General features: G+C 40.5%; 1 protein-coding gene across 3 annotated transcripts; it reads left to right on the forward strand.

Annotated features, from left to right (window-relative positions):
• PLCH1 (phospholipase C eta 1) lies at positions 100,332-209,645 on the forward strand. Of its 3 annotated transcripts, XM_018048620.1 has the most exons (22): positions 100,332-100,484; positions 102,396-102,639; positions 115,752-115,881; positions 119,908-120,078; positions 131,428-131,521; positions 133,761-133,964; positions 139,897-140,017; positions 144,233-144,404; positions 151,138-151,245; positions 168,222-168,383; positions 173,218-173,289; positions 176,326-176,417; positions 182,695-182,792; positions 187,390-187,569; positions 187,660-187,767; positions 189,192-189,316; positions 199,292-199,376; positions 201,316-201,462; positions 201,684-201,763; positions 203,231-203,290; positions 203,731-204,085; positions 206,508-209,645. In XM_018048620.1, exons 1-22 carry the CDS (start codon positions 100,349-100,351, stop codon positions 208,577-208,579), a joined length of 5,016 nt encoding a protein of 1,671 aa, XP_017904109.1. In that variant the 5' UTR covers positions 100,332-100,348; the 3' UTR covers positions 208,580-209,645. The 3 variants fall into 3 exon arrangements, with proteins under 3 accessions (XP_017904109.1, XP_017904098.1, XP_017904103.1); XM_018048609.1 differs by lacking the exon at positions 203,231-203,290; XM_018048614.1 differs by lacking the exon at positions 203,231-203,290 and having other exon boundaries at positions 206,511-209,645.

A 288,358-nucleotide genomic window follows, 5' to 3' on the forward strand; every position in this document is an offset into this window, starting at 1 on the left:
GGAGGAGAAGGGGACAACTGAGGATGAGATGGCTGGATGGCACCACTGTCTTGATGGACATGAGTCTGAGTGAACTCTGGGAGTTGGTGATGGACAGGGAAGCCTGGTGTGCTGCATTCATGGGATCGCAAAGAGTCAGACATGACTGAGCGACTGAACTGAACACCGGTACCTGACTGCCTTGCCAGTCTTCTCTTGCTTCCCCTGCTTCTTTGTACCACAGCTATGCTGACTTTTGCATTCCTTGCCTACAAAATTAACTCCTGCTTTCCTTGGCTGGCTGCCACCCACCCTTCAGAGCCCGGATTAAGGGTCCTCTCCAGAGATGTTTATACTGACTTCCCAGACCAGATCACTTCCCCTTTTATGTTACCCTATCATCCCGTATTGCTGCCTCATAAGTAAAACAGTGTTGTGATAACCAGTTTAATTTCTGTCCTCCTTGTATTCTAACTCCCAGGTAACAGAGACTCTTGTGACTTGTATCTCCAGTGCACATAGAGTGGCATTGGATGTGCATGTGTGTGTGCTAAGTCACTTCAGTCATGTCTGACTCTTTGTGACCCTATGGACTGTAGCCTGCTAGGCTCCTCTGTCCATGGGATTCTCCAGGCAAGAATACTGGGCTGGGTTGCCGTGCCTTCCTCCAGGGGATCTTCCCAACCTGGAATTGAATCCTCATCTCCTGCATTGTAGGATTCTTTACTGCTAAAGTGTTTAATAAAATGTTGCTGAATGAATTTACTCATTTTAATAGGGGAGATAAGAACCACCTGTTTCATTATTTTTTGCACTCTTAAGTTTGGCCTATAATCTTTGTTCCGTGGAATGCATCCGTTCTGCCGCCACACGCTCTCTTCTCCTCTTCAGCCATGCTTTTGGCTTGGAGAACAAAAGAATACACCTAATACACCTAAATCATTCCCTCCTGGGACTGAGAAGGAAAAGGCCAGTCTGCTGAGAATCCTAGTATGCTCTAGAAAAGATGATTGCAAATATGTAATGCCTCAAAGTGGAAAAGGATGAATCCATTTCTTCAAAAGAATTTCTTAGATGTTTTGAATTCATTTAATAATACCCTCCAGAATTTCCCTGTTGGTTATATATACTGTGACAGAAGTTGGTGGACAGCCAAGTGGACAGCGATTTAATCTTTCCTTGGCTTCCCAGTTGGCACAGTGGTAAAGAATCTGCCTGCAATACAGGAGACTAGGGTTCAATTCCTGTGTCAGGAAGATCTTACAACCCACCAGAATCTAATTGGTTGTCCCCACTGGAATTATGTGCAGAGTTCTGAAAATTCCCCCAGGCCCACTCCTGTGGGAAGGAAATGGCAACCCACTCCAGTATTCTTGCCTGGAAAATTCCATGGACAGAGGAATCTGGTGGGCTACAGTCCATGGGGTCACAAAGAGTTGGCCACGACTGAGCACATCAGCACAGTACAACTATGAAAATAGAGATTTTGTTCGTGTAAAAATAACAGTTAAAAGCTGTTTAATTGCAATGTTTTGCATACTATTAAAATTCTCTGCTGCTTGGATCTGGAAAGTCTTCAGACACAGAGGTGAGTGTTATCTGTGGGTTAAGTCTTACCCCAGAGAGCAGAGAATAGATCTGCACCAAAACCAAAGCACCAGTTTCCTCAGTAAGGGAGGAGGAAAGGAGGCCTGGGGGTGCATGGTGAGAATAATCAAGCACAACAGAGCTTCTTTAAAAGTTAAAGAGATGCACTTTTATTTCAGATTTACAAATAAGAAAATGATGAGCATCTAGGCCTTTCATCTGAGAATCTCAGGCAACATGAGAGTACGATTCTGACTTCTAGGTAGCAAAGTTATCCCAAGAATAATACCTACTTGGGTAGAATAAATGTAGAATCTGTGAAAACATTTTTTTTTTGTCAAATTTTGTCTTGTCCATATTCCTTTCTTGGTCAGAATGTGTGACTGACATATAACAGTGATTTCAGAACGTCTTGTATTTAAATGTAGAAGATAGTGACTTATTCCCAATTAAAAAGGAGAACAGTGAACGCATTTATTATTTAGCGTGCTGTTTTATTCCTTGGCAACTTGAAATTGAATATCAGTGCATATCCACACTGACCATTTTTTGAAATTATACCAGTGTCAGAATTTCAAAGTATTGTGCTTTCAAGCCAGTAGAAGCTTATCTCTAGAGACTTATATTAATTAATTCTTTAAGTCAATGGTTCCCAGCCTTGGTTGCATGTTGGAATCACCTGGGGATATGAAAAAAAAAACAAAAAACAAAAAAACTATGGGTCCCAGCCCAGAGGTTCTGATTAATTGCTCCGGGTTATGGCCTGGGCCTGGGGGAATTTTCAGAACTCTGCATGTAATTCCAGTGGGGGCAACCAATTAGATTCTGGTGGGTTGTAAAGCTCAGACTAAAGGTGGCAAATACATATTCTCTCACAGGAACTATAGAATTCATGAAATTGATCATGATACTTTTCTGTGATGATAGCCTGTTTTATACTGACTCTTGAAGGTATGGAAAGAGGGGACGTCTCATAAGATTATGGATTCAAGTGTGTGTTTGAATATAGAAGCAGAAAATATAAAAGTCATGTATGCTTGGCATTTTGTGGTTTTCTATTAATTTTTATTCACAATTTTTTTTTTGGATAGCAATACAGGTTCACTGTTGAAAAGCTGGAGAGTACAGGAGAGACTAAAGAAACAGGAAGAAGTAGTCTATAATCTCAGTGTGTGTTTTAAGTCTGTACTTTCTTAAAGTGATTTAAAAATCAAAGACTAAGTGGTGATTCTCCTCTCTAGTTACACATTAGAATCTGCTGAGGTGCTTAAAAGATACTGGTGGTTGGGTTCTACCCAATCCTAGTGAAATCATCTCTGGGAATGGGATGAATCCTCCATCTTTCATCCTTTCATTCCTTCTATCTGCATCTTTCTGTCTGTTTAACTTTGGGTGATTTTGATGCATTGTGAGGGGTGATACTCACTGGGCTAAAATTGTATGTTTTTTTCCTAAAAAAAAAAAAAATTTTTGTTTATTTTTGGCTGTGCTGTGTCTTTGTTCCTGGGAGGGCTTTTCTCTTCATTGCAGTGGTGGGGCTTACTCTCCAGCTGCGGTGCCTGGGCTCCCCATTGTGGTGACCTCTGTTGTTGCAGTGCATGGGGTCTAGGCACACTAGCTTCAGTACTTGTGGCTCCCAGTCTCTAGCATAGGCACGATAGTTGTGGTGCGTGGGCTTAGCTGCTTCGAGGCATGTGGGATCTTCCCAGACCAGAGATAGAACCTGTGTCTCCTGCATTAGCTGGCAGCTTACCACTGAGCGACCAAGGAAGCCTGAAGATTGTTGATTTACTAAAATATTGATCTAATCAGTAAACTAAATTAATTTACTGATTGAGAACAGTATGCAATTATTTGCTAGTCTGAGCAAAAGTGATGCACGAAACTTTTATGCAGAGGAGTGGGAGGGGCAAGTGATATGCTCGCCTTCATATGGTCGTTTTTTCCTAACAAATTTATTTCATATTTCTTCTAATATTGTGCTTTCTTAGTGCCCTTTTAGTGTGACTTGTCTTAACTTTATAGCTGAGATATTTGTTGCATGATACACATATATTCCCTTTAGTGTTAGTTGACCTCACAAGGTTATCCATAGCCTCTTGATGGTGAACAGAAATACTTAGGGAAGATTCTTAACAACAGGAAGCAGAATGTATAAATGTTTTGCTTTGATTAATTTATAACGAGGACTGCACAGTTCACAACCAGTTAAAGGATGGATGCAGAAATAAATGTGACGCACAGGAGCTGGGAGAACAGTACCGTCGTTTGGAGTACAGCAGATTAATCTTGAGTATTATTAGAATTGTGTTTATCTACTCTGGAAAACTAAGGGGTACTTAGAGATTGAGAGAGGCGCACACATTTTGCTGTGGAAGGCAAACTTTTTAGCCCCTGTAGACATTTGTTCTGCCTAACTTCACACATGAGAAAGCTAATTCTCCAGGTCCCTGTGTTGTTGCTAGAAGTTCAGAGTTGTGGAGGAGAATAAATCTTGTCTTCTCAGATCATTCTTTGCACACTGGAGTCATATGGGGGGACACAAAGAGGATGTTAAGATATTTAAGTTTAGATCTTGTCAGGAGGAATTGGTGGATGCTATATTCCACTATTCTTGGGGTATTTCTATATCAAGAAAGGTTAGGGCTGATGCTGAATCAAGGTTGTCATTAGGACTGGCAATGCTGGTTGCTTTACTAACATTGTCTTTTTAAAAAAAACTTTATTGAAGTATAGTTGATTTATAATATTGTATTAATTTCTGCAATACAGCAGAATGGCTCCAGTTACACATATATATTCTTTTTCATACTCTTTTCCATTATGGTTATCACAGGATATTGAATAGAGTTCCCTGTACTATACAGTAGGATTTTGTTGTTTATCCATCCTATATATAATAATTTCCATCCAGCATTATCTCTCTTAAGTTTTTCAACAGGACAGTTTTAGAGATGAAATTAAGAGAGGTGAACATTGTGCCAAAAACCACGTTGTTAGATTATGGTGTTCAAACCCAGGTTTGTCAGCCTAAAATCCAGTTTTTCTACTATTGCGATGCAAGGACGTATTCAGTTCAGTTCAGTTCAGCTCAGTCTCTGTCGTGTCCGACTCTTTGCCACCCCATGAATCGCAGCACACGAGGCCTCCCTGCCCATAGTGATGTACTACACATCGCTTTTTCTTCTAAAGCAGTTGCGGGTTGGGGACAGGTGGCATAGATTTGAATGTTTTAAAAGAACTCAGACCTTTTAGAAGTCACTTGAGGATTTCACAGAAACACCATGGTGAGCTGCCCTTGGGCTGAGAAGGGTCTTACGGAACCGGGGTGGGGGTTGAGAGGAGGCATCTACTAGAGTGGTCCCTCGGAGCTTGTCAGAAATGCTGACTCACAGCCCTGCCTGAACCTGCTGAATGGGAATCTGCGTTTCCCCCAGATCTACGAGTGGTTAGAGTGCACAGTGAAGAGGGGTGGCACTGCTCTGAGAGATGTCCTGGGCTTGTCCTCATGAGTGAGAGATTGGTCCTTATTCTTCTAGGAACAGGTTAGAAGAATGGGATTAGAGGAAGAGAATGACCTCCACCAACCAACACACTGAGAGGATGGAAACTTGTGTGTGTAGTTAAGGATATAAGCAACACCCCAGTCTACAGCATGCATGGCATAGCAGAGCTGGAAAGGATTTGAGAAGCCGTCTCATGGGGAATTCTAAGCAGAACCTGTAGCTGGTCTTCAGGATGCTGTAAAATCTCTGAAAACATTATTCCAGATGCTCTGTGTTTATATGCATATACATTTGTTCATCGCCCTCCTATGAACAAAGTCCTTAGCTTTCATCATATTTCAAAGTGATCTGTTACTCCTTGCCCCTTCTGAACACTATAAACCTTTGACTAAAACCACTCTCCTTCAGAGATGAGGAAGCATATTCATATTCAACCATCCAGTAGAAGGGTTAATTCTAAAAGCCAGCATTCTGCCAATCCAACTCAACTGGGCTTTACGATCCGAACTGAGCATTATGAAACTCTAAGTGGATTTTCTGTGAGATAAATCTTGCAAACCTCTGTATTTTCTGATTATTGGAAATGGTTAGATCTTTTTAATAGCGTTGGAATATTGTGACATGAAATTAGTTTTACCTGAAAGCATGTTTAAATCTCTGTGTGTTGGCCAGGTGAGTATGAAGTGTTCATTGCAGGGCTGCTGGAGGAGGGCTTGAGCATCATGCATTGCCCTGGTTCCTCCATCACTGAGGGCAGCTAGGCTCTGTGAGACAGGCCTCTCCTCATCTGGTGACGTCCAATTGACTTTTTTGTGTGTTCATGGCTAATAAATAGTTAGTAACTCTCTGTGGGGAGCCAGGTGCTAAACTTTACAAATAGTCATATAATCATGTAGCATTTAGATCAAGTCATGATTTCACTATCTGGTGATTTACTATGTGGTAAAGTGTTGACTCCATGAATCCAAAGGACATTTAGAACATTTTTCATTTCTAGGGATAAAAATTTTCAAACTACTATTTTGTAAAACCGCAGATGAATAGCCTCTAGTTGTGGAAGTTAAGTCTTTAAAGTGGCCCCTCTTTAGTACTTCCCTGGAGGCCCAGTGGTTAAGACTTCACCTTGCACTGCAGGGGGTGCTGGCGTGATTCCTGGTCGGGGGAGCAAAGATCCTACTTGCCTCAGGGTCAAAGAACCCAAACATAAAACAAGCAATATTGTAACAAATCGATAAAGACTTTAAAATAGTACACATCAAAAAATCTCAAAAAAAAAAAAGGGTCCCTCTTTGCATTTACCAAGAAATAATAAGAGTGTCCAGGTCTTTGTGAATTATGTTAGTGGATGGTTGTTTTTCAAGGACAAATACTCAGTCTCAGTATCTCAACTTGTAGCCTGTGAGTACAGCCATCTTTCATGGATGTATGTTCCTATGTTAGCTCCTGAGAACCCATCTGGGAAATAATATACTTATATGTCCCTTACTTTTAGCACTTTGAATCTCATAATTATATTTTTTGATCCCCTGTCCCTTCCCATTTCTCCTAAATTATGTAAATCAGTGTGGATGTTTAATATCTGGCAACTGTAGGTACCATGCTTCTGATACTAGTAATATACAAATTTTTCTTGGCTAGATAACACGTCTACATAAATCATGGTACTAAATTATTTCTAAATTAGATTAATTTATATAAAGTGATAACATGTTATTGGTTTCCTATTTTATCATCTTTAGTATTCATGAAGGAGCAGCTCTTTCCTCTTTTCTCCAAGGTCTTTAACAAAATTAGCCTTTGTAACCATTTTTGTGCTAGTTGACTGTGAATGAGGAGGACTGATGAAGCAGAAAATTAAAATACTTTTGATGTTGTAATTTTAATACTAATCATTAATCTACACTTCAAAGTTATTTTTCTCAATGATAAATTTATTGCTTTTAAAAATGTATTTTTATCTTTATAATGTTTTTTTCTAGCTACCTTGCCCAGTTAAATTTTTAAAATTCTTGCTATTTGTATAACTTGTCAAGGAATGAGAATTTTGGCAACTAAAATCACCTTGATCATTTGCAGAAGCCTTAATTATATATGCTCTCAGGCATTTTCCTGCCTGTGTGTATAGATTTTTGTTATGAAACATAGGATATCTTGGGTGTATTTTCACCTTTAAGAGAGCATGCATTTGTTATGAGTTCTTCTGAGAGCAGTTAAATTCCTTCCTATTTTTGAAGTAAAAAGCCCCAGAATTTTCATATAGAATTTTCAGGGTTGGAAAAGACCTCAAGAAATTATTTAGAGTAGTCAGTTGTGAGATTCTTTCCAGAATGAAAGCTCTAGAGAGCAGGGAACATGACTGGAAGGCCTGGCATATGGGAGACATCCAGTAATTACTTGGTGAAGGGGTTAGTAACCTCCCACATCTTATCAGTGAGGACCCTGAGGCCTGGGAAGGTTAAATGGTGGGCCCAAGGTGGGTCGGAGTGAATTCTTAGTAAGCCAGTAAGCAGTGAGAACCAAGGCCCTGGGCAGTGTAGTGCAGGCTGTGGTGTACACCATGTCACTCCTTGTGCGTGTGGTCTCACCCTAAATAGAGGCAGTTCGCTGATTCCTAAGCGCCACTGTAAACTGTCAGTCATTTGTCCTTGCTCCAAGCCCTCATTCCCCCCTGGGATATTGCCCCTTTCTCCTTCCTGCCTTAAATATTTATTGACCTGGGTTCTGTGCTAGAGATTCAGCAGTGAACAAAGAAGAAATGTGCTGCCATCTAAACAAAGCTTCACTCTCACCTCTCTTTGCTGTTACTCTCGCTCCCCCAGAGCTCACATGGGACCTTTACTTTTCCTTTGGAAATAATTTATTCTCATAGAAAAGTTGTGGAGAAGGCAATGGCACCCCACTCCAGTACTCTTGCCTGGGAAATCCCATGGACAGAGGAGCCTGGTAGGCTGCAGTCCATGGGGTCGCTAAGAGTCAGACACGACTGAGTGACTTCACTTTCACTTTTCACTTTCATGCATTGGAGAAGGAGATGGCAACCCACTCCAGTGTTCTTGCCTGGAGAATTCCAGGGACGGCGGAGCCTGGTGGGCTGCCGTCTATGGGGTTGCACAGAGTTGGACACAACTGAAGTGACTTAGCAGCAGCAGCATAAAACAGTTGCAAGAATAAAAGTGCAACAAAGAACTTCCATATATCCTTTATCCAGATTTATATAGTGTTAAATTTTACCCTGTTTGCTTCATCATTGTATGCTTCATATCCCCTCTCTCTCACCACACACACAACACACACACACACTCACACACACACACACACACACACACACACACACACAGAGTTATCTTTTCTGAATAACTGAGAATAAGTTGCATACTTAGTTCTTTGCCCCTAAATACCTCACTGTGAATTTCCTAAGAATAGGAATATTATTCTCTTATATAAGCAGGGTATAATTATCAACCTAAGTAAACTTAGCATCAAGGCCATTTAACTTCTTTCTAAGGTCTTTATTTTTGAAGAATTTTTTTTTCAACTGTTATCTACAGGGAAACATGTGGGAAACGGAGAATAACAAACATGTAGAAAATGTTATAGCATCATAAAATCTTCCAAGCTGTTAGGGTGAGGGCCAGCTTCACACGCATGTGATCTGTGACTTAGAAGGGCCCTGTGCTTAGTTTAAAGCTCTGCTATGGCTGTCTTGAAATCCTTTATTTTGGGGGAAAAGCCCCATATTTTCACTTCATACTGAACTTGTAGATTATGTAGCTGGTTGTGCCTGGAGTCCTTCTGTACTGGTCCAGGATCTTTTGCATTTGCTCTTGTAGGTCCTATTGGAGATGAGGGAACTGAGGCTTAGAGGGGCTCAGAACAACTTGGCTCAGATTGCTGAACCACCTGGTGGAACCCAGATTTGACCTCAGGTCTTTTTTTTAGTATTTAGGTTTATTTATTTGGCTGTGTCAGATCTTAGTTGTGGCCTGGAAACTCTGAGTTGTGGCACGTGGGATCTAGTTCCGGGATTGGGAGTGCAGTCTTTAGCCACTGGACCACTGGTTGGAACAGGGAAGTTCCAACCTCAGGTCTTTTTGATCCCATATCCAGTGGCTGTCACATCGCTTACAACTACTCCATGCCTGCAACTCTCCCTGTATGGTGATATTTCTAGATTTGGACTTGACCTGTCCTTTCTGTTTTTCTCCTTAGGTATTCTACTTTCTTTTTGGTACCACTGGCTCGCTCTTTCATGCTAAGTTCCTAGGGTAAAGTGTTAACTAGAAGGCCATTTGGGAAACTTAAATAAGTTGTTAATTTTTGTCTCAAAGGAACTGCCTATGAGTAGTTTCTATATTAATCTTCTACCATATTTGTATGAAAAAAGCTGCCTGTGGTCACTTCCTCATTCACCCTTACTGTGTATCACAATTCTGGCAACTGGTTTCCTTCAAGTTTCCAGCTTTTGGAGTCCCTCTTCGTGGCTCAGATGGTAAAGAATCTGCCTGCAGTACAGGAGACTGGGTTCTGTGTCTGGTTTGGGAAGATCCCCTGCAGAGGGGAATGGCAACCCAGTACAGTATTTCTGCCTGGAGAATTCCATGGACAGAGGAGCCTGGCAGGCTACAGTCCATGGGGTTGCAAAGAGTTGGACATGACTGAGCGACTAAGCACACACACTGTCATCCTTTGCGGGCCAGGTCCTGCTTTATTCCCAGTCTGTCTGGGAGTTGGAGAGCTGTTTGGAACCTGAGTTCCTATGTTCAGGTGGCTCTTCCTGCTCAGACCTTCTTGGTGTTATTAGGCCTGATCCATTCAGGCCCAGGGATATATCAGTGAATAATGCAGACACCATTCCTGCTCTCAAGGAGCCTACATTATGCTCCTATCCATGCTGTGTCCCATCTACCTGTCAGGATGGTTGTTAGCCAGAAAAATAACATTAGTATCATGGTGAGGAAAACAAGATAAGTAAAAAGGCTAAAGAAGTGAAGTGATATGACTTGGGGAAGGGAGATAGCAAAATATGTGTGAAAAATGCGCTGCTGGAGTGGAGACAACAGTCACTTTCTATCTCATCAAGAGGGAGACAAAGGAGTCGAGTTTTCATTTCTGTGGCGTCATCTAGGTTAGGGATTTAGACTGTTGAGATAGTACTGTGTGTTGTAACATGATAATTGTTACCAGAGGAGCCAGTGCCATCTCTTACTTTGGTTTTCTTCCAGAAAGAAGGGTGATGTCTCTCTGCTGATAGGTGATATCACATTATGCTATGAAAATGCCCTCCCCAGCCATTACAGGGTTAGATTTTCAGGGGAGTGCATCTCCTTTCTTGTCCTTCAAGGGGTTTAATGCCCATCTGGCTCTTCCAGAGATGCTTCCTGTTCTGTGGAGAGTCTGATCAGTTGCACAAAGGCTGATGGCCCTGAAGCCAGCATGCTGTGCTGAAGGAGCCTTGGCTCTGGCCCCTCCTGAGCCAGGCCTTGGCTTGGGTTGGCCTGTGAGAGACTTTCCAGACATGTGGCTGCTCTCTCTCATGCCTGAGCTTTTGTGGCTACTGACTCTGTATTCTGAGCACCTGAGTTGCTCTCAACTCTTTGTGCTGAGAAGAACTTTGTATAGAAGGAGGTGGTTTCTTTTCTTTTTTTGCTGATCACATTCTTCCTTGTGACAGTGGTCAGTATTTTTTTTTTAAGGGTTTGATCTTTTTTAAAAACATTTTTATTGGAGTATAATTGCTTTACAATATTGTGTTAGTGTCTGCTCTATAGCAAACTGTATCAGTTATACCTATACATATTTGTTGTTGTTGTTTAGTAGCTAAGTTGTCTCTGACTCTTTTTTTTAATCCCATGGACTATAGCCCACCAGGCTCCTCTGTCCATGGGATTCTCCAGGGAAGAATATTGGAGTGGGCTGCTGTTTTCTTCTCTAGGGGATCTTTCTGACCCAGGAATCGAACCCGCGTCTTCTGTATTGGCAGGTGGATTCTTTACCACTGAGCCACCAGGGAAGGCCACATATACACATATTCCCTCTTTTTTGGATTTTCTTCCCATCTGGGTCACCAGAGAGCATTGAGTACAGTTTCCCTATGGTGTATAGTAGGTTCTCATTAGTCGTCTATTCTGTACATGGTTGTGTATATATGTCAATCCCAATCTTTCAACTCATCCCACCTCCCCTTCCCCCCTGGGTAACTATAAGTTCTCTACACCTGTGATTCTATTTTTACTTTATAGATAAATTCATCTCTCCATTTTTCTAGATTCCACATATAAGTGATATTATACAGTATTTGTTTTCTCTTTCTGACTTACTTCACTCTGTATGACAGTCTCTAGGTCCATCCACATCTCTACAAATGACCCAGTTTTGTTGAAGGAGGTTGTTTCTTAACCTAAAATCTCCTTTCCCCCTTTCCATGATCCTCTCTCCTCAGAGTTGTCTTTATGTCTGCCTTCCTCATGGGACCAGTCTGTATATGTAGAGTTCAGAGGTTCAGGATCACCGTATAAGGCAGCTGCATGATGATGGCCACGCGTGCCTCCCATTTGAACACACACATTGTAATCCTTCTTAAACTGGCTGTAAGCCAAGCCAGGCCTGGAAGATAATATTACCTTTTATTAGACCCAAAGATGTCAGATTGAAGCATGGCAATATTTCCTTTTTTAAAATATCAGATATGTACGAGCATGGTCATCATACAAGAAAACAGTCCTGGGTTAGTTGGAGAGTATAAGCACCTAGCGTTTCTTCTTCTAGACTTTCATACTCCAGGTGTCCAGCTCTTCCCCACCAAGGGAGAAGGTAAAGGCACTTCTCTGTTCAAGGTACAAATTCTTTGTGAGTGCTATGGGGGAGGTTGAATATTTACTGTTTCAGTCTTGAGAATTTAATTAACGCGTCAGCCTGCAGGGTAGATATTTGTTTTAATATATGTCACTGTCAACAACCATTAGCGATTCCCATGTGCCTACCTATCTCTGGTTAATTCCCCTCTGTTAATGTTATAATTAGCACTGATCAGAACTGATGGTTGATATCTAAGCAGTTGATGCTGATTTATAAAGTCTGGGTACCTTTATTTATGTCTGGATATGAGTTCATGAAACCCAAATGTCAGTTGAATTTTCACACTTCCTGGGTCTCTACCCAAAGCAGTTCAAGTGCTGTGCACACAATCACCGGCTGCCTTCTTACAGGGCCTGGGAATAAATCCTGCCCATGAGGTCTCAGTTGTTTTCATGGATAGCTCAAGCTCAAATTGAGCTTTGAGCCTACCAGGGATTTTATCCTGAATCATATTGACACTGTCATCAAACTGACAGTGATGTACTTATAAATTTTTATACTAACCTATAAAATTTAAAGTGACATGACCCATAAAGAGTCAAGTCTCTCTCAAAGAAAAAAAAAAAAAAGAATTTTCTTTTAAAGCCGAGTCATTAAAAGGAGATCAATAAATCATCAAGGAAGCATCATTTCAAAGAACTGTTGGCTAAAGGGTGGCTTCTTTCTATCCTGTGAAACAAAGCAAAATTAAATATGGGTAATGCTCTGTTTGTTTTGGAATTCAGATGTTTAAAAACGTGTAACAATTGCTTCTGACTGAGGTATGTCAGGATTTTACTGTAGGGCAAGTCCAAATTGGTTTATCTGAAAAGCATGTGTGATCTATAGGACATGTTCTATATCATTCTCTCCAATGATGAATAAACAGCTATGTTAATTAAGCCTGGTGTCTAAAACCCTTGTTTCTGCCATTTTCAGTATTAGTTTAATAGGCACTGAATGGAAACCTCCAGGTCTTTCTCTACTCTTAGCTGAAATTTTTGTTGTATACTGTGTTTGCAATTTAAGTTTTTGGTTACACTGTGTGGTCTAGCAGCTAAGGATTGCTGGCAATCATCTGTTAAGCACATAACCATGGTGTGCAGGAAGAGCTACTGTGGTTGCTAAGTCGCTTCAGTCGTGTCCAACTCTGTGCGACCCCATAGATGGCAGCCCACAAGGGTCTGCCGTCCCTGGGATTCTCCAGGCAAGGACACTGGAGTGGGTTGCCATTTCCTTCTCCAATGCATGAAAGGGAAAAGTGAAAGTGAAGTCACTCAGTCGTGTCCGACTCTTAGCGAACCCATGGACTGCAGCCTACCAGGCTCCTCTGTCCATGGGATTTTCCAACCAGAGTACTGGAGTGGGGCGCCATTGCCTTTGTGCAGGAAGAGCACGATGTTATTATTGAGCCTATAGGTACTTTGTGTACACCTTCATCTCTGGAGTGCCTTAACTCCTCCCTTGAAAAATGAACTCATAGTAGCATTTCATTTTGTTTGGTGGGACTGGAGGCAAAAGTTCTAGCAATTTTTTCATCATAGTCCTGACAGCGTTTTCCAAGCCTTTACATAAAGGCGAGTCCCTAAAATGCATGGTGATAAATAGGCCATAGGCATGTACTGGGCTGGTTTGTTTGAATTGATGTATGATCTCTACTCTTTTAATCCATTTAACTCCAAATTTGCAGTGACTGCATAAGCTTTAATCTAGTGAGTTGAGTCCATTGTAAATATAAACTGAGAGCAGGTTTTCAGTGCCACCCCCTAGATTAATAGACACTCAGAGGCTAAAGTCTCACCCTTCAGTTGGCTAACTTTTTTTTTTTTTTTAAGTCTCTGTGATTCACGTAGGCCAAGTAATGGGATGGTACTGCTTCTACTTCAAAGCCAGACACTGCTCAGGACATCTAGTTGAGTACAGAAGGCCCTGAGTAGTCGGGATTTTGATGAAGTATTGGTACCCAGTGTCCCCAGGATGACTGGGAACAACAGTCTGGGGCCAAGCCAGGGGGCTCAGACAGGATAATGCTGGAGTGGGAGGTATCCTCTGGTTTGTGGAAGCAAATGTGTTTGTTCATCCTGGGAACACCTCCATAAGACATCTGCTTGGGAGTTTCCCCATGTCTAGCTCTTTTGGTTTGTATGTATGTGTAGAATTCATTTGAGGTTTCATGTCTTTGTGTGTTTACACATGTGACTTTGCCATATGACTTATATTGAGGATTTTAGGTTTCCTGGGTAGTTGAGTGCACAGTGAAATTTCCTTAAAGGAATTAGGCTCCAGTAGCTCTATTGCTGTTCCATGAGGGTTCCAGATGAAAAAACAGACAGCAGGATGTAAATGATATGCTCAAGATCTCCATGCTACCTTATCTGGAGAAGAATACTGGCTCTAGAGACAGACTGTGGGCATTCAAAGCCTGTGTCTATCACTCATCTGTGGAGCCAGCTCAGGAAATTTGCTTCTCTCTGCCTCTGTCTCCATGTCTGAAGCTAGAGAAAGGATAACACCAAATTCACTCCTAGGGACATTGTAAGGCTCAAATAAGACATGGCTAGGAGCAGTGTCTGAAAGGTAATAAGTGCTTCAGAAATGTTAGTAATCCTCAAAGTTCTCCGTTGTTTAACACACCAGTGGGAAAGGATTATCTCCCTCCAGTTGAGTGCTACTAAATTGACTGCACTTTAAAAAATGTTATTTTTTTTTCTGAATAAAAGAAAGAAATGCTAGCTCTAAAAAAATTATAGTTAAATTTTATTTATTTTTTTATAGTTAAATTTTAGAAGAAAATAACACCTAGAAATCTTTTTTCCAATTAATTAATTTATTTTAATTGGAGGCTAATTACTTTACGATATTGTAGTGGTTGTTGCCATACATTGACATGAATCAGCCATAGGTATACATATGTCCCTAATCCTGAACCCCGCCTCCCACCTCCCTTCCCATCTCATCCCTCAGGGTCATCCCCGTGCACTGGCCCTGAGCGCCCTGTCTCTTGCATTGAATAACACCTGGAAATCTTACTGTTAGTCTTTTCCACATATTTTTTCTAGTCTTTTATTCTGTATTTCTATACACAAAAAGCTTAATCTATAATTAAACTGAGATATCTGGGTCCTTTTACCACATAGATTGTCAAGCATTCTCTAGGTAATAGCAGTGTCTTAAAAGTATTGTTAATGGCTAGATAGTATTCCAAAGCATGAATATATATTTAATCATTCCCTTGTTGATAGGCGGAGCGTCCTTGGTGGCTCAGATGGTAAAGCGTCTGCCTGCAATGCAGGAGGCCTGGGTTTGATCTCTGGGTTAGGAAGATCCTCTGGAGAAGGCAATGGCAACCCACTCCAGTACTTCTTGCTTGGAAAATCCCATGGATGGAGGAGCCTGGTAGCTGCAGTCCATGGGGTCGTGAAGAGTCGAACACGACTGAGTGACTTCACTTTCACTTTTCCCTTTCATGCATAAGAGGAGGAAATGGCAACCCACTCCAGTGTTTTTGCCTGGAGAATCCCAGGGACGGCAGAGCCTGGTGGGCTGCCGTCTATGGGGTCACACAGAGTCGGACACGACTGAAGCGACTTAGCAGCAGTAGCAGCAGCAGTGATTGCTTTAAGATTGCTTTATAGCTGTAATGACTATTTATTGGCTGTGCTGGATCTTTGTTGCTGTGTGGGCTATCCTCCAGTTGTGGAGAGTAGGGGCTGTTCTCCAGCTGAGGTGTGTGGCCTTCTCATTGGGATGGCTTCTTTCATTGCGGAGCACGGGCTCTAGGGCGCTTGGGCTTCAGTAGTTGTGGTGCACGGGCCTAGTTGCTCCGTGGCTTGTGGGATCTTCCCAGACCAGGGATCGAACCTGTGTCTCCTGCATTGTTATTGTTCGGTCACTAAATCTTGTCTGACTCTTTACGACCCCATGAACTGCAGCATGCCAGGCCTCCCTGTCCGTCACCAGCTCCCGGAGTTCACTCAAACTCACTTCCATCTAGTCGGTGATGCCATCCAGCCATCTCATCCTCTGTCTGGCAGGTAGATTCTTTACCAGTGAGCCACCAGGGAAGCTCTATAATGAATACTGGCTAAATAAGTACAAACATTTTTAGGATTCTTGCCGCATCTTGCCTGGTGACTAACATCATCAGCAGTGTGTGACAGAAACCCCCTTTAACCAGGTTACCTAGGTGCTTTGAGGGAAGGGCTGGAGGATAGGGTCGGTGGAAGGTGCAGGCTGGTCACCACCTGGGGCTCTTACACTGTGAAGCCACTTCTGCTCTCCATTTACTCTAGTGCTACTTTGCATCTTGAAGAAAATTGAATAGGGTTTAAAAATTGAATGATAATTTGGGATTATTTTGGGCTTCTCTGGTGGCTCAGATAGGAAAGAATCTGCCTGCAATGCGGGAGACCCAAGTATGATCCCTGGGTTGGAAAGATCCCCTGGTGGAGGGCATGGCAACCCACTCGAGTATTCTTGCCTGGAGAATCCTATGGACAGGGGAGCCTAGCGGGCTCCAGTCCATGGGGTCGCAAAGAGTCAGACATGACCGAATGACTGACACTTTTCATTTTGGGTTTTATAGGCTATTTTTCTTTTTAAGGATCTCTGTGTTCTTATGCCAGAGGCCCATACAACTCTGGCATTGTGTGGGAATATTCTCTAGCTGGGAAAAGCAAGATATTCTGGTGGTAGGGCTGAAATCTTGCAGGTGGTTGCCATGATCTGAAGCATGGAGCTGGTGGGAAGGGCCTGGGTCTAGAGTTGGCTTGGGTTTGAATTTTTGTTCTAACACATCTTGTCCAACCTGTATATGTTTCTAGGGTCTTACTCTATCTCCCTGCAGAAGCTTCACAGAGATTTAGAGAAGGGCATGTTTGTGTCGTGGTCTTTGGTGAACAATAGTTTTTATAATCATTGACTCATGAAGTGACGTGGCTCCCATGTTTGTGTTGGAGCTTTTCTAGTTGGACTTGGGAGTCGCAGGGCAAATACTTGCCATGCTTTTGCCCGAAGTTGGTCTAGATTCAGAGTTATATGACCTTGTGAGACTGTGGTTTGGGGAGAGTATACGGTCTGCATGTGATTCGATTAAATGACATTAGACTAAACCAGTGACTGGAGTGGCCACTTAACTTGTAACTGTCAAATGTGTATTTGTTTAGGTGTGGGGACTCAGCCCTTGGCCTGCACTAGCTCATCTACTTCATAGAATTGCCCTGTGAGCTGGGTACTATAGTCATCAGAAGAGGATATTTAGGCTCCGAGGCTTAGAGAGGCCCTCTCAGTGGGATGATCAGACTCTAACAGATAAAACACAGGAAATATTTCATGGGACATACTTATACTAAAAAGTTATTTGTTGTTTATCTGAAATTCAGATTTAACTGGTCATGCCCATAACTTCCCCAGGGTCACACAGTGAGTAGAGGAGAAAGCTTGGACTTCCCTCCACCTGAATTTGAAGCCTGGGCATTAACCTGTTTCTCTGTGATGTTTCTTTAAGAAATCAAAACTCAGATGTGAAGGATGAGGAAAATGCCATCAGATGGGGCTTCAGATCTGTCACTCCTTGTAAATTCAGAAGCTGAACACAGAGACACTTTTCTTTTTGACCAGATCTGTTAGAGATAATTCTATATTTGGTTGAATGATTTTATACACTATTGATACTACATATAAAATAGAAAGCTAGTGAGAACCTGGCTTCGTAGGTGGCACAGTAGTAAAGAATCCATGTGCCATTGCAGGAGGTGCAAGAGACTTGGGTTTGATCCCTGGGTTGGGAAGATCTGGGATAGGAAATGGCAACTCTCTCCAGTATTCTTGTCTGAAAAATTCCACAGAAGAGCCTGATAGGCTGTAGTCCATGGGTTGCATAGAGTCAGGCGTGACTGAGTACAACACACACGAGGAGAACCTTCTGTAGCACAGGGAACGTTACTCAGTGCTCTGTGGTGGCCTAAATGGGAAGGAAATCCGAAAAAGAGCAAATATATGTATATGTGTAGCTGATTCACTTTGCTGTACAGCAGAAACTAATACAACTGTGTAAAGCAACTATAATAAAAATTAAATAAAAAGGAGAAAGCTAATGAGAATTTATAACATACTTACTATATGCCAAGTATTGTGCTAGAACTAATCTGAAATAACCCTGATCTTTTCAAATGAGGGTTTGAGTTGAGAAGTTAGAGATTCTAAATCTGTCTGATTGTTGAGGCTGTCCATCAGAGGAAGCACCACTTCCCACCCCCAAGGTGTGTTATCCTAGACTTGACATCATCTGTGACCTTCTGCTAGGAGAATACTGGGGGACTAATCAGGGGTGATGTATTATTCACCCTGCTGACCTTAGAACAGGTGTTTGTTTTATGATTTTTTGAATGGGCAAATAACAGAAGGTTATTTGCTGTTGCTGAAATATTTGATATTTTATAAGGAGTGGATATTTCTGGGCTCTCAGATCCATTAGTGTTCCTTGGTGATCAAATGTTTACTCATGCGCCATGACTGCTTTTTAAAAGTCCATCTACCGGCCTTGTAAAACCTCTGAGCACTCACATTGGTGTCTGTCTTGGCTCTTGAGGATGCCCCAGAGCCATTCAGGATAAACCCAGGGCCCTGCCCTTTGCTGTGGTGTTAGGCTCCATATTTAACATATACCCAAGCTTCTCTAGGGAAAAGCCTACAGAGCTCTGAGTGTGAGAGGGGCCGGGAACTTGTGGGGAGAAAAAGATTCCTTGTGGCTGAGGAGGGTGAGGAACAGTTGGCTCCCTCCCCTCTCCTAACCCACCCTTCTCTTGGCATTACAAGAATGCCGTGGGAGATTTTGTAAGGAAGAAAAGTAGAAAGGTTTTCCAAGCCTGCCTCGGGACCACCTTGGTATCCATTTCTTTCCTGGATTGAGTAGAAAATTGACCTGAAGATGCCTTTTGCTTTTCGGGTAGCTTTGGTTCTAGGGAGCGAAATGAATTAGAAATCCATCACATGGCGCCAATTTTGTGTTATGTGTGGAACCATCACTGTCTTTTTGTATAAGATTATCTAGGACTATTGCGCATGTGTGTGTTCTAAGTCGCTTTAGTCATGTACGACTCTTTAACAACCCTGCAGCCTGACTGTAGCCCGCCAGGCTCTCCTGCCCATGGGATTCTCCAGGCAAGAATGCTGGAGTGGGTTGCCATGCCCTTCTCCAGGGAGTCTTCCCGACCCTGGGATTGAACCCGGGTCTCCTGCACTGGCAGCTGGGTTCTTTACCACTGGCACCACCTGGGAAGCCCATCTAGGAGAATTAGTCATTTGAATTATTTGACAGAATTATTTCTGAGATATCTCAAATTTTGGCATGGCATTGTATGTTCAAAGTGCTGGTTAGTTAATATTAAACAATGAAATCCAGTGGTTTACTGGGTTAATGTGAAGGATTTCAAAGACTAATAGCAGTAGCATAACAATGATAATATAAAACAGTTGTGAGTCTAAGCATTTTTGTATATAAACATTTTGTAATTAATATTCTGGTAATATGCTTATTGAACAAATAAGGAAACCAAGGAGCAGAGAATTTAAGTAACTTGCCCAAGGTCACACAGCTAATTGGTGGCAGAGTCAGGATTTGAGAAGATCACAGCATCTGGTCCCATCCCTTCATGGGAAATAAATGGAGAAACAGTGGAAACAGTGTCAGACTTTATTTTCTTGGGCTCCAAAATCACTGCAGATGGTGACTGCAGCCATGAAATTAAAAGACGCTTACTCCTTGGAAGAAAAGTTATGACCAACCTAGATAGCATATTCAAAAGCAGAGACATTACCCTGCCGACTAAGGTCTGTCTAGTCAAGGCTATGGTTTTTCCTCTGGTCATGTATGGATGTGAGAGTTGGACTGTGAAGAAGGCTGAGTGCTGAAGAATTGATGCTTTTGAACTGTGGTGTTGGAGAAGACTCTTGAGAGTCCCTTGGACTGCAAGGAGATCCAACCAGTCCATTCTGAAGATCAGCCCTGGGATTTCTTTGGAAGGACTGATCTAAAGCTGAAGCTCCAGTACTTTGGCCACCTCATGTGAAGAGTTGACTCATTGGAAAAGACTCTGATGCAGGGAGGGATTGGGGGCAGGAGGATAAGGGGACAACAGAGGACGAGATGGCTGGATGGCATCACTGACTCGATGGATCGGAGTCTGAGTGAACTCCAGGAGATGGTGATGGACAGGGAGGCCTGGCGTGCTGCGATTCATGGCGTCGCAAAGAGTCGGACACGACTGAGCGACTGAGCTGAACTGAAACCTATATTCTTAGACTCTTAACTGCTGTTGTGTATAGTTGTGTATATATATGTGTCAGATAAAATCTTGCTGGAAGGATATTTGAATCCTGTGTACTCCCCCCCACACCTTTGAAATTCAAATTTCTCAAGAGTATCTAAGAGTAAATAGTGCGGGCTTCCCTGGTGGCTCAGATGTAAAGAATCTGGCTGCAATGTGAGGGACCTGGGTTTGATCCCTGGGTTGGGAAGATCCCCTGGAGTGGAGATCCTCTCACTCCAGTATTCTTGCCTGGAGAATTCCACAGACGGAGGAGCCTGGGGGGTCGCAAAGAGTCAGACATGAGTGACAGACACTTTCACTTTTAGTGGGGTTTGCAAATTGTCTGAAAGATATGCCAGCTGGGAAACAGGTGACCAGGTACTGGGGTAAAGAGTGGCATCTTAGAGGAGGGAGGTGACCAGGTCCTGGGGTAGAGAGTGGCATCTTAGAGGAGGGAGGGGTAGGTTAGCAATCTGGCTGGGTGGTCCTGATGGGAATGGAGTTAGGGACTGACACTGGCATGGGAGATGCTGGGAATCTCAGGGACCACATCTGAAGCTGGGGATAAGAAAATGGTAAGAGGGGTTATTATTCGATAGAGAATTCTGAAAGTAAGGTGGTTAATCCTCAGGATGGAGAGACCTAGTTGCAAGTTTAAACACAAGACTGCAGTAACCTGTTTTTGAAACATCTACCTGTCAGTCTGCCTATCTCTGTGAAGAAGTTGATTAAAACATGCAAATGATGCTTTTGTACACTTGAGGGAAAATTGTCCTCTGATAACATGCTGTTTCATTCACTAAAAACTGGCCTTTTCAGACCCATTCATGCTACTTACCTTACCCATCAGGATATGCTTTTTACCTGAGAAGTACCCTCATTGCCCCAGTATTTTGTAACTGTAGCCTCATTCAAAGTTGGAAGCATTCCAGTTTCTTCTGTGAAATCAGGACAAAAATCAAGGAAAAGCTTCAACACCGTCAGTGCATATGTGCTTAACCTGAGCGGCGCAAACACAGTGTGCGGTGTAGAGGACCATAAGTAGCTTATTGCCAGTGGATTGTTTTTTTTTTTTTTTGCCTCGAATGGAGTGGTGTTTGCTTCTGAGTGCGTGTCTGTGTGTGTGCTTCTGTGTGTCTCTGTGTGTTTGCATTCATTTTCTGCATTCAGCCTGCGTCACTACCATGGTAATCAGTGTTTCTCAATGGCCTCTGTAGGTGAGGAGGGTTTCTTTGATGCTTAAAGACCTACACTTCCCAGACATTCAATGTGCATAATGCCTTGAGGGCTTTAAGCGCTGCACTAAGCATGCATATCTCATACCCACAGCGCCTGCATTCCCACAATAGCAGCAGCCCTGAGCAGATGCTTGCAGTGTTCTTATCTGGCTGTGCTTTTCACTTTGGGACAAAGTTCTCTACTCACATCTCATGGATTTATTTTTCCACCTTGTAAAGCCTGAATTGTGAAGATCCCCTCATATTATTAAGGGCTGCATGAGTCAAGTTCTTGGGACTGCTAAGGATTTCTTTGCCTTTTTTTTTTTTTTTTTTTTGCCTCTTTCCTTTTTGGAGATGTATATCAGGAAAAGGCTTTGCCTTTAGAGAGAAATTCACTGCTCTTGCCAATAATGTGTAACAATATTAAATTTAATGGCAGACCTTGAAGTGTATAAAAACTTAAGTCCAGAAAAAGGTAAGTCATACATTTTAAGCATAATAGTCCTAGTAAAAGATGCTGTACATGTCTTATTTTATTTCATGTTTAAAGATTCATTTGAACTCTTGACAACATATTTGAGATATTATATTTCAATGTGGGATGGAAAGGTAGCAGTATTTTTGAGAAGTCTTTTCTTGACAGTGTGTACTTTTATAATGGTAGAATTTGCATGCTGACAAATTGGAAGTGTATCATTATAATAAAGTGGTCAGTGACAAAATTGTTTGTATTCTTTGGTTATAAGTCAAGGAAACAGACATACTTAAAAATCTCATCTGTCTGATACTTACAAACAATTGGTTTTAATTTAAACATTGTGTAGGCTTCTTCAGTTTGAATAATGATGTATAAAGCTCTATTTTAACTTCCTACAATAATCTGAACAGAATCATTCCCAATTTGTATCAGTTAAAGAAAGTAATGAATAGTAAAAATAATTAGCTTTCAGAATGAAATGGCATAAGTATTCAGCATGGATAAAATGGAGGCAGAATCCATGTATCATGTTTTCAGAGCCTATTTGTCAGCTCCCTGGCTGAAAGAAACATCTTAAAGTACGAGTTAGGAGATCAGAAATTTGAAATACATGGAGATTGTTTTTGAATTATAAGAAATGTCCCTGCCTGGACAGACAGAATAAATGACATGTCAGGAAATATCTTCTAAACTTATCTTGAAACTGAAATTTGTCTGTCATTTAAGATTATTCATGTGCGGCTACTCAAATGTAACTTTATTATGTGGATGCTCCATATGAGAGCCTGTCTCGAGGCTGTTGCTAGTTGATGGTATCAACTTCAGTGTGCCATGTTCCCAGGGATGCTTGCTTCTTATTCAGAATATGAATTAAACTGTGGCTGAGGTTTTTCTGAGTGGAACTGACTTTTCTAAGACTTAAGAAAGAGCTTTTACACAGAAATAGGGAATGATTTGGTTTACTCAGTATGCGGTTTATCAGAAGGGCTTTTCATCAAGAGTTTTATCTTTTAATATGTTTGGAAACTTTCATATGCAGATTGTGGGAGTCAGTTGAATGGCATGGCATACTATCAGAACTGTCTTACTTCATACATCATGAAAGTAAGGAGGAAAATGACTTCTATTACTTTTATCACATGAAGTAATCTTAAAGATGAAAGTTAAGCATTAATTCTTAAACATAATAGAAATGTGAATGAATTTTTCTAGTCAGATAAGCTTTTAAAATTGACACATGTAAGGTGTCTGTTTGAAGGTAGATGTAGTCACATATAGATGGTCTTACTAGACGTTTTTCTTAATGAGCATATACTTAATATTTTACTTGATAGATTTTCAATTATTCATTTTAATGATTTATTTTACTGAGTGAAAAATTTTCTTTATTGACTGTCCGTCTTGGTATTAAAATAATCTTAGTGGGTAGCAAGACTTTTTAAGAATAAATCTTTTGAATTTCATATCACTAATAAGTGGAACCTTTTAAATTATATAGATCAACTCCATTTCCAAGTGTGTGGAAATTAATAGACTCTGAATTCTCATGAAATCTGAGTTGCATTATTAAACAGTAATGTTAGTGGAAGTGATTTCAACTTATGGGAATACAAAATTGAAAAATATTCATTCAGAGCCAGGAAGACCAAAGAGCAGAAACCTGAGTTTTGATGGTATATCCTTAGTCTAAAAATGTCTATTAAGTGTAAAACTCACGTTTGTTCCTACATTGTGCATATCCTCAGGGAATTATTATTATTATTATCCTTTGCCTCATAATTTAATGCCAGGTTCTATAAACCTCCAAACTAGAAGGCATCTTATTGATTCTTGAAACAGTGCTGAATATGTAAGGGACTTGATTTGCTGCATAAAGACAGAAGTCAGAGCAAGCTTTGGGCATGTAAGGCAAGTGTTTTATAATATTATGTCTAGGAATTCCAATATCCTCTTTAGTAATAAGAGAGAATACTGCTTTCTTGCTTACTTCACAAAATTGTTATAAGAATTATGGGTATAATGTCTCTGAAAGCATTTGAAAGATGGAAAATGATCACAGGTATGGAAAATGAGATAGTCTTGGACATAAGGACAATGCGTATTTTGTCTACTTTAGTTGAAAAGCATTTGTATTTGTTCTGGAGTGCAAATCGAAAGCACTTTGACCTAGAACCTTGGTACCATCTGCTACTAATTTTCCCCTTGGCTTGGTGTAACCTACATGCCCGCAGTGTTCATGCATTGTATGAATGCCTTATGGAAGGGCTGATGTCAAAGTAGGAGTGAGTCCTAGATTCCTAGAGCAGGCAGAAATTATAGCAATCTTTCTCTTTTTTAAAGAGAAAAAAATAGATTGTGCAATTTTTTCTAAGACATGGAGCAGATCTGTGTCTAGAATTGGACCCTCCAATTCACAGACAATAATGGCTAGACCCATTCTTTTTGAATACACAAATTTTTGCTTTTAGCAAATGATAAACATTTAGATACTTATGATCTCTCTCATCTTGTGTCATTTGAATTCTTTGTGTAAGGCCATTTTTAAGGAGGGGAAATTGAGAGTTTCTTGGGTAATTTTTAACTACTAATAAAGAATAACCAAATATACCAAATATATACTTTATATACAAGGTGTCAATTGTGGATATGAAAGTGAATAAAAGTATTAATCTGTTTTCCAGTAACTCATGATCTAGTGCAAAGACACGCTCATATCACTACAACTAGCTACACAATAGAGGAGCATTCCAGTGGTATGAGCTTGGAGAATTCAGCAAAGTATTTCTGGAGGTGACATTTGAACTGAGCCTTGAAGGATAAGAAGGATTATATCAGGTGAATAGGCAAGGATTGAAGATGAAGTAGGCACGCCAATAAAGACCTCATAATCCAAGTTAAGAAATGTAGGCATTATCCAAGAAAAAAAAAAGCGATGATTATAAGCTAGGGAGAGATTAATGATTTGAATTTCAGATCTCTCTGACAACAGTTTAGAGAAAGCTGGGAGGGATGAGTCTAGAGCGAAAACCAGAAGGCTGTTGCAGTAAACAGGTGAGAATACGGTGGACCCTACTCAGGTTTCTTAGCTTAGCTTTCTTTTAAGAGAACTCTCTGGACTCTGATGTCCACACTGGTGCGTTTGCTCTGGTCGTAGGTGCCCTGGAACTCACACGGCTTCTCTCTCTGCGTATGCTGTGTATCTAGTCACAGTCTTGTAGTTGAGCTAAATTAGCTACAAGTAGGTACTTGCCTTATATGAAATCTAACATTTCTGCCGTTGCTGAGTTTACAATCTCTAGTCCATTAGACAGAATTGTGCCTAATGAAATCTCTGCTCTTCTTTTACAGAGAACAAAAACTGTTTCCCCAAGAATCTCAGAGAACCCCAGCTCCACATTTTTTAGGTTGCAAGATATTTGTTTCTGTGTTGCCATGTTGCTTGCATAATCAGTCCAGCTAAAATCAGAGTAGGGAGGTCTTTAGTCATTTCTTGGTACTTAATTTCATTTTTGGAGAAAAGGGCTATTTCCTTATTCGACGAAGAAGATGATGTTCATGATGATAAACTATATACTTTATTGTGATCCACAGATCTGTCAATGTTTCTTGAACTATCTGTTAGGGCAAGTTCTCCATCATTATTCTGATTCAAAAAATGTTGACTCTTAATGTATTTTTCTATTCCCGATAAAGATTAGATGTAGGCTGTCTAGTTCCAAGAGTAATTTTGTTGGGATTTTTGTTTTTTAAGTGGAACTGCATTGCGTTTGTAAATTAACTGAGCAGAACCATCACTATTAAGACATTGAGTCCCTCCCTTTCAGGAACACAGTAGAAGGCACCGTATTTAGGTCTTGTATGTCAATGAAGATTTAAGGTTTTCTTCATGCAGATTGTCCATGTTTCTTGTTAGGTTTATTCTTGTGGTTTTAGTTGGTATTGTGAATAGATCTTTTTCAGTTACATTATTTTGTTTTTGAAAACAGTTAAAATTTCAACAGAATAGTATAGAAGAATTAGTACAAAAAGTGCCGTTCCCTCTTCACCCTCTTTACCTCTTTTGTTTAACTCCCCTACTATTTTTTAGTAGAGTCTTAGTATTAGTTTCATATCTCTGAATGATGTACTGTATTACTGCTTACAGGCTTTCATTTTTTGATATTGTCTATTGATTTTATTCTATGGTAGATGAGGCGTTAACTCACTTTTACCACCCCCATCTCTGAGTTACTCCATTGCTTACCTTTGTGATGTTAGCAATTACGTAGACTTTTGGGTTTCCTGCTCTGCCAAATAGAAATACTCCATTCAGTGATCATAGCATTCCCTTTTACCAATCCTTTCTCTTGGTTATCCCTCCTAACTTAAAGTAATCACATAAAGTAATTTTTTCATTCTTTTTCTGTATTTATACTCAGTCCATGCTTTGATAATAAGTTGATTTAAAAAGTTTATTGGGGAAACAGTGGCAGACTTTATTTTGGGGGGCTCCAAAATCACTGCAGATAGTGACTGCAGCCATGAAATTAAAAGATGCTTGCTCCTTGGAAGAAAAGCGATCACCAATCTAGACAGTATATTAAAAAGCAGAGACATTACTTTGCTAACAAAGGTTCGTCTAGTCAAGGCTATGGTTTTTCCAGTAGTCATGTATGGATGTGAGAATTGGACTATAAAGAATGCTGAGTGCCGAAGAATTGATGCTTTTGAACTGTGGTGTTGGAGAAGACTCTTGAGAGTCCCTTGGACTGCAAGGAGATCCAACCAGTCCATTCTAAAGGAGATCAGTCCTGAATATTCACTGGAAGGACTGATGTTGAAGCTGAAACTCCAATACTTTGGCCACCTGATGCGAAGAGCTGACTCATTTGAAAAGACCCTGATGCTGGGAAAGATTGAGGGCAGGAGGAGAAGGGGACAACAGAGAATGAGATGGTTGGATGGTATTACCGACTCAATGGATATGAGTTTGGGTAAACTCCGGGAGTTGGTGACAGACAGGGAGGCCTGTCATGCTACAGTCCATGGGGTCGCAAAGAGTTGGACACAACTGAGTGACTGGACTTAACTGAAAAAAGGTTATTATCAGTAACAAAATTTATAAACTCTAGTTACATATATTTACATTATTTTGACTATATAAATGCTCACCACAGAGAGGTAATTGCTCAAGTTTAAGGGTACTAATTCAGAGGATGAGCTCCCCAGGTGGCAAAGAACTCGCCTGCCAGAGTAGGAGACAGAGGAGATGCAGGTGTGGGCCCTGAGTCAGGAAGATCCCCTGGGGGAGGGCATGACACCCCACTCCAGTATTCTTGCCTGGAAAAGTCCATGGACAGAGGGGTATGGTGGTCTACAGTCACAAAGAGTCAGTGATCTGGGGTCACAAAGAGTCAGACATGACTGAAGCAACTGAACATACACATCTCAGAGAATGGTACCTGAGGAAAAGGACAGATTCTGGAGATTGGCATCAAATTTATTAGAGAAAATTGAATGGCTGATAATTTGACAACTAGCCATCTTGATCATAACTCAGGTGAGTATAGGTATCTCCATTTTGGGGGTGAGGAATTTGAGGTTCAGAGAGAGGAACATAACTTGCCCTAGGTCACACTGTAATGAGTAGAGCTGATGTTTGAATCCTGTTGGCTGACTTCAGAGCCTGACTTGCAGTCACGTTCTGTCTTACTGATGATATTATTGTCCTGGAGGTGCTGAGATGCTGAGTAAAAGAGTCGATTTATATCTCTACAAACATCTCAGTTTAACTTGGCTTTCTTCAGATGTCTTCCCCCAGCCATCAGTTTGGCCAGACATTCCCTTGAGTAAATGGACCTACAAATGGGTACTTCCTGAGTAAGAGACAAGGAGAACAATGTGGGGTAGATTACATGGGGTTGGTATAGGGAAGCAGTGGGGTAAGAATGAGGGCTTCCCAGGGGGCTCAGTGGTAAAGAATCCGCCTGCCAAGCAGGAGATGCAGGAGATGGGCGTTTGATCCCTGGGTTGGGGAGATCCCCTGGAGAAGGGAATGGCTACCCCTCCACTATTCTTGCTTGGGAAATCCCATGGACAGAGGAGCCTGGTGGGCTACAGTCCATGGGGTCGCAAAGAGCTGGACATGAGTTAGTGACTAAGCAGCAGCAGGGGTAAGAATGGTTAGGGTGGGAGCAAATTACACAAGGTTTTTGATATCCCCATGAGGAATTTGGGTTGGATTTAATGAAGAAGGGGAGAGGGATGGTAAGATTTGGAGTGAGTGATTGATATAAAAACAGTATCTTAGGAAAAAGGAATGGTATTTTAGTTAAAAATAGGGTATCTAGAGAAAATAAGAAGTGCTGCAAAGGATGGATTCAACAGGCAAAGGTAAAGAGGCCTTCAAACTGCTTGAGAAATTGGTTCAGGCATATCAAGGCCATGAACCCTAGTCATTGAGGGTTTGACAAATGATCTGTTACTGTCTCTAATTACTTGTCAACAAAACAGAAGCTACCATAAGTGAGCTAGAGTTACTTCAGCAGTCTCTTTGAAGAAAGGTGAATGATTGTTCCTATTGATCTGTTTAAAGAATAAGTCATGGTGGTTGATGTGTGTAACATAAGGTTTTCGTCTAATCCAGTGACCTGTTGCTTCTCACTTTTCTTTAGAATCATTGTCAGTGTTGTCTGTCCATTTCCCCAAGGAGGGTATAAAAAGATAAAGTTTGAAAAAATATGCAAGCAGGAGTCTGAGGCAGTCCCCTTCAAATGTACAAATTCAGGAGAAGAGTTAAAAGGGATGATATAAAAGACAGCTCCAAAGGATAATTTTGTTACTTTCTCTTTTATAGTTTCTCATTGCATATTCTCCTCTCCTGTCTTACCTTTTCATCATTTGCGCTTTTCTTTATTCTTGGTTTTGAATGTCTGAAGTTATGCTCAATGACTTTAAAAAAACAAGCAATGCCGATTTACATTAAGTACCAAGTGAAACTGCGCCTTGCCTTTCTCTCTCCTCAGATGTAACTGTGCTTGGGAGTTTGGCATCTGGGTTGCAGGCTTGCATCCTTCCTGGAGTGTGTATGTGTGTGCACACATATACAGAAAAGGGTCACATCCGCAAGGAAGGTTTCCTAGGGAAATAAATGTTTATTTACTTTTAGTCAGCAAGGAGGATGAAAATATAAATTGTATGGACCATTCCAAAAATCACCTTCCCATCTCTGCTTGTTGTGTCCCAGTGTGAACATGAGATAGAGCCTCAGCTATTACTTATTCAGCTAGTATTACTTAGTTACTAAGCCAGTACTTAGTAACGAAATTACTCTCATACAGTGAGTATTCTCTCGATAAAGAGGTTTTATGGTCAATTTAGATGATTTCATCCTTATTCTCTCATTTTTATACTTTTTATTTACTCATTTCTTTTCTCAGGTTTGTATCAATTATTTGAAAAATGAAAAGTTCAGAAAATTAGGAAAATGAAAGAAGGCAGGCATAAGGAGAATAATAAATAGTAATATACAAATTTTGTTGGTGTGGGAGGAGGGGGAAAATGATGTTCCATATTTCTTATTTACCATTTAATTTTCACCTTATTTAAACATTTTGGTTGACAGGTCTTTTTATCTGATCATGGTGTGTAGTCATTCTGAACTTTAGTTCATTTTCTTTCACTCTTTACTTACGTTTTTTCTGTCTCAAATTTATGCCTATTTTCCCCTGAAGAAGTGGTAGATGGATACAAGACAGGCACAAAGGAACAAGGAAGGATACAATGAATGTAGAACAAAGCCACCCAGCCTTCTTAGGCTTGCATTTCTTTTTCTACTCCGGGCACTCACTCTTGATTGTGATCTCTCCTCCACAGCATCTTACTCTTGGTTTTAAACGTCCCTGCCCTAGTGTTCTCATTTTTTTTTTTCCATAGAAAAAAAAACTTAGAATGCATTTGATTTATAAAGTCACATGCAAGTCCGTGAAGATAAGAATCAATGGATCAATGGTCAGTATTACTCTGACGCAAACATGCATAGCTGGAATGTCTTGGAGCAGTAACCTACGCTGTGTGGGAGGCTAGGAGATCTTTCTAAGACACTTTCTGTGATTTCTCTCATTCTAAGCTCAGAAGTATTGTTAAGAATAGACAGAGCAGCACAAACATGGGCAGACTTGGCAGAAGCCATGAGGATCTTGGAGAGCAACAAACGGACGAAATTTCTAAAGTTATCAACTGTTAGGACAAACAGTGTCAACCAGCTGTGAGGAAGATTCTCCTGGAATTCGCTGGGCAGATGTGGCCCTTATTTGAAAAGAGAGCTCAGTTTTGGTCACTGCATTTAAAAAGGGTGAAAATTGGCATATCATAATGAATACTAACAATGGAAAATGGATTCCTTTAGGAACAGGTAAAGATTAAAAGGCTGAACATACTGTTTCTTGGTTGAAAAATTCAGTTTTGTAATTCTGTTGTTTCTAGCTGTTTATCATTTTATACCTTTAAATTTCTTCATTTGACTAATGTGTTTTCTCTTCTTTCTATAATCTTAAGTTTTTAAACTTAAATTATTTTATATTGCAGTATAGTTGATTTACAATGTTGTATTAATTTCAGGTGTAGAGCAAAGTGATTCAGTTATAAATGTACATGCATCCATTCTTTTTCAGATTCTTTTCTCATATAGATCATTGCAGAATGTTGAGTAGTTTCCTTTGCTATACAGAGTAGGTCCTTATTGAGTGTGTGTGTGTGTGTGTGTATGCTGAGTAGTGTATATATGTTAATGAGTGCTTTTTATGCCATTGTTTTGTGCTACTTCATTTATTCTTCTGGACACAATTCCAAGTTTGCACTTTCTTCAATGTCTCATTTATGCATTACATAATTTACTTTCTTTATTATTTTATTCATATTTCTGAGACCTTTCCACATTTTCACATATAGGCTGCTCTCTTTTTAGCTTTATCATGTCTTTGTTTCTTTGTACTCCTCAGTGAAACATGAGGGACACTGGTGGCAGGGAGAGCACTGCAAGTCCTAATCCAGGATTTTTCCAGTGCTGTCAAACACTGGGGGAGAACGTTGGATTAGAAACAAAATAGCAGCAAAAACCCAAAAGTTCTTTTTTTAAAAAAATTATTTATTTCTTTATATGTATTTTGCTGTTCTGGGTGTTAGTTGCAGCATGCAGGATTTAGTGTCCTGACCAGGGATTGAACCTCAGCCGCTCTCATTGGAAGCTTGGAGTCTTAGCCACTGGACTACCAGGGAAGTCCCCCAAATAACCAGAAGTTCTGGTAGAAGTTCACCTTTTTAGGTAATCACCTAGGTCAATTTCTCTGGCACCCTTTTTCTCATTTAACAAATATGAATTCCGTTCATTTCAAAGAGTTGTGAGGATTAAATGAGAAGATGCGTTTCACAAGTTTTGCCCAGTGGTTGGTACCTAGGCCTTCAGTGTAAGTTGCATCCCTCCCCCAGTATTAATAATTCGTGTGTGTTCATTGCAGTACCTGTGTTCAGCACACATCCCTCATCTATGTCCCTTCCTTCCTTTTTCTTAGTGTTAACAACGTATATCAGTTTCTTTTTTGAAATTAATTTTTATTGGAGTATAGTTGACTTACAATGTTGTGCTAATTTCTGCTGTACAGCAAAGTGACTCAGTTGCAAATATACATATATCCACTCTCTTTAAGATTGTTTTCCCATCTGGGTCAGAGTACTGAGTAGAGTTCCTTGTGCTATACAGTAAGTCCTTATTAGTCATTTATTTTATATATAGACTTGATGGACATGAATCTGAGTGAACTCCAGGAGTTGGTGATGGACAGGGAGGCCTGGCGTGCTGCGATTCATGGGGTTGCAAAGAGTCAGACACGACTGAGCGACTGAACTGAACTGAACTGAACAGTGTATATATGTCAATCCCAATCTCCCAATTTATCCCTCCTCTCCCCCTTTCTCCCTTGGTAACCGTGTTTGTTTTTTCTACATCTATGATCCTATTTCTGTTTCATAAATTATTTTATAAATCATTTGTACCATTTTTTAAAGATTCCACATATGTTGTTGTCCAGTTGCTAAGTTGTGTCTGACTCTTTGCGACCCCATGGACTGCAGCGTACCAGGCTCCTTTGTCCTCCATTATTTCCAGGAGGGTGCTCAAATTCATGTCCATTGAGTCAGTGATGTTCTCTAACCGTCTCATCCTTTGCTGCCCCCTTCTCCTTTTGACTTCAGTCTTTCCCAGCATCAGGGTCTTTTCCAGTGAGCTGGTTCTTTGCAGATCCCACATGTAAGCAATATCATAAATATTTGTTTTTCTCTGTCTGATTTACTTCACTCAGTATGACAATCTCTGGGTCCTTCCATGTCACTGCAAATGGCATTATTTTGTTCTTTTAAATGGCGGAGTAATATTTTATTGTGTGTAGGTACCGCATTTTTATCCATTCATCTGTTGATGGACATTTAGTTTGCTTTCATGTCCTGGCTGTCCCCAGTAGTGCTAAACGGAACATTGGGGTGCACGTATCTTTTGAAATTATGGTTTTCTTGAGATATATGCTAAGGAATAGAATTGCTGGATCATATGGTAACTCTATTTTTAATTTCTTAGGGAACTTCCATACTGTTCTCCATAGTGGCTGAACCAATTCAGATTTTCATCAACAATGTAGAAGGGTTCTCTTCTCTCCGCACCCTCTCCAGTATTTACCTCTTAGCACCTATCCAGTATTTAATATTTTAAATAACATATTTATTATTTTTTATGCTGGCCATTCTGACTGATGTGAGGTAACACCTTTTTGTAATTTTGATTTGTATTTCTCTAATAATTAGTGATGTTGAACATCTTTTCATGTGCTTTTTGGCCATCTGTATGTCTTCTTTGGAGAACTGTCTGTTTAGATCTTCCACCTATTTAGATTGGATTTTTTTTTTTTTTTTGGTAGTGAGCTGCATGAGATGTTTGTATATTTTGGAGATGAATCCCTTGTCAGTCAATTCATTTGCAAAGATTTTCTCCCATTCTGTGGGTTATCTTTTTTTTTTTTTTTAAAGATGGTTTCCTTTGCTATGCAAAAGCTTTGAAGTTCAGTTAGGTCCCATTTGTTTATTTTTGTTTATCAGTTTCTATTTGTATGTTCCCTCACGTTCATGGTATTTACCCTTTTTGTTTGTTTAGTCACTAAGTCATGTCTGACTGTTTTATGACCCCATGGACTGTAGCCCATCAGGTTCCTCTGTCCATGGGATTTCCCTGACAAGAAGACTGCAGGGGTTGCCATTTCCTTCTCCAGGGGAGTTTTCCTGACCCAGGGATCAAACCTGTAGCACTGCAAGTATATTCTTTACTGCTGAGCCACCAGGAAAGTTCACAAACTTACCTTTTTTACTGAACGACTATGTAACCAAACTCCCAAATAGGTCAAACATTGATAAAAGCGTAAAAGAAAAACCTAAGGAAACAATAAGTTAAACGCATTCTAGTTGCTTTATGTAGCAAAACAGCTTATTATTTAGAAGCATATTACCCATTCAGTTCTGATAGTCACGGCTCACCTACAGTATGCAGATTACTTGAGAGTATCCTCTAAAAACAATTAATATTTGATCATCTTTGCTGATTTTTTTCATGCTAAGTCTTTCAAATTCAAAATTTGCTCTGCTTCTAGTCACTTAGACCAATTGTATAAATTAAGCAGATTGTCAGCTTAAAGGTAGCTTCTCAACGTTATGTCCTTAGTATCTACTACAGATGAAACAGGATTTTTTTTTTTTTTAAATGCAAGGAAGAGGACTAAAAAAATTATTTAGCTGTGTTCTCAAAAAGTAAATGAGAGGGTTTTTTATTTTTCTAAGCTGATTGGCAAAGAATTTTAAGAAAAGATCCAGGTCAGCCCAGGTAAGAAACTGGTCACTTTTATACATGGCTAGTGGGAAACTGAGTTAGTATTTTGGGAGGGCATCTTGCCAGTGGACAAACCTTTTAGCTTATCAGCTTTACTTCCAGGAACTAGTCCTGAAAAAGAACTTGCACATCTGCATAAAGATGTATCTATCAATAGGAATGCTTGTTGCTGTAAATTTTTGTAACAGCAAGAAAAGGGGAACAACTTAAATGTACACTAGGGGATAACTAGTTTTCTTTTTTGAAAAATAACATCTATATCGTGGGGGCAATGCAGCTACTCACAACGATGTGAATATAGTTTGATATGAGAAGATCCCCATGGTTATATTCAATGGAAAATAGTATATTTTCGTTTTTCTTAAGGCCTAGTCAAGGCTATGGTTTTTCCAGTGGTCATGTGTGGATGTGAGAGTTGGACTGTGAAGAAAGCTGAGCGCCGAAGAGTTGGTGCTTTTGAACTGTGGTGTTCGAAAAGACTCTTGAGAGTCCCTTGGACTGCAAGGAGATCCAACCAGTCCATTCCAGAGGAGATCAGCCCTGGGATTTCTTTGGAGGGAATGATGGTGAAGCTGAAACTCCAGTACTTTGGCCGCCTCATGTGAAGAGTTGACTCGTTGGAGAAGACGCTGATGCTGGGAGGGATTGGGGGCAGGAGGAGAAGGGGACGACAGAGGATGAGATGGCTGGATGGCATCACTGACGGATGGACGGGAGTCTGAGTGAACTCCGGGAGTTGGTGATGGACAGGGAGGCCTGGCGTGCTGTGATTCATCGGGTCCCAAAGAGTCGGACACGACTGAGCGACTGAACTGAACTGAAATATATGTGCATAAAAAGGCAAAATAAGATCAGAAGTTTATGTGTCAGAACTATAATACTAGTTATTTTCAACTATAGGATTCAGTTCAGTTCAGTCGCTCAGTCATGTCTGGCTCTTTGTGACCCCATGGACTGCAGACTGCCAGGCTTCCCTGTCCATCACCAACTCCAGGAGCTTGCTCAAACTCATGTCCACTGAGTCAGTGATGCCATCCAACCATCTCATCCTCTGTCATCCCCTTCTCCTCCCACCTTCAATCTTTCCCAGCATCCGCGTCTTTTCCAGTGAGTCAGTTCTTTGCATCAGGTGGCCAAAGTACTGGAGCTTCAGCTTCAGCATCAGTCCTTCCAATGAATATTTAGGACTGATTTCCTTTAGGATGGACTGGTTTGATCTCCTTACAATCCAAGGGACTCTCAAGAGTCTTCTCCAACACCACAGTTCAAAAGCATCAATTCTTCGGCACTCAGCCTTTTTCACAGTCCAAATCTCACATCCATAAATGACTAATGGAAAAACCATAGCTCTGACTTGATGGGCCTTGGTCGGTAAAGTGATGTCTCTGCTTTTTAATATGCTGTCTAGGTTGGTCATAGCTTTTCTTCCAAGGAGCAAGCGTCTTTTAATTTCATGGCTTCTGTCACCATCTGCAGTGATTTTGGAGCCCAAGAAAATAGTCTCACTCTGTCTGTTGTTTCCCTATCTATTTGCCATGAAGTTATGGGACTGGATGCCATGATCTTTGTTTTTTGAATGTTGGATTTTAAGGCAGCTTTTCCATTCTCCTCTTTCACCTTCATTAGGATGCTCTTTAGTTCCTCTTCACTTTCTGCCATTAGGGTGGTGTTGTCTGCATATCTGAGATAATTGATATTTCTCCCAGCAACCTTGATTCCAACTTGAACTTCATCCAGCCTGGCATTTCGCATGATGTACTCTGCCTATAAGTTGAATAAGCAGGGTGGTGACAATATACAGATTTGACGTACTCCTTTCCCTATTGGGAACCAGTCTGTTGTTCCATGTCTGGTTCTAACCATTGCTCTTTGACCTGCATACAGGTTTCTCAGGACACAGGTAAGGTGGTCCGGTATTCCCATCTCTTTCAGAATTTTCCACAGTTTGTTGTGATCCACACAGTCAACGGCATTAGCGTAGTCAATGAAACAGAAGTAGATGTTTTTCTGGAATTCTCTTGCTTTTTTTATGACCCAACTGATGTTGGCAATTTGATCTCTTATGCCTCTGCCTTTAAAAAAAATTTTTTTTCTAAATCCAGCTTGACCATCCAGAAGTTCTTGGTTTACCTACTGTTGAAGCCTGGCTTGGAGCATTTTGAGCATTGCCTTGCTAGCATGTGAGATGAGTGCAGTTGTGCAGTAGTTTGAACATTCTTTGACATTGCCATTCTTGAATGTACCCCTTCCTTATTTTGATATATCTCTTGTCTGAAATCTAGCTGGTAAACACATCCTTTACATCTTTTCTATAGCTGAGTGCAAACAACACCAAATCTGGACACAGGCTGTGTTAGTTAAGGGAGTTGCTGTAACACATGAAGCTCTGCATCTCAGTGGCCTAATGCAAGTTTCTTGCAGTTTTCACAGTCTAATAATGCACATCTTTATGCTGGGTGACTTTCTTCCAGGTTGTGCTTCATGGACTCAGGCTCTTTCAATCTTGTGGCTCTGTTTTTGTCAACACATGACTTGCAAGGTTACCCTAGGGATTTTTCCTTTCCAGCCAGCTGAAAGGGGTGAAGAAAATAGAGAATCATGTTTAAGAGTTTTTTATGAGGAAATTTTAAGGGGCAAGGCCTAAAGTCTACTGACCAGAACCCAAGCACATGGCTATGCCCAAAGGCAGAGGAACCCGGGAAATATAGTCTGGTATACGCCCTGGAGGATGAGGAAACTTTGGTGAACATGTGGTAATTTCTGCCTATTACACAGAAGCTCATATCTTACCTCCACTCTTAGTTGTATAATGACTTAAAGTTCTTTAATTGAGCTTTAGTTTTCTCATTTATAAAATGAAGATACTAAAACCTATCCACTGTAAAGGGTTGGTATGAAGATTAAACTTTCAGTCATATATGAAATAGCTTCATTATTTATGAAATGTTTTATGGATACAAGGGGGAAGTTTTCATTAACACAGATATCCTTGTTTTGTATTTTGAAAAACAAATGTATCTGACGTGGGTTAGATTAGGAATAGCAAACTACATCTTGTAGGCTAAACCTAGTCAACTGCCTTTCTTGGTAAATAAGGTGGCTCAGACGGTAAAGCGTCTGTCTACAATGCGGGAGACCTGGGATCGATCCCTGGGTCGGGAAGATCCGCTGGAGAAGGAAATGGCAATCCACTCCAGTGCTATTGCCTGGAAAATCCCATGGACAGAGGAGCCTGGTAGGCTACAGTCCATGGGGTCGCAAAGAGTCGGACATGACTGAGCGACTTCACTTTCACTTTCAAAGCTTTATTGGAACATGACTATGTTCAATAGTGTATATAATTTTCTAAGGTTGCTTTTGCACTACATGCCAAGTTGAGTGATTGCCACACAGACTATATGGCCTGCAAAGCCTAAAACATTTACTATACGGCTGTTTATGAAAAACTTGGCTGACCTGTGGACTAGAGGGGAGTGTCTGAGTTCTTATTCATTTGCTATTCAGTGTAGTGTCTGAGAGGTAGCAGATGCTCAGGGAATCTTTACTGAAGGGCTGAAAATCCCTTTTTAGAGCCCTGTAGCTGAGAAATTATGCAGCTGGAAGGCAATTTCAGGAGGAAAGATGCCTCTCAGTCAGAGTGGATGAGTACCGTAGGCTCCTTTGCACTCTTTGAATAGCCAAATAGCCAAGATAATCAGGCACCCTGACTGCAGGCCCCGCTGAATACTCTCTCCTGTGCGGCCTCGGCTAGGTTCTTTTCTGAACAGGAGCAAATGCCCCCTCTAGTCATTATAATTGGTTCAATCATCAAACTGTTTATGGTGCATCACTATTAATCTCATAATCATTGGCAAATACTAAGTGAATGATTATCGCAGGGAGTAAAAGGGAGAGTAAGGGATAGATGACTGAGGAATGCTTTAATTTCACAAGTGCACAATCTTGTGAATGTTTGCTTCTTGTTATGCAGCCTGACTTTTGCAAGTTTGAAGGCATGACAGCCTGAATAGGAGTAGCGCAAGTCTGATTTAAACTCTTCTCATGATTGGCTCGGAGAAGGCAATGGCAACCCATTCCATTGTTCTTGCCTGGAGAATCCCAGGGACAGCAGAGCCTGGTGGGCTGCCGTCTATGGGGTCGCACAGAGTTGGGCACGACTGAAGTGACTTAGCAGCAGCATGATTGAGTAATTAAGAGTATATATCAGCCAATCAGTACACATTCAGCACATGGAAACATTAAGCTGGATATTAGAGGGGAAGTTCATTGAGCTAATATTTATTGACTGCCTAGTAGCTGTTATGCACACACATTGGACTAGGTGCCAAGAAATAGGATAAATAAGCCAGAGTCCCTGCTTGAGGCACACAGCTTAGTGGGAGAAGATATAGAAAGAATTGGCAGATCCCTCCTTACCTTTGAGAGATAAGGACGGTAAAGAATCTACCTGCAGTATGGGAGACACAGGTTTGATCCCTGGGTGGGAAAGATCCCTTGGAGAAGGGAATGGCTACCTACTCCAGTATTCTTGCCTGGAGAATTCCATGGACAGAGGAGCTTAACAGGCTACAGTCCAAGGGGTTACAAAGAGTTGTACATGACTGAGTGATTAACATTTTCACTTTTTTTCCCTGGGAGATAATATTTTTATAGACATGAATATCTGGAGCAGCAGTCTCTTCAACTAGAATAATCAGAAGGTTGAAATCTTTGCATTATGGAAAGTGAGGGAGAGGGGCAGAAAAGGAAACAGGAAAGTATAAGGTTTCATCTGTTGGTGTTAGAACTAGGTCAAGATTTACTTCTCTAGGCATGTTCTTAGTTACCCAAATCTAACCAAAGGCACTTGTCTAAATTAATTAAATCACACATGACAAAAGAGGTGTTTTTACAGCTATGTTTAGTACATACATTTTTGGAGCTTTCTCTCATTTTTGTTTTGCACAGTTGTATTTTAAAATATAATCTTTGTAGAACTTAACTGTTAAAATATACTAGGATTTGTTACTCCTAAGAAATTTGCAGAGAAAGGATAGAGTCTTATGTCGCTTGGAACCCTGGCATCTACAATAGTGTCCTACATGGTGTAGTGGGGTGTGCCTGTGCTCACTTGTGTCCGATTCTTTGTGACCCCATGGACTATAACCCTCCAGGGTCCTCTGTCCATGGAATTCTCCAGGCAAGAATACTGGAGTGGGTTGCCTACTCCAGGGGTTCTTCCCAACTTAGGGATCTAATCGATATCTCTTTTGTCTCCTGCATTGGCAGGCGGATTCTTTACCACTGTGCCCCCTAAGAAACCCTGATACATGTTGGGGCCTGATAATTGTTTACTGATAAAATATTAGGAAGTTTAATAATCCTTTTAAAAAGAAGTACATAATCACAGAGGCAAAGATCAACCAGTGAATAATTCAGAGTTCTCATTGGGACTGGGGATATTTGTTTGCAATGCATTTTGTGTTCTCTCTGATCTCTTACTTTCTAGTCTCAGTCTTTTGGTTGAAATATATACATGGTAGTTCCTCTAATTACAGTGGATGTCCCCATGATAAGCTTGTACAAAGCAGCAACTTCAAAACCTTTTGTCGAACTCTGTGGGTGATGGGCCCCCAGCCAGGATATGGAGATGATAGCTCCAATTTGGGTCAGTTATTGGGCTTTCCGTATTGATTCTGCTGACCTACCAAGGGGACAATACTCCCCTCTTCCTCAATATGCGTTTTCCACTTGGCATTATGTTTGAAAGCCTCAGGTGGGTAGGGATTTGGACTATATGGAATGTTCTGCAGAGCACAGCAGACCTTTGTTATTTGGTAAATTTCATATGAAGTTCAATTACCTGTGAAGTCACCCTAGGGGAGCCACCCATCCTAAGTTATATAGGAAAAGCAAAATTGTCAGTTCATTTTCCAACTAGGAATTTCTTTTCAAAAGGAGTGTGTTGATTTTCTTTTAATAATGTTAAATCAAAAAGCACAGGAGATGAAGCAAAACTCATGAGACTGATATGGGTAAATGAGTAGAAGAATTATTTGATGCCCTTCTACTCACCACCCCACCAATCCTGCAGTAGCTGAAGTAATTTATCTAAAGTTCAGGTGCAGCTGTAGTTAGATCACTTCTAATATTAAGATATTGAGGATGGAGTATGTTTCCAGGGGCAGAAACAGTGCTGTTTTCCTTTGTGAACCCCTATATTCTTTAGTATAGGGTTGTGCACATACTGGGTTTCCCAAGGTTACTAACTATTGAAATCTTATTCTGCAAGACCAACTGTAGCTGGCTGGAAATAGCCTTGGAGTTGCTCTGCTGCTGCAATCCCAGTTTCACCTGCCTTCAGCTTCTGCAGCATTCTTAAGAATTTCAGAGTTTGTTCTGAGAGCCAGCTTAGAAGAGGCTGGTAAAAGTGGCTGTTGATTTCTGCAAAGAATACAGTTCCTCTGAAGATGGTGTGCACAGGTGGCCAAGGGCTCTGCACTATTAGAAAGTCTTTAATTGTGTTCAACCTGTTAGACGCTGAAAACTGCCACACAGAGGTGACAGTGTCTTTATAGTCTAGGTGTGGATGACTTGACTAAAGACCCTTCCTTTCTAGAAGACATCTGGCTCCCCCATTCATGGGTATCGGTAATAAGTTTGGAGGTAGAAATGCTTTCCATGTGAAGAGAAATCACATAGTAGGCACTTGATATACTAGTGTGAGGTGAAGCGGAAAGCCTCATTCTCTGATGATTGACTAATGTTGGAAGAAGATGAAGGGTGAGTGAACATCTCATCTCTGTCGGGTGGTCAGGAGCAATAAAGTATTCTGCAGTTTTGAGTTAGGGAAGTCTCTTTGGTTGTTGAGACATACCCTTTATCCTGACGGACTAGGAACTTAACTGTCCCATGCCCAGTGTCCTTCAGCATCTTCAGCTCCATTGCTTCTTGATGCTTCAAAGAAGGTGGGGAGGCTTGGTTTCTAGTGACTGGTAGGTTGTAATGGACTCTTGTTATTGTTGTTGTTCAGTCACTAAGTTGTGTACAAGTCTTTGTGACCTCATGGACTACAGCACACCAGGATTCCCTGTTCTTCACCATCTCCCAGAGTTTGCTCAGACTCATATCCATTGAGTTGGTGATGCTTTCCAACCATCGCATCCTCTGTCACCCTCTTCTCCTGTTTTCAATCCTTCCCAGCATCAGGGTCTTTTCCAATGAGGTGGCTCTTTGCATCAAGGGGGCAAAGTACTGGAGCTTCAGCTTCAGCATCGGTCCTTCCAATGAATATTCAGGATTGATTTCCTTTAGGATTGAATGGTTTGATCTCCTTGCTGTCCAAGGGACTCTCAAGAGTAATGGGCTCTACCCATCTCCAGATGGTGGTGATAGGATAGTTAGAGAGTTTGGGTTCATCTTTGTGAGTGTGGTACTATTACTTTGACAAGTAGATAAGTTAGTTCTATGGTCTGCTGGGTAATTATATTTTTTGAGTAAGATTAACTTCTTAATTACTCCTGAAGGAGAAGCTGTAATAGCAAACTGTGATTGTTTTTGGCAGGCAGCCAGGGAAAAAGAACGTAATTAAATGTGTGACTACTTCTTTCCAAATATGAAAGGCATACTTCTCAGTAGGTTTATTTAACCATTAGATAAAAACAGACTTAAAAATGAATGGAGATTAACTATGGAAACAGACTTCTTTAAAAGCAAATTTTATTTTTTAAGCAATAGTCTACTAAATGAATTGTCTTATACTGTACTAATAAAACTTGAGTAAAAGTGAAAAATTATGTGAAATATCTTAGATTTTTCTCAAAAGTATAGTTTCAGAAGAATTGATGCTTTTGAACTGTGGTGTTGGAGAAGACTCTTGAGAGTATCTTGGACAGCAAGGAGTTCCAACCAGTCCATCCTAAAGGAAATCATTCCTAAATATTCATTGGAAGGACTGATGCAGAAGCTGAAGCTCCAATACTTTGGCCACCTGATGTGAAGAACTGAGTCTTTTGAAAAGACCCTGGTGCTGGGAAAGATTGAAGGTGGGAGGAGAAGGGGATGACAGAGGATAAGATGGTTGGATGGCATCACCAACTCGATGGACATGAGTTTGAGTAAGCTCTGGGAGTTGCTCATGGACAGGGAAGTCTGGTGTGTTGCAGTCCATGGGGTCACAAAGAGTCGGACACAACTGAGTGACTGAACTGAACTTGAACTGAGAGATTGAATTGAATCTGTAGACTTTTTTGGGTAATATAGCTATTTAATAATACAAATTATTCTAATCCATGAATATGGGATGTTTTTCCATTTGTTTGTATATTTTCAGTTTATTTCATCAAGATTTTATAGTATTCGATGTACAGATTTTTCACTTCCTTCGTTAAATTATTCCTTAATATTTTATTGTTTTTAATGATACTGTGAATGGAATTGTTATTAAAATTTCTTTCTCAAAATTTTTTTCCTGGTGTATAGAAGCACGACTAATTTCTATATGTTGATTTTGTATCCTGCAACTTTACTTAACTAATTGTTTAGTTCTAACAACTTTTTGGTAGTGTCTTTAGGACTTTTTTATGTGTGAGGTCATGTCCTCTGCAAACAGATGGTTTTAGTTCTTCCTTTCTGATTTGGATGTCTTTTATTTCTTGTATGATTGTGCTCACTAGGGTCTATAGAGCTTTTCTGAATAGGGGTAGTGAGAGTGTACATTCTTGTGTTTTTCATGGTCTTAGAATAAAAGCTTTCAATATTTCACCACTGAGTTATGATGTTGGCTGTAGTTTGTCATATATGGCTTCTATTGTGTTAAGATTCCTTGTATACCCAATTTGTTGAGCCTTTTTTTTTTAAATCATGAAAGGATCTTGTATTTTATTGATTGCTTTTTCTCCATCTATTGGAATGATCATATTATTTTTTTTATTATTCATTCTATTAAATGTGGTGTATCACATTTGTGTGTGTTAAATCATCCTTGCACCCCATGGATAAATCCCTCTTGATTGTGGTGTATGATCTTTATAATATGCTGTTGAATTTGGTTTCCTAATATTTTGTTGAGAGTTTTTGTGTTTATATTTATTAGGGATATTGGTCTATAGTTTTATTTTTTATAGTGTCTAGCTTTAATATCAGGGTAATGCTGGTCTTTTAAAATGAATTTGAAAGTGTTTCCTAAGAAGGACTTTCTGACCTTCCTCTGAAGCAGGTTAATAAAATTTTTATGTACGAGGCGCCCATATAACCAGAGGAAAAGAGTTGCTTTATTTCTAAAGACAAAGGGGCACAGAAGGATATTGGAACAAGCAGGCTTTGCTAGGTTTCTCCAGTTAAACGAATTTACCTCATACTTTGTCCTGTCTTCATATTGCTCCATGACTTTCCATTCTTCCTAAGACCTAGCATTAAAAACACTCGGTTTTAACCATTTATTTTTATTTTTATTTTTACTTCATTTTACTTTACAATACTGTATTGGTTTTGCCATACATTGACATGAATCCGCCACGGGTGTACCTGAGTTCCCAATCCTGAACCCCCCTCCTACCTCCCACTCCATATCATCTCTCTGGATCATCCCTGTTCACCAGCTGCAAGCATCCTGTATCCTGTATCTAACATAGACTGGCGATTCATTTCTTACATGATAGTATACATGTTTCAACGCCATTCTCCCAAATCACCCCACCCTCTCCGTCTCCCTCAGAGTCCAAAAGTCCATTCTATACATCTGTGTCTCTTTTGCTGTCTTGCATACAGGGTTACCGTTACCATCTTTCTAAATTCCATATATATGTGTTAGTATACTGTATTGGTATTTTTCTTTCTCACTTACTTCACTCTGTATAATCAGCTCCAGTTTCATCCATCTCATCAGAACTGATTCAAATGTATTCTTTTTAACGGCTGAGTAATACTCCATTGTGTATATGTACCACAGCTTTCTTATCCATTCATCTGCTGATGGACATCTAGGTTGTTTCCATGTCCTGGCTATTATAAACAGTGCTGTGATGAACACTGGGGTACATGTGTCTCTTTCAATTCTGGTTTCCTTGGTGTGTATGCCCAGCAGTGGGATTGCTGGGTCATAAGGCAATTCTATTTGCAATTTTTTAAGGAATCTCCACCCTGTTCTCCATAGTGGCTGTACTAGTTTGCATTCCCACCAACAGTGTAAGAGGGTTCCCTTTTCTCCACACCCTCTCCAGCATTTATTGCTTGTAGACTTTTGGATCGCAGCCATTCTGACTGGCATGAAATGGTACCTCATTGTGGTCTTGATTTGCATTTCTGGTTTTAACCATTTCTTTGCGTCTTCATTTGCTTATGAAGTCTCCTGTGTCATGTAAAATTTACATTAAATAAATGTATATGTTTTTGTCTTGCTAATCTGTCTTTTGACATTGAGTTCCAAGTTGAGAATTTACATGGGTAGAAGAAAAAGATAGTTTTCCTCTTTTATGCTAAAGTCTTGAAAACTATTGTTTCATATATTTTGTTCACTTTCTTTTTTAAGGTAGTTTACTCCATCTTGGTCAGAAGCAGAATTCCTTTTTTCTGAGCTTCAGCTTGTTTATTTTTTTTGCACTAAGAATCAATTTATTTATCTGCAGAAACACTGAAAAAAGGAGACTTTAAAAATTTTTGTTTATGTGTGAGATTTTCTTTCCCATTTTTATCTTCTAACTGATTACTATATGACTATATGCAGGTTATATGCTATTTTGTTTCTTAATCTAATAAGTTTCTGTTTTACTAAGTTATTTAAAATTTTCTCTTTGATTGCCTTGGTTTTATAGGTGTGTTGTTGTTTAGTTGCTAAGTCATGTCCAACTCTTTGCAATCCCATGGACTGTAGCATGCCAGGCTTCCCTGTCCTTCACTATCTCCCGGAGTTTGCTCAAATTCATGTCCAACTGCTGCATAATCTACAAATAGAAAGGAAATACAATTATATCTAATTTTCATGTTTTTAGTTGCTTTTCTCTTATCTGATTATGTTGGCTAATGCCTCTTATAATATAATAGTACATAAAGATAATGAACATCCTTGCCTCATTTCAGACATTAGTCAAATGATTCCAGTGTTTCCCTATTAAATAAGATGCTGACTTTAGGACTGAGGGACACACACACATATCCATAATTTCTGAGGGGTTTTTTTTTCCTTTTTTGAAATTGGGAATGGTATTGAGTTCTATTGGAGGGTCCTTTTAGTGTTTCTAGAGATAATCGTATGGTTTTTCTTCTTAAATCTGTGAAGACAGTGAATTACATTAATGAGTGTGTAATATCTAAAAGTGAACCATTTCATGAAGCTATCACAATATTGTTAATTGACTATACTCCAAAATAAATTAAAAAAAAAAAAGTGAACCAGTCTTGCGTTCCTAGGAAAGAATTCCACTTGTTAAAACAATTTATATTTTTTGTTATTCACTTTCTATATATGATTTTACATCCATATTCATAAGTGAGGTTTATTGGGTTTTTTTTTGCAGTTTTTTTTTAAAGTTAAATTTAGGTATCAGTATTATAACTTCTTCATAAAATGAAGTTGGCAATTTATTCTTCTTTTCATTTGCTCTTTTGATTAACATAGGAGCAATTTTATTAACATAGGAATTATCCATTCCTTGAAGGTTTGATAGAATTTCCCCCATAAAATCATGTTTCTGTGATGTTTTATTGGCAATAGTTTTTTGAATATTTATTTTTTAATTGAAGGATAATTGCTTTACAGAATTTTGTTGTTTTCTGTCAAACCTCAACATGAATCAGCCACAGGTATACATATATCCCCTCCCTTTTAAACCTCCCTACCTTCTCCCTCCGCATCCCACCCTTCTTGATTGATATAGAGCCCCTCTTTGAGTTTCCTGAGACATACAGCAAATCCCTGTTGGCTACCTATTTTACATATGGTGCTGTAAGTTTCCATGTTACTCTCTCCATACATTTCACCCTCAGCAATAGTTTATTTGGGGGAATAATTCTATTTCTTTTATGAAAATTAATGTATCTGTATCAGGGTCAATATGTAGAAGGTACATTTTTGAAGAAAATTATCCCTTTTATCCAGGTTTTCAGATTTATTTGCTTAGAGTTGGTAAAAGATTGTTTTTTGGCATTTTAAACATAACCTCTGTTTCAATATTCTTTTCCATTTATAGTTTTTTGTTCATTTATGGTTTCTCATTTTTCTTTCTGTTGAGTGGGTTTTGGTCTATTCTGTTGTCATTTTCTACCATGGCATCTGCGTTCTTAAATTTATTTAGTAATCTTACTGAGAATTTTTTCTTTCTTTTCTCTTCCCTTAGGGTTTGCTAGCCTCTCAGATGGTTCCTTTTCTTTCTGAGAGAGATTTTTGGCTGTTTCCCACCACCTCCAGGCCCCCACTGCTACCCTTTTCTTTTTTTCATGCAACTGACATCTGATTCTGGGACTGGCTGTGCTATGCTGTGCCATGTATTTGATCACTTACATGTAGATGGAAATTTCTACTATCTTCTCTGACTCCTATCTCTGCTCTGGGATTGGGTTATACATGGTATCATTTGCTCTTCTTTGGATGTGTGGATAGATTCCTTCATCTGCAGAGATTCTGAAAGTACAAGAATGATCCAAGTATCAGAGAGAAAAAGCTACTAAACAGGAATGTTTTAGATATAAGGCTCTAAGAAGGCCTTTATAGTGAGGTGACACTCCCCAAAAAAAGGAGTTGAATTCTATTGGTTGGTCCTTCTAGGGTTTTTTTTTTTTTTCCACACAAGAAGGTGACACTTTAGCAGAATCCTGAATAAGGTGAGAAAGTGACCGTAGAAAAGCCAAAGGAATATTAGGACTTGGAGTCAGAGAAGTAGCCATGGGTCAGACCATGGAGTTTCGAGTTTTCCCTGAGTAACTGGAAGCCATTGGAGGATGTTAAGGGAGAAGTAACAGAGTTCTCTTTAGAGGGGCCTTTTGGACTGTACCTCAGAAGATGGATTGAATGAGTTGAGAGAAACTGGGAGACTAATTACAATGTTATTGTATGAGATGATGGTGTCTAAACTGGAGTGATGACTGGACATGTTGTATAAGAAGTGATCAGACTCAGAATATGTTTTGAAGTTTTACTGGATGGGACCTCCTGATTGAGTGGGTATGGGATGTGCAAGAGAACTCTCCAGAATAAATAGGGTGAAGGTGATGCCATTTTCTGAGATGGAAAGTCTTGACTGAAGAGCAAATAATGGTGGTGGTGGTGGGTGTCAGTAACTCTTCTCTAGACATGTCAAGATTGAGATGTTTGTTAGACCTCTAGGTGGAGATGTTGATAGGTGAGAGGTTGTAGCTTTGTAGATAAATACATTTTTGAAATTGTCGGCAAACTTAAAACCACAGTCACTTTCTAAGCGCTGTCAGGAATGAGTGAAAGAAGAAGGGCACAGACTGAGCCCTGGGTTTCTCTAGATTTAGAGCTCAGGGAAAGGGGGAACCAAACAACAGACCCCAAGGAGGACTGGCCAGTGTGAGATGAAAGATGTTGGGGGAATATGGTGGTGCAGGAACCATGGTGGGGCAGCCTTTCAAGGGGGAGGTGTGGTCAGTGGGGTCAGATGCCACTGTGGAGGTGAGTACAATGAATAGTAAGAAACAGCCATAGGGTTTGGCAATATGGAGGTCATGAGCATGCTTGATTAGCATGATTTCCATGGAGAGGCAGAAAAGTCTGGTTGGAACAGATTGAGAAAGAAGTGGAGAGAGAGACAGATGACTCTTTTTTTGAGTTTTTTTTTTTTTTTTTTTTTTTTACTAAAAATATATAGAGGTATGGAGTGGTCACCAGAGAGGAGTGTGAGCTCAAGGGGTGGAATATTTAAGGGACACATAATGGTACATTTGTAAACTATTACACGTTACCTGGTACAGAGAAAACAAATTGATGCAGGAGCGAGAGGAAGCAGTGTGTGTGGACATTAGATAACGATGGTGGGTGAAATGGGTAATTCCTCTACCTGTTTCTTGCATTGGTGAAATTAGGAGCAAAGATACTAGCTGAGAGTGGGTAAGGAATGGGAGATTTCAAGAGAAGAGTTATATAGAAGTCATTTTGGAGCGTGATAGAGTGAACTGAGCAAGGAAGTGAGGGCCCATTTGAAAACTGAGTGTTACTTTAAAAATGGACCTTGTTCCTGTATTTCATTCTTGCCAGTCAAGTGCAAGCGCAGAAGTGGAGATAGGGGCTCACCAGGGCACGGGATAGCGGGGTGAAGGAATTCCGTGTGGAAGCAGGACTGTCTAACCGACGCTGGGTAAAGAGGGCCATGAGGAAGACTGTGGACACCTTACAGACAAAAGCTGAAAACTAACGATGGGGTCAAAGAATTGGGATGACAGAGGAAAGGAGGAAACAAAATGAAACAGGACTGTGATGATAGTCTAAGTGGGAATCTCGAAATGGAGGTTTTAGGAATGAAACAGTGGTAATTGTGTCATTAGAAGCCTAGGGTGGGACCACTGAAATGGGAGGCCGAGGTGGTCAAGGACAAGATTTTTGCAAGTGAGGAAGTCCAGGAACAAAAAATGCTAGTTTGGGGTGTGTCTTCCAATTTTAAGTCAGTGTCAGCAGGAATGATGTCAGAAGTAGAGGTGGAGCTGGATGCAGAAATTGTCAACAGGGGAGGTGCCCGAACAGGTGGTATACGTGGCTGCAGCCAGATGATGCGGCAGGTGCTGTAAGGGGAAGTATGTACTTCGGTTTTAAGTGTGAGAGGGGGCATGGTCTGAAAGCAGCAGTGAGAAGTAAACGGGATCAAGTACTTAAAGAGACCTTCCTGTGTATGATAAACAGTCTACAAATGGCTGATAGTGTCTAGTCCTAAATGTTTGGTGAATACGTGATCTTGAAAATGTAGTGCCGTGTACAGAGCGGGCTCAGAAAATGTGAATGTGTTCAACAGGGTCCCAAACCAAAAACAAAACAGAACTCTCCGTTTGCTAATCTGAAGGGAGATTTTGGCCTCCCAGAATTTTGAGTGTGGATTTGTCTTACTGACCGTGCAGAACTCTGGTGGCTAATAGTCTGTGTCTAGCCATCTAGGCCATGTTGGCTTCTTTGTGTACATTAGATAAATGATGCTGTGCAAATGTAGATTATTAGCAAGCTATAAAATGATGTCATGTAAGAAGTTTAATGTGGGGCCTTTTAAACATTCTAGCTGTTTGAAGGACGGAACAGCATGAGTGATTAAAGCTCACTGGCTCTTGTGGCCTCAACGCTCCTGGAATGCTTGGAAAAATGAGATCATAGGGTTTGATGTAAAGTCAAATAAATGTGAACATCCCACTTGGACTTTGCTCTGTCTTCCTGCTCGTTTAGAGTGATTCGATCATTATGTTTTCAAGAAAGTCAAATTAATAAGCTTGTTCTGCTTGGGTAACTGCATGGATCCATAGGCTCTGAGACATAACTCACATATTTTTAGAGATTCCTGAAGAGAGGAAAGCTTAGGAAGTTGAGCCTTGAAAAATGGAGGCCAACAGATACTCAGATTTCCTTTTAGTTTATCTTAACTAAGAATTGATCATTTCCGAGGACTGATTTAGAAATAGCAGCACTTCAGAGAAGATAATTGGAACAATTTAATCTGCCTATCTATAAAAGTGGAGGAAGAAAGCAGAGATTTCTTGTTAATGTCTCATGTGAGATCAACAGGTAAGTAATTTCACACTGAAACAGAAAGCGACCCAGCAGTAAAGAGAAATAAGAACAGAGTATATTTACTTGCTGAAGGACATTAAACTCCAGAGGTTCTTTTCATATTTATTCTTACTAGTTTAAAAACTTGATATATGCTCATCACTGGAAATTTTAGTGATACTGAAGTATATGAAATAAAAGTCATTTTTTGAGCTAGGCTACTTTGCTGCCCACTGGCTATTCCAGCCTCTGTAGGTTTTCACAGTTGATGGTTTTGTGTATACCTGTGCACATGAGAACATACTTTATCTTAACAGTAAGATGTATGATCTAATACATTGTTTCACTGGTTTTGTTTACTTCCTTCTCTCTCCCCCTCCTCCCACACTTACATATATGTTCATGTTGTTGAATACACACCTACCTCATTCTGTCTAACAACTGTGTTTTCAATAATGGTGGCTGTACCATACTTTAAGAAACTAGTTTCCTGTTGATGGATGTTTACCTTTTTTGTTCTTACAAATAGAGCTATGACAAACATGCATTTACACATGCATTTGTACCCTTGTGCAGTGTGTAAACTCTAAGCTTTGAAGTGTCAGGTTTAAAGAACAGGAAAATTTTTAGATGTGGCTAGATTTCCTCAGTTAGAGAGTGCCTGCTTACCCAATACTCTAGCCAACACTGGGTGATACCAGCCAGCAGTGGAATATCATTGTTTTAATGTACATTTCTGGAATTATTAGCATTGTTAGGCATCATTTCACATTTCTTTGTAATTTCCTCTTCTGTATATTGTCTGTCCTGTAACCATTTTTGTATTGATCTTTTTCTTTTTTAAAATATATTTTATTCAAAATTTATTTTTAATTGAAGGATAATTGCCTTACAATATTGTGTTGGTCTTTGCCACACATCAACATGAATCAGCCATGGTATACATATTTCCCCTCCCTCTTGAACCTCCCTTTCCACCCCTTAGGTTGTCACAGAGCTCCAATTTGAGTTCCCTGAATCTCATACAGCTAACTCCCACTGGCTATTTTACATATGGTAGTGTATATGTTTTTCTTATTGACTTTCTCATTGAATGAGGCAAATGCAATATCTGTCACATATGTTTAGAATATATTTACCATTTTCTTTAAAATTCTGATTTCAATGTGTTTTGCCATAGCTTCTGTAGTTTAAAAGAAACACTCTAGTTTGTTGACTTGGGATTCCCTGGTGGCTCAGATGGTAAAGAATCTGCCTGTAATATAGGAGACCTGGGTTTGATCCCTGGGTTGGGAAGATCCCCTGGAGAAGAAAATGACAATCCACTCCAGTGGTCTTGCCTGGGAAATCCCATGGATAGAAGAGTCTGGCAGGCTACAGTCTGTGGAGTTGCAAAGAATCAGACACGACTGAGTAACAAACACACACACATACACTTCAGAGACTTGAGGCTAATTCCAAGCTCCTTAAAGAAGCATTTGCTGTATGAGGGCCCTAGCCTCCTGGCCATAGCAGCCCCCGCTGCAGGCTTGCCAGCTTATCTCCTCTGGCAGCCTCTCCGAGATAACAGAAGCCCACCAAGTGCTTGTCTGGGGCACTATTAGATCATTGTATCACTTACAAGCAATGTGCTTTAGTGGCAAGAGGGTGGGTTTGGATTCAGACTCTTGGTTTGGGTTTTTTTTTTTCTTTAGCTATTGTACCTAATTATGTGATCTTTGAGCTTCACTTTTGAAACAAAGATTAAGCCTGTCATGTCTCACAAGACTGTTGTGAGAGTCACATGATATATCCAAAATAAACTGGTTTAAGTTAAAAAGGGCTCTGTGTAAATTTTTATTAGTCATGTGACAGGTTTTTTTTTTTTTTGGCTAGTAAACAACTGTTTGAGGGGACCCTAGGAAGCTGTAGAAGTGTGGCTCTTCCCTCTCCCATGCCTCCTTATCCCTGTGTCACCCAGTCTTTGAGTTTATTGATTTTGCTTCCTAATACACTTCAGAATTGTTCTCTTTGTCCCCATTCCCATACAGTCATCCTAGTCCAGATCAAATCTGGGTTAAAGGTGGGTCAGCAGGGTAGCCCTGTGATACGGGAGTGATATGACTAGAAACACAAGATGGAGAAAATGGGTTGGACGACATTATGGGGGTAAGAGGTGAGACTTCAGTCTCCACACCCGCCCTCTTCCCGTAGCAGGGCTGCCCTGTACTGTTGCACAGAGTGTGCACTGTGCTATACCCAGTCTGCATTGCCAGCGCACCACATGTGCCAGGGCTACCCAAGGGTATGTGCTCGTCAGATGGTCCCCATCCTCCCTGTAAGGAGGACAAGGCCTGCTCAGTGGCAGGTTTGTTCTGTTGATCAGGGTATTATTTGGGGGCTCTGGAAGACAGGCTTCTTTGCCTCGCTTTCCTCAAGCAGTTGCAGACATGTCTCTAAATCAGCTTTGGACAAATATGTGAAGACTGCCGGTTGAAGAAGACCCCAAATTATGAGCCCCCATAGCTCAGCTCTGCCCTTGTGTAAGTTACCCCTTGTGTAGCTCTGTTTGTCCTCTCAGCCTCACTCTTGTCCTCCCAAACTGTCCTGATCTTTAGAAAAGAGGAACCTCATCATGTCATCTCCCTACTTAAAAGCCTTTAGTGGATTTCTGTTGCTCTTATTATGAAAACCGAGATCCTTAGTATGACCTAAGAGACCCTATGAGGTCACCCCTGCTTCCCCTCCCACCATGGTGTCCGAGGGCTCTGCCCACGTCCCTACCTGCACGATTCCTGCCTGCCTGTTTCCTGCTGCTCTGTCTGAGCTCAGATGAAAAGCCATCTCCATAGAGAAGTCCAGGCTCCATCAGGTCCTCTGTTGTTGGCTTTCTGTTTATACCCTGCTCTTTTCATAGCACTTATGACAAATATTTGTTGTCTAATTTGCTGTGTATTGTCAGTCACTCTTGCTGAATTCTGTATGTCGTTTTCATTATTGTATTTTTAGTACCTCACAATACATCTTGTACACAGTGGACACTGTTTATTTGTTGGCAGATAGAATGGATGAATAACTGAGGCACTCTGGAGAACTGACATGTGACCAGGACTTTCTCCCTATTGGAAGCTGACATCCCCCAGGGAAGGGGGGCCTTTGCAAAGGACGAGTCTCCTTTTTCTGGGAAGGATAGCAAGACCAGAGACCTGTAAACTTACCTAGGCTATAAGTGGTCCCACCTGCTCTTAAGTTGCCTTTTAGTGACTTCTCTTCCTTTCAAGGTTACCAGCATCTTATAATGATGGTTCCTCTGCCTCTTCTTTGTTTTTAATCTGACTTGGTGAATGTAAGAAGGATGCAGTTAGATATCAGGAAATCTCCAAGAACACCACCCTTGCTCCTTAGAGTTAAATTCCTGAGCTGCGACCCTCTGTATAAGTCTCCTGAGCCAGTATAGTAGAGCTGTCCTCTACTCCTAAGGCTGGGGGACTTTTAGATGACTGTATCGCTGATTTGTTATGCCTCTTCTGTCATTTGACCCAAGAGTAAAATTTTCAAACTTTCTCTTTGAGAACATGTACAAATTCTTCTTTTACTGCCTTTGTGTAAACTTGGTAGATTGAATACACAAACTGCTCCTTCCAAGAACCTTACCAAAATTCCTCTACTACATTGAGTGAGGATGGTCAGTATTAAGGAACTGAAAGAGATCAGGTTAAGTGCCCAGGATTTAAGACTCTACCTCTGACTTAGGCTCAGAAATTCTTAGTACTTGACTAGCTATTCTGCTGCTACTGCTGCTAAACAGATATTTAAAACTACTTGCTTAGTGAATAAAAGAATTTTTATTCTTCAGACAATCATCTCTTATCTCAGGAGTTTAAATTTTTTTTCTTTTTTTTTTTAAAGGCATTCAAAGTTCTCATTAAATCTTAGAGTGCCGGCAAGGGATGAATTAAAGTGTCCACTGATCAGATGTTAAAACCTTTTCCATGTCAAAGATCACATAGGCATCGCTTTAACAGAAGCCTTTGGATTCAATATTTTTTCCCCTAAAACTCTGTGTACATCTTTTTTCTCTCTGATCTCCTAAATTGGCCACTTTGTTGATATGCAAAGAAAATGCAATTTTCTGTTAATTGTGTCCTTTGATCTGTCTAAAAGATTCTGCAAGTTTGGGAGAAAGCTGTTTAGGAAATGTGCCTTGGTTGATAGTGCTTTCCCCAGGAACATTCTCTTAAGAGTACTTTTGTATGAAGCCGTCAAGCATCTTTCATCCTGGGACTGTTGAAGTGCGAGCGGGGAGTTATTTAAATTGTTAGGAGCACAAATGCTTGTTGTTATGCTGGATGGAAGAGCACATTCATTTTCCTTATTGACTCTCAGGTTAAGAATACATGCATTTTATATTAGCTCAGCTTTTATATCTTCAGCCTGCTGAACAGGAAAAGCAAATGAGGTTGGCCGTGCATGATACTGCATTTGTATAAAATTGTTTCACTCTCTGGAAAGAGTTGTAAATCAAGAATGAGGATGATGATTAATTTTGCACAGCTGCAGGAGCGTCTTGGTTCCATATCGGTATTTGTTCTGGTGTTGCATTCTAATTGTCAGATATGAATCACTAAGGTGAGGCCATATCCAAGAGGTGGGGAGTTGGACTTGATTTCTCAGTGATAGGAGTGACAAAGAATTTATGGCTATGCCTTAAACCACCATAGATATGTATTGTAATGTCCCCTGTACACCATTGCTTCATTGACCTGTTTTATGAAAAGCCAGCCCAGCAAAATCGGGTCAAAGACTACTAGAGGCAAGATGTGTTCAGGGTTTACATTTTCAGAGTTAGTGGCATGTCAAAGGTGAACTTGGGGCAGGAGGCAGGCTGTGTGGGAAATGAGGCTGTCTGCTTAGGAGGCTGCTATAGGAAGGCCTTGATTTAGGGTCTCTGCTTTGGCCTGTGTTTCCTGAATTGTGGCCTTTACCCTCTGGGTAATGAGGTCATGGGGTCGCAAAGAGTTAGACATGACTAAGCAATGAACACTTTCACTCTCTGGGTCATTTGGGAGAGTGTCAGGGCAAAAGGGGGCTTTTCTGAGAAGGCTTGTTTTACTCAAGGATTCTGCGAAACTTTAATTAGGGAGCTGAGGATACAATTTCACATGCTTTTAATAAAGATAAAACAAAGGTCTTTGAAGGATTTGAGCATGGGAGTGAGGTGGTTAGAGCTGCACATAGAATTGGTCATTATTGTCAGGACTGAGGAAGGGGTCAGTGAAGGCAATGGCACCCCACTCCAGTACTCTTGCCTGGAAAATGCAATGGATAAAGGAGCCTGGTAGGCTGCAGTCCACGGGGTCGCTAAGAGTTGGACATGACTGAGCGACTTCACTTTCACTTTTTACTTTCGTGCATTGGAGAAGGAAATGGCAACCCACTCCAGTGTTCTTGCCTGGAGAATCCCAGGGATGGGGGAGCCTGGTGGGCTGCCGTCTATGGGGTCACACAGAGTAGGACATGACCAAAGCGACTTAGCAGCAGCAGCGGCAGAGGAAGGGGTGGGTGAGGTAGGACCAGGACACTGGCTAGCTTCCAGGATATCTTTCAGAAAGTATGGTGTGACAGCCAGGGTTAGAGATAAAGGACAGAGCAGTGACGGGACCAAGGAGGGAGAGAGGAGGAATGTGGTGTAGGAGAGTGGAGGAATCAGTAGTGACCAGGTGTCTGGCTTGGGCCAGTGGGTGGTTGGCCACCCACTCCTGAGACTGAAATCAGGAGGGGAAACAATGTGTAGGAAGGCGTGTTAACCATTTCCTTTTTGTTTTCTGTATTCTGATGCTTCACAGCTGGGACCTTACTGACGCTGGGGGGCCATCCCTCCCAGGGTTAGCTAATTCCTAGAGACAAAAACTCATGTGTGGGCAGTACAGACCAACCAATTGTCACCCCAACCACCTCCTTTATCAGTCTCTTCTATCCACTATTCACCTGCCTTAATCACTCAACACACAGACACCAGATAACTATGGATAGCCCCTAAGTCTCACAGTCTGCTAAATTACTTACATTCATCTACCGTGCCTGACCTGATCCTTCCTGTGAAACCACAGTAAAGGCTCTTGCCTTCATTTCACCATTACCCCACTCCCACCCCAACCCTCTGCTTCCTGACTGACCCTGCCTTATCCTTCCTCTGTGCCCCCTGCCCTACATGGCCTCCTGTTTCCAGGGAGCTGAATGTGTGCAAAACTTATTCCTGTATGACAATATTTCCATATCTATGTGTCTTACCATACATACTAAAATTTTAAAACAAATTCCAGGAACTCTTAAGACCACGGGACTGATGGGGAGTTTGGTGTTATACCCTGTTGAGTTTGAAGTGGTCTGGGGTATTAGAATACTTGGATATAGATATCTAGGAGCTGTTAGACATAGGGGTTTTGGGCTTTAGGAAAGAGGTCCCAATATTTCCTCTCCATTATATCTCCTAGGGTTGCTGTGGGATATAGGTGAGATTCATGTAGGAGGAGGCCTTTGAAAATTATGAAGTGCTATGTCAATAAAAAGTACTCTTATCACTTGCCTTTAGAGTTTGGGGCTATATACCTTGCTAAGAATAAATGGAATTTTGTCTTATCCCTTTGTTGGCCAATCTCTATTCAGACAGAAGCTTTCATAGGAGTTCCCTTGGCAGGATGTTGCTGCCACCATACTGGCTTGGGTTTGATTTTTTTTTTTTAAAGAGAAGTCTGACAGAAAGAGAAATATAGATCAATGGAATAAGATAGAAACCCCAAAATAAACCCATGCACCTATGGGCAATTAATCTATGACAAAGGAGACAAGACTCACAATGTCAGAAAGACAGTCTGTTCAACAAATGGTGCTGGGAAAACTGGAAAGCTACATGTAAAAAAAAAATGAAATTACCCGTGGTGAATTCATGTCAATGTATGGCAAAACCAATACAGTATTGTAAAGTAAAATAAAGTAAAAATAAAAATTAAAAAAAAAGAAATTAGATCATTCTTTAATACCATACACAAAAATAAGCCCAAAATGTGACACCAAACACTATAAAACTTCTTGGGGAAGACACAGGCAGGATACTCTCTGACATAAATCACAGCAGTATGTTTTTTGATCTGTATCTAAGAATAATGGAATAAAAACAAAAATAAACAAATGGGCCTACTAACTCAAAAGCTTTTGCACAGCAAAGAAACAATCAACAAAGTGAAAAGACAGCCCACAGATTGGGAGAATATATTTGCAAATGATGTGACCAATAAGGGATTAGTCTCCAAAATCTACAAACAGCTCATGACGCTAACAGCATCAAAACAAACAGCCCACTCGAAAAATGGGCAGAAGACCTGAATAGACATTTCTCCAAAGAAGACATACAGATGGCCAATAGACATGTGAAAAGGTGCTCAACACTGTTGCTTATTAGAGAAATGCAAATCAAAACTACCTTATACCAGCCAGAATGGATATCATCAAAAAATCCACAAACAATAAATGCTGGTGAGGGCGTGGAGAGAAAAGAACACTCTTAAACTGTTGGTGGGAATGTAAATTGGTACAGCCACTATGGAGAACAGTTTTTTTTTTTTTTCTTAAAAAACTGAAAATAGAGCTACCATATGACTCTGCAATCCAGAGAAAAACATAATCCGAAAGGATACATGGACCCCTATGTTCATTGCAACACTGTTTACAATAGCGGAGATGTGGAAGCAACCTGAATGTCCATCAACAGAGGAATGGGTAAAGAAGCTGTGGTACCTATATATGCTGGAATATTACCTAGCCATTGAAAAGAATGAAAGAACGCCATTTGCAGCAACATGGATGGACCTAGCGTTTGTCATACTGAGTGAAGGAAGTCAGACAGAAAAGGAGGAATATTGTATGACATCCCTCATAAGTAGAATCTAAAAAGAAATGATACAAATGAACTTACAAAACAGACTTACAGACTTAGAGAAGAAACATTGTTGGGGGAGAAGGATGGGGAGAAGGAATAGTTAGGGATGGACATACACACTCTTATATTAAAAATGTATAACCAACAAGGATCTACTGTATTGCACATGAACTCTGCTCAATATTGTGTGGCAGCCTGGATGGGAAGGGAGTTTGGGGGAGAATGGATACATGAATATCTCTGGCTGAATCCTTTCGCTGTTCACCTGGAATTATTACAACATTGTTAACTGGCTATACCCCAATACATACTAAAAAGTTTAAAAAAAGAGCAGCTGTCCTAGCAACAGAAGAGGGGAATATCTGAAAGTGAATGCAGTTGGTACTTGAACAATATGGGTTAAGACTATGTGAATCGATGTATACAAAGGTTTTTTTCAATAAACGCTACAAATGATCCTCAGTTACTTGATTCTGTGGTTGCAGAACCACAGATACAGAGGGTCAGCCAACTATGGTACTTGAGCATCTGCAGATTTTGGTGTCCACTGAGGGACAAATATATTTTCCTTTATTCTGATCTAGGGATAGTAATTGAAGGTATAAAATAAGAATAAAGTAAATATGATTTAGCATAAAGTCAAGATTTGAATTTCCTTTTTTGGAAATAGTTTTCCTTCTCCTTCAAAAAACTGTTTCTTTTATATCTACTTTTTGGAACTAGTACTTTTAGATTGATTTAATTCACCCCAAGGTTTTCTTAAACTGGGGATTAAATAGCTCTGGGCCCCAGAGATCACAGAGGGTGATTACAGAGGTCACAGAGACTCTGGGGAGTGGGGCCGTGTAACCCCCACTTCACATCCCGTCCTCTTTCCATAGCTTTGTGCTTGTTACCTTCTGTGCTACAGGGTGCTACCTCTGTGATTATACCTGTCTGTTTACATCACTGGCTCCATCCCAGGGACTCTGGTTTTTATTTGGAATTCAAAACAAAATGGAATGGAAACCAATTCAGGATGTGATCTCAAGTAAATTATCTTTTCTGAGCCTGATAACATTCAACGACTGAACAGGCTCCTTCTTGTACAACATGCCACTGGTCAGACAGGACTAGACAACAAAGAGAGAAGAGAATGAAAATCACTCAACCTTAGTAGCTGACCACACTGTTCCTCCCTTCTGTGGTCACACATTTAATTGTTCACGTATTCAGCAACCTCTTACTGAACATGCCAGGTTCTGCGGCATTGGTTGTTCAGTCGCTAAGTTGTGTCTGACTGTTTGTGACCCCATGCGAACCCCTGAAGCACACCAGGCTTCCCTGTCCTTCACTGCCTCCCAGTTTACTCAAACTCATGTCTGTGGCATATATTGGGGAAATTCAGTGATGAGCTATGTCAGACAGATCCCTAATCTCATAGAGCTTATGTTGGTAGGTCTAATAAAATGATAATGCAGAAATACAGTCAGCCCTCAGTACCAGTGGAGTTTGAGTTAGGATTGGTTGAGTCTGCAGATGTGGGACCCACAGATATGGAGGCCTGACTGCACTGCACTGTATAAGGGACTTGAGCATCCATGGATTTTGGTATCCATTGGGGGTCCTGAAACCAGCTCCCTGTGAATACTGAGTATAACTAGTGAAGTAATTTTGAGCAGTTCAAGGTTAATTTCATGGGCACTAGATTACAATACCAGGGCGTTCTGGAGGATTAATGTCAATACACAAACATTTTATTGTCCATTGCCAATAACAAATTACCCCAAAGTGAATGACCGCTTATTACCTTTCATGGTTTCTTTGAGTCTGGAATTTAGGAATACCTGGTTCTGGCTTGAGGTGTCTCATGAGAATACAGTCATCCGAAGGTTTGACTGAGATGGCATGATACACTTTCAGGGTGTTTTCCTTGTGTGATTCTCAACTTCTTACTGAGGGAGACCTCACTTTCTTTTCATGTGGGCATCTCCCCCGGGCTGCTTGAGTTGCTTTGTGATGTTGGTACTGGATAACCCCAGAGTGGAATAATCCATGAAACCAAGTTGGAAGCTGCCAGGCCTTTTATGACCTAGCTTTGGAAATCACAGGTCCCTTTTGCCATATAGACGCCTAGTTTAGTGTGGGAAGAGATCACACAACAATATCAGGAGTCATGGTTACTTTGACTGTCTGGCAGGGTAAGCTCCTGTAAGCTGACTCCCATTAAGGCCAGGTATATAACATGACACTTAAAAAACCAGCACCTTAAAAAAGAATTGATTTTTTTACATGTAAAAGTCTTGAGGGGAGGCAGTGTAGAGTTATGGCAACACTGTGCCCTTCCAGGTTTCAGGTTTTTTCTAAGCTTCCCTGCATTGTTAGGACTTTTGTAAGTATTCCACTGCATGATACAAGGGAGAAGAAGTGGGAGAGAGAAGGGAGAAGGGAAAGACCTAGGTTTCTTGTTCAAGAAAGTCTTCTAATTATGACTGCCATAGTTCAAGCCGTCATAATTTATATTCAGATAGCAGGAAGGATCAAGAACAAAAGGGTACCTGTTAACTGAATTAGTCCCCTGTTAGAATACTTTTCATGGAAATCCACTTATGAACTTGCACTTATATTACATTGGCCAGAAACTAGTAATATGACTGCACAACACTATTTTATATAAGATACTTTAGCATCCATGAATTTGGGTATCCTGTATGTGCAAAGGAGGCTGGGAAATGTTTTTAAGCTAGGCACATGGCTAAAGTGTGCCTGAATAAGCAATCGGCAGTATCTGCCTGAAGTTGAAAAGAAATCTCATGCTCTTTTGCTTCTTGTGTAGTTTGATTGTGGACTATCAAACCCACTTGTTTTCAGTAACAAACAATTTGCAAATGTGTTTCTGATCTCTTGGGCCATTATTTTTAGGAAAATACCTGACAAAATAAAGCCAAATGTATATTTTCATGAATGAGGTGATTTCTAGGGCCTCAATGTTTCTAGTACTCTCCATTTTACCAGGGGAGTTTGTTTTCCTAACATGCCTAGGGTGTGTTAGTCCCTCAGTCATGTCCAACTCTTTGCAACACCATGGACTATATAGCCCTCCAGGCTCCTCTGTCCATGGAGTTCTCCAGGCAAGATTACTGGAATGGGTTGCCATTTTCTTCTTCAGGAGATCTTCCTGACCCAGGGGTCGAACTTGAGTCTCGCTCATTACAGGCAGAGTCTTTACCATCTGAGACACCAGGGAGGCCCAAATACAAACTCCAGAGAGGAGAGATGTTTCTGCCCAGTTTCGAACTGGGGACCTTTCTTGTGTAAGGCGAGCATGATAACCTTGAATGTTGGTGGTGGTGGTGCTTGGTCATGCCCGACTCTTTGCAGCCTCATGGACAGCAGCATGCCAGGCATCACTGTCTTCACCATTTCTCAGAGTTTGCTCAAACTCATGTCCATTGAATCGGTGATGCCATCCAACCATCTCGCTTCTGTCATCCTGCATTCTTCTCCTGCCTTCAATCTTTCCCAGCGTCAGGGTCTTTTCTAATGGCTTGTCTCTACACATCAGGTGGTCAAAGTATTGGAGCTTCAGCATCAGTCCCGGCAATGAATTTTCAGAACTGATTTTCTTTAGGCTTGACTGGTTTGATCTCCTTGCATTCCAAGAGACTCTCAAGAGTCTTTTACTACAGTTCAAAAACATCAATTTTTGGTGCTCAGCTTTCTTTATGGTTCAGCTCTCGCATCCATACATGACTACTCGAAAAACCATTGTTGGGACTATATGGTACTTTGTTGGCAAAGTAATGTCTCTGCTTTTTAATATGCTGTTTAGGTTGGTCATAGCTTTTCTTCCAAGGAGGAAGTGTCTTTTAATTTCATGGCTGCAGTCACCATCTGCAGTGATTTTAGAGCCCAAGAAAATAGTCTGTCACTGTTTCCATTGTTTCCCCATCTATTTGCCATGAAGTGATGGGATTGGATGCCATGATCTTCATTTATTGAGTGTTAAATTTTAAGCCAGCTTTTAAAAAATATATATTTATTTTAATTGGAGGTTAATTGCTTCACAATATTGTATTGGTTTTGCCATACATCAACATGAATCTGCCACAGGTATACACGTGTTCCCCATCCTGAACCCCCCTCCCTCCCTCCCCGTACCATCCCTCTTGGTCATCGTAGTGCACCAGCCCCAAGCATCCAGCTTTTTCACTCTCCTCTTTCACCTTCATCAAGAGGCTCTTCAGTTCCTCTCTACTTTCTGCCGTAAGGGTGGTGTCATCTACATATCTGAGGTTATTGATATTTGTGCAAGCAGTCTTGATTCCAGTTTGTGCTTCATCCAGCCTGTCATTTCACCTGATATTCTCTGCATATAAGTCAAATAAGCAGGGTGACAATATACAGCCTTGACATACTCCTTTCCCAATTTTGAACCAGTCTGTTGTTCTATGTCTGGTTCCAACTGTTACTTCTTGATCTGCATATAGATTTCTCAGGAGGAGGGTATGGTGGTCTGGTATTCCCATCTTTTTCAGAATTTTCCATGGTTTTTTGTGCTCTACACGGTCAAAGGCACTAGTGTAGTAAATGAAGCAGAAGTAGATGTTTTTCTGGAATTTTCTTGCTTTTTCTATGATCCAGTGGATGTTGGCAATTTATCTCTGGTTCCTCTGCCTTTTCTAAATCTAGCTTGAACATCTAGAAGTTTTCAGTTCGCGTATAGTTGAATCCTAGCTTGGAGAATTTTGAGCATTGCTTTACTGCTGCTGCTGCTGCTAAGTCGCTTCAGTCGTGTCTGACTTGGTGCGACCCCATAGACGGCAGCCCACCAGGCTCCCCCATCCCTGGGATTCTCCAGGCAAGAACACTGGAGTGGGTTGCCATTTCCTTCTCCAATGCTTTGCTAGCATGTGCAATGAATGCAATTGTGTGGTAGTTTGAGCATTCTTTGGCATTGCCCTTCTTTGGGACTGGAATGAAAGCTGACCTTATCCAGTCCCGTGGCCACTGCTGAGTTTTCCAAATTTGCTGGCATATCGAGGGCAGCACTTTCACAGCATCATCTTTTAGGATTTGAAATAGCTCAGCTGGAATTCCCTCACTTCCACTAGCTTTGTTCATAGTGATGCTTCCTAAGGCCCACTTGACTTCACACTCCAAGATGTCTGGCTTTAGGTGAGTGATCACACCATTGTGGTTATCGGGGTCATTAAGATCTGTTTTGTATAGCTCTCCTGTGTATTCCTGTCACCTGTCCTTAATATCTTCTGCTCCTGTTAGGTCCATACTGTTTCTGTCCTTTATTGTCCATACTTTATTCTGCCCATCTTTGCATGAAATGTTCCCTTGGTGTCTCTAATTTTCTTGAAGAGATCTCTAGTCTTTCCCATTCTATTGTTTTCCTCTATTTCTTTGCCTTGTTCACTTAGGAAGGATTTCTTTTCTCTCCTTGATATCTTTGGAACGCTGCAGTCAGATAGGTATATCTTTCTTTTTCTCCTTTGCCTTTAGCTTCTCTTCTTTTCTCAGCTATTTGTAATGTTTCCTCAGACAACCATTTTGCCTTCTTGCATTTCTTTTTCTTGGGGATGGTTCTGATCACCACATCCTACACAATGTTATGAACCTCTATCCATAGTTCTTTAGGCACTCTGTCTATAACATCTAATCCCTTGAATCTATCTCTCACTTCTACTGTATAGTCGTGAGGGATTTGATTTAAGTCATAACTGAAAGGCCTAGTGGTTTTCCCTACTTTCTTCAATTTAAGTCTGAATTTGGCAATAAGGAGTTCATGATCTGAGCCACAGTCAGCTTCCAGTCTTGTTTTTGCTGACTGTATAGAATTTCTCCATCTTCAGCTGCAAAGAATATAATCAGTGTGATTTCAGTGTTGACCATCTGGTGATGTCCATGTGTATGTAGAGTTGTCTCTTGTGTTCTTGGAAGAGGGTGTTTGCTATCACTAGTGCCTGAATTCTCTTGGCAAAACTGTTAGCCTTTCCCCTGCTCATTTTGTACTCTGTGGCCAAGCTTGCCTGTTTATCCAGGTAACTCTTGACTCCCTACTTTTGCATTTTTGTCCCCTGTGATGAAAAGGACATCTTTTTTTTTTTTTGATGTTAGTTCTAGAAGGTCTTGTACTTCATAGAACTGTTCAACTTCAGCTTCTTTGGCATTAGTGGTTGGAACATAGACTTGGATTACTGTGATATTGAATGGTTTGCCTTGGAAATGAACAGACATCATTCTGTCGTTTTTGAGATTTCATCCAAGTACTGCACATTGGACTCTTTTGTTGACGATGAGGACTACTCCATTTCTTCCGAGGGATTCTTGCCCACAGTAGTAGATATAATGGTCATTTGAACTAAATTCACCCATTCCGGTCCATTTTAGTACATTGATTCCTAAAATGTCAATATTCACTCTTGCCATTTCCTGTTTTACCACTTCCAGAATACCTTGATTCATGGACCTAACATTCCAGGTTCCTATGCAATATTGTTCTTTACAGCATCAGACTTGTCTTCCATCATCAGACACATCCACAACTGGCTGTAGTTTCCACTTTGGTTCAGCCTCTTCATTCCTTCTAGAGCTATTTTTCCTACTGGAGCTCTTCCCCGGTAGCATTTTGGGCACCTACAGACCTGGTGAGTTCATCTTTCAGTGTCATACCTTTTTGCCTTTTTATACTGTTCATGAGGTTCTCAAGGCAAGAATACTGAAGTGGTTTGCCATTCCCTTCTCCAGTGGACCACGTTTTGTCAGGGCTCTCCAGCATGACCCGTTTATCTTGGGTGGCCCTACATGGCATGGCTCATAGTTTCATTGAGTTAGACAAGGCTGTGGTCCATGTGATCAGTTTGGTTAGTTTTCTGTGATTATAGTTTTCATTCTGTCTACCCTCTGATGGATGATGATAAGAGGTGTGGAAGCTTCCTGATGGGAGGCACTGGCTGTGGGGAATACTGGTTTTGCTCTGGTGGGCAAAACCTAGCCACTACACTGCAGAAACTTTGAAATGCTCATAGAAATTAAATGCTATAGATAAAGGCCCATATATGAATAGCTTTTCATGTGAGTTTTTTGCCATTGTTCATTCAAGTGCCTGACATCATCCAAAATGGGCATAAAATACTTGTGCATTCTGTCTGTATTTTGTAACTGGGTTAGCTAATTATCTTTTTTTTTTTTTTTTGCCTGTTTGCCTAAAGCCTTATCTCCCTAAACCAGAAAATAGGACTGTTTGGTCTTTTTTCTACATTTAGTTCTATTTCCCTGCTTATTTAAAAAGCTAAACATAAATTTAATGTCTACAAGAGATAAGGGAAAAGTCTAAATTTTCTACTAGATAGCATGGCAGGCAGTCATTTAGAATAAATAGGTTAATCACAAAGGATAAGAAGAGCTTTTTAGATTAGTGATGCTTAAACCACAGTCCCATAAAACAAAAATTTTGGTGAGCTAAATTCAAGTTAGTTAACATTTGGTTACTGGAGTTTTCCCCAGCCTCCACTACACAAACTAGATGAATCTTGTTAGTGGAAGGGTATTCTTGTGCATTAAAAAAAAAAATTGGGGGGATTTCATCTGTTTCCACATGAATACAGACCATTGATAAATAATGGTCTAACTTGTTATTTTGAAATGAACAGTAATACTAATGGGGACAATCCAAATAGTTGACCATACTTGATTGATTTCTTTGACATTTTGGCTGTTTGCTGTGTGATTGTCACTGGTATGTGTGATGGAGTTAAGTGTATGCTAAGTCACTTCAGTCATGTCTGACTCTGTGCAACCCCATAGACGGCAGCTCACCAGGCTCCCCCATCCCTGGGATTCTCCAGGCAAGAACACTGGAGTGGGTTGCCATTTCCTTCTCCAATGCATGAAAGTGAAAGTGAAGTCGCTCAGTTGTGTCTGACTCTTAGCGACCCCATGGACTGCAGCCTACCAGGGATTTTCTAGGCAAGAGTACTGGAGTGGGGTGCCATTGCCTTCTCCGGTTAAGTGTATGGGTATCCTTGAAAAGCCTGGGTCATGTCTTCGAAAGAACTCTGTGATCAGCTATTGACCTCCTGGCTTTGGGGGAGATCCTTACTTGGGAAATGCACTTCACCTCTGGGTGCCCTATGAGTGTTATGTTGAATGTAATTTTAATACATAAAGTCTTGAGATTGCCACTTGTTTATACATTTGTCTCTTTAAAATTGGCTATTTAAAACTGGCTATAGAAACTACTGCCAAGTGGAGTCCCTTAGGCTTTTTTCAGTGAAAGTGATGGTGGAGACGGTGTGGAAAAGTCTGCAGTTTATCCTGAATATTTTTTCTTTCTGCTGTCATACTAAAGAATTCAGTGCCTTTTTTTTTTTTTTAAACCCAAGGCAGTATGTGAGTCTTGGAAAGTAGCTCAGTGTGGATGCTATAATCCTACTGCACCACTTCTTGGCTGTGTGACCTCGGGGAAATTACTTGGTTTATTTATGCCTCAGTGTCCTCTGCTGTAATATAGGAATAATGATAGTACTACTCACAGGGTTATTTTGATTATTAAGTGACTGGAAGCCATGCCAAGCACTGTGAATAGTGCCCTGTGAGTACATGTTAACTGCTCAATAAAGTTTAGCTATTCTTTTTTATTATTGTATTAATATTTTCACTATTCTTAGAACTGGAAAGAACTATACTTGACCCATTTTTTTTTTAATATACCACCCTTGAGTAGCTGGCCTTGGAATTAGTGGTTTTATTAAATTTTTGGCTGATAGTGTTTAATAACTTTTCTGCCAGAATAAAACAGATTTTGAGGGAAGGTTTAGTATGAATTTTCTGTTAGCAGGATTTAGGTGCCCTAAACTTCAGATTTGACGAAGATCACCCCTGCCCCAAATTTTGACCTCAGAATGGATCAAGTATAGTTAGGGAGTGTTTGGACTTATTAAACAGGTAGAAATGTAAGTCAGTATAACATATCTGACCATTTAACTCTAAACAAAATTCTATAAGGACAAGTTATGGAAAACATTGAATTGAATCCTCAACATTTTTAATTAAAAAGGATAAATGTTAGTGGCAGTGAAAAAATCTTAAATATTTGTTTTTGTGATTTATTTTTTAGGATGAAAATCAGTTTTTAAAACATGTTCCATGAGCTGCACCTGCTGTAGGTCTTGAATTGTAGAAAAAGTGAAGTTCCTGTTTATTGCAGAGCCATGACGGTCCCCATTTCAGTATCCCCGCTGTGTTCTCCCTCTCTCTAAGCCATCTTAACAATCATTATATTTAGAAGTGTACAAAGCCCCCCAGTCTCAAGGGATTTAGGAACAACCTGTGAAATTAGTAAGAGTATCTGCCACCAAGTATTACTATATGAATATATGTGTTGAAATTACTTTGAGAGACTTAGGAAAGAGAAGAACAACATCATTCAGGAAGAAATAGCGACTGCTAAAAGCAGTAGAGTGGTATTCTTCCTGGGTGATTCCAAAGTACAGCGCAATTAAATAATGGAGACTCTGGTGACTTAATCTCTAATCCTAATGATTTAATTACACACTTATAAAGATTTAGACTAACATTCTAATAACTCATTGTACTGGGGTGACAAAGAACGAGTTTTGTGTTTAGAGAGAGCTTATATAAAACATGTTCCTTTGAAAAGAAGTAGCCTATCTGTTTAAATTATGCCAGCAGGCAGCATTGCACATTAGCAACAGATACTTCCTTGGTACCATGAACTGTTCAACTATCACAAAACCCTCTTCACTGCAGTCTTGCTCCACTGGAACCCATTCTCAGGGCGGTGTTTGTAAAGATGATCCCCAAATATGAGTCACTCTGCTTAAAGCCCTTAAGTGGCTCCCAGAGCCCTCAAAGGAAGTCCAGCCCATCACTGCATCCTTTTTCTTTTTTATTCTTATTCTACCTACCATTTTATTACATAGACATCTTGACTATTGGGGATTCCCTGGTGGCTCAGATGGTAAAGAGTTTGCCTGCAATGCAGGAGACCTGGGTTCGATCCCTGGGTCAGGAAGAGCCCCTGGAGAAGGGAATGGCAACCCACTCCAGGATTCTTGCCTGGAAAATCTCACGGATGAAGGAGCCTGGCAGGTCCATGGGGTCGTGAAAAGTCAGACACGACTGAGCAACTTCACTCACTTGACTACTGAGTCAGCTCAAGGAGCCTCACTGATGGCTAGGTGTCACAGGACACTGGAGCTAGGAGTACAGGCAGTCCTGGAGGTCCAGTTCTCATCTCCGCGGCTTTCCCTACTCCATTCTCATTCTCTTTTGCTGCAGACTGCCTTCCTCTGCTTTGATGCGGAGGAAATGGCCATCTCACAACTCCTAGTTTAGGTCTTCACTGCAAGTGTTCAGCAGAGATGGAAACTAGTTTCATGGGCCCTACAGCAAGTTCCTGGGAAAGTGAATCTAATGGACGAGAGGGAGATGGGCTCACCGGTGCACTGAGTCTGGGGGATGGTCCCAGGTGTAGTAGTGGCTGTGAAAACAGGCTGCCATTTTACAGGTTGGGAGTGTTCAAAGGGTTCCCAGATAAAAACACAGGGAGCTCTTTGAGATATCCCACCTTTGATTCCCTTCTCCAATTATCCTCAGATGTCTTCAAATAGACTTGGGCTTTGTCTTTGGTATCAAGGACTGTGATTGCCTTGTATGTAGTTTATTTATGGGAAGCTTAATGCCAACAAGAAGTTGCCTTTTCAATCAGGTGATATATCTTGTGTTTTTAAAAATGTATTCATTTTAATAAATATTTATTAGTTATCTAGATTATTTAAATTGCTATAATATAGAGTTGCATGGAGTATAATTGTGTCTAGTTTAAAGGCTATTTTTTGAGGAAGTTAACGGTATATATTTAAGCTGCATTTACTTGCATGTCCAGGGTTATAATCCTTTATTCATTAATGTTTTCTCCCAGATCTTGTTCCAGTGTTGTGGCAGGCAGGCAGACTCTTCAATCATTTGCCTGTACAGATGCCTCTGATATATGGGAAGTTTTTTTAAACTCATTCTGGTATGTGTAAGAGAAAAGACATGTTGGAAAAACAGAAAATTTCCAACAGCTTTATTGCAGGACATTATGAGTTTGAGCTTAACTCAATAACAAGAGACTTTGTATAATCTGAGAAGCTGGAGGATTTAAGATTATGAACATGGCAACTTGCCCAAATCATTTCTATAGCTGGAGGTAGTTCAGAGTTCAAGACTTCACAAATAAATACTTACACTCAAAGGGAAAAATCAGAAACATCATTGCCTAAGTCCAAGATGAAGTCACAGTCCTACTGGTGGGAGGACTTGTCCATGGTTAAAGACAAAAACTTGTATTTTTAAAGTTCAATATGGGAACTGTTGAGGGGTTATATCATGGGACTATTTCTTAGAATAACAGTGGATGAAAAGTAGGAAACCCTTACAAAGACACATGATGGTGAACTTACTTGTTAAATATTTGAAATTGCCTTCTCCTGCAGTGAGGGAGGGAGTGTCCTTACTCTTGTGTTCTTAAAATTGAATACCTAAAAAATTATTTGGAGAGCTGTGCCAGGATCACCAATGGGAAATAAATAGGGAGAAGAAAGTGTAACCCACTAACATGGCATCAGTAGATGTGCTAAAGCTGAGAATGATCCTTACTCTCAGGCTTCAGTCTGAGAATCAGCCTAGAATTCTTTTTTTTTATATTTTTCCTTCCTTTTTTTCCTTTTGGCTGCACTTTGTGGCATGCGAGGTTTTAAATTCCCCAACCAGGAATGGAACCTGTGGCCCCTGCAGCAGTAGGATGGAATCCCAGCCGCTGGACTGCCAGGGAAGTCCCAGATTAGAATTCTTAACTGCTGGGCACCTTATTTCCTTTGTGCCTTGGTTAGTGCTCTCAAAGATGTTGGGGAGCTTTTCCTATGAAGATGGTATGTTAATAATTTCATAAAGATACCATTCAGGAGTCCAATTTGAATACATTTTGAGGTGGAATGTTTTCTCAGCAGTTGGTGATTTTAAAGTTTACTTTAAATGTACTGTATAACCATATTCAAGTAGCTGGAAAGGAAAATGTACTATTGATATGTACTAATTATGGCAAAGGTAGTCTCCTAAACTTCAGCATTAACTATAGGTCTGTCCTCATGGAGTGGTGCAAGAATATCTTAATGTGACTTCTGTTTGAGAAAAATAAATATAAGATGATATATTTACAAAACATTTTCCATAGGAGAGGAGCTAAAGTGCTAATTGAATGTAGGTGATTTTCTCGTTTGAAGGAAGGAGTGATATGAACTTTGAAGCCAGTCCTTACCGACAGGGGCATTTTGCTTATCCTAAGGACTTTTTTTTCATCTTGTGTTAGGACGGGCCATAACAGGTTTTTCCAGTAATACTGACCTGCTCAAATTCATACACAGCTCTCTTCTGCTCCCTTTTTACTTGATGTATCCACGGGCTGGCCAAAGTTAAAGGTCTCATCTCTTCTAGAACTGACTAGCCAACAAAGTAATGGACCTCTGACCTAGAGCTCAACAGTCCTAGCCAGTTTTATTTTTTTAATTCAATTTTTACATTCAAGTATATTTTACAATGTTCAGGTCACAAATTTAGCTCTCAAAGTCTTAGACCTTAATCAGCTTTAGAGGAAAAAGCTGCTGAGACTTGCTATGGCAATTGAAGGTAAAATTTAACTTGTTCTAGGTGTAACACTTAAAGTAAAGTTAGACATGTTGCACAGGTCAGTCTCTGTCTTTTGAATGACTATTTTGGTTATTATTTTTTTCAGGCCATCATAGACTCAAAATTTCATAGAATACAATGAAAATCAGTTATTAAAAATAAAAACCAAGGCATAAACAAGACAAGTTCCAAATTTTCATTAGGCTTAACAGATATAAAATCTGCCAAATGTTATAAAAGTGCTAAATTCTTTCCGTTTCTGCACTTATCTCATTTTGGACCCATCACAACTAGTTTACAGACCAGTGTGGGTCCTGGGATCACTTTGAGACACTGAATCTAATTATTTAGTTGAAGTTGAAAAGGTTACATCATGGCTAGATGTCCCTGTTTAGGAAATCTCCCAGAATTGTATCCTGACTTAAATTTGTTATATCAATATTGTTGCCTAAAACAACTTCCTTTTTTCCGAGAGAGCCTCAATCAGATCAATCTATCCTGTTTAAGTGAAATCTGAGCATCTGCCCAGTCTGGGTGAATCTTGATCAGATTGGTTACTCCAGTTTCCTCTGAATAATTGGTTGTAGGCAGGGACATATGACACAATTCTGGCCAATTAGATGTGAAGAAAATCAGGGCACTTTGGAGAAATTTTTCTTTCCTATTCAAATGATAGGGTAAAATAATAGGAGGGCATGATGCCTGGAGCTGCTATTATACATTTGGTAACCTATGAGTTTAGGGAGAAACTTGGATTTTATAGTGAATTATTAAACTGCTAAATGAACTAAACATGTTAGTACCTTTCACAATTACTATGCAGGATTTAAAAAAAAATCCTCTTTATTATTTAAGCAATTTGTAGTTGGTCTTTCTCTAGTTTGCAGCCCAAAGCATCTACACAGAGTAATTTATTTTATTTATTTATTTTTTTAGCTTTTCCTTTCATTTTTTAAAAACTTTTTTATTTTTTTAATTTTAAAATCTTTAATTCTTACATGCGTTCCCAAACATGAACCCCCCCTCCCACCTCCCTTCCCATAACATCTCTCTGGGTCATTCCCATGCACCAGCCCCAAGCATGCTGTATCCTGCGTCAGACATAGACTAGCGATTCGATTCTTACATGATAGTATACATGTTAGAATGCCATTCTCCCAAATCATCCCACCCTCTCCCTCTCCCTCTGAGTCCAAAAGTCCATTATACACATCTTACACAGAGTAATTTAGGAGTAGTTCAATGCATAGATTTTAATAATGAGTTAATTTTTAACGAAAAACAAAAATTGATTAATATTTTAAAAATCAGTTTTCCAAGTAGTGCTCTGCCCCTGGGCCTGTTTTTCCATTAGGTGGAAACTCCTAGACTTGCAGGTAAAAAAGCCCCAGTGACTAAACAGACCTCTGTCAGATTTGCTCTGCAAGTCCGGCATTTCAGCATTGGCGCATGTTATAAAAACAAGAGGCACCACAGCTGATGTTTTTGTTTGGTGATATAGGGCATTTCTAATATTTGGGGTCGGATAGGTTAAAAATCAGGGAGAAGGCAATGGCACCCCACTCCAGGATTCTTGCCTGGAAAATCCCATGGATGGAGGAGCCTGGTGGGCTACAATCCATGGGATTGCTAAGAGTCGGACATGACTGAGCGACTTCACTTTGACTTTTCACTTTCATGCATTGGAGAAGAAAATGGCAACCCACTCCAGTGTTCTTGCCTGGAGAATCCCAGGAACGGAGGAGCCTGGTGGGCTGCCGTCTATGGGGTTGCACAGAGTTGGACACGACTGAAGCGACTTAGCAGCAGTAGCAGCAGGTTAAAAATCAAGTCTTCATCTTTTGTTTGGAGTGTGAGGGAAAGCACACAGTATAAGTGGTGCTCTCAGAGTAGGCTATAGTATTTGGATTATCAATAACTGCTGGAAGCTCTGACTGAAGGCTTGCACATTCCTTTCTCTCCCCCACCCCTGGCCCTGGGCACTCTGCTCTCAGCCTTTAAAGTTTACTGAAATGCCCAGATGGAGGAAGATAGAAGCTTTGCAGCTGGAGAAATACCTTGTGGTGCAAAAAGAACCATTACCAGGCATTTTGGGAGTTGGAGTGTTTGAGAAGTGGTAATAGAGCTGGGAAATTTTAATTTTTAAAATTATGAAATAAACAGCACTATAAAATCTGACATTATGTGGCAGGCATTAGTCCAAGCACATATTCATTTAATCCTTGCAAGAAGCCCACAAAACAGATACCATTATTTTTACTCTCTGTTACAACAAAGGAAGGGATTCCAGAGGTCAGGTCATTTAGAGACTTACAGCCTCTACCATCCATGCTGTTACTATTCAACCACACTCTCTCCATATGGAATATTTCAGCTAAAGATAAAGACAGAGAACTGTTTAAGACTCCCCCAGGTATCCAGTGCTCCGCTTTGTCCTTTAGAGAGATTTGACATTATGGATATGGTTGGTCCTTGAGCGTTTCTCCCTGCTTCTACCCCTCCCTCTCTTTCTGTGATCTTTCTTTCTCTGGCATGAAGTTTGGTTCAGTTTTTGGTTAGAGGGGCTGAGTCTACTTTCTCCTACCTCCTGGGTCCTGCTTACTTAATTAAGCAGCAGTTCTGAAGGCGACTGGAAGTCATTTTCTTGAGCCTTCTTTCTGTAGCCCAGAGCACCATCCTAGACAGTGAGCCCAGCTCTGGACCACAAAGGGTAATCTTTTAGCTTTCATTTAGTTCTCATTTCTCTGCCGGTGTTCAGTAACATCCCACTTCCTGCTGTTGGTCCTGATGACCTGCTGCCCCAACATTTCAGCCCCTCTCACCACTGTGAGCCTTATAGGAAAACAGGGAAGATATTAATACCTTTTTCAGTGCCATCCTGACGTGCCTATTGCTCATTTGCAAGTCATCAGTAGGTGGCGCAAACGAGCACCGTTTTCCCTCTACATACAGCGCAGGCGCACCATCCTCGCACTGCACACTGCATGTTTCTAGGTTAGAGGGGAGATTGGCCAGCCTCTTTGATTTACTATGCATCCTTTTTTTGGTCGAGAATGTCCCATTTTCTCTGAGCTGTTTTTATTCCAAGAAATTAGGTTGATCATTTCGGAAGGTTGGTGAGATTGGTTTAACAGCTAATTGGATATTGAAAGTTTTCCCGCAACCCTACGGTGATAAGCTGTAGTGCTGTCGGTCTGCTTAAGGCTTACTACTGATACCTTAGGCAATTCACAGGAATTTGGAGAAGTCATGGCTTTCAGCCTATAACCCCCTAAATTTACATTTCCCTTAAGTTAAAAAAATAAAGTCAGGAATGCACCAGCATGGAGACTTTGCTGTAATTTGTCTTTTGATTTATTATTTATAGGGTGTTTACTGGCAAGTATATGGGCTTCCCAAGTGGCTCAATGGTAAAGAATTCTCCTGCCAGTGCAGGAGATGCAGATTTGATCCCTGAGCTGGGAAGATCCCCTGGAGAAGGCAATGGCAACCCACTCAAGCATTCTTGCCTGGGAAATCCCATGGACAGAGGAGCTTGGTGGGCTGCAGTCCGTGGGGTCGCAGGAGTCGGACACTGAGTAGCAGCTAAACAACGACAAATGGGGAAAAACAGATAAAAATTCTTAACTTCATGGAACTTACATTCGAGTGGGAGAGACAGACAATAAGAAAACAGGAAGATTATGACGTTTAAAATATGTAGCCTCTTAGGTCATTTACGTTTTTGGACTCTGACACATTTGAGAAGGTTGGCATTGAGACAGAAGGAAACTCTTGGTATCACCACCAAAACCCTCTCAACCCTAAAGAGTTATGTTTTTCATGTTCTACCACCTCTTGCCCTTTCTTTCCTCTAGACCAGTCAGTAGAACTGACACTGTTTAAAAAAACAAACAAACAGGGAGATACTTATGAGCTCTTCACACTAAAGGGAGGGGAGACAAAGGGTCATAAAAAATATTTTATGGTAGCTTGTTGTGCTCACTGGCAGTGTTAACACTAGAAGTGAAAGTGACTTATCTTTTCCAGGAAAGAATTTTGATGTGTTGTCTTAGTGGCTTAAGGCAAAGAGGTCTGCCTAGAAAGGAGCTTTATATTAAGATCAAACTTTACATTAAAATTCAAATGGGGGCTGCTTCCATGAGGATTCTTAATATTACTATTATAGGTCATCTGCTGACTGTCCTTTTCCATTTACATAAGATTCCCATAAATCAGATAAGACTTTAAGAAAGTCTTCCTTTCCCTCCTTGCTTCCTCTCTTGATTCCTCCCTCCCTCCTTTCCTGTCTTTCTCACTTTAATTAAATTGCATCAGGGGAGTTTATTTTTCCTTTTGTAAGATCTTCCTTTAAGCAGAACCCTTAAAAATCTTTTGTGATCAAGCATTTTAAAGTGCCTACATGGGCATGGCTTTATAGAGACACAGTTAGATTGAATTCAGTCTGGTCATCTCAGAATACAGATGAAAAGCAGAAAATTGTATTATAAAATTGCAGCTTGGACTGGGAACCATCTAGTCACCAGTGATACACACTGCTTTATGGCTGGTTTGTTCATGGGTATGATGATGGCCTTAGAAGGTAATAGATACTTGATTTAGTTGCCCTGAATAATTCTGAATTCTGGACTAGACCATGGTAATTGATTTAAAGGAGATGTGACTTTTTTTGTTTGGCTAGAGATACAGGGAGTAGTGTGTGCTTCCAGTGGGTTTGAATATGATACTTTATGAATACAAATCAGCTGGTTTCATGGGGTTTCCACTTGTAGCTTTTTCATAACTGGTATGTTTATGCCACCAAAAATAGCTCTTTCAACAAAGAATTGTCATTTGCTAAGATGGCCCTTGGAAGTCACATCCACCATCTGATAGAGTTGATGATTGCTGTGAAACTACTGAAACCTGCTTTAGATGAGTAAACCTGGCTCGAGTGGACTTTAAACCTCACATCCTCAATTTCAAGAACAAAAGGAAGGGTGCACTGGTCGGAAATATGATTCCAGTTAAATGGACCTTGTTGACTATTTTTATGTGCCTGATTTGAATATTTAAAGAAGAGTCTTTCTGGTTATTTTATTTACCTGGAATGCACTTGTTCAGGTGGTCAGTAGTAGTGATGGTTCCTAAATACTGACAGATGCTTTTGCATTATTCATCAAAAGAGTTTTCTATCATTAGAATCACACTGCTTTCACAGTGCTGCAAATGTTTTCTGAGATTTAAAGAAGATGTGGGCCTAGTTGGTGCTTTTTTAGCTTTCAGATCTGGATTGTGGGGATAAACTGATGTTTGAATTGCCCTTGTTCTGCTAGAGGAAAAGGATTTCTGATTACAGCACTTATTAGCAGTGGGAGTGCTGAGTCAGTTGCAAAAATTTTAAATAGCATACAGACTGGGACGTGATTGTCCTGTGAAGAGATCTTTAGGGAAGCAGCCTTACAGGATGAGGGTCTACAGGCTGTTGGATTCCATACTGAATGTTGTTTCCTGGGGTAGGGTAAACAGGTGTCCTGGGGAGGCTTGTGTATCTCCTGGGTGTTGACTTACGCCGCTGCCTCAATGCTTTTTTGTGGACTGAATTCCTGTTGCTCTTGGTGCATGTGTTATGTTTAAACATAGCATACCTTGAATTTGGCAATGATCTTTTGACTGTACCATAATCTCAATGTGAGATGAATACAGTCATTTATGTGGAAGGGCACCATCCTATTTTTAAGGCTTGTGATTTGTTTGTTGAGCATCTACTCTGGGTCTACTACTATGCATTTCTGAATTTACCAAAATTACCAGAATTGTTTTCTGTCTTATGATTTGCTATGGCTCTAAGTCAGGCAAATAGGACTTAAATATGCCTCAGAAAGTTTTTAGTAATAAATTTTGGATCAAGTTTGAGGGTTGGGATAAATGACTTCTAGGAATAAGGCAGATATTTTTCTCTTCAAAATTAAAAATTAGAAGTATTTGTGGTAACTGAAAAGAATATTTTAAATTCTGAAAACTTTCTCCATTATATTAAGGCATTTTAGCATTTGTCTTTTAAGTTTTAAATCTTTTTTTCAGTTCTTATTCCATATGGGCAAATAGCATAATAGATATTAAAACAAAAAGTTATTTTTTAATTTGAAAAATACTGTTTAACTGAAAAAAAAAAAGGAAAATCCAGAAGAAAATGAAGACGATTATGAATCATCCATAATTCAGAAACAACTATAGTTGGCATTTTGGTAGTTTTCTAGTTTTTTCTTCTTTCCCTATGATGTACAGTTTACAAATGTAAGGTTGAAGCCTCACTTTCATGTGATTCACTGGAGTGCAGGAGTCAGAAAAAAGCAAGTAAAGATGGTAGATACCAAATGAGGGGATGAATCACAGAAGAACTGAAAGGGCTTCTAAGAATGCTGCCTCATCTATGATACAGTGAAACCTCACGGACAACTCATGAACAGCTTTAAGAAGCTTACTTATATGAACTTGGAGTCCTGAAAGAATAAAAACTTTGATTAGATGAGTTCTTTGGCCAGCTTGGTGACTCCACTATACTCTGAAAGCTCTAATAAAATCACTTTCAATCATACTGTTCATTATTAGCTTAAATGACAACATATTGATTGCCATTTAAGTTAACAGTTGTCATTTCTCACCATTCATATTGACTCTTACTCAAACCTTAGTTTTAAATGCTAAAAAAATCACTGTTCCTGAGATAAATATCAATACAGATCAATCCTCAGCTTTAATTCATAAAGTTTTCTTTTTAATGGCAACAGTTAAGAATTGGGTCTCTCTTTGATCTATTCATTGGGAACCACAAAAATCATTAATCCAAACAAAAACTTGTGGTGTCACCACTGTGTGCCAGGCACTGTTCTAGGCACAGGGAACCATGAGTGAATAAAACATTTCTATGTTCATGAAGAGAAACATTTCTATTTTCATTTAGAGGGAAATGACAGAAAATAAAATCAATGGTGGTTGGTGGCTCAGACGGTAAAGTGTCTGCCTACAATATGGGAGGTCTGGGTTCAGTTTTTGGGTTGGGAAGATCTCCCGGAGAAGGAAATGGCAACCCACTCCAGTATTCTTGCCTGGAAAGTCCCATGGACGGAGGAGCCTGGTAGGCTACAGTCCATGGTCCATGGGGTCCCAAAGAGTCAGACACGACTGAGCAACTTCACTTTCACTTTCAGGAGGCCTCTCCAGATTGGGTGATTAGTATCTGCTTTTCTGTATTGCTTAATCCCAGCCTGAATTGCAAGAATGAGTCAGTCTTGGAAAAATCTGAAGAGAAAGCATTTGAGACAGAAGGAACAATGAGTCAGAATGAACTGAGGAACTGTGTGGAGCCCATGATCATAGGAAGAGGAGTAGGAGAGGCAGGCTGTAGGGAGATCATGTAGGCTACAGTAAGGAGTTTGGGATTAATTATACTTATTGTGAGAGGTCATTGGATTGTTCTGAGAAGTCTACTTGACCTTAAAAAGTACCATGTTAATAACAAAAAGCAACCCAATCACAAAGTGAACAGAAGACCTAAATAGACATTTCTTTGAAGAAGATATACTGATGGCCAGTAGACATGTGAAAAAAAATGCTCAACGTTGCTGCTAAGTTACTTCAGTCATGTCTGACTCTGTGCGACCCTGTAGGCGGCAGCCCACCAGGCTTCACTGTCCCTGGGATTCTCCAGGCAAGAACACTGGAGTGGGTTGCCATTTCCTTCTCCAATGCATGAGAGTGAAAAGTGAAAATGAAGTCACTCAGTCATGCCTGACTCTTAGTGACCCCATGGACTGCAGCCTGGTTTCCTCCTTCCATGGGATTTTCCAGGCAAGAGTACTGGAGTGGGGTGCCATTGCCTTCTCCGTCAACATTGCTACCTATTAGAGAAATGCAAATCAAAACTACAATGAGTTGCCACCTCGTACTGGTCAGAATGGTTATCACTACAAATAGTAAATGCTGGAGAACGTGGAGGAAAGTGAACCCTTCTACACTATTCATGAGAATGCAAATTGCCACAGCTCCTATGGAGAACAGTATGAAAGTCCCTTAAAAAACTAAAAATAGAGCTGCCATATAATCTTGCAAGGGCTTCCCTGGTGGCTCGGTGGTAAAGAACTTGCCCGACAGTGCAGGAGATGTGAGTTCGATTCCTGGGTTGGGAAGATCCTCGGGAGAAGGAAATGGCAACCCACTCCAGTATTCTTGCCTGAGAAATTCCATGGACAGAGGAGCCTGGCAGGCTACAGTCCATAGGGTCACAAGTTGGGCATGATTTTAAACAATAATACCAACATGATATTGCAATCCTACTTCTGGGCAGGTATCTGGAGAAAACTCTAGTTCAAAAAGATACATCCACCTCAGTGTTCAAAGCAGCACAATTTACAATCACCAAGACATGGAGGCAACCTAAATGTCCATCAGGAGATGAATGGATAGAGAAGATGTGGTATGTATGTACAATGAAATACTGTTGTTGTTCAGTCGCTCAGTCATGTCTGACTCTTTGCAACCCATTAGATTGCAGCACGCTAGGCTTCCCTGTCCTTCACTATCCCAGAGTTTGGTCAAACTCATGTCCATTGAGTCAGTGATGCCATCCAACCATCTCATCCTTTGTCACCCCCTTCTCCTCCTGCCTTTAGTCTTTCCTAGCATCAGAGTCTTTCCCACTGAGTCTGTTCTTCACATCAGGTGGCCAAATATTGGAACTTCAACTTCAGCGTTAGTCATTCCAATGAATATTCAGGGTTGATTCCCTTTAGGATTGACTGGTTTGATCTCCTTGCAGTCCAAGGGACTCTCAAGAGTCTTCTCCAACATCACAATTCAAAAGCATCAGTTCTTTGGTGCTCAGACTTCTTTATGGTCCAGTTCTCACAGCCATACATGACTGCTGAAAAAACCATAGGTTTGACTATACAGACCTTTGTTGGCAAAGTGATGTCTTTGCTTTTTAATACACTGTCTAGTTTGTCATAGCTTTCCTTCCAAGGAGCAGGCGTCTTTTAATTTCATGGCTGCAGTGACCATCTGCAGAGATTTTGGAGCCCAAGAAAATAAAATAAGTCACGGTTTCTACTTTTTCCCTTTCTATTTTGCCATGAAGTGACGAGACTGGATGCCATAATCTTAGTTTTTTGAATGTTGAGTTTTAAGCCAGCTTTCACTCTCCGCTTTCACCCTCATCAAGAGGCTCTTTAGTTCCCTTCATTTTCTGCCATTAGAGTCGTATCATCTCAGTTCATGTGCTGCTGAAGCTGAGCTTAACATATTTTGAGCATTGCCTTACTAGCATGTGAATTGAGTGCAATTGTACAGTAGTTTGAACATTCTTTGGTATTATCCTTCTTTGGGATTAGAATGAAAACTGAGCTTTTCCAGTCCTATGGCCGTTGCTGAGTGAGTTCTCCAGATTTGTGGCATAATGAGTGCAGCACTTTTAACAGCTTCATCTTTTAGAATTTGAAATAGGTCATCTGGGATTCCATCACCTACACTGGCTTTGTTTTTAGTAATGCTTCCTAAGGCCCACTTGATTTCACACTTCAGGATATCTGGCTCTAGGTGAGTGGCCACATCATCATGGTTATCTGGGTCATTAAGACCTTTCTTATATAGTTCTTCTGTGTATTCTTGCCACTTGTTCTTAATCTCTTCTGCTTCTGTTATGTTTCAGTAATGAAATTGTACTGTCATAAAAAAAGAATAAAATAATGCCCCTCACAGCAACATGGATGGACCTAGAGATTATCCTACTAAGTGAAGTAAGTCAGGCCGACATAGACAAATACTGTAGGATATCACTTATATGTGCAATCTAAAATATGATGCAGGGGCTTCCCTAGTGGCTCAGTGCTAAAGAATCTGCCTGCCAATGCAGGAGGCATGGATTCGACCCCTGGCCTGGGATGCTCCCACATGCTGTGAAGCAGCTGAGCCCATGCACTGTAACTACTGAGCCTGTGCTCTAGAGCTGGGAGCGGCAGCTGCGGAAGCCTGTGTGCCCAGAGCCCGTGCTCTGCAACGAGAGAAGCCACAGCGAGAAGCCAGTGTACTGTTAACTGGAGAGTGGTCCCCACTCATCGCAACTAGAGAAGAAGTCTGTGCAGCAACGAAGATTTAGCATAGCCAAAAATAAATAATAAAATTATTTTAAAAGTATGATATAAGTAAATTTACATACAAAACAGAAACAGACGCATAGACATAGAAAACAATCTTATTACCCAAGAGGAAAAGGGGTAGGGGAGGGACAAATTAGGAGTTTGGGATTGGCAGATACAAACTACTATAATAAAATAACAACAAACCCCTATTAAAAAAGAAAAAATACCGCAGTGACTATGACGTGGAGAACTTTTATGAGGGGAAGCAGAGAAGTCAACTGGAATGCTTAGACATCCAGGAGAGATGATGGTTGGTTAGATCGCAAGGTTGCTATACTGATGGAGAGAAACAGTGGATTTGGGTTGTGCTTTGGATGAAGAGTCGAGGCTTCCTGAAGGATGGAGAAAGGAAACAGTGATGTTTCGGGTTTAAACATTTAGCGGGTGGGGGCCCATTTACTGAGATGGAGAGGCTAGAGCAGGTGTAAGATTCATGTGATGTTTAAGATTCTGAGACATCACAGTACTGTCGTCTGGCAGTTGTACATAAAACTGGGACTGAAGGTGGAGGATGATGCTGGAAATGTACATTTGGAGTCAGCTGTGTGTGGATGGGAATCAATTCCCTGAGATTAGGCCACATGACTTAGCGTGACATAGAAACTCAAGTCCCTTCACCATTTGGAAGCATCTGTATTTTCCTGTCAGAATTTTCAGCGATTGAGTCTGCTGACAGTCCCCTGAGCTGCTGCTTTTTCTGAGCTCTGATATCGTTTAGGAAGAAGGAAAGAAACTAATGTTTGTTCAAGGTGTGACATATGCTGAGAATTGAACATGACACCTTTACTTTATTTCATTGAATCTTTACCATGATTCTTGTCTTTAACATGTGAGGCGACTGGCTCAGTCAGCGAAGTTGGCCAGGAGACAGTGTGACTGAGAAATGAACCCAGGATTTCAGTGCAGGTCTTTGGGCTTGTTTTTTGTTTTTTTCTTCTTCATTTATGTTTGCAATTGGCAAAGTTGCAAAGGAGTGGCAATATTTGCTTTTGCAAATTGCATGTGATTTTAAAATAAATATAGCATGTCACATGTTAAAATTTGTTTCCAAAGCAGTGCTTGCTCATGCCAAAGACAATAAAATTCTTTAACAATACAGAAAACTCTAAGGTGGGAATTGAAGTACCCTTGTCTCTTCCTGTTTAAGTAACATTTCTTTTCCACAAATCAGAAAATTTCTAAGACTATATAACGTATGTTTCTTGCCATGCTACAAATATTGCTTTGTAACTTTTTATTCACTTAATAATATATCTTGGAAAGCTTTCTGTTTTGGCAGATCTATGATATTATTTTGAATGACATCATAATGTTTTATGGTTAGCTCATTTATTTAATCAGGCCTCATAGACATTTAGATGATTTCTGGTTTGTTTTTTAAACAATTGCAAACAAGGTGGTAGTGATCAACCATATAATTTCTATTTCTTGCTTTATTATGCTAGTGTTTATCAGGAATAAATCCCTGGTACTGTAATTGCAAGGTCAAAATGAATATTTATTTTAAATTTAGATGAATATTGGTAAGTTGATTCAAATAATATTACCTAATTTATAATCTTACTATTAGCCCCACAACTTCATCCTCAATATCTTTTTTTCACATTAAAATTTGTGCTTATCAGATGAAATACTATTTCACTTTTGACTTTAAGATTTTAGCCGTGGGTACTGTTGAGCATTTTTTCTATTTATTAATCATTTCTTCTGTTAATTGTCTATTCTTATCCCTTTGCTGGTTGATTTGCAGGGACCCTTTCAGATCATGGATATGAATCCTTTTTTCTGCATCTGTTTACAAAAGTTTTCTCCTAATTTTTTGCTTAATCTGAGTAATGTTTATGGTTTATATAGATATTTTACATGTGGTTACACTTATCATCCTTTTCCATAAGGACTTCTGTCTTTTGCCAACGTTAAAGAAAGTGTAGAATTCTTACTCTGGAAAAGCTTCCATAAGGACAGATTGTCATATGGCAAAGCTTATGTCTTAAAACTGTGTAGGCCACAGTGACTTCCCTAGTGGCTCAGATGGTAAAGAATCTGTCTGCAATGAAGGGGACCTGGGTCATTGTCTGGGTCGGGAAAATGCCATGGAGAAGGGAATGGCAACCCACTCCAGTATTCTTGCCAGGGAAATTCCCTTGAACAGAGGAACCTGGCGGACTACAGGCCATGGGATCCCAAAGAGTTGGGCACGACTGAGCAACTAACACACACACACACAGACACAGACACACAGACACAGACACACACACACACACAGACACACACACACACGCACACACACACAGACACAGACACAGACACACAGACACACAGACACACACACACACACACACACACATGCAGACGTAGGTCCTGCATCCCATTGACCTACCAATGCCATGCATGACTCTCCCAGGGTTCTGAGTTTCTGCATCAAGATGTCTGTCAGATGTTCAGCAGCTTTCCTGTCTACTTCCTATTTTTTCTTGGACCGCAGCTCTTTCTTACCCTTTGGTTATTTCTCACTGGCTCCCTTCTTCACCATCAAAGGTTTTGCTTCCATTTTCTCCTTCTTGTCCCTGCCACCATTGTGTTTAATATTTCCTACTCTCAATCCATCCTGACACTCTCCCTGCCCTCCCTGATGTCTTTTCTGTCCCTTGTCAATTTCTATGTGCTTCCCAGGATTTAGTCCAGCAGTCAGAGGGTAGTCATGGACACTTCTCAGCCCTGGTTGTTCTTGCTTGGTGGACACCCTTGTACTGCTGAAGAAGTGTGCAAATGTTTGTGTCTATATGAATGTGCCTGTGTGTTAGTGTGTGTAGTTATTTCTGAATGCAGAGGGACTCAAGGAATCTTGTAATCAGATAGTTTGGGTTTTAATGCTGGCCTTCCTTTTTTTTTTTTCCCTGGGATTGGCTATTTAGAAAACTTTGTAGCACATCTGCTCCAATTATATATGCAAATTTTGCTTAAAAGAAGTTTTTGGGTTTTTTCATTTTTATCCCAGTTTTAGATTTTTCTACTTAAAGAATGAGTTTAAGATCTATAGTGCAGTGATTTGAAATATGGACTAATCAAAATGCCACTTATTTGTGACAGTTACTCAACAATGTTTACATGGTATTTTTAAAAAAGGGAAGCTTGTGATAACCAGGAGCAGAATTTGAATGGGGACAGACAATTGTTGAAAAATCGACTTGCGTGGATACTCCTAGGCTTTTTCTTTACCACAGGGAGATCTATTTTTATGTTGTTGTTGGGTTTTTTTTAGCATGGATTCCCTCCCCAACAAAACCACCTGTCACAGAAATAAGGTGCCTGCTTTAAATGCTATACAACTCGATTTCCAACTGGCTGTGGCTGGAAGGTGCCAGGCCTGCTTCAGATCAGCAGGCAGTTTCTCTGAGCCCCTCACCCCTCTGGAGATGGAGACTTTGACCTGAAAGCAGCAAAAACTTGGGGGCGGGGAAGTGCTTTGTTTTCTAGAGAAAAATGTGATCTCTTCCTCTGTTGTCCTTTCTTTGACTTGTAGCCAGAAAGCCTTACAGGCTCACAGAAGTCGGACTTCTAGGGACAAAATTAGGACAGTTTGCATGAAATCAGTTGCTCTTTCTTGACTTTTTTTTTTCCTGTTTTTGGAAAAAAATAGTTGAGTCTGTAAACCAGTAGTTAGTGAGAGATACAGAGGCTTAAGTGTAAGAATTTGGAAACTGGTGTGGGTTTGTGAATTTGTTAGCATACAAAGCAGACTTTCCTTTAAAATGAAATTAAAACAAAACACAGGAGGTAGGTGGCAAGTGTGTATGGTGACTTTAAGAAATGAATGAGACCATTAACAACCTCTACAAATACTTCTTCTATGTTAGTGTGTGTAGCCCACTGTGTAAGTTTCCTGTCAAGGTATCTTTTTAAAGAGGTGACTCTGGATGGGATGTAGGTGAGATCAGATAAAATACAGATGGTCATAAGGCTCAAAATTTAAAAAGTACCTCTTCCCCACTTGGCAGCTAATTACAGGTTAGGGTAAGGGCTTCTCTGGTGGCTCAGAGGTGAAGAATCTGCATTCAGTGCAGAAGATATGGGAGATGTGGGTTCAGTTCCTGTGTCCGGAAGATCCCCTGGAAGAGGAAGTGGCAACTCACTCAAGTGTTCTTGCCTAGGAAATCCCATGGACAGAGGAGCCTGGTAGGCTATAGTCCATGGGGTCTCAAAAGAGTCAGACACAACCAAGCGACTAACTCACACACGAGTGGATCTGAAATTGTCCTGAGCAGCCCCCAAGGGGACAAATGTTATGGAGACATAGTCAGCAACGGTTAGTTGAAAGTCAGAATTTCATATCTTTTAACTCTTGCTTCAACTGGGATATTTCATATTTTATCAGTAGGGGATGAGACCTTGTGCTGATATCCTAATATACAACTAAGCTAGCAAGCCTTTGCGTCTTTCACTTACATGACTCTGAATTAAGTGCTGTGCCTGGGAAACAGATTGACTCCCACTGCCCACATGCTCAGCAGGTCTGGTGAGAGGTAATGCTGCCTGGAGCTGTGGTTTCCAAACTTAAATGGGACTCAGAATTACCTGGGAGAACTTTTAAAATAGAGATTCTCAAGCAACAAAGATTTCTGGAGATGAGTGTAGCAGTTTGTACAAAGAAAGCCAAATCTGGGGACCTGTTGCTGCCTTGAGAAGCTGGATATGTCTGAGGTCCACACTTGACTTCTGTCTCCTAACAGCTGTGTACATTTTGACCTATGCATGCATGCATGCTCAGTCGCTTCAGTCGTGTCTGACTCTTTGCAACCCCTGTAGCCCGCCAGGCTCCTCTGTCCATGGGGATTCTCCGGGCAAGAATACTGGAGTGGGTTGCCACGCTCTCCTCCAGGGGATCTTGCTGACCCAGGGATGGAATGCATGTCTCCTGCATCTCCTGTGCTGCAGAGGGTTCTTTACCGATGAGCCACTGGGGAAGCCCACATTTTAATCTAACCATCAGTCAAATATCAAGCTAGCATTTCAAAGTTAATGTGTAATATAGTCAACTTTTTATTTAACATGCCCAGTAGAGATGCTTTTGTGCTTTGACATGAGTGTTCTTATAGAACTAAGAGAAAATATTTTACTGTCTTTAGGGAAGGTTAAGCCTCACTTAAGTCCCCTTGTCCAGTGTCACCAAGGAAACAACCAAGGAGTAAGCAATAAATGAAACTGGCTTTCCAGTTACTAAGAACAGATGTGTGTGTGTTAGTCATTCAGTCTTGTCCAACTCTTTGCGACCCCACAAACTGTAGTCCACCAGTCTTCTCTGTCCGTGGAATTCTCCGGGCAAGACTACTGGAGTGGATTGCCATTCCCTTCTCTAGAGGATCTTCTTGACCCAGGGATCAAACCCTGGTCTCCTGCATCACAGGCAGATTCTTTGCTGATTGAGCTACAGGGAAGTCCTACTAAGAACAAATACCAAGGTCTAAATTTTTACTGTGGTAAACAGAGTATTTATAAAGTAATCACAGCTACTGTTTGCATACTCTAAGGAAAAAGAAAAAAAAGTACATGGCCTAGCACAAGAAAACTTTTAAAACTGTGTCAAGTGTTCTTACAAATAGCTGTGAAAAGAAGAGAAGCGAAAAGCAGAGGAGAAAAGGAAAGATATACCCATTTGAATGCAGAGTTCCAAAGAATAGCAAGGAGAGATAAGAAAGCCTTCCTCAGTGATCAATGCAAAGAAATAAAGGAAAACAATAGAAAGGGAAAGGCTAGAGATCTCTTCAAGAAAATTAGAGACACCAAGGGAACATTTCATGCAAAGATGGGCTCGATAAAGGACAGAAATCATATGGACCTAACAGAAGCAGAAGATATTAAGAAGAGTTGGCAAGAATACACAGAAGTGAAGTGAAGTCGAGTCCGACTCTTTGTGACCCCATGGATTGTAGCCTACCAGGCTCCTCCCTCCATGGGATTCTCCAGGAGAATGGAGTGGGTTGCCATTTCCTTCTCCAGGGGATCTTCCCAACCCGGGGATTGAACCCGAGTCTCCCGCATTCCAGGCAGATGCTTTAACCTCTGAGCCACCAGGGAACATGGAAGAACTGTACAAAAAAGATCTTCACCACCCAGATAATCATGATGGTGTGATCACTCACCTAGAGCCAGACATCCTGGAATGTGAAGTCAAATGAGCCTTAGGAAGCCTCACTATGAACAAAGCTAGTGGAGGTGATGGAATTCCAGTTGAGCTATTTCAAATCATAAAAGATGATGCTGTGAAAGTGTTATGGGGAGGGAGGTGGGAGGGGGGTTCAGTTTGGGAACGCATGTAAGAATTAAAGATTTTAAAATTAAAAAAAAAATAAATAAATAAATAAAATAAAAAAAAGAAAGTGCTGCACTCAATATGCCAGCAAATTTGGAAAACTCACCAGTGGCCACTGGATTGGAAAAGGTCAGTTTTCATTCCAATCCCAAAGAAAGGCAATGTCAAAGAATGCTCAAACTACTGCACAATTACACTCATCTCACACGCTAACAAAGTAATGCTCAAAATTCTCCAAGCCAGGCTTCAGCAATATGTGAACTGTGAAATTCCAGATGTTCAAGTTGGTTTTAGAAAAGACAGAGGAACCAGAGATCAAATTGCCAACATTCGCTGAATCATCGAAAAAGCAAGGGAGTTCCAGAAAAATATCTATTTGTGCTTTATTGACTATGCCAAAGCCTTTGACTGTGTGGATCACAATAAACTATGGAAAATTCTGAAACAGATGGGAATATCAGACCACCTGACTTGCCTCTTGAGAAACCTGTATGCAGGTCAGGAAGCAACAGTTAGAAATGGGCATGGAACAAAAGATAGAACTGGACATGGAACAACGGACTAATTCCAAATAGGAAAAGGAGTACATCAAGGCTGTATATTGTCACCCTGCTTATTCAACTTCTATGCAGAGTACATCATGAGAAACGCTAGGCTGAAGGAAGCACAAGCTGCAATCAAGATTGCCGGGAGAAATATCAATAACCTCAGATATGCAGATGACACCACCCTTATGGCAGAAAGTGAAGAAGAACTAAAGAACCTCTTGATGAAAGTGAAAGAGAAGAGTGAAAAAGTTGGCTTAAAGCTCAACATTCAGAAAGCTAAGATCACGGCATCTGGTCCCATCACTTCATGGCAAATAGATGGGGAAACAGTGGTTGACTTTATTTTTCTGGGCTCCAAAGTCAGGCAATGGCACCCCACTCCAGTACTCTTGCCTGGAAAATCCCATGGATGGAGGAGCCTGGTAGGCTGCAGTCTATGGGGTCGCGAAGAGTCAGACACGACTGAGTGACTTCACTTTCACCTTTCACTTTCATGCATTGGAGAAGGAAATGGCAACCCACTCCAGTGTTCTTGCCTGGAGAATCCCAGGGGTGGGGGAGCCTGGTGGGCTGACATCTATGGGGTCACACAGAGTCAGACATGATTGAAGTGACTTAGCAGTAGCAGCAGCAAAGTTACTGCAGATGGTGACTGCAGCCATGAAATCAAAGATGCTTACTCATTGGAAGGAAGGTTATGACCAACCTAGATAGCATATTGAAAAGCAGAGACATTACTTTGTCAGGAAATGTCCCATCTAGTCAAGGCTATGGTTTTTCCTGTGGTCATGTATGCGTGTGAGAATTGGACTATAAAGACAGCTGAACGCCGAAGAATTGATGCTTCTGAACTGTGGTGTTGAAGAAGACTCTTGAGAGTCCCTTGGACTGCAAAGAGATCCAACCAGTCCATTCTAAAGGAGATCAGTCTTTGGTATTCTTTGGAAGGACTGATGCTAAAGCTGAAACTCCAATACTTTGGCCACCTGATGTGAAGGGCTGACTAATTTGAAAAGACCCTGATGCTGGGAAAGATTGAGGGCGATAGGAGAAGGGGATGACCGAGGATGAGATGATTGGATGGCATCACTGACTCAGTGGACATGGGTTTGGATGAACTCCAGGAGTTGGTAATGGACAGGGAGGCCTGGCATGCTGTGGTTCATGGGGTTGCAAAAAGTCAGATGTGACTGAGCAACTGAACTGAACTGCTTAGGTTTTTCAGGGATCAGGCTTGAACTCTGTGTCCTCACCTGATCCATGCCACATCCTCTACCTTCATTCCTTATTGTCCTTATTTTACTGTTATTTTTATATACTACTGACTAGAGTTGTCATTCCTATGTGCTAGATCAAATTTCCAAAAGCTAGACAGTATTTATAGATTTCTAGTATTTGCTAGAAAGGGTCTATGGAACCAGGACATAGAGTCCTTGCTTTTATAGATCATAAAACTGGAGGCAAAGCTGTTGGAAAGACTTAGCAGTGATGAGCCAGTTTGTGGTCTAGGTGGGACTTGAAGGCAGACAGTCCATATAATGAAACAGAATGAGAGTTGCTCTAGGGCCCAAAGCATCTGATTTCAAGCCTCGCCCTGTCATATCCTAGCTTTACGACCTCAGACAGGGTCTTCATTTCTCTGACTCTATAATAAAAGGTAATGAATTATCTCTACCTACTTCACAGAAATAATAAGAGGAATAAGTCACATAATGTATGTCAGTACTCTTAACTCTGGATACACAGTAGAATCTTTGGGAAGTTTAAGGAAATCACCAAACAAAACAGATACTCAGTCCAGTCCCATCCTGAGAAATGCTGATTTAACTGATATGTGATGGGGCTTTGTGATCAGCACTTTTAAGAAGATCCCCAGGTGCTTTTAATGTGCTACCAGGGTGGAGAACCGTGAAAGAGCCTTGCTGGATGCCAGTGATCTTTATAAATTCAGGTCAGTATTTACTGTGGCTTGGGAATTTTGTTCCCAGATATTTAGTACAATGTCATATCACTAAATAAATGACAGAAGAGTATCCATAGTCTTTTATATATAAACGCATATGTGTTATGACAAGCCATATTGTTGAATAGTGACAACAATGTCATTTCTGATCTTATGTTGACATAGAAAACTGTTGACATAGTAGTTGGAACTAAATTTAGAATTTTAAAACTAATTCATATCCCTCTTCCCCATGGGATAACATTGAAACAAAATGAACAAAGCTATATTGTTGTGAATTCTTGTTTTTATTTCATTTGTTTCCCAGGGCTAACAATTATAGAATATAAAATAGGTCTTATTGAAAAGGAAAGTATCATGTGAAAGGCTTTAATAAAATAGAAACAAGGTTCTGACATTTGAAAAATTGCTGATTAATTCATTTCATCCTTTCTTTGACCTAAATCCTCCCATATGTATTTATCAGCTTTGCAAACAGATTGACTTTGTGCATTTAGAGTTTGCAAACAAGTCCCAGAATGTTACTGCTAACCAATTAGTTTCTAAAAGCCTTTCAAATAATCTTATCGCCTCTACAGGAGTGATTTAGGCAATGAAAAAAAAGTTTGTTCTTCACTGAGAAGAATCATGACTTAATAAGAGTGGAGCTCGCCACTGCTGTTCGTAAGCATACTTATTCATCAGATGATATTATTTGAGTTTAAGGCCTGATTACTGGAAAGGAAGAGCATTTCCAGTTGAAGCCATTCTTTGTGAGAGCAGTTACATTTTGTATAGAGATCATTTTTGAAAATTCATATCTGTAGTAGGAGATCCGGATGTTAATCAGCTTTTTATTCTTTCCTCTTTAAAGTTACTCTAATAGGCTTTTGGATTGAACGAGGCTTTCAGCTTATCGAAAGATAAAATAATATTTGTGAAAGCCAGATCAGCTGTTTGTAGACTCATGGAGCTTAGAGGAAAATGCATTTTGAGGGAAGCAGGATAATCAGTGATACTCAGTGACCCTCTGAAGTCCACACAGCTAGTTAGGGACAGAACCCAAACCAGAGCTCTTTTTGCCAGCCCTCCTTCTGCCCCTAAACCCAGACCAACTATGTCATCCAGCCAGCAGCAGGGTGTCTCAGGACTCACTGTGTACCAGGTCCCCAAATATGTCTTGGGTCTGTGCTGAGAACTAAGGATACCCTGTACTTCTGCTCTGATGATTTTAGGAAATCTCCCTTTTCCTTCCTTTGACAGAAGCATTACCTGCACCTTTTCCACGTAGAAATGAAATTGTTTTCAGAAACGAATCCCTTTCAGCCACACAGCTTTACTCTGATCTGTGGAAGCTGGCAAGAAATCAATTCACATTTTTTGTGTAGTTTTTGGCTGAAAAGATTCTATTGTAGAGGATCTGATACTTTTTTGTTGTTGTTGTCGGCCTGCTAATGCAGTTTGTTGATCAGTGTCCCAGAATAGATGTGTTTACAAAAGAGAGCAAGTGATATTTTTGTGTGTCCTCAACACAGACATGGCCATGAGACTGTGTGAGAGACTGTCTCAAGGTGACCTTTAGAGCAGAGAATGAGCAGGACTCCAGGTGTGCTCAGTACTGTTGGAGGGGATTTTGCTTCTTGGCCTTTCAGAGCACAGAGCTAGGAAATACATGCAGCTCCCCGCACACACAGACATACAAATACGTACACAAATACCTGTGTCTCTGTGTATATGCTTTTGTTTACATTTTGTGTTTGTTTTGTTTTGCACTCCTCGCATTCTTATGAAGTTTGAACATGTAGGATCCTACAAGAGGTGTCACACCTTTCTTTACCCTCACCACTCAATTCTGTTCCACCCTTATAGGTAACCAGCTTCCCTGTTTTCTGGGTTATCCTTCCTGTATTTCTTTTTGTGATGATGAACAATATTTATATATTTAAAAATTCATATACTTTTTTATTACACAAGAAGTAGCACACTATAAATTATTTATGCTTGTTTATACTTTGCCTTTTTCACTTATAATTTTAATGTATATAAATTATACCTCAAAGCTATTAAAAAGTCACCATCGGGTGGCATGTATGGCATTCCTAACACAATAAGATTTTCTCTGATTTGACCTTGGCTTAAAGATTTAAACCCATTTGGATGCCGTGTAGACTAAGTGGAAAGGTTGGGAATCTCCCCTCAAATGACTCTCTTATGATTCTTTAAATCAGAAGTGTATTTTTTAACAGCATTTTCTGCTTGAGGGACTTAGTGAACTGATAACCCCTAAAGAAATTTACTTAATATTTTAAACTGACTGTGGCAGAAATGATTGATTTAATCCCTCTAAAGAGTTGAATTCTAAAGGACCTTATAGACCACTTTGCTACGCCTTTTATTTTCCAGATGAGACTCAGAGAGCTTTAAAACTCTAATTATGTAATAAAGTTAGAAATGCAGTCCTCAACTCATCTGTTCTACTCTTTAAATATTTATACTATTCTGTTAGGCAGTGATTAAAATGATAATTATTAAGACTCTGTAGAAACATGGAAAGCTGTTTATAATACAAATGAAAAAAAGAGCAGCGTGCCAAATGGCTTAAATATCATGATTGCAACCAATATAACAAATTTGTGCTCATATTGAGGTCCGGAACATGACAGACAAAAACGGTATGTGTGTTATGTAATGGGTTAAAGGGCATTTCTCCCTTAATGTTCTTGAACATTGCGGCATTGTATCCAACTAAACTTCTTTTCTAAAAATATTAAGGCTACCACAGGGAGAATGTGAAATCAAAGAGACTGTTGGTAGCTGCCTGAATCTGTCAGCTTTATTTGCACTTTCCCCAGATACTTTCCGCACTGGAAACGTGTGATGAGGTTCTATTATCCTATGCCTCTGACCCTCTTCCATTGTTTACCCGCCCCTGGGATTTTGCCTTTATTCCCTTGTTTCTCACCCTGTTTTATGGAATCTACTGACCCAGCATGGCTGGCGAATGACTTTTATAGCAGGCAGTAACCACTGTTACCTATCTCAACTGAATGCAGAATATAAAGAAATTATGCTGACCCTTAAGTAATTTACGGCTTCCCTGGTGGCTCAGATGGTAAAGAATCTGCCTGCAATGTAGGAGACCTGAGTTTGATTCCTGGGTCAGGAAGATCCCCTGAAGGGCATGACGACCCACTCTAATACTCTTGCCTGCAGAATTCCACAGACAGGGGAACCTGGAAGGCTAAATACAGCCCATGGGGGGATCTAATTAAAATTAAAAGCTTCTGCACAACAAAGGAAAATATAAGCAAAGTGAAAAGACAGCCTTTGGAATGGGAGAAAATAATAGCAAATGAAGCAACTGACAAACAACTAATCTCAAAAATATATAAGCAACTTATGCAGCTCAATTCCAGAAAAATAAACGACCCAATCAAAAAATGGGCCAAAGAACTAAATAGACATTTCTCCAAAGAAGACATACGGATGGCTAACAAACACATGAAAAGATGCTCAACATCACTCATCATTAGAGAAATGCAAATCAAAACCACAATGAGGTACCACTTTACACCAGTCAGAATGGCTGCGATCCAAAAATCTGCAAGCAATAAATGCTGGAGAGGGTGTGGAGAAAAGGGAACCCTCCTACACTGTTGGTGGGAATGCAAACTAGTACAGCCACTATGGAGAACAGTGTGGAGATTCCTTAAAAAATTGCAAATAGAACTACCTTATGACCCAGCAATCCCACTGCTGGGCATACACAGCGAGGAAACCAGAATTGAAAGAGACACATGTACCCCAATGTTCATCGCAGCACTGTTTATAATAGCCAGGACATGGAAACAACCTAGATGTCCATCAGCAGATGAATGGATAAGAAAGCTGTGGTACATATACACAATGGAGTATTACTCAGCTGTTAAAAAGAATTCATTTGAATCAGTTCTGGTGAGATGGATGAAACTGGAGCCGATTATACAGAGTGAAGTAAGCCAGAAAGAAAAACACCAATACAGTATACTAACACATATATATGGAATTTAGAAAGATGGCAATGACGACCCTGTATGCAAGACAGGAAAAAAGACACAGATGTGTATAACGGACTTTTGGACTCAGAGGGAGAGGGAGAGGGTGGGATGATTTGGGAGAATGGCATTCTAACATGTATACTATCATGTAATAATTGAATCGCCAGTCTATGTCTGACGCAGGATACAGCATGCTTGGGGCTGGTGCATGGGGATGACCCACAGAGATGTTATGGGGAGGGAGGTGGGAGGGGGGTTCATGTTTGGGAACACAAGTAAGAATTAAAGATTTTAAAATTAAAAAAAAAATCCACCAGCAAAAAATAAAAAATAAAAATAAAAGAGAACAACAACAACAAAAAAATAAATACAGCCCATGGGGTTGCAAATAGTCAGACATGACTGCGTGACTAATACTTAAGTTTAGATAACACTGGAATAATATTTTGTTATTGTTGTTATAAGATGAGTTATCTAATAATTATTAGGGTTAATTAATGGCTTATCTAATTATTATCTAATAATCATCCATTATCTAAGATGGGTGATTATTACCCAGTGGGATGAGTCCCAAAGATTGAGGGTGCTCCTTCTCTGGTTAGCTGTACAACTCCAAAGGAACATCTACTATAAGGTTTGAAGAATGGAGCAATAGGTTTAGATGACTTTCAATCTGGTTAAAAAACAGTTTCAGGAATCAGAGCACTCATTCGTGGATTTGCCTATCACGTGGCTCTGATGCCTGGAAAGTAGCCAGAAAGAAAAGAAAGTACTGTGCCATGATGAGCCTGCCTCAGTTCTTTGTGGCTTTGGACCCTGCCCTCTGTAAGAATTCTATTTCTGGTCAGAGTTGCCACATCAGCTTAAACTTCATCTAAATGCAAGTTCACTAGACTTGTTTTTTTCAAGTTGACTCTAACCATATGATTTTTTGTGTGCTAGAGAACATCACAGGGAAAGCATAAAGCAGCTACATAAACAATTTAAGCATCACGTTGTCTCAGACCCTAGCTCTTCCAAGAACGTTTGGATCATATATACTAGTTCACGGCACTGGATAATGCTAGGGTTTCAGCCCATGACTGAGCTAGTGCGATAAACATGAAGCTAGTGAATATTTAATATACTATTCAAACACACTCCCTCTCTAAGGGGTTGGGTCTCATTTTCTAAAATGTTCAGGTTTCTTTGGATGATGCTTGCTAAGTGGCACATGGTGTTAGCTCAACCAACTGATTAAACTTTTATGTCACTGTGCTTTTCCTGTTAAAAAGTTGAGAATATTCTATCCATAATGGTTTTATTTCAGGGAAAAGAAATGGGACTGTGAAAAGTCCAGGGATAGAAGAGGCAGAGTGAACAGGGCAGAGGGCACTGTGTCTGATATATTGACAGTCCTTCCTACAGGTCCACAGTCCTTGCGTTAGGTCTTTGGTGATACAGTTAAATCAACTTTCTGTTCTGGCATAAACAGTTCACTTTATTCTCCTTTCCCAAGCAGACATCTTCCTGAATTATATCTTTTTTGCCCCCTCTCCTTTGCTTAGAAATATCTAGTGAATCTGTTATTGCCATTGTATTTAAATCTTAGGTCAGGCATTCCTACCTCTATACATCTAGTCTTATCTGACCCCCAAAATCAAATATCCTGTTATAACTGCCTTTTAGGACACTGCACCAAAGACAGCGAACCATCCTTCCCTATCCTCTGATTACACCCATGCTCTTTCCTGTCCTCAAGGCTCCACTGACACTGTTTTATTACCGCATTCTCCCTACCCCTACACACTGTATTCTCTTTTTGCTATGGACTCCCGTGTATTTTTGTCATGGCATTTATTTTTTGAAATATCAATAGTAAAACTGTGATAATAGTTACCATTTATAGTGTTTATTTTGTGCTAGGCACTGCTTTCGGTATTTTTCATGAATTAACTCATTCAGCCTTCAACAACATTTCAAGGGGTAAGTAACATTATTTCCATTTTATAGACAAAAAACCTGGAGACATGGTCTTGTTCAATTGCTGAACAAGTCATGTCCAACTCTTTTGTGACCCCATGAACTGCAGCCCCTGCCAGGCTTTTCTGTCTTGCACTGTCTCCCAGAGTTTGCTCAAGTTCATGTTCACTGAATCTGTGATGCTATCTAACCATCTCATCTTCTGCTGCTCGCTTCTTCTGCCTTCAATCTTTCTGGTCATCCATTTTTTTCCCAATGAGTCGGTTCTTCACATCAGGTGGCCAAAGTATTGGAGCTTCAGTATGAGCCCTTCCAATGATATTCAGGGTTGATTTCCTTTAGGATTGACTGGTTTGATCTCCTTGCAGTCCAAGGGACTCTCAAGAGTCTTCCCTAGCACCACAAAAAAATTGAAAGCATCAGTTCTTCAGTGCTCAGCCTTCTTTGTGGTCCAGCTCTCGCATCTGAACATGACTGTTGGAAAAACCGTAGCTTTGACTAGACAGATCTTTTCCCTCAAAGGGATGTCTTCGCTTTTTAATATGCTGTCTAGGTTTGTCGTAGCTTTCCTTCCAAAAAGCAAGTGTCTTTTAATTTCATGGCTGCAGTTACCATCTGCAGTGATTTTTGGAGCCCAAGAAAATAAAATCTGTCACTGCGTCCACCTTTTCCCCATCTATTTGCCATGAAGTGATGGGATTGGATGCCATGATCTTAGTTTTTTGGAAGTTGAGTTTTAAGCCAGCTTTTTCACTCTCCTCTTTTACCTTCAACAAGAGGCTCTTTAGTTCCTCTTCACTTTGTGCCATTAGGGTGGTGTCATCTGCATATCTGAGGTTGTTGATATTTGTCCTGGCAATCTTCATTCTAGCTTGTGATTCATCCAGCCCAGCATTTCGCATGATGTACTCTGCATACAATTTAAATAAGCAGGTTGATGACACAGCCTTAACATACTCCCTTCCCAATTTGGAACCAATCAGTTGTTTGGTGTCTGGTTCTAACTATTGCTTCTGGATCTGCATACAGGTTTCTCAGGAGACAGGTAAGGTGGTCTGGTATTCTTATCCCTTTCAGAATTTTCCACAGTTTGTTGTGATCCACACAAAGGCTTTAGCATAGTTGATGAAGCAGAAGTAGATGTTTTTTGAGAATTCTCTTGCTTTTTCTGTGATCCAGTGGATGTTGGCAATTTGATCTCTGGTTCCTCAGCTTCTTTGAAGCTCAGCTAACACATCCAGAACTTCTTGTTTCATGTACTGCTGAAGCTTAGGTTGAAGGATTTTGAGTATAACCTCACTAGCATGTGAAATAAACATCATTGTACAGTAGTTGGAACATTCTTTGGCATTGCCCTTCTTTGGGATTGGAATGAAAACTGACTCTTTCCAGTCCTGGGGCCACTGATGTGTTTTCCAAATTTGCTGGCATACTGAGTGCAGCACTTTCACAGCATCATCTTTTAAGATTTGAAATAGCTCAGCTGGAATTCCATCACCTCCACTGGCTTTGTTCATAGTAATGCTTCCTAAGGTCCACTTGACTTCACACTCCAGGATGTCCAGCTTGTAGGTGAGTTACCACACCACTGTGGTTATCCAGGTCATCAAGACCTTTCTTGTACAGTTCTCTGTATTCTTGCCACCTCTTCTTAATATCTTCTGCTTCTTAGGGTCCTTATTGTTTCTGTCCTTTATTGTGCCCATCCTTGCATTGAAATGTTCCCTTGGTATCTCTAATTTTCTTGAAGAGATCTCTAGGTCTTTCCCATTCTATTATTTTCCTCTATTTCTTTGCGTTGTTCATGTAAGAAGGCCTTCTTATCTCTTGTTGCTATTCTCTGGAACTCTGCTTTAAGTTGGATATATCTTTCCCTTTCCCCCTTGCCTTTCACTTCTCTTCTCTTCTCAGCTATTTGTAAGGCCTCCTCAGACAACCACTTTGCCTTGTTGCATTTCTTTTTCTTGAGGATGGTTTTGGTCACCACCTCCTGTACAAAGTTCTAAACCTTCATCCGTAGTTCTTCAGGCACTCTGTCTACCAGATCTCATCCCTTGAATCTATTCACCATCTCTACTATATAATCATAAGGATTTGATTTAGGTTATACCTGAATGGTCTAGTGCTTTTCCCTACTTCAATTTAAGTCTGAATTGTAAAGAGGAGCTTGTGATTTGAGCCACAGTTAGCTCCAGGTCTTGTTTTTACTTATTGTATAGAGCTTCTCTATCGTTGCCTACAAAGAATATTATCAATCTGATTTCAGTACTGACCATCTGGTGATGGCCATGTGTAGAGTTGTCTCTTGCGTTGTTGGAAGAGGGTGTTTGCTATGACAAACACTCTTGACAAAACCCTGTTAGCCTTTTCCCTGCTTCATTTTGTACTCCAAGGCTGAACTTACGTGTTATTCCCGATATCTCTTTGACTTCCTACTTTTGCATTCCAATCTCCTATGCTGAAAAGGACATTTTTGGCGGGGGGACATTCTAGAAGGTGTTGTTGGTCTTCATAGAAATGGTCAATTTCAGCTTCTTCAGCACTAGTGGTTGGGGCATAGACTTGGATTACTGTGATGTTGAATGGTTTGCCTTGGAAACAAACAGATCATTCTCTCATTTTTGAGATTGCACCCAAGTACTGCATTTCAGACTCTCTTTTTGACTATGAAGTCTACTCCATTTCTTTTAAGAATAGTAAATATAATCACATGTTAACTAGATTTGCCCATTCCTGTCCATTTTAGTTTACTGATTCCCAAGATGTTGATGTTCACTCTTGTTATCTCCTGCTTGACCACATCCTATTTACCTTGATTCATGGACCTAACATTCTAGGTTCCTATGCGATATTGTTCTTTACAACATTGGACTTTACTTTCACCACCAGACACACCCGTAACTGAGAGTCATTCCTGCTTTGGCCCAGCCTCTTCATTCTTTCTGGAGCTATTAGTAATTGCCCTCTGCTGTTTCCCATTAGCATACTGGACACCTTCTGCCCTGGAGGACCCATCTTCTATCATCGTGTCTTTTTGTCTTTTCATACTGTCCATGGGGTTCTCTGTGGCAAGAATGCCGGAGGGTTGCCATTAACTCTTCCAGTGGACCACAGTTTGTCAGAACTCTCCACTATGACGCTTCCGTCTTGGATGGCCCTGCACAGCATGGCTCATGGCTTCATTGAGTTACCTTCGCCCCTCTGCCATGACAAGGCTGCAAGTCATGGAGGGGCATGGAGGCTTTGAGGGATAAAATAAAGAACCTGAGCTCATACAAGCAAGTGGAAGATTTGGAATTCTGTCCCAGGCTGTCTGGATTCAAATTGTGTTCTTAACCACAGTTCTAAACTATTATTTGTAAGTTATCTTTTTAGAGGTTTCATTCTTTTAAAATTTAGCTCTTTAAGTCAAAGTCTCCTTGTTCTCTGCTTTACCTCATTATATAACCCTGTGCCTGGAGCAGGGAGTGAATCTGTGAATATTTATTGATGTGACCTGATGTCAGAGGTCAAAGAAATTCTAACAGATTTTTCTGGGTGTTTTGACTTGCTTGGTTAGACTTGATGATTTTATCTTGATAAACTGACTGTTTTCTGTCCTCCCTCTGACTGTTGGTATGAGATGGTCAGGGTGACTGTCAATAATTTAAATCCGTGACATTTATTACCTAAATGAATGGTGCTAAGTGGTGGGGAAATTTACTAATGTGTGTGAAATCAAATCTCAAATTTTGTTCTGTGCTTCAAAGTAAACATTTTAAATTTACATGCTTTTTTCTTAAGCAGTATTTTATTACTTGCATATTTGATATGTCAGATCAAAGGAGTAAGAGCAACCTGTACTTCACCTTTCTTACAATATCAAGTCCTAGAAATATATTTAATTTTGCACAGTTTTTTTCTTGATTTATTTGGGGGAAGAAAAGGCTCTTCATGGAGGAAATGGTCAAAGTTGGTTATGTTAAAGTTACTTTGAGAACTCTGTGCATACTGTGTTAAGCTCTGGGATCAAATTCTTTCCTGTTTAATATAATGACAAGTTAGCCAAAGAAGCTGAAGTCTAACATTGGAGTTTTGTTTACCACGTTTCTTCTAACAGCATGCTGCTTGATAAGGTAGGTGCTCAGAGCTAGTTGTTTCTGGTTCTCTCATGGTTACATCTGTGCTGGTGTGTTAGTGAAACAAGCAGTTTCTGGCTGATGCAATGAGAAAAGGGCATTTGGAAGAGTACTGTATAACTTGGAGAATCAAGGGGAAAAACGGAATAATTTGCCAGCTTTAGGAAGGGTAACTGTGACAATTGTAACATCTTGAGTGTCCAACCGGGTGCTTCTCTGAAGTTTTGGCCTTTGAAGTGACTCAGTTCCGTTTTCATTCAGTGCTCTACTCAGGATTTCTCTTTCTTGGAAGGGAGCCAGATTTGCTCTCCACTTAAGCCAGGTGCCCATTTCTTGCTTGGGATGGTTCACAGGTCGCCATAGGCACAGAAGATGGGAAAATAAGTATTTCCAAAGGAAGTGTGGGTACTATTAACGAAGAAAAGGAAACGGACATCAGCAAAAGATGCTCATTGCCATCAAATTTCATCTCAAAGCAGAGAGTTTAAATGAAAGTATTAACTTGGATAATAGGTGAGTTGGATTTTACCTGAGTTCAATCAACAAGTTATTTCTCTACTTAGAAAATACTGGCAGCCAAATTCCTTAACAAATATTTTATATTTGTGCAAACTTGATTTTTTTTCTGACCACATTTTAAAATGTTTACTGAGCTGTTTTCAAGCATATACAAAATTATAATATGAACCCATATGCAACTTCAATGATTGTTGAAACATTTTGCCACTCATGTTTTTGTTAATTGCATTTGGAAGCATTAACATAAGGTGATTTTATAGTTGGCTGGATAAAAGCTCACGAGATTTAACATAAAGTCTGAAACTTGCTTTATGAACGTATATTCAAGTGTCAAATTATTTATTATTGGTTTTATACCAAAAAGCATGTTACCAGTTAGAAAAAAAGATACACTGTTCAATGGTCATGCGTTGTTTATCTAGAAGTAGAATTTTATTTCCATCAGTGAGGCTTTTTTCTGGCTTAAGCCTGATAAACCAATTCTTTAACAACTCTGTTTTCAGGTTACCTCTTCTCAATTTGTCTCCTGGCTCTTGGAGGCTTGGGGATGTGACTCAGAGGCTTCATTCACAGTGTCTCTGAACAGCAGGATGCACGTGCACTGCATGAGAATTGACTGTGCTCCAATCTCGTTTGCAGTTGAAAGATGCATGAGCGTAATGCAGTCTGGGACACAGATGATCAAGCTGAAGCGTGGGACCAAGGGGCTCGTGCGGCTCTTTTACCTGGATGAACACCGGACCCGCCTCCGATGGAGACCCTCTAGGAAGAGTGAGAAGGCAAAAAGTAATGCTAGCTTTTGAATTCTTGACTTGACTTGACCCAGTAACACATGGCTTCTATTGGATGGGCTCGGGAAGTTGGTAAAACTTTCATATTTTTGCAAGTTTTCAGGGGCCAGTGGTTAGAGAATGTGCAGAGACAGAATAAGTGATGACCAGTTTTGCTTTTGTTAATTCATCAGGAAATTTAAATCCATAAAAAGTTTTTTTGTCCACTAGTACTGTTGAAGGTAATATTTATCCTACATTGAAGACATGTTGTATTTAGTTGGGATATGAGGTTTTATAGCTTGAGGCCTTTTATATTCCTATAAAAAAGTAAAGGAAGTCATAAATCCAATAGGATTAAACTGTTTTGACATATTCTGTGCACAGTTAACTGACGAATGGATTGACAAAATTGTTTTAATGATATCAAATAAAATAGCTTTGATCTGCCTCCTCCATAAAGCCTCTCTCCCAACCCTACACTCAGTTTCAAGTCCATGTTGAGTCCCCTGGAGCATCTCTCTCATCTGCTCCTTCCTCCTGTTTTCACATGGACCTCCTCCTTCATCCAGGGTCTCTCTTTTTCTGGAGGCCTATGCAAAATCTCCTAACCAAGCTCCATTTGCTAGTTTCTTCTGCCCTGACCAGTGAAGATGCTTTCCTCTTCATGTCACAGATGACCTCCACTAAATTAGGCTTACGTGATATACAAATTTATTCTCACTTAACAAGTGAGACTTGCTGACGCCAGCTTTGGGACGTTGAACGTCTAGTTCTGTCTCTCTGAGCACTCTTGGCTCTCTCCCTTCTGCACTGACATTGTAATTGAGGCAGCAGCAACATGGCTTCACGACTGACAGGCTTCAAGAAGATGCAGAAAAGGGACCTTCTCTTCCAGTGCTTCCTTTTCAAGAGGGAAGAGCCCCATTCCACACCCTTCCCTCAAGTAGAATGCATGTCTCCTTGGTTATAAGTGGGTTATGTTCCCACACCTAAAGCCATTACAGGAGACCGGAGTGGGGCCACCCCAGTGGCTTAGCTCCACTGGAACTTGCCTTGCAATGGTCAGAGGCTCATTTCCCTAAGAGTGGAAAGAAAGAAAAATTGGGACTTGCCATTAAGGCAGAGCAGAGGCATGGATGGTGTATATGGGCAATCAGTAAGATTACAGCTTTCTGATTCATGCCCCCAAACAGGCAAGTGAACAAACAGAACGTAGTGTTTAATCCAAAGTCATCCTCTCTGCAAGTGTTCCTCTGACCCGAACCTGCAGGGTTGCTCCACCACCTAAATAATGCTAATCTCTGCACTGTCACTCCAGCTCCTCGTAATCTAGCCTCTACCTGCCTTTCCAGCTTTGGCTCCCATTACTCTCCTTCCTGAGCTTTTCAGTCCAGCATCTCTGGAGTGGGGCTAATGTTTCTGTATCTTTATGCCTCTTTTCCCTGATCGGCCATCTTGTATTCCCCTCCACCTCTCAAGCCCCACTCTGCCTTCACCCTTACAGCTGCAATCCAAATCACATTTATCTATGCTATTTGGTTGTCAGCAAATGTTTTTTCCCTTCAATTTTAACTGCTGTCATATGCATAATGTAAAACATCAGAGTCGGCTCTAGGTCTTTGTATGTTTTCCTTGCATAAATGTATAAACTTTACATTTGATATATTCATATCCCCCTTTTCTACCAGTCTTCTTGCCTGCTGGGAGGGTATTGTCTGAGTGCCCAGGAGGGTTAAGTAGTACATGGAGAAGGTTACTAGCAGGAAATGATAAAGCTTGTACTGCACATTTGGACTTTTCACTTGTCTAGACAATTCACAGACAATTAATTTTATTTTTAAATCTTAAGATGATTTTACTTTTCTTAATCTGCACACATATCTTCACCGGCCAGGTAACTGCACTTTCCTCACTTTCCTCACAGTACTTATTGACTCCATTTACAAAGTCACCGAGGGTCGGCAGTCTGAGATATTCCACAGACAGGCTGAGGGGAACTTTGATCCCAGCTGCTGCTTCACCATCTACCATGGCAACCACATGGAGTCCCTGGACCTCATCACCTCCAACCCCGAGGAGGCCCGCACCTGGATCACAGGCCTCAAGTACCTCATGGCTGGCATCAGTGATGAAGATTCTCTTGCCAAAAGGCAGAGGACCCACGACCAATATCCTCCCTAAAACGAATTCTGCACTCTGTATGTGTCTGTGTGTCTGTATGTGGATTAGACTATACTTTTCCCCATAATTTTGAGGCTTAAACCCACTTTCCTTGTTGTCTTTCTTCTTTACCCTTAGTACATTTCTGCCCCCTCCTCACCCCCACTCCAAGTAAACGAATGTGTAGAACATGTAGAAATTTAAGCTTACGTGAACTCCAGAGCAAACTTCTTTGGAGGAGACTAGATTTAGCTTCATAATCTGCTAGGTCTCCAAATGCAGCGTAAAGTTTCCTAAGAGAGATGAAGCAAAATGTTCATTTGAGTTAGAGGAAATCCCACTTTGTCATAGAGTCAGTCTAGTTTAACAAACACCTTTTTTTCTTTTCCAAATTCATAAATTTCATCACAAACTTCCTAAGCGGTGCAGTGGTAAAAATTCCGCCTGCCAAGGCAGGAGACACAAGAGACGCAGGTTTGATCCCTGGGTCAGGTAGATCCCTTGGAGAAGGAAATGGCCACCCACTCCAGTATTCTTGCCTGGAAAACTCCATGGATAGAGAAGCCTGGTGACTACAGTGCATGAGGTCATAAAGAGTCGGTCACGACTGAGCAACCGAGCACATACGTCTTACAAAACACTTTTTTGAGTTCCAATTATATACCAGCTGTTAAGTTCTTTCCTCCTTTTTCTCTCTTCTTAATTTAGAGTTTGGAATCTGAACTGATTGATCCTTAAGGGGAAGTTTTTTTTTTTACTTATATTTACCCTGTCTAAGGAATGATGCTAAAGCTGAAACTCCAGTACTTTGGCCACCTCATGCGAAGAGTTGACTCATTGGAAAAGACTTTGATGCTGGGAGGGGTTGAGGGCAGGAGGAGAAGGGGACGACAGAGGATGAGATGGCTGGATGGCATCACTGGCTCGATGGACGGGAGTCTGAGTGAACTCCAGGAGATGGTGATGGACAGGGAGGCCTGGTGTGCTGCGATTCATGCGGTCGCAAAGAGTTGGACACGGCTGAGCGACTGAACTGAACTGAACCCTGTCTAAATTGTCCAAGAAACTGGAGTTTCTTGTTTCGATTCTGATTCTCATTCTTGATTAAACCCAATCTTTGGTCCTGCAGCACTGACAGGATAAATGATTAGTGTGCTGAGTCTGCCGGCACCTCTTCTGCTGGGATCCCCTGGACACGAGACATGCATGGCCTTTCTGGCCTCAGTTTCCTTATCTGTAAAGTGAGGGTGTTAGACTCATTGACTGCTTTGGCTCCCTTCTTCACATTTTGCATGGTCTTAAAATACATGTTTCTCCCTCCCCCTGTAGGAATTAGTACTACTTTCCTGCTGTCACTGGAATGTCCACCCTAATTTTTTTCCAGAGTAGTGGTAAATTTGTGCTGCTAGAGCTATAATCTTCACCCAGGGTACTGTGTTGAAGCAGGGTGGAAATAGTCAACCCATGAAAGGATGTTGACAGTGCAAAGTCTAAGCTGGTGAGCCATGATGTTTTCATCAATATTCGCAGCATGCAGGTAAATCCAACTGGGATTCATAAGTGAGCAAAACATATAACAACGAACTTTGTATGCTTTTTTGTTGTTAGTTTGGTTCTTAACTCCTTTACATTTGACAAAAAACCAAATAATGAGTGCTTTCTTGTGCAAGCCACAGAACCATACTAACAGTGCCTCAGACAATAAAGAATAATATTCATTTTCTCATGAACAAGAGACCTGAGGTAGAGTTAATTCAGTGGCTCAGTAATGTCATTAGAAGAGATCTAGGTTCTGCCATTCTGAGCATTTTGGCTTGGTCCATTAACTGGCTACCCGTTGGTCAAAGAGAACTGCAACAGCTCCATGCAGAGAAACCCTACCCAGAGGGAGCAACGTTTCTTCTCATAAACCTGCCCCTCTTTTTTTTTTAGAAGTAGAGAACAACTTCCCAGGAGTTTCACAGAAGACTACCTCTCATCATTGGCCAGAAATGCTATTGTGGGCCCATTTCTAAACCAACTCTGACAAGAGAAATTAACATAATTGGACTTTGATCTCAGGACCCTTTTTGTATTTTTAGAACCTGAAGACTCCAAAGAGTTTTTATGTGGGCTCCATCTACTGATATTTCTCATATTAGAAATTAAATCTGAGAATTAAAAAAAGAGCTCATTAAAAATTATGATAAACTATTACATATAAACATTTTTATGGAAAGTAACTTTTTCAAAGCAAAAGTGAAAGTGAAGTCGCTTAGTCGTGTCCAACTCTTTGTGATCGCATGGACTGTAGCCTATCAGGCTTCTCCGTCCATGGGATTTTCCAGACAAGAGTGCTGGAGTGGATTGCCATTTCCTTCTCCAGGGGATCTTCCCAACCCAGGAATTGAACCTAGGTCTCCCGCATTGCAAGAACACGCTTTACCATCTGAGCCACCAGGGAAGCCCAGTTCAAGGCAAAACGAATTAGTAAAAAGGGAGGTATTGCTTTACTCTTCTGCAAGTCTTTAAGGTTTTCTACATGTAAGATTGTATCATCTGTAAACACTTAATTTTACTTCTTCCCTTCTGATTTGGATGCCTTTTATTTCTTTTTCTTGCCTAGTTGCTCTGGCTAGAACTTCCAGTACTTTGTTGAGCAGAAGTGGTGAAGGCAGGCATTCTTGTCTTATTCCTAATCTCACAGGAAAAGCTTTCAGTCTCTAACTATTGCGTGTAATATTTGCTGTGTTTTTTTCATATGTGACTTTTATTATGTTTGGGTAGTTTTCTTCTATTCCTAGGGTGAAAAGGTGAAAGGGTGTTGAATTTTGTCAAATGCTTTTTCTGCATCAACTGAGATGATTGTGGTTTTTCTCTTCATTAAGTTGATGCAGTGTATTACATTGATCAATTCTTGTGTGTTGAATAATTCTTGTATTCAGGAATAAATCCCACTTGGTCATGGTGTATAATCCTATTAATATGCTGCCGAATTGTATTGCTAGTATAGCTGACCCTTGCACAGTGTAGGAGTTGGGGTGCAGACCTCTTGAGCAGCTGAAAATCTGAGTATAACTTTATAGTTGGCCCTCTGTACTGAGGTTCTGTATCCGTGGATTCAACCAGTTGCAGTGCATGTAGTACTGTAGTACTTATTTATTGGAAAAAAAAAAAATCCACATATAAGTGAACCCACATAGTTCACACCCATGGTGTTCAAGGGTCAACTGTATTTTGTTGAGGGTTTTTCCACCAGTGTAAATAAGAGATAATGGTCTGTAGTTTTCTTGTAGTGTGTTTCTCTACCTTTGGTATCAGGGTAATGCTGTCCTCATAGAATGAGGTAGAAAGTGTTTCCTCCACTTTAATTTTTTGGGAAAAATTTGACAATTTGGTGTTTGTTGTTCTTTAAATATGTGGTAGAATTAACCAGAGAAACCATCAAGTCTAGAGACTTTCTTTGTTGAGAGATTTTTGACTACTGATTCCATCTCCTTACTAGTTACAGATTTATTCAGATTTTTCTATTTCTTTGTGATTTAGTCTTGGTATTTTTAATATTTCTAGGAATTTGTCCATTTCATCTAGGTTATCCAATTTTTTGGTGTACAATTGTTTATAGTGGTATCTTATAGTCCGTTATGTTTCTGTAGAATTAGTAGTAATGTCCCCACTTTCATTTCTGATTTTAGTACTCTGAGTCTTATTTTTTTCTAACTAAAGGTTTGTTGATTTTTATTAATCTTTTTGACCCTGAGTCTTTTCTTTTCTCTCTGCCTAACTAAAGGTTTGTTGATTTTTATTAATGTTTTATTCACTGATTTTTTTTCTCAGTTGTTTTTTCACTTCATATCTGTTCTTGTCTTTCTTATTTTCTTCTTTCTGCTATCATTTTAAATCTATTGAGACTTCATTGGTGGCCTAAAATGTAATCTATCCTGAAAATGTCCCATATGCCCTTGAGAAGAATGCATATGCTGTTACTGTTGGGTAGAGTGTCTATGCATGTCTGTTAGATCTAGTTGATTTATTGTGTTGTTTAAATTCATTTCCTTAGTTCTGTCTGGTTGTTCTATCCATTATTGTAAGTGCAGTCTCCAAGTATTATTGTAAAACTTTCTCTCTTCAATTTTCTTAGTTTTTGCTTTATGTATTTTGATGGTCTGTCATTAGATACATGCATGTCTATAATTGTTATATCTTCTTGTTGTATTGAGACTTCTATTAATACATAACGACTGTCTCTTACAGCCTGTTTTGATTTAAAGTCCATTGTTTGATGTTAGTATAGCCACCCCTGCTCTCTTTTGGTTATGATTTGCATTGAGTATCTTTTCTCATCCTTTCATTTTCAACCTGATTGTGTCTTTGGAATGCAAGTGAGTTTCCGTTATAGTTCAGTCAGGAATTTTAATCTATCCTGTCCATCTGTCTTTTGGGGAGTTTAAATGATTTACATGGAAATAATTATTGATAAGGATTAATATGTTATTGTGCTATTTGTTTTCTTTATGCCTTATATCTTGTTTTGGTCTCTTATTTCTTGACTATTAAGAGACCATCCTCTTTTTATGTGGGTTTTTTTTGTTGTTGTTGCAAAATAAATTCCTTAATTTCTTATTTTTCTTTTTATGTAAATTTCTTCTTATGTAAATTCTATAGCTGTCTTCTTTGTGGATATCTTGAGGATTATATTTAATATTCTAAAGTTATAATACTCTAGTTTAAATTTATACTACTTTAGATGAGTAGGTTTTTGAACCTGATTTGTTTGTTCATGTTTACTAGCAGTAGAAAGTTTTCATATTTGAGTTCATTGACAGCTGAAGAATTGCATATTTTGAAAATATGCGTCTGGAAAGTGAGCGTGCCCTAGAATCACACAGAGGAATCATTTTATTAGAAATATAGAATAGTTGCTGTTTATATCAGTGAGGAAAGAAAAAGAAACAGGAAATTAATGAATAATGAAGAGGAAGCTGGTGTCAAAAATAGGGAAATTTGTGTTGAGTCAGGGAACCATTCTCATAGAGATTTGTCAGAATTTGATAGGGGTTTAGATAATGTCTTACTATAAGAATGACATCCCTGATTAGATGTACATTTAATTACATTAACTGGGGAGAACAGAGCTGAGATGTTCATTATTATTACATTTCAATTAGACCTAAAAATTTCAACTGTGAATGAATAATGAGAATAATGAGTCTTAAATGATTGCATGAATAAAATCCATCCAGTGTAAAGTGAAATTCAGGTGATTTCTGCAGTATGGCCATGTTGAATGGAGGTAGATGTGGTACCTGTGTCTATCAGAAGCAACACAGTGTTGTGATTAATGACTGAGACTGGTGCTGCCCTGTCTGGGCTCCAGCTCCAAGGCTGCCATGTACTGTGTAACTAGGGGAGTTACTTAAACTCTTTTGCTTCAGAGTCTTGAACACGTTGATGATGATAATGATGGTGCCTAACCTGTCTCACTGTGTGACCATCAAATGAGTTGGTTATACACAAAGTGTGTTGAATGCTCTCTGGCTCATAGGAAGCATTTTATAAATAGTAGCTGCTGCTGTTATTGCTAGAGAGGAATAAGGATTGGCAGACTTTTTGCTTTTTCTGTTCAGATAGATTGACATCTAAAAACGCAGTGTCCACAACATACAAAGATGATGATGCTTAGGTACTAAGCCTCACCATATTCCTCCATCAGATCATTCTTCTCTGTGATTCCTCCACCTTACCTCTTGATGCCACTAGGGAAATTATTACCTCTAGAAGACTCCAGGCAGTCCTTTATGGATGTTGTCAATTGAAGCCTTACACCTTCCCTATAAATTTGGAGTTTTGCTTGTTGGGCAAATCTGGCCCTCCCTTCCTATTACATGGCCTCCTGAGCTAAGAATGGGTTTTCTGTGGTTGAAAAAAATCAAAAGAATGATATAATTTTTTGACACATGAAGTTTTATGAAATTCAGACTTCAGCATCCTTAAATTTTATTGAAACATAACCATGCCAATTCATTTATGTATTGCCTGTGGTAGCACAGTTGGGTATTTGCAGCTGAGACCAAATAGCCTACAAAACCTAAAATATATACTATGAGGCCCTCTTCAGGGGCCTGTTTATCTACCCCTGAACTAAATAGTACTGTTCAATGCTTTACATTCTCCTTAAGTTTTTTGATTAAAAAATACTAGGCCAGAACTTTTCATTCAGGTTTTACTCTCCTAGTTTTTCTTTGTGAAATTGCTATTTCTTAAGTTTATTGTGTATTGGCTATGAGTCATTAATTCAGGGCTTTCTTGGGTGCTCATGTGTTAATTATGAAGAACAACTTTGGGGTATCAGAATACTTTTACCAGCAGTTATATCTTATCTTATACCATGTGTACTGTTACTGAGAGAATGGTGTTTCTTTCATAGAATCTTAGAGTTGGAAGGGGCTTCAAGGTCATCTAGTTGTGCTCGCTGACATTATAGATGAAGAAATGGAAACCCCAAGAGGTAATATAAGTCATAGGGCCCACTGTCATAGGGCCAGTTCAGAATGAAGTCAGAACTAGTGTATATTACTTGTCTGAGTCTACTTCTGTTTCTGTCTTAGCAACCCTAGATCCCTTAAACCAACAGTCCAGGCCAGCTCGTGTGTTGACACTGAAGGCCTTGCAGACACTGGCTCATCCAAAAGGGTTTGTTTCTGCAGAATATTCATGCTTAGGGTTTGTTTGTCCTTGCTTCTTCCCTGGAGAAGTCTTTAAGGTGCTTTGGTAAAGAAGTTTAGCATCAAAGGGTGAAAATACTGCTGTCCTTGGGCTCATTTAATAATTTCTTTGAATTCTGACCAAATATTTTGTGGGGCACAGAGCAGTGTTCATGGTCAAAAGAAATAAAGCTCATGCAATGGGCACTGTAGGCCCAGAAAACAGACACAACAAGATTCAGGTTCTGACTAGTAATTGGTCCAAATGTTTTACTCTTGATTCTTCAGTTATTTTTCCCCCTGGGTCCTGTGTCACCCTTTAACTTCCAGGTATCATATATAATGAGGTCCTACCTGAACTCTATGAGGAACAATTGAATTTGAAAGAACTGGCCTGGTTATTCTCAAATGTTATAAAGGGAACAAGATGTGAAACAGATATTTACAGTGGAAAATCACTTCTGATTAACTTTAGGAGAAATAAGACTATCTTATTTTCTTTCTAAGGTATAATCTCCTGTAATCATAATTTGAATTACCTAAAAATATAAATGTTCTGAGTTATTACTAAGAGGTCAGTTAATATTTTGACTTAAATGAAAATCTTTCTGTCTGAGGTCACCTGCTTGATGAATATTTTTCATTGACTTTCCTTTGACCTAATCCCAACTTCATTCTTTTCCTCTTCATTATCCTTTGAATTTTGAAGCTGAGTTTGGTTTTCTTTTCTTTCTTCTTTTTTTAAAAGATTTTTTGATGCGGATCTTTTAAAAAAATTTTTGTTGTTGTTGTTGTTTTTCAATAGCTAATTCATGTCTTACTATTTGCAGCTATTTGCAACCATAAACTGCAGCATACCAGGCTTTCCTGTCCTTCACTGTCTCCCTGAGTTTGCTCAAACTCATGTCCATTGAGTCAGTGATGCCATCCAACCATTTCATCCTTTGTCACCCCTTTCTCCTTTTGCCCTCAGTCTTTCCCAGTGTCAGGATCTTTTCCAATGAGTCAGTTCTTCACATCCGGTGGCCAAAGTATGGGAGCTTCAGCATCAGTCTTTCCAGTGAATATTCAGGACTGAATTCCTTTAGGATGGGCTGGTTGGATCTCCTTGCAGTCCAAGGGACTTCAAGAGTCTTCTCCAACACTGCAGTTGAAAAGCATCCATTCTTTGGCTCTCAGCTTTCTTTATAGTCCAACTCTCACATCCGTACATGACTACTGGAAAAACTGTAGTGGACCATTTTTAAAGTCTTTATTAAAATTGTTACAGTATTTCTTCTGAAATTTCTTCTGCTTATGTTCTGTCTTTTTTGGCCACAAAGCATGTGGGATCCTAGCTCCCTGACCAGGCATCAAACCTTCACCCCTTGCATTGGAAGGTAAAGTCTTAACCACTGGACTGCTAGGGAAGTCCTTGGTTTTTTAAATATACATAACAGTCCTATCTTCTGTAATCTAACCCCTAACAACTGTGAATCATACATTAAAAAAAGTTCTCTTCTAAAATGTAACTGGGAATTTAAAACTCACCCATTTGTTACTATTTTATTATACTTCCTTACTATGTAAAAAAATCCAATACTGATTTTTCTGGGGGCCTTTTAAAATCTCAATTAACATGATATAAACCCTTTGCATCCAAACTCATATTCTCAAGCACCTAGTATCTTAACTGAACTTTAAAGCAACCTCTAGCATAGCAGGTTATAGTTCCTTTTCCTGCACTTGATTTAGAAGTTGGGTCTATTAGTTAAGAACCGTCAAAGCTAGTAATAGGAAGAAGAATAGTGCAGAGACAGCATTCTATGTAGGAAAAAATAGAGACAGATTAAATTACAGGAGACATGGGGTTGAGACCTGGTTCTTTTTACTAATTCTTACCAGATTTCTCCCTCTCTTCCAGTTTTATATCCTCATTTGAACAACAAGGAGATTAAACAAAATGGTCTCAATATCTAAATGTAAGAGTGGAACTGAGAAAAGGGAATTGAAAAGATTGTGTAGTGTGAGGTATCAGTTCAGTTCAATCGCTCAGTTGTGACCTACTCTGAGACCCCATGAACCGCACCATGCCTCCCTGTTCATCATCAACTCCCTGAGTTTACCCAAACTCACGTCCATTGAGTCCATAATGGCATTCAACCATCTCGTCCTCTGTCATCCCCTCCTCCTTCTGCCTTCAATCTTTGCCAGCATCAGGGTCTTTTCAAATCAGTCAATTCTTCACATCAGGTGGCCAAAGTATTGGAGTTTCAGTTTTGGCATCAGTCCTTCTAATGAATATTCAGGACTGATTTCCTTTAGGATGGACTGGTTGTATCTCCTTGCAGTCCCAGGGACTCCACAAGTCTTCTCCAACACCACAGTTCAAAAGAATCAATTCTTTGGCGCTCAGTTTTCTTTATAATCCAACTCTCACATCATACATGACCACTGGAAAAACCTGGCTAGAGGTTAAAGTGTCTGCCTGCAATGCAGGAGACCTGGGTTCGATCCCTGGGTCAGGAAGATCCCCTGGAGAAGGAAATAGCAACCCACTCCAGTATTCTTGCCTGGAGAATCCCATGGACAGAGGAGCCTGGTGGGCTACAGTCCATGGGGTCACAAAGAGTCGGACACGACTGAGCGACTTCACTTCACTGACTAGGTGGACCTTTGTTGACAAAGTAATGTCTCTGCTTTTTAATATGCTATCTGGGTTGGTCATGACTTTCCTTCCAAGGAGCATTCATCTTTTAATTTCATGGCTGCAGTCACCATCTGCAGTGATTTTGGAGCCCTGAAAAATAAAAGCCTATCACTGTTTCCATTATTTCCCTATCTATTTGCCATGAAGTGATAAGACTAGATCCTATGATCTTAGTTTTATGAATGTTGAGTTTTAAGCCAAAATTTTCATTCTCCTCTTTCACTTTCATCAAGAGGCTCTTTAGTTCTTCACTTTCTGCCAAAGGGTGGTGTCATCTGCATATCTGAAGTTATTGATATCTCTCCCAGCAATCTTGATTCCAGCTTGTGCTTCATCCAGTCCAGCATTTCACATGATGTACTTTGCATATAAGTTAAATAAGCAGGGTGACAATATATAGCCTTGACATACTTCTTTCCCAATTTGGAACCAGTCTGTTGTTTCAGGTCCAGTTCTAACTGTTGCTTCCTGACCTGCATACAGATTTCTCATAGGCAGGTCAGGTGGTCTGGTATTCCCATCCCTTGAAGAATTTTCCACAGTTTGTTGTGATCCACACAGTCAAAGGCTTTGGCCTAGTCAATAAAGCAGAAGTAGATGTTTTTCTGGAACTCTCTTGCTTTTTCGATGATCCAGTGGATGTTGGCAATTTCATCTCTGGTTCCTCTGACTTTTCTAAATCCAGCTTGAGCATCTGGCAGTTAACAGTTCACGTAATGTTTAAGCCTGGCTTGGAGAATTTTGAACATTACTTTACTAGCATGTGAGATGAGTTCAGTTGTGTGGTGTTTAAACATTCTTTGGCATTGCCTTTCTTTCAGTGAAAATGGACCTTTTCCAGTCCTGTGGCCACTGCTGAGTTTTCCAAATATGCTGGCATATTGAGTGCAGCACTTCCACAGCGTCATCTTTTAGGATTTGAAATAGCTCAGCTGGAATTCTGTCACCTCCACTAGCTTTGTTCATAGTGATGCTTCCTAAGGCCCACTTGACTTTTAATTCCAGGATGTCTGGCTCTAGATGAGTAATCATACCATCATGGTTATCTCGGTCATGAAGATCTTTTTTGTATAGTTCTTCAGTGTATTCTTGCCACCTCTTCTTAATATCTTCTGCTTCTGTTAGGTCCGTACCATTTCTGTCCTTCACTGTGCCCATCTTTACATGAAGTGTTCCCTTGGTGTCTCTAATTTTCTTGAAGAGATCTCTAGTCTTTCCCATTCTATTGTTTTCCTCTATTTCTTTGCATTGATCGCTGAGGAAGGCTTTCTTGTCTCTCCTTGCTATTCCTTGGAACTCTGCATTCAAATGGGTATATCTTTCCTTTTCTCCTTTGCATTTAGCTTCTCTTCTTTTGTCAGCTATGTGTAAAGCCTCCTCAGCCAACCATTTTGCCTTTTTGCATTTCTTTTTCTTGGGGATGGTCTTGATCACTGCCTCCTGTACGATGTCACGAACCTTCATCCATAGATCTTCAGGCACTCTGTCTATCAGATCTAATCCCTTGAATCTATTTGTCACTTGCACTGTATAATCATAAGTCATTTGATTTAGGTCTAGTGGTTTTCCCTACTTTCTTCAATTTAAGTCTGAATTTGGCAATGAGGAGTTCATGATCTGAGCCACAGTCTGTTCCTGGTCTTGTTTTTGCTGACTCTATAAAGCTTCTCCATCTTTGGCTGCAAAGAATATAATCAATCTGATTTCGGTGTTGACCATCTGGTGATGTCCATGTGTAGGGTCTTCTCTTGTGTTGTTGGACGAGGGTGTTTGCTATGACCAGTAAATTCTCTTGGCTAAACTGTGTTAGCTTTTTCCCTACTTCATTCTGTACTCTAAGGCCAAATTTGCTGTTACTCCAGGTGTTTCTTGACTTCCTACTTTTGCATTCCAGTCCCCTATAATGAAAAGGACTTCTTTTTGGGGTGTTAGTTCTAGAAGGTCTTATAGGTATTCATAGAACCGTTCAACTTCAGTTTCTTCAGCATTACTGGTTGGGGTGTAGACTTGGATTACTATGATATTGAATGGTTTGCCTTGGAAATGAACAGAGATCATTCTGTTGTTTTTGAGATTGCATCCGATTACTGCAGTTTGGACTCTCTTATTGACCATGATGGCTACTCCATTTCTTCTAAAGGATTCCTGCCCACAGTAGTAGATATAATGGTAATCTGAGTTAAATTCACCCATTCCAGTCCATTTTAGTTCACTGATTCCTAGAATGTCGACAGTCACTCTCGCCATCTCCTGTTGACCACTTCCAATTTGCCTTGATTCATGGACCTAACATTCCAGGTTCCTATGCAATATTGCTCTTTATAGCATGGACTTTACTTGCATTACCAGTCACATCCAGAACTGGGTGGTGTTTTTGCTTTGACTCCTTCTTTTCATTCTTTCTGGAGTTATTTCTCCACTGTTCTCCAGTAGCATATTGGGCACTACCAACCTGGGGAGTTAATCTTTCAGTGTCCCATTTTTTGCCTTTTCATACTGTTCATGGGGTTCTCAAGGCAAGAATACTGAAGTGGTTTGCTATTCCCTTCTCTAGTGGACCACGTTTTGTCAGAACTCTCTGCCATGACCCATCCATCTTTGTTGGCCTTACGTGGCATGGCTCATAGTTTTATTGAATTAGACAAGGCTGTGGTCCATGTGATCAGTTTGGTTAGTTTTCTGTGATTGTGGTTTTCATTTTGTCTTCCCTCTGATGGAGAAGGATAAGAGGCTTATGGAAGCTTCCTGATGGGAGAGACTGACTGAGGGTAGAAAATGGGTCTTGTTCTGATGGCCGGGGCCATGCTCAGTAAATCTTTAATCCAATTTTCTGTTGATGGGCAGGGTGGTGTTCCCTTCCCTGTTACTTGACCTGAGGCCAAACGATGGTGGAGGTAATGAAGATAATGGTGACCTCCAAAGGGTACCATGCAGGCACTGCTGCATTCAGTGCCCCCAACCCTGCAGCAGGCCACCGCTGACCCACGCTTCCACTGGAGACTCCTGGACACTCATGGGCAAGTCTGGGTCAGTCTCTTGTGGGGTCACTGCTCCTTTCTCCTGGGTCCTGGTGCACATAAGGGTTTGTCTGTGCCCTCCAAGAGTCTGTTTCCCCAGTCCTATGTAAGTTCTGATTGCTCTATGGTGGGATTGATGGCGACCTCCTCCAAGAAGGCTTATGCCATAGCCAGGTCTACTGCACCCAGAGGCCCTGCCCCTGCAGCAGTCCACTGCTGATCTGTACCTCTGCGGGAGATACTCAGACACAATTCTGTCTCAGTCTCTGTGTGTTCTCTGGGTCCTGGTGTGCCCAAGGTTTATTTGAGCTCTCTGAGCGTCTCTGGTGGGTATGGGGTTTGACTCTAACTGGGATTTTGCCCCTCCTTTCATCTTGCTGGGGCTTCTCCTTAGAGATATAGGGTTGACCAAAAAGTTCATTTGGATTTTTCCTTAAGATGCTACAGAAAAACCTGACCAAACTTTTTTGGCCAGCCCAATAAATAAGCTCCCCGGGTGATATGATTTGACGCTCATTTCCCAGCGAAGGGAATCACATCCGTGTGTCCTCCTCTCACCATTCTTAGTGTTATTGTCACTGTTAGTAACTCACTAAGAGCCTGTGGATCGTGGGGTCTCCTCAAAAGGATTTCTTCTCAAGTTTGTTGTTAATGATCAACCTCCTTCTGTGAAATTAGTTTTTATTTTGATGACAGTGTAAGTGGCAAGTATTTCCTTGACCTTTCTGCAAGTGGGTGAAGCAGACCTTTGAGGAAGCTGATAAGAATGGCGATGGCTTATTGAACATTGAAGAGATACACCAATTGATGCACAAACTAAATGTCAATCTGCCCCGAAGAAAAGTCAGACAAATGTTTCAGGTATGTTTTCACAATGGGATTGACCTTACGTAAAATACACTTTGGAGAGTAATGGTATACTGAGATATTTCAAAAGGCTATTTTGTCTTGGTGGAAGCTAATATTACCTGCTGTATATTGTTTTGTTTTTCTTTGAAGACAGAGGCATTTTATTTCATCAGAGAAAACTTCCCAAACTTAACATGCATCCACAATTTCACTTCCTAAAATGTGTTATTTTTGCCATTTTCAGAGTGATTATAAGCACTTTACTTGACAGTTTAATAATGGGGTAAATAGGATGAAGTCCCTTGGAGAGGATAAGATCTCATCTATCAATCTCATGGTCTGTAATGAGGATCAGAATAAGGACTAAGTAGTGTGAAAAATTAGCACTTGTGGAACTCCTCAAGAGCCCTCTATTTTGTTTCAGAGGAGTTGAGGATTTTAGAATCCCTAAGATTTAGAAGTGCTGTATCACTCCTGCCATTTAGGGAGCTCTCCAGAAGTTCACTCCACTGCTTGTTGGTGTTAGATGAGATGTTCTTTCCCTGTTTGAAAGTCCTGGAGGAAAATTCTTAGACCCAAATTTATCCTGTGTCCCCCAGCTCAGATTGTACTCAGTCTTCCATCTAAGATGCTGAAGTGAGTTCTATTAAGTTAAGATTGGTGCAAAGAGAGTGTTCAATTATTAGTAATTCCTAGAACACTAATTTTGGAAAGGCTTTTATTTGAAGATAAGTCATATACGTAATTCATGTGTTGTAGTAATTTGCTAAGTGAGTAGGTAGTTCATATTTTTTATGTGTAAAATTAAGTAAGAGGGTTATATTTTATGGTTAATGCATTTTGCTCCCTTTGTTTTCTGACCTCCTGTTATCAGAGGTGGTAAGGGCGGAAATGACATGAGGGGTGAGTTGCAACAGTGAATGGAAGATGGAGGCTGGCTTTGATCTGTGACCTCTTACAGTTACACATCCTGTGGTCCTGTCCTTGGAAGCTGGAGGTAGTTTGCACTGTGGGAACTTGCTCCCATTGCACTAAAGAGAAAGGAAAGAGGAGGAAGGAATGAGACACGCTATGAAAGGAACTAGAGATGGGGAGAGGGACTTTGGAGGTGAACTGAGTTGTCACAGAGTGAACAGTCTGTAAACTACATGGAAAGGTTCGCCATGTTCCTGGCACTCCCTGTGACACCTAACTTTTGTCCTGCTGTGAGCCCCATCTCCCATCTGTTCCTTTTCATAGATGTTCATCATACAGGGAGAGAGAGCCCTGATTAAATCAGAGAGGGTACACTTATAGAGGGGGGCAAAGTCTATACTTACAAAAATAACGATCTGGGAGTACTTTTTGGAAGTAAGAGAAGTAACATTCAATTTTGACTTATTTTTACTTCTGTATTTTTAACCCTCTTCAGATACCTTTTGTCTCTAATGCCCATGTATTTTGAGGATAAACCATGAAATGTTTATGTTAAAAGTCTTGTGAGTTCAGAGTTAATACTTCAGAGGTTTTTTTCCCCAAAAAACTTTAAAATTCATATTTTTTTGTATTGGGGTATAGCCAATTAACAATATTGTGGTAGTTTCAGGTGAACAGCGAAGGGACTCAGCCATGCATATACATGTATCCGCTTTCCCCCAAACCCTCCTCCCATCCAAGCTGGCACATAATATTGACCAGAGTTCCATGTGCTATGCAGTAGGTTCTTGTTTGTTATCCATTTCAAATATAGCAATGTGTACATGACTTTCCCAAAGTCCCTAACTATCCCTTCTGCCTAGCAACCATAAGTTCATTTTCTAAATCTATGATTCCCTTTGTTTTGTAAGTTCATTTGTATCATTTCTTTTTAGACTCCACATATAAGGGACATCCTATGGTATTTTTCCTTCTCTGTCTGACTTCATGCAGTATGACACTTTGTAGGTCCATTCATGCTACTGAAAATGGCATTATTTCGTTCTTTTTAAAGGCTGCGTAATAGTCCATTGTATATATGTACCACATCTTCTTTATTCAGTCTTTTGTTGATGGATATTCAGGTTGCTTCTATGTCTTAGCTATTGTAAACAGTGCTGCAATGAATGTTGGGATGCATGTATCCTTTTGGATCATGTTTTTCTCTGGATATATGCCCAGGAGTGGGATTGCAAGGTCGTATGGTAGCTCAATGTTTAATTTTGTAAGGAACCTCAATACTGCTCTCCATAGCAGCTGCACCAACTTACATTCCCACCTACAGTGTAGGAAGGTTCCCTTCTACTTTGGAGATGTTTTAAGAAAGCACTAAGGTCTCTTTTTGTGACTTTGAATTTAAAGATTGAAAGACTTCTCAAGCAAGGAGTGACTGGAGAAGTAGCTGGGCCTCTAGTGTAAATATAGATTATTTCTACCATAGATTTTGCATGTAGCTCAGGGTGGAGTAATGGGAATAAGAATCTTAGTTTTATTTTAAGGAGCATATCCTTTTCTTTCTTTCTTTCTTTCTTTTTTTTTTTTTACTGAATTGCTGGTAAAGACATTAAATCCTTCCTGGAATTTTCTTTGCCTTCTTGTTGCAGTGCAAGATTCAACTTATTTTTTAAAAGTAATCTGTTAGGGTTTGGATAGCTTCTTTTGAAGTCTTTGAGGCTATTGCTTAAAACCTCAGAGTGGTACTGTTCTTAATGGTTTAGGCATTTCCAAAGAAATCTTGAAAAATGTATCATGTCTCTATCCAGGGTTATAAATTCTGAAAAAACTACAGCAGAAATATGAACATTAGACATACTTTCTTAGGATGCAAAGACTACAGCCAAGAGCCTGAAACCAAAATTGTTGGTATTCTGTAGATCAGTCTATCACTGCTTTTAAAATGACAGAAGGAAACAGCAATCAGCCTCAAAAAGAAACTCTGTGCGATGTAAATATCGGTCTATGTTTGTTCGTAGTTGGCGCAAAGTTAGATGAGTTTAAAAAGATATATTTTTATACACACTTTGGCTTTCAAAGCTATGTTTAAAACCACATACCAGCTGACTATATGTCGCAAAATCTATGTATTTCAAAATGCCATTCATCCCCTGTCAGTTTTTGTTTAGTTTTACAACTGTGTTCACTTAGAATAGAGAACATATAAATGGATTGGTTACTCATTATATGTTCCCAGTAGTTTTATGGTTTTATGACAAATCCAGCCAGTCAGAAAGCAGGTACATGGTAAAAGATCCTTGCTCAATAATTACTAGGAGCAAATAATTTCAACTAGAGATAAGTGCAAATGGATTTTTCAGGCAGGGAGGTACCAATGATGCTGCTGGCTATAAGAGCAATAAGCTATCTATGTAGAATTAAGAAATTCTTTTATAGGTAAAAGTTACATTTGATTGAATCACAGTTTAGAAGCTGATAAGAGGCTAGTATTTTCATGATATATTGAATTATTTTCTCTTTTGCTTATGATTAATCTTCTCCAAGATTTCTTTGATTAGTTTTGTCAAAAGACCAGCTTTTGGCTTAATTGCTCACCTTTGATGTTATATCTTCTAGTTTTCTATTTTGTTTAGCTTTCTTCTTTTGCTTAAAAGTCATTTCCTTCTATTTTCCTTAGCTTAACTTTTTAATAGCTTTTGGAGTTGAATTGTTAGCTCACCTGATTTTAATTTACCTTGCTTTCTAATAAGTTGAAAACTTCAAGTTCCCCTCTAACTACTGCTTTAGTGTCATCACACAAGTTTTAATACGTGGTGCATGTGTTTCCTTCTGTTTAATTTCCTGTTTAGAAATGGTTGTTTCCAGACAAAGTTTTTTAAGCTTTCTTTGTTGCTTTATAAATTTACTGTAGTCAGAGAAATTAGTTTTTATAAAGTTGATTCTTTATAATTTGAAACATTATTGTGGCCTAATGTATAGTCAATTTTTAAATTGATCCATGTGTTCTTGAAAAGAACATGTTTACCGTTTGCAAAGTGGGCATTAGCTTTTTATTATAAATATTATTTCCCACTGCTGAATTTCCTATTTCAAACTCTTACTGCTTTATTTTTTCTATGCCTCTTTCAGGAAGCTGATACAGATGAGAATCAGGGAACTCTGACTTTTGAAGAATTCTGTGTGTTTTACAAAATGATGTCTTTGAGACGAGACCTTTATTTGTTGCTTTTGAGCTACAGTGACAAGAAAGATCATCTAACTGTGGAAGAACTGGCTCAGTTTTTGAAGGTGGAACAAAAGGTATCATTAGACTGTTGCACTGAACGTTTACTTAAAAATACTTGTGAAAGATACATGGGTTTCTCTTAGGGCTGAGTGTAGGTATATTTTAAATTTAAGTTAGAAGGGTAAATATCACAATTCCAAAAAAATCTTATCTGAGGTTTTAAAAATGTGTTCCCAGCAGCTTTAGAGAAATTGAATTAGTAAATTGAACACATACATAATTTTTAACCTTAAATATGCATATTTTTCCACAAAGTGGTGACTACTCTCTGGTGTTTTTCCTTTTAGGTACTATAGTGATATTTTCTTTATGTTAGTAATATAGCTAGGTATTTATTAACTATGATGTAATTCTTTTTAAAAATTATTTATTTGGCTGTATTAGGACTTACTTAGTTGCAGCATGTGGGATCTAGTTCCCTGATTGGGGATCAAACCTGGGCTCCCTGTATTGGGAGCATGGAGTCTGACTGGACCACCAGGGAAGTCTCCTATGACATAATTCTTTTTTTTTAGTTGGAAGATAATTGCTTTACATTGTTGTCTTGGTTTCTGCCATATAACAATGTGAGTCATCCATAAGTATACATATGTCTCCTCCCTTTTGAAACTCCCTCCCCCCACCCCCAGCCCATCTAGGTTGTCACAGAACACCAGTTGAGCTCCTGTGTTACATAGCAACTTCCCATTAGCGATGTTTTATGTATGCTAACACATGTTTCAATGCCACTCTCTCAATTCATCCCACCCTTGCTTCCCTGGTGGCTCAGAGGTTAAAGCGTCTGCCCGCAATGCAGGAGACCCGGGTTCGATCCCTGGGTCGGGAAGATCCCCTGAAGAAGGGAATGGCAACCCACTCCAGTACTCTTGCCTGGAGAATCCCATGGAGGGAGGAGCCTGGTAGGCTACAGTCCATGGGGTCACAAAGAGTCGGACATGACTGAGCGACTTCACTTCACTTCTCCTTTCCCCACTGGGCCCACAGGTCTATTCTTTACGTCCCCATCTCTATTCTTGCCCTGCAAATAGGTTCTTCAGTACCATTGTTTCTAGATTCCATATATATGCTTTAATACACAATATTTGTTTTTCTCTGATTTCCTCCACTCTGAATAATAGGCTCTAGATTCATTCACCTAGAACTGACTGAAATTTATTCTGTTTTATGGCCGAGTAATATTCCATTGTATATATGTACCACAAATTCTTTATCCATTCATCTGCCCTATGACATAATTCTTAACTAGCAAAACAGTACTTCATTGGTAAATATCTTCCCTCACACCTTGCCCTATGCATCTCTTCCATATGGCTGTGCCTGAGTTGTATACTTTATAATAAACTGGTAATAGTAGCTAAAGCAGCTTTCTTAGTTCCATAAGTCATTCTTGTAAATCTTAGAAACTGAGTCACAGGAGCTGACAAAGACTTTCTCCTTAACTAAACAAACTCTAGGCAGGCTCTTTTGAGCCACTTTTCCTACTGGGTTGCATCCTTTGGCCTTGCCCTTAAGAATCCAGTTGTAGCAATAATTCTTAAGTCTGTTTAACCAGAATCTCTATCCTTGACATCTAGTCACCTTCGATGTCTGATAAAATTCTTCATCTACCGCTATGCCCTGGTGATATTTGATCACCTTGGCCTGCATTTCAGGAAGAATCCTATTAGGCTGGGTTAGCCAAAACCCCCACTTCTGTCTGGGATTTCTTCCACTGATCCCTGATCCTTGGCTGTAAATCTCTGCTTGTATTCAAAATTGAATCAGTTCTGTACTGAGTTCTCTTTTCCCCTTTTGCAGTAATTAACTGATTAAAATCTGTTTTTAGTTTTAACCCACTTGAAGTTCTGATTATTCCTTGACAGAACTCCCAAATTTGTTAATAGGTCAGGTAGAACTGGGGTAGCCTAAGCACCTCATTTGTGGCTGGCATCTGAAATAGGGGCAGCCTGTGGGCCTGAGTCTTGTGAGGTCTAATGCTAACTCCAGGTGGTCAGTGTCAGAACTGAATTGCATCATTGGAACCCAGTTGGTGTCAGAGAATTAGAGATTCGGTGGTGTCAGAAAAAAGACACTAGACCTGGTAATATTTTACTTTGTTCCATTACCACCATCACATACATTTTAGGCATAACAGATTTATAAATTTCATTGTTGCTTTCTTAAGGATTAAGCCAGACAGTATTAGCAAAATGTTTTATCATAATCAGTTATTAAATTAGTTTAATAATTTGGCAAAGGCTGAGCTTCTCCATTAACAAAGTTAGCTCTAAGACAAGTAGAAAATGGGAATGGAGTAATAGAAGAATTTTTTCCCCCCCCAGAGAATATGCGTTTCTAAATCTCTATTACCCTGTTTCTTGCAATTATAACTACTCCTGCTTTCTCATCAGAAGAACTCTTCCTAGTATAGTAGAGAGACCATTAGACCAGGGGTCTAGAAGGTCTGCATTTCACACCTGGCAAGTTGTTCTTTTTTGTTTTTAAACTTCGAGGATAATTGCTTTACAATATTGTGTTAGTTTCAGTAAGCTTTATTGGTTGGAGAATCTTACACAGGCCAATCAATATTGTTTTTGAGCCTTGGTTTCCTAAGCTGTAAAAAGGGGAGTTAATACCTACCTTCCTTACCTCACAGTGTCAGATTGAAAACTGATAGGGGTGATGAATGTGAAAGCCCTTTGACAGAGATATTTGAAAGCACAACAGTGTGAAAAATTAAAATGTTTAAAGATGTTGACTTCAAATTCATTTGTGCTGGTGGAATTTACCCAATCTAGCTGAACAGCAGTAGTGGATATCACTTGCTAAGGGGCATGTATTTTTTTCCTCCTTTTGTTATATTGACATTCAATCAGCAAATTTTAGTTGGGCAAAATAGAAGCCACTGTTCTGTGACTTCTGCTCCTGGCAGGTGATTACCCATTTCCAGTTTAATTTTCTAAAGTAGCTTGAAGCTACATGTGGATTTAACACAAAATAAATTTTAAAAATTATCGTGTATCAAGAGGCATAAACCATAAGGAAAATATTAGTGTTCTGAAACTTTTATATGTGGTCCAATATATCAAACATGATAAAATGAATGTCAGGTTCAAACTCAGAAAATGCAATATACAAAAGAGAGAAATAGTGAATTTCCCTAGTGTAGAAAGTGCTGTACAGACTATTGAGGGGAGAAGTCAATACTCAGTAGAAAAATGTGCAAAACATAAAAAATTTTACAATGTCAATAATATTAAAAATGTTCATCTTTCACTAGTAATTAAAAAATGTGAAGTAAAACCAAGAGACCATTTTTCAGCCATCAAATTAATAAAGGTTAAAGTATAGTATGAAACATGGTATACATATATTTCTGGTGAAGTTGTGAAATGATACAATCTTTCTATAGGGTAGTTTTATTATTTATCAATTTTTACATAATATATAAAACTTTGACCAATCCATTTTACTTCTAATAATTCATCCTAAGGAAACAGTTGTGCATAGAAAAAAGTTATCAAGTTGTGCATTTCAGCATTTTTTAACAGAGAGAAAAATTGGACATAATCTAAGTGTGCAGCGGGAGAGTCATTAGTCAAGAGTTTTGTAGGGTTTTGGGTTTTGAAATGGGATTTTCACAGTGTAACAAATCTGAGGCAATTTGGTGATCCGTATGGCAGTAATTCATTCGTTTCTGATGGCATCAGATTAGTGTAGACACCAGAGTATTCAAATTTTACAGATTTACTCAGTTGTGAAATGAAATATCACTGCTGGCCACATATGCTGTCCAGGATTATGGGAATTCAAATATTGGCCTGTAGGCCAGACATTTTTATTTCACTGAAGCACTTTGAAAATTGAATTGATGACTTTGACAAGTCCAACTGCTGTTTAATTAGGACTTTCATCCTTGACATACGATGTGCCCAGAGAAATTTTCACTGTCTTTTATATCCATGAAGAAGTGCCAGTTAGGAAAAAGCCAGTTGGCTGGATTTTCCCTTCTGTCACTTCCTTACTTCCACAGATCAATATCACACACATCCATTAGTCTGTGGTTCTAGAGTACAAGAGTTGATTGAGACCCTTTTCCAGTTTTTCTATTAAAAAAAATTTAAATATATATATGCATATATGTATATTTTAAGTTCTATAGTATTGTGTTGGTTTCTGCCATACAACCGTGCGGATCAGCCACAATTATAAATACATCCCCTCCCTCCCTAGACTCCCCCACTACCCCCATCCCATCCCTCCAGGTCATCACAGAGCAGCAGACTGGGCTCTTCCTGTGCTACGCAGCAACCTCCCAGAAAGGGATAGACCTAACAGAGAAGAAAGGGACCAGCCATCCGCCTTCTACCTGATCGTGTGTAATTGATGCTGCCCTCTTCATTCATCCCACTCTCTCCCCGCCTCACTGTGTCCACAAGTCCACTCTCCACATCTGCATCTCCATTCCTTCCCCGGGGCTGAATGTATTTTGTGTTTGATTCTTCTCAGAGTTTTGGTTTAGGAGTAAGAATCTGATTTCATTCCCTCCACCCTCCTCAACAGCCTTTCTTAGCAAGCCTTTACCTTTTTTCTAATCCTTTTGTTTCTTATGTATTGAAGAGTGAGGAAGAAAAGGCAGGAATATTGAAGCATCTTTATAATTTGCAGATGCTTCTAGCTCTTAACCAAGAGCAAAGGCACTGCCATAGATGAGTCAAAAGCAGATTTCTATTTATGTATGGCTTTTTATCTGAAATATGCATGTGGTTGGTTAATTCCAGGGGAATTTTCAGAACTTTTGTGATCCCATGCTAGAAGGCCCTCTTCTTATTGAACTTTATATGACACAGACCTATATATTATCCCTTTCTGGTGGTTCTAACAGTTGCTTATTTTGCCTTTTTTTTTTTTTCTGTTGAAATATACCCTTGATTCTTCTGATCCAATTATATAAGTGTCATTTTCCCCCTCTCCCTTCATTACCCTTTACTGAATCCAGACTGGTTTGGTGAGAGTCATGGTCATTCTAATATCACTTCTCTTGTGGGAAATAATTATAAATTCTTCTCTGCTAGAACTATCCCTTTCTGGTGTTAGTGTTCCTTTATCTTTTATTTTTAAAGCATTCTCCTCATCATAAAAAGCATTCCATTAAGAGCCTTTCCCAAATCTGTTTCATTTTTCTTAATCATTTGCAATTAAAGCAGTTGAGAGACTGTTCAGAGTAATTGTGTCTTGTAGTATTTTTTCTCTTAAATACAGTCCCCAAAATACATTTTCTATGAAATAGCTTTGTGTTTAAATGCATTGAAATTTGTACCTTAATTTTTGGATGAGTTAGAGTAGCCATTTTGGGGAGATAAACAGTTATCGCGGTTGTCTTTTTCAGTTGGAAACTGAATGACCATTCATCTAGAGATGTTTCCCTGCTCCCTCCTGAAACTGCCAAAAAAATGTAGTAAAAAGACCCCTGCTCCCTGTAAAACCACAAGGACAAAGAGAGTAGGAGAGGATACAGAAACAGCAATATCTTGAAACTTGTCTGATCTAAAGGAGACCTCAGAGCACTGAAACCCAAGCCCACAGAGCAAGAAACCACCAAACACGTTCATTTGCCTGAAGAACCCAAGAAAGCTCAAGAATGAAATTCACACAATACTCTGAAAACAGGAGAGGAGCAGGGGTTGAAAGCACAAGCGTTGGTTGGAAGTCTGATCCAGATGATGCTAGGGCTCCAGATCCTCTCCCCTCCCCGTGGTAGCAGGGCAGCTGTCCCTTCTACGCCCTGGCATGAAACTGAAGCTAAGAACCGGAGGAGGGTGGACCAGAAGACTCTGGACTAAGTCATGCCAGGCACACCTGAGCAAGGGCCCTGAAACATAGGAGATGTGTCAGGCAGTTTTCAAAGATGGCTACAGTAGTCCCCGTGTCCCTGTATGTGTGTTGCTGTACAACATGACTTTGCTTCTCCGCCTGTCAAGAAGTGGAGTCTATTTTTCTGCCCCTTGAACCTGGGCTGACTTCGTGACTTGGTTTGACTAGTGGATTGTTGCAAAATTAATGTGTAAGGAATGTAGGCTACAGAGCCTTGGCAGTTCCCTTTGTCCCCTGTTGGGGCTGTGAGACTATCATGTGAGGAAGCTGGGTACTTTCTCTGAGGAGGAGAGACCACATAAGGAAGCCCAGCCAACAGCAACCACAGTCATGTTGGTGAAGCCATTTTGGACTATATGACTGTAGTCATGTGACTAGCTGCCTGTTTTTACCTAGAAACCCCCCAGGTGAAAACAGAATAATTGTGTGGCTGGACCCAGTCCCACTTACCATCCTACATAGTTGTGAACAAGTTAGTAGTGGTTGTTTTAAGTCTCTTAAGTTTTGGAAACGGATAATGAGTACAAAGATTAAGTGAATATTTATGAGCTGAACTGAACTGAACTGAACTGAAGTGTGAGAACCACAGTCCTCTTCCAATGTTCAGATCTTGGGTTTATCCCTTCCAAGTAGGACACTGGAAAAATTTCCTTAGAGGAATATTACAAACTTTGGTAGGTTAAATAGTAGCTTGAAAAGATACGTCCAAGTGCTAACTCCCTGTATCAGTAAATGTGACCTTATTTGAAAGTAGGGTCTTTGCAGATGTACTAAAGGGTGTTGAGATGAAATTATCCTAAATTTTGTGTGTACTCTAAATCCAGTGATGAGTGTCCTTATAAGCAACAGAAAAGAAGACACACACACACAGAAAGAAGAAGGTGGCTATGTGAAGATGGAAGCAGAGACTGTAGTTATGAAGCCTCAAGCCAGGGTTTGCCAGCAGCACCAGAAGCAAGGGGAGAGAAATGGAATGGATTGTCCCCCTGTGTCTCCAGCTCTAGGAGATAAACTCAAGGGGAACCTCCCCCCTCCCCACCACAAAGATATTTACATCAGAAATTTCCTAAGAGTCCCACTGGAGAACTCTACAGTGAAGCTTACTAGTCACTAAGCTCTGCTCAAGAACACAGCTTTCAACCAATTTTTCCTTGCCTTAGTTTTAAGTAGGTTTTTAAATAGTTGATTTAAAAAATGAGCTTTAAATAACCAGGGCTTACCACACATTTGAGGAAATCCTCTGCTATAAAGAAAGAGACAAAGGCAAACAAGTAACTCAAGAAACTTAGAGGTAAGAGACAATGCAGGGAAGGAAACTTTAGAAACTGACATTAATGCATTAGAGTAATTAAAAAAGTTGCCGCCATGAAGAAAGAGCAAGGTGCTATGAGAAAAGAAGACTCAGAGGAAGAGAAGAGCAGGGAACTACATTTGTTAGTTGTCTTGGATAAAGTTGAGAAAATTTCCCCAAAAGGAGAATATACAGCAAAGAAATAGATAAATGAGAAGAAAATAATTAGATTAATCCTGAAGGTCCGCTATCTGAATGATAGGAGTTACAGAAAAAGATGAGCTAGAAGGGAGGATATTTATCAAACAAGTAATTAAAAGATGATTAGCACCAAAAGGTAGGGGTGTCTAAACTGCTGACATCCACTGAGTGCCAAGCACAGTGAATATAGAAAGATCCACATAGAGACAAATCACAGTGAAATTTTGCAATGCTAAGGTTAAAGTGAACCCCTAAAAGCTTGCATAAAGGGGGAAAAAATCCCTTACCAAATTAACAAACAAAAATAGGTCCTCTGGAAAGAATTGGAATCAGAATGGCTTCAGACTTCTCAACAGTAATTCCGGAAGCCAAAAAAAAAAAAAAAAAAAATTAAGCAATGATTTCTGACCTAGAATTTTCTGCCTGGTTAATTTGTCAACCAAATGTGTGCACAGAATTAAAAAAAACAGATAACACACAAAAATACGTACAAGAAATAAATGATTTACTTCTCAAATGCTCTTCGATAAGAATGACACAATGAAGTTAGGACAAAAAGCTGAGTGAAGTTCTAGAACTCAACCAGCCTGGAAGGAGGACCTTTATAGAGGAGAAAATGAAATTCATGGATTACCTGTAGCCTTGATGTGGAAAATAATACTGAGATACCATTAGAGTCACTGGGAAAAATTTGTGATAGGAACATTGTAAATTAAACAGATGGGTGGGAATTTCAGCAATTAAATCAGAAAAAAATTCTAGAGCAGAAGCACAACCAGATTATACAGTAGACTCAGTGTTAACATTTGCATGCCCTGGAGAGTTATATTAGCAGTTTAGTAAAAATTAAAATAAGACTCTACTAGGAGGATGGATGGAGAAAGTTTTGCTGGCCCCAAAGAGCTGTCTTTTTTTAAAACAGTAAAAGGATATAATGTTTAAAGTGTATGAAACAGGAAATAGCATCATATACCTAATAATTAAGAAGATAAAGACTTATTCCACAAGAAGTATCTAGAGATGTTGGCATTATTACCTCTGGACAGTGGCTCTATATATATAGAGGGGAAATTCTGCTTTTAGTCATAAACACCTTAGTTTTGACTGGCTTAATTATGAATATGTTACTTTGGTAAAAACAAAGGGAAGAGAGTTTAGCCATGTTGAAATTCTTTACAAATTATATTATGATTTTGTGTTTGGGGAATCATTCCAATTTGGAATTATCAAAGAAGTCAAATGAATGGATTTGAAAGTTACAAAAATTTCAGAAGTTAAGGTAAAATGTGGGAATTTCAGTTACACTAAAAAAAATACTCGCTTTGGAAAGTATTTCAATTTCTCAGTAGAAATATAGAAAAACACCCAGACAATAGATATAACAAAAGAAAAAGCTTTGGACTTGAATTCAGAAAATTGAAATTTGAACCTTTGTCCTGCCTTTTAATGATTGATTGATTGTAATAGGTAACCATTCTTTGTGTCCATTTTCCTACTTACAAGATGAAGATAAAAATACTAAGTTTACAAGAACTATAAAGATTATGGATGTAAGAACTTTTAATAAACTGCACAGCATTGATTACATTATGAACATGTTATTAAGTTTTCCTCAAGTTCTTTTTTACACCATTTGCCTTATATAGAATAAACAATCGTCAGTGTTAAGAGACAGTGAGGGGCTCAGATATTGATAGCAAACAAGACTTTCAAGTGAACTCCATGGGAAAGAGGAAGAAAATGTTCCTATTTCATCTTATCATTCATGTCAAATAGAACACAAAACAAGGGGGGAAAGGACACTAAAGAGTATTAACGTATGTTGAACCTTCATTCATACAGTGAAATCCCAATATAACTTTCCAAGTGAGGTCTGGAAAACTCAATTGTGTTAAGTGCAGGATTTTGCTCTTGGGAGGTTAATTAAAAGAAAGCAAGGCTGGAAGAAGGATGGGAACTGATTTGCTTACATTTCCATTCTCATTGTTATGAGGTTTTACTGTATTTCAATGAGTTAATCCTTAATACTTGTATTTTTGATTAGCTCTTATTAATTTTTATATGGTGCTCAGAAAATTGTGGGCTTTCTAGAATGCCTACTGATATTTTCACTAATTTAATGAATACTTTTCAAATATGATGATTTTCATTAGGACATTCTTTGTGTTTTGAGCTAGTAACATGTTCTCATGGGCAATTAACTCCATCCTAGGATGCCAGGATTTTTTTTCTTGTTGTTTGCTTGAATTTTGTTTTTAGATCTCATAGGCTCCTGGTAGACTGAGGCTAGTGCAAGGCCCTGATGTCTCTGAACAAATGGCTTCATAAACCAAATAATTGCAATGTAAACTCAGTCTTCCAATGGAAATACAATTTTTTAAATCAATTTCTTTCTATTTTGTGAGAAATTATCTTTTTATAATAGATGAATCAATGAGCTAGTCAAAAGCCAGACTGGCTCAGTCAAGTTACTCACAGGTAGCATGATATCATGTATTTATGTATTTTGGGGTGATGTCTGCTAAGGAGGCCTCTGCATGCAGTAAAGACTATAAAATTTATGCAAAGAATGCAGCTAGCCTTAGGGGAACAAAGCATTCTGTGCTCTTTCAAACATGCAAAAATGGTTGCATTGTAGAGCTTTTTCTTCCCCTGCAAAAATTTAAATGATATTAAATAGATGGTTTGAATTTAGAGTTCACTAGAGCATAAGTATTGAACCTAAGAGGTAATGAAATTTTTGAGAATATCATAGAAATATAAAATACTGGCTCCCAACTTATCTTCTATTGTTATTCGTTAGTATATTTAAATATTGTTGTTCAATTGCGGGACTGAATGAATTTTTGATCAAAATATCACATCCTTTGTTACTATTCAAGAGATTATTCTCAGAGTTTGCTTTTCCTAGTAACACAGTAAGCATGTAATGTACTTGCAGCAAAGTGAAAGTGGCTCAGTCGTGTCCGACTCTTTGCAACCCCATGGACTATACAGTTCATGGAATTCTCCAGGTCAGAATACTGGAGTGCGTGGCCTTTCCCTTCTCAAGGGGACCTTCCTGACCCAGGAATAGAACCCAGGTCTCCCACATTGCAGGCAGATTCTTTACCAGCTGAGCCACAAGGGAAGCCCCAGAATACTGGAGTGGGTAGCCTATCCTTTCTGTAGGGGACCTTCCCAACCCAGGAATCGAACCGAGGTGTCCTGCTTTGCAGGTGGATTCTTTACCAACTAAGCTATCAGGGAGCAAACTTCAGACTAATTCAGTGCTATTAGCATACATTTTTCTTAGATTTATTAATCTATTTAATCCTCACAGCTACCTTATAAGATAGCCACAGAGAATGGGAGTGACTTATGTAAGAACACACTGTTACATATATTCTTAAGTAAGGCAGTTAATTTGAATATTAAGAGCACATGTTACATGTTAATATGAGGCAGTTGATTTGAATATAAGCACTCTCATTCCAGAGTTCTCACCTACCTTTTTATTTTCTTTTGCTAACCTTTATGTTCTTGAATCACTATGGCAGATTGCTCCCATGAATTGGTGGAAGGATCTGTAGATATATACACACAGGTGGATTTACCTAGAACATTATGCTTTAGTAGGGAGTCATTTTCTTTTTACATACAATTTATGATTAGCCAACTTCAGTGTTTGTATGGAAGGCATTACTTTTGCTGGCTACTGGCTTATAGTGAGTGGATTTTCAGTCATGTATTTGCACTGATTATTGACTTGGTCTTATTAATCTTATTGCTTCATGGAGAACATTGGTCTAATAGTTGAAGGACTATTTTCACTGATTAAATCCGAAAGCTGCAGAAGAATACTGAGTTCATAATCATTTTCCAAAGATTAAGTAGTTATGACACAAGTAACCTCAAACACTGCTCATTTCACCATTTTGCATTGTATCAAGAATACTTAAATCCATGTGCCTTTCTAGCATGGAGGAAAATATCTCATGAAATTGCAGGTTCTCTACTATTGTTCTGTTTTGTTTAGATGACAAATGTGACAACAGACTATTGTATTGACATCATAAGGAAATTTGAAGTTTCTGAAGAAAATAAGGCGAAAAATGTCCTTGGCATAGAAGGTAAAATAATTAATACTCTTAATTTCTCATTTCTCCATTCAGTATTGTTAAGTTACCTTCTAGCAAAATTTTTAGGAAAAGAAACCGGGAGATATCCTTGGAATTACAGATGATTCAAACAAAATCCACAACACACACGTAATTTCCTACAAATCAGATGTCATGATCTTGGTGTTTCTCCTGCTTTTGCAATGACAATAGCATTTTTCACTCTGAGCAAGTCAGCTTGATGCCACTATGTATAATATATGCCAAGAAATATTTTGACTTTTCTTAAATGCCTAATTTTTAGAAATAGTCTCAACCTAAGGAAGGAGAATTTGGTCTTAAAAATAAACAAACATGTTTCTTTTAAAATGTTGGCAACTAACTTGTTTTACTTAGTTGGTAAGTGGTAGAGAGGTTGTAGGAATTGAAAATTTTGTTAATGACTATCTCATTTTATAGTTGAACAAAGTGAGGCTTAAAGAAATTAAGTAATTTGCCCACAGTTCTATACTCAGAATCTAGCTCCTAGTTTTTACGTATGAATGAAATGGTATGTACATAGCTGCATGTATTTGTAAGTTCCATGTATTTAAAATATATAGGGAAATGAACTGTAGTCTGCTACCCAAAAGAGAACAGGTCTTAGGCAGAACAGATAATCTTAATTTAAAAAAAAAGCCACTGGCACCCCCCACTGCCCACAAGAGCATCCGAAGCCGTTTTATCTCACCAGTTTTGATTGTTGGCCTCCTATTCCCCAAACAGGCTCAGTGTGGACAAGTGGGTTTTGATACTATATGTTTACTTCTGGGGACAGAGGCTAATTAAAATGAAGAGAAATGATTTAATGTTTATAATTAAAAGATATTTTAAAAACAATGAAAGAAGATAAACTACTTTGGATCTTTCTTTACCAATAAATGAATCACTTCCTTGGTGTAGGGCCTTAAGAGATGAAATTAAACATACTTTCTAAGTTATGTCCATAACCATGAAGATAAGCATAAATAAATTGTCCTGTTTCCCAGGATATCTACTGGTGGTTTTACCACAGGATTTTTGAATAGCTGAAATGATTTACCCTAGTGATCACTGGCATCCCACTCCAGTACTCTTGCCTGGAAAATCCCATGGACAGAGGAGCCTGGTAGGCTGCAGTCCATGGGGTTGCTGACGGTCGGACACGACTGAGCGACTTCATTTTCACTTTTCACTTTCATGCATTGGAGAAGGAAATGGCAACCCACTCCAGTGTTTTTGCCTGGAGAATCCTAGGGACGGGGAGCCTGTTGGGCTGCTGTCTATGGGGTCACACAGAGTCAGACATGACTGAAGTGACTTAGCAGCAGCAGTGATCATTTAGGTACTTGTAGGACATTTACGATTTGTTGATGTATTAATGAATGCCTCTCCTACCCAGACACTTATGTTTTTGAAAAACTGTAGAAAAACTGAGAGTTTTCTACATAATCTTACAGCACTTTATCACTTTTATCAAATGTGCTGGCCATTAGCAGCATCTTCCCAAACCAGCTTCATAGTCAAATAATCATACCCTGATTTTAGGCTATGCCTAACTGCTGACCTTTACCTCCGCTATGACACAGACAATACTGTTTTTCAAATCAGCTTAACAACCTATCAGATTGCTGTTGATCAGTATATCACTTTGGATAAATATGGCTTTAACACTGCATCAGCCACCTGGTAGGTCACACTGCATACTCACAGCTGGAGCTCAGAAGTTACTGAATAGCTTTGCAATAAGCCACTCACTCCCCCAATCAAAATTCTTAAAAAGTCTGTTTTTCTTTAGGTTACATTTAAACTGCTACTCCCCAAACTCACAGTGCAGTTTTTGACACTATTTGACCTGGGCAATCCCCCTATTGCCTCAGTATTCCCTGCAAAGGTTGTCCTGAAGGTAAATAAGATAAGCACTCTGGACAAATTTTGATCTCTTTTGTACTCGTTGGAGTCAGGTAAGTATATAGGCTTTATTTATTTATTTATTTTGAAGTTTTTTTTTTTTTTTTTTTGATGTGGACCATTTTTTAAATCCTTTGTTGAATTTGTTACAGTACTGTTTCTGTTTTATATTTTGTTTTTTTGTCCTCGAGGTCAGTGGGATCTTAATTCCCCAACAAGGGGTTGAACCCACACCCTCTGCCCTGGAAGGCAGTCTTAACCACTGGACCGCCAGGGAAGTCCTTGGATTCGAAGCTATAACACTTCCCTTTCTCTTCCAAAGGCTTCACGAACTTCATGCGTAGTCCTGCTTGTGACATCTTTAACCCCCTGCATCATGAAGTGTACCAGGACATGGATCAGCCACTGTGCAACTACTACATTGCTTCCTCCCACAACACATACCTGACCGGGGACCAGCTCCTGTCTCAGTCCAAAGTGGACATGTACGCGCGGGTGCTGCAGGAGGGCTGTCGCTGTGTGGAAGGTGCGTGCCTTGTCTGAGCACCAGTGTGTGTTGATGAATATGTCCTTTGGTCAGTAAAGTCTAGTGGAAATAATGGAGACCTAAAAAATGTACTCACACTAATTAAAATCATTTTCCCACTAATTATAAAGTGGTTCTTCTTTCTTTTTTAAAAGAGTGAGCAGGATGGTCACTGCCTGTGATCTTCCTTTCTTTTTAAAAAAACGTTTATATATTTGGACATGTGGGATCTTCCAGTTATAGTATGCAGGGTCCTTTTTCAGTTGTGGTGTGCAGAATCTAGTTCCCTGACCAGGGATTGAACCCAGGCCTTCTGCATTGGCAGTGCAGAGTCTTAGCCACTGGACCACCAGGGGAAAGTCCCTCTGTAAAGTCATTCTTAATTCATAATCCTGTCTCCCTCTTACAGTTCAAGCAGAGAGAGAGATATGTACTAGCAATTGGGAGGCACACCTTCAGGTGCTGAAAAATTGTGATGAACATGGAAGTTTTTCCTAGGAAGTTTTTTGATTAAATGATGGTAAAAATAGTTTAGAATAACTGTTTATTTTTAAGATACTTAATGATGTGCCAATCAGCCAACATTTATTAAAGTTCTAGGAGGTTCCTGGGGGTGAGGACATAGATGTGAGACATAGTTTCTGTCTTTAAGTAGCTCACATCTTTAGATGTGTCTAATAGAAGAAGTGGACACTAAAAACAATAATATGGTGTGAGAATTCTACCAGTTGATGCATACGTGGTAGAAAGGGGGTACAGAGAGTGAAGGGGTGAGGTAAAATGAGATAAGAAGTCAGTCAGGGAAAATAGATGGGTCTGTGAGAAAGGGTATGAGTGCTGTGATAAGGAGCTTCAGGTTTAGCTTTTGGTAATAAGGGTCCAGTGAACTGTTTTAATACCTACAGTGATATGGTCACACTTGCAGTTTAGAAAGATTGCTTGGGCAGCAGTGTAGGAAGAAATTTTTTTAAGTGATATATGTTTGTAGAGGGGTAAGAGAGGTGAAACTGGGGCAAGGAGAATCGTGGGAAAGCTATTGAAATGATTCAAAGGAAGGATTATAGAAGATTAGATTATGAAAGCTTAGACTAAGTGAGAAAGAAGCTTATATGGATATTAAAGAAGTAAATTTGCAGGACCTGGCGAGAAAAGTGAAGGGAGTAAGGCATGCAGGGGAGTGATGGAGCCATCACCTACTCTGGGGCCTGAAAGGAAGAGAGTGGATGAGTTCGGCTTTCCCTGGGTTGGGTTTATAGTAACTCTGTAACGTTTACCTAGACATTCCTATCAGTCAGTTAAATAACAATGTGTGAACTCAGTAGAAGGATCCAGACAAGATAAAGATTCCACAATTCTGAGTTTCCTATGTGGTAGTTTATGAGATCACTTACAGAGACCTTCATGTGTAAGTGTAGGTGAAAATGTATAAGACCACTTGGGGGACTGCAGTCTCTCAAATATCTCCCTCCCCAAACCTGCATCAGCAAATTCCTCCTCTATGGTTCGGTGTGAAGTTTTCACTGTTGCAATAGTCCATGACTGGACAGCAAAAGTCAAGCTGCTGTTTCTGGAAAGTTTTGTTGAGAAGAAGAAGTGTATTTATCTGGGAGACTTGGTCAGCTTTGTACGTACTCAGCTTCCTGTTTGAAACTATGGTGGTCACCTTAGCTTTTAATGTACTGGGAAGAAACAGGGAATTCACCATGATTTCATTCCCTTTTGTGGGCTAGGTTCTGGTTAATTGCTTTCCATACATTCTCATTTAGTTCTCACAGTACTAAGGAAGATGGAGTCATCTCCTTAAGAAGAGGGGTAGGGTTGGTGACTCAAGGTCCTGTAGCTGGAAAGGTTGGAAGCTGGTATTTCAACTCAAGCTGTCTGACTGCGCCACTTTGCTTCTCCAGGAAGCCTGTGTGGTCTTTGGAGGAACAAGCATTGAATGACATGACCAGCCCAAGGTGAGGTCAAATGCAGGCCATCTGGTCACATAAGGAAGGCCAGAAAACATAATGCAAAGCACAGAGGGAAGGTTGGCTTTAATAGGAGGTATTTGCTTGGCATCTAAATATCTACCTGTTCCTAAAGACTTTAGAACTTGATAACCTGATCTTTTGTGCTCTCCTGACAATTTGTCAGACTTGTAATATGAAGATCTTAGCTTACACTTCAATCTCGGGTCCGGAGGCACCAATCTATAGACCCCCAGCCATGCTTTATCTACTTTGGTTCCGGATGAAGTTGTTTTTATTGTTAAGCAGCTGCAGCTAGGATTTAAGGAGCCTGATTTATAGAATGTAGCAGGTGGTGGATTAAAAACTGCAGGCCCACAGATTATTTTCTGAAGCAGATCTTGTCAAGTATAGTACTTAGAGGAGGAGAGTAATGCTTCTGGACAGTTTCTTCATGGTACTGTGACCTGAAGAATCTCTCCACTTTCAAGCTTCTGTGTTGTTAATATTGTGTTTTCCATCCCTACTAGTTCAGTTGCAGCGATATCCTTGGTCAGGGTGTATATCATGTCATGCGGAACACTAATCAGTCTTGTTTTTGATAAAGTGGGTTTGTCAACAAATCACATAGACAACATTTTTCTTTTTTACATGGCCTTTCACTTCCCTTGATTTTCAGCCCTAGTTGCTTAATAAATATGGATGTTCTGTCCAGGGGATTTTCACTGTTATTATGGAACTGATGTTGCATTGCCATTATAATCGGTTTACAGCTTTCCCTGTTATCTCTGGGAGCGCTATCAGGGTGGAACATTTCTAAATTCCACTGTGAAAAGCTGTCATGTTAACCTCTCAGCTGGCCCTCAGATCTGACCAACTGTTTGTCAGGGTGCTTTTGGGGGCCTCTATTGTGTGGTCTGATTGAAAAAATGGGCTTGGCTATTTCGTGGCTAGGAAACTGGTTAGAGGATTTCTACTTTGCCAACGTTCTCGTCACAGCACTAGCTCTTACAAGAGGTCTTCATGGCCATTTGAACTCAGCTACTGATGCTGAGGCTGAAACTCCAATACTTTGACCACCTCATGCGAAGAGTTGACTCATTGGAAAAGACCCTGATGCTGGGAGGGATTGGGGGCAGGAGGAGAAGAGAATGACCGAGGATGAGATGGCTGGATGGCATCACCGACTTGATGCACATGAGTCTGGGTGAACTCTGGGAGTTGGTGATGGAGAGGGAGGCCTGGCGTGCTGCGATTCATGGGGTCGCAAAGAGTCGGACACGACTGAGCGACTGAACTGATGGATGCTAGTCATTCACATGCCAGCACCATTTGGGAGTGTTGTTTTCCTCATTTAACAGACAAGTGATAAAATAGACCTAACAAGTGAATGTTAGGAGACCATCCTCAACTATGCAAATTCTCCTTATATTAGCAAAAGAACACCACATGACTAATGTGGTTACTTATGAAGAGGTATTTTTAGGGGTATATGATAATCAAGTTAGTGTGGTATTGCCTACTACTTTGCATTCTTTTTCAAAAGATAGTAACTCATTTATGAGGAGCCCTGTTATGCCCTTTTTCTTCTAAGATGGGATATAAATTGGGGTATATTAAGTTACATACTTTTGAAACATCTTTATTGTTTTCATGTCTGTATTCAAACAAAGAATATAAAATACATGTCAAAAGATGGATGAAGCTTCTCTTCTGAGAAGATACCTTCATATATTTGACTTCATACAGGCCCAAAGACTTCCCTGGTGGCTTAGTGGTAAAGAATCCACCTGCCCACGCAGGAGACACAGGTTCGATCCCTGGGTTGGGAAGATCTGAGAAGGAAATGGCAACCCACTCCAATATTCTTGCCTGGGAAATCCCATGAACAGAGGAGCCTGGAGGGCTGCAGACCATGGGGTGGCAAAGAGTTGGACATGACTAATGCTTTTACTTTCAGGTTCTTGTTGGTATTTGAATCTGTGACCCCCTATCATAAGGAAGGGCAACGTCATGAGAGCTGGCAAGGTTATCTATGGGGGATCCTTGTTTAGGATCCTAATTCTTAATTGAGGATTTGACCCTGGATTGGGACTGAAAGGAGCAAAGTGAAGGAGGACGTGTCAGTTGACCTTAAATGAAAGAAGCAAAGACATGGAAGTAGGATTGTATGTAAGGAAGCTTGCCTAACTGGAAGAAGTCTGGTAGTTTGGTTGTTAGGAGAAAAAAATATTTGACTAGGATATTAATTAACTAGGTTTTTAAACATTTAAGCCTAAAATCCTAGTGCCTTAAAACAACTGAAGTTTAGTTTTTATGTGAAGTCCAAAATAGCTGTTCTTTCAGGCAGTGATTTAGGGGTGCAGGCGCTTTCCCTCAGCATCTGTGCCATCTTCAGCACAACTTCCAAACAGAGCAGAAGAGGGAGCATGAATGACTGTGTAAGACCAGACGTGGAGGTGGTGCACATCACTTCACCACATTTCAGCAGCATGTCCTACTGCAAGGGAAGCTGAGAATTGTAGTCCAGCCCACTCCAGTATTCTTGCCTGGAGAATCCCATGGACGGAGGGGCCTGGTGGGCTACAGTCCACGGGGTCACAAAGAGTTGGACACGGCTGAGCGACTTCACTTTCACTTTCACTTTGTGAACCAGGGCCAGAGAGAAGACAGGCTTAGCTGAATGGCAAGTCTCTAGCACCAGAGATAGGGAGGGACCTTGGAGTTAAGCAGGCAGCAGCTTTCATAGACTGTTTATTTATACATTTAACATATATCTACTGAGTGCATAATATGTACTGGATGCTATGTTATGCACTGAATATGCTTCAAAGCAAAGTAATGACATGGAGAAGCAGTGTTTGGAGAAATTAGTCTGGTAGTGGAGTGTAAAACAAGGGAAGACAAACTCTGAGTCAGGGAGGATGATGAGGAAGCTTTTGTGTTTCTTCAGCTGGAGGCCAGTGAGTTTGTCCATACACATAACAGTATCAATAGTATCAATAACAATAATGATTACTATGTGCCATGTAGGATTATAAACTTCACAGGTACTTATTTATAAATCACTCAGACTTATGATTCAAGTCTTGTTCTTAGTTTTCCTTTTACGGATGGGGAAGCAATACTTTAAATTATTAAATCATTTGTCCATGTTCACATAACTCTTAGCAGGGCCTAAAGATTTGGACTTCAGAAGTCAATGCTATTTTAGAACTACTGTAGAATTAATAAAATGAAAATAAATCTAATGAAAACATAATGAGTTTAAGTGAACAATAATGAAAAGCCCTGGTTTTGATTTGAGAGGGTCACTGAGACTTCATAAAAGAACAGTAAAGTGAAAGAAGTAAAATTAGAGAAATAATCTGATAAGAAATATCACTATCTTCAAGCATACTTAGTTGGATTTAGATCAATTTTTTTTTTTGAAAAACGTATTTTATACGAGAGTATAGCTGATTAACAATGTTATGATAGTTTCAGGTTAACAGCGAAGGGGTCCAGCTATACATACCCATATATCCATTCTTCCCTAAACTCCCCTCCCACCCAGGCTGCCACATAACATTGACCAGAGTGCCCTGTGCTATACAGTAGGTCCTTATTGGTTATCCATTTTAAATATAGCAGTGTGTATATGTCCATCCCAAACTCCCTAACCATCCCTGCCCTGGCAACCATAAGTTCATTCTCTGAGTCTCTTGGATTTAGATCAGTTTCTAATGAGAGTTCTTGGTAAATGCTAAGCTGATTGTTATGACCTCCTTTTTAACTGTAAGCATTCACAGTAAATCATTTATAATCTTTAATTCCTTATCCTGATAAATATACCAGAACACTCATTTTGGCCTGACATCTTTGTCATGATCATCATAGTGTATAATCTCAAACAATAAACTTAATACATGTCTGATATTTCCAGAAATATTGGGAAATACCAGAAACTTTGAGTTGTTGATGTGATGTCCTTTTTCTGGCAGTTGACTGTTGGGATGGCCCGGACGGAGAGCCAGTGGTGCACCACGGTTACACGCTCACTTCAAAGATCCTCTTCAGAGATGTTGTGGAGACCATCAACAAGCATGCCTTTGTGAAGAATGAGTAAGTCAAGCACAGCGGGGAATCAGGCTCAGCTGGCCCACGGGACGCTGCCTGCTGTAACTTGGCCATCAAACCATATGCTTCCTTGGACGCTACATCTCCTTTTCTCCTGCCCCGGTTCTCTCCCTCCTTCCCAAGGAAACACTGAACAAATAACATGGGCCCCACAACCATGCTTTCTTGTGCTCTCTTCATTCCTTACCCCATTCTCTCTCAAGATGCTGCCTCCTTGAAGCATGTTCTTCCAAAGAGTGACCTCAAGCCCAGGGAGTACAGTGCCCATAAAGTTTAGAAATGCAGATTATTGTACATAATAAACAGCTTATCAGTATTGTTCAGTTCAATTACTCAGTCATGTCTGACTCTGCAACTCCATGGACTGCAGCACGCCAGGCCTCCCTGTCCATCACCAACTCCCGGAGCTTACTCAAACTCATGTCCATTGAGTCAGTGATGCCATCCAACCATCTCATTCTCTGTCGTCCCCTTCTCCTCCTGCCCTCAATCTTTTCCAGCATCAGGCTCTTTTCCAATGAGTCAACTCTTCGCATCAGGTGGCCAAAGTATTGGAGTTTCAGCTTTAACATCAGTCCTTCCAATGAACACCCAGGACTGATCTCCTTTTGGATGGACTGGTTGGATCTCCTTGCAGTCCAAGGGACTCTCCACACCACAGTTCAAAAGCATCAGTTCTTTGGCACTCAGCTTTCTTTATAGTCCAACTCTCACATCTATACATCAGTATTGTATGCCAATACAATAAAATAATAATGTCTTGGTTTCCAGACTTGTTGGATGTCCTATATATACTGCAGTGTCTGGAATCTTTATGTCACTTGACCCTTCCTTGGCATGGGATGACGGTGAACATTTTCTCCTTAATACTTGCTTTGGGGGGGGGGGTCTTCTATTAAAACACTCCCTCCTCTATTGCTGCCATTGCTTCTCACTCTCTTTCTTTAGCCCATGGTCTTCTAGTCCATTTTCTCACTCCTGTAATAGTCACCATTTCCGGGACTTCTCTGATGGTCCTGTGGTTGACTCTGCACTTCCAATGCAGGGGACGCAGGTTGGCTGCCTGGTTGGTAAACTAAGATCCCACATGCCAAGTGGTGTAGTCACAAAACAAAGAAAAAAGTCGTTATTCCCCAACGTGTCTTTGGTCTACTTCTTGGTTATTTGCCAATTACATATCGAGAATGTTCTTCCTAAGTTTCAGAGATATATTGAAAAATTCTTAGTACAGATTCATCTGAGTATCTCATAGGTACCTGAAAACCAACACATTTCATTGTTTATTCAGACATTTACTTAGCTATTTAATGGTGCCTACTCTAAGCCGGGCATACTATAATAGGTGTAAGAAGCCACAGCACTGAACAAGGATAAAACTCCTGCCAGCACGGGGTCTCCATCCCAAGCTGAACTCAGCATCTCATTCTGCCAAGCTTCCTCTTGCTCTAGTTAGGAAGGTAGCACTGCTTACCAGTGATTTTATAGAAACTGGGAGTTACTCTTGATTCAGCCAGTCTTGTCAGTGCTACTTGCTAAATTATCTTCTGACTCCATTGCCTTCTCTTCATTTTCACTTCTCTTCGGTTCGTCCTCCACACTGGAGTAGTATCTTTCTTTCTGAAAATATAAGCTGATGTTGTAATTCTTCTTAAAGTCCTTCAAAGGCCCCCTGTTGTACATAGTCATGCCTTCTGTGCCGGCCTCCTCTTGCTCTTCTATGTCACCTTCCACCATTGCTCCACAGGGACTTCGGCTTCTGCCATCACTGACAGTTTCCAGAGTCCCTAGGGATCCTCTTGCTTTCACAGCCTCCACCCCCCCTGCACCAACCCCCTTTCCTGTGCCCTTCTCTTTATCTGATAGTCATCCCCATTATTCCACCCCCCTAATTCTTGCTCATCCTAGCAGACTGCTCAGGCATTGTCCCTTTGGCAAACTTACCCATACCACAATTTATTTAAATGCTCCTTTACTCTGTGCTTAGCACTCTGAGCATATTTCTGTCATAGCATACAGCACTTTCTTGCAATTGTTGGTGACTTGGATCCTTTTATATCTTTAGGATCATGAGCTCATTTAAAATATGTGGTTATGTCTTATTCTTTAAAAAAAACAACAACAAACTTTGCTCTTTTGGCGGGGGAGGAAGTGCTGTTTGTGACTTGTGGGATCTCAGTTCCCTGACCAGGGAGTGAACGAGAAAGGAAGGAACCTGGGGCACCACAGTGAAAGCCCAGAATCCTAACCACTAGGCCACCAGGAAACTTCCCCTTATTCATTTTGTAGTGCCTGCAATATACCAGATATTTGAGAAATGACTTCTGCATTAAAAAGAGGCAAATTAAAATTAACAGTCGCATAAAGTTAATTTTATAGACCTTAGTGGCCTTTAAAATTTCTAATGTTTGGTCTGCTCATTAATTAAATATGAAGTTAAAATGCTGTTCTGATAAGAGACACTTGCTGAATAGCAGGCTTGGTTTCTGGTGTCTTCTACATGGAAGAATCTTGAGGACTAAATTATGATGGATCATTTTACCCTGATTGCTCCTCAACTTAGCCAGGTTGCTGAAGGATTTGCCCCTGAAGTAGAGCCTTGAGAAGACCTGCTATCTATGTACTCTGCTGACTTGACCATGCTAACTTCAAGTTTGGAAGACAACTTAGGAAAAAAGGACTTCGATTGAAAATGGTCAAAGTTGTTAACACCTTTTAAAAGTTCAGTCTTTTTCTGAAGTTTTAGTTGCATCTTTATACCAGGGTTTCTCAAGCCTTGGTACTACTGACATTTTGGGCCAGATTATTCTTTGTAATGGGGAACTGTCTTGTGCATTGTAGGACAATGAGTACATTTATGACTGTACCCCCTAAACACCAGTAGTAGTCCCCACTCACAACACTGTGACCACCAAAAATGTCTTCAGATGTTGACAAATGTCCCTTTGGGAGGGGTACCACAGAGCCGCCCCTGCCCCTGTTGAGAAACAGTGCTTTATACACCAAGCATCATTAGACACTAATAGACACAGACTTTTTGTAAACAGATTGATAATTTTCAAATTCATTGCTAGAATTCCCTGATGTGATTTCATAGACAACTCAGGGTTGCTAGTTTGTTGTTGTTCTCTCTTTCTAACATACTGGGTGAAACTCATGTGAGGACACAAGAGTAAACAAATTATAGTCAGGCAACCAAACCACCTCAGCACAAAGGTTCATCTCTTATATTACCTCTGGCATGAGATTTACTAATGAGGATAGAATGTAATTTCAGAAGGTCACAGCCTGTATTGTGGAGCTTGCTTGTTATATAAGCCCAGAAATAAAACTTTTTCTCCACATAGACATATTAGGCAATTTAAATATTGGTTTGTATGTTATGAAAAAAAATCTATTGCCTATTACTTCAGAAGATATATGATGGAAAACTAGGGGAAAAAATAAGCCTGAATTTGTTTTTCCAAGGAAAAAACAAAGTCAAAAGAGGAGTAAGGTCATGTAATCATTCCTGGTTCCTCAGGCTGTCTGTGATAATAACTTCATTGGGGTCTCACATCTCTGCACAGAAACCTGGGTGCCGGAGGAGAATGCCTGCATTTTTTTTTCCTTTCTAAAAGTAAAGACTAGTATATAATTCTGTACAAATGACTTTGAAATGCCTGATATAGGACACTATAAGACACAAATTCCATTATGTTATTTTATCCTCAATAGTAATTTTCAAGCTGAGTACTAAATATATATTTTCAGAGTAAATATATGCACTTAATGACAGTGGTCTCCTAGATGTTTCTAGAATTTGAATGAATAAGACAAAATTACATTATGAGTTTTCTTTCTTTATGTTTCTTATCTCTCAAAATTTTCTCTTTCATTTTTTCTTATAAAAGAGACATAAGGTATGTTCTGTGTGTGTGCATATATATATGTGAGGGAGAGAGATGCAAAATATTAGACTAAGTCATCCCATGTGGGTTGGTATTGAGTTTACCCATTATGCCTGGTAACGTATATTTGGGCAGAGGTGTTTTTTAAAAAATGTGTCTCTCATTGTTTTCATTTTAGAAGCATTTTAATCATCACCTCTTTAACAAATACTGTCACCAGGCTTGTAAGAACACAATGAACACGGAATGATTTTCACAAGTCCCTGTGAGTTGCTGTGGTCGATGCGTTTACGACGTGCTGCTGTTTTTTCAGGTTTCCAGTCATACTGTCCATTGAGAATCACTGCAGTGTCCAGCAGCAAAGGAAAATTGCTCAGTACCTGAAAGGCATATTCCAAGACAAACTCGACCTGTCATCTATAGACACAGGAGAGACCAAGCAGCTTCCAAGCCCTCAAAGTTTGAAAGGCAAAATCCTAGTGAAGGTAAGTACCTCGAAATAGAAAGCACGCATGACCTACTAAGCCCTTCCTCTCTCAAAGGCTAAAAATGGGTTTATCAAGAGAACAATAGAGTCAATAGCAGTCAAGAGAGAAGGGTTGTCTAGACTTGGGCATGCACCTTGTTCCAATCTATTTATAGTCATACCTTTAGAAAAAGCTTATTTACTGACTGAACATGTATTTTGGGGGTTGTTTTTATGAAGCAAGAACATCAGTACTCTGAGCCAAATGTTGAATGTTTTAGTGGTGGTTCACACTGGAGAGAAGCCTGTGTACAGGAGACAAGCATTACATGAGAGGAGAGGCTCCTTCTGTCCATATCCAGAAGCATTTCTTTCAGATTCTTCTCTCCCATTTCAAGCTCCAGTAACTGTCTGTCAAAAAAAGTCTTCATGGTTGATCAGCCTGGGTTATGTAAGTGAGAAGAGCTGGCTTCAAAGTGGAGAACAGGCACAGACATAACGCCCCATAGGATTCGTGTGTGCGGAGGAGCAGTGGGCGAATAGAATGACATTTCATGAACAGATCTTCTCAGAGAGGAAACCTACTACCTGAAATGAATATTATTAATACAAGGAGTAGCCGGGAAGACAGCTTTCTTGAGATTTCAGATTGCTGATGTGATTCACTTAATCCCAGTTAATTTTGTGTATTTGGACTAAAAACATTTTGGATAGTTGTACTGTTTTGAAACTGAAGACCTAAGGAAAAGCAGTAGAATATTGATATTTAAATGGAGTTATATTTTACTTTAAAAGGTGTGTACAAAAACCAAATAGCACAGTGGAGGCTTAGGAAAGTCAGACAGTGTGATATCATAGCGAGACTAGAACTGGGGTGTTAAGAGAGGACAGCAAATGGAAAAGTTGTATTCATCTTTGAAATTGGTCAAAACCTATTTTTTCTATCAGTTAAATGAGAATTATAGGCTGAATCCATCAAAGAGATGTCACTGGGCATGTGTACGTGTGAAAGCATTTTGAATAAAAGCTCCAATTATATAATGCAAGAAATGATGTTAAGGTCAGTGCTCCTGAAATCTTGCTAAAGTAAACTCTTATGGTGAAAACTGGGCTAGAAAGTTGGGTTCGAAAGCTCAGTGTCACCTTTATAACCTTGTAAATGTTTTCATGTCTTTAGCCGAGCAGTCAGAAGAATAAACACCAAATGAGTCCATTTGGACAGCGGAACCTAAGGAATATTTGATATAAGCTCATTGAGTTCCCTTCTACATAACTGGGCTTTGGGTTGTTGGGCACCGAATGTCTGAAGGCTGATGGGCACCAGGATGAATCAAAGCCAAAAGACCTGAGACACTTATTGGAAAGAGCGGCAGTGATGTGGGCTGTGGGTATTTCAAAACCGCTGTGGTCAATTTGCTGGTAATAACCATCTCCAAACTTTAAGGAGACTTCCTAGATCTGTGGGGGCAGAAAACTCCCATTTGAAGCAACAACAAGGGAACTGATTTTCCTAAGTTCCTTTAACATCTGAGCAATCTTTGGCATTGCTTAGATGCTAAGATCCTTTAGCATCTCTGATCTCAAAGGCAGTATTTGAATGACTACTTACTACTTTGGAGATGGACAAGTTGTTCATTGTTATAACTATATATACATGCCTTCCCGTATATTTAATACATACCAATATTCTTGCCTGGAGAATCCCTTGGACACAGAAGCCAGGCAGGCCACAGTCCATAAGATTGCATAGAGTTGGACATGGCTGAAGCGACTTTGCATGCATGCAGGTTTGCTTTTGAACAAAAATAGTAACAAACTTAGTAATTTTTCCACAGGCTCACAGCTGAAAGAAACTGTATCTAGCCCAAGCATTTTACTTCTGTAGAGCTATCACAGAGTTGTTAACCACTCTTCTGGGGCCATGCTGCTAGATGCTAAGAGGTGGCTATGGTTCCAGTTTCTAGAAATATTTCTGTATACCATGGAGGAATCAGTCTAATTCTTGAGTGTAACTCCTGCATGAAATAGTGTGTATGTCAGAGGGGGACTTTTAGGTCATTCTTTGTTTACAACGAGCCACTGTTAAGTTCATAAAATTCTACCTTGCGTGTGTGCTTAGTTGCTCAGTCGTGTCCAGCTCTTTGCAGCCCTTTGGACTGTAGCCCACCAAGCTCCTCTGTCCATGGGATTATCCCAGCAAGAATACCTTAGTTTATTCTATAATTTTCCTTATGAGTAACACTGTTCATGAGAGGCATTAAGAAATAATGTTCTGTTCTGTTGCTTTTCTTCCTATCTGCCTGGAAAACATGTCTTTCAAGGACCAGGAACATGAAAAAAGCTAGCAGGAAATATGGCCCTCCTGTCTTTTAATGAGATAGTAAAAGGAATGAAAATGAGGATGCCTTGAATACTCCGAGATGGCAACTTTCCTTACCCTGCGCCCACTGCCACATTTAAGTGAAAGGACTTTGACATTTTAGTGCTGCTGCCAGGCCTGCCCATCACTACTGCTCATGGTGGTTACATTTTCCTTTCTTTCTTGTGGTATCAGAACCATGTGCAACACTCCAGAATTGCTACTGCTTATTTGGTATCACCTCACACCCGTCATGGAGAAGGAAATGACAACCCACCCCAGTACTTTTGCCTGGAAAATCCCATGGACAGAGGAGCCTCGTAGGCTGCAGTCCATGGGATCACGAAGAGTCAGACATGACTGAGTGACTTTGCTTTCGCTTTTCACTTTCATGCATTGGAGAAGGAAATGGCAACCCACTCCAGTGTTCTTGCCTGGAGAATCCCAGGGACGGGGGAGCCTGGTGGGCTGCCGTCTATGGGGTCGCACTGAGTCAGACACAACTGAAGTGACTTAGCAGCAGCAGCAGCAGCAGCACACCAGTCAGAATGCCCATCAACAGATAAATGGATAAAGAAGTGGTGGTACATATATACAATGGAATATTACTCAGCCATAAAAGGAAACAAATTTGAATTAGTTCTAGTGAGGTGGGTGAACCTAGAGTCTATTATCCACAGTGAAGTTGAGTCAGAAAGAGAAAAACAAATATTATATATTGACACATATATATGGAATCTAGAAAAATGGTACTGATGAACCTATTTGCAGGGCTGGAAGAGAGACACAGACATAGAGAACAGACTTGTGGGCAGAGCCAGGGAAGTAGGGGGGATGAATTGAGAGAGTAGCATTGAAACATCTACATTACCATATGTAAAATAGATAGCTAGTTATGTAAACCATATGGATAACACAGAGCTCAACCCTGTGGTCTGTGACAACCTAGAAGGGTGGGATGGGGTTGCGGGGGGAGATTCATGAGGAAGGGGGCATATGTATACTTACGGCTGGTTTACTCTGTGGTGTGGCAGAAACCAACGTAACATTGAAAAGCAATCATCCTCCAATTAAAACCAGTTGAAAAAGCATTGACTAAGATGGTATTTCAAGAGAGGGAATTGCTGTCACTAGGTTTTAAATGTCTTCTGTACAGCTCCATCTTGGTGTTTGTCATTGTGCTCAAAACAAAGTTGACTGAATAAATTAATTGGTGGTAAATAAATGAAGAAGGTTCATATATCCCTGAATATGTCTGGTCACCACCTAATTGAGTACCTTATTTCCGGTACTGCTAGACATATTATCTTAGCTATTCTACAATGCTCTTTAAATTGAAGAGATATAAAACTTATTTTATAGGGACCTTCTATCAATAAGGCTTAAAGTAATATATAGACATCAATACCTTAATTCCAAGCTACCTTGTTATTAAAGATATACAGGAAGAAGTGAAAATAATATTTTGCTATTCTAAATTAGAATCATAGTAAATATGTATATATATACTCATATTTATATATCTACGTTATATATATTCTTATGGCAAAGAATGTAGTTTTTACTTCATGAATAGCACTTACAAACAAGAACTGTATTACATAGTGGTATGAAGGCAAATTAAATACCAACTTTTTAAACTTATAAACATCCTTTTGTAATTTGAAGAAAATATTTAAGTATTCAAACCCTGAGTTTGGATTCTTAATATAGATTTTGTTTTTATTACACAAATGATTTAATCAGCTTTGAATTTATCACTATGCTAAGCACTCAAGGCCAAGTGCTTGGGTATCAGGGAAGGTACAGGAAAACTGGGAGGGAGGAGTTCTCTGAAAATCTGACTATGCTGTTGGCCCCGCGGAAGTAGGAGAAGCGGATGAGGGAAAGATCCAGGTGCTGAAGGTGGGCCAGCCATGGTATGAAAAGCAGAAATACTAGAAGTCCCTGGAACCTGAGTTTAGAAAAGACAGCCTGGTTAATTGTTTGGGAAGATATTTAGAAATGTATTATTAATTTTGGCTGCCAAGCATTTGCACATCCTTCTATGTTTAAAGAATTTCCCCCATCTTTATGTGTTTAGGAATCCCCTTATAGAACTAAAGTTATTAGACAATTTGCTTTTGCTGTCTTCCGTTCATTAGAAGGAAGCACTCGGTCCAGCCCACAAACAAGGAGAAGGAATTCTAGAAGGGCATGAAAAACCAAGAGGAAGGAGCCATTGTGGGTATTTTAGAGGCTGCCTACCACTGTGCCCTTGGCCACTTAGCCACAGAACCTGATTCTGTCTCCCCACACCCCCAAGATTTGGGGAGGGATTCATTTTCCTATTAATTTTCCTTTCTGCTTGCAAGTATGATCCTTTACCGATACAGATGATTAGCTTCCCTAGCAGCTCTTAACAGGCCGCTGGGCCATGCCTTCTGGTATTTACTTTTTCTTTTTCTGAATATAAATTTGGAAATGTAGGAAAGGAGGAAATAGCTATCGTCCGTAGTGCTGTTACCCAGACATTTGTACTCTTAATAATGGACCATGTTTTTTGCCAGGATTTTTCCTTGAGTTTTTATACATCACTGAGATCATAATGAGCATATAATTCTATAACTTGGGTTTTCTACCCTTTTGCCATAGGAATTCCCCCTCATTTTCCAAAAGCCCCTGATTCCTGAAGTATGTTAGTGATTGGTTGTGAGGGGTGTGCTCCAGCTGGGCAGGCATATCATTGCACTGTCCTGTCATAAAAACTGGCCTGCTCTGTGCAGAGAGGATCCCCAGCAGGAGGGAAGGGCACTTTGAATCTGCTCAGGAGAAAAAACTGCTCTAAGGACATGGGGTGGGGTGATGCCTATTATGGCAAGTCATATATTCTCAAACAGAAGCCTGGTCTGACTTTCATTTGTTAATATAGTACCCCTGCTTGTTGTTTTTCAGTTGCTATCGCATCCAACTCTTTGTAGCCCCATGGACTGCAGCACCCCAGGCTTCCCTGCCCTTCACTGTCTTCTGGAGTTTGCTCAAACTCGTGTCCATTGAGTTGATTATGCCATCCAATCATCCCATCCTCTATAGTGCCTTTCTCCTCCTGCGCTCAATCTTTCCCAGCTTCAGGGTCCTCTCCAGTGAGTCAGGTGGCCACAGTATTGGAACTTCAGCATCACTCCCTCCAGTGAATATTCAGGGTTGATTTCCTTTCAGATTGACTGGTTTGATCTCCTTGCTGTCCAAGGGACTCTCAAGAGTCTTCCCCAGCACCACAGCTCAAAAGCATCGATTGTTTGGTGCTCAGCCTTCTTTGGAAGTAATAAAAATGCCTTTTCTTTAAAGTCTCTTCCCCTTTTGTTTTGTCCCTAATTCAAGCAATCTGCCTTCAAGTTAGTCTGACGTAAGGAATAACACGTTTTATTTTCATTTTTCAATTTTTAAAAATTATTTTTAATTGTGGTAAAATACAGCATAAGACTTACCTACCATCTTAACCATCTGTAAGTATACAGTTCAGTAGTGTTAAGTACTTTCACATTGCCTTGTACAGAAAGCGCTTTCCTTGCAAACTGAAACTTCATAGTCATTAAACAGCTCCTCGTCCTCCCAGCTCCTGGAGACGGCTGCTTTACTTCTTGTTTCTATGAATTTGGCTACTCTGGGTACCTTATATAAGTGGAATCATATAATACTCTGTTGTGACTGGCTTAATTCCTTTAGCCTAATATCCTCAGGGTTCATCCATGTTGTAGCAAGAGTCAGAGTTTCCTCACTTTTAAAAAGCTGAGTAATATTTCAATGTATGTGTACCGCATTTTGTCTATTCTTTCATCTTTTAGTAGACACTGGGTTATTTCCACTTTTTGGCTATTGTGAATTTTAATTTTTATTTTGTATTTTATTGTTTAACTGAAGTATAGTTAATTTACAACATTATACTAGCTTCAAGTATATAACATAGTGATTCAATATTTTTATAGATTAGACTCAATTTAAAGTTGCTATAAAATAATGACTATTTCCCTGTGCTGTACAATATGTCCTTGTAGCTTATTTTATACATAGTATTTTGTACCTCTTAATCCTCATACCTCTATCTTGCTGAATTTTCATATTTTTTAAAAATTTATTTATGGCTGCACTGGATCTTTGTTGCTTTCTCTAGTTGTGGTGAGTGGGGACCACTCTTCACTGTGGTCTGTGGGCTTCTTGTCGTGGTGGCTTCCGGTGTTGCAGAGCATGGGCTCTAGGTGTGAGGCCTCAGGAGCTGCCCTGAAACATGTGGGATCTGCCCACATCAGGAATTGAACCTGTGTTCCCTGCCTTAGCAGGCAGATTCTGAACCACAGGCCCACCAGGAAAGTCCCTGTATTTTCATTTTTAAATTGGGTGTTTTGTTTCATTTCAGGGCAAGAAGTTGCCTTACCACCTTGGAGATGATGCCGAAGAAGGAGAAGTTTCTGATGAAGACAGCGCAGATGAAATTGAAGATGAGTGCAAGTTCAAGCTCCATTATGTAAGTTACAGGCTTGGCCATTATTTTTGCCCTCCATGTGCTATAGTAAAAACTGCTGCTGTGCTGGAATATTCACAAATATGGTGGCTGTAGTGTAGAAAGGATACGTATTGAAAATCACGTTGTGTGCTGGCACACAGGACTCCCAAATGTTTACTGAGTGACTGAGTCAAGGATTGTTGTGTCTTAGAGTTGGAAGGAATCTTAGTGATTAACCCATCTGACCCTCTCTCCAGGGACCAATTCCCTCCTATTACAACTTGGTCAAAACTCAAATTGCAGTTGGAAATGTCACTGTTTGGTGAAATAAACTGACTTTAGCATTGCCGCCCTGCTTCCTGCTTATAGCTCCACCATGCTGCCATTCAAAGCTGGCTCTCAGAACCCAGCTGCAAGAGGATCTGCTTCTCTAGAATGCTCATCCCCTCCATGAGAGAATGCACCTTGGACCAGAAGATCTCCAAGTTCTTCCAGACAATGAGACTCTTGGCTAAAACTTTAATTTGCCACATGTTAGACAAAATGGCAAAGAGCAGTTTGTCACCTGCATGTTGCTTCAGACTTCTGTCCTAGAACAAGGAGCTCTGTTTTTAAACAGAGCAGCACCATTTAGCCAGGTACTCCAATGGAAATGCAAACCTGGGAGAAATGTAAGGCTTAAAGACCTCCCTGTCCCCCATCCCTTCTTGACCTCCCCCACCTTCTGTAGCTCACATGATTTCCAGGATCATGTGACGATCTGAGAGTAGCACCTGCTCACGTTAATTTGTTGTAGAGTTTACAATTTCCTTTCTACAGAAAAGTAGTATTTCTTTAGATGTCAGAACTATAATCCTACCTCCTAAAAAAGAAAATATTACACAAAATCTTCTAATTTACAGTATTGCCCTGAATTCAATTATTACATCATTAAAAACAGTCTTCTTTCTTTGAGATAATAATAATGGCAGTGGCTTCCTATAGGTATTAAAGAGAGCTGGTATTATTTTCAAAGAGGGGAAGAGTTTAATGACAACTGAAGTCTCAGTATATAGTTCTTTCTTGGCTTTCATGCATTTTAGAAGGGATGACATGGACAAGATTCAGCCTTGAAATGAAAAGAAAAAGTTACCATCTGTATTAATCTATTGCCTTTTAACAGTTTTTATTAGCTCAATTAAATACCATGAATAAGGCTATGGTTACAGAAAATTAATAGATTTACATAAGTGAAAATACAGTTAATATTTTAGTTTCTTTGTTTTTGCTCTTATACTACTTGCCATTTTGGTAATTACTTGTGATTATAGATAATTTAGTTCTTTTTCTAAGCTTTATTTTATAAACCAGATGTTTGTCTCTGAATTTCAGTATCTTTGCCTCTTGTTTCCGCTTGTTTTCTTGGTTGCCAGCCTCGGAGTAGTCCACAGTTTGGAAGGAATAAACAGATTATTTATTTTTATTTATTTATTTGACTACACTGGGTCTTTGTTATGGCTCTTGGGATTTTCCATCTTCACTGCGGCATGTGAACTCCTAGGTGCGGCATGTGGAATCTAGTTCCCTGACCAGTGATCAAACCCGAGCTTCCTGTGTTGGGAGCGCAGAGTCTTAGCCACTGGACTACCAGGGAAGCCCCAAGGAAAGAAGAGTCTTGCCAACTTATGTGTTTAGGGAATGTAGTTTTTAGTGAAAATGAGTGGTGGAAATTTAGCTACTATTCAGTTCAGTTCAGTCACTCAGTTGTGTCCGACTCTCTGCGACCCCATGAATTGCAGCACGCCAGGCCTCCCTATTCATCACCCACTCCCGGAGTTCACCCAAACTCTTGTCCATCAAGTCGGTGATGCCAGCCAGCCATCTCATCCTCTGTCGTCCCCTTCTCCTCCTGCCCCCAATCCCTTCCAGCATCACAGTCTTTTCCAATGAGTCAATTCTTCGCATGAGGTGGCCAAAGTATAGGAGTTTCAGCTTCAGCATCATTCCTTCCAAAGAAATCCCAGGGCTGATCTCCTTCAGAATGGACTGGTTGGATCTCCTTGTAGTCCAAGGGACTCTCATGAGTCTTCTCCAACACCGCAGTTCAAAAGCATCAATTCTTTGGCACTCAGCTAGCTTCACAGTCCAACTTTCACATCCATACATGACCACTGGACTTACTATTACAATAGTATTTATTGCTCTGAGGAAACATGTTATTCTAGTTTCTAAATCTACCCAATAGCACAAAATTTCTTCTAATGTCAGTGAGCCTTCTAACTTTCTAAGTTAAATGTCTATAATTACAAAAGAGAATTAGCTAAAGTGTTATGAAAGCAAATCGATTACTTCACTTGTGAAACTTTCCATCTGGGTTCATCTCAAGCTTCATAATCTCTTGGTTGATGTCTAGGCACCCATACAGGTAGACAGTTTGGAACATGATTCCATAAAGATTGGCACGATCTTTCACTTGGATTCTTTGATTTGGGCCTAAAGTGAATGTGAAGAGCACCTTACCTATAATTTTACAGGTGTCTCTTTGTTAGACTTTAGGAGAGAAAATACATGCAGAAACCAACATTCTAGCAGAAATAGATAAGATTTTTACTCATACTTTTCAGATCTGTTTTCTCTATTTTTGAGCTCTTCTGAGAAAAGGCAGTACTGTATTTAGAAAGCCAAAGCATTATCCTGCAATCAGTCAATTTCTAGTTTCGCTGTCAGCAGAGGGCTCAGATGCCTTATCTGAGTGTTGAATGTAAATTGCCTGATCTAAACCGAGTGATCAGATTTCTACAAAAGCGTATGTACTGTGCATAGTTGGTATGAAACCGATAATTACCTTAGAGGAAGTTCTTAACCTCAGTTTGGAGTTAACAGAATGTGGTTAGATTTATAAGTTATATCTGAATTATTGCAACAGATAAAGATTTTTAGCTTAGCATTCAGGGATACTGGAATGCTAGCTGTCATGGGGCTTATGCAAGATTCATTTGCACACTCACCAGATTTTTATGGAGGTGCCGCCAGTGTGCGGTAGATGTTGGGGCACATATTAATGAACAAAGCAGAACAGTCTTTGCCTTTGTGGAGTCTGTACCTTGGTGGGAGAAGGGAAGACAGACAAGAAACAAAGCAAATAAGTAGCATGTGTACTAGGCAAGTGATAAGTAATAAGGGGGAAAGGGAGAGAAGAAATGTGCAAGTGGTCTATGGAAGATTTAGATGTGAGGGCCAGGAAAGGTCTCCAGAGAAGGTAACACATGGGCAAAGACTTGAAGGAAGTGAAGTTAGCCATAGTGATATCTGAGGAATGTTCCAGGCAGAGGGCACAGCAGATGCAAAGGTCAGAGGCAGGATTTGCAGCTCGCCCAGCTTCACCTCAGGGTTAGAAGCAAAGTGGAAGGCAGGACGCTCATGCTGGCCCTCTTTCTCCTCTTAGTCTACTGTCTAAGGAATTTAAACCCATACCCACACTGAAAACTTTTGCTCTTTTAATAAATGTTTTCTGTTGTTGAATTAATTGAATCATTTAGGCATCTGCCCTATTATTTTGAGGCTTCAGCCATAGGGAAAATCTGGCTTATGATGTAATAAGCCATAGATAAAGCTGATGTGTTCAATGACCCAGGAAGCACACATATCAAAGATTCGGGGGACAATTTCCTTTCAGCCACAGAGCAGTAATCTAACAGATGTGATTCAGTGAGGCCAGCTCACCATTATTCATCTTTTTGGGGTCCTCTAATGTCAGTGTGCCTTACAGACTTTCTAGCCCGTATTTCAACCTTACAGATTGTTTTACTCTTCTGCTGAGTTATTTGATATCTTTTTTTTCCCCCTGCACTCTCTGAAGCTGAGTTCAACCAGTTTCTTAAGCACAAATATCAAACTGTCACCTACATGAAGCTCATCCTGAGGACACCAAGTTTTCCAACAAGTTTAAATGAGCCTTTGTAGAGTAACATGCAACCACTTTTTGTGTCGTAGTAATACCCCCAAATCATATTCACTCTGTGTATGTCTCACAGTAAACACCTTAATAGTCTGCTTCCTTCCGACCACCTCAGATTGAGCTGCTTTCTTAAGTTGTTCATTGTATGATTTCAGCCATTTTGAGAATTAAGAATCTTGTTAGTTGAAGGCTTGTCAGCACTCAGGGAAGGGATGAATTCCCTCATGATATTGTGAGATCTCTGTTACTCAGTAAATGCCCACGTGCCAGGCCTGCTGTTGCATCCCGGTGACAAAGGGTGAGGAGTGGAAGGCGAGCTGAAAATTCCAGTTATTTTCTAATATATGATACAATTTCTTCCTGCTTGCCCTGCCAGAGAGTTAAGGTAATGAACATTTAAAGTCTAGTGTACAGTATGTGTTATCTATATGTATATGTAGGTATTTCTCTTTTATTTCAAAGGTATTATCTTCTGAAAATTACTATTACTGAGAACTCAACTATTCCTTGTCTTCTTTAATTTTTATGGAAGCACAGTTGATTTACAATGTTGTGTTAGTTTCTGCTGTGCAGCAAGTGAATCAGTTATACATATGCCCACTGGTTTTTATATTCTTTCCCCCTATAGATGGGTAGAGTTTTAAATAGAGTTCCCTGTGCTATACAATAGGTTTTAATTAGTTACCTGTTTTATATATAGTAGTGTGTATATGTCAATCCCAGTCTCCAAGTTTCTCTCTTTCCTCCTTGTTCCCCCTTGGTAACCTTGTTTTCCACAATTATTCCTTGTTGGTAATTCATCTTCCCTTTCCATTCTAAATGTTCTGTGACTTCACTATTAAATGGCTGAGAGTCAGTTTATTGTTTTTAGCACTCAGCATTCACTTCTTACTAGAGAACCTATGTTTTCTTTCATTCGAGAGAAATCTCAGCCATTTTTTCTTTGAATATCGTTTTTATGCCATTTCATCATTTCTCTTTTTCTGGCAGTACAGTTAGATTTAGGTTAGAGTCTTAGTTTATTCTCTGTCTTAATTATCTGTCAATTATTCTTTAATGTTTTCTTTGTCTCTGCTGATTTGGGGTACTAGCTATAGTATTATTTTCCAATTCATTACTTATCTCTTTGGCTAGGCCTGATCTAGAATTTACCCCAGCTATTCTTTTCATTTCAATGACTATGTATTTGATTTATAAAATGTTTTTATTGTTTTTTCATAGACACTAGTTTTTATTTTACTCTTTGGCTCTTAGTTTCTTGTTCTTTTTATGAAACTATTTCTTTGTATCTTTGAGCATATGAACATATTTCATTCAAAGTGAGTGGGTTTCCTTTTCATGTGTTGGTATTTTTGGCACTTCATCTTAGCATTAGTCTTCCACATGAATTTTAGAATTTGGAGTTGAAGGTTCAGTTTTCAGTGGAATTTTTTCCCCCTTCCATTCTTTTCCTCTGTCTATTTAACTTGCTTCTCTAGTAGTATGGAGATTGCTTCCACTTGAACTCTAAGCACCACTCCACCTGGCACAAACACATATAAACACAGCCTACCTGTGTCCCAAGTTCCTAACTAGACCTTACATTGATCGATTGATTTGAGTTCCCTGCCACTGGAGATGTTGAAGATATTTCCCATTCAGTCACCAAACAAGTGAACATTTTGGTTGTCTTCTTATTCTTAACTCTTTTGATATTCAATTTTGAATCTTCCTCATCGTAATTTTTTTTATTGCTTCCTATTATAAGTGAGGGGCTTCCCAGGTGGTGCTAGTGGTAAAGAATTTGCCTGCCGTTACAGGAGACATAAGAGACACCAGTTCAATCCCTGGGTTGCAAAGATCCACTGGAGAAGGGCATGGCAACCCACTCCAGTATTATTGCCTGGAGAATCCCCATGGACAGAGGAGCCTGGAGGGCTACAGTCCATAGTGTCGCAAAGAGTTGGACACAACTGAAGCAACTGAGCATGCATAATCCCATAAGTAAGGCTTCCATTTCAGCTTTCTTCACCACCTTGGTTTCACGTTGTGAGGCCTGCTCTAATCTCCCAAAGCATGTGGAGCACCTTTAGTTTCTACTGTACTATAAGAGCTAAATTCTTGGTCGCCTGTGCCCTCTGTGAATATGGAGCTCACACATTTATGATCTGCAGTGATCTTGTGTATTTTATTTTGACAAACTTATGACTTTTCTCTTTGTTTTTCTGTCACTGGAGCAGGGAAGATATCAAAGCATGAAGGCACACTGTTGTATATAAACCCACATGTATGTACAGATGTATGAATCCAGACGTATTCATTTTGAACAGTATTTTTTGTTTTTCTTAAAGTATCTAAAGAGGTGTTGCTCTAAAAATATTATTTATTTATGTACTTATTTTTAAATATAAATTTATTTATTTTAATTAGAGGTTAATTACTTTACAATATTGTATTGGTTTTGCCATACATCAACATGAATCCACCACAGGTATACACGTGTTCCCCATCCTGAAACCCCCTCCCTCCTCCCTCCTCGTACCATCCCTCTGGGTCATCCCAGTGCACCAGCCCCAAGCATCCAGTATCATGCATCGAACCTGGACTGGTGATTCATTTCATATATGATATTATACATGTTTCAATGCCATTCTCCCAAATCATCCCACCCTCTCCCTCTCCCACAGAGTCCAAAAGACTGTTCTATACATCTATGTCTCTTTTGCTGTCTCGCATACAGGGTTATTGTTACCATCTTTCTAAATTCCATATATATGCGTTAGTATACCGTATTGGTGTTTTTCTTTCTGGCTTACTTCACTCTGTATAATAGGCACTAGTTTCATCCACCTCATTAGAACTGATTCAAATGTATTCTTTTTAATGGCTGAGTAATACTCCATTGTGTATATGTACCACAGCTTTCTTATCCATTCATCTGCTGATGGACATCTAGGTTGCTTCCATGTCCTGGCTATTATAAACAGTGCTGTGATGAACATTGGGGTACGAGTGTCTCTTTCAGTTCTGGTTTCCTTGGTGTGTATGCCCAGCAGTGGGATTGCTGGTCATAAGGCAGTTCTATTTGCAATTTTTTAAGGAATCTCCACCCTGTTCTCCATAGTGGCTGTACTAGTTTGCATTCCCACCAACAGCGTAAGAGGGTTCCCTTTTCTCCACACCCTCTCCAGCATTTAATAATATTTTAAACTGTATGCTTAATAGCTCCAAAGAAACATTACCTTTTGCTATTTGCCTGCCATTGTACTGTTATTTTTTTTATACCTAAGCTAAAATCAGCTTTTAAATGTGAACAATTTGTTGAAAGCTTATTAGTACCAGCACTATGCTAATGTATATACACTTATACAATTTCTTTATTCAGATATAGGTCAATGGAACTATAGGATAGAAAGTCCGGAGATAAACCACACATCTATAATCTCTGACAAAGAAAGCAAGAATATACAATGGAGAAAAGATAGTCTCTTTAATAAGCGGTGGTTGGAAAGCTAGACAGCTATAAAAACATGTAAAAGAATGAAACTAGAATATTCCCTAACACCATACACAAAAATAAACTCAAAATGGGTTAAGTACTTAAATGTAAGATTGGATACTATAGAACTTTTAGAGGAAATCATAGGAAGAACACTCTCTCACAGAAGTCGCAGCAATATCTTTTTTGATCCACCTCTTTGAGTAATGAAAATAAAAGCAAAAATAAACAATGGGACCTAACTAAACTTAAAAGCTTTTGCACAGCAAAGAAAGCCATAAACAAAACAAAAAGACAACCCACAGAACAGGAGAAGGTATTTGCAAATAAATTGACTGACAAGGGATTAATCGCCAAAATACACAAACAGCTCATGTAGCTCAATGTTAAAAAAACAAACAACCCAATTAAAAAGTGGACAGAATATCTAAGGAGACATTTCTCCAAGAAGACATACAGATGGCCAAGAGTCACACGAAAAGATGCTCAACATCACTGATAATTAGAGAAATGCAGATCAAACTACAGTGAAGTGTCACTTCACACCAGTCAGAATGACCATCATAAAACAAAAACAAAACCCTACAAACAATAAATGGTAGAGAGGGTGTGGATAAAGGGGAGCTTTCCTACACTGTTGGTGGGAATGTAAATTGGTGCATTTCAGTTCAGTCGCTCAATCATGTCTGACTCTTTGCGACGACCCTATGGACTGCAGCACTCCAGGCTTCCCTGTCCTTCACCAACTCCTGGAGTTTACTCAAACTCATGTCCATTGAGTAGGTGATGCCATCCAACAATCTCATCCTCTGTCGTCCCCTTCTCCTCTTGCCCTCAATTTTTCCCAGCATCAAGGTCTTTTCAAATGAGTCAGAAACATCAGGTGGCCAAAGTATTGGAGTTTCAGCTTCAACACCAGTCCTGTCAATGAAAATTTAGGACTGATTTCCTTTAGAATGGACTGGTTGGATCTCCTTGCTGTCCAAGAGACTCTCAAGAGTCTTCTCTAACACCTCAATTCTTCAGCACTCAGCTTTCTTTATAGTCCAACTCTCACATCCATACATGACTACTGGAAGAACCATAGCTTTGACTAGATGGACCTCTGTTGGCAAAGTAATATCTCTGCTTTTTAATATGCTGTCTAGGTTAGTCATAACTTTCCTTCCAAGGAGTAAGTGTCTTTTAATTTCATGGCTGCAGTCACCATCTGCAGTGATTTTGGAGCCCCAAAATAAAGTCTCTCACTGTTTCCCCCTCTGTTTGCCTTGAAGTGATGGGACCGGATGCCATGATCTTAGCCCTCTGAACGTTGAATTTAAGCCAACTTTTTCACTCTCGTCTTTTACTTTCATCAGGAGGCCTTTTAGTTCTTCGCTTTCTGCCATGAGGGTGGTGTCATCTGCGTATCTGAGGTTATTGATATTTCTCCCGGCAATCTTGGTTCCAGCTTGTGCTTCATCCAGCCCAGTGTTTCTCATGATGTACTCTGCATAGAAGTTAAATAAGCAGGGTGACAATATACAGCCTTGATGTACTCCTTTTCCTATTTGGAACCAGTCTGTTGTTCCATGTCCAGTTCTAACTGTTGCTTCCTGACCTGCATACAGGTTTCTCAAGAGGCAGGTCAGGTAGTCTGGTATTCCCATCTCTTTCAGAATTTTCCGCAGTTTGTTGTGATCCACACAGTCAAAGGCTTTGGCATAGTCAATCAAGCAGAAATAGATGTTTTTCTGGAACTCTCTTGTTTTTTCGATAATCCAACAGATATTGGCAATTTGATCTCTGGTTCCTCTGCCTTTTCTAAAACCAGCTTGAACATCTCAAAGTTCACAGGTCATGTACTGTAAATTGGTGCAGCCATTATGCAAAACAGTACAGAGTTTCCTTAAATAAAAAATTAGAGGTACCATATGATTCAGTTATATGTATATCTATGTTTTTCAGGTTTTTTTTCACTTGTAGGTTACACACCGAGTGTTGAGTAGAGTTCTCTAAGATGTATAGTCCTTGTTGGTTATCTGTTTTATACATAGTAGTGTGTATCTGTTAATCCCAGCCTCCTAATTTATCCCTCCCCCAGGACACCTTTCCCTTTTGGTAACCACAAGTTTATTTTCTGTCTGTGAGTGCCTTTCTGTTTTCTAAATAAATTTGGAAACAGAACTTATTTAGACCTGGAGTGCCAGAAAAGTCCCAGGACCTTGTTCTAAATCTACATATATCAGTTTGAATCTGCTAATCCCAAACTAAATAAATTCATTTGTATCCTGTTTTTGGATTCTGTATTATAAGAGCCTACTGTATCAGTCAGTCAATTGACACATGATGTCATATGATATTCATCTTTCTCTGTCTGATTTACTTAGCATGGTAATCTTAGTTCCCTGCGCTATATAGTAGAGCTTGGGTTTTTCTTTCTTAGATTTTTTGGCCATGTTGTGCAGCATGCAGGATCCTGGTTCCCTGACTGAGGATCAAATCCATGCCCCCTGCAGTGGAAGCATGGAATCTTAACCACTGGACTGCGAGGGAAATCCCAGGATCTTGTTGTTTACTCGTTCTATATATATCAACTTGTACCTGCTAATTCTAAACTCCCAATCCTTCCCTCCTGTTCCCACCAAAACAAAAATTTGTTTGCTAATTCCAAACTCCCTTCCTCCTCCCCCTTAGCAACTGCCTGTCTATTCTCTCTGTTCCTGATCCTGTTTCACAGACAGGTTCATTTGTGTCATAATTTAGATATCACAATACATGATATCATATGGCATTCGTCTTGTTACGTTGCTTAGTATCAGTTCAGTTCAGTCGCTCAGCCGTGTCTGACTCTTTGTGACCCCATGAATCGCAGCATGCCAGGCCTCCCTGTCCATCACTAACTCCTGGAGTTCACTCAGACTCACATCCATCGAGTCAGTGATGCCATCCAGCCATCTCAGCCTCTGTCGTCCCCTTCTCCTCCTGCCCCCAATCCCTCCCAGCATCAGAGTCTTTTCCAATGAGTCAGCTCTTCGCATGAGGTGTCCAAAGTACTGGAGCTTCAGCTGTAGCATCATTCCTTCCAAAGAAATCCCAGGACTGATCTCCTTCAGAATGGACTGGTTGGATCTCCCTGCAGTCTAAGGGACTCTCAAGAGTCTTCTCCAACACCACAGTTCAAACGTATCAATTCTTTGGCGCTCAGCCTTCTTCACAGTCCAACTCTCACATCCATACATGAACACTGGAAAAACCATAGCCTTGACTAGATGGACCTTAGTCGGCAAAGTAATGTCTCTGCTTTTGAATATGCTATCTAGGTTGGTCATAACTTTTTTTCCAAGGAGTAAGTGTGTTTTAATTTCATGGCTGCCGTCACCATCTGCAGTGATTTTGGAACCCCCCAAAATAAAGTCTGACACTGTTTCCACTGTTTCCCCATCTATTTCCCATGAAGTGATGGAACCGGATGCCATGATCTTCATTTTCTGAATGTTGAGCTTCAAGCCAACTTTTTCACTCTCCACTTTCACTTTCATCAAGAGGCTTAGTATAATAACCTCTAATTGCATCCATGTTGCTGCAAATGGTATCATTTCATTCTTTTTTATAGCTGAGTAGTATTTCTTGTAGACATGTACCACATCTTCTTTATCTGTTCCTTTGTTGATGGACATTTAGGTTGCTTCCAGGTCTTGGCTATTGTGAATACTGCTGTTATGAACATAAGGTGCATGTATCTTTTCAATTATAGTTTTGTCTGGATATATGCCAAGGAGTGGGATTGCTGGATCATATGGTAATTCTATTTTTAGTTTTCTGAGGAACCTCCATACTATTTTCCAGAGTGCTTCTGCCCATTTTTTGATAGGGTTTTTTTTTTTTGGTAGTGAGCTACACGAACCGTTTGTATATTGTGGAGATTAATCTCTTGTTGGTTGTATTGTTTGCAAATATTTTTTCCCATTCTGAAACTAATATAATATTTTAAATCAACTATACTTCAATTTTAAAAAAAGGAGTAGTGACTTCTCCCGGTTGGAAATACAAGCTACTCTCATCCTCTGCATAATTTTGACTTACTATGTACTGCTGCTGCTGCTGCTGTCATTTCAGTCGTGTCCGACTCTGTGCTACCCCAGAGAGGGCAGCCCACCAGGCTCCCCCGTCCCTGGGATTCTCCAGGCAAGAATACTGGAGTGGGTTGCCATTTCCTTCTCCATTGCATGAAAGTGAAAAGTGAAAGTGAAGTCACTCAGTTGTGTCTGACTCTTCGCAGTCCCATGGACTGCAGCCTACCAGGCTCCTCCATCCATGGAGTTTTCCAGGCAAGAGTACTGGAGTGGGGTGCCATTGCCTACTATGTACTAAAGGAATGAAATTACTGTTTAACTGAAGGAAAAAAAAGGAAAATGATTATCATGATGGCTGAGTTAAGTTCATACTCAGTAAAAAACTCAGAACAGTGCCTGGCAAATAATTTATACTCAATAAATGTTAGCTAAAATCAGTAACAAGAATAGCAACTGTGGCATGATTATCGCTAATGTAAGTCCTGAGTAGAAGGTGTTTCAGTGGGAGCTAAAGGAGCAGGCAGGAGAGGACAGGAGTAATTGCAGAGCCTTGGATAGCTAAGAGCCCGCTGCTCTTCAGCCCGGCTTGGAGAGCTCTAAGGCTGTCACAAAGGGCAGCTAATGTATTATCCTTCCTGTCTGCTGCTCTAGTCCAGAGGGGGGAAAAGACATTTGGGGATGGTGAGTTATTCCAGTGTTTTTGCTTTTTGTTTTTAAAGTTGAGGCCTTCAACTTTGGCTGCACATTGCAATGACGGGGGAGCTTTCAAAAAGTCCTACTGCACTGGTCCCAGCCCAGAGATTCTGTGTCATCCGTTTGGGCTGTGGTCCCTGGTGATTCCAGCGTGCAGCCCAGGTGAGCACCAGTGTCTGAGAGAGTCTCTCTTTGCGGGGCAGCCCTCTACCCCACTCCCTGGCTGCTCCCTGGCCTGGAAGTGGTCAGCCCTCTTGTTTTCCAGTCACTTTTCATATCACCCTGGAGATGAAACAAGAATGTGTTTTGTGTTTGACTTCTGTATTTGTGGTCAATATTCCTAGGTCATGTTTACTTCTGGAGAAGGCAATGGCACCCCACTCCAGTACTCTTGCCTGGAAAATCCCATGTACGGAGGAGCCTGGTAGGCTGCAGTCCATGGGGTCCCTAAAAGTTGGACACAACTGAGCAACTTCACTTTCACTTTTCACTTTCATGCATTGGAGAAGGAAATGGCAACCCACTCCAGTGTTCTTGCCTGGAGAATCCCAGGGACGGGGGAGCCTGGTGGGCTGCCCTCTCTGGGGTCGCACAGAGTTGGACACAACTGAAGCAACGTAGCAGCAGCAGCAGCCAGCAGCAGCAGCAGCAGCAGCAGCAGCAATTTACTTCACTAATGGCAATTAGGAAGCCCGACTGGGGCTCAGGTGGAAACTACCCCAGACCATATTGGAGGGCTGCCCTCCCCTCTCCTTATTCCTCCTGCAGCATCCTCTTCCCTTGTGGGCTCAGGGAACAAAAGAGCAAGAGGCATGACTTTCTTCTCTGGTCCCTGCAGCAGCTGCAGGGTGGCTGACAAGTCACCAGGTCAAGTTCCACCTCAGCTTTCCTTCAGTAGTGCTGTTGAGTTCCGGGGTCAAATGATAATACACTAGTGAAACCTCAGCCACACATTTATTTATTCTCAGTGCTGTAAATCACAGGGAAGGAAAAGACCAACAGGCAGAAATATCATTCCTTCAGCTGCTCCAAATATTGAGAGGATGTGAAATGAATAATTATAGCCTTTGTATTAAGTATTCATTATTTCACCAGCCCCAGTCGGCCCAGCTTTGTATTTTTAGCCTTGTTTGCTGCTGGTGAAATTGTTTGGGCATAACTGCCACAGTTCATCTCCTCATTGTCTCCAACTCCTCACATAGCCCTGAGGCAGGGAAGGAAGCTGATGCTTATTGGGGGGTATTTGTGCAACACTGGGCACACTCATGCTGTTACACACTTTCTCCTTTGGACCTTCCAGCACATGTATTCCCTGCAGACTCTGGGTCACTTGATGAAACGTATTGGTACTTTGAGACCTGGACTTCCTTTCTCAGATTCATTTCTGACCTTAAGTGAAACCTGTTTTTCTCCAGTAGATTTGTGATGATCTATTTCCCAGGTGTCACTTAGGAATAAAGATGATCTAAAATATGAGCCTGTTCATGATTAATTTCACTCAGAAATTTATCTTTTTTTGTAACAGTGGAACTTATCTTTTTCTGCAGCACCATGTAATGAAATACACACCGAATTTTGAATTGGAAGTCTTAGGCTCCAACTCTCACACTTCATGTGTATTTGGACAAGTCATTGAATCTTTCTGCCTCTCTACTCTTATGAGTAAAACTGGACTAGACCTACACAGCCTTAACGGGTCTTACACAGCTCAAAGGAAGCATTGCCATATGACCATGCTTTGTGAGCCGCAGTGCAATGTGTAAAGTCTTAGTTGCTGTATCAGTGTCCTCAGTGTTCTTTTCTCCATGTTCATGTGGTTGCTAGTTCTCACTGATACTTTTTTCTCTAGGCTTTTGCTCATATTGGAATGATTTGTGGCCACCAAAAGATGTGTCAGAGTCCTACTCTCTGGTACCTATGACTCTGACCTCAATTGGAAAAAGAGTCTTCATAGATGTAACTAGGTTAAGAATCTAGAAATGAGATCATTCTGGATTAACTCAGTGAGTCTTAAATGCAGTGACAAGCATCCTTTTTTGTGGGAGCAGCCACCTTTTACGAATGTTAGGAGTGGGGACACAGCGAAGGCCATGTGAAGACAGAGGAAGAGACTAGAGTTCTGCTGCCATGAGCCAGGGAAAGCTTGGCACCACTGTAAAATGGGAGAAGCAGGGAAGGATTTTCCCCTTAGAGCCTGTGAGAGGCTGAATGTAGCCCTGACAACAGCTTGCTTTCACAGTTCTGGCCTCTGACACTGTGAAAAAATAAACATCTCTTGACTTTAAGCTACCAGGTATGTGGTAATTTATCACAGCAGCCACAGGAACCTAATACACTCTTCCTTTTTATTTTTTGCATCTTTTAAAAAAATTTTGTTGGAGGATAAATGCTTTACAACATTGTGCTGGCTTCTTCCATATATCATCATGGGCACACATATCTTTTAAGACCTGGCTCCAGTGTCCTCTGCCCCTGGAAGTCTCTGCTGCATTTCCAAGGCTGAGGGCAGTGCCCCTTCTCCATTCACCCATGAAGCATCTGTCACCCTACTTGCACCTGTTACATAATTATCCAGTGATGTGTCTGTCTCCTCGGTGACACTGAGAGTTCTATGACAGTGGGATTGTGCCTTGTCAATGCTTTCATCTTGCATATAACAGCTCAGTATGTGTTTGTTTTATGCAAAATGCTCTCAGACTCTGTCATCTTTATTAAATCCCCCATCAGCACATTGGCCTTAATGCTCTAGTGGGAACTGATGTGCCTGGCTTTTCACCTATAGGTATCTTTCATCTTTCTGCACATGCTGCCTGGTTAATATTATTTCTTCAGTGTGATCCAGACACTTGTCTACTCAGAGTCTCTCAGCAACTCCATACCTCTTGACCACTGGCTTTCAGGTGTCTCCACAGCCTGGCCCCAAAGTACTTTTTCGGTTTTATCCACCATTGCCGTCCTTCATGGGGACTTCCCTGTAGCTCAGCTGGTAAAGAATCCTGCAGTGCAGGAGACTCTGGTTGGATTCCTGGGTCGGGAAGATCCTCTGGAGAAGGGATAGGCTACTCACTCCAGTATTCTTGGGCTTCCCTGGTGGATTAGCCGGGAAAGAATCTGCCTGCAATGCGGGAGACCTGGGTTCAATCCCCGGGTTGGGAAGATCCCCTGGAGAAGGGAATGGCTACCCACTCCTGTATTCTGGCCTGGAGAATTCCATGGACTGTATAGTCCACGGGGTCTCAAAGAGTTGGACACGACTGAGCAACTTGCACTTCACACCCTCCTTCATGAACTTCTGCTCCATGAAAACAAAGCTGTTCCTGTGTTCATAAAACACACTTTGCTAATATAAAATCTTCACTAGAATGATGGGTGACAGGAAAGCCCATCTCTTCATCACTGTTGAAGTTTACGTTGCCATACAGAGTCCCCCTCTACTCTTCCCCCACCTTTCTATGAGGTCTTTGTGGTCACTCAGGCAGAAATGCCATGTTCCTTCTCAGAACCACTGTTGTGTGGTCATTTGCGCTTTTTGCAGGCAGCTGTGCAGACCAGGGTAGGTTATTTGAGGACATGCCTTTGTTAGCCTAATGGGGTCTTTGCTGATGTCAAGGGCCAGCTATTTTCCATCTCTGCATCTCCTGCAGAACCTGAGGGCCTCATTCACTGGGTATATTAAAGATATTCATATATGTGATGTCAATACAGGGAAATTCAATAACCTCTCCTGATGTAGCCTTTCCCCACCCCAATTTCCCTTTGTATTTATATTGCTTTGCCCTCACAAGATTTTGTGAAAATGAATGTTATTACTGAAAAACTGCCTGTTCTGTATTTTAAGTATAATAACCTCTTAGTAACAAATTTGCAAGCAGAAAAATGGTCTTAAACTTTTAATGAGGACTAGGGGAATTGTTTTGGCGGAAGAGTATTCCTTACCTTTGGATGGGTTGGCCTCTGACAAGTGGTTGAAGAGTTCACAGAAGAATGTTGGACACTGGGAGAGGGGTTTGGAGCTGAGAAGGAGAGGAGAGGTGAGCAGAGCTTGGGTCATTGGTTTCAGGTAGAACAAGGGACCAAAAAGCTGTGCTGCTAAGCAGACTTCTAGGAAATCTGGGTCCCCTGATCATCTAAAAATTGTACAAGTTTTCATCTGGACACAAGCAGATCTTTTTTATCCAAAACAGTTGAAGTTAGTTGTCATCTTAAAGTAATTACAGTGCCTAGTCATGGCACAGGTCAATAGTGAGTTCCCTCCAATTACACAGTGGTGCAGAGATAGGAAAGATATTTTATCTCAGAATAATCCTTGCTTCCAGAGATTTCTACAGCACTCTTCTCCCCTCAGTGAAGGAAGTGATTTAAGTAGCATATTCTTGCTCAAATTTACCTGTGTATTGGGTTGGCCAAAATGTTTGTTCAGGTTTTTCCAGAACATCATATGGAAAAATCCAAACAAGCTTTTCAGTCAACCCAATAGATATAGAAAACGTAGTCTCCAAAAGACCCGAGTTTGAATCCTGCCTCAGGTACTTACTAGCTTTGTAACCTGGAGCAACTTATTTAATTTCTCTAAGCATCAGATTCTACATCTCTGAAATGGAAATGATGATAACACTAAAGGTTGCTGAAAGTTGAATGCAGACATAGTCATCATTATTTTATGGGATTGGTGGAGGGCTGGCAGGAGATGGACAAAACTGGTACAATAAGCTTAACTCCTTACAGGTAATTGAGAGAGAAATTATAGCAGCAATGCTGGTTTGAGTGAGGGGTGCATTCTAAGTGACTCTGTGTTTCTTAAGAGACATGATTTCCATTGCTTAATTCTTTGCAGAATAATGGGACCACTGAGCATCAGGTGGAATCTTTCATAAGGAAAAAACTGGAGTCGCTGTTAAAAGAATCTCAAATTCGAGACAAGGAAGATCCTGATAGTTTCACAGTGAGGGCACTCCTGAAGGCCACGCATGAAGGCTTAAATGCACACCTGAAGCAGGTATGCAATTCCCTCCTGTGCTTGTCCTCGACAGGAAAAAGAAAGCACCTCATGCTTTGTTTCTCATCATCTGTCTCTTTTTGGAATGCTTCTCCAGTTTCTTCCATTTCTGCCCTTATATTACTGGAAAAATGAAAGTCTCCTCCTGCAAAATGATGTTAGAAATAGTGAATAATAGCTTAAAGGGCACAGGTGGGGGCAGACCTGATTCACTGGGATCCTTGGGACAAAGCCCCATGTCCCTGCAGTTACCCTCCTGGCAAGTGCTCAGGTGAGGTTGAGGGCTCATTCAGGTGGCCTCCATGCCCTGTTGATCATACCTCCTAAATGTGTGTCTGTCCACCTCTCTTCTCTATGGCATGTCCTCATTCAGGCCAATGTCAACTCTCACTTAGACTTCTCTTGCCTTCTTTCAATCTAACCTCCTCTCTGATATCAGCAAGAGATTTTAAAAATGCAAATCTGATCATGTCACTCCACTGTTCAGAAGTTTTCAGTGGCTTTCTGTTATGCTTGGAATAAATGACAGACTCTTTAACTGGGCTTTCAAGGACCCACATAATTGCATTCTCACCTACCTCTCCAGTCTCATATCTCCCCGTTTCCCCTGTCACACCACCATCCACAATTGTCACACCAGCCACGATCATCTAACTGCCTTGGTCTTCCTCAATTTCCATTTTCTCTGCTTGAAACACTCCATTCCCACATCTACTCTAGCTAACTTCTACTTAGGCTTTTAAATTCCAGCATCTATGTGGTCTTCTGAATGAGTCTTGCCTTGACACCTAGATTACGTTAGTCATCCCTTTTATATTGTTGATGGTAGTCTGTTGTATCTTCTTTTTAAAGAAGTTTATTTGCAATTACTTGTTCAATATCTATCTTCTCAATTAGACTATAAGATCTCATGAAGCCAGGAACCATGTCAGTCTTGATATCCATTATGTTTCTGACTTGTCTAGTGCCTGGGACTTGTTATGACCTTCATGCATAGTTGTTGAATGAATGAATGGTTTAGGCTCTGGGTGAGATTTTTATTCTGCCTTCTGATAAAGTACAAATGGGCGAGGGACAGAGATGGTGGGTTTATTGATGTTATGATGGCAGGACATTGAGGGCATTTATTCTGGCTCAAAGGAGATCCATGTGGTCTCTGGCTTAGTTGATAGCAGCCTCCCCTGCTACTGCTGTCTGTCCTCCAGGGCTCAGCATGCCCCAGCAGAGGGAAGATCATTACCCATGGATCTGAGTGACCACTCAGCATTGGTGGTTACTTTCTAGACCCTACAGAAGTCCAGCCATTCAAACACCTTGCTGATTCTCAGGTCTGTTTTGCTTCCAAACATAGAAAACCTCATTCAAAGTGGCTTAAATAATGAAGAATGATGTTGGGTTAGGTAAGTGGCAAGTTCATTTGCAGAATGGCCTTCAAGATAGGCTTAATTCAGAGGCTAAGCAGGGTCATCAAAAACATGTCTTTCTGTTCTAGCTACCATGTAATTAGCATCATCCCCTGTCTGGTTTCCCCTTTCCTGGTGGTTGCAGGGTGACTGCCAGCAGGCCCCTGAACTATATGTTTCTTGGTCCAAGCCCAGAGAGAGTGAGACAGTGAATGTGCCTCATCCAACAAACCAGAATTTGTACTGACTTCTGGATGAGCAGCTTAGCTCATATGACGATCCCTGAGCTGATCCCTGTGCCTTGTGTATGTGTTCTCCTTGGAACAGTAAATCAGCATGGGCATAGGATATCATAGGCTTGCTGATGCCGGTGATCGCTTATCCTTGGAACTGGCTCTTCTGAAACTCCATGCTGGATGGGCAGAATGAATTGTTGGGGGACAAACAGAATGTCAGTTACAGCATCATTGCTCTACAGTTTATCATACAGTTTTGCATTTTCTTAAACGTTTCTGTAAATAGCTGTAAAGCCTCACTCCTTCCTCCCTGGCCTCCAGCCTCTACTTTCAACCACACAAATGTCTGTCAAATAACATTGGGTTTGCCCAGCTTGATTTTTCTGCTTCTTGTTCCTGGTGAACTCTCTTTGGCTAATCTGGACCAATCACTTCCCCTTATGCTTTTGGAGATGTCTTTGCTCCATCCTAGATCATCCCAACTGGAAAGGCAATAGCAGATCTTAGAGATTTTTGAAGAGACAAAACAGGTTCATCTTTCTTTTATGGAAGAGATCCTAATGGTAATTTCCTCATCAAGTAAGATGGCAGTGGACTTCAGATTTCAGATATGTGGTAGGACAAAGCTTATCCTCCTTTTTCTTGTTTTTCACTCTCCCTTAAATTTGGGTGACTGCAAGAATGCATTAGACTTGCATAAAGTAAATGGGAGCCTGTGACTTAAACTGACTACAAAGTGTTACGATTTTTTAAGCCTGCTGTTGTGTCAGTTTTTCAAATATGGTTTTGACTCAGTGGGCAAGCAAAGACAGGTTACTGTTGAGAGAAGTCCATCTGTGTCAGATACATATGCATACGTGAAGCCAAGCCTGAGAACGTGCTGTGGGGCTCGGGAGACACTCATTCCAGCTCCCTCCCCCCGGATCAGCACCCAGCAGCGCAGTAGTGTGTGCTACTCTGCCTCTTTCCCCTGGAGATCCCTGACATAAAATAACAATGAAATCTCCTCCTTTCCACTGGAAGAACTTAGTATATACAGGAAGGATGCCTACCTTAAGTCCTTGAACCCACCCCTTTTTTACATCCCAGTTCCGGTCATCTGGGTAGCCTTAATTTATCCTTAAATAGACTTTTCCAGCTCTCCTGAGCTCCCACTCCCTCCATTCTCTCATCTGTACAACTACTACAATAGTGATATTTCAGAAATATGTGTCTGACCATGTTATTTTTCTATCGTAAACCATTCAAATGTTGTTCATAGCTTGGAGGATAAAGTTCACATTGCACGCTATAGCCCAAAAGATGAGCCAACCCCCACTCTGAGGTCAACTAATGCATGTGTATAATCTAAACACACACCACCCCCCCAACTTAGTTTCCTGGAAGGTACCATGTTTAAGCATTTGGCCTTTGCATTCACACTTTCCTTGGCCACAGTACCCTTCTTTTTCCCAACACATAAACAATGTCTACCTATCTATGGCTTCAGCTTTTGTAACATGTCCCATTAGAAGTCCTTACTCTGCCTTCTCTGTCATGAGGCAGCATGCTGGATCTTCCCCACCATAGTCTTGTTCAAGTGTGTTATGATTGTTTGTGTCCATCATTAAAGTGCAAGCCCAGGGAGGAACAGGGTCTGCACCTCTCTTGCTTGCTGTCTCCCTTGTATACATGTCAAGTTCTTATCATGATGTCTGATCCATTAATTCAATTAACGGTGTGGTGTTTGCTCAAGAAGAGGTCAAGCTGGGGAGAGAGATTTGTATATATTTCTACATAAAGAGGGAATATAGAGTAGGGGAGAGGTAGCAAGTCAGACAGGAGACTTAGAACTATACAGAATCCCTGTTTTATCATCAACTGGCTTTGCAACTTTGGGCATGTTATCTAACTTTGCTATACTTTAGTTTTTATTATCTGTAAAACTGGGATTTTAATTACAGTTGTCTCTAGGCATGGTTGTATATATTAGAATTAGAGAATATATGTAATGTACTTGGTATAGCCCTTGGGGCATAGTAGTGAGTGAGTGAAGTCGCTCAGTCGTGTCCGACTCTTTGCGACCCCATGGGCTGTAGCCTACCAGGCTCCTCTGTCCATGGGATTTTCCAGGCAATAGTCCTGGAGTGGATTGCCATTTCCTTCTGCAGGGGATCTTCCCAACCCAGGGATTGAACCCAGGTCTTCCGCATTGTAGACAGACACTTTACTGTCTGAGCCACCAGGGAAGTAGGTGTCTGTTAAATACATGACCTTATACCTCAACCTGCCTGGGACAGCCCCACTTTGTACCTGTTGTCCCAGTGTCATTACTAAAAGTGCCCCATTTTACTCTTCAGAGTCCTGTTTTGGACAATAGATGACATGTTCCCCTACTGAGGGATGAGCTACTAGAACTAGAAAGGAACTCAGAGGTTAATTGGTGTATTCCTCCCCCCAACTCACAGATAAGAGAATTGAGGTCAAGAGAGTGAGTTTTGCCAAAGCCCCTGTGACTACCTGGTGGCAGAATTGAATCTTCTAACTTGGAGAGCAGAGTTACTTCTATGCCACATGTGAACTACTTTCTTAATTCCAGTGTTTTTGAAGAGTTAATGATCAGCTTTAATAGATCTTCAAAGGCAGTCAATACATATAAACCAGCCAATACATATAAACCTGTAAACCTGCTACCCACCCTTCTCCAGCATTTTCTGAACTGCCTCTTTCCCCAACCCAGCCTCCCACTTCTGAACTGCATCGTTAATTAGTTTCTCTAGATATATGTAGATGTTCTCCCTGACCTTTTGATTTGGGGCGGTTTTGCTCACCCACACTCTTCCTTTTTATGAGATGATCTCTGTTCAGCTGGAAGTCCTGGGAGGGCAGGGAGGGCCTATAGGTCTCCCCCTAGATCATGTGAATCACCTAATACATATTTTTAGGGATGGTAATTGGATAAGAGACTAAACCCTTTTAGCAGGGTGGCTTTCTGTCCCCTGGAGTAGAGACCTCTAGCCTGTGCATGTCCCTCTCTCTGAAGACAGACACAGCACCTGCAGGGAAGTGGAGGGCAGAGCAGGAAGAAATGAGCAGCACTTGCTTACTGCCCACCTGGAGGCAGAAGGAAAGAGGGGCCCCATTCCCTTCTACCAGAATTGAGGACAAAACAAAAACAAAGAAGATAAACAATCATATTATGCTTTATTTACTCAGCATCCAGATGCAAAGGAAAGTGGAAAGAAGGCACATGGACGATCCCTCATGACCAACTTCGGAAAACATAAGGTAAATGAATTAAGAGTGATAATTTGCATAGTTCAGTTAATCTAAAGAGTCGAGAAGGTAACAGGAGACCATGACCTTGGAATAACTGTAGATTCCTTAAATAGGACCCCAGAAAAGGAAAAGATTGATAGTGAAACCACTTTAAAATTTAAGAACTTCTGTTCATCAGAAGTATGAGAGCAAATAGCATACTGGGAAATAATATTTCCACTACACGTATCACACAAAGGACTTATATTCTGAATTTATTAAAAAATCTCTACAAATCAATAGAAAGCACTCTATTTTTTTTTAAAAAATGAGCAAAAGACTTAACTATGCTTCACAATAGAAGATATCCAAGTGATTGATATGGAAAAACCTTGATCAGTCCTGGGAAATGTAAATTAGAATGATGTTAAGATTCTGCATACATCCTCCACGATAACACCCTCACAGTATCTACTCAACCACTCTATGAACCATGAGTGGCTTATCAGCTCTATTGTTAGGTGTGTGTCATGAGACTGAAGCAATGCTATTTATAGGGGCCTTATTTGTAATAGTACAAATAGGAAACAGTTCAAATGTCTATCAACGATAGAGTGAATAAAAATGATGGTGTACTTGTAAGAAAATATCATCAATGAGAATGACAAAACTACAGCTACATGCAATAGTGTGATCTTTGTAAACATGACATTGAGCGAAAGAAGCCAGATCCAGAAGAGTGCATATAGTTTGAGTTCATTTATATAAACCTCAAAAATAGGCATAAAAAAATCTATGGGGTTAAAGTCAGGATAGTAGTTACTTCTGGGGAGAAGGTGATGACCAAGTGGGAGAATCTGAAGATTTGGGGGCAGATAATATTCCATTGCCTCATTTGGGTGGTTTCACGTGTGGAAAGTTATCATGCTGTACACTTAGAGTTCTTGTACTTTTCTAAGTGTATGTGATATGTCAATAAAAAGGTAAAGCACTTATTAAGTGATGAATTTTATGCATGAGGTTTCCCAAGGCCATTTCTTGTACTTTAAAGAATGTTGTATCTAGAATTTCCTGCCCATCAATAAGATAATTTATTAAAAGTTTGGACAAAATAGTCATAATAAACTGAAAACAATAAAAATGTTCTCCCATATAGACTGCTTAAGTAAACTATGATTCATTCACACAATGGACAATTATGAGCCATTGAAAGATGATCTCTCTAAAAAGTTCAACCTTAAAAAAGTAAGATGAAAACTGATTATATGGTATGCTAATGATGATGTGTCAAAACTTTATATAAAGAAAATATATCATCGTTTCTCCAAATACCTGTCATTGATCATTATTACTTATTTCTGCTTTTTGCATTTTATATTTAAATATGAACCTGAGAAATAGATTTATTATTTTTGTAACTCTTCAAATTACTAACTGTGTATGGAATTGAAGAATATTTCATTTCTTGATTACAACTACTCATTTAAATCAAAATTATTTTCCAAAGTAAAGCTTTTAGGGAGTGCTTCAGCTACTACACAATCAGACTTTATTATGTCTTAAGTCATAAGAATGAATGTCCTCAAGACTTTATACATTATTTTTTTTTAAAGTTAATAGTATTTTAAACTGGAAGTTTATACAAAGTTTATACAACTTTCCATGCCATCTTATTTAATCACCACAAAAATAATAATCCTTTAAGACAGATTTTTTTTTCTGCCCTTTAGAAAAAGTACAATAGGAAACTTGAGAGATTAACTGATTTATCAGCATGATGAGAGGCCAGTCTGAAACATGAGCTCATCAGATGCTTGGGTTCCCACTCCAGGTACACTGTGGTCCTCAAGGCATAACCAAGACCTGAGAAGGTTCCAGACTAAATTGGCCCCTTGCTGTCAGTGCAGTAGAGTGCATTTATGCCAATAGTGTAGCTTGCTTTTTTGTTTATTATGAATGAGAAAATCTGGAAGGCAATTTGGTCCCATGGTAATGTGAGAATGGAGTCCCTTTCCTCTTCTAAGACATGTTCCCCAGATGTCCAAGGTACTTGTCTAAAAGTTTTACCTTTGTTTGTAGAAGCTGAGATTTGGTGACATGGTTTTCTACAGTTACTAGGGTCCCTCCCCATTATTTATGTTGTTGAGATATGTGTTGCCAAATATTGGATTTATTTCCAATGTTGTGGGGATGAAACTGCATCATTGCTAAGGTTTTGGGTCTAACAGCTAATCTGTCCAAAGACATCAGGTTAGTCCTACAGTCTTTCAGCCTGAATACCATAGGTAATAATCTTCATTCTGCTCTAGAAATTAAAATGGGTCAAAATCTCAAAAGAACAGTTTGACTTAGATGAGTTTTTGAGTCCATACTGAACAAAAGCAGGAATGGCAGTTATTCATTTGAAAAATTACTGCTTGTCTTTTTTTTTTCTTTTAATGAAATCTTCCTTTTATAAGTAATTCAAAAGGAGCAGTGAGCTTTCTATATGAGGACACTTTATCCCTTATAATCATTTAAATAAATATTACAACTTGACCCTACCCTTCATAGAAACCTTTAATGCTGACTAATAGTCTAAGATCTATATTTTATGTGCCTTAGAAGTCAGTTTTACAGCATGAAACCATCAGTTTTGCCTTGATTATTTTAAGATAATTTTGGCCAAAGACACTCTTGTTATTAGGCTTCCCAAGTGGGTCAGTGCTAAAGAAACTGCCTGCCAACGTAGGAGCCACAGAAAATGCGGATTTTATCTCTTGATTGGGAAGATCCACTGGAGTAGGAAATGGCCACCACTCCAGCTTTCCTGCCTGGGAAATCCCATGGACAGAAGAACCTGGCAGGCTACAATCCATAGTGTCCCAAATGAGTCAGACATGGCTTAGTGACTAAACAGCAAATGCTTGTTGCTAAGGCAAGCTGCAATGTTTGGTCAATTATTTTCCTCCAGGTTACTGTCCTTGTGTGTCTGTGTGTCTTTTAAAGTTCATTTCATTTTCTGTATATTGTATAGGTACCTGATGCAATGAGTTTGTGTTAAGTTTGCTCTGATTTTTCTGGCAGAAAACCACAAAATCACGGTCCAAATCTTATAGTACTGATGATGAGGAGGATGCACAGCAGAATCCTGGCAAGGAAACTGGCCAGCTGTACCGGTAAGAAAACTCCCCATGTTTCTTACTCAGGCTCCCAGGACCTCTCTATCCCCATCAGCTTGGCTGGTTAGTTGTATGTATCTAGAAAATCAGATCACAAGGTAAAGGGCTCAGTGCAGTGGGACATGTGACAGGATATGAGATGATAATATATGTAGGGGACTTTTACAGCCTGGTATACAGTGGGCTCTTAATAAATGCTGGCTGTAACAGGCAAGAATCCCTTAGAAGAAATGGAGTAGCAAAAAGTCCGAAATGCAGTACTTGGATGCAGTCTCAAAAATGACAGAATGATCTCTGTTCATTTCCAAAGCAAACCATTCAATATCACAGTAATCCAAGTCTATGCCCTGACCAGTAATGCTGAAGAAGCTGAAGTTGAATGGTTCTATGAAGACCTACAAGACCTTCTAGACAAGACCTACAAGACCTTCTAACACCAAAATAAGAAAAAAGATGTCCTTTTCATTATAGGGGACTGGAATGCAAAAGGAGGAAGTCAAGAAACACCTGGAGTAACAGGCAAATTTGGCCTTGGAGTACAGAATGAAGCAGGTCAAAGGCTAACAGAGTTTTGCCAAGAGAACGCACTCATCATAGCAAATACCCTCTTCCAACAACACAAGAGAAGACTCTACACATGGACATCACCAGATGGTCAATACTGAAATCAGATTGACTATATTATTTGCAGCCAAAGATGGAGAAGCTCTATACAGTCAGCAAAAACAAGACTGGGAGCTGACTATGGCTCCGATCATGATCTCCTTATTGCCAAATTCAGACTTAAATTGAAGAAAGTACGGACAAACACTAGACCATGCAGATATGACCTAAATCAAATCCCTCACGATTATACAGTGGAAGTGAGAAATAGATTTAAGGAACTAGATCTGGTAGACTGCCAGATGAATTATAGACAGAGGTTCATGGCATTGTACAGGAGAAAGGGAGCAAGACCATCCCCAAGAAAAAGAAATGCAAAAAAGCAAAATGGCTATCTGAGGAGCCCTTACAAATAACTGTGAAAAGAAGAGATGCAAAAAGCAAAGGAGAAAAGGAAAGATATACCCATTTGAATGCAGAGTTCCAAAGAATAGCAAGGAGAGGTAAGAAAGCTTTTCTAGTGATCAGTGCAAAGGAATAGAGGAAAATAATAGAATGGGAAAGACTAGAGATCTCTTCAAGAAAATTAGAGATACCAAGGGAACATTTCATGCAAAGATGAGCTCAATAAAGGACAGAAATTGTATGAACCTAACAGAAGAAGATTTAAGAAGAGGTGGCAAGAATGCACAGAAGAACTGTACAAAAAAGATCTTAATGACCCAGATAATTCACGATGCTATGTTCGCTCACCTAGAGCCAGACATCCTAGAATGTGAAGTCAAGTGGGCTTTAGGAAGCATCGCTACAAACAAAGCTAGTGGAGGTGATGGAATTCCAGTTGAGCTATTTCAAATCCTGAAAGATGATGCTGTGAAAGTGTAGCACTCAATATGCCAGCAAATTTGGAAAACTCAGCAGTGGCCACAGGACTGGATTTCATTCCAATCCCAAAGAAAGGCAATGCCAAAGAATGCTCAAACTACTGCACAATTGCACTCATCTCACACGCTAGCAGAGTAATGCTCAAAATTCTCCAAACCAGGTTTAAACATTATGTGAACTGTGAACTTCCAGATGTTGAAGCTGAATTTAGCAAAGGCAGAGGAACCAGAGATCAAATACCCACTGGATCATCGAAAAAGCAAGAGTTCCAGAAAACCATCTACTTCTGCTTTATCAATAGGCCAAAGCCTTTGACTGTGTGGATCACAATAAACTGTGGAAAATTCTGAAAGAGATAGGCCTCTTGAGATGACCTCAGAGATGACCTGCCTCTTGAGAAATCTGTATGCAAGTCAGGAAGCAACAGTTAGAACTGGACATGGAACAACAGACTGGTTCCAAATAGGAAAAGGAGTACATCAAGGCTGTATATTGTCATCCTGCTTATTTAACTTCTATGCAGAGTACATCATGAGAAACACTAGGCTGGATGAAGCACAAGCTGGAATCAAGATTGCCGGGAGAAATATCAATAACCTCAGATATGCAGATGACATCACCCTTCTGGCAGAAAGTGAAGAGGAACTAAAGAGCCCCTTGATGAAAGTGAAAGAGGAGAGTGAAAAATTTGGCTTAAAGCTCAACATTCAGGAAACATAGATCATGGCATCCGGTCCTATCACTTCATGGCAAATAGAAGGGGAAACAGTGGAAACAGTGGCAGACTTTACTTTTTCGACTCCAAAATCAGTGCAGATGGTGATTGCAGCCATGAAATTAAAAGACACTTACTCCTTGGAAGAAAAGTTATGACTAACCTAGACAACATATTAAAAAGCAGAGATGTTATTTTGCCAACAAAGGTCCATCTAGTCAAAACTATGGTTTTTCCAGTGGTCATGTATGGATGTGAGAGTAGGACTATAAAGAAAGCTGAGCACCGAAGAATTGATGCTTTTGAACTATGGTGTTGGAGAAGACTCTTGAGAGTCCCTTGGACTGCAAGGAGATCCAACCAGTCCATCCGAAGGGAAATCAGTCCTGAATATTCATCAGAAGGATTGATGTTCAAGCTGAAACTCCCATACTTTGGCCACCTGATGCGAAGAACTGACTTATTTGAAAAGACCCTGATGCTGGGAAAGATTGAAGGTGGGAGGAGAAGGGGATGACAGAGGATGAGATTGTTGGATGGCATCACCGACTTAATGGGCATGAGTTTGAGTAAACTTCGGCAGTTGGTGATGGACAAGGACACCTGGTTTGCTGCAGTCCATGGGTCACAAAGAGTTGGACACGACTGAGCAACTGAAATGATCTGAACTGTGACATCTTTCAGGTAAAAGGTATTTTCAGAGGAGAAGGGCGACATGAACTAGCACAGAGGAGCTTTACAGGAGATTGAAGTAGAAGACAGATGATAAGCACATGAGAAGAGCCAGGAATCTGAAATCAGCCAGACTTCAAACTCTTGTTCCTCCAACTTTTACATGGGGCATGTAGGCTCCTCATTTGTATCTATTTCATAGGCTCACTTTAAGGATTAAAGGACTTCAACTGTTTAGCCTGATGAGCCCTACCCCAATTAACTAAGTGCTCAAAAATATCAGCTGCTGCTTTATTATTTGTTGTTCAGTCACTAAGTCATGTCTGACTCTTGTGACCCCATGGACTGTAGCCCACTGGGCTCCTCTGTTCATGGGGTGCTCCAGGCAAGAATAATGGGGTGAGCTGCCATTTCCTCCTCCAGAGGGTCTTCCTGACTCTGGGATCAAACCCACGTCTTCTGAATTGGCAGGCGGATTCTTTACCACCGACCACCAGGGAGGCCTGCTATTTAATTACCAGTAGAATTTGGGATGAGTAAAATGATCATAATTTTAGAACCCAAATTGTGATACATGATTTGATATAGGATTTTCTGGAAGTTTATATATACAGTAAGTCTCACAAAGGAATATAAATTATATGCTTCATAAATAGATAGACAGATATACAAACATGTGCACATCCACACACACACCCATGGCTTTATTGAAAGACTAAAACAAAATTGGACGCATAGAGGTCCTGTAGGAAAGAATCAGTGTTGAATTCAGTTTTGTATTTGAGCCTCACTTCAACAAAATGTCCATATATAAGATAGTAGCTAATTAGTAAGGGCAAAGATGTGTATGGACCTTACCCTTAGGGTACAGAAAATCCAATATGTATAAATAGTTACACTAAAGCATATATAGAGAATAGAGTCACTTTCCAGGAGACCTCTGCTGTGAATGTTCTCAAATATAAGCTTGACAAAGGCTCAACTCCGAATCAGCTTCCAATATAGGGATCAAACCTGCATCTCTTATGTCTCCTATTTTGGCAGGTGGGTTCTTTACTGCTAGTGCCACCTGGGAAGCCCAATAGCCAGGGAAGCTATCACATAAAGTCATGTTCCATGCTTCACTTAAATCAGTTAGAAATTTGCTTGTAATAGCTACCAAGGCCCAAGCAGCTATGATTGTAGCCTTTTGGGACTTCAATAAACTAACTCAATTTTTAGATAAGGATTAAAAAAAGCAAACTGTATGTAGAAATTCTCTGTAATATGGAGTGTCTTGGGGGCTTTACTTGTCATTTCTAGGCACGGCTTCCCTCACATTCATTTATGATCATTTGCTTTCACAAAACCAGATTTTTCACCTATGGCTACAGAATTTCCTAATCACATAGTAAAGGAGGAACATGGACTCTTTCTTCCCATTGATTTTTATTCCTGTTTGTATTCATGTCTTCTTTCTCAAATGAGTTATTGACACATTTTGACCTTAATTCTTTTGTTGAATGTTTATAAATATCATTATGATAATAACTTTTGTCTGATTTGTTTACTATTTTCTCTCCATTAGGTGCTCAGTAAATATTAACACAGTGAATAAGTCTATATCATCACTATCTAATTCCAGAACATTTTCACCACACCAAAAAGAAACTCTGCCATTAGCAGAGATTTCCCATCCCTCTCTCCCCCAGCCCCTGATACCAACTAATCTACTTATTTGGGGCTGCACCCTGTGGCATGTGGGGATCTTAGTCCCAAGACCAGGGATCAACCTTGCGCCTCCTGTGTTGGGAGTGTAGAGTCTTACCACTGGACCACCAGCAAAGTCCCCCGACTAATCTGCTTTTTGTCTCTATAAATTTGCCTTTTCTGGACATTACCTATAAATGGAATTCTACCATATTTGGCCCATTTTTGTCTGATTTCTTTTACTTAGTATAATATTTCCAAGATTCATCCATGTTGTAGAATGCATCAGTACGTCATCATTTTTATTGTTGAATAATATTCCATTGTACGAATATATTGCACTTTATTTGTTCACTAGCTAAAGGATACTTGGGTTGTTTTTACGTTCTAGCTATTATAGATAATACTGCTATGAACATTCATTTCTAAGTTTTTCTGTAAATATAGGTTTTAATTTCTCTTGGGTATTAGTTAAAAGTAGAATTGCTGAGTCACATGGTAACTGTTTCATTTTTTGGACTGCCAAACTATATTGGCGCAGCAACTGAGCCATTTAAAATTCTCCAGTAGTGTGTGAACATTCCAATTTCTCCTCATCCTTGCCAACACACATTATTACCCTCCCTTTTGGTTACAGCCAACCTAGTAGACATGAAGGGGTATCTCATTTTAGTTTGGTTTGCATCTTCTTTTTGGCCATTTGTGTATATTTGGTGAGGACTGAAGTTTTTAATGATTATATGTTTTCTGGGAGGAGAAAAGTACTTCTGTAAAGGGAATGTGGTATTCTGTGAAGAATTTTACTGAGGCAAAGAGCAAGTGGTAGAATTTGTAAAGTTGTGGAGGAAAAGAAATGCTAGGAGTGGTTTATAGGATTTATACTGTATAGATATATAGAAAGAGTAAGTGATGTTTATCTTAAAAAAGTTGAATATATTAATAGAAAAGGCATAAAGAAGAAAATCAAAATTACTATAAATATACCTCTAGAAGATAATGACTATGGAAAGTTTGGTGTGTTTCTTGTTAGATGTATTATTGTTTAGTCACTAATTCGTGTCTGACTATTTGTGACCCCATGGATTACCATACACCAGGCTTTTCTGTCCTTCACTATCTCCTGGAGTTTGCTCAAACTCATGTCCATTGAGTTGGTGATGCCATCCAACCATTTCATCCTCTGTTGCCCGCTTCTCCTCCTGCCGTCAATCTTTCCCAGCATCATGGTCTTTTCCAATGAGTCAGCTTTTTGCAGCAGGTGGCCAGAGTATTGGGGCTTCAGCTTCAGCATCAGTCCTTCCAATGTGTATTCAGGGTTCATTTCCTTTAGGATTGACTGGTTTGATCTCCTTGCAGTCCAAGGGACTCTTAGATGTATAATATGCTTTTTAGTCTAGCCAGGTTCTCCTTCTGCCAAAGTAGGGTGATTCCTTGGTAAACTCTGGTGTTACTCCACAGTTGGGAAATGGTAGGAATCCGGCCCTTCACAACAGAACTTATAAATTCAGGAGAAGAGAGTGTGGATAAAATCTGGCTGAACAGTGAATAAAGCCACATGAGTAGAGTGTTGTGGTGGAGACAGTACTGAACTAAAAATCACGTTTAGGTTCTAATCCTGGCTCCATCAGAGCAGGTAGGGAAGGTGGAGTAACCAAAAGCCCAAACTTCTTCTAGCTCTAAAACGTCATGAGTCCTGGGTGTGTTTTACAGGTTGGGCCGCCGAAGGAAAACCATGAAGCTGTGTCGAGAGCTCTCTGATTTGGTTGTGTACACAAACTCTGTGGCAGCCCAGGACATTGTGGATGATGGTAAGGCCTGAGTGTTTTCACTTCTGGATAAACACTCCTGACCTTTCTTTGTCAATTGTTAATTAAACTTTTGTTAATCGAATCATCAGGACACATTTCTGGAACTGCATAGAATCCAACTTGAGCCTGAGCTTCAGGAAACTGATTGCTGGGAACAATGCTTAGCTCACAGGGAGCGCTCTATTGATCACTTTGTTTGCCTAACTGGCTAGAGGTCAGAGACATTTCCTGCAGGGCAGAGGAGGACTTTATTATTAAAAAGGCAGATGGATCAGAGCAAGGTCTTCCCTGTGTTTAGACTATGGACACTTGACCTAGTTTGATGGTCAGATCACAGATGGCCATTCCAAGTGTGAATGACTAGAAGAAAGAGGAAATTAATTGGCAAAAATAACATCCTGAAACGCCCCATATTTTCTCATTGAGAGTTTTGACCTTGGTGAAAATAATTTAACCCACAGATTGTAATTTTAACAAAAAGGGCAGAAATTTCTAAAGCATTGGCTCTTTCACAGTTTTTTTACCCATCAATTGCCATATGTGGAACTGAGAAATCCTAGTCACAACTCTTCTTACCCTGACTTCCTGCTGGCTGCACTTTCTCCTTAGCCTCTTCGCTTCTCACTTGTGTTTTGTCCAGTTGTTGAGTGCTTATGAAGATACACTATGAACATGTGGGTTTTCAGTATAATTGTAGTTTCACTGGAAGTGAAAATTACATCAGAGTCTCCCATTCTCATGCCTCAGCAGCGCTGAAACAACATTGTGCTGAGTCTCATGTCTTCACAACCTCCAGGATTTTTCCTCAGATCTTTGTTTTTTCTTCCCCTATTCTACAAGTGTATATTTTTTTATCTGAAGATTTTCTTCCCTTTGGTGTTGAATCCTTCTGCAGATGATGACAATTATTAAGAAAAATTGAACTTCGTGTGTGATGAGAACCTGTAGACTTCTGAGAAAGTGAACCTTCTTTTTTTCTAGATTCTTTTCCATTACAAGTTATTACAAGATGTTGGATTTAGTCCCTTGTGCCACACAGGAGGGCCTTGTTGTTTATTTTATGTATTTTGTTCTTGTTTTTGTTCAGTTTCTTAGTCATGTCTGACTCTGTGACTCCATGGACTGTAGCACACCAGGCTTCCCTGTCCTTCACCATCTCCTGGAACTTGCTCAAACTCATGTCCATCGAGTTGGTGATGCCATCCAACCATCTCATCTTCTGTCATCCCCTTCTCCTCCTGCCTTCAATGTTTCCCAGCATAAGGGTCTTTTCTAATGAGTCAGCTCTTGCATCAGGTGGCCAAAGTACTGAACCTTCACATCAGTCCTTTCAATGAATATTTACGACTGATTTCTTTTAGGATTGACTGGTTTGATCTCCTTACAGTCTAAGGGACTCTCAAGAGTCTTCTCCAACACCACAGTTCAAAAGCATCAGTTCTTTGGTATTCAGCCTTCTTTATGGTCCAACTCTCACATCCGTACATGACTACTGGAAAAACCATACCTTTGACTATGTGGATCTTTGTTGGCAAAGTAATGTTTCCACTTTTTAATATGCTGTGTAGGTTTGTCATAGCTTTTCTTCCAAGATACTTCCCTAGTGGCTCAGACAGTAAGGAATCTGCCTGCAATGCAGGAGACCTGGGTTTAATCCCTGGGGTGGGAAGATCCCCTGGAGGAGGGCATGGCAACCCACTCCAGTATTCTTGCCTGGAAAATTCCATGGACAGAGACTAGCGGGCTACAGTCTATGAGAGTCATAAAGAATCGGACTTGACTGAGTGACTAACACTTTCACTTTCTTCCAAGGAACAAGCGTCTTTTAATTTCATAGTTGCAGTCACCATCTGCAGTGATTTTGGAGCCCAAGAAAGTAAATTCTGTCACTGTTTCCATTAGTAGTTGTATGTATTAATCCCAAACTCCTAATGTATCCCTCCTCTTTCCTCTTTTGTAACCGTAGTTTTGTTTTCTGTGTTTGCGAGTCTATTTCTATTGTGTAAATGGGTTCATTTGTGTCATACTTCAGATTTCACATGCAAATCATATCATGTAGTATTTGTCTGTCTTTGTCTCACTTACTTTACTTAGTATGATAATCTTTAGGTTCATCCGTATTGCTGCAAATGGCATTATTTTATTCTTTATTATGGCTGAGTTTTCTGTTGTGTGTGTGTGTGTATGGATGTATGTATGTATATACACACACACACACACACACAAACACACCACATCTTCTTTATCCATTTATGTGTGGATGGACATTTAAGTTGCTCCCATGCCTTAGCTATTGTAAATAGTGCTGCTATGAACATCAAGATGCATGTGTCTTTTTGAATTAGAGTTTTTGTGTTATCTGAATATATGCCTAGTAGTGGGATTGCTGGATCATATGGTAGTTCTCTGTTTAGTTTTTTAAGGAAACTCCACACTTTTTAATATAGTGGCTGCTACAGTTTGCATTCCCAGCAATAGTGTAGAAGGTTCCATTTTCTCCACACTGTCTCCAGCATTTATTATTTGTAGACTTTCTGATGATGACCATTCTGACCAGTATGAGGTGATACCTGAATGTCATATTCTTATAATAATGGCCGGGTAGTGGTGATGTAGTTGCTCAGTCATGTCTTACTCTTTGGGACCCCATGGACTGTAGCCCACTAGGCTCTTCTGTCCATGGGATTCTCCAGGCAAGAATACTGGAGTGGGTTGCCATTCCCTTCTCCAGGGAATCTTCCCAACCCAGGAATCAAACCCAGGTCTCCTGCATTGCAGGCAGATTTTTTACTGACTGAGCTACAAGGGAAGCCAATAACTACCTGCAGCTAGAAAATAAACTTGAGGAGTATTTTAATGGAGTTAGAGGTATATTTGGTTCATAGAAATAATTTCTACTGCATGCCTCAGGAAATCATAATCCCATTAGTGTAATGGAAAATAATATTGAGGATTGTTTAGTTCTTGAACATCACCTATTTTTGTCTTGTGTGTTTGTGTGTGTATCTATACCACAAAATAAGTAATAGATAATGAATGCATGGTTTATCCTAATGCAAAACAACTCAGCTCTATTAATATACTAATTGACATGTTCCTAATTAGCAAGGTCATCTTACTGATGATGTGGTGTGCCTAATTTATATAGAGAGAGGAAAGAGTGTACTAATTTTAGTGCTGTTACATCTGAAGGTGGTTTGTCACAAAGACTATATTTTCTTTTATTATGTTCAAAGTATTCCTCATCAACACCTACAAGTATGATCATTTTTAGTATGCTTGAGATATGTAACCTTGCTAAAAAGTTATGTCAATAAGATATATATGATAAGGAGTCTGTATGCAGGAAATCATCAAATTAAACACTGTAATTCTCTAATTTCTTTGCCTCTCACTTGTATTTGTGACTGTTTCAAGTTCCAACTCTAGAATGTAGTTGCTAGTCAATTTGGGCAGTATTTACTATCTAAGACTGTACAACCCCGAGGACCACAGGGGCCCTGGGAGACTGTGCACAAATTAATTTGTACAGCCTGGATCTAGTTCAGGTCCAGTAAAACAGTAATTCAACTCTGGTTCATGGGCCATGTCCTTCAGTCTGGGTTCAGAGCACACACTGGAATGAAAATGAGACTCTGGGGAAGTTTAGGCTGGTCTCTTCCAACAGGTCCAGATGAGATTGGGTGGTCATTTTAGGGATGAGGTATGGATATTTACTGAAGAAGTAGGAGTGGTGGGGCATTCTAGATGTGTGGCACAAAAAGACAGAATTGGGAGAAAGGGGTAGGATATTAAATATTTGGAGGTTTACTCCATCATGACCCCCTAACTTGTAGCATCGTTGGCCCTAGATTATCCCTTTCTGATGATGCTCCAACCAGAAACTTTAATATCAGCTTCCTGTTGTTGTTTTTTTTTTTTTACCTCCCATTTTTTCCCATTATTTATAAACCTGACTAGGTGGATATTCTTTATAATATTCTTTTGAATTCTTTTTCCATTATTATTCCTTTCTCCCAAACAGGTTTTGACTGGCTTCAAGATTCTTTTCAAATCAACTTTAAAACCCAATTTTCCTGTTTTGGAATTACTCTTTTCCCTTTATTTTCTTAAGCGTCAAATGCAGTCACTGAATGTGTTTCACACTGTGCTTTCTAAATGATGCCTTCCATGATTGTCTCCCTTTTATCAGGAATGAGTTGCATAGATAGTTTTATTTATCCATAGGTGTCTTGCTCTCTGGCAAAGCTATTCTGTTTGAATCAGGCACCTAGAAAATGTTCCCTCTCTGCCCTCTTCCTACTAGCCAGATCAACATGAAGTAAGGAGATAAGAGAATGCTCTTGAGAGAATATGGGATTCAAAAATAGACAGTTACCTGAACAAGATGCAAAGCTCTGATTTGAAATGGTAAAAGAGTCCTGGGAGTGGAATTTTATAGATCTTTCTTGCTCGGGAGCTGAGCCTCTTCTGGTTGAATTCGCTCTTTCGTTCTGCCCTTTATTATTGGTGTAATCGAACTCAGGATCTTGCATGAGTGGTGTTTTCTTTGCTGCAGTTTTCACATTTCTGTTTTCTTTGTTAAAACCTGCGTTAGGAACCACAGGAAATGTGTTATCCTTTAGTGAAACAAGAGCACATCAAGTGGTTCAGCAGAAATCAGAGCAGTTCATGATTTATAACCAAAAGCAGCTCACGAGGATTTATCCCTCCGCCTACCGCATCGATTCCAGTAACTTCAACCCTCTGCCCTACTGGAACGCAGGTTGCCAGCTAGGTGTGTATACCTCTGGGAGGAGCAGTTCTCCGAGGGTCTGAGTCTAGGCTGCTATGTTACCTAATTCTCTTAAACTTTGAACTTGCACAGTGGCACTGAACTACCAGTCTGAAGGGCGAATGATGCAGTTAAATCGAGCCAAATTCAAGACAAACGGCAACTGCGGCTACGTTCTCAAACCCCAGCAGATGTGCAAAGGTGTGTGTTAAATTCATAGTCGTATCTCTGAAAGCAAGAGACATTTACTGAAGGAGCACTCGGGAAAGCAGAGTGCCTCAGTGTTTTGCAACATGATTTTTTAAAATGAGAAAAATTAAGTATTGGAATGTAAATAAAGAACTTTTTAAAAAATAGTTATTTTTAATCGAAGGTTAATTGCAATATTTTGTTGGTTTCCACCCATACATCAACATGGATCAGCCATAGGTCCCCTCCCTCACACCTCCCACCTCATCCCAGCCCTCTAGGATGTCACAGAGCCCAGGTTTGTGTTCCCTGAGTTATATAGCAAATTCCTGTTGGTTATCCCATTTTACATATGTTAGTGCGTATGTTTCCATGATCCTGTTTCTGTTTGTCCCACCCTCTCCTTCCTGTCCCCTCTACCCTGTCCGTAAGTCTGTTTTCTGTGTCTGCATCTCCACTGCTGCCATACAAATAGGTTCATCAGTACCATCTTTCTAGATTCCATGTATATGTGTTAATATACAGTATATTTGTTTTTCCCTTTCTGACTTACTTCACTCTGTATAATAGGCTCTAGGTTCATCCACCTCATTAGCACTGACTGAAATGTGTTCCTTGTTAATAGCTGAGTAATATTCCACTGTGTATATGTACCACATATTCTTTACCCACTCATCTGTCCATGGGCATCTAGGTTGCTTCCATGTCCTGGCTGCTGTAAATAGTGCTGCAGTGAACATTGGGATACATGGGTCTTTTTCAGTTATGGTTTTTTCAGTGTTTATGCCCAGTATTGGGATTGTTGGGTCATATGGTAATTTTATTCCTAGATTTTTAAGGAATCACCATATTGTCTTCCATAGTGGCTGTATCAACTTGGAATGTAAATAACTCTTGTCACCACTGTTTAATAATTCGGTAGCCTTCCCTGGTAGGCTGGTGTTTGGCCTTCCCCTGTAGCTCAGCTGGTAAGGAATCTGCCTGTAATACAGGAGACCCCAGTTCGATTCTTGGGTCAGGAAGATCTCCTGGAGAAGGGATAGGCTACCCACTCTAGTATTCATGGGCTTCCCTGGTGGCTCAGATGGTGAAGAATCTGCCTGCAATGCGGGAGACCTGGATTCAATCTCTGGGTTGGGAAGATCCCCTGGAGGAGGGCATGGCTACCCACTCCAGTATTCTTGCCTGGAGAATCCCCATGGACAGAGGAGCCTGGCAGGCTACAGTCCATGGGGTTACAAAGAGTTGGACCTGACTGAGTGACTAAACCCCCCGTGCAGTATATTTAATTCTTTAAATCCCAGGCTCCTCTGTCCCTGGGTATTCTCCAGGCGAGAATACTGGAGTGGGTTGCCATTCCCTTCTTCAGCATGTGTGCATATGTACGTGTAATTTCCATGCTACCAACCTTAGATTTTAACCTCTATTTGTCTTAGGTACTTTCAACCCTTTCTCAGGTGATCCACTTCCTGCCAACCCCAAAAAACAGCTCATCCTGAAAGTGATCAGTGGACAACAACTCCCCAAACCTCCAGATTCCATGTTTGGAGACCGAGGAGAGGTAAGCCATGTATGACCAAGTGGTTAGTTATGTGATTATCTTATCGTGTTTACATTTCAGCTGAGGGTGCTGTAGAGGTATGCGTGTGTGTGTTTGTCAATGAGCCCTGACCTCAGCTTCTCTGATATTAACTGACTTCCTGGCAGAGTACACACAGTTCCTTCTGGAGTGCAGTTCATCATCTATTTTGGAGGCATGAGTGCAATATAATTCAATTCACAATCCAAGGACACTGGCAATGGTAAATTGAGATGCAAGGAGCAATTTTGTTATTAGTAGAAACAGTGAACAAGAGCATGTCTTCCCCTCCCTGCATTTTTCACCTGCTGTGACCCTCGTGTCTGCTACACATTGGCCACCAGCTCCCTGGTCACAGGCCACTCTTCCCTTGCTGTGCTTCTGTTGCATGTTTTACAGTGTCTCCCTCTGTGGCCACAGCCTTCGCCCTTTCCAGAGCGGTCACTCCATGATCCCCGCTGTACCTGCTCTTGGCCTTCTTGGCCTCTGTTTCCTCTCTGTCGGTCAGCCCCTCCTCTGCTCATGTCCTTCCTCTCAGGAGTTGTCCATCACTTCAGGCTATCTGCCACTCCCACCTATTAAACTATCCTTTCTGGATCTTGAATGTCGATGGGGAAACCACATAGCTCTGAGTGGTCCCACCATCAACTCTGTCTCTAATCTCTGCTGAGTTCTGCAGTGCCGTCCCAGCTCCTCCTGATCAGCCCTCCGTCACATTTCCCGCAGCAGATAGTGTCAACCTCTTCTCTTCTCATACGTATATTCCCATCACTTTCTCACCTTTAGCAGATGGCTCCATGTCCTGCCTCTTGGGAAGTAGAGCTGCAGGTGGGGCCGTGTCTTCCCTGTCATCTGTAATGCCTCTGGCCTCATCTCAGCCACCATCAGCTCTTGGCATTTCTGCTGCAGTAGGTTCTCAGCTCACTGGTCTCCCTACTTCCACTCTGTTCTCTCAGCAGCAAGAATAGTTAAGTTGGTAGTATCAGAAAGTTTCTCCTTACTTCTTCTTCTTTCCCTTTTTTCTTTGTTGTCTGCAGAAGGGAAGACTCACTTCCTATATTTCCCCTAAGCTTTTTGCTTTGAAAAATTTCAGTCCTTAGAAAAACTGCAGGAATAGCAGAATGAACACTGTATCTTCAGCATCTAGATTCACCAATTAACGTACTAAATTTTGTTACTTTCGCTCTGTCTTCCTTTCGTGTGTAAATGAGTATATGGTAAATATACATATACAGTTATGCACTTGAAAGGGAGACGTAAAGCAAATATAACAAAGTTTAATTATATGTGTCACACACACACACACACACACACACACTCATACGTATACCTTTGCTTTTCTTTGGAGAATTATTTGAGAGCAAGTTAACATCATGACCCCAACCCCTAAATACGTCAGCATTTTTCTCTCTCTTTTTAAAATTTAATATAAATAAATATACTTATTTTTAATATTTATTTTGCTGTTTCGGGTCTTAGTTACAACCTCTGAGATCTTTAGTTGCAGCATGTGGGATCTAGTTCCCTGACCAAGGATGGAACCTTGCATTGGATGCAAGGATTCTTAGCCAATGGATCTCCAGGGAAGTCCAGGCATTTCTCTCTTAAAGACAAGAAGATTGAGACTTTCCTGGTGGTTGACTGGCTAAGACTCCATGCTCTCAGTATAGGAGGGGTCCAGGTTCGACCCCTGGTCAGGGAACTGGATCCCACATGCCACAACTAAAGATCCTGCATGCTGCAATGAATACCCAGCACAGCCAAATTAATTCATTAATTAAATTTTAAAAAAGAACAAAGTTATCCTATATAACTGCAATACAGTCATTACACTCATGTCATTAGATATTGGCACAATAATATATTTTTCTGCTATTTTATTTTTTGTTTCTTTTAGACCTTCAGAACAACTTTATCCATCTTTTTAAGATTTTAAAATACAGTTTTGAAAGATTACTTTCCGTTTACAATTATTGCAAAATATTGGCTGTATTTTCTGTGTTGTAAAGTACATCATTGACCCTATCTTACACCCAGGAGTTTGTTGGTACAATAATTTTATCTAAGATAATATGTATTCAGTTTTACCCCATTGTCCCAAAATTGTTCTTTTATTATTTTTCTTTTTAGATTCAGGATCCAATTAAGAATCACACATTGCTTTTAGTTGTCATTTCTCTTTGGTCTTTTAAAATGTGGAACAATTTTCCAGTTTTGTTGTCATTATATTGATATTTTTAAATGTCCAAGCCAGTTGTGTCCATAATGTCTCTCAGTTTGGATTTACCTGATTGTTCATGATTTAGTTCAGTTCAGTCACTCAGTCGTGTCCGACTCTTGGCGACCCCATGGACTACAGCATACCAAGCTTCCCTGTCCATCACCAACTCCCGGAGATTATTCAAACTCATGTCCATCAGGGTCTTTTCCAACTCATGTCCATCAGGTCTTTCGCATCAGGTGGCCAAAACACTGCAGTTTCAGCTTCAGCATCAGTCCCTTCCAGTGAATATTCAGGACTGATTTCCTTTAGTATGGACTGGTTTGACCTCCTTGCAGTCCAAGGGACTCTCAAGAGTCTTCTCCAACACCACAGTCCAACTCTCACACCCATACATGACTATTGGAAAAACCGTTGCTTTGACTAGATGGACCTTTGTTGGCAAGTAATGTCTCTGCTTTTTAATATGCTGTGTATGTTGGTCATAGCTTTTCTTCCAAGGAGCAAGTGTCCTTGAATTTCATGGCTGCAGTCAACATCTCCACTGATTTTGGAGCACAAAAAAATAAGGTCTGTCACTGTTTCCATTGTTTCCCCATCTATTTGCCATGAAGTGATGGGACCAGATTCCATGATCTTATTTTTCTGAATGTTGAATTTTAAGCCAACTTTTTCACTCTCCTCTTTCACTTCCATGAAGAGCCTCTTTAGTTCTTCTTCGCTTTCTGCCATAAGGGTGGTGTCATCTGCATATCTGAGCTTATTGATATTTTTCCTGGCAAACTTGGTTCTAGCTTGTGCTTCATCCAGTCTAGCATTTCTCATGATGTACTCTGCATAGAAGTTAAATAAGCAGGGTGACAATATACAGCCTTGACATACTCCTTTCCCGATTTGGAACCAGTCTGTTGTTTCATGCCCAGTTCTAACTTTTGCTTCTGGATCTGCATACAGATTTCTCAGGAGGCAGGTAAGGTGGTCTGGTAGTCCCATCTCTTGAAGCATTTTCCACAGTTTATTGTGATCCACACAATCAAAGGCTTTGGCATAGTCCATAAAGCAGAAGTAGATGTTTTTCTGGAACTCTTTTGCATTTTTGAGGATCCAACAGATGTTGGCAATTTGATCTCTGGTTCCTCTGCCTTTTCTAAATCCAGCTTGAGCATCTAGAAGTTCACGATTCACGTACTGTTGAAGCCTGGTTTGGAGAATTTTGAGCATGACTTTGCTAGCGTGTGAGATGAGTGCAGTTGTGCATGGTTACAATCAGAATACACATATCTGTCAGGAATGCTGCATGGGCAATGTGTTTCCTTCTCAGTGCATCATATCAGGGGCCACGTTATGTCAGTTTATCCCAGGACTGATAATGTTACTTGGCTAAGGGAGTTTCTTCCAGATGTTTTTCATTGCATAGTTATCTCTTTATCTTTCTAATATATAGTTTATGGTATTAAAGTAATCTTTTAAATGTAAGAGTATCTTTATTTTATAGTTAAAATAAAACCCGACCTCTTTATCATGGCTCATGAGGTTCTCTGTCAGGAGATTTTAACTCTTTCTTGAGCCACAGAAAAAGATGTTATCAGGTGAAGCCTTTGTGCACTTTCTCAGTGTTTTTAAATGCATACAATAAACAGGTAAAGTGACACTTTAGGAAGCTGCTGCTGCTGCTGCTGTGAAGTCCCTTTAGTCGTGTCTGACTCTGTGCAATCCCATAGATGGCAGCCCACCAGGCTCCCCCATCCCTGGGATTCTCCAGGCAAGAACACTGAGTGGGTTGCCATTTCCTTCTCCAATGCTGAAAGTGAAGTCGCTCAGTCGTGTCTGACTTGTAGTGACCCGATTGACAGCAGCCTACCAGGCTCCTCCGTCCATGGGATTTTCCAGGCAAGAGTACTGGAGTTGGTTGCTATTGCCTTCTCCGTTAGGAAGCTAATTATATTGAAATTCACTTATCAATATTAGAAACAAGTTTTGACATACAAATATGTGTGCAGTAAATAGCAGGATCTAGAGAGGGGTTGAATAACTATTAGATGAGTATGGGTGACACAGAGATTTCTGTCACGACCATAATGTGACTTAAACACCTGTGATTTCTGTCAGACACAAAGTTATAGTACTAATATTCTACTATTTGTGCTTTATGGAAAATGAAAATGAAAATACAGTTTTCCTCTCATCTTGGCTCATTGAATTTTCAGCCTGTGATCTCTCCCATTATTCATTATCTCTGAGAGTGAAATAACTTTTCTTGCTCCCAATCAGAAAATTGTCATCTTCAATTTTCACCTTTTCTTTGCTCTCCACATCTACTCAGTTACTATCTCCTGGACATTCTGCCTCCTGAATCTCTCCCTATTCTTGCTGCTACTGTTCAGCGCCATTCTCCTGGCATGTCACCTGGATTACAGCTTTGATGAAGCAGACACTGTTTTCTCAGGTTTACAGATGAGGAAACTGAAGCACAGATGTTACACAATTTGCCCAAGTCCAGCAGTGTTGAAGCTGGAAGTTGTCCTTCAAGCCTGTGGTGGCTGCTGCTATTTTTTTTCCTAATTGGAGGATGATTGCTTTACAACATTGTGTTGGTTTCTGCTGTACAAAAATGTGATTCAGCTATAAGTATACACGTATCTCCTCCCTGCCTCCCACACGCCCCCATTCCATGCCTCTAGGTTATCACAGAGCACCAAGCTGAACTCCCTGTGTTATGCAGCTGCTTCCCACTAGCTATGTATTTTACACATGATAGTGTATATATGTCAGTGCTACTCTCTGTGACATCTTAATTCCTTAATTTAGATTTAATTAAATTAAACCTCTTAAATTCCTTAAAAACAGGATTCGTATTTATTCAGTTCAGTTCAGTCGCTCGGTTGTGTCCAACTCCTTGTGACTCCATGAATCGCAGCACGCCAGGCCTCCCTGTCCATCACCAACTCCCGGAGTTTACTCAGACTCATGTCCATCAAGTCGGTGATGCCATCCAGCTGTCTCATCCTCTGTCGTCCCCGTCTCCTCCTGCCCACAATCCCTGCCAGCATCAGGGTCTTTTCCAATGAGTCAACTCTTCTCATGAGGTGGCCAAAGTATTAGAGTTTCAGCTTCAGCATCAGTCCTTCCAATGAACACCCAGGACTGATCTCCTTTAGGATGGACTGGTTGGATCTCCTTGCAGTTCAAGGGACTCTCAAGAGTCTTCTCCAACACCGCAGTTCAAAAGCATCAGTTCTTCGGCACTCAGCACTCTCACATCCATACATGACCACTGGAAAAACCATAGCCTTGACTAGATGGACCTTTGTTGGCAAAGTAATGTCTCTGCTTTTGAGTATGCTATCTAGGTTGGTCATAACTTTTCTTCCAAGGAGCAAGTGTCTTTTAATTTCATGGCTGCAGTCACCATCTCCATTGATTTTGGAGCCCCCCAAAATAAAGTCTGACACTGTTTCCACTGTTTCCTCATCTATTTGCCATGAACCCTGCTTATTTATGCAGAGTACATCATGAGAAATGCTGGGCTGGAAGAAGCACAAGCTAGAATCAAGATTGCCTGGAGAAATATCAATAACCGCAGATAGGCAGATGATACCACCTTTACGGCAGAAAGTGAAGAGGAACTAAAAAGCCTCTTGATGAAAGTGAAAGAGAAGAGTGAAAAATTTGCCCTTAAGGGTCAACATTCAGAAAACTTAGATAACTGGTCCCATCACTTCATGGGAAATAGATGGGGAAACAGTGGAAACAGTGTCAGACTTTATTTTGGGGGGTTCCAAAATCACTGCAGATGCTGATTGCAGCCATGAAATTAAGAGACAGCTACCCCTTGGAAGGAAAGTTATGACCAACCTAGATAGCATATTCAAAAGCAGAGACATTACTTTGCCAACAAAGGTCCATCTAGTCAAGGCTATGGTTTTTCCAGTGGTCATGTATGTATGTGAGAGTTGGACTGTGAAGAAAGCTGAGTGCCAAAGAATTGATGCTTTTGAACTGTGGTGTTGGAGAAGACTCTTGAGAGTCCCTTGGACTGCAAAGATATCCAACCAATCCATTCAAAAGGAGATCAGTCCTGGGTGTTCTTTGGGAAGGAATGATGCTAAAGCTGAAACTCCAGTACTTTGGCCACCTCATGAGAAGAGTTGACTCATTGGAAAAGACTCTGATGCTGGGAGGGACTGTGGGCAGGAGGAGAAGGGGACGACAGAGGATGAGATGGCTGGATGCATCACCGACTTGTTGGACATGAGTTTGAGTAAACTCCGGGAGTTGGTGATGGACAGGCAGGCCTGGCATGCTGCGATTCATGGGGTTGCAAAGAGTCGGACATGACTGAGCGACTGAACTGAACTGATGGGACCAGATGCCATGACCTTATTTTTCTGGATGTTGAGCTTTAGGCTAACTTTTTCACTCTCCTCTTTCACTTTCATCAAGAGGCTCTTTAGTTCCTCTTCACTTTCTGCCATAAGGGTGGTGTCATCTGCATATCTGAGGTGATTGATATTTCTCCCGGCAATCATGATTCCAGCTTGTTCTTCATTCAGTCCAGCGTTTCTCATGATGTACTCTGCATAGAAGTTAAATAAGCAGGGTGACAATATACAGCCTTGACATACTCCTTTTCCTGTTTGGAACCAGTCTGTTGTTCCATGTCCAGTTCTAACTGTTGCTTCCTGACCTGCATATAGGTTTCTCAAGACGCAGGTCAGGTGGTCTGGTATTCCCATCTCTTTCAGAATTTTCCACAGTTTATTGTGATCCACAGAGTCAAAGGGTTTGGCATAGTCAATAAAGCAGAAGTAGATGGTTTTCTGGAAGTCTCTTGCTTTTTCCATGATCCAGCAGATGTTGGCAATTTGATCTCTGGTTCCTCTGCCTTTTCTAAAACCAGCTTGAACATCTGGAAGTTCATGGTTCACGTATTGCTGAAGCCTGGTTTGGAGAACTTTGAGCATTACTAGCATGTGAGATGAGTGCAATTGTGCAGTAGTTTGAGCATTCTTTGGCATTGCCTTTCTTTGGAATTGGAATGAAAACTGACCTTTTCCAGTCCTGTGGCCACTGCTGAGTTTTCCAAATTTGCTGGCATATTGGGTGCAGCACTTTGACAGCATCATCTTTCAGGATTTGAAAAAGCTCAACTGGAATTCCATCACCTCCACTAGCTTTGTTCGTAGTGATGCTTTCTAAGGCTCACTTGACTTCACATTACAGGATGTCTGGCTCTAGGTGAGTGATCATACCATCGTGATTATCTGGGTCATGAAGATCTTTTTTGTACAGTCTTCTGTGTATTCTTGCCACTTCTTTATATCTTCTGCTTCTGTTAGGTCCATACCATTTCTGTCCTTTATTGAGTCCATCTTTGCATGAAATGTTCCCTTGGTATCTCTAAAATTCTTGAAGATATCTCTAGTCTTTCCCATTCTGTTGTTTTCCTCTCTTTCTTTGCATTGGTTGCTGAGGAAGTCTTTCTTATCTCTTTTTGCTATTCTTTGGAACTCTGCATTCAGATGCTTATATCTTTCCTTTTCTCTTTTGCTTTTTGCTTCTCTTCTTTTCACAACTATTTGTAAGGCCTCCTCAGACAGCTATTTTGCTTTTCTGCATTTCTTTTTCTTGAGGATGGTCTTGATCCCTGTCTCCTAATGGAGTAGCCATCATGGTCAACAAGAGAGTCCGAAATGCAGTACTTAAATGGTCATATTTATTAGCTGCCCCCAAATCCAAGACCTCCAATGGTACAGTTTTACCATATGGTTCTATTCTAAGGAACAACTTCTGTTTGCAAAGAATTAATTCAAAATGTGTAAACTTTAGCTGACTTATTTAGTAAACCAAAAATATGTCTATCCACTTGTCTCAAAGTGTTTTTCCATCAGACCTCTATCTTATATTCCTTGACACTCCCCTTCCCAAACCGTATTCATCTTACTCTCCAAAGTCCTAAAACAGTATTTTCCCAGAGTTAGTAACTCCCTCCTTTCTGGGTCCTTTAGGATTTTATTCCTTCATTGCTCCTTATCCAGTACTGGAATGACAAAAGAGAGCTTACAAACGGCCAACAAAGGAAGATTCCTCCCTCAGAGGACAGGGATGTGGGGGAGGTAAAGGTTTTTTTGGCCATACCCAGCATATGGGATCTTAGTTCCCTGCAGTGGAACCACTGGACCGCAAGGGAATTCCCTCATATTTATCACCTTTTTAAATACTTTAAACTTTGCATCATAGTACTCAATTGATTGAACTATGTTAAATTGCACAAGTCAAGTGTGGATAAAGTGATTAATTATTATGTACCCAGATCAAGATAGAACATATCCAGCACCCCCAGAAGACTTCCATATACCTTCCCAGTCAATATCTACTCCTAAGCCTCCGCTCCTTCCATCAAATACCAGCCTAATCACAATAGATTGATTTAGTCTGTGCTTAAACATTATGTAAATAGACTCTGACATATATGTAAATAGACTCTTAAATATACATCAGTTCAATTCAGTCACACAGTCGTGTCAAGATTCTTTCTGACCCCATGAACCACAGCATGCCAGGCCTCCCTGTCCATCACCAACTATCGGAGTCTACCCAGACCCATGTCCACTGAGTCAGTGAGGCCATCCAACCATCTCATCCTCTGTCATCACCTTCTCCTCCTGCCCTCAGTCTTTTCCAACATTAAGGTCTTTTCAAATGAGTCAGCTCTTCGCATGAGGTGGCCAAAATATTGGAAATTCAGCTTCAACATCAGTCCTTCCAATGAACACCCAGGACTGATCTCCTTTAGGATGGACTGGTTGGATCTCATTGCAGTCCAAGGGCCTCTCAAGAGTCTTCTCCAACACCAGAGTTCAAAGCATCAATTCTTTGGCGCTCAGCTTTCTTTATAATCCAACTCTCACATCCATACCTGACTACTGGAAAAACCATAGCCTTGACTAGATGGACCTTTGTTGACAAAGTAATGTCTCTGCTTTTTAATGTGCTGTCTAGTTTGATCATAACTTTCCTTCCAAGAAGTAAGCGTCTTTAAATTTCATGTCTGCAATCACCATCTGCAGTGATTTTGGAGCCCCCCAAAATAAAGTCAGCCACTGTTTCCACTGTTTCCCCATCTATTTACCATGAAGTGATGGGACTGGATGCCATGATCTTAGTTTTCTGAATGTTGAGCTTTAGGCCAACTTTTTCACTCTCCTCTTTCACTTTCATCAAGAGGCTCTTTAGTTCTTTTTCACTTATATATGTAAATATATATATATATATATATCCTTTTATGACTTGTTCCACATTTTGGTTATGTAGAGAACTTTGTTATCTTTTCATTGTTGTGTAATTTTATTAAATGAATATTCCACCATTTATCCATCCAACTCATTATGGACATTTAGTTTGTTTCCAGTGTGTGGCTATTATGAATTCGCCTGCTCTGAGCATTTTTGCATAGACAGAAGCTCTCATTTTTATTGGGTACATAACCTCAACTAGAGTCATAGATTCATTGGATAAAGTTTGTGTAGCATTAGTAGATATTGGTAAATAACAATGTAATCTTTTTTCTTTCATGCCTCATATCTGACTCTGTTGCGCCTGATACAATTTCTCTTTCTTAGTAAGGACCTAAGTGGATTGCTGTTGATATATGACTTTTTGGCTAATATTCTTCAATTAACATATGTGTAGAAGTGTATCAGTGGTAATAACTAACGCTTTTAATCTTTTTATAGATCATCGATCCTTTTGTTGAAGTTGAAATTATTGGATTGCCGGTAGATTGTTCTAAAGATCAAACTCGTGTGGTAGATGACAATGGTAAGATCTCTGTTCACTTTTAATAAAGATGCTTTAGAGGTAGAATTTGCACCGAAAAGGAAAAACGTGTCTGTGTGGGCTTCCCTGGTGGCTCAGACGATAAGGAATCTGCCTGCAATGTGGGAGACCTGGGTTCGATCCCTGCATTGGGAAGACCACCTAGAGAAGGGGTAGAAAGAGAAAGTCTAGAGGTTTATTGGCGAGACTGATGCTGAAGCTGAAACTCCAATACTTTGGCCACCTCATGCGAAGACTTGACTCATTGGAAAGACCCTGATGCTGGGAGGGATTGGGGACAGGAGGAGAAGGGGGCGACAGAAGATGAGATGGCTGGATGGCATCACCGACTCGATGGACATGAGTTTGAGTAAATTCTGGGAGTTGGTGATGGACAGGGAGGCCTGGGATGCTGTGATTCATGGGGTCACAAAGAGTTGGACATGACTGAGTGACTGACCTGAACTGAGACAGGCTTTCAGAGGAGTTTAAAGAAAGGGATTTGAGCATTCCAGAGTAGCAGAAACTTGTTACATAGGAAACAACATGCTTAAAGTAAGTAAGGTTCCCATACTGAATTTTCCTACCTGTGCTCAATGAATATTTTTAGTCTCAGAAGTAATTGAGATGTCATCACTAAATCAACAAAAAGTATGCTTTCTCTTGTTCAGGAGGGACATCTCAATGATTGTCCATAATTATTTCATTAACTAAGGCATTAGGGTTAAGTGGCTGATTCCTCCTTGATACATATGTTTAATATCACTAATTTTCAGTTTTAGAAAAGAAAAACAAACTTATAGAGTACTTGACTTTTTATCTATTTGATTAATTTATCTGAGAGAATTTTGCCAAGAAATGAATGTTTTTGGCTTATAGAATTTGAGTGAAATTATATGCTTTTCCTGTTTGTTTTCAGTACCTATGAAAATATATCATCTTTCTTGTATTAAGGTCTTGCTTCATGAGATGCCACTGGGAGTCAACAGTGCCTCATCTCACTTGGTTTTGTCACTAGTTGTATGACTTTAGGCACATTATTTTCTCTGAATATCTGTTTTCTCAACTATAACATGAGCATTATATTTCCTGTGTTAAAAATGAGCATGGGTACTTGTATATTTTTTTAAGAGTTACATATTTTTCAAAGTCAGTAATATATATTTTTTCATTAATTAGGGAAAGAACCTCTGCCCTACCACACTTAGAGGATTGCCATAAGAATTAAATAGGATAGTATATGTACAGTGGGTCTTCCTTGGTGGCTTAGCGGCAAAGAATCTGCCTGCAATGCAGGAGACACGGGTTCAATCCCTCGGTTGGGACGATCCCCTGGAGAAGGAGATGGCAACTACTCCAGTATTCTTGTCTGAGAAATCCCATGGACAGAGGAGCCTGTGGGCTACAGTCTACAGGGTCACGAAAGAGTTGGACACAACTGAAAAATTAAACAGTGACAACAACATTTGTACAATAACACTGAAACCTTACAGAATGCTTGCTGGTGATGATAACAGCAAATGTTTTAGTGGGTGAGAAGCACCGCTTTATTGGGGTGAGGTAGGGGTGGGGGAGAGGAATCATTCTTTATTGTTTTCGCTAAAACATTATTCTTAGCTCACTACTATAGATACTTTTTGAGCTTACTGAAACATTTTAAATATTGCCTAGAAGAGCCTTCTCTACAATGCAGTTTTGCTTCAAGGATTATTAGAATTGATGTAATAATTTACAGGCAATTTTATTACCAATTATTTTCTAGCAATGGGGGTAAGTTCCAAGGGTTTATTTCAGTAAGGCATCCTGGGGTGGCTCTGTTGTCTTCACCAGTTTAATAACCATTGCAAGCAATTTTCACTGTCTGCTTTGCAGATGTTGCCGCTAAATCATTTTTAGCCAACCCCTTTTGCTTTTTCAGTTTGTCTTTTCCTATTTCTCTCAGGATTTAACCCTGTATGGGAAGAAACCCTGACATTTACAGTACACATGCCAGAAATAGCTTTGGTCCGGTTCCTCGTGTGGGATCATGATCCAATTGGACGAGACTTTGTTGGGCAAAGAACTGTGACCTTCAGCAGCTTGGTGCCTGGTAATTCTGGCCGAACTTTTCTCTCTAGACCATTCCTTGTTCTTTGGAAGATGTGATATGCAATATACATGATACATGGCATATATGATATATAAAGTATGTGTTATATGATGATGTGAGTGTTAATATAACTATTGTCAAGTCAGGTATTTAATTCTATTTCACCCATGGAAAAGTCAAACATGACTTCAACTAAAAGGTAACTACTTCTCTTTTATCAGGCTACCGGCATGTCTACTTGGAAGGACTGACAGAAGCATCTCTATTTGTCCACATAACAATCAATGAAATCTATGGAAAGGTGAGAATGATCACAGGGCTTAAAGTCACATGCAACAATAATATGGTCCCTAACAAAGTTTTTAATTCATTGCATAAAAGGAATGTAAACTTCAACAAAATTTTTTGACAGGAAACTCTAGGAAGGCCAGCCCGCGCCATGCTCCATGTGCTCTCCTGCCCTGAGGTCCTCATTCATGTGCTCCTTCCTCTGTTTAGGGGTGTGTACATGTCCCCTCCACCCAGTGGCCCTTGCTGGGCTTAACAGAACTGAGAAAACTATTACTCTCTCAGGCAATCATTTGACTAAAACAGGAAAGCTGGAGTTACATGTTTGAATTTTATTATAATCCTTAAAAAAGACTCAGCTGGCTGCAGTTGGAAATGGAGTCTCAGATGTTTGAATTACCTGTACTAACTGGGCTGTGATCCCAGCCAGTTCTAGGCAGGATGCATTCATTCAAGCGTCATGTATTTAACTGGAAACCTAAAAATCATGAATGAATTAAAAGCCACCCACTAAACTTAAAAGGAAGAGACCATACCAGTGTCTTCTGGCTCTCTCCCAATGACAGTTTCTTCACTGCGGGGCTCACTTGAGGTTTACATATCAATAGGCTCTCGTCTGGTAATGCCAAGTCACTGGGGATTTAGTGACCGGAACAATTTTCAGGACTAGGTGTGATTTGGAGGGGCTTGGGCCCAGGAGTGTCCAGTGCTCTTTATCAGAAGGTCAGCATAGTCTGGGGCTCCTCCTCCAGAGGTTTATACATTCTCTGTGCTTCTGCTTCCTTATCTGTACTTACTTCATAAACAAATACTTTAAGAAGCTTCCTGGCACATACTAAATGCTCAGAAATGTCAGCTAATATTAATATTAAAAAGACTACAATCTGACTGGTAGGGAATGGACCAATTTGCCCTGGAAATAGGAAGTGTGTGTTTATTCTCACATCCGTCAGTTGGGAGGGGTGAGCATCCTAATTTCTAAGAGTGGTAAAGTTTTATGTCTTGTGTTCAGTCCTAGATTATGCTGCTTGCTGAGATCTCTCCTCTGGCCTAAACATACACAAATGTAAATTATCCAAAAGTGATTCTTGAATTTCTTAGGAATCCCAGGTGACCTAAGCAGCATCTCTAGCATTTCACATGCTTGAAGGAAATTAAAAAATTCAGAATTTGTTTAAAACTTGAGCCAGAAATAACAGGAAAGAAAATGTGTTCTGTAGGGCTTGTGTTCTCTCTCCTAAGTAAATGTCCACGTATAGCGTAAGTCATTTATTCCCTTCAAGGTGTGTTTGGGTTGAGATGCATAAACCCCAATGTGGTGGTAGTGAACTGAGCAATGAATGACACCTGCAACTAAAAATTCAAAGTGGGAGAAAGGGTTTACAGAGCATATGTGTTGTATCATCTTCTGGTTTCACTTGTGCAACCTTCTTGAATGAGGCCCAATTGTGTTTTGTTGTGCTTTTCTCCCCCCTTGCAGTGGAGCCCTTTAATACTCAACCCCAGTTACACTATATTGCACTTTCTAGGAGCTACAAAGGTAGTTTCTCAGCATGGTGTTTGGTTCTGGCTGGCGCGTTTCTATCAGTGGTCATGGCGGCATGCTCTCTCACATCGCTCCATCGTCCTGCTTACCACTTTGAAACTTGCGTCTGTTGCTTTAAGGCGGCTCAAGTTCATAACAGTCTGTTCACTGTGGACACTCTTCCTACCACCTTGTCCTACCTTCTTTGGGCAGGAAACTTGTGGGCAAGCTTGATTGTGAAAATGGGAGGCTGCCTTCCTCCCAAAGTCAGGTTGATGAGACATGCATGACGTAGTGCAAGCGTGCTGTGTGCTGCCGTTTTCTTGATTTGAATATTCTTCAGTGGCTGTGAGATTTCGTTTTCTATCCATTTTTCATGCAGCTGTTACTTGAGAGGCAAGCGGTTGACACAGTGGTGTTTGCTTAACTTCTGCTTGGTCCTTTTGTGTCTTCAGAACAGACAGCTCCAAGGTTTGAAGGGGCTGTTCAATAAGAATCCCAGACACAATTCTTCCGAAAACACTTGCCATTACATTCGGAAGCGATCGATTGGAGACAAGATTCTGCGACGCACAGCCAGCGCTCCGGCCAAAGGCAGAAAAAAGAGCAAAATGGGCTTCCAAGAAATGGTAGAGATGAAGGATTCTGTTTCTGAGGCTGCAAGAGATCAAGATGGGGTCCTGAGAAGGACCACGCGGAGTTTGCAAGCACGCCCTGTCTCTATGCCTGTTGACAGAAGTCTTCTTGGGGCTTTGTCGCTGCCTGTATCCGAAACCGCAAAAGACACTGAAGGAAAGGAAAACTCTCAGGGTAAGATGCTTTAAGTTTCTCTGAGAATACACCATTTTAAGGCACATTTTGGTGTCCCTAATTACCACGATCACATGGCTGGCATTTTGTAGGCAAAGTAAAATATTCTGAAAAATAGGTAATTACATTACAGTGTTACCTTTTAGACCAGATTTTAAACTTTGGCGAGAGGGTGCTGGAAGAGCAATTTCCTAGTCACCTACAGCCTCAAAATAACATTGGCATCTGAAGTTGACAGTGAGGGGCCAGAGGTGATGGTGGAGAGCGTATGGGTCTATGAGGTACAACAGAGGGGTGCTGAAACCGGCAAAATATGAGCAGAGAGCATGGTTTTCTTAGTGGGTACCATAGTTACTGACTATCTGAGGAGGAATAGAATTATATTGACTTTTCTGAGGTGTAGTTTTGTTGTATTTCTTTCTCACTATGCAACATGTTTCCACAATTGGAAATGTTTATGGAGAAAGAGGAAACGCCAGCTGTTAAAGTAAGCCACTTTCTTCACTTGAGAAATCTCTGCTTCCTCAAAAGGGAGCTTATTTGATGTTTTCCTGTGGCCTGTTTCCCTCCCCTGGATGTGGGCAGGGAAGGAAGCATGTTTGTAGCTCCTGTCCAGTTGTAAACGCCTCAGGCACAGGGGCCAGGTGTTACCTATCTTTTCCTCTAATTTGAGCATAATGGTTCACTCATATCGAGAACTTGATAACGAGTGGTATCTGTTTTACACGGTCCCGAAGAGCTCTGTCCTTGTATCAGTGGCTCCTCTCTCACCCTATTTTAGATAATTCAAGTGCCAAAACTGTATGCATTTGATGTCTCTGCAATGTATAAGTTTTAATTAAATCAGAATCACCTCAGATAGTAGAAGGTGATCCTTGTTTCTTTTAGCAAAATTCTTTCATCATGCAGTCTAGTTTCAGTGACCTCTTTTCTCATGAATACCACTTTCTATTGATTTTTGTTGTCAGATATGATAGGAGGACAAGTCAATTTTTCAATGGCTTCTTTGAAGGAGAAAAGGGGAGTTTAATGTTTGAAATGTTGCTAAGAGTAGTATTGAAGAAGAGATGAAATACATACTTTAAAATTTATTTTAAAACTCCACTTTGGGGGAAGTAAACTATAAATAAATATAAACTCCATTTTGGGAGGGAAATAAGGCAAAAAATGGTAATGATTAATCCTGTTAAAACCACAATTAAGATGCTAATACTGTTTGGGTGAGTTAGAAAGCAATAGCTGATATCTCTTTCCTGCATTTAAAAAACAGGAACTTTATATAAGTTATTCATATATAGAGAGCATAATATATTTAGTAATATATAAATATAAAACTTGTAAATATAGAGCAATACATAACCATGCAATGATTCAAGTTACCATGTAGAAGAAAAATTAAGTGGAAAAAATTCAGAATACAGAATTGTATACATAATATAAAAGCTTACAGTGTCTATCTGAGTGGTAACATCATATAATATTTATATTTTTCCTTATAATTTTTGGGTTAATCAAGTTTTTATGAGGATTTTTTTAGTTAGGAAAATAGTTAATAAGTTAAGCATATTCTTTTTCAATTTTCATAACTGAAAGCATAAAATGCTATTAAAATAATGTAATTAAGAATATTAGCACACCTCATATTGTCTTAACACTATACTAAACAGTGAGGTACCCTGAATTAATTTAAATTGTGTATTTTTTTAAAGTTTTCCTTCTTGTGCCTAAGATCTTGCTGCCTCTTTTAGGGGACAGTGAAATATGAAATTTATGTATTTAAACTCCAAAAAATATGATCAATGGGAAATTAGATATTAGCAATGGCATAGAATTGGTGACCAAGTCTTTATTTTTACATTTTAAAGTCAACAGATATTGATATTCTAATGCATTTATTGCACTTCCAATTTGTTTTAGAAATTAATTGGTCAAATTAAGTCTTTTGCCAAAATGTTTTTCAAAATGATTTGTGGGTTTTTTTGTTTGTTTTTTACTAGCACATGTATGACTTTGAAAGTTTACAGTATCTTGCTTACAGGTACCACAATACTTTGTTTAACAGAGCTGTCTTGTTCTGTTTTTATTGCCATGCTTCTGTGTAGTACAAATCTGAATAGGAAACAACTTAAGGTAATCTTCACTGTAAAAGTATGGTAACTCATTGACATTTTTTTTTACAATGAATATTACATCCTTAGCTGATGTAATAGCTATTCAAAGGGAGGCTCCAGTGAAACTATATAAATATATTTTACCATTTATCCATCACACAGACACTTTGTTGCAAATCTATGCAATCCATGATTCTGTCACAATGTAACAGATTTACATTTTCCATTTGTCTGTCTTAAGGCAAACATGAGTGTTTGCAGGTCCTATATAAGTGATATATGTCACTTAAAATATTGTTTGTTTCATTCAGCAGAAGATAAGGATGCCAGAAAAGATGGGAAGGCAAGTGTAAAAGACCAGCATTTTCCAAATTTCAACAAAAAGTTATCCTCTTCCTCCAGCGCTCTCATCCACAAAGACATCAGCCAAGGGAACTCTGCTGTTTCTACTACCAACTTGTCAATCACAGAACAGTTAGTGCCAGGTCCAAAGGGTGGGAGAACCAAATCAAACGTGTTAAGTGATTGCTGGGAACATCCGTGCCTCAGCAGATCCCTCTCTCCAAGGCAGCATTTGGCTTGTGACCCTGCAGTTAGCCCATCAAAAGATCTATGTGGTGTGAAAACCAAGGAAAATGGGAATGCTGGGGGCTTCGTGGTAGGGAAAAGCACGTTGTCAGGAAGCATCCTTTCTCAAAGCAATCTGGAGATTAAGAAGCTGGAAGGTAACTGGGATAAGGGCAGAGCTGCAACATCCTTTTCTCTGTCAGACGTCTCTACACTCTGTTCTGATGCACCCGACTTACATTCCACGGCAATTCTCCAGGAGAGTGAAATTTCCCACCTTATTGACAATGTCACTCTAACAAATGAGAATGAGCCTGGCAGTTCCATCTCGGCACTGATTGGCCAGTTTGATGAGACCAGTGACCAGGCTAACCCTACAGTTGTTTCTCATCTTCAGAGCCCTAGTGTGATGTCAGGCCATCCTCCTGTGCCCACCATGGACCTAAAAATGCCCTTCAAGCCTGGCTTTTCCAATGGAAAACCCAAGTCATCCTTCCCGTGCTCATCTCCTGAGCAGATTGCATTCTCTGGACACGAGACCTGTGAATGTTCAATACACACAGCTGTTGGTGAAACTATCTCCACTCCTGTCTCTAAAACTAAACCAGATGATGACCTTTCTGGGAAGGCCATGACTGGGGCCATAGAAAAGAACCTGCCTCGGTCCTCTAGGTCTTCTCACTGCTGGTTACCAGAAAGTTCCACCCATGGAAAAGACTGGGAAATCCTGAAGAACCCCAGCCCTGCCACTTCCACTGACTTGACACTGGAAGATGGAACAGCTGCTCCTACTCTCAGTTTAAATTCTGGGGAGAGCAGTCTCGTAGAAATGGATGGAGACTCAGAAAATCTGTCCCTAACAACCTATGAATATAGGAGAGAGGGCACAAGTCACCTCACTTCTCCTTTAAAAGTGAAATACAGTCCAGATGCAGTGGAACATTTTCAAAGAGGCTTGAGAAATGGCTACTGTAAAGAGACTCTCCACCTTTCTGTCTCTGAAATATTCAACAATACTCAAGATGTCAAAAATCAGAATATTTCTCGTCTAGCCTATCAGGGTGCTGGGTTTATGCATAACCACTTCTCAAATTCAGATGCAAAAACGAACCAGACCTCCGGGCCCCTACCTTGTGCTCATGACTTGCATGCCCCTGCCCCAGAGCAGTCCACACACTCTGCTCTGAAGCTGTCCAGTCCTTGCAAATCCAAAAGTCTGGGGGACTTAACGTCAGAGGACATCGCCTGTAATTTTGAAAGCAAGTACCAGTGTATTAGTAAGAGCTTCGTTACCACTGGCATCAGAGACAAGAAGGGTATGACTGTAAAAACAAAGTCGTTAGAGCCTATGGATGCCCTGACCGAGCAGCTGCGGAAACTTGTGTCCTTCGACCAGGAAGATGGCTGCCAAGTGCTGTACTCCAAGCAAGATGCCAATCAATTCCCCAGGGCCTTGGTCAGGAAGTTGTCATCCAGAAGTCAGAGCAGAGTGCGCAATATTGCCAGTCGTGCCAAGGAGAAGCAGGAAGCCAACAGGCAGAAGAGTGTGAACCCCAGCACTGTGGGAGGAGTGGTTCTTCGAAGCAAGCCATGTGCGCCGGCGCCCACAGGGAACCGGCACTCCACCGGCTCCTACATCGCGGGCTACCTGCGGAGCGCCAAGGGCGGCAGCATGGAGGGCCGTGGGATCCCCGAGGGCGCATGCGCAGCCCTGCGCTCCGGCCACGCCGACGGGTTCTGTTCACATCATTCTGTTCTGCAGACCGAACCCAGCAGTGATGATAAACCAGAAATTTATTTTCTTTTGAGACTGTGAATTACATAAAGCTGCATTTTCGCTGTTAATAAGATATTCTGTAGAATGTCTGAGTTTTCAGGAAATATGGTCCTTGGCTTTGAGATGATTTTCAGATGTATTTTTAAACTCGTATTACAGCCTCCTTTTGACTCCGTGTGTTCTTTTTGCATTTGTATATAGACCCGGGTGACATTTCCTGTGTACCTCTGATCTTCCCTCCCTGAGGTGTGAACTCCTTTGGTATCATATAGGTGCATGCCCTAGATGTGAAACTTCTCAGCAGTTTGGGTTCTATGTTTCACCAAGACGCTCTTTACTCTGTGCTCTCAGCTCACGGTCACAAATGTAGTCATTTTTACTCTCTGCTAAGAGATTTTTACAAAGGACAAAGGGATGAATTCTTTATTTTAAAGCCATTACCATCTTTCCTAGTTTTCCTTCTTTATTGAGAAGCTCAGATGCATTTTTATAACTCAGTTAAAAGAAGATTTAAAACGTTACCTACCTTACCTTTCAAGATTTCTCTACCCCACCCAGAAGGAGAGTTCAGAGGAGATGGGTAGCCGCCCTCCCCCACCACCATACCCTCTCATTTTAGAGCCGGGTGTGAGGATCTGAGGAATAAAGCAAACTTCTGTATATAAGGACAAAATTGTTTGTTTTACATAAATTTTGTTACATATTTTTGCTAATGGCTTTGTATGTAACAAGAACACAGTTGCCAAGCTCTTTGTTGTATTTTTGAATTTTCTGATTAACTTATAGGCTGCAAATAATGGCTTTCAGGATGAAGGACTCCCAGCAGATGCTAACAATGACAGTAGCACAAATTGAAAACTTCCCAAAGCTTTCAAGAAAAAAAAATATTTTCTCATGCTAAAACCCAAGTGAATATAGATAATTAGAAGAAACCTTTTTCCTTCAGGGAGCCAAGTAACTCTATTTTAGTACCAACATACATTATTTTCACTGTGAATCCATTTTTTATTGCATGTTCAGATGTCCCTCTTTGCTTTTTTGTAATGTTAACTGCAATGATGTTCTTGGAATTCATGAAAATATAATTAAAGGAGATTTTTAAACACTTGGTGATTTTTTTTTTCCCAAACTGAAGTTCATGTGATGACTGTTGAGTAGGGACCCCAGAGCTCTTGGAAATACTCGCCTTTTCATCTCTTTGCAGTAGAAGAGATCACTTCTATGGGGACAGTTTTAAGCAGCATTTTATGTCCTTGAGTGTTTTCACTCTGCTTTTAAGACCGTATTTGCAAGGTGACTTGAGAAGAAATGGAAATGTAATGAGTTGCTTTGCATTTGGTGATGATGTTGCAAGTTTAAAAATCCTTCCCAAATCCTGCCCATGGCAGGCGTGGAATTGGTAAGCCTCAATGCCGGCAAGAGGCTGTGTTTGACAAATTAGACCACCTGAAGCTTTGCAGTGTGAGGGGAGACTGGAGAGGAAAGCAGCTGGATCCTGCTTTCTCTCATCAGCCTGCTGCTGCAGAACCTGGACCCTGTGCTTCACCACCTCAATGGTGGTGATCCCAGCCAGGTGCCCACCCAACTCCTGCTCACCTTCAGTTCCTGCCACCACCTCTTGGCACTGCAGCTGCTTCTCACTTCTAAGCCAGGACTCCATGGAGTCCCTGCTTCTGGAATCGCATACAGGATCTGAGCCTACCACCAGGGCCACTTTGCTCATTAGTCCATTGCGCAAGCAGTGAATCTAGCAAAGAGAGAACGGACCGACACTCAGAAAATAGGTCATTCTGTCTCCCTGGTTATTGAAAGTCTCTTTGTGGCTACGCCTATTCTTTCAGAGTCACTCCTGAGAGACTGTAATGTGGCCGTGATCACAAACTGTCTTTAACTTGAGTTCAGGATCTCTCTTTCTCCATCAGTTGGTTATCTGGAATAGGTGTGGCTGAGAGAGTGGCATTGATGCAACAGAGGCAGGTGATATGGAGATCAAGGCCAACAGTCATATTTTTTGCATCTTCTTCAGTACTTGAGTCAGAGAAGGCAATGGCACCCCATTCCAGTACTCTTGCCTGGAAAATCCCATGGATGGAGGAGCCTGGTAGGCTGCAGTCCATGGGGTCGCTAGAGTCGGACACGACTGAGCGACTTCACTTTCACTTTTCACTTTGATGCATTGGAGAAGGAAATGGCAACCCACTCCAGTGTTCTTGCCTGGAGAATCCCAGGGATGGGGGAGCCTGGTGGGCTGCCGTCTATGGGGTCGCACAGAGTCGGACACGACTGAAGTGACTTAGCAGCAGCAGCAGCAGCACTTGAGTCTTCCTAAGTCTACTGTTTCTTTCATGTAATAGTTCATTTTTTCCACTCAATGCTTTCCTGGGAGTTTCTATTAACACTGAGCTCATGATGGGCAGCTCCAGCTCCACATTTACTTGATGTGCCATTGTTAGGCTCTCCCGCTTTACTTCAGAGGGTATGGCCCTTCCTATTCCAGACCACTGGACCTCTAAAAATTTTACTGATGTCACAGGCCCCTTGATCATCAAGGACTTGCTGCCTTCCCTCTGACCCATTTGTGTCTTAATAGGACATTTAAATTACTTGACCTGTTCTCCTTATTAGGTCCAATTAGTAAAACGTCAATCAGTGTAGAAGCCTGGCACAATGCACTGAAGAAAAGCGAGATGATGGAGATCAGTATAGACTAGACCCTGACAGACAGCAGAAAATTGATCCAGACCTAGAGCGAGACAGTGAAGACTTACTGTTGTCCTTGCAACATGAAGATGAACTGCTTTTGATGCTTTCTTTCGATGAGAATCAGACATAAAGCATTCAGCAAAACAATAGTCACAGATGAAGTGCTAGAGGTTGAGGTGATTTCCTCCCATAAAATTCCTATCTAGCATAGAAGCTGTAATTGGAATAGTATTTTAAATTTCTAGCAGTCCACTGGCATCCACCATGATCAACATGGTTTTGGAGGGAAGGCCTGGTAGGTGAAATGAAGAGATGTGTTATGGGAATCACCATCACTGAATCTTTTGTCTTTTGGTACTGATTTCTGCAATTTGTCCTGGCAGATATGGCTTCTGATTTTACTATCTTGGCCTGGATGGAAGGTGCAGTGTACCTTTTTAAATCACAATATTCCTTAATTCATAGGTCAGGAAACCAAGGGCCAACTTCTAAGTGTATCTATCCCATTAGGTATTCAGAGACTAGAGACAGAGCAACAGAGTGGGTCCTTGGAACTACTGGATCCATTGCAAATGAAACCCAACACAGTTTACAATCTGGTGTCTATAAGTCTCCCTTTTAATTGGAAGACCATGGTGGTCGTGTGGGTTCTCTAATATTGTCAGCTGTGATCTCATTCTAACCATCCTCAAGATGTCTAGGACTTCCCTGGTTGTCCAGTGGTTAAGAATCTGCACTTCCACTGCAGCAGGTACTGGTTCAGTCTTTTAACTGGGGAACGAAGGTCCTGGATGGTGCAGCAAAATAGAAAAAAAAAAAAAGATTTCTGGGAATTCCCTTTTCTGTAGTGCACAATTACTCTGGCAAATTTGAGGAAAGGTTGGAGAGAAACTTGCCATGTTCTGGTGGCATTGTGGGAACCCAACATTCCCTTTAATCAATGGGCTCTGGATCTGTGAACTGACTTAGATCTAGTAACTGAAGATTGCAGTTTTCCATCAGTGTCTGACAGCAACATTATGACCGTTAGTTTTCAATTCTTTTTGGTTGTATAAATCAAACAAAAGACTAGTCAGCGGTCTTCAAACTTTAGCATACACCCAAATTACCTAGAGGATTCATTCAAACATAGATTGTTGGCCCATATCCCCAGAATTTCTGCATTAGTAGATCTGGAGTGGGGCTTGAGAATTTTCATTTCAAAGAAGTTCCTAGGTGATGCTAAAGCTGCTGATCTTGGGACCACTAAGAGCACTGTAACTAGTACACTTAGATGGTGGTTTGACTGTGTTACCTTTCGAAAAACCATCATCAGTTAGAGGTAATAATCACTTTGGGCCAAGGCACTTTGCCATTCTGGCCAACTACTTAGTAAGGTAATTATATCCCTCCTGGCTTCTGCCTTTCCAGAATCCCATTATCTCCTTTGATATAGAGCCCAGTGCTCTGCCAGGATCTTCCACCACCAATCTGACCTGAAGAAGACAACCAACAGTGAGTTTCTCAGTGATGTTTGCTTTCCCACACAGGTGGCATGTTCCCTCCTAGAGAATACACTCAGGTGGTGGGTTTGCATGTCTTCATTCTAATATTCTCTTTTTCCTGAGCCTTCTGATTCATTTCTCACTACTCTGCCAAGTAAGTTCCCACAAACTCACCTCAACTTACTGAGCCATTGTGAATCCAGGCTTAATGGAGTCATCTTAGCTAACTATTAGGACTAGTAGACATTAAATTTTACTAGGGCATTATTAAGACTTGCTGGACTTTAAATTCCAACTTATGAATGAGTTGCCCATTTCACCAAATCTCTCCTGTTCTGTGGTACATTCCAGGTCCACTTGAGAGTCCAACACCCTCAAGATCTACCACCACAGATGTTTCTCTGGTTCTTGCTTGATGTGTCCATGATATGATATTACTCCCTGCCTTAAAAGCATCTATGGCTTTCACAAAATGCCTTAAAATGACAGTTACTGGCCAGAACCTATCTAGGATTTCAGTGCCATCATAAGTAGCCAACCACTACAGAAGTACTAAAATTATTGTTACCCCCAATTTATTCAGTTGTTAGAGCTACTTGATACCCCCAATCTTACCCTAAGCCTCCACTCATCCCAATCAACAGCAAATGAGAGCATTAGTAATTCACATGCCACAGCATGCCACCTGCTATTCCTACCCTACTTCTGGTACAGTTGTCTCCGGCTGGGGTTCTTAGAGAAGACTGTCAGAGGGGATGGCTTTTGTGCTAATGTTTTATTGAGGCCCAATCCTAGGGAAGTTAGAGTGAGAAGAAAAGGAAAGAGAGGTAAGGAAGTAGGGAAAGAAACTATGAAGAGGAGTGTAGCAGGCTGGCTGTGATGTCAGAACAAACATAGCTGGTTGCCTTACCTTGTGAGACAAGTCCAAAGAGGCCAAATAAAATGACTGCCCTTCAGAACAGTCCAGGAGGGGAAGGGAAGACTGCTATCTGCTGACTGTTTTCTGATTCTTGCCTTTGTCTATTGAATTCTGCCTCCTTAGGGTGTTAACTTTCTCACCTCTCCAGCTATGTTACCCAGCCTCTACCAGCTTCCCTGAGGAAGCCCGAGCTCTGTGGGTCTCCTCTGGCAAGTGTTCAGATATAGTCATCCCTACTTGTCAGTAGGAGCTGTGTGGGGAAACTTCCTGGTTCACGGTAGTGGCAGTAGCCGCAGTAGTGGGGTGTAAAACTGTGAATCAGGTGTGATCCGTGGCTGGGGTTGTGGGGCTGGGATGCAAGGGAGATAGCCATGGTGGGGTGTTGGCAGGGCCAAGCAGGGTTCATGTATAAATTGGCTTCTGCTCAGCCAGTTGGTATAGGTGTCTGGTCATTTGAACACCTATTTGAATCGCCTGTGTGATTGTGTGCTAAGTTGCTTCAGTCATGTCTGACTCTTTGTGACCCTATGGACTATAGCCCACCAGGCTACTCTGTCCATGGGATTCTCTAGGCAAGAATACTAGAGTGGGTTGCCATGTCCTCCTCATCAAACGTCTACTGATAAGCAATTTCAATACTGAGACCTAGAAATTAAAAAGAAAAAATGATTTAGCCAAATTCCTTGACCTTATAAGGTTTACAAAATATTCTGTGAAACAGACAAAAAAGTAGATAAAGGAACACAGTGGGCTAAATGGAGTGATACATGCAAACATGGGGGTAAGCAAGGTGCACAGAAAGGGGCAGCTAGTTTGGTTTGCGGGGACAGGTCAGAGAAAATTTCTTGGAGGCAGAACCAATTTGAAAGACACACAACCAGTATCTCAGGTTCTAACACTCAGAAGTGCTCATGCTTGGGGTTTAATGCTGTATGGTCCCCTTTTGAAATTCTTAATCCTGTAGCTTTATCTTTGATATGTGTGTTTTGTATGAAGGACAGTGGGGCACATGCCCAGGGCTTGGAGCCCCAGCTCAGTGCAGTCTTACCTGCTGCCTCCCTGTCTCCCCAGGAGGGGTTCTCAGCAGCCTGCCTTCGGCTGGTGGAGCTAGGGAGCAGTGGGCCTGGCAGGGAGAGGGCTGCACACTGCTGTCACCTTCCATCCCCAGCAGAGACCAGGCATGGGAGGAAGGAGAGTTAAGGCTGGGCTTGTGCTCCACTGTGTCTGGAGCAAGATGGCATTTGTTCCCAGCCTGGGTTGGCAGTTCCGTAGTGTTCTTGTCTAGGCAGCTCATGGCGGCCACTCTTTTACCCTCGGGTTCCAAATATGTCCTGTGCAGAGGCTCCAGTTCCTTGGCTTGGGGTGGCCAAATGTGTGATGAGTGACTGAATAGCCCACTTTTCCATTTTGCACTGGGCTCAGAAAATTATGTGATCAGCCTGCTTGAGGGTGATGATGCTGGAACTGATTCTTGAAGGATAAATGGGAATTTTCCTGATAGAAAGGGCAAGGAAGGGGCTGAAAGAGTCTCCTAAAAAGAGGGAACAGCATGAACAAGTGTGTGAAGCATAAAATTGTACCACACATAGATACATAGAGTTGCAAATGCTTCTTCTTCTTCTTTTTTATTTTTTTTCCTGCTTTTGAGCATCTTGGTGGATGGTGTCCCCTCCCCTGAGATGGGAAGGTGAAGGCATGCATGGGTGAAGGGACAGCTCCCTCTAGGCCACTTTAATTTGAGATTCCTATTAGATGGAGATATCAAGGTGATAGTGTCTGGAGTGACAGGCAGCGCTCAGGGTATGGGTTTGGGAATCTGGCACAGGTGACTGAAAGCCATGGGATGGGTGAGGTTGCCCAGGTAGAGAAAGTAGATACAGCAGAGAAGGGGATCGGGGATACCCTTATTTTAGATGATGGGGAAAAGAGGAGGACCCAGAAAAGGAGACGAGGAGCATCCGATACAGGAGGAAGAAACTTGGGAGAATGTCATGGAGATGATGAAGAAAGTGTTTTAGGAAGGAGGTCTGTACTTTGAAAATTTTAAGCAAATACTGGACGGTCAAGATACTTCACATAAAAATGTAGGTTTTCGGTCTTTCACAAACTTTCGGCAAGTCTGAAATCACAGGACTCACAGTCTCCTTGGTAAAAACCAGCTACCGGCCGCTGGAGCTGGAGCTCATCAGTGCGCATGCGCTGTGCATCTTCGCAGTCTCCCACCCACTGCCTCTTGTCTCCCACCCACTGCCTCTTGTCTCCCACCCACTGCCTCTTGTCTCCCTATCAGGATTTGTCAATCTGCATTTATCATCATGCTTACATTACTGAAAGTCCCACAGGAGAGGGACTGTCTCCCTATCAAAGCCAGGAAAACAAAAGATAGCCCCAAAGAGCTGTGTGTTTTAAAAGCAAACTTGGAGAGAGCATATTTCTGTGAGGAAGTGATGAATAGTCTATGTGTTTAATAAGAAAATAAAGCCTCTTCAAAAGAAACAGCTCTGTTTTACTCGATTATAATCCACTACCTCCATGTCTTCTGCAGGCTTTTGAGTTGACCCTATTTTAAATTCATTTGCAAATTCTGTTTCCAGAAAAAAATATTTCTCAAATGTTTCATCATGTCATTTTTCATATTTAATTAACTTCAATGAGTCCTGTTGGTGTCCATATTGTCTGAACACAGAATATATGAACTGACTGAGGATGTTTTTCAAATCTAAATTCACACTTAGAAGCATTTTTCCACTGTCCTTTCCTGGCTCTCCTCCCAGCTGCCAATTTGGAGCCTAGAGGTACATGTGACAAGGCCTGACATCACCAGTTCAAATCCTACCCCATAGATCATTTTCTAATCAACAAGGCAGTGTCTGTATGGCAGGAGGAGTTCACCCTGGTCCCTTCAAGAGCCCTGGCTGGTACGGAGCTACAGGGAGCCTCAGTGCTGGGATGAGGGTAGTGGGCTTTACATCCTATGGTCTGAGCCTTCTTGTCACCCTTTCTCCCATCTCATCTCTTCATCTTGCCCCACATGCCCTAGTGCATCACCTCCTGGTGACAGGAAGATTCCAACCCTGAGCTCTGATCATATTAAGGCATAAAATTGTATTGTAAATTAGAAGCTTCATCTCCCAGGAGAAGGGAAAACTAGTCTGTTCAGTCAAGTCTTTTGCAAATTCACAGCAGTGGTTAAAAGTTTGTGATTAAAAACTTTATCTCTGGGCCAAACTTCTTGCATTCAGATTTCATTTTTGCCCCATGGACATTTTACCATTATCTGTAAAATGGGAATGCTGCTGCTGCTAAGTCGCTTCAGTAGTGTCCAACTCTGTGCGGCCCCATAGACGGCAGCCCACCAGGCTCCCCCGTCCCTGGGATTCTCCAGGCAAGGACACTGGAGTGGGTTGCCATTTCCTTCTCCAATGCATGAAAGTGAAAAGTGAAAGTGAAGTCACTCACTCATGTCTGACTCTTAGCGACCCCATGGACTACAGCCTACCAGGCTCCTTCGTCCATGGGATTTTCCAGGCAAGAGTACTGGAGTGGGGTGCCATTGCCTTCTCCTGTAAAATGGGAATAATAGTAGACTAATCTCATATGTTGTGAGGATTATGTGAATTGACATGTAAAGTCCTTGATTAATAGTGGTTGGTATCTTATAAATGTTCAGATTTTTGCTGCTGTGCTATAATTATCATCATGCTGATTGCTACCTTATGGCACACTGTTTGATCTTTCCACTTAGTTATTATGTAACCACTGAGTTGATCAGTTTCTTTCTCCCTGAAGTAGAATCCATTTTTTTTGGGGGGGGGGCAGAATTTTCTAACTTATACACAATTGTGTATATCATCCTTTCCTACTGACAGAGACAGTGAGAAATTTCTCTTTATAGTTTATAGACACATGCATGCTTAGTAGAAGAAATAGAATATATTCACCTATAAATATATACAATTTCTAAACAGAAATAGTCAAGGAGGGAAGTCACTCAGATGTCAAAATTCTTCACTTGTGTCCAGTCTCATTTTTCTTAAATCTTCCAAACCCCTCTTCAATCACTTCTCTACTCTGAATTCCTTTCCATTCATGTGTTGAATAAGTGGTCATTTTGCGTTGTTCCTCATGCTAGTTCATGATTTTTTTTTACATCGTTTCATTTCCATTTTGCTTTTCACAGTGATACCACAGAGAGTTTTGAACACAGTATGATTTCAGAGAGCCTAATCAATATCCCGATTTTTTTTTCCAGTTACTCCCACAGTATATTCTCTTTCTCCAGTTGCTATTTCAATGCATGTTTGTATAATTCACTTTAAATTATCTTTGAACTTATTTCTTAGTTTAGAATTTTTCATTTTGAGATTAGATAAGACTTATAAAATTGTTGTAAAAATAGCACGAAGAATTCCTGCATACACTTCACCCAGCTTCCCAAAATGTTAATGTCTTACCTAACCGTAGTATAATGATCAGAAACAGGAAGTTAATATTGATATGGCATACTATTAGCTAATCTATAGTTTTACTCAAATTTTATTAGCTATCCCACAAATAACCTTTTTTGGGGACCAGATTCCAATTAGTGATCTCACATTGCATTCAGTTGCCACGTCTTCTTGGTCTCCCCCCATCTGTGAAGTTCCTTAGCCCTTGTCTGTCTTTCATGGCCTTGACACTTTTGAAGAGTACTGGCCAGTTATTTTGCAGAATGTTCTCTGCTTTGGTCTGTATGATATTTTCAGACATGCTTTTTCTCTGTGAGTTCTCATGTTCAGGTATGTAAGATTAATGTAACTAAACAAGGTTTCTCTATGACTTTAGCATTATAGATTTCTTTACATAGAAACCTCTTAAGAACTTTTTATTCTTAAAAATGTCTTGAAAGGTTCTACTCCTTATAATGGGAACTGAATAGTCACCCGTGCATGCTAAGTTGCTCAGTCATGTCCGACTCTGTGTGAACCTAAGGACTGTAGCCCATCCTTTGCCCATGGGATTCTCCAGGCAAGAACAATGGAGTAGGTTGCCATGCCCTCCTCCAGGGGACCTTCTCAATCTAGGGATTCAACCAGAGTCTCTTAAGTCTCCTACATTGGCAGGCAGGTTCTTTACCACTCTCGCCACCTGGAAGTCCTAATAGCCACCCAGGTAAAAATGAAACAGCAACAACCACAATGACCTCTCCCTACAAAGTTATTTTCCTCTTCCAGATGAATAACTATTTTGAAAATTGTGTTGAAATATTAGAAAGACTTTCTCACAAGCTAGAGATGCTAGTTCAAGTAAAATGTGAAGTGAAAGTGAAGTCACTCAGTTGTGTCCAACTCTTTGTGACCCGATGGTCTGTAGCCCACCAGGCTCCTCAGTCCATGGGATTTTCCAGGCAAGAATACTGGAGTGGGTTGCCATTTCCTTCTCCAGGGGATCTACCCGACCTGGGGATCAAACTCGGGTCTCCAGCATTGCAGACAGACGCTTTACCCTCTGAGCCACCAGGGAAACCCAAAATGTAAAGAAACATGAAAACACTGACATTTTAAAGTGATTTCTATGATCTGACTTTATGAATAACATATAGCATTTAGTGGTCTTATATTTTTTATAAATCATTCATTTTTACTATGAAATCTTTATAGCCAAAAGAAGTCTAATATATCATACATGTTCATTGATTTCTTTGAATGCAAGGTCACAGAATGCAATTCTAGCTGCTCATCCCAACATGAATCTATTGAAAGATTATGGCTTAACTCATAGAACCAGGGGAAACAACTAAGATATTGGCTCAAAAAAGACAGTTGTCAGAAGGCCTGCAGGAATCTATAAAGAAGGGACTAATGAGTAGACCTTTTGAACAGTCTCTGCCTTCTTGAAGGTACTTATTGTGTGATTCTATTCAGGTTTAAATATAAAAGATAGAGCAAGTAATGCACCTTTACTGATGATCCAAATGACAATCCACTCCAGTACTATTGCCTGAAAAATCTCATGGACAGAGGAGCCTAGTAGTTTATAGTCCATGGGGTTGCAAAGAGTCGGACATGACTGAGCGATGTTGGCCATACTGATGATCCCAGAAAGATTGGGTGCACATGGGGAGGGATAGTGTCTGTTTGGGCTCCCAAAGAGTCTGAGAGAAGAGTTCAAGAGCAAGCACTTCATTTGGGAGCTGCCTCCAAGGAGGTTTACTCAAGAGTGGGGAAGAAAGGCAAGAAAGGGGAAGAAGTCAATAAAAGGTGTGTTATCAAAGCAGTTTCCATGCTTGGCAACTGAGGTTTACTCTCACAGTGAGAGTGTTTAGAACACACTTCAGAGTTATTTCAACTGAATGATGAGGAAGCTAGGATATTTTCCAATCATTTCTCTTTACATGGTTGGTTGAAAGCCTCTGGGACATTATGTTGCTGTTGTTCAGTTGCTCAGTTGTGTCCAACTCTTTGTGACCCCATGGATGTTAGCATGCCAGACTTCCCTGTCCTTCACTATCTCCTGGAGCTCGCTCAAGCTCGTGTCCATTGAGTCAGTGTTGCCATCCAACCATCTCATCCTCTTTGCCCTCTTCTCCTCCTGCCCTCAATCTCTCCCAGCATCAGGGTCTTTTCCAATGAATTGGCTCTTTGTATCAGGTGGCCAAAGTATTAGAACTTCAGCTTCAGCATCAGTCCTTCTGATGAATATTCAGAACTTATTTCTTTTAGGGTTGACTGGTTTGATTTCCTTGCTGTCCCAGGGACTCTCAAGAGTCTTCTTTAGTACTGCAGGTCAAAAACATCAATTCTTTGGTGCTCAGCTTTCTTTATGGTCCAACACACATCCATACATGACTACATGTATGGTCACATCCATACATGACTGCATGTATGGTCACATCCATACATGACTGCATGTATGGTCACATCCATACATGACTACTGGAAAAACCATCAGTCAGTTCTGTTGCTCAGTCATGTCTGAATCTTTGTGACCCCATGAACTGCTGCATGCCAGGCCTCCCTGTCCAAACCCAAACCGGAGTCTACCCAAACCCATGTCCATCGAGTCGGTGATGCCATCCAACCATCTCATCCTCTGTTGTCCCCTTCTCTTCCTGCCCTCAATCTTTCCCAGCATCAGGGTCTTTTCAAATGAGTCAGCTCTTCGCATGAGGTGGCCAAAGTACTGGAGTTTCAGCTTCAACATCAGTCCTTCCAATGGACACCAAGGACTTATCTCCTTTAGGATGGACTGGTTGGATCTCTTTGCGGTCCAAGAGTCTTCTCCAACACCACAGTTCAAAAGCATCAATTCTTTGGTGCTTAGCTTTCTTTATAGTCCAACTCTCACACCCATACATGACTACTAGAAAAACCAAAGCCTTGACTAGACGGATCTTTGTTGACAAAGTAATGTCTCTGCTTCTGAATATGCTGTCTAGTTTGGTCATAACTTTCCTTCCAAGGAGTAAGTGTCTTTTAATTTCATGGCTGCAATCACCATCTGCAGTGATTTTGGAGATCCCAAAATTAAAGTCAGCCACTGTTTCCCCATCTATTTGTCATGAAGTGATGGGAGCAGATGCCATGATCTTAGTTTTCTGAATGTTGAGCTTTAAGCCAACGTTTTCACTCTCCTCTTTCACTTTCATCAGAAGGCTCTTTACTTCTTCTTCACTTTCTGTTATAAGGGTGGTGAAATCTGCACATCTGAGGTTATTGATATTTCTCCCGGCAATCTTGATTCCAGCTTGTGCTTTCTCCAGCCCAGCATTTCTCATGATGTACTCTGCATATAAGTTAAATAAACAGGGTGACAATATACAGCCTTGATGTACTCCTTTTCCTATTTGGAACCAGTCTGTTGTTCCATGTCCAGTTCTAACTGTTGCTTCCTGACCTGCATAGAGGTTTCTCAAGAGGCAGGTCAGGTGGTCTGTTATTCCCATCTGTTTCAGAATTTTCCACAGTTTATTGTGATCCACACAGTCAAAGGCTTTGGCATAGTCAACAAAGCAAAATTAGATGTTTTTCTGAAACTCTCTTGCCTTTTCCATGATCCATAAGATGTTGGCAATTTGATCTCTGGTTCCTCTGCCTTTTCTAAAACCAGCTTGAACATCTGGAAGTTCACAGTTCACGTGTTACTGAAGCTTGGCTTGGAGAATTTTGAGCATTACTTTACTAGCTTTGACTATATGGACCTTTGTTGTTAAAGTGATAATCTCTGTTTTTTAATACATGGTCTAGGGTTTGTTATAGATTTCCTTCCAAGGAGCAAATGTCCTTTAATTTCATGACTACAGTCACCATCTGCAGTGATTTCAGAGCCCCAGAAAATAAAGTTTAGAACATTAACTCTTGGTTAATTCTGGCTTGTCCTCTGCATGTATCCAGCATGTTATTACAATTAGACAATATTTTCAGGCAAGGAGTCATAGGAGTTTGAAGTGAGCAGCTTTCTGTGAGTAGAAGCAAGTGCTGAGAAGGGAATGAATACATCTGCTGGAGTGGTTTTCTTAAGCAAAATTGAGATGTTGTTACTAGAAGGTGGAGACTAGAGTCTTAGCAGGAGAAAATGATAAATATTCATTTCACAACCAGTACAATCCTCTCATTTTACAGAAAGAGTTGTCTGCAGGTCAAATTGTTGTATATGTTGTATCAGTTAGGATACTTTCAGCTACAAGTACGAGCATATCAAAATACAAAATACAGGTGGCTACAAGAATAAAGATTGTGTCTATTATTATAGTGCAGTAACAATTGTTCATCAGTAGCTTTACACAACAGAAGTTTATTTCTTATACACGCAAAATCAGCTGAGGGTTCAGGCAGCTGTCCACAGCAGCTGATGTTTTTAGGCGTTGGCTTATCATTCCAGGCTGCTTGAATCTTTGGCAGCTCTGCAAATGTACGTGTTGCCATGATTACCACTGTAGGAAAGAGGGGCTGGAGTCAATCACTGAACACAAAGCACAACACTCTGGTCACACATCATTTCAAGTCACAGAGCCATGCTTTGGTGGAGGAGAGTGCCGTGCTGCCGGGGTCCAGAAGTAGAGAAGACGGCATTTGCAACCAGAGGTAACAGTACTCCTAAGGGTTTATTTTTCTCTCCATTAGAAAATCTGGAGGTAGGTAGTGTCATGGTTGTTTCAGAGACTCGGCAATCGTTGAAGACTCTGGCACTTCCTGTCTTCCCAATTTGGCATCCCTGATTTTCAGGGACATTGTTTTGTCACAAATGACTAGAGCAGCTCCAGAATGTCACATCCTCTCACGTCAATATCCAAAGGCAGGAAGAGAAAGGTGAGATCTCCTTGCTTCTTTATCAGGTAGAGTGGAGCCTCGCTCTCTCAATTCCCCTCTCATTTCAATCAAGGAAAACAAATCTCTCTATAACAGACTTCCCATTGTACCACACCAGAACTGGCTCACGTGGCCTCCTATGGCTGCAGGTGAGCCTGACAAAGTAAGCATTTGAAGTTTTCAGCCTTTCTCATGAGAAGCAGGCTCTGCCAGTGTAGAAAATGGGGTAGGGGGCATGGCTGTTGGGTTCAACATCAATGGGATAAGACACAAGACAGCAAGGTTTTCAATGTCCAAGAACAACAGTATCAAATATTTGCCCCAGATCACCATGCTGTTGAAACACATCTTCCTGAATTTCTACCTGGTGGAGCTTGGAATTACAGTCACTGATGGTAGGGTTGTATTCACTCACAACCTTCTATTTCTTAGAAAATTGAGTCTTTCCTGAGATCCAATATCAAGCAACCTTCTGGGAACAAGTCTGTTTGGCTGATCAGATGAGAAATAATAGCTCTTGCTTGATAATTCAGAGTAATTTAAAAGAAGCTTCCTTTATAGAGTTTTTTTGGAACTCATAATCAAAATAGTAGACTACAAATGAGTAGAAAACTAGGACTTGATTGCAAAAAATGTTCCCTCCTGAAAGACAAACCACAACTTGGCTTATTTTTCTAAGAATCAGCTCTCTGACTCTAGGCAGATAGATGAATAGTGCTAAATAAACAGTTACTGTCTATTTCAGAATCATACACATCTGGGACTTTAATAAGGGTTTTTTTTTAAGGTTTTTTTTTTAAGGAAGACACAGTAGCAGAGGCTTCTGTTACAAGTGAAAATTGTCTAACAGCTTCCAGTTAACTTGCTATGACAGCAAAAGAAAAAGGTTGCAATGCCATTAAAAGCTAAAACTTAAAAATAATCATAATAAGCTAGGGAGAAATTCACTGAGTCTAAAACAAATGGAGCTGGACTGAGGAAAAGAAATCTTATTTGGTCTTTTATTCTGGAAACAAAGAGAGCATAAAAACAGTAGGAAGATCCTTTGCTACTGCTACTGCTAAGTTGCTTCAGTCATGTCTGACTCTGTGTGACCCCATAGACGGCAGCCCACCAGGCTCTCCCATCCCTGGGATTCTCCAGGCAAGAACACTGGAGTGGGTTGCCATTTCCTTCTCCAATGCATGAAAGTGAAAAGTGAAAGTGAAGTCACTCAGTCGTGTCCGACTCTTAGCGGCCCCATGGACTGCAGCCTACCAGGCTCCTCCATCCATGGGATTTTCCAGGCAAGAGTACTGGAGTGGGTTGCCATTGCGGCATCCGGGAGTCAGAATCTACATCAACCAAAAATGAACACTGGCTTCTTTAAGGAGATTGTTTCCGAGATCTCACCTCTGTTGCCCTACCCTGCACACTGAGAATGCAACACAGCAGTGTGAAAGCTACCCTTCCCAGAATGCAGTGCACCACTGGGATTTCACAGATCAAGCACTGTGAGAAGGGAACTGGGTAGGAACCCCTGGTGGCAGTGTGTTGCTGGGATTGTAGATCTCCTTGCTTTCTTCCATCCTGGGTATCATGCATAGGATGGAGTCTGTTCATGGGTCACTGGGGCTTTTGGGACTCTTCAATTTATGGGAGACTCCCCTTTTCTATGTTCAGTATGCTAAATAACCCTAACCCAGTTTCAGAGTGCTATGGAAACACCATTAGTGAGCATTGCTTGCTGTAAATGCAATGTCTGATATGTAACATTTACGGAATACCTACTATGTGCCCCTCATGATTTTAAACACTCTCTATGGATCAATAAGTAATCCTCGCGATAACAGCATGAAGTAGGTACTGTGATTATTGTTGTTTTTCATATAAAGCAACTAAAGCATGAGTGAAAGGGGTTTCCCTGATAGCTTGGTTGGTAAAGAATCTACCTGCAATGCAGGGGATCCTGGTTTGATTCCTGGGTGAGGAAGATCTGCTGGAGAAGGGATAGGCTACCCACTCCAATATTCTTGGGTTTCCTATGTAGCTCAGCTGGTAAAGAATCTGCCTGCAATGTGGGAGACCTGGGTTCAGTCCCTGGGTTGGGTAGATCCTCTGGAGAAGGGAAAGGCTTACTTTTTTTTTTTTCTTCTACATATTTTTCTTTTACATATAAAGAAACTACATTTCCATTGTGTTTTACATATAAAGAAACTAAAGCATAGAGAGGTTAAATTGCTTGCTCAACTTTTCAGTAAGTGGCCAAAGTGGGATTTGAACCTAGAGACTCTAGCTTCTAATTCCAGACTCTTAATTTCCTTTAGTGAAAGCCATGGTTTTTCCAGTAGTCATATACTGATGTGAGAGTTGGACCGTAAAGAAGGCTGAGAGCCAAAGAATTGATACTTTCAAACTGTGGTGCTGAGAGTCCCTTGGACTGCAAGAAGAATCAAACCAGTCAGTCCTAAAGAAAATCAGCTCTGAATATTCTTGGGAAGGACTGATGCTGAAGCTAAAGCTCCAGTACTCTGGCCACCTGATGCAAAGAGCTGACTCACTGAAAAAGACCCTGATGCTGGAGAAGATTGAAGGCAGGAGGAGAGGGTGGCAGAGGTTGAGATGGTTAGGTAGCATCACCAATTCAATGGACATGAATTTGAGCAAATTCTAGGAGAAAGTGAAGGGCAGAGGAGCCTATCATGCTTCAGTCCAGGAGATCACAGAGTCAGACTGAATAACAACAAATGCTGTCCTTGAAATATATGTTCTCTGGTGATAGAGAAGTTGTTTGTATTGGTGTGTGTATTTGTACAGGAATAACCAAATATACACAAACATATGTTCATCAACTGATCAAGATGATGACAGAGAAAATCACCAGCTAACAAAATGGTACAAGGCAGGTGGGAATACACTATAAGTGAAATCTGTCTTTTAAGCCAGGGACCCCAAAACACAGAGAAAATTGATGAGGAGCCCCTGGTGGAGAGAGAGATAGCAAGATGGGTATTCATATCAGGTAAAACATTGCAGCTGGGAGATTAAGCTCCTGGCTGTGACTGCATTGTGAGACTACACTCAGTTAATGCCATTACAGTCCTAAACAAGCTACCTCAAGAAGAAATAACTTTCCGGGACTGCTTCTAACTCAGAATTCGATAAGAGGCATCTCTATTTGCCTCCTACACCTCATCTGCAAAGAAGTGTAGGAATCTTGCTCTGCTTTGTTCTATAGGCTGTACACTCACTATCTCTCTGTGCCTGCCAAGACCAGGAGGTAGGTGATAGAATTTCTCCCACCTTTCTCTTGTCTCCTTTTATGTTCTTTGGAGGTAAACGGGCACATGGGGTGGGAGGGAGACAAGTATCCTTTCAAATATGCCTATCTTTATGTTTGTTTTCAGATCTTAAGTAACTGTTGATAGTAACAGCAATAGAAAGATATAAATTCATACATGTTAAAACTCTGGAAGGATAGAAATTGGTTATCTTAAAACTTCCAAACTTATCAAAGGGAAAAATGCAGGAAAAAAAATACAACAAATTACCAAACAAAAGCATGAAAGAGCAATATCAAGGGAAAATAAGATTGCAGAGGTAAGTCTGAAGTAGTTATGTATTTATGATAAATCTGAGTGACTCTGAGACAGGGTTAAAATCTAAGAGCAATGGGTACATGAGCTGTCTAAGATGAAATGACTTCTAAAGACTGAAAAATCAAGAAATGAAAAATGTATCCCAGGCAAATAGTGTGAAGGGCACAATCCCTCTCTCTGCCTGTTGCACCTGACTGTAGGGGACCCAGTAGAAAATAGCAGAGACACTTAAAGAAATGCCAGAGCCATCAGGGGTTGCAAATTGTAACCTGGGATTCGTGAACCTGGATGGAAAAAAACTGCATATTTTTCACAATCTCTCAGTTCAATTCAGTTGCTTAGTCGTGTCCAACTCTTTGCGACCCCGTGAATTGCAGCACACCAGGCCTCCCTGTCCATCACCAACTCCCAGAGTTCCCTCAAACTCACATCCATCAAGTCGATGATGCCATTCAGCCATCTCATCCTCTGTCGTCCCCGTCTCCTCCTGCCCACAATCCCTCCCAGCATCAGAGTCTTTTCCAATGAGTCAACTCTTCGCATGAGGTGCCCAAAGTACTGGAGCTTCAGCTTTAGCATCATTCCCTCCAAAGAAAGCCCAGGGCTGATCTCCTTTAGAATGGACTGGTTGGATCTCCTTGCAGTCCAAGGGCCTCTCAAGAGTCTTCTCCAACACCACAGTTCAAAAGCATCAATTCTTCTGCACTCAGCTTTCTTCACAGTCCAACTCTCACATTCATACATCACCACTGGAAAAACCATAGCCTTGACTAATCTCTAACAGAAATTTTATATTACTTTCAAAATATTACAGTAATTTTCAAAATATCACTTTTGAAATGTTTGTTGTAGGCAATAAACATAGTAATTAGAAGTAATTTCTTGTCCCTTAGAACTCAAATGTATACCACCACCCTTTTTACCTCAGCCAGAAATCTTCAGGAGTGCAGTAGACAGAAACACAGAACAAAAAAGTAAGCAAGTAAGCAAATAAGTAAGCAAGCAAGTAAGCAAATAAAAACACTTCCTCATAGGAACAACAGAAACTAAAAGGGAAAAATTGATTCCAAATCCCAACTAAAAATATAAAATGCTTATTTAACCTCTCCTCTATAAGAAAGCCGAAACATTTTGCTGAAGGGCATAAAAAACTTGATTAGAAAGACAAAGCGGTTGAAGGAAAGGCCCAATTTTGTGAAACTGTCAATTTCCCTTCCTATTGTGCAAATCTAAAATATAGTGCAGTCCTGATCACATAGCAATGGGAATTTTAAAAAACAAACCAGAAATTGCAGAATGACCTTAAGGAAGAATCTATGTATAGGAGGGGTTTATTTTTGGGTTTTTAAATTTTGCTGTTGTTTTGGTTTTTTTTTTTCAGTTAAAAAGAGTGACTAATAGGGTCAAATCTATGTTGATATGTTGAAAGTATTCTTCATCCTTATTTAGTAAATCATGGACAAATTGGCCAACTTGCTGTGTGTGGGGGTGGGGTGTGGAGCATAGAGGAAGAGGTAGTTTCCAACTTACATTTTAAATCTAAATAAATTCCTGGTGGATTAAAGGTATAAATATAAAAAACCGTGAAAGTTGCAAAACAAAATATAGGTGAATATTTATAAAGATTCAAGGTAGAGAGTCAATGCTCAGATAGACACCAAAGGTAGAAACAGAAAGGTACAGTAAATTATATTTTTCCTGTCATGAAAACAAAAATCTTCAGGACATTAAAAACACTTCAAAGATATAAAGACAAATGATCAAAGTGAGAGAAAAGAAAACGATTTTAGTAACATTTATGAAGGACAGAGGATTAATGTCTTTAATACAGACAAGCTAGTGAGAACAAGGGAGAATACCTTACCCAGGGATCAAACCCAGGTGTACCTGCATGGCTGGCAAATGCTTAATCATTTGAGCTACCAGGGAAGCCCTGTAAGGGGAAACAGTCCCTGAATGGGTCATATATTTTTCAACTTACAATCAAAGAAATTCAAAACAAAACATGAGCTACATTTTCCTTACTATGTTGACAAAAAAGATCTGTATTTTTAAAATCATAGCCATTATGAGATATGGTGACCCAAGGATGAAAGAGCAGATAAAACCAAGGAGGAATTGGAATGTAGGAACTGAAAAACCAGATCCTTATCGTCCGTCCCTCCCCCATGTTGTAACTGTTAATGGAACAGTATAACCTATCTCCCGTCCTACCCCATAAGGAGAAGGTATTCGCCCTACTCTTCCCCAACCCAGCATACATGCCTTATTCAATCAGCAAATGACCTGCAAGACCCTGATCGCACTCCTTGTACCCTGGGTATAAAAGTGGACTAAGGACCCCTGTTCAACCTCAGTTCTCCCCTGAGCCGGCCTGCTGTTCCCGCAGTGTCTCCCATTCTTATAAACTTTATTTCCCTCTCCTTCTGTCTCATGTCTGGAAATTCTTTTCCAACCCACACACAGACCATAACATGAGGGGAAGAAGATTTTCATTTAATGTGGATAGACACATACATAGGCTCCCCAGGTGATGTGAGTAGTAAAGAATCTTCCTGCCAATGCAGGAGATGCAGCTTTGATAGGGAAGATCCCCTGGAAAAGGGAATGGCAACTGTGGAAAGCAATTGGAAAAATTCATCCAAAATTATTAATGATAAAAAATATTCAGATCACTTAGCTAAGTTAAGAAAAGGTCATTTATAAAATTATTTACACAGAACACTTTTATATTTGAATTTTATATTCAATTACACATAATCGAATACAGGACATTTTATAATTAACACAAATTACTCTTTAATGAGAAAAGCAAACAATTTAATAAGTAGTAGATCTGTAATTATAAACCGCTGTATTTAATGTTGTTTTCTCCCCATGAAAATTTTAATTATCACTGAATTTCCATTACTCATTTAAATCCTGTACATAAATTTCTTTTACTTGCAGACCATCATGTGAGATGTATAATGAGAAATGATTTACTGCAATCTTATGAATATCTCTATCCTCCTATCACTAAGCATTTACCAAGAAGGAAAAAAAAGGAGGAGGAGGAGAAAAGATGTATAGTTCTTTTTATTTTTTTAATGTTATCTAGCTAAAACCTAATAAAATGTATCTCCAATGTTGTGTGCGTTATAGTGTGATATTAAGTTATATAAAATTGTGGAAGGGCAATGAGACCTTTTTTTGCAACTTGAAAGAATATGATTCCTCATTTTGTCTGTTCCGTTCTATTTCTCTTGTGTTGGTATTTCCCTCATACCTTCATTAAGAATGAAGTTCTAGGTCAAGTTCAGTTCAGTTCAGTTCAGTCACTCAGTCGTGCCCGACTCATTGCAACCCCATGAATCATAGCATGCCAAGCCTCCCTGTCCATCAGCAACTCCTGGAGTTTACCCAAATTCATGTCCGTCGAGTCAGTGATGCCATCCAGCCATCTCATCCTCTGTTGTCCCCTTCTCCTCCTGCTCCCAACGCCTCCCAGCATCAGAATCTTTTCCAATGAGTCAACTCTTCTCATGAGGTGGCCAAAGTATTGGAGTTTCAGCTTCAGCATCAGTCCTTCCAAAGAGCACCAAGGACTGATCTCCTTTAGGATGGACTGGTTGGATCTCCTTGCAGTTCAAGGGACTCTCAAGAGTCTTCTTCAACACCACAGTTCAAAAGCATCAATTCTTCTGCACTCAGCTCTCTTCAAAGTCTAACTTTCACGTCCATACATGACCACTGGAAAAATCATAGCCTTGACTAGACAGACCTTTGTTGGCAAAGTAATGTCTCTGCTTTTGAATATGCTATCTAGTTTGGTCATAACTTTCTTTCCAAGGAGTAAGAGTCTTTTAATTTCATGGCTGCAATCATCATCTGCAGTGATTTTGGAGTCCAAAAAAAGTTTGACACTGTTTTCCTATCTATTTCCCATGAAGTGATGGGGCCAGTTAACCTGGATGTATTGAGGATTCTCTGTCCTGTTTTATTATCTCGCCTTACAAGGAATGAGAGAAAGCTTTAAGTTAGCTTATGTGTGACATGCATCATTTAGAGATAGCAGATTGAATCTGTATGAAGCAGTCACTTCTGACAACAAGCATATGTGGGTGTCCAGTATTGCTAATTGTTAGTTTACTATATAAGCTGATGGATCAATGAGAAATAAACCCTCATTGCTGTGACTTAGAAGGAACCTAGTCAATGGGGAAGTAAGCTGTTTTTCATATGGCAGTTCCAGGGGATATGGTTTTTGATGGTTAGTTTTATGTGTCAGCTTGACTAGGTAACAGATACCTGGTTAAACATAATTTCTGGGTGTGTCAATGAGGGTGTTTCTGAAATAGATTCACATTTGAATTGGACTGAGTAAAGCAGATGTCCATCCCCAGTGTGGATGTGTGTCATCCAATTGGTTGAGGGCCTGAGTAGAACAGAGAGGTAGAGGAAGGTTGAATTTGCTGTCTGCTTCACTTCTTGCACTGGGGCACCAATTACCCTAGGTATTCCTCCTTCCCAAGCCTTCAGACTCAGCGTAGAATCTGCAGCTCTCAAGGCTTTAATCTCCACCACCAGTTTTCCTGGGTCTCTAACTTGCAGAAGTCAGATCATGAGAATTCTGTCTTGTTAATAATGTGAGCCAATACATTATAAAATCTTCTATATGTATCTCCTACTGGTTCTGTTCCTCTGGAAAAGTCTGACCAGTATGTGGACCAGTGAGAAACAAACCCCAATTTCCCATAATTGATTTGAGGAAAAACACTAGAAGAGGACAGAACCCAAACTAACCTGCTCATTTAGAAAATACTCCAAGATCTGATTTCACTTCCCACTAAATCAGAAACCGAAGTGGGAACTGAGAATCATTTGAGCCACAATCTAAAAAGAGATGTCTTCTGCTGCTAGCCATTCCATCTGAAACTGGGTCTACCTATCAAGTCACAAATCTAGGTAATGGAATTGCTTATAAAACTTATAAATACTAATGTATTATCCATAATTTTCCAGAATAAACTTACTGCAAATTAGTGTACAAATTCCAAACCATGGAGATGCTAATAATTGTGTCCACTGGGTTAACCCAGGCAAAATAGGAAATGCTGGGTAGGGTTGGGGAACCTGGAGGTAGAGAAGCAAGGAGTAGAAATGGGGGTTGCTCTTGAGGAACGAGGTGAACAGGACTCTCAGTTTCTCAGACTTGTATTTGATATGCCAGGCACACTTGTGCCTCCTTTGAATTCAGAAGAATCAGCCTCCTTTGTTTAACTACCTCAGATGTTCAGACTGAATAGTGTTGCAAGTAGATGAATAGGCTGGGAGATCACCGAGGACATACTTTTGAGAATAGATGCTAAGTCCAATAAAAGTTAGAAGGATACTAACTATGTGTACTCCAGAGTGATATTAGAATTGATAAGCTGTCTCAGTTATTGAGTATGACACATTGTCTTGGATATTTCCTTTTTTCCTTCCCACCCCCGGGTTTCACCTACAACTGGCATGATTCAAGTACCTGAGGCTCAGATGACCTAACCCTTCCGGAAACTTTGAGTCATTAAATTCTTCAGGGTCTTCACCTAAATATTAAAGGAGAAAATTAAGCTCATGTTGCTGCCCAGGACTGATTCATTTTCAGTTTCTTCTCATTGAGATTTTATTTGATGGAATCTTCAGCATTCTTTAGGAGTTTATATGGGAAAAGAAAAGTATTTAGACCTTTATGAAGGGATATTTTCTTTCTAAGATAGGGGATTTTAGGAGAAAAATAAGATTTAGGTTTTATCAAAACTTGAAAAGCTGATGGAAATTCCCTGGAAGTCCCATGGTTAAGACTTGGTGCTTTTACTGCTGAAGCCCAGGTTCAATCCCTGGTCAGGGAACTAAGATCCTGCAAGTGATGTGGCCAACTTGAAAGCTGAAGGCAAAAAATGACTTTAGTTTCTTTTTTTTTTTTTAATTTTAAAATCTTTAATTCTTACATGCATTCCCAAACATGAACCCCCCTCCCACCTCCCTCCCCACAACATCTCTCTGGGTCATCCCCATGCACCAGCCCCAAGCATGCTGTACCCTACGTCAGACATGGACTGGCGATTCAATTCTTACATGACAGTATACATGTTAGAATTCCCATTCTCCCAAATCATCCCACCCTCTCCCTCTCCCTCTGAGTCCAAAAGTCCGTTATACACATCTGTGTCTTTTTTCCTGTCTTGCATACAGGTTCGTCATTGCCATCTTCCTAAATTCCATATGTATGTGTTAGTATACTGTATTGGTGTTTTTCTTTCTGGCTTACTTCACTCTGTATAATTGGCTCCAGTTTCATCCATCTCATCAGAACTGATTCAAATGAATTCTTTTTAACGGCTGAGTAATACTCCATTGTGTATATGTACCACAGCTTTCTTATCCATTCATCTGCTGATGGACATCTAGGTTGTTTTCATGCCCTGGCTATTATAAACAGTGCTGCGATGAACATTGGGGTACATGTGTCTCTTTCAATTCTGGTTTCCTCAGTGTGTATGCCCAGCAGTGGGATTGCTGGGTCATAAGGTAGTTCTATTTGCAATTTTTTAAGGAATCTCCACACTGTTCTCCATAGTGGCTGTACTAGTTTGCATTCCCACCAACAGTGTAGGAGGGTTCCCTTTTCTCCACACCCTCTCCAGCATTTATTGCTTGTAGATTTTTGGATCGCAGCCATTCTGACTGGTGTGAAGTGGTACCTCATTGTGGTTTTGATTTGCATTTCTCTAATAATGAGTGATGTTGAGCATCTTTTCATGTGTTTGTTAGCCATCTGTATGTCTTCTTTGGAGAAATGTCTATTTAGTTCTTTGGCCCATTTTTTGATTGGGTCGTTTATTTTTCTGGAATTGAGCTGCAGAAGTTGCTTGTATATTTTTGAGATTAGTTGTTTGTCAGTTGCTTCATTTGCTATTATTTTCTCCCATTCAGAAGGCTGTCTTTTCACCTTGCTTATATTTTCCTTTGTTGTGCAGAAGCTTTTAATTTTAATTAGATCCCATTTGTTTATTTTTGCTTTTATTTCCAGAATTCTGGGAGGTGGATCATAGAGGATCCTGCTGTGATTTATGTCTGAGAGTGTTTTGCCTATGTTCTCCTCTAGGAGTTTTATAGTTTCTGATCTTACATTTAGATCTTTAATCCATTTTGAGTTTATTTTTGTGTGGGGTGTTAGAAAGTGATCTAGTTTCATTCTTTTACAAGTGGTTGACCAGTTTTCCCAGCACCACTTGTTAAAGAGATTGTCTTTACTCCATTGTATATTCTTGCCTCCTTTGTCAAAGATAAGGTGTCCATATGTGTGTGGATTTATCTCTGGGCTTTCTATTTTGTTCCATTGATCTATATGTCTGTCTTTGTGCCAGTACCATACTGTCTTGATGACTGTGGCTTTGTAGTAGAGCCTGAAGTCAGGCAAGTTGATTCCTCCAGTTCCATTCTTCTTTCTCAAGATTGCTTTGGCTATTTGAGGTTTTTTGTATTTCCATACAAATCTTGAAATTATTTGTTCTAGTTCTGTGAAAAATGTGGCTGATAGCTTGACAGGGATTGCATTGAATTTGTAAATTGCTTTGGGTAGTATAGTCATTTTCACTATATTGATTCTTCTGATCCATGAACATGGTATATTTCTCCATCTATTAGTGTCCTCTTTGATTTCTTTCATCAGTGTTTTATAGTTTTCTATATATAGGTCTTTAGTTTCTTTAGGTAGATATATTCCTAAGTATTTTATTCTTTTCGTTGCAATGGTGAATGGAATTGTTTCCTTAATTTCTTTTTCTACTTTCTCATTATTCGTGTATAGGAATGCAAAGGATTTCTGTGTGTTGATTTTATATCCTGCAACTTTACTATATTCATTGATTAGCTCTAGTAATTTTCTGGTGGAGTCTTTAGGGTTTTCCATGTAGAGGATCATGTCATCTGCAAACAGTGAGAGTTTTACTTCTTCTTTTCCAATTTGGATTCCTTTTATTTCTTTTTCTGCTCTGATTGCTGTGGCCAAAACTTCCAGAACTATGTTGAATAGTAGCGGTGAAAGTGGACACCCTTGTCTTGTTCCTGACTTTAGGGGAAATGCTTTCAATTTTTCACCATTGAGGATAATGTTTGCTGTGGGTTTGTCATAGATAGCTTTTATTATGTTGAGGTATGTTCCTTCTATTCCTGCTTTCTGGAGAGTTTTTATCATAAATGGGTGTTGAATTTTGTCAAAGGCCTTCTCTGCATCTATTGAGATAATCATATGGTTTTTATTTTTCAATTTGTTAATGTGGTGAATTACATTGATTGATTTGCGGATATTGAAGAATCCTTGCATCCCTTGGATAAAGCCCACTTGGTCATGGTGTATGATCTTTTTAATGTGTTGCTGGATTCTGATTGCTAGAATTTTGTTGAGGATTTTTGCATCTATGTTCATCAGTGATATTGGCCTGTAGTTTTCCTTTTTTGTGACATCTTTGTCAGGTTTTGGTATTAGGGTGATGGTGGCCTCATAGAATGAGTTTGGAAGTTTACCTTCCTCTGCAATTTTCTGGAAGAGTTTGAGGAGGATAGGTGTTAGCTCTTCTCGAAATTTTTGGTAGAATTCAGCTGTGAAGCCGTCTGGACCTGGGCTTTTGTTTGCTGGAAGATTTCTGATTACCGTTTCAATTTCCGTGCTTGTGATGGGTCTGTTAAGATTTTCTATTTCTTCCTGGTTCAGTTTTGGAAAATTGTACTTTTCTAAGAATTTGTCCATTTCTTCCACGTTGTCCATTGTATTGGCATACAACTGCTGATAGTAGTCTCTTATGATCCTTTGTATTTCTGTGTTGTCTGTTGTGATCTCTCCATTTTCATTTCTAATTTTATTGATTTGATTTTTCTCTCTTTGCTTCTTGATGAGCCTGGCTAATGGTTTGTCAATTTTATTTATCCTTTCAAAGAACCAGCTTTTGGCTTTGTTGATTTTTGCTATGGTCTCTTTTGTTTCTTTTGCATTTATTTCTGCCCTAATTTTTAAGATTTCTTTCCTTCTACTAACTCTGGGGTTCTCCAACTCTTCCTTTTCTAGTTGCTTTAGTTGCAGAGTTAGGTTATTTATTTGACTTTTTTCTTGTTTCTTGAGGTATGCCTGTATTGCTATGAACTTTCCTCTTAGCACTGCTTTTATAGTGTCCCACAGGTTTTGGGTTGTTGTGTTTTCATTTTCATTAGTTTCTATGCATATTTTGATTTCTTTTTTGATTTCTTCTGTGATTTGTTGGTTATTCAGAAGTGTGTTGTTCAACCTCCATATGTTGGAATTTTTAATAGTTTTTCTCCTGTAATCGAGATCTAATCTTAATGCATTATGGTCAGAAAAGATGCTTGGAATGATTTTGAATTTTTTGAATTTATCAAGTTTAGATTTATGGCCCAGGATGTGATCTATCCTGGAGAAGGTTCCATGAGCACTTGAAAAAAAAAGTGAAATTCATTGTTTTGGGGTGAAATGTACTATAGATATCAATTAGGTCTAACTGATCTAATGTATCATTTAAAGTTTGCATTTCTTTGTTAATTTTCTGTTTAGTTGATCTGTCCATAGGTGTGAGTGGGTATTAAAGTCTCCCACTATTATTGTGTTATTGTTGATTTCCCCTTTCATACTTGTTAGCATTTGTCTTACATATTGCAGTGGCTCCTATATTGGGGGCATATATATTTATAATTGTTATATCTTCTTCTTGGATTGTTCCTTTGATCATTATGTAGTGGCCTTCTTTGTCTCTTTTCACAGCCTTTGTTTTAAAGTCTATTTTATCGGATATGAGTATTGCCACTCCTGCTTTCTTTTGGTCTCTATTTGCGTGGTATATCTTTTTCCAGCCCTTCACTTTCAGTCTGTATGTGTCCCTTGTTTTGAGGTGGGTCTCTTGTAAGCAGCATATAGAGGGGTCTTGTTTTTGTATCCATTCGGCCAGTCTTTGTCTTTTGGTTGGGGCGTTCAACCCATTTACGTTTAAGGTAATTATTGATAAGTATGATCCCGTTACCATTTACTTTATTGTTTTGGGTTCGGGTTTATACACCCTTTTCGTGTTTCCTGTCTAGAGAATATCCTTTAGAATTCGTTGGAGAGCTGGTTTGGTGGTGCTGAATTCTCTCAGCTTTTGCTTGTCTGTAAAGCTTTTGATTTCTCCTTCGTATTTGAATGAGATCCTTGCTGGGTACAGTAATCTGGGCTGTAGGTTATTGTCTTTCATCACTTTAAGTATGTCTTGCCATTCCCTCCTGGCCTGAAGAGTTTCTATTGAAAGATCAGCTGTTATCCTAATGGGAATCCCCTTGTGTGTTATTTGTTGTTTTTCCCTTGCTGCTTTTAATATTTGTTCTTTGTGTTTGATCTTTGTTAATTTGATTAATATGTGTCTTGGGGTGTTTCGCCTTGGGTTTATCCTATTTGGAACTCTCTGTGTTTCTTGGACTTGGGTGATTATTTCCTTCCCCATTTTAGGGAAGTTTTCAACTATTATCTCCTCAAGGATTTTCTCATGATCTTTCTTTCTGTCTTCTTCTTCTGGGACTCCTATAATTCGACTGTTGGAGCGTTTCATATTGTCCTGGAGGTCTCTGAGATTGTCCTCATTTCTTTTAATTCATTTTTCTTGTTTCCTCTCTGATTCATTTATTTCTACCATTCTATCTTCTATTTCATTAATCCTATCTTCTGCCTCCGTTATTCTACTAATTGTTGCCTCCAGAGTGTTTCTGATCTCATTTATTGCATTATTCATTATATTTTGACTCTTTTTTATTTCTTCTAGGTCCTTGTTAAACCTTTCTTGCATCTTCTCAATCCTTGTCTCTAGCCTATTTATCTGTGATTCCATTTTGATTTCAAGATTTTGGATCATTTTCACTATCAATATTCAGAATTCCTTCTCAGGTAGATTCCCTACTTCTTCCACTTTTGTTTGGTTTGTTGGGCAACTCTCCTGTTCCTTTACCTGCTGAGTATTCCTCTGTCTCTTCATCTTGGTTATATTGCTGCGTTTGGGGTGGCCTTTTTATATTCTGGGAATTTGTGGAGTTCTCTTTATTCTGGAGCTTCCTCACTTTGGGTGGGGTTCTATCAGTGGCTTGTCAAGGTTTCCTGGTTAGGGAGGCTTGTGTTGGAGTTTTGGTGGGTGGAGCTGGGTTTCTTCTCTCTGGAGTGCAATGGAGTGACCCGTAATGGGTTACGAGACATCAAAGGTTTTGGGATAATTTTGAGCTGCCTGTATATTGAAGCTCAGGGGAGTGTTCCTGTGTTGCTGGAGAATTTGCTGTGGTATGTCTTGTTTTGGAATTTGTTGGCCCTTGGGTGGAGACTTGGTTTCGGTGTAGGTATGAAGGCATTAGATGGGCTCCTATTGCTTAATGTTCCCTGAATTCAAGAGTTCTCTAATGTTTTCAGGCTTTGGATTTAAGCCTCCTGCTTCTGGTTTTCAGTTTTATTTTTACAGTAGCCTCTAGACTTCTCCATCTATACAGCACTGATGATAAACATCTAGGTTAAAGATGAAAAGTTTCTCCACATTGAGGGACACTCAGAGAGGTTCACTGAGTTATAAGGAGAAGAGAAGATGGAGGGGGTAGTTAGAGGTAACTGGAATGAGATGCGGTGAGATCAAAAGAGAAGAGAGCAAGCTAGCCAGTAGTCACTTCCTTATGTGCGCTCTATAGTCTGGACCGCTCAGAGGTATTTACAGAGTTATACGGGGAAGAGGAGAGGGAGGAAGTAGACAGAGGTGACCAGGAGGATCAGAGAGAGGAATGAGTAGGAGAGAGACAAATCCTGCCAGTAACCTGTTCCTTAGGTGTTCTCCACCTGTCTGGAACACACAGAGATTCACAGAGTTGGATAGAGGAGAGATGGGGGAGAAAAGAGACAGAGGCCACCTTGGTGGAGAAAAAGGAGAGTCCAGAGGAGGAGAGAGTGGTCAAGCCAGTAATCTCGCTCTCAGGTAAACTGGGATAGTGAAGTTTGGGTTTTTAAATGTACAAAATTGACCACAAAAACCTAAGAGCAAAGATTAAAAATCTGTTTTTGAAGACAATGATCTGCTTTTCTGGTTGCCTGATGTCCTCTGCCAGCCTACAGAAGTTGTTTTGTGAAGTTTGCTCGGCGTTGAAATGTTCTTTTGAGGAATTTGTGAGGGAGAAAGTGGTCTTGCCGTCCTATTCCTCCGCCATCTTTCCCTCTCCCCCTCATTACTTTATAATACTGTGATGGTTTTAGCCATACATAGACATGAATCTCCCACATGTGCACATGTGTCCTCCCATCCTGAAACCCCCTCCCGCCTGCCTCCCCTCATCTCTCTGGGTTGTACCAGAGCAACGACTTTGAGTGCCCTGCTTCAGGCATCAAACTTGCACTGGTTGTCTATTTTACATATGAAAATATACACATTTCTATGCTATTTTCTTGAATCATCCCACCTTCACCTTCTCCCACAGAATCCAAAAGTCTGTTCTTTACATCTGTGTAAAGATGTAAAGAACTTTTGCTGCCTTAAATTTTAGATCGTCATTACCATCTTTCTAAATTCCATATATATGCATTAATATGCAGTATCTGTATTTCTCTTTCTGACTTACTTCACTGTGTGTAATAGGCTCCAGTTTCATCCACTTCATTAGAACTGACGCAAATGCATGCCTTTTTACAGCTGAGTAATATTCCATTGTGTTTATGTACCATGACATCCTTATCCATTTGTCTGATGATGAACATCTAGGTTGCTTCCATGTCCTAGCTATTGTAAACAATGCTGCAATGAACAATGGGGTACATGTGTCTCTTTCAATTCTGGTTTCCTCAGTGTGTATGTCTTGGAATGGAATGCTGGGTCATATGGCAGTTCTATTTCCAGTTTTTCAAGGAATTTTCACACTGTTCTCCACGGTGGCTGTATCAGCTTGCATTCCCACAAAGGAATGCAAGGAATGTGTAAGAGGGTTGCCTTTTCTCCACACCCTCTCCAGCACGTATTGTTTGTAGACTTTTTGATGGCAGCCGTTCTGGGTGGCGTGAGATGATATTTCGTTGTGGTTTTGATTTGCATTTCCCTAATAATGAATGATAGTATCTTCCCTGGTGGCTCAGAGGTTAAAGCATCTTCCTACAATGTGGGAGACCTGGGTTCAATCCCTGGGTCATGAAGATCCCCTGGAGAAGGAAATGGCAACCCACTCTAGTATTCTTGCCTGGAGAATCCCATGGACAGAGAAGCCTGGTAGGCTACAGTCCATGGGGTCACAAGAGTCAGACACAACTGAGCGACTTCACTTACTTAATAATGAATGATGCTGATGCTCTTTTCATTTATTTATTAGCTATCTGTATGTCTTCTTTGCAGAAACGTCTCTTTATTTATTTTGCCCACTTTTTAATTGAGTTATTATTTTTCTGGTTTTAAGCTGCATGAGCTGCTTATACATTTTGGAGTTTAATTCTTTGTCAGTTCTTTCATTTGTTACTAGTTTGTCCCATTCTGAGGGCTGCCTTTCACCTTGCTTATTGTTCCCTTCATTGTACAAAAGCTTTTAAATTTAATTAGGTCACATTTGTTTATTTTTGTTTTTATTTCCATTATTCTGGGAAGTTGGTCATAGAGGATCTTGTTGTGATTTCTGTCAGAGTGTTCTTCCTATGTTTTCCTCTAAAGAGATTATAGTTTCTAGTCTGAGTTTATTTTGGAGTATGGTTTTAGAAAGTGTTCTAATTTGATTCTTTTATATGTGGTTAACCAGTTTTCCCAGCAACACTTGTTAAAGAAACTGTCTTTTCTTCATTGTATATTTTTTCCACCTTTGTCAAACATAAGGTGTCCATAGGTGCATGGATTATCTCTGGGCTTTCTATTTTGTTCCATTAATCTATTTTTCTGTCTTTGTGCAAGTACCATGCTCCCTTGATGACTGTAGCTTTGCAGTATAGTCTGAAGTCGGGAAGGTTTATTCCTCCAGTTCCATTCTTCTAAGGGTGCCCACTCTCACCACTACTAATCTACATAGTTTTGGAAATCCAAACCACAGACAACAGAGAAGAAAAATAAATAAAATTAATCTAAATTGGTAAAGAAGAACTAAAACACTCACTGTTTGCAGATGACATGTTCCTCTACATAGAAAACACTAAACCCACCACCAGAAAATGAAAAGAGCTAATCAATGAATATAGTAATATTGCAGGGTATAAAATTAATACACAGAGATCCTTTGCATTCCTGTACACTAACAGTGAGAAAACAGAAAGAGAAATTAAGGAAACAATCCCATTCACCATTGTAACGAAAGAATAAAATACTCTGGAACAAATTAACCTAAAGGGAAAAAAAAGACATATATAAAAACTTTAAAATATTGATGAAAGAAATCAAAGATGACACAAATAGATGGAAAAATATGCCATGTTCCTGAACTGGAAGAATCAATATAGTGAACATGAGTATACTACCCAAAACTATCTATAGATTCAGTGCAATCCCTATCAAGCTACCAGTAGTATTTTTCACAGAACTCGAATAAATAATATCATAAATTGTATGGAAACACAAAAATTCTCAAATAGCCAGAGCAATCTTGAATAAAAAATAAAATTTTGATAGGTATATATATATTGCATTTTGTTAATGTTTTCTGGGTATTTTTGTAACTGCTCTTTTTTTACTCTCTAGCTCACTTCTCTCATTGTTTGATGACTTTCTTCAGTGTTATGTTTAGATTTCTTATTCATTATCTTTGTTTAACTATTGTAGATAATTGCTTTGTGGTTGTCATGAGGATCACATATAACAATCTCTGTAAAAAACAGTGTATTTTAAGTTGTCAGCAACTTATACTTGAACTCATTCTAAAAAGTCTACATATTTACTTTATCCCTGTTTTATGTTTTTGATGTCAAATTTTGCATCTTTTAATTTGTGTATTTTTCAAATATTGTAGTTATTAACTTTATTACTTTTGTCTTTTAACCTTTATAACTTTGCAAGTGGTTTATAAGTTTATAGTTTTATAAGTGGTTAATCTTCTATGGATGTGAGAGTTGGACTGTGAAGAAGGCTGAGCACCAAAGAATTGATGCTCTTGAACTGTGGTGTTGGAGAAGACGCTTGAGAGTCCCTTGGACTGCAAGGAGATCCAACCAGTCCATTCTGAAGGAGGTCAGCCCTAGGATTTCTATGGAGGGAATGATGCTAAAGCTGAAACTCCAGTACTTTGGCCACCTCATGCGAAGAGTTGACTCATTGGAAAAGACTCTGATGCTGGGAGGGATTGGGGGCAGGAGAAGGGGATGACAGAGGATGAGACGGCTGGATGGCATCACTGACTTGATGGACATGAGCCTGAGTGAACTCTGGGCATTGGTGATGGACAGAGAGGCCTGGCGTGCTGTGATTCATGGGGTTGCAAAGAGTCGGACACGACTGAGCGACTGAACTGAACTGAACTGAATCCTCTACCACTACTACATATTTGTCTTTACCATGGAGATTTTACTTTCATATATTTTTGGGTAATTAGTACATTTTCATTTTAAAAACATCCTTTTAATTTTATTTTATTGTTTTTTATTTTTTACTTTATTTTACTTTACAATGCTGTATTTGTTTTGCCATACATCAACATGAATCCATGAAGGGTGTACATGTATTCCCAATCCAGAACCGCCCTCCCACCTCCCTCCCCATACCATCTCTCTGGGTCATCCCAGTGCACCAGCCCCAAGCATCTTGTATCCTGTATCGAACCTAGACTGGCGATTCGTTTCTTACATGATATTATACATGTTTCAATGCCATTCTCCCAAATCATCCCACCCTCTCCCTCTCCCACAGAGTACAAAAGTCTGTTCTATGCATCTGTGTCTCTTTTTTCCTATCTCACATACAAGGTTATCATTACCATCTTTCTGAATCTCATATATATGTGTTAGTATACTGTATTGGTGTTTTTCTTTCTGGCTTATTTCACTCTGTATAATCGGCTCCAGTTTCATCCACCTCATTAGAACTGATTCAAATGGATTCTTTTTAATGGCTGAGTAATACTCCATTGTGTATATGTACCACACCTTTCTTATCCATTCATCTGCTGATGGACATCTAGGTTGCTTTCCATGTCCTGGCTATTATAAACAGTGCTGCGATGAACACTGGGGTACATGTGTCTCTTTCAATTCTGGTTTCCTTCGGTGTGTATGCCCAGCAGTGGGATTGCTGGGTCATAAGGCAGTTCTATTTCCAAAAGGAATCTCCACACTGTTCTCCATAGTGGCTGTACTAGTTTGCATTCCCACCAACAGTGTAGAGGGTTCCCTTTTCTCCACACCCTCTCCAGCATTTATTGCTTGCTAGATTTTTGGATCGCAGCCATTCTGACTGGTGTGAAGTGGTACCTCATTGTGGTTTTGATTTGCATTTCTCTAATAATGAGTGATGTTGAGCATCTTTTCATGTGTTTGTTAGCCATCCTGTATGTCTTCTTTGGAGAAATGTCTATTTAGTTCTTTGGCCCATTTTTTGATTGGGTCGTTTATTTTTCTGGAATTGAGCTGCAGAAGTTGCTTGTATATTTTTGAGATTAGTTGTTTGTCAGTTGCTTCATTTGCTATTATTTTCTCCCATTCAGAAGGCTGTCTTTTCACCTTGCTTATATTTTCCTTTGTTGTGCAGAAGCTTTTAATTTTAATTAGATCCCATTTGTTTATTTTTGCTTTTATTTCCAGAATTCTGGGAGGTGGATCATAGAGGATCCTGCTGTGATTTATGTCTGAGAGTGTTTTGCCTATGTTCTCCTCTAGGAGTTTTATAGTTTCTGATCTTACATTTAGATCTTTAATCCATTTTGAGTTTATTTTTGTGTGGGGTGTTAGAAAGTGATCTAGTTTCATTCTTTTACAAGTGGTTGACCAGTTTTCCCAGCACCACTTGTTAAAGAGATTGTCTTTACTCCATTGTATATTCTTGCCTCCTTTGTCAAAGATAAGGTGTCCATATGTGTGTGGATTTATCTCTGGGCTTTCTATTTTGTTCCATTGATCTATATGTCTGTCTTTGTGCCAGTACCATACTGTCTTGATGACTGTGGCTTTGTAGTAGAGCCTGAAGTCAGGCAAGTTGATTCCTCCAGTTCCATTCTTCTTTCTCAAGATTGCTTTGGCTATTCGAGGTTTTTTGTATTTCCATACAAATCTTGAAATTATTTGTTCTAGCTCTGTGAAAAATGTGGCTGATAGCTTGACAGGGATTGCATTGAATTTGTAAATTGCTTTGGGTAGTATAGCTCATTTTCACTATATTGATTCTTCTGATCCATGAACATGGTATATTTCTCCATCTATTAGTGTCCTCTTTGATTTCTTTCATCAGTGTTTTTATAGTTTTCTATATATAGGTCTTTAGTTTCTTTAGGTAGATATATTCCTAAGTATTTTATTCTTTTCGTTGCAATGGTGAATGGAATTGTTTCCTTAATTTCTTTTTCTACTTTCTCATTATTCGTGTATAGGAATGCAAAGGATTTCTGTGTGTTGATTTTATATCCTGCAACTTTACTATATTCATTGATTAGCTCTAGTAATTTTCTGGTGGAGTCTTTAGGGTTTTCCATGTAGAGGATCATGTCATCTGCAAACAGTGAGAGTTTTACTTCTTCTTTTCCAATTTGGATTCCTTTTATTTCTTTTTCTGCTCTGATTGCTGTGGCCAAAACTTCCAGAACTATGTTGAATAGTAGCGGTGAAAGTGGACACCCTTGTCTTGTTCCTGACTTTAGGGGAAATGCTTTCAATTTTTCACCATTGAGGATAATGTTTGCTGTGGGTTTGTCATAGATAGCTTTTATTATGTTGAGGTATGTTCCTTCTATTCCTGCTTTCTGGAGAGTTTTTTATCATAAATGGGTGTTGAATTTTGTCAAAGGCCTTCTCTGCATCTATCGAGATAATCATATGGTTTTTATTTTTCAATTTGTTAATGTGGTGAATTACATTGATTGATTTGCGGATATTGAAGAATCCTTGCATCCCTTGGATAAAGCCCACTTGGTCATGGTGTATGATCTTTTTAATGTGTTGTTGGATTCTGATTGCTAGAATTTTGTTGAGGATTTTTGCATCTATGTTCATCAGTGATATTGGCCTGTAGTTTTCCTTTTTTGTGACATCTTTGTCAGGTTTTGGTATTAGGGTGATGGTGGCCTCATAGAATGAGTTTGGAAGTTTACCTTCCTCTGCAATTTTCTGGAAGAGTTTGAGGAGGATAGGTGTTAGCTCTTCTCGAAATTTTTGGTAGAATTCAGCTGTGAAGCCGTCTGGACCTGGGCTTTTGTTTGCTGGAAGATTTCTGATTACCGTTTCAATTTCCGTGCTTGTGATGGGTCTGTTAAGATTTTCTATTTCTTCCTGGTTCAGTTTTGGAAAATTGTACTTTTCTAAGAATTTGTCCATTTCTTCCACGTTGTCCATTGTATTGGCATACAACTGCTGATAGTAGTCTCTTATGATCCTTTGTATTTCTGTGTTGTCTGTTGTGATCTCTCCATTTTCATTTCTAATTTTATTGATTTGATTTTTCTCTCTTTGCTTCTTGATGAGTCTGGCTAATGGTTTGTCAATTTTATTTATCCTTTCAAAGAACCAGCTTTTGGCTTTGTTGATTTTTGCTATGGTCTCTTTTGTTTCTTTTGCATTTATTTCTGCCCTAATTTTTAAGATTTCTTTCCTTCTACTAACTCTGGGGTTCTCCAACTCTTCCTTTTCTAGTTGCTTTAGTTGCAGAGTTAGGTTATTTATTTGACTTTTTTCTTGTTTCTTGAGGTATGCCTGTATTGCTATGAACTTTCCTCTTAGCACTGCTTTTATAGTGTCCCACAGGTTTTGGGTTGTTGTGTTTTCATTTTCATTAGTTTCTATGCATATTTTGATTTCTTTTTTGATTTCTTCTGTGATTTGTTGGTTATTCAGAAGTGTGTTGTTCAACCTCCATATGTTGGAATTTTTAATAGTTTTTCTCCTGTAATCGAGATCTAATCTTAATGCATTATGGTCAGAAAAGATGCTTGGAATGATTTTGAATTTTTTGAATTTATCAAGTTTAGATTTATGGCCCAGGATGTGATCTATCCTGGAGAAGGTTCCATGAGCACTTGAAAAAAAAAGTGAAATTCATTGTTTTGGGGTGAAATGTACTATAGATATCAATTAGGTCTAACTGATCTAATGTATCATTTAAAGTTTGCATTTCTTTGTTAATTTTCTGTTTAGTTGATCTGTCCATAGGTGTGAGTGGGTATTAAAGTCTCCCACTATTATTGTGTTATTGTTGATTTCCCCTTTCATACTTGTTAGCATTTGTCTTACATATTGCGTGGCTCCTATATTGGGGGCATATATATTTATAATTGTTATATCTTCTTCTTGGATTGTTCCTTTGATCATTATGTAGTGGCCTTCTTTGTCTCTTTTCACAGCCTTTGTTTTAAAGTCTATTTTATCGGATATGAGTATTGCCACTCCTGCTTTCTTTTGGTCTCTATTTGCGTGGTATATCTTTTTCCAGCCCTTCACTTTCAGTCTGTATGTGTCCCTTGTTTTGAGGTGGGTCTCTTGTAAGCAGCATATAGAGGGGTCTTGTTTTTGTATCCATTCGGCCAGTCTTTGTCTTTTGGTTGGGGCGTTCAACCCATTTACGTTTAAGGTAATTATTGATAAGTATGATCCCGTTACCATTTACTTTATTGTTTTGGGTTCGGGTTTATACACCCTTTTCGTGTTTCCTGTCTAGAGAATATCCTTTAGAATTCGTTGGAGAGCTGGTTTGGTGGTGCTGAATTCTCTCAGCTTTTGCTTGTCTGTAAAGCTTTTGATTTCTCCTTCGTATTTGAATGAGATCCTTGCTGGGTACAGTAATCTGGGCTGTAGGTTATTGTCTTTCATCACTTTAAGTATGTCTTGCCATTCCCTCCTGGCCTGAAGAGTTTCTATTGAAAGATCAGCTGTTATCCTAATGGGAATCCCCTTGTGTGTTATTTGTTGTTTTTCCCTTGCTGCTTTTAATATTTGTTCTTTGTGTTTGATCTTTGTTAATTTGATTAATATGTGTCTTGGGGTGTTTCGCCTTGGGTTTATCCTATTTGGAACTCTCTGTGTTTCTTGGACTTGGGTGATTATTTCCTTCCCCATTTTAGGGAAGTTTTCAACTATTATCTCCTCAAGGATTTTCTCATGATCTTTCTTTCTGTCTTCTTCTTCTGGGACTCCTATAATTCGACTGTTGGAGCGTTTCATATTGTCCTGGAGGTCTCTGAGATTGTCCTCATTTCTTTTAATTCATTTTTCTTGTTTCCTCTCTGATTCATTTATTTCTACCATTCTATCTTCTATTTCACTAATCCTATCTTCTGCCTCCGTTATTCTACTAATTGTTGCCTCCAGAGTGTTTCTGATCTCATTTATTGCATTATTCATTATATTTTGATTCTTTTTTATTTCTTCTAGGTCCTTGTTAAACCTTTCTTGCATCTTCTCAATCCTTGTCTCTAGCCTATTTATCTGTGATTCCATTTTGATTTCAAGATTTTGGATCATTTTCACTATCAATATTCGGAATTCCTTCTCAGGTAGATTCCCTACTTCTTCCACTTTTGTTTGGTTTGTTGGGCAACTCTCCTGTTCCTTTACCTGCTGAGTATTCCTCTGTCTCTTCATCTTGGTTATATTGCTGCGTTTGGGGTGGCCTTTTTATATTCTGGGAATTTGTGGAGTTCTCTTTATTCTGGAGCTTCCTCACTTTGGGTGGGGTTCTATCAGTGGCTTGTCAAGGTTTCCTGGTTAGGGAGGCTTGTGTTGGAGTTTTGGTGGGTGGAGCTGGGTTTCTTCTCTCTGGAGTGCAATGGAGTGACCCGTAATGGGTTACGAGACATCAAAGGTTTTGGGATAATTTTGAGCTGCCTGTATATTGAAGCTCAGGGGAGTGTTCCTGTGTTGCTGGAGAATTTGTGTGGTATGTCTTGTTTTGGAATTTGTTGGCCCTTGGGTGGAGCTTGGTTTCGGTGTAGGTATGAAGGCATTAGATGGGCTCCTATTGCTTAATGTTCCCTGAATTCAAGAGTTCTCTAATGTTTTCAGGCTTTGGATTTAAGCCTCCTGCTTCTGGTTTTCAGTTTTATTTTTACAGTAGCCTCTAGACTTCTCCATCTATACAGCACCAATGATAAAACATCTAGGTTAAAGATGAAAAGTTTCTCCACATTGAGGGACACTCAGAGAGGTTCACTGAGTTATAAGGAGAAGAGAAGATGGAGGGGGTAGTTAGAGGTAACTGGAATGAGATGCGGTGAGATCAAAAGAGAAGAGAGCAAGCTAGCCAGTAGTCACTTCCTTATGTGCGCTCTATAGTCTGGACCGCTCAGAGGTATTTACAGAGTTATACGGGGAAGAGGAGAGGGAGGAAGTAGACAGAGGTGACCAGGAGGATCAGAGAGAGGAATGAGTAGGAGAGAGACAAATCCTGCCAGTAACCTGTTCCTTAGGTGTTCTCCACCGTCTGGAACACACAGAGATTCACAGAGTTGGATAGAGGAGAGATGGGGGAGAAAAGAGACAGAGGCCACTTGGTGGAGAAAAAGGAGAGTCCAGAGGAGGAGAGAGTGGTCAAGCCAGTAATCTCGCTCTCAGGTAAACTGAGATAGTGAAGTTTGGGTTTTTAAATGTACAAAATTGACCACAAAAACCTAAGAGCAAAGATTAAAAATCTGTTTTTGAAGACAATGATCTGCTTTTCTGGTTGCCTGGTGTCCTCTGCCAGCCTACAGAAGTTGTTTTGTGAAGTTTGCTCAGCATTGAAATGTTCTTTTGAGGAATTTGTGAGGGAGAAAGTGGTCTTCCCGTCCTATTCCTCCGCCATCTTTCCCTCTCCCCCGATGACTTTAGTTTCTAAAATAGATCCTGGGCTTGGGGGCAGGTGTGATTCTGAAATTTCAACTCTGTGTAAAACTAGTATGCTTCCAAAAGCCTATTCCCTGTCTGACTTAATTTGTCTTATGGTACTGTTTGTTCAAAGGACAGTGGAAGGATTTTTTGTTGTTGTTGTTTTATTTTGTTTTGTTAAGTAGGTAAAAATTTTCACATTTCATTGAGCCCAGCTAAAATGGGTAAATAGTTGAATGATAATTTCTTGGTCTTGCTTGAGTAAGGAAGCAAGTAACTGCTCAGGTAACACAAAACAGAAAATTGGCAAGTGGACAATTCATTTTCTGTACAGTTTTATTGACTCTGCTGACTTGTTCAGCACATACTGTTAATTAATTAAAGTTAATAAATTTCAAAAAATATTTTTATAATTACAAACAATATTATGAGCAAAACTAACTGAAAAACACCAAGAGCATTTGAAAAACAGCCCATTGAAAAGTTGAGTTTTAAGATGCCCAAAGACATATCTGTATTAAAGATAGAAACTTGGAATAAAAAAAGTTCATAGTTTTCATGTAATTGGAGAGATCTATGAATCAGCAGGAGGGAATACAATTTCCTTGCTGTTCATTTAGCAACAAAACAAGAACTTGGCAGAGTTCTTTTCTAATTACCACTGGAGGCTGTCTTGTACCAGGGAGATGCTTTATTCCAGAGATTCTTAAAAAGAGTCAATGAGTGGGCAGCGTTGTGGGTTGGATCGTGTGATTTCTCCTCCCCAGAAAGATATCCAGGGCTGTCACAGAGGTCATCAAATTAAAATAAGGTCATTAGGGTGGGTCCTAATCCAATGTGACTGGTGTCCTCACAAAAGGGGGACATTTGGACCCAGAGACAGACACACATGGAGGACAAGCAATGTGAGCAGACACAGGGAGGAGATGGCCATCTGCAGGCCAAGAGGAGGGCCCTGGAACAGCTCCTCGGCTCATAGTCCTCAGAAGGGACCAACCCTGCTGACGCCTTGATTTTGGATTTTATAACCTCCAGAATACTACAAGATAATACATTTCTGTTGCTTAAGTCACCTGGTTTGTGTCACAGTAGTCCTAGCAAACTAATACAGGTGGTTAGCATACAAGATGGTGCACAAGATGTGTGTGTGTGTGAGTGTGAGTGTAAGGCCTTCTCCCTTTCCTTCCTCTTCCCAGCACAGGACATAGAAAGCACTAGGATAACTGAAGGAGGAAGATTCTTTAAGGAAAGTATCATACTAAACAAACGGACAAAAATGGATCAAAGTACCATGCTGCAGATTCTGAATGCTTTAGACGCTGGGAAACGAGCCACTGTTCTCATTCTTATGTTGGAGGAGTGGTTGTACTGGAGACTCCCGATTGAGAAGACAAGGTACGCCCTGGAGAGATGCCTTGCGCTGCGGTGAATTTTTGTCAGGTCAGGCTCCTCACCACTGCCTCTGTGGGAATGGGGTGGGCAAAATCCTCCTTGAGAAGCCTCAGTGCTGTGGGCAGTGGAGGAATGGGGGAAGTGAGCCCTGCAGTAGCTTTTTCGGGACCAGGAAGGCTCTGCTTCAGCAATGGTGTGTCATGTAAAGTCACTGAGTCCCCCAGAGGTGGGTGATATGTGATGACCTTCTAGGGCTCAGGGTGATGTGTGATGACCTGGGGAGGAGAGAAACACTGAGGGTTCTTAGGCCAGTGCTTCTGCCTCTGATAGTGGAAATGGGGTGACAAAATGAGACACTGGGTTTGGTACATTCAAGAAAATACTTTCCCCTAAAGGCAGCCCATCTAGAAATTATTTAATCACCAAAATCTTAGAATTAATTCACATTGACTTTTTTTTTTTTTTTTTTGAGGGCTAGGCATCTGAATCCTTGGTGATACATTGGTGGCAATGGATTGTTTACTCATTCCCCCACCCCCAGGCACATACCATACAGGTTCAGAGGAAAATCTTAGCAATTTAAAGATTTCTCCCTTGAGTTCCTTCTAATCAAGGAAAACATTTGGAGAGTTGTTTACCACCCAAAGTATTTCAGTTGTTTGGGATTGAAAAGTCTGGGAGTGGTCCATTGTCACCCATAGTGGCATCGACAACCCAGGATACTTAATAGATGGGTAAGAGGTTAAAGTGTCTGCCTCTAATGTGGGAGACCTGGGTTCGATCCCTGGGTCAAAAGATCCCCTGGAGAAGGAAATGGCAACCCACTCCAGTATTCTTGCCTGGAGAATCCCATGGACCGAGGAGCCTGGTAGGCTACAGTCCATGTGGTCGCAAAGAGTCGGACACGACTGAGCGACTTAACTAACTAACTAAACAGTATTTGAACTCAATATTCAGTCTGACCAAAGGCCAGCTAGGATACCACCATGTTTATAGAGTTTGCTTCAAAGTTGCACCAAACCAGGGCTCAGGTTGCTCTCCTATTCAGCTGGAAGCTGGCAGAGAGAGTGTCTGCTGCTTCCCAAGAGGCTGACTTGCCTCTCATGAAGAAGTTAGTGGTTTCTACTACTAGGCCAGGATGAGTCCCCTCTGATCTCCGTAGGGCTATGGAGAGATGTACGGTGGGAGGGTGACATTTAAATTGAGGGCATGACCTCAGAATCCCTCCTCCCAGATGCATGGGGAGATTTCTACCATTCCTAAACAGGGAAGAAGTATACCCCTTGTAAAGAACTTAATCTGGAGCCAGCAGTGTCCAGATGGGGACTGCAAATGGTACACTGGAAACTGAGTGACTTAGGATGTGTGTGGGTGTGGCAAAAGGCGTGGTGGAGTGTTGTGTAAGCTCTTGGTTCTGGGACCAAATGGTGTAGGCAAAGTATGTGTGGAGAAACCTCAGGACCTTTTCACCCAGAAGTGGGGACAGGAAGGGATAGTGACCTCTGTGAGGACTGAGGTTTCTGCGGAGGGGGGCATAGTTGGATGGGTCTGTTTTCTCTTTCTCCCGTTATCATTGGTGGAAAAACACATAAGGACACATTGAAGATGCCCACAGGATTTCTGAGCATTGAAAGTACCGGGAAGCTATAAATGGCTCTTTCCCTCTATCCCTTGTCTCTTCTCCCTCCCAAAATGCCCTACCCAAGAACCATCGACATGGCATTTGGTGGGGTGGAGGAAGGATTACCTGCACATTAAAAGAGAATATTCTAAAGTAAAGAGAAATCTTTTCAGTGTCCAAGGAGCCTTGGAGAAGTTAAAACTGGAATAGGAGAGGTTTCTCTCCTGTCTCTAAGGTGGTGGCTATGTGGGCAAGTGTCTTAAGGGTTAAGAACTAAGGTCCCACTCTGGTAAAAAGTGAAATCTGAGGAAATAAACTGTTTTATATATTCTTTGGGGCTCTATGTGTCTGATAGGTTAATAGTAGGACAATTTAGATGTAGACTTTACTACTCCACTCTTTCCACAAGAAGCAAAAAATACTGGGGTTTCAGGAATATACGTGATTTTTTTCCTAGGCAGCAGACATAGAGATGAAAAACTGGATATACTTTAATAACTAGCACTGGAGTTCTTTTATTATTCCTTGCCAGCCTGTAATAACTGGGGAGTTGGGAGGATGAAGGAGTGACGAGCACTTTGGTAGGATGTGAACCTACTATGTGCCAGGTTCATGGACACATAATAGCTTACTTACCCTCGCAAAACTATAGGAGGTGGATATTATTGTCTTCGTTATCCAGATGAAGGACTTGCATTTCAACACGGTTAAATGGTCTGGCCAAGGTTGAGAGTGATTTGACCATGATAAAGAGCTTGTGTACAAATCCCTGCTCTGAAGCCCTGTCCAGATTCTGTTCATATACTGTCTTCTAGAATGTATATGAGTGTGTGCCTATATGGAGAAGGAAATGGCAACCCACTCCAGTGTTCTTGCCTGGAGAATCCCAGGGAGGGGGGAGCCTGGTGGGCTGCCGTCTATGGGGTCGCACAGAGTTAGACACGACTGAAGCGACTTAGTAGCAGCAGCAGCAGTGTGCCTATAAAGTCCCTTTGTTTCAGTAGAATGGTGCTACTTCTATGGCTAAAGACTAGATGTCTTTTCCCCTTAGATCTTCACCTTAGCAGCTTTAGGATAAGCAGTTATGACTGATCCTACCTCTGCCTTGAGGACCCAAATGAGACTTAAAGCTGGCCTTGTCTTGTTGAATTACATTTTGACTACTTTTGGCAAGTGAGTCACTTTCAAAATGCATTATTCCTCTGAATGTATTCATAGGTGGAACACAGTAAATTCAGCGGGAGATTAAAAGGATTTGGAGGCCTTTACCAGAAATACCAATTTAAATGCACGTTTTCCCAAGTGACATTTGTAAATTATCAATATATTTTATTCAATCCCTTTCTTCTTAGTCATGCAAAATATTCTGGAAACAACTTATCTCATTGCATCAAAGAGCAAAGAAAGTGCTCTGGAGGTGATGGTACCAGGTCTGTTTCAGTGAGGATGGTGTTGGGGAGAATGAAGTAACCTTTAGTGAAATTGAAATCCAAATTACTACAGATGATGGAGTTGGTATTGTGCCATTTAGCTTGTTTTGATGATTGCACTTTTCAACATCTCCCGTAGTCAACAGTGGTAAACAAAACCTTTGAAAATGTTACTTCACAGAGGTCTTACAGTGACAGAAAAACTCCCTGAGTCTAGCCATTCTTGCCTTTGATAAGGAGAGCAGAGTTTCATTTGCTTATCCATTTTGTGCTGTATCTATTTAACAAGTTGATTCTCAGTAATTTTTTTCTTTCTTAATGTAAACACTGATGACTTATGTAGGTGGAGATATTGACATTCCTCTGAATTTTGATGGGCCTCTGAATCTCTTGCAAAGCTGTGCTTAGTTGTAACACTGTGTTGGAAATGCACAAGGAAGCTTTTCTCATTTAAGCTTAATATGCTTTATTTAGTGGCAGAAAGCTAAGAATGCAGTAGATGGTATCTGAGAACCATGAAACCCATAAAATGTCTCTAAGAATTCTAAAACAAATTATTTTAATATATAATCTGTTGGAAGAGGAGTTTGTTGTTACTCAGTTGCTCTTTGCAACCCCATGGACTGTAGCCCACCAGCCTTCTCTGTCCATGGAGTTCCTCAGGCAAGGATGCTGGAGTGGGTTGCCATGCCCTCCTCCAGGAGATGATTAATGTTAATATCCAATGGGCTCTACAGCTCACTAACAAGAAACTCTGAGAGGGCGAGTCAGTGACAAGAGAACTGGACTATAGTTACTCACATTTTTCTCTATGTAACCATTTCTGCCCATGTCCCAGCCCCCAACAACTCTAGTTTTGTGGATAAAATCTATAATCTCTTTAGAATCTAATGCATTTTTCTATCTTCAGTCTTGCAGCTGACAGTGGCAGCAGATAACATGCAGGAAGCCCCTGTCAGGGCAGTTGAAAGGGCCAGAAAGTTCCTGCTTGTAGAATGTTTCCTAAATGTTGCCAAGCTGTACAGTTCCTTAGCATACAGCTTTCTTCTCTGGGGTCTCCAGGCCTTTGGTCATACTTGAAGTCATTTTAACTTCCATGATTTTGCCTCACTGCCCCACTGCTGTATTTTCCCTGAGTGGGGGTAATTATCTCAATGAATATGAAACACTTCTGTGGCAGCCTCCACATGTTTATTTGCCTGGAATGAACCTAGTTCTATTCAGGATATCTATAACCTCAAAACGCAGGGTTTACATTCTTTCATGTCTGAGGTTTATAAGTGTTCATATATTAGAAAGGCTCTTCTTCCAGAAGATTTTAAATGATATTTGGATGTGATAATGTTACATTTTTAAAAGCATAGATTCTTGGCTTTTAGTTGCTTATAATAAATGCTGAGAAGTGTTCCAAGTTGAAGTTGTCTGTTACTTCTCATACAATGCTCCATTTTTCTTCTTTTAGATACTAGGTTTTTTTCCTCACAATTTTAAGAAAGCAACATAGGTGTGATTTTTTCCCCTAACTGTGCCTAGTATAACTCTAGAGTACACTAAAATAGAGTTTAGCCCTCTGCCCATCTCCATCCACATTTTTTGTTGGTTACAGCATTCTGCCTTTAAAAAGAAAGAAATATCATCATCTGCAACAATATAGATGGACCGAGAAGACATTTTATGTATATACCACATAGTCTTTATCAGTTTATCTATCAATGAACATTTGATTTGTTTCTATATCTCATTGTTGTTCAGTCACTCAGTCATGCCCAACTCTGCTACCCCTTGGACTGCAGCATGCCAGGCTTCCCTGTCCTTCACCATCTCCTGGAGCTTGCTCAAACTCATGTCCATTGAGTTGGTGATGCCATCCAATCATCTCATCCTCTGTCATCCCCTTATCTTCCTGCCTTTAATCTTTCCCAGAATCAGGGAAATTTGTTTGTTTGTTTGTTTTTTAGGGTTTTTTCTAATGAGTTGGCTCTTTGCATCAGGTGGCCAAAGTATTGGAGCCTCAGCGTCAGCATCAGTTCTTCCAATGAATATTCAGGGCTGATTTCCTTTATAATTGACTGGTTTGATCTCCTTGCAGTCCAAGGGACTCTCAAGAGTCTCCTCCAACACCACAGTTTGAAAGCACTGATTCTTCCCAGGTTCAATCCTTGAGTCAGGAAGATTCCCTGGAGAAGAGAATGGCAAACTGCTCTAGTATTCTTGCCTGGAGAATCCCATGGACAGAGGATCCTGGTGGGTTACAGTCCATGGGATTGCAAAGAGTTGGACATGACTGAGTGACTAACACACGTGTGCTATTCTAAATAGGCTGGAAAAGAGAATCTTGCCTTTCTGTCTATACCCTCGTTGAAGCCAAAGGAGGCAGCGTAGTTCTTTAAGGACTCCTCAAGCAGCTAGAGTGGACAGGATGGCCTTTTCTATCTGAAGTCTTCCAGGAATCTCCATGCCATTGGTGTTAGTCAGGAGAAGGTAGGTAACACTGCAATAACTAATAACCCTCAGTCATAATGCCACATACATTCATTTATTGCTCAGGTCACATGAGGAAGGCAGGTCAATGAAGGGCTTTACAGCACACCATAGGAAGGTGACTCAGACTAAGAGAGGTCTCACTATTCCCGGAGCTGTCCTGTGGAAATACATGATCTTCTCAGTCTCTGCAACAGGAGAAGAGAGTACTAGAGTGACTTTCACTTGGCAATTAAATGCTTTGACCCAGAAGTAACTTGCCACTTCAGTTCATAGCCCATGGCCTGAACTAAGTACATAACCCTGCCTAACTGCAACCCTGTGTACCTGGAGGAAACATGAGCAGGACTTGAATAAGCACTCAGGGTCTTTATGACACCACCAATAGCAAGGGAAGCAACATGGATCAACGAATGCATGACAAAGACGTTGGACTGGGTGGCCAAATGGACACTCTACACATGCCCTCACCTGGTGCCATTTTCCCCCATGTGATGCTTTCATATTGCTGAAAAGGGAGACCCACAAGAGTCTCATATCCAAATAAGGGAGCAGAGCCACTAGTATTGACTGGAAGCCATTTGAGAGATCTGGCTCCTTTAGTAGACGCCTGAGGATAAAAGATGATTAGAAAAAAAGCATGGTTTACATAAACAGTGGAAGTCAGCTAAGGACACAGTGCCCCATTTTCACTCATACAGTGGCCTACATAAGTCACCTCACTATCCACACACATAGAATTTAGGTGCGATTTTAGGCAGAAAGGGGGAGATCCTGAATTTATTTGAGAATATCCTAAAAGTGACTAGCCCTGCATTATTCAGGATTAAGTTTCAGCTATAAGTGGGATGAAAGTTCAAGATCAATGTTATGTTATTTTGAGTAAAATCATACCTTCAACCATGGTGTGTAAGTATCATGACTTGTACATGACGATGGGTTACTAAGATAACTGAGTGACAGAAAGACATATGTTTCAGGTGGGGAACAGGATGGGAAAAGTGAAAAAAAATGGGAGAGACACCAGTGCCCAACCCTGACACACAGGCAGAAAACAGGTGTTCCTAGGAGTAGGTAAGAAGGATTTGACCAAGTAGGAATTATATTTAGCCTCCTCCAATTTTAAATTAACCTGTTTGCCTCAGTGCTTTCTTAGGATAAGAGCTGGGGCCTGATGAAAGGAAGAAGTTATTTCTGTTTGCAGATGACATGATCATATATAGAGAGAATCTGAAAGACTCCAACAAAAAAAGTACTAGGACTAATAAACAAATTCAGTTAAGTTGCAGGCTCCAGAATCAACATACAAAAATCAGTTTTGTTTCTATACACTAATAACAAATTATCAGAGAGATAAACTAAGAAAGTTGTCTTTAAAACAGTATTAATAATAATAAAGTACTTAGAAAGAAATTTAACCACATAATGAAAGATCTGTGCACCAAAAACTATGAAACGTTAATAAAAGAAATTGAAGAAGACATAACCATGGAAAGATATCTTGTGTTCATGGATTGGAAAAAGTATTGTTGAAATGTCCACTACCAAAAGTGACCTACAGATTCAATGCAATCCTTATCAAATTCCAAAGGCATTTTTCATGGAAATAGAACGAAAACCCTAAAATTGACATGGAACCATGAAAGACCCAAATAGCTCAAGCCATCTTGAAAAAGAAGAACAAACCTAGAGGTATCACAGTGCCTGATTTCAAGTCACATTACAAAGCTATCAAAACAGTATCGTACAAGTATAAAAACAGGCACTTAGATCAGTGTAACGGAGTAAAATCCATGCAACTAATCTTTAACAGACTGACAAGAGTACATAATGGGGAAAGGATAGTCTCTTCAATAAACTGGATGACCACATGCAAGAGAATAAAACTGGACCCATATCCAAGCATGCCCTGGATCCAGCAGAAGATTTCAAGCCATGGTTGTGAATTTGGGCTTGATTATATGGCCACATATCAAAGTGCCATCATCCGCTGGATCATGGAAAAAGCAAGAGTGTTCCAGAAAAATATCTATTTCTGCTTTATTGACTATGCCAAAGCCTTTGATTGTGTGGATCACAATAAACTGTGGAAAATTCTGAAAGAGATGGGAATACCAGACCACCTGACCTGCCTCTTGAGAAATCTGTATGCAGGTCAGGAAGCAACAGTTAGAACTTGACATGGAACAACAGACTGGTTCCAAATAGGAAAAGGAGTACATCAAGGCTGTATATTGTCACCCTGCTTATTTAACTTCTATGCAGAGTACATCAGGAGAAACGCTGGACTGGAAGAAACACAAGCTGGAATCAAGATTGCTGGGAGAAATATCAATCACCTCAGATATGCAGATGACATCACCCTTATGGCAGAAAGTGAAGAGGAACTATAAAGCCTTCTGATGAAAGTGAAAGAGGAGAGTGAAAAAGTTGGCTTAAAGCTCAACATTCAGAAAACGAAGATCATGGCATCTGGTCCCACCACTTCATGGGAAATAGATGGGGAAACAGTGGAAACAGTGTCAGACTTTATTTCTGGGGCTCCAAAATCACGCAGATGTTGACTGCAGCCATGAAATTAAAAGACACTTACTCTTTGGAAGAAAAGTTATGACCAACCTAGATAGTATATTCAAAAGCAGAGACGTTACTTTGCCAAGAAAGGTCCATCTAGTCAAGGCTATGGTTTTTCCAGTAGTCATGTATGGATGTGAGAGTTGGACTGTGAAGAAAACTGAGAATCAAAGAATTGATGCTTTTGAACTGTGGTGTTGGAGACGACTCTTGAAAGTCCCTTGTATCGCAAGGAGATCCAACCAATCCATTCTAAAGGAGATCAGTCCTGGGTGTTCATTGGAAGGACTGATGCTAGAGCTGAAACTCCAATACTTTGGCCACCTCATGTGAAGAGTTGACTCATTGGAAAAGACTCTGATGCTGGGAGGGACTGTGGGCAGGAGGAGAAGGGGACGACAGAGGATGAGATGGCTGGATGGCATCACCAATTCGATGGACGTCAGTTTGAGTGAATCCCGGGAGTTGGTGATGGACAGGGAGGCCTGGCGTGCTACAATTCATGGGGTCGCAAAGAGTTGGACACTACTGAGCGACTGAACTGAACTGATATGGCCACAATATTAAAATGTTTTCAGCAAGGGGAACATGACTCGATTGATATTCTCAAATACCCTAGCTTCTGTGAGGAGACTGTGCTAAGAGAAAGACTGAAGAACGGGTAGCAGGTAGGTGGCCCGCAGGAGAGATGCTATGAAGACAGGCCAGGTGGGAACTTCTCCAACTGGTCACCAGTCCTCAGAACCATCCTGCCAGGAAATTGCTGGCACCCCCAGCTGAGTGGCTTCTGTTCATGCATCAGAATGCCACAGCTGTCTGACTCCAAAGCCCAGCTTTGTGTGCTGTGCTACCAGCCTCCTACTGCCCGTGGAGACTCCCTGCCCCACATCCATTTCCCTGCTTCTGATGAGAGCCTGAGATACCACTGTTACTGCCAGTAGAAAGAAATTCTTTCTCTTTTTTTCCTTTCTCAGAACATAGGTTCTCATCCTAGGCTACCTGCCCCCATTCAGCTAGCAGATAACAATCAGGGGAACGTCCCCCAGATCTTCACCAGACTTAGCTGGGACACCTATTTCCTCTGCCGCCTTCCTTCAGTCACCCAAAAAGGGTTAACAGAGATCTGGTAGTCTGTCTCAGGGTTAACTCACCCCTGTCCAAGTCTAATAATGACGACTGAGATCCATGGATGACAAGCACACAGCCAGTGCAATGAGCCTTAAATAGTCCCAGAAGGGACTTCCCTGGTGGTCCAGTGGTTAGGAATCTGCCTGCCAATACAGGGGACAGAGTTTCAATCCCTCGTCCAGAAAGATCCCACATGCAACTAACCCTATGTGCCTCAACTACTGAGCCTGCACTCTAGGGCCCGCAAACCACAACTACTGAGCCCAAGTGCCCTAGAACCCGTGTTCTGCAACAAGAGAAGCCACCTCAACGAGAAACCCGAGCAGCGCAGCTAGAGAGCAGCCCCTGCTCACGGCAACTAGAAAAAGCCTGCAGGCAGTGACCAAGACCCCGAGAAGCCAAAAATAAAATAAACTTTTTAACAGTGCTGCATTATGACTGAATCACTTTGCTGAACACTTTAGTTCAGTTCAGTTCACTTGCTCAGTCGTGTCCGACTCTTTGCGACCCCATGAATCACAGCACGCCAGGCCTCCCTGTCCATCACCAACTCCCGGAGTTCACTCAGACTCACGTTCATCGAGTCTGTGATGCCATCCAGCCATCTCATTCTCGGTGGTCCCCTTCTCCTCCTGCCCCCAATCCCTCCCAGCATCAGAGTCTTTTCCAATGAGTCAACTCTTCGCATGAGGTGCCCAAAGTACCGGAGCTTCAGCTTTAGCATCATTCCTTCCAAAGAAATCCCACGGCTGATCTCCTTCAGAATGGACTGGTTGGATCTCCTTGCAGTCAAAGGACCCCTCAAGAGTCTTCTCCAACACCACAGTTCAAAAGCATCAATTCTTTGGTGCTCAGTTTTCTTCACAGTCCAACTCTCACATCCATACATGACTACTGGGAAAACCATAGCCTTGACTAGACGGACCTTAGTCGGCAAAGTAATGTCTCTGCTTTTGAATATACTATCTAGGTTGGTCATAACTTTTCTTCCAAGAAGTAAGTGTCTTTTAATTTCATGGCTGCAATTACCATCTGCAGTGATTTTGGAGCCCCCAGAAATAAAGTCTGACACTGTTTCCACTGTTCCCCCATCTATTTCCCATGAAATGATGGGACCAGATGCCATGATCTTCGTTTTCTGAATGTTGAGCTTTAAGCCAACTTTTTCACTCTCCTCTTTCACTTTCATCAAGAGGCTTTTTAGCTCCTCTTCACTCTCTGCCATAAGGGTGGTGTCATCTGCATATCTGAGGTGATTGATATTTCTCCCAGCAATCTTGATTCCAGCTTGTGTTTCTTCAGTCCAGCATTTCTCATGATCTACTCTACATATAAGTTAAACAAGCAGGGTGACAATATACAGCCTTGACGTACTCCTTTTCCTATTTGGAACCAGTCTGTTGTTCCATGTCCAGTTCTAACTGTTGCTTCCTGACCTGCATACAGATTTTCAAGAGGCAGGTCAGGTGGTCTGGTATTCCTATCTCTTTCAGAATTTTCCACAGTTTATTGTGATCCACAGAGTCAAAGGCTTTGGCATAGTCAATAAAGCAGAAATAGATGTTTTTCTGGAACTCTCTTGCTTTTTCGATGATCCAGCAGATGTTGGCAATTTGATCTCTGGTTCCTCTGCCTTTTCTAAAACCAGCTTGAACATCAGGGAGTTCATGGTTCATGTATTGCTGAAGCCTGGCTTGGAGAATTTTGAGCATTACTTTACTAGCATGTGAGATGCCAACACAAAATTGTTAATTGACTATGCTCCAATATAAAATGTAGGAAAATTTCAGAAGTCCCAGAAGATTCTTTTTTCCAAACACCAGCTGACAAAACTAAAGGTTTCATGCTCAGCCACCTCTAAAACCTCTCACTGGGAATAAAGATTATCCCTATACCAGGCTTACTTTATGATTGTGAGAAATACACTAACACATGCTCTCTTAAAAGCCCATGTCCCTTTCATTATGCTTTTAAGAGAGTCAGAAGTACTGGTCCTAGAAGGTGTTCATTCTAAAGAATTCCTTGGGCTTAAGGCCAGGTATAGTAGTCTGCTCCATGTGTTATAATAAAAACCGTAGACCAAGTGACTTAAACAACAGACATTTATTTCCCACAGTTCTGGAGGCTGGAAAGTTCAATATCCAGGTACCACCTGACTCTATTCCTGGTGAAAGCCCTCTTCCTGGCTTTCAGATAGTCACTGTCTTGTGTCTCATTCTTATAAAGCCACTAATCCCATTGTGAGGACTCCACTCTCATGACCCTATCAACCCTAATTACCTCCCAAATGTTCCTTATCCAAATACCACCATACTGAGCTTCATGGTATGAATTTTTCAGGGGGATACAATTCAGTCCATAGCACCATGTGATACTACAGTTTTGAAGCTGCTGTGCTGTGCTCAGTCCTGCTCGACTCTTTGTGACCCCTTGGACTGTAGCCCATGGAATTCTCCAGGCAAGAATACTGGAACAGGTTGTCATTTCCTTCTCCAGGGGATCTTCCCAACCCAGGGAGTGAACCCACATCTTCTATACTGGCAGGCAGATCCTTTACCGCTGCGCCACCTGGGAAGCCCACAGACTTGGAGAGCTTTCTCAATTTATATTATTCCTTGATTCTTATTTGTTTCCACATTCCCAATACGCAGGGTGACTAGCAGTGTCAGTGAGGCTATGCTGGGTTCATTTAGTTGGGCTTCAATAAGACACAGGGTTTCAGAGCTTCTCAAATCAAGTACCACAATCAATTCAGAGACCAGGGGAAATATCAGAGGCCCACAATAGGTTAATTTACCCATTGCATATTCCATGTGGCTGAAACTCCATAAGCTCTCTGCTGAGAGGTGTGAGGAATCTCAGGGAAATTTAGGTTTCTTGTGTGTTGCTTCACACTTCTCAAATAATGAAATGGTTGTAAGAACTCAGTCTTCAGACCTCATTATCGAAACTGGTGGTGAGAGTCGGGTGGAGCAGACTGGACTTCCTGTCTGTCTACAAAGGCGTGCAGGGGGCAATGCTTGAGTTCCAGCCCTGCTTCTGCGACAAATTGGCTGTGGACCTTGACAAGTCACTTCACCCTCCCGAGGCTGCTTCTCGATTTGCAAACAGGGATGATAAGACATCCTCTGAACACCTGAGCAGAATGCTTAGAAGGGCCAATACCAAGTCAGTAATTTAAGACTATGATGCTGTTATGATCACATCTGATATTCACCCTCTAGAAATTGTTTAAGGTCTTGGTTTCCCAGAATCACTATACAATCAGCATTCCAGAGCTGGTGAGTAGAAGTAATCAATCTTTTCTGCTGGTTTTGTGCACGTGGTTGTTCCCAACATTTGTTTAAGATCCTCAGTATGATGAACAGGAATAAGATACGTCCCTAGAACCTGAGCTCTCCTCCAAGCACAGACACTTGTCTCAAATGTCACTTAGGAGACTGTTATAAAGGAACTTTATTTTGCCTTTTTCTCTTCAGAGCAAAAGGCTCTTAAAGGATCGACTCTTTAATGGTAACAAAACAAGCCACTGTTTAGCTCCCTTAGGTTAGGGTACTTGGCAGGCATGAAGAGAAGGAAAGCTATTAATTTAGACTTTTCCCCTTCCTCTGACTCTAGCTGTCTTGTCTCTCAACCAAATACATCTAAGTAATCTGTGCACCAAAATTGAGGTGATCAGTTCTAGAAAGGGGAACTTTAACAGGTAGGCAGATACAACCAATTTAGAAAATCTAGCTGGTATGGAAGGCAAATCGTGTGTACAAACAGAAGAGTAAAGCTCTGATACGAAACCCGAGATGTCAGCCAAACCTGTAGACAGCTTGCCTGGCTCAGTGGGTGTGGTGTGGTATGGCAGCCTGTGTTGGAAGGAAGGGAAAGGGTGATGAAGGTCCTGCTCTGGGTAGCCAGAGCATCTAGTTCAAAAGCAAAAAAATACAAATCTTAAGAAAAGGACTAAGACAGTCACCAAGCTGTTTAAAGTTTCAGGAGGAAATTCCACTAACAGCTGAGTCATCTCAGGAGTCCAGACTCAGTTTCCAGCCCAGCTCAGGGCCTTCCTGAACACTAGACAGTCATCATGGGCTGGGGTCTCCCTAAAATTAACACACTGAAGACTTAATCCCCAGTACCTTAGAATGTGGCCACATTTGGAGATAAGTCTTTCCAAGAGTTAATTATGGCTAAATGAAGTCACAAGGATGAGGTTCTAATCCAATAGGACTGATGTCCTTACAATGAGAGGAGAAGACGCCAGGGATACACACACAGGAAAGTCCACTCAAGGACAGAGAGAGGAGGCACTATCTATCAGCCAAGGAGAGAAGCCTCAGGAGAACCCTCCAGAACTGTGAGAAATAAGTTTTGCTATTTAAACCACCCAGTCTATGCTATTTTGTGATAGCAAGCCTAACAGACTAATGCGTATATGTGTGGGCTTCCCTGGTGGCTCAGACGATGAAGAATCTGCCTACAATGAAGGAAATCCAGGTTCAGTCTCTTGGTTGGGAAGATCCCTTGGAGGAGAGAATGGATAGCCACTCCAGGCTTCTTGCCTGGAAAAGTCCATGGACAGAGAAGCCTAGCGGGCCACAGTTCTACATACAGATACTACATACTACATATGTGTATATGCTGCTGCTGCTGCTGCTGGTAAGTTGCTTTAGTCGTGTCAGACTCTGTGCGACCCCACAGAGGGCAGCCCACCAGGCTCCCCCGCCGCTGGGATTCTCCAGGCAAGAACACTGGAGTGGATTGCCATTTCCTTCTCCAATGAGTGAAAGTGAAAAGTGAAAGTGAAGCCGCTCAGTCGTGTGCAACTCCTAGCGACCCCGTGGACTGCAGCCCACCAGGCCCCTCCGTCCATGGGATTTTCCAGGCAAGAGTACTGGAGTAAGTTGCCATTGCTGTAGTGGGGACTAATTACAATCCATATGCTACACACTGGGCTTCCCAAGTGGTGCCAGTGGTACAGAATCCATCCTGCCAATGCAGGAGATGCAGATTCAATCTATGGGTTGGGAAGATCCCCTAGAGAAGAAAATGACAGCCTGCTCCAGTACTCTCACCTGGAGGACTCCACGGACAGAGGAGCTTGGCGAGTTATAGTCCATGGGGTCACAAAGAGTCAGACACGACTGAGCTCTGAGCACACATACTACATACATATATATGGTGGGGACTAATTACAATCCAGAAAATCATTACTACTTTATTTTTTAGGGTTCAATTTACAAGTAATTTCAAAATCTGAACCCCCATATTTTCTTTACCCCAGAGAGGGAACAATCGAATCATAGTCAAGGCATGGAGAAAGGGAGACAAGACTATATCTGGCCCTTAGGTCTTATGACATCCTTTGTCCACGCTGGTCCTTCAGGTGGGGATCTCTGTAAGACTCCAATGGTCCCATTGGCCTTGGTACACCGTTACATATTTTTTCTTTTCTGGAGTCACACCATCTCCCCTCAACACTGACAGAAAGCAAGATCTGGGACCCTTATGCAGGGTACAGGGGACACTCTCTCTAATTTAACCAGATGTTCACCTTCACAACCAACTTTTTTGTCTGAGTACAATTTCATTGACTGGGGTAAAATCAGAAGATGGGCCTGATTCCCTGAGAAATGGGCTACCATCCTTCCATACTCTACTTATAGCTACAGGCTGGAGTGGTCTCACTTGCTATCAACAAGCCAGGAGCACTGGCATCACCTGGGAGCCCGTTAGAACTGCAATCTCAGGTCTCAACCTAGAATCAGAAGCCACATCTTAACCATACCCCCAGGAGAGTTGTAAATCCATATTAAAATTAGAGAAGCAGCAGCATTGCCCAATGACTCTCCAAGTTTAGAGGCACCAGAGTCGCCTGGAGGGCTTGGTGAAGGCCAGGTGCCTTGGCTGCACCCCAGACTCTGACTGTGTGTCTGGGGTGGCCTGAGGATTTGCGTTTGTAGCGATCTTCCAGGTAAAGGTGATGCTGCCAGTTTGTGGATCATGATTTGAGTAGAATTAATATAGGCCTGCAGCAGTCCCCAACCTGCAGCAGTCCCCAACCTTTTCGGCACCAGGGACTGGTTTCGTGGAAAACAGTTTTTCCACAGATAATGGTGGGCGGTAGTTTGGGGATGATTCAAAAGCATTACGATTATTACGCACTTTATTTCTATCATTATTATTACATTGGCTCTTCAGATCATCAGGCATTAGATCCCAGAGGTTGGGGACCCCTGGGTACAGAGTATATAAAGATACATTAGTGTTGTATAAGTTAACAGACCTCAAGTCACTTTTTCTATTTCATTATTAGTTGAGGCAGGCCTGTCATAACATTTGTAGAGTTTGGGGCAAGAATACAAAAGGACATCCATGTACCATTTGTATGAATATTTAACAGTTACAAATCAGGCTGAAAGAAAATGGATTTAAAAATATTCTGTCCTCTATCTTGACAAATACATTTGCATGATGATGTGGAAGATCAGATTCAAAGGTAGAATTCTCAGGAGTTCTTAGGATCCTCAGAATTACATGCCTATTCTTGCTCCAGCCTGCCCCTTTCTTTTCCCAGTCTCACCTCCTTCCTCAACCTGGAAAAAGACTCAAGAAGTGGGTTCAGGGCCTTTGGACAAGGAATCATAGCATCTCAGGAATTCAAAGGAATGGGTTTAGAAGGGTGACATAGGCTCCAGGTGGCATATAATGTACTTCACAGACCCTGTGCCCATGGGGAGGAGTGAGGCCAGAGAAGGACCAATATGCGCAAAACAGAAACACAGAACAGGACTCAATATGGTCAAATCTAAGTGCAATACAGACTGGAGGGCTTGAGGCAGCCTATGGTTTTCTGATAATATTCTTCAGTTCAGTCGCTTGGTTGTGTCTGACTCTTTGCGACCCCATGGACTGCAGCACACCAGGCTTCCCTGTTCATCACCAACTCTCAGAGCTTGCCCACTCATGTCCATCGAGTCGGTGGTACTATCCAACCATCTGATCCTCTGTCATTCTCTTCTCCTGCCATCAATCTCCTCCCACCTTCAATCTCCTCCCTTCAATCTTTCCCAGCATCAGGGTCTTTGCTAATGAGTCGCCTCTTCACATCAGGTAACCAAATTATTGGAACTTCAGCTTCAGCAGCAGTCCTTCCAATGAATAGTCAAGACTGATTTCCTTTAGGATTGACTGGTTTGATCTCCTTGCAGTCCAAGGGACTCTCAAGAGTCTTCTCCAACACCACAGTTCAAAAGCATCAATTCTTTGGCTCTCAGCTTTCTTTATAGTTCAACTCTCATATCCATACATGACTCCTGGAAAAACCATAGCTTTGACTAGATAATATTAGAGTTATAAAATTATTTAGCACCACCCAGGAAGTCTGCTTGCTACGTGGGAGACCTGGGCTCAAAACCTGGTTTGGCAAGAGCCCCTGGAGAAGGGCATGGCAACCCACTCCAGTATTCTTGCCTGAAGAATCCAAAGGACACAGGAGCCTGGCAGGCTACATTCTACGGGGTCACAAAGAGTTGAGCACGACTGAGTGACTAACACATTCACTTTCACTTCCAGGAAGTCTGCAGAGTTTCCCAGGTGGCACAGTGGTCAAGAATCTGCCTGTCAAAGCAGGAGACATGGGAGATAACTTACATTTAATCCCTGGGCCAGGAAGATCCCCTGGAGAAGAAAATGGCAACTCACTCCAATATTCTTGCCTGGGAAATTCCAGGGACAGAGAAGTCTGGTGGGCTACAGTCCATAGGGTTGCAAGGAGTTAGACATGACTGAGCGAGTGATCATGTGTGTGTGCGCACATATACACACACAGGAAGTCTGCAAGATAAAAATGTAAGAGTTGACCTACTAATTTCTGTGACCTTCAGTTTGGTGCCCAGAGCAGCAGCATTATTATAGACTGAATGCATGCGTCCCCCCAAAATTCGTATGTTGAGTTGCCGTGAACAGAATATTGGTAGAGTGGACAGTAAAGGCCATGCTGGTGGAGGACAGAAATGAGGAAAGGATTATTGGGAAAGGGGCAAAAGGCGATCCTTATTACAAAGTGGCAAAGAATTAGGCTCAACTGTGTGCTAGTGTTTTGTGGAAGACAGAATTTGTGAACGATGAAATTGAATATTTAGCTGAGGAGATTTCTAAGCAGAGTGTTGAAGGAGGGACTTGGTTCCTCCTGACCACTTTTAGTAAAATGTGAAGGCAGAGAAGAATCGAGGAAGGAATTGTTAAGCAAAAAGGAACCAGAACTTGGAGATTTTAAGAATCAAACCACGTTGTGAAAAGTGAGAACGCTTGTTCTGAAAAGAACACTGAACAGTCATTTGATAAAGAGATTATGTTGCAACTCAGGGACTCACCAGTCATCTCTGAAGAAGTTAGGGATAGAGATAAGATTATACCAGCAGAAACACTGCCAGCTGGAACTAAAAGGGAGAAAGGAAAAAGTGTATGAAAGAAGATGGTCAGACTTCTGGAATTCTATAGGACTGGACAACAGGAACAGAGCTGTCCAGCTGCAAACATGTTTTAATCTTCAAGAAAAGGAAAGAATGACCCTGAAGGTAACTGAAATCCATGAGGCTACTACCCTCACCATAGGCCCAAGGCCGAGGCTGCATCTTCCTTGGCTTCAAAGGGTAGGGCACTTTCAGAAAGCTGCGGGTCTGATGCCCTGTGAAGTCATACGGTGACTGCCCCACTGAGCCATGCTGGTGACACTGCCACCCCAGTCAACCTAGAAGGCAGAGCATCAGACCAAAGAGGATATTCCTGGGACTTGTGAGCTCGTGGATTTGTCTTGCTAAGTTTTCGATTTGCTTGGGGTCCACCATATTTTTCTTTTCAATTTCTCCCTTTTGGAATGGAAATGTCTATCCCATGCCTATTCCACTATTGTATTTTGGAAACACACAGTTTGTCTGGTTTCACAGATTTGCCTGTAGAGGAGTTTTGCCTCAGACTGAATCAGATCTCAAGTCTCACCTGAGTTCAGTGATACTTAAACAAGACTTCACACTTTAGACTTTAGAGCTGATGCTGGAATGAGTTAAGATGTTTGGGGACAATTGAGATGTTATTTCCATAAGTTGAAGATGCTATTAAAATTCATTCCTTCATAGAAAGACAAGGGCACACCTTCCAGATCCCCTTTTGGGGAAGAGAGGAAACTCAAGAAACTGGTTGTTCAAGGTTCTACACAGGTGGGACCCTGACAGTGGTTTTCATCATCTTCCTTGCTTCCAACCTACACAGGGAAAGGGGTGGGGCTGACGAAGGTCAGAGGTGATCATCATGAGCCACTGTGATGATCAAACAGAGGTTAAACCTCTCTGGGGGGAAATAAAAGCTGTACACATATTTGATAGTTTCCAAGCACCGTCAAACAGCTAAAAATCCCCCTGAATCCAGTATTCCACTCAGAGTTCTTACTTCTTGGAAGAGCTAATTTGGTCCCCTAGAAAAGACAAATGACCAATGGCCTCTAAGAAACCTGCTAGTTGAAGAAGGGGATGGGTATTATCAAATTTCTCTCTTTCCCTTCAGAAATGGCACTCCACTAGATTCAGGGCATTCCACCTTCTCGAGTATCTACCTAAGGAAGTCCCAACATAGAAAGTTTTAACCTTTTTGTCTGAAACCATAAAGTTTGTCTGGCCAGTCAGTTGAAGGAAGTCTAGTTGACCACTGGCTAAAAGAGAGGCCAGAGAGCTCTGTGGCAGAACTTCAGGAAAGAGAAATCTTACTTATTTTTCCCTGAATTGGAAGGGCAACGCCTGGCTATTAGGAAAACAAGCACATCCCTGGTGCTGGAATTGTAGCTGTTGCCATGGCACCCAGCCAGCCAAGCTTCAGATGCTGTGGAGGCTCCACAGAGACTAGGTCCTCAGAGCTGACAGCAACAGTAAGATGCAGCTGCTAATTATGTATTAAAGCGACAAGAAAACCCCCTCTGACATGCTGCAGATGGTGTCACGTCCTGAGGTAAGCTTTTGGCAAGAACAGAGCTGCCATTGATAAATTCCCCTCGTTTGCCCTTTAAGAATGTACAATGCCAGGTCATGTCTAGGGAGGCCAAACATTGAAAAGGCATACCTCCTCTGCTGGTCCCTGCAGTTTATGCTGTAATTTTGCCCCTTATTACGTCTGGCACATTAGGGCATCTTTTCTTTTCATGGTGTGATCTTGGCATCCATTTATCTAATTCCTTCATTTAACAGATGAGGAAATGTATGTTCAAAGATGTATATCCCTTTGTCCAAACTGTATAACCAATAAACAGTGGAGCCAGGATCAGAACCCAGTTATGCCTGATTCCAAATGAAACCCATGCATTTCCTCAATCTTCATTGTTTTTCTGGACTGGTAGAAACTTTATTTTGTCCTATATCAATTAGGAATGATTCTTAAATATATTTAATTATTTATTAATTTATTTAGCTGGCCAGGTCTTAGTTGCAGCATGTGGGATCTTCAATCTTCATTGCGGCACATGGGATCTTTAGCTGTGACACGGGGACTCTTAGTTTCGGTGTGTGGGATCTAGTTCCCTGACTGGGGATTGAACCTGGGAGTGTGGAGTCTAAGCTACTAGACCACTAGGGAAGTCCCTCAATTAGGAATGACTTTGACTGCAAGAAACCACAACCAAAAAAAACCACAAAACAAATTAAGAATATCTTAAACCACGCAGAAATGAAATCTGAACACAGGTAGTTCCACAGCTGCCTTACAGTTCAGTTCAGTTCAGTTCAGTCGCTCAGTTGTGTCCGACTCTTTACGACCCCATGAATCACAGCCTTACAAGCAACACAGAATCAAAACCTCCAAGTCAGAGTCTCTGCAATTCTCGTGCCTTCATCACATACCCACAAGAGGGTCATTGCAGATGTTGGAATCAGGGCCACATGAGTGTGTCCAAGCCCCAATCAGTGGACAGCTTTGTGATAAGAGGAAAATGGGAACTATTGCAATGGTCTCTTCTTTCCTCAGGGAGAAAAATCCATCTCAGTATCCCCTCAGTAGATGTTTAAGTTTCAGTGGATGAAACCAGATTATATGGACAGCTATAGATGCAAGGGAGGCTGGGATAAGGAGGATTTGGTTTTGTACAACTGCTCTAGTGGGAAGTAGTTAACAGAAGAACACTGAAGCAGCAGTTAAGTAGCCAAACACAGATGTCTGCCGCAGGTCCTCAGGCTCCAGGGAAGCTGGCTCAGTGGCAGTTCCCTCGCTCAGTGCTCCTGATCTTTTTCTAGCACCTCTCTCTAAGAGCCTCCTAACTGATGTTCTCTGTCCAGAATTTATCCATTGAGTGGAAGGATTTGGCTGAGTTCCAAGTTGTCTTACTCATACCCTCAAACCTTTTCTGTCACAGGATCTAACTAACCATCTACACATTAAAAACACCAGCATTTAGAGAACTGTTGTTTAGATTTTCTGTTCTGTGCTAAGAGGAAAATATTTTCAGCAAAAATACATCAGAAAAACCTACTGTCTTTCTCTTCCCTGCACCACTGTTCTCGCCATTCTTAGCCCCAGAAGCACTTCAGACAGAGTCTCCAAATGATCTCAGTCCCAGATGAGCTCAAAATGTACCTTATATGAAGGAAGGAATACACACACACATTCCCTAAAATCAAGAGTACGAGTAAGACAAAATCCCTACAGACTTACAAATTGACTACGTGGAAAACTTAGAGGTTTTCTTTTTTGTTTCTTTTTAATATAATCACTTCAGTCTGGTTGCTGGTTTTCAAATTTACTGATTTAAAATTCTTTCCTATGGGACAGTTTATGCTTGTCACTTGAGAAAGTCCATGCCTGTCTGAGACCTGGGTTCGATCCCTGGGTTGGGAAGATCCCCTGGAGGAGGGCGTGGCAACCTACTCCAGTGTTCTTGCCTGGAGAATCCCCATGGACAGAAGTGCCTGGTGGGCTATAGTCCATTGGGTCGCAAAGAATTGGACACAACTGAGCAAATAAGCACAGCGCATCTGATTCAAAGGCGTAGGCTCATAACTTCATCTTGAAAGGCACAGAACAATATTTGCATTTACTTTTTATCCATAAACTAAGGGCAGGAATGAAACATCCATAAGAATACACAGCAACAATACCTGCCCCCCCCTGCACTGCCTCCCCCCCCCCCCCGCCCCCGCCATCGCCAGAAGCATTATAAACTCCAGAAGTCACTCCACATATTATATGTAAATACAGCAGCCCCCTTTCCCCCAGAGCTTTGCAGGTGGAGTCCTAACAGTAGCTGCTCCATGAAATGGCAGACCAATTAGCCTGAGAGCAAATCTCCCCAAGGTCTGTGCTCACAGTGATGAGCCAGTCCTTTTGGCTCTTAGCAGAGCATGTGTGAGATAGTTACACATAGAAATTATTATCCTGTTCAGAGTCCAGGCTGATTGCACCTCAAGAGGTACAGCTGCTCCTTTGGTCTTTGTATATGAAGAAGAGCTCTTGTTTTTAAATGACAAAAGGAAACAGCCCCCCGGTGTTCCAAACCCCCATCTCCTCAGACAGAATAAAGACAAAGCACAGAATAAGGGAATGAAGGTTAGGTGAGGGACAGAGGCCAGTGCCAGGAAAAGACTGAACAGAACTGGGAACGCACAAGCTATTAATTCTTCGAGAGGAAGAATGCAGGTGATTTTTCAATCCGAGAGCATGCCAATTTGGGGGAAGCCTGCATAGAGTGTGTTGGAACAGAGAAGAGAAGTTCCAGCAGTTCAATTAGTCCATAGGGAATCAGATTAGCAGAAAAGAGCAGTCATGAATGTTTTATTGCGCTTTTCATTCATTCAACAAAAATGTATTGTCAAGTATAGTTTTTTGCCAGACACTGAGAAGGGGATTCAGCAGTGGAGGCACCCATGGTCCTTGTCACCAGGAAACTGACAGTCGAATGGGTAAGGAAAACATTTAACAAATGATTATACAAATATGTGTACGATTTGAATTGTGACAAGTGGCAAAATTCAAGATACACTACCCAAAATATGCCACCTTGGCAAATTAAATATCTCAAGCTGAAGGAATTTGAGAAATGGTGTATATAAGAAGGGCTTTTTGACTTCCCCCTGAGGTAGATCATTAAACCCTACTGTGAGAGGTGCCCTCCCTATACCCAGACTTGAAAGGAACATCCTTTCCTATCTCTGAAGATGCAGAGACGGAGCAAAATCTGAACTAACAAGCCTTGCTGGGCTTCCTACAATTTACTACACTTAGCTCACCTTTGTCCTGTTATATCCTTCTATGACTTTCCACTCTCCATCAAACCTAGCATAAAACACTCAGATCCAAATGATTCTTCGGGTCTTCCCTTTCTTATGAAGGCTGATAGGGATGTTTAAGCCCATGAAGGATGAGCAGGGTTTAGCCAGTGAAGAAGACAAGTGTTGCAGGCAGAGGGAACAGAGCGTGGGAGCGTGTGGAAGAAGCTGGCACATTTGAGGAGAGGAAAGGGGCCAGGGTGAGCCAGGAGCACAGCACTGAGCTGAGAGCTCAGATCAGCTATAACGCAACAGGGACTGTTAGAGACCACCCCTCTTCCAGAATCCTCTCTTCAGCTGTGATCATATCAAGTCCACTACAAAGGTATCCCCCCTGGTCAGCTCATCAAATACCAGGCAGGAAGCCAAGTCTTGCTTTGAGAACACCGTCCCCTGCTCTGAATCATCAGCGGAGTGTGAATGCATGTCCTAATATACTTTAGAGCTATTAGCAGGGTAAGGGGCAGGTCAGGGCAGGCCAGTAGCTATTCAATCTCTGATGTTTGGGGTGCTGTGTTGGGTTCCTGGGGCCTCCCTTGTGTCACACACGGCAACTGCCAATGATATCAGGTGGCGCTTCTCAGGTGGCACTAGTGGTAAAGAACCCACCTGCCAATACAAGAGACATGGGTTTGACCCCTGGGTCAAGAAGATCTCTTGGAGGAGGAAATGGCAACCCACTCCAGTATTTTTGCCGGGAGAATCCCATGGACAGAGGAACTTGGCAGGCTACAACCGGTGGGGTAGCAAAAGGTCGGACACAACTTAGCGACTTAACAGGTGGGGGAACTGGCCTCAAACCAAAGCAGTAGACCCTCTGCAAAGAGCTCCATCTCCTTCCTGCCTCCTCCTACTGCAGACTAGCAACAGCCCAAGGCAGCCTGGTTCCTAGCTTCAAGAGCTCTTCACCTTCATTTCCCAGTATTTGAAAAAGGAAGTCATTTCCATAACGTGAGATTTCAGAATTCTTGTTTCAGTCCCCTGTTGCCTCCGGTATCAGCAATCCCTCCCCAGTAGACAGGAGAAGAGAGGAGAGCTGGACAGGTGGAAGGAGGCTGTCATCTAGGATTCCTCACGGGCACAGGCTTGACATTCAAGGAGCCAAAAAGAATTTGCCTACCCTAACTTGCTGCTGCTAAGTCGCTACAGTCGTGTCCGACTCTGTGCGACCCCATAGACGGCAGCCCATCAGGCTCCCCTGTCCCTTGGATACTCCAGGCAAGAACACTGGAGTGGGTTGCCATTTCCTTCTCCAATGCATGAAAGTGAAAAGTGAAAGTGAAGTTGCTCAGTCATATCCGACTCTTAGCGACCCCATGGACTGCAACCTACCAAGCTCCTCCATCCATGGAATTTTCCAGGCAAAAGTACTGGAGTGGGGTGCCATTGCCTTCTCCGACCCTAACTTGCACTAAAGTGCTAATGTGGAACTCAGAACTCTTCAGATCTGTACACCCTGGAGAAAGGCTGCTCCAGAACTCTCCAGAACAGCCTTGGGTAAAACAGCAAAGTGGAAGGATTAACTGTAGTCTTACTTTTAAAACAAACAAACAAACACACACACACACACACACACACAACAAAAACCACAAAAATGCTAAACTAAAAGAACTGAGTATTGAGAGGTGAAATGTTCAAACAGACAGTGGCCAGAGTCTGACCCACAACCTGAAACATCCAGGCCAGGAAAACAACTCTTTACCTACACTAGCCATGTCAGGAAGTCCACAGCTATCTAAATCAGGCTTATCAGAAGTCAGACAGCTCTCTAGTAAAATCCAGGAATCCAATCAACCCCTGTAACAATAGGCTAAAAAGGCCAGGACTTGGTTAGTAATTGACATCTTCTCATATTTGTCCCTGTTCCAACTTAGGAACAACTGGAGGAAAGCCTGCCAGGCACTCCTAATCAATCCCAATGATACTACCTGTAACATATCTGACAACTTCCCTTTTTTCCGCTACAAAGCCTTCTTGTTCTTTTGCCACCCTTTGAGCCTCTGCCTGAACGTAAGTGACAGTGGATAACTCCTTTGCTAGAGCAAGCCCTGAATAAATGGCCTTTGCTTGCTCTCATTTGGTTGGCCTGCCTTTATCTCCACACTAGAGTTCCATCTTTTGCTGGGTACCTGATACCTATCTGATCATCATCTCCAGACCTCATTCTCTTCCTCTATAAAATAGGGTTCATATTGCTGCTGCTGCTGCTGCTAAGTCGCTTCAGTTGTGTCCAACTCTGTGCGACCCCATAGACTGCAGCCCATCAGGCTCCCTGTCCTTGGGATTCTCCGTGCAAAAACACTGGAGTGGGTTGCCATTTCCTTCTCCAATGCATGAAAGTGAAAAGTGAAAGTGAAGCCGCTCAGTCGTGTCTGACTCCTAGAGACCCCATGGACTGCAGCCTACCAGGCTCCTCCATCCATGGGATTTTCCAGGCAAGAGTACTGGAGTGGGTTGCCATTGCCTTCTCCGTCATATCGCTAACCTCTGCTTTTTCATAGTATTAGGAAACTAATGCTCAAAATTCTCCACGCCAGGCTTCAGCAATGCGTGAACTGTGAAATTCCAGGTGTTCAAGCTGGTTTTAGAAAAGGCAGAGGAACCAGAGATCAAATTGCCAACATCTGCTGGATCATCGAAAAAGCAAGAGAGTTCCAGAAAAACATCTATTTCTGCTTTATTGACTATGCCAAAGCCTTTGACTCTGTGGATCACAATAAACTGTGGAAAATTCTGAAAGAGATGGGAATACCAGACCACCTGACCTGCCTCTTGAGAAACCTCTATGCAGGTCAGGAAGCAACAGTTAGAACTGGATACAGAACAACAGACTGGTTCCAAATAGGAAAAGGAATACGTCAAGGCTGTATATTGTCACCCTGCTTATTTAACTTCTATGCAGAGTACATCATGAGAAACGCTGGACTGGAAGAAGCACAAGCTGGAATCAAGATTGCCGGGAGAAATATCAATAGCCTCAGATATGCAAATGACACCACCCTTATGGCAGAAAGTGAAGAGGAACTCAAAAGCCTCTTGATGAAAGTGAAAGAGGAGAGTGAAAAAGTTGGCTTAAAGCTCAACATTCAGAAAACAAAGATCATGGCATCTGGTCCCATCACTTCATGGAAAATAGATGGGGAAACAGTGAAAACAGTGTCAGACTTTATTTTTTTGGGCTCCAAAATCACTGCAGATGGTGACTGCAGCCATGAAATTAAAAGACGCTTACTCCTTGGAAGAAAAGTTTTGAGCAACCTAGATAGCATATTCAAAAGCAGAGACATTACTTTGCCAACAAAAGTCCATCTAGCCAAGACTATGGTTTTTCCAGTGGTCATGTATGGATGTGAGAGTTGGATGAAGAAAGCTGAGCACCAAAGAACTGATGCTTTTGAACTGTGATGTTGGAGAAGACTCTTGAGAGTCCCTTGAACTGCAAGGAGATCCAACCAGTCCATTCTAAAGGAGATCAGACCTGCGATTTCTTTGGAAGGACTGATGTTAAAGCTGAAACTCCAATACTTTGGCCACCTCATGCAAAGAGTTGACTCATTGGAAAAGACTCTGCTGCTGGGAGGGATTGGGGGCAGGAGGAGAAGGGGACGACAGAGGATGAGATGGCTGGATGGCATCACGGACTCGATGGACGTGAGTTTGAGTGAACTCCGGGAGTTGGTGATGGACAGGGAGGCCTGGGATGCTGTGATTCATGGGGTCACAAAGAGTTGGACACGACTGAGCAACTGAACCAAACTGAACTGAGGAAGAAGAAATAAGTGCTTTAGAAATGAAAGCACTGAAGCAACAAAGTTCCTACTTCGGGCATCAGTGCTGCCCTTCCATCACCTTCCTCTGCTCTCCCTGTTCCTCTTCTCATTTTCTCATCTCTTTTCTTAGTTCAGTACTTCAGTTTTAGTATGTGATACGTGCAAGAATCCATGTCAACGTCTATCCATTTAAAATGTCAGGAGTAGAGACATGCAGTGTTTTTCTCTACTGCAATGCCTCTTTTAGCCCTTCTTAGCATCCTTCCTTATCTCTCTCTGGCCCTCCATCCCCTCCACTTTGGTATTTCTTCCCCAAGGTATGTCTTTTGGATTGTAAACTTCTCTTTCTCCTTCCTTCCTTTCCTCATTGTTGAGATTTCTGTTCTCTGATGCTAGATTCAAGATTTTTTGATACCTTTCTCTTTTTTGAAGTATATTTGATACAATGTTTTAGGTATACTGCAAAAATTATATATATATATATAAATTTGCTGTATATATATACATTTGTGTGTATATATATACACACATATATACACACACAAAAACATGTATACTGGAAAAGGAAATGGCAAACCACTCTAGTTTTCTTGCCTGGAGAATCCCACGAAAAGAGGAGCCTGGCGGGCTAAAATCTGCGGGGTTGCAAAGAGTTGGACACAACTGAGCAACTAACACACATACACATATACATGTATATATTCTTTCTCAGATTCTTTTTCATTACAGGTTTTTATAAGGTATTGAATATAGTTCCCTGGGCTATCAGTAGGTCCTTGTTGTTTATCTGTTTTATAATAGTAGTGTTTATCTGGTAATCCCAAACTCCTAATTTATCCCTCCCCTATCTTTTCCCTTTTGTAACCATAAGTTTGTTTCTATGTCTGTGAATTTATTTCTGCTTTGGAAAGTAATAATAAAATTTTTAAAATTATAAAGTCCTGCAGGTTTTCCCTATTTGAGGACAAATATCTATCTGGTGGATCTGAAAGTATTTCAAAAGAAATACAGTTTCATTACTCCCAAGGACAAAAGATAATGCTGGTTGAGAAGGGAATAAGAAAGCCTTGTACTTGAACAGATCAGCGTTGTAATTAGCCTATTTATTGTTTAAATGCAAATTCAGGCTCATAAACTGATGAGCATTTCCCCTGTTTGTGCTCTTAATTCCATTAGCAAATCTTATTCTTTGAGATGCAGAAAATCCCATTACAGAGTAATATTCATCACAAAAATTAATCCCAGGGTCTCCCATAATCACAGCTATTAATCTCTAGAACTGGTCCAGTGCTATGTTCACATGATTACAAGTTTCCACACATAATAACTTCATACCATAGATGCTGTCACAAAAAATGGCTGGCCTTGCTCATGAGCTCAGAGTGGTGATTCCCCAGGGCACTGTTCTCAGACTTGAGGGTGACTCTGCACTGCTGCCTCTCCCCCTCACCTTCCTGACTTTCTGAGTCAGTAGATCTGGTGTGTGCAAGACATGAGCATTTCTAAGAAGCTCCCAGACTACAGTGCCCACACATCAGAGCTGCTGCCTTGAGTTCCTAAGAGATTGGGATAGACGTGAGACCAGCCAGACCCACTCTGCTCCGCTGATGCATGCTTCCAAGTTACACTCTTTCCTCCTGTCCTTAGAAATCAAAAGGTAACCAAGGACATCAGTTCATACTAAGACACAAATGATTGGAGGGAGGACAATGACAATGGGCAACTGAGATGGCAGGGACAGAGGGCAGAGGTGAGGCCCTCCAAGCACAGAACAAAACTGGGTCCATGCTGCCTGTCTGGTCCCAACTGGTCTTCTCAATAAGATCCTCTCCCCACAAGGACATGACTGCTTCTATGTCTTCTGGTTGTGAATGAAATGATGAAAGGAGAGCTGCAAGTCAGGGCAAGATTAAATGATTCTGGCTTCTTAGAGCGTTCTTACAGTTCTGCCTGTAGTTATTTCACTGTGAGATTTTAGAATCCAAGAGGATGAAAGTCACATTTGATGGCTGATGTGTTTGGTTTAGACATAAAAGAAACTGGACAGATTTGTATTGATTCTCCCGACTTGGAGCTGTAAGAAGGCTTCAATTTTTAGGTATTACTTCATTGTGTGAACTGAGCATGATAAAGCAGTAGATCCAGAAGGAATTGGGTTCCCATTGCTCTGAGTGTCTGAGGGTTACATATGACAAGGCAATACGCTACTGTTGCTAATGGAATAACCTGGAGTAGAAGGGTGTGTTTATCGGGGGATGATGAACAGGCTTGGAGTAAACTGAGGAGCCCTGGAAGAAGGCTAAGTGCAGGCAGGATACCTGCCCATCCGTCACCTATGCATTTTTTGCCCATAGGTGATAGGCTGAGGCCATCTTGATTTCTTTTTCCAGCAAGAAAACCAACCAATCAAAACACAGTACGTGAGGTCAGAGACGAGTCTTATCCAGGGTGGAACCGCAGGGTCTTGGCTGCTACCACAGGGCACTTTCTCAATGTTGGGGACTGTTTAACAGTTTTCAACATAATGTTGTATGGACACGGTAGTTGTTAAGACAGTGATGAAAGAACTTAAATATGAAAGCAAGGCTTCCTTCATAGTTTCATTCTACTCCTGCAACTCCTGGATTCATTGGTGGGTTGGTTAATAGTGGGCTAAGAATACCTGCTATAAAAATCACAGATTGTAGGTTGATGATGGAGGGAGGCCAAGGTAGTTGTGAAAAGAGCATATTTCTAAGTAAAATAGTAAGAATCTAATTGCTTCTATGAAGAATCTTATTGAAAATAGTAGGCAAACAGATCCTAAGGGGTCAAATCCATATTGGTTTTGGCTTGATGTTCCTGTGAATATGTTTAATTGTGATCTTCAGATTATGATAATTACTAAAACAGAAGTGAATGCTGTCTTAACTACTAGCGACCTTTCAAATTATTTCTCTCTTGGATTTATGTCAAAAGTACCTCATTTGATGTCAGTTATGCCATTAGTCCTGGGAAAGTAGGCTTCTCATCAACAAATTTTTTCATAATAGAACAGTCATATGACATCAACCAAAGGTCAGTATCAGACAGCAGCTTCAAACCAAAAGCACCAATTAAATGTGAAGTGAAATTGTAGTTGATTTGGAAAGCATATGATTAGGAGTGCTATATCAATAATCACATGTGACCCATGACATCCCATTTCTCTGAGCAATGCTGAGACACAGATGCTGCCCATTCTTAGTTACTGCTGGAACTGGGATGTGAACATACAAAAATATTTTCAATTCTTCTTCAACCAAAAATTTCTTCCACTTACTGACGTCTATCAGGTGGCACACTGTGCCTTTCAAGAGGTGAGAACTAACTGTACATCTCAGTGGCCAACAAAGGAGACTTCAAGACTACACCAAACCTTTGTGTGAACTTACCACAGTTCTTCCCCAGAAGCTTCTATTCTGAAATGTTAAAAGGTAGCTGAAGGGGAGAAAGGGTGAATTTTTTTCCCAAAAAGCCTCCTCCTCTCTCTCTCCCTGGTCTCTCTTTCCATGCCTACTTCAATTTTAGTTATTAGATAAAATCATCTCACCCCATTCACAATAAAACTAAAGGACAATTCACTCAAAAAGTACTAATAATGACAGACATTGTCAGAGAAAAAATAAATAGTATAATGATTTTTTTTCCTTGCTTTTGGCAAGAATTCATCTTTAAAGGAAAAAAAATGAGCATGTGCTTTACAAAGTCTAAGTGATTCATCTTTTTCCTCCAAGGTAAGGTGACCCACACTGTTTCATCATTTCAGACTAGCAGTCATATGAGGTTTCAAAATGAAATGTGATTGCTCAAAGGTAAAAACCAAGCATACCACAGGGAAAAGTCATAATATTCAAATTTTTCATTTCTCTGTTTTGCATTTTCCTGCCCTCCCTGCTTACAACTCTTTCTACCTTGCCAGAATAAGACTTAAAAAAACAACAACAAGCATTCAGATGAGGAACTGTCTGCCTCAATTTAACTGTATATAGAAGAAGTCCAGTAAGAAAACCCTCAAATATTCCTTTGATCTCCCTAAACATCTCAGGATCTTGACTAATTTCCCTAGGAAAGATCAGAACCTAAGTCTTACATTCTAAATAATTATAATCCCAACACTGGGAAGGACAATGGCAAATTTGCCTACCCTAAGTGGTATGGATTCCTCAAAACATTCCCGCTAAGATATTGGATTTTCCAGCTTTCTTGCACAATGTAGAACTTTACAAATACTTCTTTGTCTCTCTCTTTTTATTCCTAGGTAACAGTTTAAGACTTGCTTTAGATTTTGCCTCTAAGCTTCTCTTCCTCTTCCTCTGAGATGGGTACTTCTCCTTTCTGCACTCACAGAAAGCTGTGCGTCATGGATAAAGTATTTGAAGGCCAAGATTTGAACTCTGGTTTTTCCATTTATTAGTTTATAACTTAGAGGAGGAAAAAAGGAAAAAGAAGGTATATTCTCTGGGAATCTGAGCTTTCTTATCTGTAAAACTCAGTGAAATAAATTAAAGCAAACACAAATAAATGGAATAATATCTCATGTTCACAGTTTAGAAGAACTACTATTGTTAAAATGCCCATACTATCCAAAATGATCTACAGATTCAATTCAACTCATAAAAATCAGTTTTTTTTACAGACATAGAAAGAAAATTCTAAAATGCATATGTAACCACAGATGACCCCATCCAGCCAAAACAGTCTTGAGCAAAAAGAACAAATATGGAGGCACCATTCTTCCTGATTTCAAAGTATGTCACAAAGCTACAATAATCAAAACAGCACAAAAACAGTGACTCAAAGCAGATGCATAGACCAATGGAACAGAATAGAGAGCCCAGAAATAAATCAATGCATATATGGTTAACTGATTTTTGACAAGTGTGACAAGAATACACAATAGGGGAAAGAATAGTCTCTTCAATAAGTGGTTTTGAAAAAGTGGATATCTACATCTAAAAGATTGAAATTGGATTCTTATCTTACACCACATATAAAAATTAACTCAAAATGGATTAAAGACTTCAACTTAAGATCTGAGACTGTAAAACTCTTAGAAGAAAACAGAGGGGAATGTCTTGACATTGGTCTCAGCAACAATTTCTTGGATATGACACCAAAAGCATAGGCATCAAAAGGAGAAATAGACAAGTGGAATTATATCAAACTAAAAAGCCTTTTTACAGCAAAGGAAACCATAAACAAGATGAAAAGCCAATCTAAAGAATGAAAGAAACTATTTGCAAACCTTATATGTGATAAGGGGTTAATTTCCAAACTACGTAAGAAACTCCAACAACTCAATAGCAAAAAATCCCCACACAACCCTAATTTAAAAATGGCCAAAAGACTTGAGTACACACATTTCTCCAAAGAAGACATACAAGTATCCAATAGATACATGAAAAGTTACTCAACATTACTAATCATCAGGCAAACACAAATAAAAACCAGGAAATATCCCCACACACCAGTTAGAATGGCTATTAAAAACAAAAAGGAAAATAAAAAATAAGTGTTGGCAAGGATGTGGAGAAAGGAAACTCTGATAAACCATTGGTGAAAATGTAAATTGGTATAGGTACTAAGGAAAAAAGTATTGAGGTTCTTCAAAACAGTAAATAAAGAAATAACATATGGTCAAGTATATGAAATGATATTGATTTCTGAGTATATATCCAAAAATATCGAAACCAAGATCTCAAGAAGATATCTGCACTTCCATGTTCATTGCAGTATTATTCACAAGATGGACACAATAAAGGACAGAAACAGTATGGATCTAACAGAAACAGAAAAATATTCAGATGCGGTGGCAAGAATACACAGAACTACACAAAAAAGATCTTAAGACCCAGATAACAACGAAAGTGTGATCCCTCACATAGAGCCAGCCACTTTTTTTCTTAGTACCTATACCAATATACATTCTTATCAACGGTTTATCAAAGTTTCCTTCCTTCACAACCTTGTCAACAATTATCTTAGAGCCAGACAGTGTGACTTCTTGGACTGCAAAAGTTAAGTGGGCCTTAGGAAGCATCATTACGAACAAATCTAGTGGAGGTGATGGAATTCCAGTAAAGCGATTTTAAGTCTTAAAGGATGATGCTGTGAAAGTGCTGCACTCAATATGCCAGCAAATTTGGAAAATTCAGCAGTGGCCACAGGACTGGAAAAGGTCAGTTTTCATTCCAATCCCAAAGAAAGGCAATGCCAAAGAATGCTCAAACCACTGCACAATTGGACTCATTTCACATGTTAGCAAAGTAATGCTCAAAATTCTCCAAGCTAGGCTTCAACAATATGTGAACCAAGAACTTCCAGATGTTCAAGCTGGATTTAGAAAAGGCAGAGGAACCAGAGATCAAATTGCCAATATCTGCTGAATCATCAAAAAAGCAAGAGAATTTCAGAAAAACATCTACTGCTTCATTGACTACGCTAAAGCCTTTGACTGTGTGGATCACAACAAACTGTGGAAAATTGTTAAAGAGATGGGAATATCAGACCACCTTACCTGCCTCCTGAGAAATCTGTATGCAGGTCCAGAAGCAACAGTTGGAACCAGACATGGAACAACAGACTGGTTCCAAATTAAGAAAGGAGTACATTAAGGCTGTATATTGTCACCCTGCTTATTTAACCTATATGCAGAGCACATCATGTGAAATTCCGGGCTGGATGAAACAGAAGCTGGAGTCAAAATTGTTGGGAGAAATATGAATAACCTCAGATATGCAGTTGACATCACCCTTATGGCAGAAAGTGAAGAGGAACTAAAGAGCCTTTTGATGAAAGTGAAAGAGGAAGTAAAAAAGTTGGCTTAAAGCTCAACATTCAGAAAACAAAGATCATGGCATCTGGTCCCATCACTTCATGACAAACAGATTGGGAAACAATGAAAACAGTGACAGACTATTTTCTTGGGCTCCAAAATCACTGCAGGTAGTGACTGCAGCCATGAAATTAAAAGACACTTAATTCTTAGAAGAAAAGCTATGACCAACCTAGACAGCATATTAAAAAGCAAAGACATCACTTTGCCAACAAAAGTCTGTATAGTCAAAGCTATGGTTTTTCCAGTGAGAGTTTGGCCATAAAGAAGGCTGAGTACCTTCTCTCATTAGAGGCAGATTCTTTACCATCTGAGCCACCAGGGAAGCCCAGAATAGATATGAACTGATGCTAATTCATTAGTACAGAGAAATCTCAATTAACCTGAACATTCAAGTAATCAGGGAGAAAACAAAGAAAAAGTTAGGAAGAAATGATACTATGAATGGGGGATCCATAATTATACAATACCAGGGCCTCAACTGGAATGAAGAAAACAAAATCTTCCTAGCACATAATGATTCCAAGAAATACCTATTGATGAAGCAAAAGAGTTCTTATACTAAGAGTTAAAAAAAAAAAGACATTATAGGGACTTCCCTGGTGGTCCAGTGGCCAAGACTCTGAGCTCCCAGCGCAAGGAGCCCAGGTTCAATCCCTGGTCAGGGAGCTAGATCCCACATACTACAACTAAGACCCAGAGCAGCCAAATAAATAAATTTTAAAAGACATTATAGACATAGTGGATTTAAAAAATATACTTGACAGAGACTTCCCTGGCGGCCCAGTAGTTAAGACATTTTTCTTCCACTGCAGGGGGCACAGGTTCCATCCCTGGATGGGGAATGAAGATTCCACATGCTGTGTGAGGCCAAAAAATAGAAATACATTATATAAATAAATTAAAACTAAATACAAATATACTTGATAGAAAAGCTTACTTGAATTAAAAGTACCATTAATAACTAGAAGAAATGTTTTATAATGTATCCAAGAATGTTATGTATCTTAAAAAAAAAATAGATCATTCTAAAATAGAATGAAGTTAGCCTTTAATTTCAGTTTGAGAGTCCAATGTAGGGAAAATGAGAGAAAGGGATGCATCCTACTGTTTTGAATAGGGATTTATTTTAGTGGATTATTTAATATTAATAAACAATTGTCTCAGTCCAGCACACTAATCCTCATAGGATGTTCTCCTTTTCCTTTGATTTCATTCATGGCTTTTTTGCGGTAAAGCAGTTTAACAAAATGAATGTTTTTATTCTTAATGCCACTTTAGACTATTGAGTTACTGATATAGAAATCGCACTGTTTTTGTGGCACCAACCATTCAGATCAATAAAAAAAAAAAAGAGAGACAAGCTTGTTATTGTAATTCAGTATTTGACTTCTTTGCAGTGTACATACAGTTTCTGAACCTGTCACTTGGGTCATAGTAATATTTCTTGCCCTATTAACAGTCATTTTCCTCTTTGGTATGTTCATCCTCAAATAACTTCTGCAAATGACACAGGAATTTGTGGTACTTAAATGCCTTCTTGTTCAGAAGAAAGGAACTCTTACTTATGAAAATTGTCAAGTTAAGGAAAAGACCAAAGGAAATATGAGGCGTGGCCGCTTTATTTGTCTATGTGTTTGTTTTTGGTTGCCCCGGGTCTTTGCTGCTGCAGGCAGGCTTTCTCTGATTGCAGCGAGCAGGGGCTACCCTTCACTGTGATGCACGGTCTTCTTGTTACGGCGGCTTCTCTGTTTGCAGGCGCAGGCTCTAGCATGGGTGGGCTTCAGCAGTTGCAGCACATAGGCTCAATAACTGTGGTGCTCAGGCTTAGTTTCTCCACAGCATGGAATCCTCCTGGACCAGGGATTGAACCTGTGTCCCCTGCACTGGCAGACAGATTCTTATCTACTGTTCCATGAGGGAAGTCCTAGGAGTGACCTCTCGATCTTGCCATTTGAGGTAAGAACAGGGTACCTGTCATCGTTCGGTTTCACCAAATGAGCTTTCCTCTTTGTCCCTCTGTCATTGCCTCACTTCACTGCTAATATTTATAGGAATGAATTTTGGGGAAAATGATTCTATCTTAGCTTTCAGACTAACCAACTGAAATGCAAAACTTCCTGCACATGGAATAAAGTATATTAACTCCTCAGTAAGAATGTTACTCTGTGTGGGTGATGATGAGTTTTGACATGGGTATAGTTACTGTTCTCTGTAAGTCAGCAAAGAATGCCAAGGCTCCACCAGCCAGGGTCAAGGCCGGGCAGACCAAAGGATGCCTTTCAAGGGCATTAGAGTCACATCAGAAAAAGCCACAGCCCACCGCTTGCCTAATTAGGTTGCCCATGGACACTCCATTTAGCATATTGAATCCCTATTATGAAAAAACAATCGTGTTTGATGTGTGTCTGCATTAGCAGGAGAGGTCAACTGGGGTTGAGAAGAAAATCCTGTGGGTTTATAAATACTTTGGTGTCATCTAGTCCTGTACTCTTGATGTTCTGCTGAGGAAGCAGAGGTCGTCAGAGGTTAATCGACCTCCCACAAGGTCATCCTGCTGCCAGGATGGGCAAAGCTGGGGCTCTCACACATGCCTCCCGAATTTCAGTTCAACTGTATTTCCACTCCATCACCTGTCTCCCCAGATGTCTGCCTTTTGCTTACTTTGCACAGTAAACAGATGCTTGTTCCCACCCTCTCATTTAATGGAATTTGCCATGCTGTATTCTTTGCAAGAATGAACTTGCCTCTCTCCAATCTTCTCCCAAATGGTAAGCATGCTGATACTCAGCTCTCAAGAAGGGCTCATGAGAGCATAATGGCTACACTTTATGTCAGTCAGTTACAGGCTATAAATATGCCCTCCCAGGGCACAGACCTGGTGCACAGAACACTATCGGTTTTCCAGGCACTAAGATGAAGTAGGGAATGGTGTGTGCTCGGATGAGGCCAGAAGGGTAGCAAGCAGGGAGCTGAGAGTGACAGTGGGCTCTGGAAAATATCTCTTCACCCTCCCAACTATTTCAAAGAAAATAATTCAAAGTTAGAAGAAAATAGTCACTGACTATTTTATTACTTTTGAATATTCCCATCAAAACTTATGCTTAAGAAGTTTTTTCAAAAGCTCAGCTAAGTGAGAGTATTTCCAAAGTGGTGGTTCAAGAATATTTTCAGGTATACCTGTGAGGCTCTGCTTGAAAATGTACTAATAGGATAGATCGTGGGACTTTTATTGTTGATTCACATCGATAAACATCCAAAAGAAACACAATGGCAAAAGTACTGCTATACATGCAAAATTTTAGAGTCTAAAGATGTAAATATATATCATATAAATGTATATATATATGTAAAAGAATATGGAGAAAAAGACTAGAATGTGACACTTGATTTACCTATTCCAAATTAGGAATCAGTAGAAAAACATGCATCTTTTTCATAAAAAAATGACTTCAAATTAGAGGCAAAAATGATAACCCTGAAAAGCCATGTATTAAATGCAAAACAAATAATGCCCCCCAAACAAACCCTGATCAATAAGAGGGTTGTGATTTGAATGAATGAAGTATAAAAAAAATTCTGTATGTAAATATTTATACATAGCAGTGGAACAAAACAATTAAAATGTTCACCAGTGTGTGACTTCCAAGATTGAAACAGATTGAGCCAAAATTTTAAGAACTTGCTTTTGGCCTGATTAAAATGTAAGTCAGATCTCTTCCTTTCTATAACTGAAGTAATTTACTACTTTCTAGTGGACTATTCTGATTTATTAATATGGGAGTACAAAAGACAACACAAGAAACCTTTGTTTTTCCATTCTTTTATATCCTAGTTGATAAAGAATGCCAAATATTCTGGAAAAAGGAACTGTATTCATTAATTTATAAGAAGACATTGTGTCTTTTGTTTTACTAAGATGAATATATTTATAATTTTCCATTTTTATTCTTTATTGATTAATCAAATTTAGAAAGCAATCATGTATAATGCATGCTAATTTATTCATTTTTGCCTCATTAAGAAAAATAAAGTAATTATATAAGGTGCAATATCTAATGGAATTGTAGAGCTGTCTGAGAAAATTCATTTCAAAGATGATGTTCTGAAGTTTGGCATATTCTAATTTCAGTGCTGCATTTTGATATAATATTGTATTATCTAAAAGTGAAGTGAAGGGTCTGGGACATTGGATGTGGTTCTTTGTCAAATGGGAAAATAATGTGACGTTGCTCTGAGAATGACTTGGAGCCCAGAGGGGTAGTGACATTATCTCAGAACAGAATGGCTTGAGGAGGTAGAAGTGGCTGAGCCTCTTTATGCCAGAGGCAGCAGTGGAAATAAAGGGGCTCTGGTGGCAGGGGCAACTGGTACGGAGAAAACGTGGGAAGCATGCATAGAGTAGCCTGGGGGAGTTTTCTTGTTATATTCCACATTTCCCTGAGTGGACATTGCCTTCAACAAAACCACTGTGAGGAGGGACAATGGCAGTCCAGCCCTTAGCTGAAAGCTTCAGGACAGTGTCAAGCACTGCGGTCTGGCTGTCAGGGAGAGTGTGTGAAAGTGCAGCTGTGAGCTGGACCCTGAATGCCCCCTCCTTTCCTTGCTCTCCACTCAAGAACTGGATTATCTATCACTGACGCAGCCACTGAGAAAGAGCAGTGCCTGTAAGTTCTTTTAGAGACAGCATCACTTGATGAGTGCTTTGGGAAGAGGTAAATGAAATGGGTAATAACTAAGCCTAGACTAACAAAAAAAGGAGAGTAAAATTAGGAAAAAAAATTGAAGACAAGGGAAACTTGTCTAATGACCTAGAGAAGAAGTGTTTTAGTAGCAACATCAGACACAAAATATTGAAGGAAGGAAACTTCAAAAAATGAATAGTGAGTGTAAAATAAAGATATTCTTGGTCATGCAAGGTCTCAAAAGTGTCCACCTTGACAACATGGTTGAAAGAATTATATGTTCTGAAAGAATAAAAATAAATCGACTACTCCAGGAAATAAATAAGTAAGGTATATTATCTCAAAAAGCAGTGTCATGTACACATTTATTCACGTGGAAAAAAATCTACACGTTCAGAACGAAAGCTGAAGGTAATATTGCATTGCATCCATATATGACATTGTATGCACAAACACACATAGGTGCTCACAAATGCCCAGTACTCACAACTTTGTGCAGTCCCCTTCTCTACTGAATCTGTGCTGGCCTGTGTAAGCGATAGAATATTCCAGAAGAGACACTGTGTGACTTTTGGAGGTAGGTCAGAAGAAGCCTGGAAGCTTCTGGTCTGATCTCTTGGAAAGCTTACTTTGGTGAAA

Source organism: Capra hircus, chromosome 1, assembly GCF_001704415.2.
Source record: "Capra hircus breed San Clemente chromosome 1, ASM170441v1, whole genome shotgun sequence".
NCBI classification, from domain to species: Eukaryota; Metazoa; Chordata; class Mammalia; order Artiodactyla; family Bovidae; genus Capra; species Capra hircus.

What these genes read in the sequence shown, in the direction of transcription:
- PLCH1 (XM_018048620.1), top strand. Translation starts at nt 100,349, where the DNA reads ATGAGCGTAATGCAGTCTGGGACACAGATGATCAAGCTGAAGCGTGGG. An exon ending in CCAGGACATTGTGGATGATG is followed by an intron (nt 182,793 to 187,389) that starts GTAAGGCCTGAG and finishes AACCTGCGTTAG; the next exon opens with GAACCACAGGAAATGTGTTA. An exon ending in ACCCCAGCAGATGTGCAAAG is followed by an intron (nt 187,768 to 189,191) that starts GTGTGTGTTAAA and finishes TATTTGTCTTAG; the next exon opens with GTACTTTCAACCCTTTCTCA.